The sequence below is a fragment of the Eubalaena glacialis genome, chromosome 5 (genome assembly GCF_028564815.1).
Source record: "Eubalaena glacialis isolate mEubGla1 chromosome 5, mEubGla1.1.hap2.+ XY, whole genome shotgun sequence".
Classification (NCBI taxonomy): Eukaryota; Metazoa; Chordata; class Mammalia; order Artiodactyla; family Balaenidae; genus Eubalaena; species Eubalaena glacialis.
The window spans coordinates 52,389,447-52,677,804 of NC_083720.1; the positions used below are offsets into that span (position 1 = coordinate 52,389,447).

At 39.8% G+C, this 288,358-nt stretch overlaps 4 protein-coding genes and 1 pseudogene across 7 annotated transcripts; 4 read left to right on the forward strand and 1 right to left on the reverse strand.

Moving 5' to 3' along the window:
• The first annotated feature begins 61,904 nt into the window (after window positions 1-61,904).
• Window positions 61,905-93,875, forward strand: PI4K2B (phosphatidylinositol 4-kinase type 2 beta). 2 transcript variants are annotated; one of them, XM_061191286.1, is made up of 10 exons: window positions 61,905-62,389; window positions 71,917-72,053; window positions 73,609-73,809; window positions 74,434-74,565; window positions 76,388-76,541; window positions 78,080-78,141; window positions 80,074-80,173; window positions 83,861-83,994; window positions 84,569-84,628; window positions 91,483-93,873. In XM_061191286.1, the coding sequence occupies exons 1-10, from the start codon at window positions 62,077-62,079 to the stop codon at window positions 91,654-91,656; spliced, it is 1,467 nt and encodes a 488-aa protein (XP_061047269.1). In that variant the 5' UTR covers window positions 61,905-62,076; the 3' UTR covers window positions 91,657-93,873. The 2 variants fall into 2 exon arrangements, with proteins under 2 accessions (XP_061047269.1, XP_061047270.1); XM_061191287.1 differs by lacking the exon at window positions 74,434-74,565 and having other exon boundaries at window positions 91,483-93,875.
• A 17,489-nt stretch (window positions 93,876-111,364) lies between these two features.
• ZCCHC4 (zinc finger CCHC-type containing 4) lies at window positions 111,365-158,267 on the forward strand. Of its 3 annotated transcripts, XM_061191288.1 has the most exons (13): window positions 111,365-111,497; window positions 112,280-112,398; window positions 113,141-113,223; window positions 129,218-129,493; window positions 130,019-130,099; window positions 138,085-138,157; window positions 142,147-142,297; window positions 143,860-143,960; window positions 151,114-151,235; window positions 151,480-151,555; window positions 153,005-153,056; window positions 153,569-153,713; window positions 157,612-158,267. In XM_061191288.1, the coding sequence occupies exons 1-13, from the start codon at window positions 111,371-111,373 to the stop codon at window positions 157,745-157,747; spliced, it is 1,542 nt and encodes a 513-aa protein (XP_061047271.1). In that variant the 5' UTR covers window positions 111,365-111,370; the 3' UTR covers window positions 157,748-158,267. The 3 variants fall into 3 exon arrangements, with proteins under 3 accessions (XP_061047271.1, XP_061047272.1, XP_061047273.1); XM_061191289.1 differs by lacking the exon at window positions 130,019-130,099; XM_061191290.1 differs by lacking the exon at window positions 112,280-112,398 and having other exon boundaries at window positions 111,420-111,497.
• Window positions 158,268-166,330: 8,063 nt separating this feature from the next.
• ANAPC4 (anaphase promoting complex subunit 4) lies at window positions 166,331-207,757 on the forward strand. Its single transcript, XM_061191291.1, has 29 exons — window positions 166,331-166,444; window positions 166,565-166,703; window positions 169,435-169,540; window positions 171,249-171,381; window positions 172,931-173,005; window positions 173,123-173,149; window positions 173,242-173,286; window positions 173,935-174,019; window positions 174,656-174,760; window positions 176,063-176,146; window positions 177,251-177,337; window positions 177,757-177,821; window positions 178,581-178,623; window positions 178,732-178,808; window positions 180,274-180,374; window positions 180,459-180,510; window positions 186,845-186,900; window positions 189,218-189,264; window positions 197,237-197,293; window positions 197,626-197,682; window positions 199,557-199,650; window positions 202,946-203,043; window positions 203,612-203,673; window positions 203,756-203,794; window positions 203,891-203,992; window positions 204,807-204,881; window positions 205,806-205,979; window positions 206,936-207,059; window positions 207,422-207,757. The coding sequence occupies exons 2-29, from the start codon at window positions 166,575-166,577 to the stop codon at window positions 207,647-207,649; spliced, it is 2,427 nt and encodes an 808-aa protein (XP_061047274.1). The 5' UTR covers window positions 166,331-166,444; window positions 166,565-166,574; the 3' UTR covers window positions 207,650-207,757.
• A 61,961-nt stretch (window positions 207,758-269,718) lies between these two features.
• On the reverse strand, window positions 269,719-271,037 carry LOC133092064 (elongation factor 1-alpha 1-like). The gene has a single exon (XM_061191292.1). The coding sequence runs from the start codon at window positions 271,035-271,037 to the stop codon at window positions 269,928-269,930; it is 1,110 nt and encodes a 369-aa protein (XP_061047275.1). The 3' UTR covers window positions 269,719-269,927.
• A 12,614-nt stretch (window positions 271,038-283,651) lies between these two features.
• LOC133092065 (recombining binding protein suppressor of hairless-like) lies at window positions 283,652-285,166 on the forward strand (annotated as a pseudogene).
• The last annotated feature ends 3,192 nt before the right edge of the window (window positions 285,167-288,358 follow it).

A 288,358-nucleotide genomic window follows, 5' to 3' on the forward strand; every position in this document is an offset into this window, starting at 1 on the left:
AGTCTTAAAGCCATTAAACCTTATGGGCAGAAAAGACCCCACCATATTGGTATCAGGAGTCCTTGATGCTGAGCCCTGATAGCATCTGAAGACCCAGACGGCACCATAGACTCTTCCACTCCACCACCACTCACAGTTCATCTATCAACAATCTTTTCATGCCTCACCCCAGCCCTTTCTCTCCATCTTCCCTCTGCCACCTATGCCAGGCATCTCATTAACCTTAGACAACTGCAAATACAATCCAGACTCCTTACCTTGACCTGTAAGGCCCCACAAAGTCTAGTCCCCACTAACATCAAGTGATATCTTTCCCCTCTAGCCTGTGGGCTCCCACCCCACTGACCTCCTTGCAGACCCTGGAACACACCAAATTTTTCCTTTCCGACCTCAGGACCTACCCACATGGTGTGCCTGCTGCCTTAAATGATCTTCCCCTCCTCCATTTGTATGGCTAGCTCTTACTTTTCTTCAGTGTAAATGTCACCTCTTCTGAGAAACCTTCCCGGATCACCATATCTAAGTAAGAACCTAGTTTGAAGTAAATGCTCTGTATATTCACTTAAAATTCTTTAATGAGTTGATTGCTTGGGTAATGTCTGGAATGGAAGCTCCTGGAAGACAGGAACCATGACTATCTATTCACCTACTCTTCCAGCACTTAGCATGATGTCTGACCCATAGTAAGCATTCACAAACATTTTTGAATGAATAAATGACAAAAATGGGTCCCAAAGATTGCTTATCATTTGGTGGTTGCTGAATGAACCCAGATATGAAGAGAGGGGAGAGAGCAGGGACCAGAGATGAGCAGGTGACACCTCATGTGATGAGGGTATTTCAAATTAAGGAGATACTTTCCAAAGGCAAATGCAAATAGGCAAATAATGACCACATCACTTTGTCATTCCACTCACATGTGTTCTAAAAATGTTTAGCGTGGGGGAAATGACAAGTCTCACGAAGCATGGCAGGATCTGGCTGTTGTCAACCTCATTAATGAGGCCTCTTAAGCAATTTGAAGCAAAATAACTTCCACACCAATGTCAAGCTTCAAAGAGCAGTTGGAAGGAGGAAGTGAGGGAGTAGTAGAATCAGTAACTAGGTTGCTCAGAAAAGTCTCCTGTGATTAGAAAAAGAAAAAAAATGTAGTAATTACATTTTGCTAAGACTCAGAATTCAGAGATCCTGGTCTCACCTTCATCTCTATTTCAGATGGAGAAAGATGAAATAAAAGTAGATGTGGATGTAGCAGAAGGTAATTGAAGACCTTCTCTGGGATGAGTAAAGCAATTCTCTCTCCAGAGGGAGGAGGGATGGGTGGAGAAAGCTTCTTCCAAGCAATAAAACTGCGAGATGGTTACAGTTCCTGCAAAAGCAGGAGCCAAGAGGAAAGCTGTGGGAGACTTGTCAGGAGTCTGTGAACTGGCCCAGAGCCTGGGGCTCACTGACACTTGAAAGAGAGTGAGGAGAGTTTCAGAGGCCCTTGACTTAGAGTGATGGCGGGTGGGGGAGCAGTGATAAAGGGAAGTGAGTGGCTGGTGGTCAAGTAATGGTGAGGAAGTGGCCTCTGGAATCAGGCAGATGGAGTTCAGAGCCTGGTTCCTCCTTTTCCTCCAGCATAAATTTGTGCAAATTACCCAATCTCTCTAGACCCCAGCTCCCTCCTCTGTGAAAGGAATCTAATAATAGTGAGGGGAAGGCAATGACAGATGTAAAGGGCTCAGCCCAGCGCTGGCACCAAGGGAGCACTCAGCAAATGGGAGACCCTGATCTCTGCTGTTGCAGCTAGTAGTGGCCATGGTAGTGAGTCAGTCACTTGACCCTGGGTGTGGAGAGTGTGGACTGGCTCGTGCAGCCTCTTTCTCATGGGCCTTACCGGAAGCTGGACAATTACAAAATACATTCTCCAGACTCCCAACTAGCACTCTAGAAACAAACCAAGTTTAGCCAATTAGCTATACTTGTGTGAGACTTAGAAGATGGAGGGCATTTCCTGCTTCTTTTGACTGTTTCTTGTCACTGGCAAGCAAGGCAGTAGACACATGAAATTTCTGGCCTTTCAGAATCCATTCTTTAGCCTCCTGGGTGTCCAGAGGCAGTGTGACCTTGATACTAGGAACACAGTCTCAGCTTTGGGTTCTTGACATCAGTAGCCATAGCAATGGCCCCAGAGGTGGTATCTTCCCTGGCAGGTCAGTTCTGCAGTATTCTGGAACGCATTTCTAGAGGCCCAGTCTAGGGCCCACACCCCTAGAACTCCCGATGATTTTGTAAACACCTTATTCTCTATATTAAGTCCCTTCACAGTTAAAATATCTAGAGGCATGTCTGCTTCCTGCACTCAATCCTGACTAGTATACTAGGTGTTTGCATTTCTTTCTTTCACAATCTCAATTGTTATCACATTTTTCATGAGTGAAAAAAAATGTCTTTAAAGCATCATCCACTTTACCTGGTAATATTATTTTCCCTGAGTTATTCGCACCTACAGGAAGATTGACCAATTACCCCATCCCCATGTAACTAAGCCTGAGGCATTGTCATCCCCTGGTGACAGCTGCCCAGATTGCTACTGTGATGCTGGAGAGGGAGTAATCAGAGTCAGAAAATCAGAGTAGAGCAGACTTCACATTCCCAAACCAAGAAAGGGGAGCCCAATCCATACTGATGTGCTCATGGAATATTGAAAATGGAGACGCTGACAGAGGAGAATTTCTCCAGTATTGCCCAAGAGAGATGGAGCACTGATGACTCAATATGAGTCTTTCCGTCAGCTTGACAGATTTAGCTTTTTCATCGAGAATGACTCACCAGCCCTCATTGGTGACTGTATTACTTAAAAATAGCCACTCCCTTTGCAATAGACTCAAATCATTTACAGAAGAAGGCAGGAAATAAACACACTCTGCAACCCTTTCATCTTAACTAGGTTTCCCTATTGATAAAAGATCATGCTGCCCATCTGACACCTGTGCTGGTGTGGTTGTAACTTCTGTATCTCCCTCAACACTAATGAGTTAGCATTCTAGACTTTTTTTCAGCTTTTTGTGAGTCTGTAATCATTTTATCAATGATTCAGTTTTACAGAGCCTGAAAACTGTTCTACAGAGAAGTGGGAATAGTTTGTGAACCTATAGATCTGCGTCAAAATCTGAGCTCATCTCTATGAGAAGCCCATTAACCCTGAGACCTTCTTCTACCCCCACAGCCCGACTTGCATTCTCAAGTGGACAAACATACACTTTTTGTTCAATTCTTAATTATCTGCACGTGGCATATTCAACACCATTTATCTTCATTCCCTTAGGAGACTAACTGAAAAGGCCAGGCTCTTGAGTTCAAGAGATATGGGTTCAAATCCTGGTCTTTGGCTTCCTGGCTCTGTGATCTTGGACAAGTTACTTTACTTCTCTGCATTTCATTTTCCTAATTTGTAAAAGGAAGCAATAAGAATACCTACTTTTAATGCAGATGGCCAACAGGCACCTGAAAAGATGTTCAACATCACTAATCATCAGGGAAATGCATATCAAAACCACTATGAGATATCACCTCACACCTATCAGAATGGCTATCGTCAAAAAGAATACAAATAACAAATGTTGGCAAGGATGTGGAGAAAAGGGAACCCTCTTACACTGTTGGTGGGAATGTAAATTGGTGCAGCCACTGTGGAAAAAAGTATGGAGGTTTCTCAAAAAAACTAAAAATAGAACCACCATATGACCCAGAAATTCCACTCCTGGGTATATATCTGAAAAAAACCAAAAACACTAATTCAAAAAGATACATGCACCCCAATGTACATAGCAGCATTATTTACAATTGCCGAGATATGGAAGCAACCTAAGTGTCCATCAACAGATGAATGGATAAGGCAAATGTGGGGTTTGTGTGTGTGTATATATGTATACACACACACACACACACACAATGGAATACTACTCAGCCATAAAAAAGAATGAAATTTTGCCATTTGCAGCAACATGAATGGACTTGAAATTGAAATTATTTGCTGGATGTCACAGGAATGCAAAGATGAGCAAGCCACAATCAAAACCCTTTAGAAATATCTGATCTAGTAAGGGAGGATGCAACCGGCATATAGGTAACATAAGAGTCTGAATGAGATGTGCCATATAACTCAAGATCCCATCCAATTTAGACAACAAGCTTAAGTAGGACGTATCATTTGAAAGTGGAACAGGTCTCTGTCCAAAGATAGGTAGAAAGAGTGTTCCAGGAGGAGGGCAGTAAAAGAGTAATAGTGTGGAGATAAAAATAAGCCTGATAGGCCTTTCGGTGGGTAGGGGAGTGGACCTTAAAGGCCAACTTGAACTTGAATAGTCAGATTGCAAAAGCAGCCACAAATGCTTCCCCCTTCAGCATCCACAACTTAGGTAATTCTATCCCACACTGACACTGAACTTGATCATGCAGCTTGCTTTGACCAGTGGGATGGATGGTAGCAAATGTGATTCAGGTAGAGTCATGAAGAGAGCTTGCACATGTGGGCTGACCCATGCTGCACGTGGAACCTTTCTGCTGCCACGTGAACAAGCCTGCTTTAGTCATTTGGATGGTGATGAGAAACACGTGGTCCAGTTCTCTCCATTGCCCAAGTCAACAGTCAGCAATGGCAGGGGAACAGCACCCTAGCTCCCTGCAGCTGGCCATAGATCCAAGAGCGAGCCCAGTCAACACCAACGAGGGAATCACCCAGCTGGGCCCAAGCCAAAGAACTGTGAGCACAGTAATGGTTGTTGTTTTAAGCCACTGCATCTGGAGTGGTTTGTTAAACAGCAAAAGCCTGCTGATAATGGGAGCCATTCAAAGGTGGAGGCAGGTGAGCAAATATGACATGCTATCCAGATAGACATATAGTTAGGAAATTGTAGGCACATCGTAAATATTAGATTAAGCAAAATAATTATTAATGTAAAGTTGCTTCAAAATAAAAAAGTTGATGAGTGATTATCGAGTGTGGAAGATAGTAATTCATGATACTCCACACTCTTGCTACTTAAGGTGTTGTCTGTGGACCAGAGGCAGCAGCCTTACCTGGAGCTTATTGGAAATACAGAATTTCCTGTGGAGCTAGGCTCCCCACCAAACCTGTTGAATCAGATATGAATTTCAACATCACCCCCAGGTGATTCTCTGTCACTATTAAAGTTTGAGAACCACTAGCCTATCCTAAAAATACAAACTGAATCCACATTGAGCACTCACCTAGTCTTTCCTATTCTGAAGGTATACTAAAGCATCTAAAGGTATTTTTATTTCTTTAGATGCTTTAGTATACCTTCCTGGCTGCCTGCTTCCTACTGTAGCTTTAGTTAAAAACAAAACACACACATACACACACACAAAACCCCACCTTTATCCTTTGAAGTTGTATTATCAAAAAGCCGTGTGTGTATGTGTGTGTGTGTGTGTGTGTGTGTGTGTGTTTTCTTGGGAACTTTGAGTAGGGCCCAACGAATAAAACTGCATTCCCTATCCAGGTTTTGAACCAATTAAGAAATAAGACAAAGGATAAGGCAGATAGGGACCAAAATATCCTCTTTATCACTGATAAAGTCCAGGTTAGAGACACTGCCAAATGGGCTTCCCCTACAGTATCCAGAATTAACCAGACTTAACCATAATGTGCGCTGGCCCAGGGCAGTCTCCCCAAAGAGAAGGAAAGGAAGTCCTGGCTGAGGGAAGGGGGAGGAGTGAGTGAGGGGCTGGAGAGAGCCAGGAGAGTTAGCTCCACATAAAAGAAATACTGGGAATGGAGATAGGTATGTGTGTGGAGGTGGTGAGAGAGATGTGTTCTATAAAATGTGGTCATCATAAATGCCTAGAAGTTTCTTAAGAGCTGAATTCTTTAGAAATGATCTTTAATGATGATTGATTGATGGTGCCAAAACAGAGGTGAAAGAAAAGCAATGTAGATTTGGGGGGAACGGGAATTTATTTATGAAGATCGATATTTGACCCAGGAGTGGAGAGAACCATCAATGACTTCCATGTTACCCCATGACCTTGAGTTGCCCTAAGACACTATTATTACTGTTAATAATGATCATGATAACAATGGTTAAGCTTTTTGAGCTCTTACTGTGTGCCAAGTACTGAACTAGAAGAACAATATTTTATTTAAGCCTCATAACAAGCCAGTGAGGTTGGTATTTTTATTACCAGTGTTCTCATTTTATGGATGAGGAAATCAGTACTTAGAAAGGTTAGTAACTCACCCAAGGTCATACAACTAGTAAGTGGTAGAGCGAGGATTCAAACCCAGGTCACCAGTTTTACGGTCATCTATATCTATTATTTTCTTTTTATTATTAAAAAGAAATTAAATTTTTATTATTTCTCTTCAAGTGTAATACATTTGTGGCATAGTCCCCCCAAATTAGAAAATACAGATTTTAAAAAAGAGAAGAAATTAAGAATCACCTATAATTTTCCAGAGAAGGATAACCACTGTTAAAATTGTTGTATATACCCATCCTGTCTCTCTTCTGTGCACATATTTACTATTTTTGTTGCTGTTTTACAAAAGAGGAAATATATTGTATAGGTTTCATTACCTGCTTTTCATACTTAACAATGCATTATAAACATTTTCCATGTAGTTCTAAGTCATGTTTTCTTCTACAATACTATTTTGAACATCGCATTTTATTCTGTTGTATGAATCCATCATAATGTATTATATTTAACCAATCTCCTATTATAGCTTATTTAGGTTGTTAAAATATTTTCACTATTGTAAACAACTCTGTGATGAACATTTTCATGGCATCATCTTTGCATGCATACTTTTTTAGTCACTAGTTTTGTTTATCCCAAAGCCATTTCTTCTCCCAGTTTTTCCTCCTAAAGAAACCTCCATTTTTAGAAGTTAGAAGAGAGATGTCCTTTGATCTAGACAACTTTCCTCAACCCCTGTTGCAGTTGAGTGTGGCCATGTGACTGAGTTCTAGCCAATGGGATGTAAGTGAAAGTGATCAGACTGTTTCCTAGTCAAATCTCGAAGAAGTAGCTGTGCTTCTCCCATTCTCTCTGTACCCATCCTCTAGAGAGGTGCAACTGCAACTATGCACAGCCCTAGAGAGTGGCTGTATTATTTAGGGCTCTCCAGAGAAACAGAACCAATAGGATATATAGAGAGAAAGAGATTTACTATCAGGAATTGGCTCACATGATTATGGGAGCTGAAAATCCTGAGATCTGCAGATGGCAAGCTGGAGATCCAGGGGAGCCAATAGTACAGTTCTAGTCCAAGTCCAAAGGCCTAAGAACCAGGAGAGCCAATGGTGTAAATTTCAGTCCACATCTGAGTCCAAAGACAGGAGAAAACCGATGTCCCGGCTCAAAGATGGTCAGGCAGAGAGAAGGAATTCTTTCTTATTCAGCCTTTTATTTTGTTCAATCCTTCAACAGATTGGATGAGGCCTGACCACACTGGGGAGGGCAATCTGCTTTGCTCAGTCTCCTGATTCAAATATAATCTCATCCAGAAACACCCTCACAGACACACCCAGAGGTAATGTTTAACCAAATCACTAGGCATCCCATGACCCTGTCCAGCTGACATAAAATTAACCATCAAAGTGGCAAAGTCACAAGATGAAAAGAGTATGGGTGACTTGATTGCCAATTGGAGGAGAAATACTTGCTCTATAGAAGATCTTCTTTGAACTCTTCTTTGGATAAAAAATAAACTTTTATTATATTGGAGCTATTATACAAATATTTCTGCTGTGACATAATAGACATTGCTGAAAAACCACACATTCAGCAAAATTATACATTCAAAATAATGCTTTTAGGAATTAGGATTACAGTCAGACCACTAAAAATTTATGCAGTTTTATAACTAGAGCACTAACAAAAACAGTCATTGGTACCTTGGGAGACAACTTGGACAGTCCAGGCAGGAAGCTCAGCATGGTTGGAAGTTGCTCCAAGGCTATGAAAATGCTATTAAAAAATAATTGTGTGAAATTATAGGGCTAGAGAACAGATTAGCTGTTGCTAGGGGTTAGAGATGGTGGTGGAAGAGGCTAGGCATGGCTGTGAAGGAGTAGCACAAGGGAGCCTTGGGTGATGGAACAGTTCTGTAGCTTAGTTTCGGTAGTAGTTATGCTAATCTACACGTGTGATAAATTTGCTCAGATCTACACACACACACACACACACAAACACACACACACACGGTGCGGGTAAAACTGGTCAAATCTGAAGAAGCTCTAGATTGTACCAACCACCAGTATCAGTTTCCTGGCTTTGATATCGTACTGCAGTTGTCCAAGATGTTACACTTGGGGAAGCTTGGTGCAGGCCATATGGAAGCTCCCTGTATTTTTTTTTTTTTTTCAGTTTCCCACAAATCTATAATTATTTCAAAATCAAAAGTTTAAAAAAATTGGGCAGAAATGATGTCTGTGGTTGTAGAAACAATATGGATGGAAAAGGAAGCTCTGAACTGTGGGGTGGGAGGTGAGGAGGTGGGGGAATGGCCACTGCATCTGGGCCACTAGAGGAAGTGCAGTCTGCCCTGAGCAGAGCAGCGGGGAGGATACCTGTCTGGGAAGGAAGCCCAAGATATTGCACTTATTTTCATTTTCTTAACAAATACCTGAAAGAGTTCTTGCCTGTGTATCAGCCAAGCTGAGGGCTTTTTCTGTTCCCATGACAAGTTATAATTCTACTCTCACTATTCAATCTCTTCTTTCAAAGTATGTTAATGTTTTGGATTTGGTTTGTCTTCTCTCTTTGTTCTAGATCTACCTAGCCATTTAGAAAGATATATACTTGATTGCAAGTGGGACATTTTCAAAATATAAGCCATAAAATATTTAAGGGACAGGGAGTTTTCTGGGAAGCTTTGAATCATATGAACAGACCTACCCTTTGTGGAGATATCCAGGTGTATTTCTGAGAACAGGCTTCTACAGACTGTTGATGTCCCAGTGTGTAAAGGAATACATGAGGCTCAACCAAAACATAGTTGGTGACTGTAAAAGCCCTCAACTCAGAGGTGTTAACCATCAGTGCATAGGCATCACCAGAGGCATTTATTTACTTAAAATGCAGGTTATCTGATCTCCCATTCCCAGAGTTTCTGAATCCTTCTGTCGAGGGATAAGGTCCAGGAATAAGCAATGTAACAAGCACCCCAGGCAGTATGGCTGCTGCCTGTCTGAGGATCTCTCTTTGAAAAACACAGACTTAAAACCTCAACAAGGAGGAGGCTGGCCCACTAGCTTTTAAGTATTTAGCTGAGTTCCTGCTGAAATAGTGCAATTTGGCTGAACAGTGAGCTGTGGAAGAGATGAGTAGAGGCAATGCTTCAAAGACATGCTGTGCAAACTGAAAAGCAAGTTAAAGCACCATGACATTGCTTCCAATAGCCTGGGATTGACAGCAGCTGACAGTTGTGCTGCTACCGGTGTCACCTCTGAATACAAAGAACACTGGGTATTTTGACTTATTTCAGCAGGGATAAAATGTTAGGGAGGAAAATATTCGCTTAACTAGTTTCCTCCTCTGAAGCGTCAGTGTAGAATAATAATGCCTTATATTCATGCATCAGCTTTCTAATCACCAACTTATTTGAAGCCATTGCAACATTCCAAGTTCTTTATAGCTTAGAAACATTTCCTTCTTGGGATGTTAGGAGGTGTCCAGTTGAAGTAAAAGTGAATACAAACAGAGGCAGAATGCTGGTTAGCAGATGGTTAAGACATCAAGGAAAATTCTCTGCCCATGGGACACCGTGTTGCATTTGAATTTATAAAAATTATGAGACCTGTTTTTGCCAAACACTTTGAACATTCACTGAAGAACACGCTTACACTCTTAGAGACTCTGAGGTCTGTCTGGTTCATTTTTAGAATTTGGGTTTGCAATATTATTGGCATCTCAAGGACCAAGACCATAGTTCATTGGTGTTGTATATTCTGCATTTCGTACAGTATCCAATATACAAAAGATATCAGATAATGGTGAAAGAATGAAATATCTCTTTTAGAATGCACTAGCCAAGGGGACTTCAGAACAGGGCAGAGGGAGTGGAGGGAAGGGGTATCTCCTGGCCCCCTCCTTCCTTTTGCTTTGAAATTCATAGTGCCTAACAATTTGTTCAGATCCAAAGAGTTAACCAAGCTAGATGAGATGGTGGTGGAACTTCGGTAAACCAGAGGGAGCAGTGGAGAGTAAGAACCAACAAGTACCACCCCCCCAAAAGCTGGAGATCTTCAACAAATAAGAGTAAGTTCCAAGGCAGGCTGCCCAAATAATAGTGTTTTAATAAATGAAGCAATAACTGAGTGAATCTCCACCTTTGCAAGTAAAGAAACTGAGGCTCAGAGAGGGAAAGGAACTTGCCCCAAAGGCACGGCCAATCAGTGGCAGAGCTGCAATTTGAAGGCCTGCCTCTGCAGAAGCCCACACAGCTAACCGTTCACATCACCTCAGTCCCTCACTTCTGTTCGGAAGGGAGGACATGATTTTGTTTTATAACAATGGAGCATAAATGACTTATTCATATCCTGGTGCTTGTTTACCAGATCATCTATACCTCCCATATGAGGCTTGTTTCCTCAAACACCCAAGTCATGACTTCAAGGACACGCTGATTCCCTCAGAAATTATAGATTCAGCCTCTACATTCACAATGGCAGCTTTACTTTCAAAAACAAATCATCACTAACATATTTCACCTCACAGTAAACAGCTTCTAGAGAATACCCCCAGAGAGATGATATGACCAACGATAAAAACAAAAACCCGGGGGCTTCCCTGGTGGCACAGTGGTTGAGAATCTGCCTGCCAATGCAGGGGACACAGGTTCGAGCCCTGGCCTGGGAAGATCCCACATGCCGCAGAGCAACTAGGCCCGTGAGCCACAACTACTGAGCCTGCGCGTCTGGAGCCTGTGCTCCGCAACAAGAGAGGCTGCGATAGTGAGAGGCCCGCACACTGTGATGAAGAGTGGGCCCTGCTTGCTGCAACTAGAGAAAGCCCTCGCACAGAAACGAAGACCCAACACAGCCAAAAATAAATAAATAAATAAATAAATTTTAAAAACAAACAACAAACAAAAAAAACCCAATGACTGAGTCTTATTGACCAAATTAAGCCACCTACCTAGTTTCATGAACTTTTTATTTTCTAGTTATACTGAAAAAGTATAATTAATATAAAGGAGGAAAAAAATAACTTTTTCCTCTATCCTCTTAGGTTAAGTAGCTGGGGCCCTACAAATTAGACTGACAAAAGACAGATTAACAGGAGAAAAGATTTATTATTATGCATTTGGAGGCTTTCACAGAAAAGTGAAGACCCAAAGACATGGATAGGCCTCAGATTTTATATATACCTTTTTAACAAAGAGTGATAAATTGTGGAGACATGACAAGACAAAAGAAAAAGGAGTCTGGGCTAAGGGTGGTAAACTGTGGGAAAGTGACTAGGAAATGTATGGAGAAAACTAATGAAAGATAAGGTTTATTTCAGAAAAGTTGGTTTGCAGACCTATCTCAGTGCTGACCTTCCATCTTCCTCATGACCATAAAATTCCCCTGAGAAAGGGGATTTATAGCAGACCTCACTTCTCAGAAGTGTCTGCTTTTATTCAGATAAGCTCTGAGAAGACTTCTTTCTCCATCTGTTGATTCTCATTTGCCTCCAGCTCAAAATAATCCTTACGCCAAAATGGCATATTTTGGGGTGGCATATTCTGATCTCCTTCGCTAACATTAACTGATGCCCCAGAGATGTGGTGAGGAATTGCTAGCAATTGTTATGATAATCACCCTGACCTCCTTATCTCTGTAGTTCAGAAATAAGGTCTCAAAGTAAATAAACAGGCGTGTTTGCATCTCAAAGAGGTATTCCCAAGAGGAGAACACCTGAAATGATGGGCAGGAAAGACACCCAGTCTTTCCACAGTTGCACCTCTAGAGATCCTTGTTACTTATGTCCACCAATCTTAAAACTCAGTTTGGGTAAGATCATAAACATTCTCCTTCCCTTACTAGATTCGAGCTGCTTTCTCTGATAAGAACTGCATGGGTAGAGTAGAACTTCATTTGCTATTCATTCTCCAAAATTATGCTACCCTCTGTTGTGTAGATAATCAGGAACGTCTAAGGTATTATAGATGAGTTCAGATTAAAATTACTCTCTAGCCCAGGGGTTGGCAAATTACAGCTTGTGGACCAAATCTGGTTCAGCAGTCTGTTTTTGTAAATAAAGCTTTGGAATTTTGGAACCCATTATTATTCTATTATTCTAGCCATGCCCATTATTTATATACTGTCTTATATGCTACAATGGTAGAGTTGAGTAACTCTGACCTGAAATGGTATAGCCTGACAATCCTATGTGTTTTTGATTTGTAAGAGCTAGAGTTTTGGAGAGCAAAAACAGTTTTTAAGTCTCAAGAAGCTAAGAGTCTGGACAATTTCAGAAAATAATTTATACATTAGAGCAAAAATGAGAAGGAATACATAAAGATGTAAGGTCAGTTTTTCAGTTGGAAAAGGGATGAAAGTAAAATCGGTGGATGGGACAAGGGAAAGAAAACAAAGCAACTAGTATTTAGCTGCAGTTTCATCCTTGAAATGGATCTAGTACCCATTTCTGCCCTCAAGGCCAAGCCTCTGAAGCTGACAGTTGTGGTGTAGTGATAGAAGCTACAGATAGGTTCATGTTAGTCTTCAAAATAGAAGGGTTCATACTTGATTTTCTCATGGAGAAGCTCCTGGTATCTTCATGGATTTGTAGTATTAAGTTCAAAATGAAAGCCAGGTGTATTTAGGCAAAAGGCCTAAGAAAAAACCCTAAATCTCCCACAGCACCAGAGAGCTATTACAGAGTATCTGAAAGTGTCCCACGCCCCTGAGAAAAGTCTGGAATTGCTAAGAGCAGATGGTGGCCATGGAACGGCTTCATAGTCAAGATTAAGAGGATGTAGAGTGACCCACATAGATCTGGAAAAGCATGCAGGATGAAGACATTTCAGAAGCAGGTGTAGGAGCAAGTATACCAATGGCCAAAGACTACTAGGGATTTCACATTTCAGCAGAAGCCAGCATAGACATGGACCAGAAAGAAATGTTTCCCCCAATTCCTCAATGATATACAAGCACTAAGCTTAGATTACAAAGCCCAACCTGGACAGAAGAGGCAACAGCTGAGCAATGTATTATCTTCTCTTCTCTCCCCAGTTTAAATCCTGAATTGATCAAGTTAAAAATCCTAATACACCTAAAGGAACTATAAAAAGAAGAACAAACAAAACCCAAAGTTAGTAGAAGGAAAGAAATTAATGAAGATCAGAGCAGAAATAAATAAAATAGAGATGTAAAAAAGCAATAGAAAAGATCGATGAAACTAAGAGGTAGTTCTTTGAAAAGATAAACAAATTTGATAATCCTTTAGCCAGACTCATCAAGAAAAAAGGAGAGAGGAGCCAAATAAATAAAAATCCTAAAGTGACTGGGTTTACTAAATCTTTTGAAGCAAAAGATTTAGTTTTCTGAGATTAGAAGACTCCAAGTTAATTTTAGTTCAATTATAGAAAAATACAATTTCATTTTTGACACCTGAATTTATATTATGAAATATACACCTGCTATGCCACTTTTAGGTAATATACCCATACTATCAGATACTGACCTAAGTTAGGTACCTTATTTTTTATAAGATTTGAATGTGCCATGTAGAAGTAACAAGCAATTATTGGAGTTCCAAAATGGGAAAAACAACAAAGAAATAACAGTAAAAGAAGTCATAAAAGAAAACTTCACTGAGTTAAAAGGACTTGAATTTTGGACTGAAAGGACCCACCAAGAAGAATCAGGCAGACACACAAGCCTCTTAGATAGCCTCATCTACCAGAGGACAGACAGCAGAAGCAAGAACTACAATCCTGCAGCCTGTGGAATGAAAACCACATTCACAGAAAGATAGACAAAATGAAAAGGCAGAGGACTATGTACCAGATGAAGGAACAAGATAAAACCCCAGAAAAACAATTAAATGAAGTGGAGATAGGCAACCTTCCAGAAAAAGAATTCAGCATATTGATAGTGAAGATGATCCAGGACCTTGGAAAAAGAATGGAGGCAAAGATCGAGAAGATGCAAGAAATGTTTAACAAAGACCTAGAAGAATTAAAAAACAAACACCTAGCAGAATTAAAGAACAAACAAACAGAGATGAAGAATACAATAACTGAAATGAAAAGTACACTAGAAGGAATCAATAGCAGAATAACTGAGGCAGAAGAACGGATAAGTGACTTGGAAGACAGAATGGTGGAATTCACTGCCACGGAAAAGAATAAAGAAAAAAGAATGAAAATAAATGAAGACAGCCTGAGAGACCTCTGGGACAACATTGAACACACCAACATTCACATTATAGGGGTCCCAGAAGGAGAAGAGAGAGAGAAAAGACCCGAGAAAATATTTGAAGAGATTATAGTCAAAAATTTCCCTAACATGGGAAAGGAAATAGCTACCCAAGTCCAGGAAGCGCAGAGTCCCAGGCAGAATAAACCCAAGGAGAAACACGCCAAGACACATAGTAATCAAATTGACAAAACTTAAAGACAAAGAAAACTTATTAAAAGCAACAAGGAAAAAATGACAATTAACATACAAGGGAACTCCCATAAGGTTAACAACTGATTTCTCAGCAGAAACTCTACAAGCCAGAAGGGAGTGGCATGATATATTTAAAGTGATGCAAGGGAAGAATCTACAACCAAGATTACTCTAGCCAGCAAGGATCTCATTCAGATTTGACAGAGAAATCAAAACCTTTACAGACAAGCAAAAGCTAAGAGAATTCAGCACCACCAAACCAGCTCTACAACAAATGCTAAAGGAACTTCTCTAAGCGGGAAACAAAAGAGAAGAAAAGGACCTAGGAAAACAAACCCAAAACAATTAAGAAAATGGTAATAGGAACATACATATTGATAATTACCTTAAATGTGAATGGATTAAATGCTCCAACCAAAAGACACAGGCTCGCTGAATGGATGCAAAAAACAAGACCCATATATATGCTGTCTACAAGAGACCCACTTCAGACCTAGGGACACATACAGACTGAAAGTGAGGGGATGGAAAAAGATATTCCATGCAAATGGAAATCAAAAGAAAGCTGGAGTAGCAATACTCATATCAGATAAAGTAGACTTTAAAATAAAGAATGTTACAAGAGACAAGGAAGGACACTACATAATGATCAAGGGATCAATCCAAGAAGAAGATATAACAATTATAAATATATATGCACCAACATAGGAGCACCTCAATACATAAGGCAAATGCTAACAGCTATAAAAGAGGAAATCGACAGTAACACAATAATAGTGGGGGACTTTAACACCTCACTTACACCAGTGGACAGATCATCCAGACAGAAAATTAGTAAGGAAACACAAGCTTTAAATGACACAATAGACCAGATAGATTTAATTGATATTTATAGGACATTCCATCCAAAAACAGCAGATTACACTTTCTTCTCAAGTGCACACAGAACATTCTCCAGAATAGATCACATCTTGGGTCACAAATCAAGCCTCAGTAAATTTAAGAAAATTGAAATCATATCAAGCATCTTCTCTGGCCACAACACTATGAGATTAGAAACAAATTACAGGGGAAAAAAACGTAAAAAACACAAACACATGGAGGCTAAACAATACGGTACTAAATAACCAAGATATCACTGAAGAAATCAAAAAGGACATCAAAAACTACCTAGAGACAGATGACAATGAAAACACGATGATCCAAAACCTATGGGATGCAGCAAAAGCAGTTCTAAGAGAGAAGTTTATAGCGATACAATCCTACCTCAAGAAACAAGAAAATCTCAAATAAACAATCTAACCTTACACCTAAAGGAACTAGGGAAAGAAGAACAAACAAAACCCAAAGTTAGTAGAAGGAAAGAAATCATAAAGATCAGACCAGAAATAAATGAAATAGAAACAAAGAAAACAATAGCAAAGATCAATAAAACTAAAAGCTGGGAAAAAAAAAGAAGAATCCAGCTTGATAAGTGAGAAAGAAGCACACACTTAGACATATTATATATCCTGTTGAAGTATCTGAACTCTTCAGAGAAAGAAAATAACCTACAAACTTTCAGGCAGAAAGAACACATTATTCACAAAGAAAGAAATCACGCTGGTGTTCATCTTTTCATCTGGAACATTGGTGACTAAAAGATGGTACTATAAAGTTATAGAATGTTGTTATAATGGTATGGAAGTCCAAGAATTCCATACTCAGCAATGATATCATTGATTTAAAAAAAGGATAAAAGATGTGATCTGACGTGAATAAAGTAAACCACCCATAAAATCAGCTGAGGAAAGTAGTCAAGGAAATACATTAAATGTAATAAGGATGATGTCAAAACAAATATCTTAAGAAAATATCAAGAATACAAGAAATAACAAGCATTGTACCTTATCTATAGTTAAAACTATGATAAAGAGACAGAGAATTACAATCTAAGTGTTCCATAGGTTTGTTGAAACAGATGAGACATATTGCAGGGGAAAATTTATAATAGCCTGAAACTGAAATTCTAAACTCTCTCAGAAAAACCCAGCAGCTGAGGGTGAGGAAGCCTGAGGGGGAAGAGAGGGTTGTTGATTTTTTTTTTTTTTAAATAAATCTATTTATTTATTTATTTATTTTTGGCTGCACTGGGTCTTTGTTGCTGAGCACAGGCTTTCTCTAGTTGCGGCGAGCAGGGCCTACTTTTCATTGTGGTGCATGGGCTTCTCATTGCGGTGGCTTCTCTTGCTGTGGAGCATGGGATCTAGGCGCACGGGCTTCAGTAGTTGTGGCACACAGGCTCAGTAGTTGTGGTGCACAGGCTTAGTTGCTCCGCAACATGTGGAGTCTTCCCAGACCAGGGCTCGAACCTGTGTCCCCTGCCTTGGCAGGTGGATTCTTAACCACTGCGTCACCAGGGCAGTCTGGAAAGAGAGGTTTAAAGAAGCTTTTTTAAAATTCTAGAGGCTTGTAGGAAGTGGGCAGGTAAAATAGCTTATTAGAGTGGCATAAAGATTATTTAAATTTTATATGTTAGTATAAAAATAAAGGTTGCTGGTTAAAGATGGAAAATGAAGCACGTAATTTTACTCTGTTCTCTACCAAGTCCTCACTAAAAGCTACAATAAATGGCTTTTTTAAAAAATTGTAAACCCACGAGGACAAAGAGAATGAGAAAGACAAGACTGAAACCTAATTTTGTGAGCTGAAATGTAGAAAGATGAGTGGTAGTTGATTGCGAGCCACTGCTATAAACTAATGGAATTGTAAGCATTTGAAGCCTACAGCAGTGAAATGACCCCCTCTTATATCTTTCATGTTTCCTAACAAAGGCATTGTCACATAATAGCTTACTAATAAATTTTTTTAATGAAAAATATAGTTAAAGAGGGAAAAGTAAATACTAGTGGAATTCAAAAACCTAGAAGAACTTCCAGAAAACCAGGGTCTGGAATGAGGAGGAAGTGCTGTGAAAGTAGAGAAACTTGACCAAGCCGGTAAAAGTAAAGAGAATAGAAGGAATGAGCAATTGAAATAATTAATAATTCTAAAATGAGGTGACAGGGATGAAACCAAGTGAGATATCATAATGAAGAAAATGATGCAGACCTGGCTTAAGATGGAGACACCAGTAGAAGGTAACAGTCAAACACATCATGTATGCCCTGTAGGGAATGGCAAGATTTCTTGGAAAACCCATGAGTAACTGAAATTTCCTTTCCAGTATACCTTCTAATCTTATGTTCATTGCTTTTTTACAAAAATTGGTCATATAATTGATCAGAAAGACAACCTTAATAAACTCTGAAATATATTGTTTTTATAGATTAATTTCTCTAACTATAAGCTAATAAAATTATAAGTCAACAACAAAATTATGACTAAAAAAACCTTAAACAGTTGGGAACTTTTAAACTCTTTTGAAAACAAAACAAAATTAAACACTTTGGTCAAAGAGAGAAATCAAAACTGAAAAATTACATGGAAATTAGCAACAAGGAAAATATATCATATCCAAGCTTATAGGCATAGGTAGTGTTATACTCAAATGGAAATGTATAGCCTTAAATGCTGTCATTATTTTAAAAATCTGAAAACAGATGAAATATGTGGTCAGTTTTAAGAAACTAGAACGAGAATAAAATAAAGAAAGTAGGAGAAGGTAATTAATAAAGATAAAAGCTAAAATTAATAAAATAGAAAATAAAAGACAATAGAAAGTATTCTAAACTTCTTTTTGAGAGAACATTAAATGTTAATAAATAAGTTAACTAAATAATTAATTATTAGCAAATCAAATCCAGTTGTATATTGAAAGGATTGTTATACCACTTCCATGTCAATTTTATTTCAGCATTGCTAGAATGGCTCAACATTATGAAATAATATATCAGTAAAATTTATTGCATCAATTTAAAGAAGAAAACTATAACTATATCAATAAATGCCAGCAGAACTGACCAGAGACACCAGACTGCATTCAGCACTCCTCTGGTTTTGAAGCTTATTTATCATACCTAATTCTGTTCTACAAGTGAGCTGACAATTCTCCTAGTGATAATAAGAGCAGAATGCTTGTGACTGCAACCTCCCTCACTTTCCCTTTCCCACCAGGAATATTTCTTATAAAACAATAAGTGCATGTTGTTTTAATTTAAATGCTATCTCCTCTAGTTCCTTCATCATAAGTCATCTCAGGCATGCAGTGAAGCATTCTCCTGCAAATACAAATCACCATATGGGCCCTCTGACTTGTGCACAAGAGATTCTAGAAATCTATAAATGGGGAGAATGCGTATCTCAGTAAACGACACCACCATTCATCCACGTACTCAGGCCAAGAAACTAGTGAGCGCCGCGCCTTGACTCTCTCCACCCCTAGCCCCTCATCCGACACATCAGTGTCTTAGCTCTGGCTGCCATAGCAATATACCATAGAGTGGGTGGCTTAAACAGAAATTTATTTCTTGCAATCTGGAGCTGGAAATCCAAGATCAGGGTGCCAGCCTGGTTGGTTAGGGTGATAACCCTCTTCCTGGCTTGTGGAAGGCTCACTTCTTGCAGCTTTCTTACACGGTGGTGAGAGCAAGTTCCTCTTATAAGGGTGTCAATCCCATCATGGAGGCTGTACCCTCATAACCTCATCTAATCTTAATTACTTCTCAAAGGCCCCACCTCCTAATACCATCACACTGGGGGTGGGGGTGGACGTTAGGGCTTCAGCATATGAACTTGGGGAGACATAAACATTCAGTCCATAACAATCAGCAAGTCCTGAAGCTCTGCCTTCAAAATACATCCCCAGATCCAGCTACTTCTCACAACCCTCACACTGGTCCAAGTCACCATCAACGCTCTCCTAGATCACTGTAGTGCCTCTTCACTGGTCCCCTGCTTCCACTCTTTCCCCAACCGCAGTCAGAGTGATCTTTTTAAAACAAAAATCAGATTCTGTTGCTTTTCTGCTCAAACCCTTAAATGCTTCCCATTGTGCTCAGACACCCTTCTGGGCCTCTGATCTCACCCCCTACCTCCTGTCACCTTGCTCACTCCACTCTGCCATCCTGGCCTTCCTGCTGTTTCTCAAAAACCCAATGCTCATTCCCACCTTGGGCCTTTACATTTCAGGTGACTCTGCTGGGAATGCTCTTCTCCCAAATCTTTGCACTGCTGACTTCCTTTGGGTCTCTGCTTTATGTCACCACCTCAGAAAGGCCTTCCCTGAAGCATCCTATGGCAGCCCCTCCCACCCCAAAACTCTAAGCTTTCACCCTGCTTTGTTTCTCTTCAAGTGTATATCTCTGCCTAATATATTAAATTGTTATTTGTTTTTGTCTGTCTCCCACTAGAAAGTTCTCCAGAATGTAGACACTTTTCTTATTCACTGTTCTATTCTTAATGTCTAGAAAGGACTTGGATCATAATAGGTGCTCAATAAATAATTGTTGGATGAATAAGTGGAGATTTCTCCATTGTCATTTCCATAGATTGCCAATCCCTAGTTAGGTCTCCAATTCTGAGGCTTGAGTGGTATCTCAGGTTAGGTTCCCCAGGAAGCAGACTCTGAGATGGAGGTGAGCATGCAGGTTGTTTATCAGTACCAGTGGGAGGAAGGGAGAAAGCAGGATTGGGCAGTGGGAGAAGTCGAGCTGTGATGCAGTCTTAGTAGGAGCTTCAGCCAACCCTACGAGAAGTTCTGAACACAGATGGACCCTTGGAAGCTTTCCCAAGGGGACAAGGCAGTCCTCTTAGCTGATGCCATCTCAACAGCTGAGGATTTAGTCATCCACTTCTGAGTGGCACAGCAAAACATCTTCCACAGATGGGAGGACATGTGGTTTAATCATGGTAATGCCAAGGAAGTCTATGACTCTTTACCTAGAGACCTCATAATGTGGCATCTGATTCCTTGGCGATGTTACAGCCCTCCAGGGACTGGTTCATGGTCTGCCAAATCCAAAACCCTGATGGTGTGAGCATATAGAAAATGGACCTGTCTCAGAGGTGCACTCACATTAACTCAGGTTCACAGATAGCAGTGCATACAACTGGATGACAATATATTTTACGACTAACATAACTTCCACTAAAACTGCAGGTGTCAGCAAGACTTGTCCCTTCTTTCCAGAGCCACCTACATACAGCTTCCCAGGCTGCGTAGTGCAGAACGCTAGGGGCTGCCATTCATGCGGACTGCAGTGAGACTGGTGCAACCTCCACTCCCACAGCTGTGCAGTGCACCAGCCCTGAATAACCAATAGGTTGGTTGTTAAACATGCAACCAGGTGAGGAGAGTCAGGTAGGGAGACTTTAGAAGTGGCCCTCCAATAACAAGGAAGGAAAGAATGCAGTGAGGAGACAGTCCTCCTCACTGCAAAGATAGTCTTGCCAGTAGAACCACAATATTACATGAAGTCTGTTGGCCAAGGTTCCATCCCAGGTGTAGCTTTTGAATGAGACCTCCCTTTAATCACGTTTATAACCAAGAGAAGAGGGTGCACTCCACAGGCGAATTCATTGCCTCTCTGCATATAATACAGTTTAAATAACTAAATACTAGCTAACTAAATAACTAAAATAAGCTAAAGCTTATTTTAGAATATTGTTCCAATAAGGTTTAAAAAATATTTTTGTATTTTTCAAAAGGCAACAACAAATATGTCAATATATACTATATTCCTTATGGTCCTTGGTATGTAAAACTCTTCTGTGCTAATTTAGGTAATTAGGAGATACAAAAAGTTTGCATTTGGTTTATGAATGAAAACTCTACTTCAGTAATCAAACAGACCAGTTCAACTCCCATCTCTGTCACTTAGCAGCTTTGTGATTTGGGGCAAGGTACTTGGTCCTCTAAGCCTCGGTTTCCTTATCTATAAAATGTCAATAATAACAATCAATAACAACTAATTCAGAGCGTAGCTTTGAATATAAAATAAAATTACATGAAACAATGCATACAGAACGACACAACATCTAGTACTTATGTTCAAAAATGTTAAATATTATTGAGTAGAATCAGGCAAATTTTTTCTGTAAAGGGCCAGATAGTAAATATTTTTTGGCTTTGAGGGCCATTATGTCTCTGATCCAACTATTCAGCTCCATTAGTGTACTGCAAAAGTAGCCACAAATAACATGTAAATGAATGGGCATGGCTATGTTCCAATAAAATTTTGCCCACAAAAACAGGCAGTGGACTAGATTTGGCCTAAGACCATAGCTTGCCAACCCCTGGACTGGATAAACTGATTGATTTCATGGCACAATAGTAAAATCTATGCAATACTTTTCCTATCCCCTTTGTTGCAGACTCTTGAATTGATACTCAGTGATTCCAAGAGAATCTGCCTCTCCTTGCTTCTTCCTTATTGAACATGAAATATCAACAGCTCTAAGGGGGAAAAAAAAAAAAAAAAGCTTCTAACCCTACTCATTCAACTCAGGCCTTCAAAGCCCAAGAGAAAAATAAAGTTGCCGATTGTCCTTGCTGGGCTCAACATATCCAATGTATTTGAATGGCCATTTTACATTTTCAAAAGTGCTAACAGATACCACATAATTAAGTGTATTATCCGTGATATCACATGTTATTCTGCATTTTGTGTTGTCACCTCCGAGCTCTGCCAATTGTGGATCTTAGCAACCAGTGGGTGGTGGCATCTCCATTTAATATTAATACTGAATACTCACCTAGTCTCAGCCCCTTACTTTAGGAAATAAGACCCCTCTCAGGCATTTCAAAATAGTTATTTGTAATTTGTAATTACAAAATAATCATTTACCCTCTTAGAATTCAATCCAGATCGCATTTATAAATGTATTTAAATTAGTCTATGGTGGATTGAATTGTGCACCCCCCCAAAAAAAAGTTTTATCCACACCCTAATCTCTGCAACCTATGAATGTGACCTTATTTGGAAAGAGTCTTTGCTGGTGTAATTAAGTATCACAAGATTAGATCACCATGGATTATCTGGGGAATTACCTAAAACCATTGACAAGTATCCTTAGGAGAGACAGAAGAGGAGAAGACACAAGGAGAAGAGATGGCCATGTGAAGATGGAGGCCGAGATTAGAGTGATGCAGCCCTGTGCCAAGGAAAGCCTGGAGCCACCAGAAGATGGAAGAGGCAGGGAGAGATCCTCCCCTAGAGCCTTCAGAGGGAGCGCAGCTTGCCAACATGTTGCTTTTGGACTTCTGGCCTCCAGAACGGTGAGAGAATAAATTTCTGTAGTTTTAAGCCACCAAGTTAGTGGGGATTTGTTATGGTATCCCTAGGAAACTAACACACAGTCCAAAAAAATCAAATGGAGTCAAAAGCAAGGCAGATTGTTTAACAAAATCATGACATTTCAAACTCAGCTACTTAACTAAAATATTCAGCCCACTAAACTATAGATCTTCTATGCATATATCACTTTGAACATGGATGTTCTTATCATTTGTGAGATAGAATTATATTGGAAACCTGTATTTTGATTTCCCCAAGGAAAACAAACCTTGTCTCTTTTCTAAGATCATACCCCTCCCATACATCATTCAGGAACAATGAGGCATTCAATTGTCCACGACAACTTTTCCAAGTGCAATGTTAGAAACAAAGCAGGGACCACATAAAGGCACAACACAGCATCTCTGAATAAGCCATTCTTGTCTTATTTATTATGACCTCGCATAGGACTCATTCAAATACATTCAGCAAGCACTTACTGTGTGCCTAGCAGATGCCGGACTCACTGCTAGGTGCTGAGCAGTCAGAGATGAGTCAGATATAGTTCTTGTGGTTTAGTTGAGAAAATCAAAGTTGACTGAGACAGACAAATAAGGAGTCAGGTATGGTGTGTGTGACAAGTGAGAAAGCATAGTGGCGATGGGAGGCCAAATAGAGGTGCCCCTCACCCATGGGGACAGGAGGAGAAGGAGGAGATGGAACCTGGGCTGAATTTTGAAAGCGTGGTTCACTGGATTGTGGGCTGGGACACATAGCATCAGGGAGCAGCGAGTGAGAGCATGGAGGCCTGGGAAACTGCCAGAGGGTCGGTATATCTGGATTAGAGAATTATATTACAGAAAGGCTGAAGACGCAGACTTGTGATGGTGAAGGGCCTTGGCAAGGGTTCAGATTTCATCCTTAAAAACATTAGAGTGCCATTAAAGCAGCAGTCCCCATCCTTTTTGGCACCAGGGACCAGTTTCATGGAAGACAGTTTTTCCACAGATGGGGGGTGGGGGGGGATGGTTCAGGCAGTAATGCTGGTGATGGGGAGCAATGGGGAGCGGCAGAGGAAGCTTTGCTTGCCTACCTGTCGCTCACCTCCTGCTGTGCGGCTGGTTCCCAGCAGGCTGCGGACCCGTATCGGTCCACGGCCCAGGGGTTGGGGACCCCTGCGTTAAAGGGTTTTGCATCAGTTACTGAATGATAGAATCAGATTGCTTTCTGGAAATGTTCGCGTTCTGCTGTGAGGATGTTGGATCCGGATGGGGCAGGAGTGGTCAAGGAAACCATGTAGAGAGGCTGTTGCCGCTATCCATCCAGGCTTTCAGAAAACCTGGCAGTAGCAATAGGGGTGGAGAGGAGCACAAGGTCTGGAGAGGGTATTAAAGGGCTAGTTTTTAGGGCTAGCTATAGGGTCGGGGTAGGCGAAGGAAATGTAGTTTTTGAAAATTACTCTCTCTCTCAAGTTTTTGAACTCCAGAAGGATTAAGCACTGTCTTTTTATTCATCTCTGTACCAGCCCGACCACCTGTACAAAATAAGTCTCCAATTTGTTAGTAGTTGAATCAAATTTCCCAGGTTTCTATTAGAAACTGAGGTTCCAGGTACTTTCCACAGTGCTCTCAGAATACCCTTCACTTATAAAGCAGAAAGTAACACACCATTGTAAAGCAATTATACTTCAATAAAGATGTTTAAAAAAAAAAAAAAGAAATAGCTAATAGAAAATTCCGCAGTTTAGCCAATGAGAAGCCACTGTCACCTGAAGTTTCACTTTCCTCCAGTGAACTTTCATTTTTTCCCTTGATGATGACTTTCTTTCCTTGTCCCACCCTCTTTACTTTAAAAGCCTTCTGGGACTTCCCTGGTGGTCCAGGGGCGAAGACTCTGCTCTTCCAATGCACGGGGCATGGGTTCGATCCCTGGTCGGGGAACTAAGATTTCCACATGCCATGTGGCGTGGCCAAAAAACAAAAAGCCTTCCATGTTGTGTAACCCGTTGGAGCATCTCCCTTTCTATCAGATGAGATGCTGCCTGATTCATGAATCGTTTAATAAAGCCAATTTATTCAAAATTCAAAAAAAAAAAAAAAAGAATACCCTTCACTTTCAAGTATATAAAGCTATTATGAGAGATAATTTATGGCTCTCAGAAGGGCCTCCTGTTTTTGTTCATCTGCCCATTTAGCAGCCTCTTACTGGATTAATGGCCTGGTGCATGAATCATGGCGACAACCCGCACAGAATTAAGCGCTAACAGGAGGTTCCAGGAGAGCCATCTCTGATGCCTCCTAGAGCCCCAAGCAAAGGCCAGCCGTGGTTGAAACCCCCATCCCAACCCACCCCCACCCCCAGGTCTCTCACTGGCATCGTAGCATACACATTTATACTCATTCTGTAGAAAGGCCCATGTTCATGTCTCCCTAGCTACAATCTCTAAAGAAATTCCTACAGCACTGCCTATGGAAGCCTTTTAAAATCATTTTATGCCTGACTGAGCAAGCAAAACACTGTGCTTCTGAAGTGCTGGATACAACTGAATAGCAGACTGGCTTCCTGAAGGCAGAGTGCCTCCAGTGTGCTTCGACAGATAGGCTTTTACATCAAGAAGAGAAGGAAACCAGAGAAAGTAAGACTGAAAAGCTACTCCGGAGTTGGCGGGGTAGCAACGGCATGGAGTCATTCAAGAGGGAGAGGTGACTTGGGGCTGGGCTGCAGGGATGACTTGAGCTGGGTCTCTAAAGACAGGATTTAGCCAAAGTTTTGGAGGGAGTGCTATTGACAGTTTGGGGCTGGATGACTCGTTCATGCTTCATGCATGGCATAATGCTTAGCATCCCTGACTCCGGCCCGCTACGTACCAGGGATCCAAAATACTCCCCGACATATATGTTTCCAAATACCCCCTGGAGGGCTGAACTTTACTGGGTGTGTGAACCACTGATGGATAGCGAAGGGGAATGTGAGAGGGTGATTCAAATGGAAGAGACCAAGGTGTGGAGAAGGACACATGAGACCTTCTCAGACCACTGGTAGAGCATTGTGACTGTGGTAGAGGATTCGAGAGGAAAACAACTTTTAAAACAGGCTAAAAATGAGGTTTATCATTAAATTCTATTCACAACATGTCCAAATGGCCCCCAAAGACCATGTTAAACACTAATGTCGGATTCAGTTAAGTCAAAGGCATGTAGTAGATGGAATATGAGCTCTGACCTCAGACCTAGTTTGAATCCCAGCCTCACCACTTACTAGCTGTTTCCCTGGGCAAGTTACTCATGGTCTCTCGGCCTGCTTTAACAACTTCAAAATGAAGATCATACTTCCTCAAGGCATTGTTGGAATCTCATCACGTTTGAGGAGGTCATTAAGAGGACATGACCCCAGTTGACCTTCAAGCTGGACCCAAGCAATCAGAGGCTCCTCACTCCCTGCTCCCCTGTCCTTGGAATGTACATTCTGCCCACTGTACCTGCACTAGGAGCCACTTAAAGGACACAGCTTTGACAGAGCAATGTATTATTGAGAACATCTAGACAGTATACATGACTGAACCCCATTAAGGCTTCTACACAAACTCTTAAGATTCTGTTGGGTAGGTGGAGAGATCTACTCATGTTGCAGCCACCCAAGACAAACCTCGTATGTAAGGTCTCTTGCTTATTAAAACTGCCACCTACCAATCTGCAATGATCTGCCTCTTTCTTTGGTCTCTCTTTGTTCTCCATGTAAGGAGACCAATTCTGAATTTTACCAGGGAACTCCCAAGGATGCAAACCAACACATCAATCCGACATTAAAAACATTTGAGCCTTGAAATAACTACTTTGCAAATGAATATATGTTCTACCAGTGTATCTATTTTTTTTGTAAGTCCTCTAAATTTTGGTTGTATGTTGTTCACAGTTAGCTGGAAGTTTTTTCCTCTTTTTTGTTAAGCAAGGTAATATTTACACTAACTTCAAGTGTCCAATTTGGTGAACTTTTGTAATTTTGTACAATCATTGAACCACCACCACAATCAAGAAATAGAACGATTCTCTCACCCTAAAAAGTTTCCTCACCTCATACCCAGCATCTCCCCTCACCCTGGCTCAGGCAACCATTGTATCATTATAGTTTAGCATATTATAGAATTTCATATAAATGACTCATACAGTATGGAATCTTTGTGTTTGACTTCTTTCGCTTAGCGTAATATTTTTGAGATGTATCCATATTGTTGTCTATGTTAGTATTTCCTTCCTTTTTATTGCTGAGTAGTTTTCCATGGTATGGATACAACACACTTTGTTTATCCATTCAAAGGCAATGGACATTTGAGTTATTTTCAGTTTGGGGCTATTACAAATAATGCTGCTACAACCATTCATATACATGTTTTGTCTGGACATATATTTTCATTTCTCCTGGGTGAATACCCAGAAGTAGAATTTCTGCTTGTATGGTATGGTTGTATGGTAATGAATCTTTAACTTTTTAAGATAATGCCATACTGTTTGCCAAAGTGACTATATTCCCACCAGCCATGTCTGAGAGTTCCAGGTGCACCACATCCTTGCCAACACTTGGTAGCGTCAGTCCTTTTCACTTCCTCCATTCTAGTGTATAGTGATATCTCACTGTGATTTTTAATTGATATTTCTCTGATGACCAATAAAGTTGGACACTTTTCATGTGCTTATGAAAATGTTTAATCACAACATCTATCAAATGAAATGCCAAAATGCAGTTATTGGAAGCAATAACTTCACGAGCACAGGAGCTACTGAACAAATTAAACAATGAGCCCCTAAATGGTATACAATATTGATATTGAAATTCTGTAATTGCATTTTGGGATATCTCAACTTGCAGAATGAATCATTTGCTGAAGTACCTATTTTTAATTGGGTAAATTTATGTTCTATACTGGAATGAAATGAAATTTAGGAGGCCTATAATTATGCAGAATCATAAGTAGAGACAACTTATTTGATGAGGTTTTTCTTATGAAATATTTGTTGAAGAAAGTCATTCTGAATGAAGGCAAAAAAAGTCAGCATCTGTGAAAATATTTGGGCTGAAATATTTACACATTTCAACATGCAAAAACTTAAAATTGTGAATATCCTTGTTTTAGTTTGCTAATGCTGCCATAATAAAATACCACAGACAGGGTGGCTTAACAGAAATTTATTTTCTCTCAGTTCTGGGAGCTGGAAGTCTAAGAGGAAGGTGTCGACAGGTTTATTTTCTTCTGAGGCTTCTCTCCTTGGCTTACAGATGGCTGACTTCTGGCTGTGTTCTCACGTCTTTTTTGTGTGTGTGCTTGTACCTCCCTGGTGTCTTTCTGTGTCTAATTTCCTTTTCTTATAAGGACACCAATAAGATTGGATTAGGGGCCATTCTAATGACCTCAACTTAACTACTCTTTAAAGACCTTATGTCCAAATATAGTCTCGGGTGTATTTGGCGCTAGGGGTCAAGGCTTCAACATAGGAATTTTAGGGGGATATAATTCAGCCCACCACACTCTTCCATTTAGCAGACCAGTTCTGACATCCCTTTTACTTCCACATAACACAGGAAGAAACATGACCGCTGGCATCTAGTGAAGGGTATAAATGGGCCAGAGAGTAAACGCCCTCTGCCCTGTAATCTGCAGTCACCCTTGTACTCTGTGCTTTCCACGTGTCAGCATGGACCTGCCAGGCTCCAAAGTCCACCTGTTTAGGCCAGTAATATCTACCTGACCCTCTCACACTGGCACATTTTTAAAACATAGTTCTGTTTCTTCTGTTTATAAAAGTAATATATGCTTATTGGGGGAAAAAAAAAAAAGATCAAACACTGGTGAAGTATATAGAAGAAAATAAGATCACCTCCAAAAATACACACCCAGAGATAGCCACTGTTAACTACATTCGTTTTATGTCCATCAGAATGTTTTGTCTATGCAAGGACTTGTGTGCTTTTTAATATAAAAAGTAGAAGTCATAGCATATATAATTTTTCAGCTTTGTTTTTTCTACTTAATATATTCTGGACATACTTCCCTTTCTATAAATAGCTATCTTAAGACCTGTCAAAATTCAGCCTGGCCAGCTGTGCCGCCACCCAGGCCTAGGTTTTACTTAGACTCTTTGGAATGAGGTAGAAGTTTCAGGGCCAAGAGAGTCAAAGACCACTCAAGGTTAAGCAAAGTGCAGCCTTTAGTCCCATACTGTTACAACCTTCTTCCTGAAGGTGGGATGCACAGATTACCAAGTGATGCTGGGCCCAAGTCAGGAAGGCTCGGGGAGTGATTTGGGAGCTGATGACAAGCAGCCTCTGATGTCCTGCAGGCTTGAGGAGAACTGCCTTTCTAAGGTGGAAGCTGCCCTTACCTCTTTTATTAACCTTCCTCCAGGCTGAAATTGTGACCCTTAGCCACTCCCAGTCACACTTCTATTCTCTCATTTGGGACACGGAGGGGCATCTTTCTTCCCCCAGTTCCCAAATAGACAACCTAGAAAGCAATTCAGCACAACCTCCAACAAACAGAAACTATCGAAAAGAAATTTACAAGTATAACACATTCTCCTCCTTTGCTTCAAATACACAGTCCATCTTCTGGGAATTGGGCCCGGAGGTGGATAAGAAATATAGATGTTTGTCCTAGTCTGTTCATTCAATCTCCACAAGAAAGAAAAAAATTACAGTGTAAGAGAGTCATCAGCCCAACCACATAATATCCTTTTAAACAAGTGCTAGGAATTCCACTGCCTAATAGAAACCATATCAGAACTTATTTCCGATTGATAGATATCATACGTTATTTCCAAATTTGTTTGCCTTAATATGTTTCCTTAGAATATATTCTGAGGGGTGGAATGTATGGGTTGAAGGGTATGTATTTTTCAAGTTGTGATAACTATTTCTAATTTGCTCTCTAGAAATGTTATTGCAGTTTGTATCATTTCAATTACCTTGTTTATATACCTAGGAGTGAAATTGAGTCTCATTTTGTAAACCTATGTTTAACTTTTAGAGTAACTGTCAGATGGTTTTCTAGAGCAACTGAACCTTTTTATATCCCATCAACAATGTATGCGGGTCCCAATTTCTCCATATCCTCATCAACACTTGTTATTATCTGTCTTTTACTATAGCTGTACTAGTAGGTGTGATGTGGTATCTCATTGTGGTTTTGATATGCATTTCTTTGGTGACTAATGCTGTGAATATCTTCTCATATGTTTACTGACCATTTGTCTATCTTCTTTTAAGAAATGTCTATTCAAATCCTGTGCCCATTTTTTAAATAGGTAATTTTTCCTTTTAATGTTGAGCTATAAGTGTTCCTTACATATTCTGGATAGTACTAATTCCTTATCAGATATATGACTTGAAAAAATTTTCTCCCATTCTATGGGTTGTCTTTTCACTTTCTTAATAGCGTCCTTTGAAGCCCAAAAGTTGTAAATTTTGATGAAATCCAATTAATCTATTTTTTCATTGGTTGCTGAGCTTTAGGTTTCATGTCTAAGAAACCATTGCTTAATGCAAGGTCAAGAAGATTTACCCCTATGAGTCTTATAGTTTAAACTCTTACATTTAGTGCTTTGGTTCATTATTAGTTCTTTTTTGTATATGGTATGAGGCAGGGGTCCAACTTCATTCTTTTGCATGTGGATATCCAGTTGGCCCAGCACTATTAGAAAAGACTAATCTTGGGACTTCCCTGGCGGTCCAGTGGTTAGGACTCCACACTTCCACTGCAGGGAGCACGGGTTCGATCCCTGGTCGGGGAACTAAGCTCCCTCATGCTGCAAGGTGCGGCCAAAAAAAAAAAAAAAGAAAAAAAGATGAATCTTTCCCCCACTGAATTGTTCTTGGCACCCTTGTCAAAAATTAATTGACCATAAAGTGGTTTATTCTTAATTCTGTTCTATTGATCTGTATTCTATCCTCATGCCAGTACCACATAGTCTTGATTAAAATAGTTTTGTAATAATTTCTGAAATCAGAAAGGGTAAGTTCTCCAAATTAGTTGTTTTCTTTTTTTTTTCAGGATTGTTTTGGATATTCTGGGTGCCTTGCATTTCCAAACGTATTTTTCTACTATTAATTCAAAAAGTACTTTCTATGTTAAGGATAGTAACCCTTTATTTATTAAACATATTACTATTTTCCCTTGTAAATTGTTTATTTTTTCTATTTAGTAGTTTTAATGTTTAATTAGTTTATTAATCTATGACTCTTTCATTCACAGTTTGGGGATTTGGCTATAGCTAACTTTTTGGAAACTCAATCTTTATTCTGCCTAAACCTACGACAGTCATTTAATCCTCCCATCACTGATCTCTATGAAACTCAGACTCTACTCTACCTGAGTCACAGTATTTGTTAGTCTCTTCTTATGTAAATCGTATGAAAGATTGAAAATGGCCAAGAACTCTTTGACACTCCTCCCATCAAGCGATAGGGTTTGTGTCCCCTCCCCTTCAATTTAGGTGGGCTCTGTAACTGTTTTCATCAACAGAATATGGCAAAAGCTCACTCTGTGCCTGGGCTTAGGCATTAAGAGACTGGAAGCATTCACCTCCTGTCCTCGGAACATTCTCTGGGAGCCCTAAGCTGCCATGTAAGTCTGACTGCCCTGAGACCACCATGCTGGAGAAGCCCTGTGTGGGAGCGTCCCACAGCCGAGGGTCCCAGCTAAGCCCAGCCTTTCAGTCATCCCTTCCAAGAAACTGTACAAGCTAGTGAAGCCTTTCAGAGCAGTCATCCACAAGCTAAACACCATCAAGTGACCCCAGTTGATACTCACGATGGAGAATTATCACCCAACTAAGCCTGCCTGAATTCATGACCCAAAAAATCATGAGATATAGAATTAAATGGTGGTTGTTTTAATTGTGGCAGTAATTTGTTACAAAGCCAATAGATAACCAGAAATTAACCTGGGCTAATAGCCACCCATGTACTGGTAAGACAGGTGGAGTAAAAAGAAGCATATAATCCTTAAAAGAAAAAAATTTTTTTCCTTGTAGAAAAGAGGAGAAAAAGTAATGGTTGAAAATCAAATGTGGAAACTTTTCAAGCTCTGTCCTCTTTGCAGATTCTGGATGAGAGATTAAGACTATATAGGAGGTGAGTGGTATAAAAAGATGAGGCTTTGAGGAAGTCAAATAAGGGTATGACTTACTCCCTTATCGTGGTTGATCTCTCGAATAGTCCTCCCCCTATATAATCGAGCAAGAAGATTCTTCTTAGTGCCCACATTTCTATGATGGAAGAGATAATAGGAAGAATAGACCATGGCTAAATTCTAAAGTGCCCCTTGTGAGCTTTCAATGCAGAATCTATTTTAAAACTGCTCCAGCTGTTGGTGAGAATATGAAATGATGCAGCTGCTATGGAAAACAGTATCATGGTTCCTCACAAAATTAAACATGGAATTACTATATGATCCAGCAATTCTACTCCTGGATACATATCCAAAAGAATCGAAAGCAGGGTCTTAAAGAGGTGTTCGTATACCCATGTTCATAGCGGTATTCTACACAGTAGTCTAAAGGTGGAAGCAATCCAGGTGTCCATTGATAGATAAATGAATAAACAACATGTTAGGTGATTAGGTAGAAAATCATTATGACACATGCTACAACATGTATGAGCCTTAGGACATTATGCTAAGTCCCACTAAGCCAGTCACAAAAAGACAAATACTATCTGATTCCACTTACATGAGGTATCTAGAGTAGTCAAATTCATAGAAACAGTAGAATGGTGGCTGAGAACCAGAGAAGCTCATTAGGAGACCACCTGAGGCCAGATTAAAGGAGTGCAGGCCCTGCACACACCCTGATCCTTATCAGCAACTCCACCCTTGAACCACTGCTATAAAACTCCTCAGCAAATCCTCCCAGGTGGGGACACACAGTTTTCTAGGGCACAAGCTTGCTGTGTCCCCCTTTACCTGGCAAAGCAATAAAGCTATTCTTTTCTACTTCACCCAAAACTCTGTCTCTGAGGTTCAGTTTGGCACCGGTGCACAGAGTCCAAGTTTTCAGCATCAATACCCAGAGGTAGCCAAACTAGAAAATTTGAGGGCACAGCCCCCAAGACTGTCCTCACTTCTGACATCAACTGCAAGTTCAGGGGTTCCCCAAACTACCCTCAGGTTCAATAATTCACCGAAGGACTCAGAACTCACTGAAAGCTATTATGCTCAGAGTTACTGTTTATTACAAGGAAAGGGTACAGATCAAAATCAGCTAAAGGAAGAGACATATAGGGCAGACTCTGGGAAGGTTCCAAACACAAAGCTATGCTGTCCTCAGGATGCATTCCTCTGCCGGCATCAGTATGTAACAATACACACAGAATATTGCTGACCAAGGCAGCTCACCTGAGCTTCTGTGTCCAGACTTTTTATGGGGTTACAGAGACATGATTGAGGGAATGATTAGCCACACGGTTGAACTCAGTCTCCTGAGTTGAGATAACACATGGCTCAAAGACACCCCCCTGAACCCCATGGGTGGTCTTTCTGGTGTGGCTAGCCCCTACACTAACCAAAGACACTCCTACCCGGTATGACATTGATTACCTCCTAGTAGCTGATGGCAAAGTCAGTTTTTTCTTTGGGCAAGGCCAAATTCCTTACTACATAGCATATGTCAAAACACACATTGGCTTTTAAAGCTTCTACTCAGAAGTAACACGTGGCATTTGCTCTCACATCTTTGGCTAAATCAAGTCACAAGGCCAAGCTTGACTTCAAAGGGGGCGGTGAGGTACGTTCTTCCCATAGCTGATTAGGTATAGGTGATTAGAAATCCTGTCTACCATGTAAGTGTTTTTTATGTGTATTAATTCATTTAATTCTCTCGACAACCCCCTATTACTACCTTCATTTTCCAGATAAATAAACTGAGCCACAGAGAGGTTAAGTGACATACCCAAAGTGGCACAGGTAGTAAGGGAAGAGCTGGATGCCAGGTTTCAAGCCCAGGAACTCTACCTCCATAGCTCATGCTTTTTAAGACAACTAAAGGAGAAAAAATCCTATAGCTTCTTCAAGTTTCTCTTTTTCTACATTCAAATAATACTTGATGAATACTTCTGAAGCACTCCAGGCACTGGACTATGATGTGCTGGAAATTAATGGTGAATTAGACGTTAGGCACTTGCCCTAGTGAAGCTGAAGTTTTTCCTACTTTCTTCTTGGACAAAGGGATTTGCGGTGGAAAACAGGAGCTGGAATAACCAGGCCCCACTCCTCAAACACACAATCACCACTACTACAACTACATCACACTCATTCCCCCAAACTAAGATCAAATCTTACCCACCCACTTCTTGAGACTTTGGAGGAGCAGAGAAAGAGGTAAGGGAAAAATAAAAATGAAAATGGATGAAATGAAGTAAAAGCTATTAAAAACCCAACTGGATGACTCTTTGCCACTTCTCCTTACTTCAGATTAGTTAACAACAGGTACAGCATAGGCACTGCCCAATTGATGGCAATGATAAACTGTTGTCCCATCTGTAAGCATCAACCCTGTCCTTACCCCTCATCCTCCAGAGTGGACACATTCTCTTGGAACTATTGAAGAAAGAATGTGTTTTTTTTCTGTTGGGTTTTCTGAGAAGACAAAATGTTGGCAGGTCTCTTGTCAGTACTAGAGATCAGCCTGTCTGAGAATGGGGCCACTATAGAGGAAAGCAGGCAAAACCCAAGACATGTGAATCAAGCCTTTGACAGCATTTGAGCTGCTGGATCTAGCCATGCCTGAAGTCAAATGGCCTAGACTTTTCAGTTATGTGAGCCAATTAATTCCCTTTTTATGGCAAAGAAGTTGAGTTTCTGCTATTGAAGTCAAAGAGTCTTAATACACCTATATATTTATCCTCTTTTTAAAGTTCCAATGCCAAAGAAGCCATCATGTGCCCTTCACAGGAAGGGGAAGAGTTCGTCTTTAAGAAATGAGAATAAACCTGAGGAAGGCTGATGCGGAAAGCTTGGCCTCTCTGCACAGGTGCCAAATTGAATCTTGGAGACAGAGAGTTTTAGGTGATGTAGAAAAGAATAGCTTTATTGGGGCTTCCCTGGTGGCGGAGTGGTTGAGAATCTGCCTGCTAATGCAGGGGACACGGGTTCGAGCCCTGGTCTGGGAAGATCCCACATGCCGCAGAGCAACTGGGCCCGTGAGCCACAACTGCTGAGCCTGCGCATCTGGAGCCTGTGCTCCGCAACAGGAGAGGCCGCGATAGTGAGAGGCCCGCGCACCGCGATGAAGAGTGGCCCCCGCTTGCCACAACTAGAGAAGGCCCTCTCACAGAAACGAAGACCCAACACAGCCAAAAATAAATTAATTAATTTAAAAAAAAAAAAAAAGAATAGCTTTATTGCTTTGCCAGCCAAAGGGGGACACAGCAAGCTCCTGCCCTCGAAAACTATGTGTCCCAACGCTTGAGGATTTGATGAAGAGTTTTATAGCAATAGTTCAAGGGTGGGACTACTGACAAGGTTAGGGTGTGTGCAAGGCCTGCACTCACTTAATGTCGTCTCAGGTGGTCGTCTCCTAATCTTGATCAGCTTCTCTGGTCTCTTTAATCTTTCTTTTTTAATTAATTAATTATTTATTTATTTTGGCTGCGCTGGGTCTTAGTTGTGGCACGCGGGATCTTCATTGCCGCATGCGAACTCTTAGTTGCAGCATTCATGTGGGATCTAGTTCCCTGACTGGGGATCAAACCTGGGAGCTCTGCTGGGAGCGCAGAGTCTTAGCCCCTAGACCACCAGGGAAATCCCTGGTCCCTTTAACCTTGCCTCAGGTGGGAGCTTGGCTGCTCCTCCCTTGATTAGCAACTGTTCCAATCTGCCCTTTGGAACTCAGGGAAGGTCATGGAGGCTGGAATCTTGCCTACAAGAAACGGAGGACAAAAAGGCTTCTGTGCCCAGGGGCCCCACAGGGTCCTTCTTGGTTTCAAGTCAAATGAAGCTCATGGGGGATGATACCAATTTCCTAGGCACCAAGTGCTGAGACTGTCCCCCTTCTACCAATACTTATAGCCCGCTATTTCCAGGAAAGCATGAATAGCAACAGAAGGAGGAATTGGCTACCAGGATGCATGGAGAGACACCAGCAAACTGAGTATCATATCGCCACTAAAAAGATTTAGTACTAGAAAGCTGCAGTGAAGTCTCATATCTCTAAAATTCATTGCAGCCATAAAAAGCACCACCATATTTTCACAAGCTATTAAAACAGTTAAAAATACAGCCCATTTGGTATCCAGTATCCTTCACATGATCATATTTTTTCATGTATTTGTGAAGCAATGAAATTTGGTTAACTGCAATACATCTCCTTGTAACTGATTCAGATTTCCACATTCTCTTTTGCATCCTAAAATAATAAGCTACAATTTCTCTCGCCATATAATTTATAAATTACATAGACATATCACAACAGGAAATACATGTTCTTTGTTTTTCCTCTTCACCTTTCTCAACTGGTTTTTCATTTTAACAATTCTTGATGAAATCTCCACAAACATTGAGTGGCATGGGCATAAGGATAGTATAAACGGAGGGCATTAACATTTATTCGGAACCTATTATGTGCCCATCTCATCATATTTTATTTCATTTAATACTAAGCTTAACCTTTAAATCAGGTGTCACTGCCCCCATTTTTCTGATGGGAAAGCCTCAAAGATGGGAAGTCATTTACCCAAGTTTAAATAGCTATAAAATATCTATGGCAGACACTGTTGATTGCTTGCACATAACTATTTCCTTCCTCTTTGCTGGTTGAACATACTTCTCATTAAAGAAGTTGAAAATGCTGAATACGCTTTATCCCAGACTTCTTTGCTGCTAGGGCATGAGCTTTGATGCAACCTAGCCAATGGGGCCTGAGGGGAAGTCTGCTGGGGATTTTGGGGAAAGTTTTCTCCCTGATTAAAAAAATAAAATACACATGCACAAGAAGGACCCTCTTTCCCCCTACTTTTTGTTTTTGGATAAGGTCTTATAGTGATGTGATACCTGGAGCAGTCACAGCCTTCTTGAGACTATGAGGACACAAACCTGAGGATGAAGTTGAATACTCTAAAACACTCTAAAGATGGTTAAAAGGAAAAGTGGTCCTTAATGACATCTTTGAACTTCTCCTGCACCTCAAGACTTAGAACAGTGCCTGGTGCGTATTAGGCACTTAACAAACATCTACTGAATGAATAAATGAATTATTTTAACTTTTCAAAATTTGTCTTCATAAAAGATAAAAGAAATATCTACCAAAGCTTAATCTTCATCTACCTCTGACCCAGCAATTCCACTCCTGGATATATATATAAAAGTGTTATGTGTCCACAACAGACATGTGAAACAGTGTTCATAGTAGCTCCAAACTGGAAACAACTCAAATGTCTATCAACAGGAGAACAGACAAATAAATGTTGTAATACTCATGCTTTGGAATGCTATACAGCAGCATAAAAGAGCAAACTGTTAATACTCACAATGGCATGAATGAATCTCACGGACATACTATTGAGCAAAAGACAATATGCACACAAGTACATACTATTTGCTTGCATTAAATAAAGTTCAAGAACAGAAAAAACTAATCCATGGTGATAGAACTATCAGTGGTTACCTCTGGGAAGGGTGAATAATTATTGAGGAGTAGGGACATAAGAGAATCTCTTGAGGTGATGGAAATGTTCTACATCTTGATCTGAATTGTGGTTATATGGGTTTATACACATAAAAAATTAATCTGTACACTTAAAATGTGTATACCTTACTGTATATGTTATACCTCAATTTTTTTAAAGGGCAGAAGAAGTTTTTGTTTTGTTTTGTTTTTTAAAGGAGGTATAGGAAACATTTTTTACTCAGTCTTTATTTAGGGAAGGTATTAAGTGCCTTACAAAATAATCTTCATAATCACACTATCAAGTAGGCATTGCTATCTTGCAGATATGAGACTCAGAGAGATTAAGTTATTTTCCAAGGTCACACAGCTAATCAATGTCAAAGCTGAGATTTGAATACAAATTTATCAGACTCCAAAGCCCATGATCCTTTCTCTGTGTTACTATAAAACAGGCAGGCACCTGCATAGCCTACTTACCAAGGTCATGGAAAGAATGATCACTGTGACCCAGGAATATTCTTCCGGAGTGTGGATTTTTCTATAGAAATTGCCTAAGTAAAACAGAAAAGGCTTTATGTACAAAGATAGTCATTGCAGAATTTATAATAGTGAAAAACTGGAAACTACCTAATTATTCAACAGCATATAATTAAGCAAATTATAATGCATATATTCAATAAAATATTATGCAGCCATTAGGGGCTTCCCTGGTGGCGCAGTGGTTGAGAATCTGCCTGCCAATGCAGGGCACACGGGTTCGAGCCCTGGTCTGGGAAGATCCCACATGCCGCGGAGCAACTAGGCCCGTGAGCCACAATTACTGAGCCTGCGCGTCTGGAGCCTGTGCTCCGCGACAAGAGAGGCCGCGATAGCGAGAGGCCCGCGCACCGCGATGAAGAGTGGCCCCCACTTGCCGCAACTAGTGAAAGCCCTCGCACAGAAACAAAGACTCAACGCAACCAAAAATAAAAAATAAATAAATAAGTAAATAAAATTAAAAAAAAAAGAAAACAACTGGAAGGAAATTTGTAAAATGTTAACAATGGTTGTCTTTAGATGATGGGGTTTGGGAGATTTTCTAAATGCCATCTTTCACCTTTCTAAACTTTTTTTTTTTTTTTTTTTTTTTGGCTGTGTTGGGTCTTCGTCTCTGTGCGAGGGCTTTCTCTAGTTGCGGCAAGCGGGGGCCACTCTTCATCGCGGTGCGCGGGCCTTTCACTGTCGCGGCCTCTCTTGTTGCGGGGCACAGGCTCCAGACGCGCAGGCTCAGTAGTTGTGGCTCACGGGCCTAGTTGCTCCGCGGCATGTGGGATCCTCCCAGACCAGGGCTTGAACCCGTGTGCCCTGCATTGGCAGGCAGATTCTCAACCACTGCGCCACCAGGGAAGCCCCACCTTTCTAAACTTTTTTAAGATTCCTATGATGAGCATATGTTTCTTTATGCCTGAAAAAAAAAAAACTTATTTCAATGAGATGATGCATTTGAAAGCGCTCTGTAATCTGTGAAGCAATTCAATTATAAAAGTGATTTCATTACTACTGTAAAACCTATTAAGTGCTGGCAATGCCATTTGTAAAGTCAGAGGACAGATCCACTAACCAACTACCCGAGCACTCAAGTTTTGTGCAGCTGCCGCCTTCCGGAAGGTGGGGGGGAGGCTGGGCAAACCACCACCGCCCACCCAGAACAGTTATAATGCTTAAGAGTTTACCTGGCAAAACCGCAGGTGTTAGATTAGAAAATCATTTCCTGGGGCTGTGCTTCTCAGCCCAGGAGGCACATTAGAATGGCCTAAGAGAATTTTTTAGGGCCCCACCCCCAGAGATAAGAAATCTATTGTTTAGGGTGAGGCCCGGGTGTGGGTATTTTTAAGATGTTTCCCAGTTAATGCTAATAAGCAGAGGGGAGAGTGATAGCTTCAGGAAATGCTGTAGATAAATTCTCCTTGTAAAGTGCTGGGAAGAGTTCTAAAACCCCTCTGGGAACATTTAACTCTCTAACCAAAAAACTAGAAAAATATTGCTTTCTTCAAACCAACCTGAGGTTTTTGTCTTTTTTGTTTTTTTTAAAGTAAGAATTTTAATTGCTACTTCTGTCTTTACAATTTACAAAGGTCATCATGGAGATAATCTTATTTGATAATCTCATTGAATTATGATAATATATGTAAAGTGCTAATAGGTGTAACTGTCTAGACAATTCTGGGAGGTAAGGGAGGCAAAAACCATTATTTACATTTCGCCCAGGAGGGAATTGAGAGGAGAGAGTTCAGAAGTTTCCCAAGATCAAGCAGACTTGAACCCAAGTAACTTCCCCAACTACAACATGCTTGTTTCAAGAATTGGCTTGTATCTTTAAGTTGCCAATAACATTACACTAGAACAAAAGATTCAAAAAAAGCCTTGCCTTCCTCCGTTCCCACTGCATCCTCAGGACCTAGAGAGCAAAGTGAAAGTACAGTCGTCCCTTGGTATCCATGGGAGATTGGTTCCAGGACTCACACAGATACCAAAATCCAAGGATGCTCAAGTCCTTTCTATAAAGTGGTGCTGTATTTGCATTTAACCTAAGCACATCCTCCCGAATACTTTAAATCATTTCTAGATTACTTATAATACCTAATACAATGTTAGTGCTATGTAGATGGTTGCCAGTGAGCAGCGAATTCAAGTGTTTTGGGGAACTTTCTGGATTTTTCCCCCAAATATTTTCATTCCACGGTTGGTTGAATCCGAGGATTCAGAGCCCACAGAGTTGAAGTGTCGCCTGTGTTATGTGAACATATTTTACATGAAACTGTGCCACCAATAGCACTGCTGAGAGCAGGGTCTGGACACATGAGTAAGTGTGTACTGAATGAAAGAATGAATGACTATATCCTACAAGATAACATTACCCCCATTTGTCTTAGTCCTTTCAGACTGCTATAACAAAATACCATAGACTGGTTGGCTTATAAACAACAAGCATTTATTTCTCACAGTTCTAGAGTCTGGGAAGTCTAAGATCAAGGCGCTGGTATATTCAGTGTCTGGTGAAGTCTCACTTCCTGGTTCGTAGATGGCGGTCTTCTTTTTTTTTTTTTAATTTTTATTTATTTTATTATTATTCTTTTTTTTTTGGCTGCGTTGGGTCTTCGTTGCTGCGCACGGTCTTTCTCTAGTTGCAGTGAGCGGGGGCTACTCTTCATTGCGGTGAGCGGGCTTCTCATTGAGGTGGCTTCTCTTGTTGTGGAGCACAGACTCTAGGTGCACAGGCTTCAGTAGTTGTGGCACGAGGGCTGAGTACTTGTGGCGCACGGGCTTAGTTGCTCCGCGGCATGTGGGATCTTCCCGGACCAGGGCTCAAACCCTTGCCCCCTGCCTTGGCAGGTGGATTCTTAACCACTGCGCCACCAGGGAAGCCCCGATGGCGGTCTTCTTGATGTAACCTCACATGGCAGACAAGATGAGGGGGATCTCAGGGGTATCATTTATAAGGGCACTATTCCCATTTGTGAGGGCTCTATCCTCATGACCTAATCACCTCCCAAAGGCCCCACCTCCTAATACTGTCATATCGGTGGTTAAGATTTAACATATGTATTTGAGGGGAAGGCCACAAACATTGAGATATATAGATAGAACCATTTTACAGGGGAGGTATCTGAAACTCCAAGAGGGAAGGTGACACTCCCAAGGTAACAGAACTTATGCCAGACAGAACTGGAAAGAAAGAGAACTTGGGACAGCCAACTTTGTATTTTTACCCACCATACTAAACTACCAACTTTTGCTGTATTTAGAGACCAAGCCCCAAGGACAAGCCCTTAGAGATAATTTATGTGACAACTCTTCTCTAGATATTATACAAAGATGCTATAATAGGAGGAATATTGAATAGGAGTTGGCAGCAGTGATTTGCTATTATAGTGTTTTATTGAAAACAATTCATTTTACTGAAGACTTACTTCCAGAATCCTTAGTCTGATTAATGACAACCTTCTGGAATGATTTTTTTTTAAATAAATAAGATTTTGCTTCCTTAAAAATTCACATAATATAGTATGTGACAGATCACCATAGTCATATATTTAGATCCACAATTACTAGATACAAATAAAAGAGAGCTGGAGAGAAGACATCATACATGCTTTTAATCAGGAAAGAAAAAGACCTCTCTAATCAATGTCTTGCAAAATCATTAACCAAAGTCGTAAACTGAAGCTCAAATAATTGAAAAATGAAAATGATCCATCTACTCATGACAGGGAGATTGCAGTCTAATAAAAAAGTTGAATGCATATATGGATGAAAAGGATTGACACTGCCATTTGGTAATTGGCTAACAGTCATAAATAAATGGAAGAAATAACCAAGTTGAGAGCAGATGTCAGAATTTTCCCCATCATCTTTAAGAGGTCACAACACATTGATCTAGAATTTTGATGCTCAAATCATTAGTTATGTGGAATAGAACTGACAATGGCAAAAGGCCTTACAATTCATCCATCCATCGTCATTCATCCATCCATCGTCTGTCTGTCCATTCATTCATCCAATCATCCATCCACTCATCTATCCATCCACTAGATTTAACAACATGAAATTGCCATTATTTGATCACTTTTGACTTACAAGAAACGCAACTTCATGTGGTTCAATATAAAATATTCAATTAATACTTATTGAACATACTGCCATGTTCAATGCACTATGCAAGGCTTGCGGAGTAAAGGTTGAATAAGAAATACTCCCCATTTCTGAAAATCTCTACTGGGAGAAACATACACCAAGTACTGTTTATAAGAGAGTTACAAAGTGCTATGGGTTTATATTGATTACTGTACATGCATAGAAAGAGCATACAGCAAATTGTCAGTAGAGACGTGGTTGGTGGGAGTTTATAAAATTCTTTTTCCTTTTGCTTATTTCTACTTTAAAACTTTTTATTCAATGAACATGCATTATTTTCATAATCAAAAGTTTTTTGAAAATGTACCATGAAGGCTGAAAAATTGATGGATATTAATAGATATGTATGAGATAAAGGATGTAAAACTTAAAATAGATGAAGCAACCTAGGTAAATAATAAGTGAGAAACTGAATATACAAACAGACAATGGTCAGACCATATACAAAAATAGAGCTCTGACCCACAACCTGTAGCAAGCAGCCTGGGAAACCAATCTATTATTTATAGTAACCAGACTGGAAAGCCAGTCTTCTATCTATAAGTCAGACTGCTATCTCTATCAACCAGCCCAGGAAGCTAAATAATAATCGCTATAACAGTTGGCCCCAAATCAAGCCAGGACTTGATTAATAACTGAACTTTCCTAATATTTGTCCCCACTTTGAACTTAGGACCAATCAGACACAGCCCAATATGCACCCCTAACCAATCACATAGGATGCCCCACTTCTAGTTAGCGCACCTCCAGGTTCTCCAAGCCAACAGGCTCTGATCAGGGCATACCCGAAGCCTTCACTTTGTTTCACTATAAAACTTTCCCACTCCTCTGCCTGCCTTTCAGTCTCTGCCAAAAGTCAAGTAATGGTGGCTGACTCCCTTGCTATAGCAAACTCTAAACAAAGACATCTTGCCCGTTCTCATTTGGTTGGTCTTCATTTATTTCCACAGAAGAGAAAGAGAAATGAACTTGGGAATGAGCTTAGCACACAGAATGCGAATGACAAAGGCGTATACATTTATGAGAAATGAGCATTATAGCAACTGTCCGTACCCCACTGATCACAGGGACCAGCTGGGTTCTGGTTAAGCTGCAGGAAGATGAAGTTGTTTTACTTCTTTGTATTTCCTTTTCCACATCCTCTTTCAGCATGCTTTACCCCCCACTCCTTAACCTGAACAGGAAAATCTAGAGCTACCATATGCCTCTAATTTGGTTTGACCTTTGAAGTCTGGCTCTGAATCAGGAAGACCTTAGGAAGCAGATTTTATCACTTAGAATATCAGCTCCATGAGGGAAGGGAGCAAGCATGTCTGTTCAGCCCACCTCCATGTGCCCAGCTGAATGATTGAAATAAACATGTGGATGCATTCAGGGTATAAGCACTATATGTGGTACATGCAGGAAGACAACTCAAATGAATAGCTTGTGTCAAAAACCTATTTTGCTTCCCTGAAGTTATTGAACCAAAGCACATTCAGAGAACACCTATGGTCCAACACACCAAACGTGGTCTAAATAGACTAGCCACACAGGAGCTGAAGATTGGGGTCATCACTCCATAGTAATTTGTCCTATGATGTTCAGTGCTTAGTTGGATACAGCTGCATTTCTAACTCTTTCTTTCGTGTTCACTGGATAGTAAACATGAATCACTATTAATAATAATTTTCCACCGCACATCCAGAACAATCCATCCAGAGAAAATTGGAACTTCTTCTTTGCTGAGGTCCAGTCCCATCAATTTGATGCTCATTTTATAGAAAGGCCGTTGAGCAAAATTAATGTACCCAAACAAATAGAGTTTGTCCTTGTAACTGATTCCAAGTATGACAGGAAACAAAAGGGCTGCCTTAATGGCCTCCTCTGAGAAATTTATTTTCAGAACATTGAGTTATTTTCTTCTACTTGACCAGATTGGATTAAAATTTTTATAAAAAACAAAAAAAAGAGAAAGGAAGAAAAATAAAACTTAGTTGTCTGTTTTCATAGAAATCACTTTGAGATCTAGCTTCATTTAAATTCACTTGTTATTGTCCAAATCAAATAATGTTATAATCTTCGGGTTATTTTACTTCTTCCCATTTGACACATTTCCCCATTTTCTTCACACTGCCCCCAGCATGTTTTACTCCCAGCCTCTTAACCTGAAAAAGAAAATCTAGAGCCACCATATGCCAGAAATGAGGGAGACTGAGCCTCTTTAAAATACTACTATACCTTGCCAGGAGATAACACTTTACACTATTATCCAAAAACTCTGGCCATCCTTTTTCTGCGGTATTGGACAGATCAGTGAGGGTACCTGCCTCACTCTCAGTCCCTGGGGAAAAAAAAAAAAAAAAAAGGCCTCCCCCACAGCCTCTGGAATGTTCTTTTCCATGTGATCTGCCTGTCTCCTGACCTCCTCCATCACAACCAGTTGGACCAATTGGGAAGCTCTATCCAAACAGGAAGGGTAGGAAGAAAAGACGCCAACCAGAGTGCCTTGGTCAGAAATTAGATCTAGAAAGTATGAAGAGAGAATCAGCTGGGTTCAAGAAGAGATTCTGAAAACTTGCAAAGAGAAGGCATGAGTGAGCCCGTGTTACTCATAAACAGCTGCCACAAGGTCAGGAAGGTGTGGACAGATGGGAAGTTGTTAGTGGGTAGTAGCAGGAGAAGAGCAGAAGAGATGGGGCAGAGCTGAATCAGCAGAATGGCAGGGAATTGGTGACTCCTTGCTGCTGAGGTGCAAGGAGAGAAGCTAGTTCCTTATCAGGTTTCCCTCCAGTTCAGCTGGACCGCAGCTTGTAAACCCAAATAACATTTCGGATTATATTATAAGTATCATGGGAAGCCACGGAATATATAAGCAGAGGGGGAACACAATTGGAAATGCAAGTTAGGAACATCACTCTGGCTGCTCTACAGAAAAGAGATTTGGGTGGAATGCCTCGCTGATACCTTGGGTTGCTTGTCAAATACCTTTTCCTCCCTTACCTCTTTCAGACAGAATTATAATTTGGTCTGGTGTACATCTATTCAGGGTGATTCAGGATAATGGGATCATATTCCCAACTCCAAGGGTAACTTCTGATTGGTCCAAGTCAATATGATGGTCCCATTCTCCTTGTCAGTGATTGGTTCCATAGTAGACATGTGAACCAGTTCTGACTAATGAGCTTTGAGGGGAGGCCTATCGTGGGAGACTTCTGGGAATGGCATCTTCATTTGTAGGAATGCACTAGGAGACAGTACCTTTCTGCTTCTGGATGTGGCTGTGTCTGGCTATGAAGCTGCTGACAACACCTGCAGTCATCATTCACCCATGAGTGGCAGCCTGAGAGTGAAGCCAACAAACTAAGCGTGGATGAGCTAAAGGATGAAAAGAACCTGGGTCTCTGGTGACAGTGATGAGGCCCTGAGTGAACCAGCTCCCAAACGTGCCCTCTTGTTGGCCTTTCTCCTAAGTCAGATAATGAATTTCTTTTAAACCAATTTGAGTTGGGATTTCTGTTTTTGCTGCTTATGACTTCTTAACTATTTAGGGGGCTAGAGTACAAGTGAGAGTCCAATTAGGAGATTGTTGGAGTGGTCAAGACAGAGATGATGATGAACAAGGGTGGCAGTGGTGAAGAGAGAGAGAAGTTGATGATTCAAGAGATATTTCAGAAGTAGAATCAATAGGGTGAGGGGTGGATGAATGGAAGGATGGTTAGATTAAATCATTAGGAAAGTTCCATGCCATATCCCATGTTGACAATGTCTGTCTTAGTCTATTTGGGATGCTATAAAAGGAATACCATACGCTGGTGGCCCATAAACAATAGAAATTGATTGGCGGCTGGGAAGTCCAAGATTGTGGTGCCAGCAGATTTGGTGTCTGGTAAAAGCCTGCTTCCTGATTAATAGGTGCCCATCTTTTCACTGTGTCCTCACATGGTAGAAGAGGGCAAGAAAGCTCTATAGGGTATTTTTTTTTTTTTTTAAACAAGGAGAGAATCTTTTTTTTTTTTTTTAATTCATTTATTTATTTATTTAAGGCTGTGCTGGGTCTTCGTCTCTGTGCGAGGGCTTTCTCTAGTTGTGGCAAGTGGGGGCCACTCTTCATCACGGTGCGCGGGCCTCTCACTATCGCGGCCTCTCTTGTTGTGGAGCACAGGCTCCAGACGCGCAGGCACAGTAGTTGTGGCTCATGGGCCCAGTTGCTCTGCGGCATGTGGGATCCTCCCAGACCAGGGCTCGAACCCGTGTCCCCTGCATTGGCAGGCAGATTCTCAACCACTGCGCCACCAGGGAAGCCCTATAGGGTCTTTTTAAAGAGTATTAAATCCATTCATGAGGGTTCCACGCCCACAACCTAATCACCTCCCAAAGGCCCCACTTCCAAACACCATCATATTAGGGATTAGATTTTAACATACGAATTTTGGGGGAAACACAATCTATGGCAATTACTTAATAGTTTAATATGCCCTTTGAAAATTTCTTGTGGACCAGAAATGATTGCAGTTGTACTTCTGAGGTTCTTCTGCATCTGATTCATTGGCCAACAGTACCAACTCTGTGATAGAAGTTAAAAATAGTATCAGCATATAAGTTTGTTTGTTTGTTCATTTGTTTTTCAATCTGTGCCAGAGTCCAGACGTATAATTCTGGGAGCAGAAACGACTTTGCAGCCACTCTCCAGTGTTTTCTCAGAACCAAGAGTAACAAATTCCAATTGCTAGAGCTTCCTTAAACAAATAAAGACTTCCTTTATTCTGAGGCCAGCTTGATGGGAAAGCCTAGCAGAGAAGCAGTCTCCAGAAGCGAGTGGCCAGAGGTCATTTTAGTGTAGCTGGGGCATCTTTGTGGGTGGCTTGGACAGTTCTGGATATGGTTACATGCATGTGCATCCTGTCATCTGACTGCATCTGGATCCTTGCAGGTGGGCCTGTCACACACCCAGTGAGGAAGGAACTGTGTGAGGAAGCTCAGAGCACGTTCAAGACACCCCAAAGAGTTAATGGAACCACATTCAGCATATGGTGCTTCATAGGCAGATTTTCTGGCAGATTTCCATCAACAAAGGGCTTTCATTGTGAGGTTTGGAATCATGGTCTTTTCATCCATGGAAAAGCATTAAATCTGGTCATGTATAGGAAGAAATTTTCCTTATCTTTTTTTTGACCACTTCTTAGGTTTGCTCAGTGGTTTCCTTTTTTTGATAGTTACAGATTCCAGGAAAGCTATGCTAATAGACACATTGAGGTTTTGGTAGGGGACCTTCCATCTAATAATGACAGATGCAAGTTACTGCGATGGGGTTTTACAGTGAGTTGAATAGCGTCCCCTGTTTAAAAAAAAAAAAAAGAAAATATCATGTCCATTCAAAACCTCAAAATGTGACCTTATTTGGAGATAGGGTCTTCACAGATGTAATGAGTTAAGATGAGGTCATCCTGGATTAATGTAGGCCCTAAATCTAATGACTGGTGTCCTTATAAAAAGAGGAGAGGACAAGCAGAGATACACAGAGAGGAGCAGGATATGTGATGTTGAAGCAGAGATTAGAATGATGTGTCCACAAGGCCAGGGATTTCTGGGAGGTACCAGAAGCTGGAAAAAACAAGGATGGATTTTCCCCAAGAGCCTTTGGAGGGAGCATGGCTCTGCTGACACCTTGATTTCAAACTTCTTGCATTGAGAACTGTGAGAGAATAAATTTCTGTTGTTTTCAGGCACCCAGTTTGTGATGGTTTGTTCGGGCAGTTCCAGGAAACTAATACAGGCTTCAAAGGCTGAGCCCCAGATCTCTTTGCAGGCCCACGCCTGCTGACCCCATTTCTTCCTCTCCACCAGGGGCTTAAGGATGACCTATTTTCCTTTTTTTTCAGCAACTGTCACCACCTGCTCGCCTCCCCTCACCCAAGCCCAGCAGCGGAGTGGTACCCAATTTTCCCAGGTCCTCCTTTTCCTGCTGACAAGCTCGTAGTCCTCTCTTTGCTTTCATGACTTTTTTTTTTACTAATTACTACAGACAGACAGGCAACCACACAAGTAAGAATGCGGGGGAGATTGCAAGGTTTATAAAACTTGTTAAACCACTGCTCTTCTGGTCTATCTTGTTCCTGGAGTTATCTAGCGTCTGCAATTAAATTGGCACTTGGGTATTTTTCCTTTCTGTCTGTTAAAACAAAAACAAACAAAAATTGAATTGTATACTTCTCTACAGTTATAAAAATTTTTAAATATTTCCTAAAATTGATATAAACTGCACAAATCGGAAGTACCAATGCATTTTCATCCAGTACCTATATTTTTAACCACCACCACAGCCTTGTATGCCATGAACCCATCCCCATCTCCAACCAGGATTTTGGAAAAGAAAATCTGGCAACTTTTTGCTTAACTCTCTTCTGAGATGGCCTCTGAGGAACTAGGCTTCTGTCCTTCATGTTCATTCTGGAGTGTGGGGCTGGCCAACCCTTTCCCTCTTTTCTTGTAGAGATGTACCCTTTCCTTTGGGAGCTCTTCTCATTTGGCAGATGTGATCATCACTGAAGAGGTCGTCATGGCCCTTGACTGACATCTGGGAACTTCGGTTCCCACCATTCCTGATAAGAGTGGCTCACTATGCCTAAAATATTTGTGCAAACAATATGGTTTATGCTGAACACGTGCTTTGTTTCTAGGGATGTGGAATTTTGGTAGATGCTAGGCAGGGAGTGCCTGCATGACTAGCCCCAATAAAAACCGCGGACACTGAGCCTCTAATGAGCTTCTCTGGTAGACAACATTTGACACGTGTTGTCCCAACTTGTAGTCTAGGGAGGTAAGAGTGTCCTGTGGTGCCTCCACTGGGAGAGAGCTCTTGGAAGTAAGGGCCTGTTTTTTCCCAACTTCGTCTCAGGTGCTTTTTCCCTTTGCTGATTCTGCTTTGTATCCTTTCGCTATAATAGGTCATAGATGTAAATATGACTATATGCTGAGTCCTGTGAGTCCTCTTAGTGAATTATCAAACCTGGGGATGCCCTTGGGGACCTCCCAACACAGGCTTTCTCTGTGATATTTGGGGAGCAAATATCAATACTATCAAAGAGAAGTGGAGGGTTGATGGCTTTCACTACAAAGTTTATTTACATAACTCCTTTAAATCTAATTTTACTTATTCATTCATTTGTTCATGAATTTATATGCTTTGTCAAGCACACATTATGTTCTAGTCACTCTCCTAGGAACTGGAGGGAGCGTGAGAGAAATACAGAGAGAACATCACATCCTTCCCTGCAAGGAGCTCACAGTTTCACAGCACCTTTGAATAGAGAAATAATTAAACTCCAGTGGGAGAGGTGCCACTGAAGGAAGTCAGAGCAAGGATTTGGGGAGAATACAGGACAGAGACATGGTGATCTCTGCTTAGGAAAGTGGGGTCAGTGTTCCAAAGGAATTGGCATTAAACTGGGATTTAGAGGTCAGGTAGAGGTTGGCCAAGTGGAGAAGAGGGTAGGAATATCCTGTCAGCAAGAATAAAGCCACAGAGGCATGAAATAACTGGTTCTAGGAATAGGGAGATGCTCAGGATGGCTGCAGCTGGGACGAGGTCAACCGTGGGGTTGATGTGAGCAGTTAGAGCCCAGTCTGGGAGGAATTACATGCAGTGATAATTTATTTTTTTAATAAATTTATTTATTTTTTTATTTTTGGCTACATTGGGTCTCCGTTGCTGCGCACAGGCTTTTCTCTAGTTGCAGCGAGCGGGGGCTACTCTTCGTTGCGGTGCGTGCGCGGGCTTCTCATTGCAGTGGCTTCTCTTGTTGCGGAGCGTGGGCTCTAGGCGCACAGGCTTCAGCAGTTGTGGCACGCGGGCTCAGTAGTTGTGGCTCACGGGCTGAGTTGCTCCATGGCATGTGGGATCTTCCCAGAGCAGGGCTCGAACCCATGTCCCCTGCATTGGCAGGCGGATTCTTAACCACTGCGCCAACAGGGAAGTCCCTGCAATGGTAAATTTTTAGGTTTGTTTTTGTTTTTTGGTGAGCAATGGGATAACATTAGAAGTTAGTGACTGTCCATCAACAGATGAATGGATAAAGAAGATGTGGTGTACATATATATATCTCAATACAATGGAATATTACTCATCCATAAAAAAGAATGAAATAATGCCATTTGCAGCAACATGGTTGGACCTAGAATTTATCATCTTAAGTGAAGTAAGTCAGACAGAGAAAGACAAATATCACATGATATCACTTATATGTGGAATATAAAAAACAAATGATACAAATGAACTTATTTACAAAACAGAAATAGATTCACAGACATAGAAAACAAACTTATGGTTACCAAAGGGGGAAAGGAGGGGAGGGATAAATTAGGAGTTTGGAATTAACAGATACACACTACTGTATATAAAATAGATAACCAACAAGGACCTATTGTATAGCACAGGGAATTATATTCAGTACCTTGTAATAGCCTATAATGAAAGAGAATCTGAAAAACCATATATATATACATATATATAACAGAATCACTTTGCTGTACACCTGAAATTAACACATTTTAAATGAACTATACTTCAATAAAAAAAAAACTCCTAAAAAAAAAAAAAAGAAGTTAGTGACAATGATCAGAACGGTGATTTAGAAAGAACCTTCCATTGGTTTCCTAAGTGAAGAGAGGCTGTATAATAGAATGGCTAAAAGGGTGGAGCCAGACCACTGGTGTTCCAACATTAACTCTGCCACTTACAGCTGGGTGATCTGGGACAAATCACTTCACCTGTATATACCTTAGTTTCCCCGTGTGTAAAGAGGGGATAATAAGAACGCCTGCCACAGTGGGCTGTTGTGAGGGTATATAAGCTAATAAACTCAAAGCATGTGGAACAGCATCTGGTTCTCAATAAGCTGTAGCTTTCATTATCACTGCATAAAAGCAGCATTTGTTTCACAAGCATTTTATCTTCATGTAAGTTTTTGGGAACAGATTCTGCTTAAAGCAAGATCCAGTATTAGTGTAAGATAAATTTGGGAAATGACAGAAAACTGGGAATCAGGATTTTCTTTAATATATCACAACATATACATGTAAATATTGAAGTGGAGCAGAATACAAAGATTGGAGGGCTCTTCTGGAGGATCTTTGTGTTTCTTCAAGACAATAATAATTCCCCATGAAGTAAAAGTCCACTGCAGCTAGCTAAACAAAGCCAATGTAGATTATCAACCAAGTGGCTATTATCAGATTTATAATATTATAGTATTTATAATATATTTATAATATATCAGAAAGGCTAGTGTTCCTTCTCTTTTCCATGGTTACACATGGCATATCAGTTGAATCATAACCTTAAAAATCAACCTCATCTAATTAAGACATTCACCTAAGTCAAGTAGTCTTTGTTTCTTTTTTCCCCCATTGCTATAAAAACCCTGTAGTGCACTAAAATCATTTTAATGTAACTTTTTAGTAAAAAAAAAACAAACACAAAAATTAAAACAGTGCCAAAAACATATACAGAAGTAGAAGCTCCAGAATTTTCATATAGAAGGGATTTAGAAGTAACCAGGTACTTGGAACATTCTTATCCCATAGCCTAATAGCTATCACTTTCACCCTCAATTCTGTCTTTGAGCGTTTGACTATTGTATTAGTTTCTTGCCGTTGTTGGCATTCCTGTGGCTTGTGGCCACATCACTCCAATCTGTGCCTCATCTTCACATCTGCCTGAAGTGTGTCTTCTCTTCTGTCTCAAACTTCCCTGTGCCTTTCTTTTATAAGGACGCTTGTCATTGGATTTAGTGCCATCTGGGATGATATCATCCCCAAATCCTTAACTTAATTACATCTGCAAAACCTTTTTTTCCAAATAAGATAATATTCACAGGTTTCAGGGATTTGACAAGGACATTATCTTTTGGGGGAAATCACCATTCAACCCACTACAACCACCCTGTATGAAATAGCACCCACCCATTTGTACTACCATCATTCTGTACTCCTCACCCTGCATTATTCTTTTTCATAACATTTGTCATCATTTCACATTCTAATATTCTCTTGGCTACTTTTTATCGTTTATCTCCCCCAGGAGAATGGAAGCCTCATGAGAGCAGAGGTGTGTTCACTCCTCTCTTCCCAGCACTACAATAGCACTTGGCGCAATTTATTTGTTGACTGTATGGAGGAACTAGGAAACTTTCTTGAGTCCATGTTTGCTCAGTAAGGATGGTTTTCTACTTAGGGGTGAAAATAAAGATCATTTGGGGTACCTTGGAGGGAGGAGGGTTGTTGATGGAGCCCAACCAGTACCACTAGCGAAAAGCAGCAGCCAGATTGCTGAAAAAAAAATGATCAGAAATTTCAGGTGGGATCTTACTCCAGCCAAGTCTCTTCCCTGCCCCTGGATTCTCTTTCTTAACCCTTTTTCCTGATCTTGGCCCCTCTTATATGTTCTCATAGCAGCCTGTACTTCCTCCACATAGCTACAGCATACTGTATTGTAACTGCCTGTTTATTTGTTTGTAATTTCCATCTCAGCATACTCTCCCTTACGGCAAAAACCTTGAGATCTTTGCTGAGTTCTGTGAGTTGTTCTGGCAAATTACAGAATCTGAGGAGGTCATGGGCCCCCCAAATTTATAGCCAGTTGGTCATAAAAGGGGGTGGCCTGGGGACCCCTGAAGTGTAGCTGGCATCTGTAGTAAGGACAGTCTCATGGAGAACTGACCCCTTAACTTGTGGGATCTGTGCTAACTCTGGGTGGTTAGTGGCAGAATTGAATTGTAGTATGCCAGGTGGTGCTGGAACGCCTATCCTGAATCTTCCAATGGCTCCTTGCTCCGGGGTGTTAAAAAACCTGAGGCTCACAACAAAGACTCGATTTGAAATACAGATGTTGACACAGCCTCCATTAACAAAAGCCCCATCAAATAGCAGCAGCGCTCTGTGTCGTTTCTTATTAAAGGAGCATTATTTTACAGGTGATGGTGACATTGGACATGGTGCATTTAGGCGTGTGTTAGGATGTTCTGAATACATAGGTATTGTAGAGTGATGTTGTACGAGTGATGCCAAGTTTCATTTAAAGATCTTGCATCTTCTAAACCCTGACTCTTATTGAAGAATGGACTCCTAAGGGAATATTCCATGGGAACAAAATTAAGAAATATCTGTGAGAAATACTGGAGGCAGCAGAGCCTTAGAATTCAAAACTGAGATGCTGACACGGGGATATATTTTACCATGTTTACGAGAATTGAAAAAAAGTCTACTTTGGCTGATTGATTTGGTAATAAACATTGGCTTTACTGATCAACTTTTAAGTTAGATTTTTTACATACATTGAATGAGCCAAATCTGCAGTTCTAAAGTTTTGGCAAAAATATACTTAAAACTCATGATAAGATAAAAACATTTTAACAATAATATTGTATTGCCAAAGGTCTATAGAAATGTTAATGTTCTTATTTTCTCAATTCTGAGTTAAAAAATAAAGTTCCTTGAAATGAAAGAGTTACAGTACAATTATTAATTACTGACAACTCTTTTAAAAGCCTTTTTGGCATACTTCCCAGAGACTGACAAAGTGAATAACTCAAACAAAGGAGGACCTAAATGAATTGCCTTATGATAGATCATAAAAAATAATTTTTGATGATAGAGTGCTATATGACTTTTAGCATTTATCTTGGAAGATCAAAGATCTGAGTGACATTGGTATTACAAAGTATTCAGCATAAGCATCTATTTATTTGAACATATTTTCTCAGTGTTTATAAAAACTAAAACTATGAATAGAACTGATGCTGAATCCTGTCTTATCTAGCAATAAGTAATATTCCTCTACTAACATGTGAACTATGGACAAAAAAATAGCACCATTCACCTCACTAAAAGATACATTTCCATAAAAATATGTTATAGGAGATTATATCAGACTAAGCCTTTTATAGATAAAAGTTATAAACTTTGGATAAAATATAAAAACAATTATTTGAAGACGCTGGAAAGTAACCAAAAGCTGGCAGGCAGGATTTTAAGGGATGGCTACTCTTCAAAGAATTGAAATATAATGAGTGTGATTTATGCTCATACATCTTTTTATCTGAGGGCACTACTCTGTCTGCACTGTGAAAAGCAGGGGGAACTCAGAAAGCCACAATCTTAATGGCTTAAGGAATTAGAGAATAGAGCCTGGGGCTCCCGGAGCAGCTGGAAGTTGAGGATGAAACTCCTGAAAAGGAAGGAGTAATAGAGGGAGAGAGCTCCAAAATCTACACATACACTCTGCCCAAATCCTTGGTTGACTCATGAACTCTGTGTGCATAGGATAAAAGTTAACTACAGTAAGTCCCCTACATACGAATCTTCAAGTTGCCAGCTTTCAAAGATGTGAACATGTATTCGTGTCCAATCACGTAAGTTAGTTCACGTGTCTGCTGTACATTGTCACGTGCGTGCATCCTCTACAAGTGTTTGTGCTTTTGTGTATTTTACTGTACAGTACTGTATAGAGTACAGTAGTACAGTATCTTTATTTCAAGCCCAGGATGTCCGGAAGCAAGTGTAAAAGCAGTGGTGATGTAGCTGGTACTGCTAAGAAGCTCCAGGAATTGGAGGCCCAGAGAAAGGATGAAGAGAGACAAGAGGAAGAAGAAGTAACTGCAGAACCGAAGAGATTCACAAGGCAGGAAATGGCAAGGGGATTTTCTTTATGTGAGGAAGCACTGTTACTTTTGGAGGCACAGGACCCGAACGTAGAACAGTACACGAAGTTTGCAGTAGCCATTCAGAATGCAATCCAGTGCTACCGTGTCATCTACAATGAGAAAAAAATAGCTACCCAGACATCACTGGATCATTTTTTTCAAGAGGGTAGGTAGAATTGAATCCAGCTAGGACCCAGAACCTGTGCCATCAATGTCAGGCGTGAGTGAAATTGCACCTTGCCCTCTGTCTCCTGTTGCTGACGATCCTTCAGCTCTACCATCTCCCACCTCCTCTCCCTCCTCCAGTCAGTAACTCTTCTTTCCTGTTCGTTCACTCGATGCCAGCCCTGTATGCCAGCTGTTGTTCTATACTACTGTACTTTTCAAGGTACTGTACTGTAAGATTAAAAATGTTTTCTTTATATTTTTGTGTTTGTTCATGTATTATTTGTGTGAGAAGTATTATAAACCTATTACAGTACAGTACTATATAGCCGATTGTGTTAGTTGGGTACCTAGGCTAACTCCGTTGGACTTACAAACAAATTGGACTTATGAATGTGCGCTCGGAACAGAACTCATTCGTATGTAGGGGACTTACTGTACCTGCAAGAATACATCAACATTTATCAGAGGAAGATAACAGAATCTAGAGGCTCTACAATGTATCACCTACAATATCCAGTACACAATAAAAAACTAACAAGAATATAAAGGAACAGGAAAGTTTTGGGGTGTTTTTACTTAATTTTTATTGGAGTATAGTTGCTTTACAATGTTGTGTTAGTTTCTGCCGTACAGCGAAGTGAATCAGCTATACATATACATATATCCCCTCTTTTTTGGATTTCCTTCCCATTTAGGTCACCACAGATCACTGAGTAGAGTTCCCTGTGCTATACAGTAGGTTCTCACTAGTTATCTATTTTATACATAGTAGTGTATATATGTCAATCCCAATCTCCCAATTCATCCCATCCCTCCTTTCCCCCCTTGGTGTCCATACGCTGTTCTCTATGTTTGTGTCTTTATTTCTGCTTTGCAAATACGTTCATCTGTATCATTTTTTAGATTCCACATATAAGCAATATTATACAATATTTGTTTTTCTCTTTCTGACTTACTTCACTCTGTATGACAGTCTCTAGGTCCACGTCTCTGTAAATGGCACAATTTCGTTCCTTTTTATGGCTGAGTAATATTCCATTATATATATGCACCACATCTTCTTTATCCATTCCTCTGTTGATGGGCATTTAGGTTGCTTCCATGTCCTGGCTATTGTAACTAGTGCTGCAATGAACATTGGGGTCCATATATCTTTTTGAATTATGTTTTTTTCCAGGTATATGCCCAGGAATGGGATTGCTGGGTCATATGGTAGTTCTATTTTTAATTTTTTAAGGAACCTCCATACTGTTCTCCATAGTGGCTGTATCAATTTACATTCCTACCAACAGTGTAAGAGGGTTCCCTTTTCTCCACACCCTCTCCAGCATTTATTGTTTGCAGATTTTTTGATGATGGCCATTCTGACCGGTGTGAGGTGATACCTCATTGTAGTTTTGATTTGCATTTCTCTGATAATTAGTGATGTTGAGCATCTTTTCATGTGTTTGTTGGCCATCTGTATGTCTTCTTTGGAGAAATATCTATTTAGGTCTTCCGCCCATTTTTTGATTGGGTTGTGTGTTTTTTTGATATTGAGCTGCATGAGCTGTTTGTATATCTTGAAGGTTAACCCCTTGTGAGTTGCTTTGTTTGCAATATTTTCTCCCATTCTGAGGGTTGTCTTTTGGTATTGTTTATGGTTTCCTTTGCTGTGCAAAAGCTTTTAAGTTTAATTAGGTCCCATTTGTTTATTTTCATTACTCTAGGAGGCTGGTCAAAAAAGATCTTGCTGTGATTTATGTCAAAGAGTGTTCTGCCTATGTTTTCCTCTAAGAGTTTTATAGTGTCCAGCCTTACTTTAGGTTTTTAATCCATTTTGGTTTATTTTTGTGTATGGTGCTAGGGAGGTTCTAATTTCATTCTTGTTCATGTAGCTGTCCAGTATTGAAGAGACAGTCTTTTCTTTTGTCTGTTCTTGTCTCCTTTGTCGTAGATTAGGTGACCATAGGTGCATGGGTTTATCTCTGGGCTTTCTATCCTGCTCCATTGTTCTATATTTCTCTTTTTGTGCCAGTCCATACTGTCTTGATGACTGTTGCTTTGTAGTATAGTCTGAGGTCAGGGAGCCTGATTCCTCCAGCCCCATTTTTCTTTCTCAAGATTGCTTTGGCTATTTGGGGTCTTTTGTGTTTCCATACAAATTGTATTCTAATTCTGTGAAAAATGCCATTGGTAATTTGATACGGATTGCACTGAATCTGTAGATTGCTTTGGGTAGTATAGTCATGTTCACAATACTGATTCTTCCAATCCAAGAACATGGTATATCTCTCCATCTCTGTTTGTGTCGTCTTTGATTTCTTTCATCAGTATTTATAGTTTTCTGAGTACAGGTCTTTTGCCTCCTTAGGTAGGTTTATTCCTAGGTAATTTATTCTTTTTGTTGCAATGGTAAATGGGATTGTTTCCCTAATTTCTCTTTCTGATCTTTTGTTGCTAGCGTATAGGAATGCAAGAGATTTCTGTGCATTAATTCTGTATCCTGCAACTTTACCAAATTCATTGATTAGCTCTAGTAGTTTTCTGGTGGCATCTTTAGGCTTTTCTATGTATAGTATCATGTCATCTGCAAACAGTGACAGTTTTACTTCTTCTTTTCCAATTTGGATTCCAAGGAACAGGAAAGTTTGACTCATAGTTCAGAGAAAAGGTAGTCAGTAGAAACTGACTCCAAGATGACTCAGATGTAAGAATTAGCAAAGACTTTTTTTTTTAATTGAAGTACTGTTGATTTACAATGTTGTGTTATTCAGGTGTACAGTAAGGTGATATATATTCTTTTTCAGATTCTTTTCCATTATAGATTATTATAAGATACTGAATATAACTCCCTGTGCTATACTGTAAGTCTTTGTTGTTTATCTATTTTATATATAGTAGTGTGTATATGTTAATCCCAAACTCCCAATTTATCCCACCCCCTTTCCTTTCCCCTTTGGTAACCATAAGTTTGTTTTCTATGTCTGTGAGTCTATTTCTGTTTTGTAAATAAGTTCTTTGTATCATTTTTTAAAGATTCCACATGTAAGTGATATCATATGATATTGGTCTTTCTCTGACTTACTCCACTTAGGATGATAAATTCTAGGTCCATCTATGTTTCTGCAAATGGCATTATTTCATTCCTTTTTATGGCTGAGTAATACTCCATTGTATGTATATATATATATATACCACATCTTCTTTATTCATTCATCTGTTGATGGACATTTAGCTTGCTTCCATGTCTTGGCTATTGTAAATAGAGCTGCTGTGAACATTGGGGTGCATGTATCTTTCCAATTATGGTTTTCTCTGGATATATGCCCAGGAGTTGGATCACTGAATCATATGGTAACTCTATTTTTTCTTCTTTAAGAAACTTCCATACTGTTCTCCATTGTGGCTAGAAAAGAGTTTTAAACAGTTATTATACATATATGCAAGGACATGAAAAAGTATATGGTCAAAATAATGAATTAACAGAAAAACTCAGCAGAGATATAGAAATTCTAAGAAGAAAGAGAGAGACAAATGGAAATTCTAGAACTGAAAAGTACAAAATCTGAAATAAAAAATTCACTGGGTAGTCCTAACAGCTATTTAGAAATGGCTGAAGGGTTGGCAAACTTAGAAACAGATTAAAAGAAATTATCCAATCTGAAAAACAGAGGTAAAAACTGTTGAAAAAAATGAACAGAGCCCTAGTGGCATTCAAGACAATATTAAAGAGCCTAACATACATGTAATAGGAATCACAGAAGGAAAGGGAAGAGAGAATGGGGCAGAAAATTTTTTGAAAAAATAATGACAGATTTCCCCAAATTTGGTAGAATACATAACTTTAAAAATGAATAAACCCAGCAAAACCCAAGCAGGATATATAAAAAAAGAAATTCATACCACAAACATCATGGTCAAACTATTGAAAACCAGATAAAGAGAAAATCTTAAAGGCAGCTAGGGAAAAATGACATAGTAGAAATTGAGTGGGTGGGTAGAGGGACAGGATTCAGAAACAATGAAAGCTAGAGGACAATGGAATCATATTTTTAAGAGTCAAACTTGGAGCAGGGGTAGGGGGCAACATCAATCCAGAATTCTATATGCAGAAAAAATATTCTTTGAAAATGATAGTGAAATAAAGATGACTTCAGAGAAACAAAAACTTAGAATTTATGCATTACAAGAAATGCTTTTAAAAAATTATTCAGAGGGAAGGGAAACGATATTAGATGAAAACTCAGATCTATGGGAAGAAATAAAGGGCACTGGAAATGGTAAATATGTAGGTAAATAGAAAAGAATATACATTTTAAAAATTTCTTTAAAAGACTTAATTGTTTAAGGCAAAAATAGTTCACTTCATTTAAACATAGGTGGGCCTAATGTATATGAAAGCAATCATGTAAAGGATGGAGGATAAATAGAACTACACTTTTGCAAGGTTCTTACATTTTACATCAGTTACTACAATATGAGGTCTATGTGCATTGAGACACTTTAAGCATGCATATGCTAGAGTAAGCACTAAAAATTAATGTAAAGAAGTTTAGTGGAAGGTCAATAAAGGAATGAAGATGAAATATAAACAAATATTGATTAACCCAAATGAAAACAGGAAAGGAGAAACAAAAGAACAAAAAAGGGATGAAACGAATAGAATACAAATTGCAAATAATAATAGACTTAAAATCCAACGATATTAATCTTACTTTAAATGTAAATAGACTAAAAACTCCAATTAAAAGGCAGAAATTATCAGACTGGATTTTTTTTTTTTTTTAATCAAGAACCAACTATAGGACTTCCCTGGTGGCGCAGTGGTTAGGAATCTGCCTGCCAATGCAGGGGACACAGGTTTGAGCCCTGGTCCGGGAAGATCCCACATGCCGCTGAGCACCTAAGCCCGTGCGCCACAACTACTGAGCGTGCGCTCTAGAGCCCGCAAGCCACAACTACTGAGCCCATGTGCCGAGACTACTGAAGCCCGCATGTGTAGAGCCTGTGCTCCGCAACAAGAGAAGCCACCACAACAAAGAGTAGCCCCCGCTCGCCGCAACTAGAGAAAGCCTGCTCACAGCAAGGAAGGCCCAACATAGCCAAAAAAAAAAAAAAAAAAGAACCAACTAGACGCTATCTACAAGAGACACATATTTAATATAAAGATAAAACAGATTGAAAAGAAAAGGAAAAAGATTTACCAGGCAAACAGTAAACATAAGAAAGGTGGAGAGGTTGTATTAGGTGGAGAGGTTGTATTATTATCAGACAATATAGAATTCAAGCCAGGGGTATTAAGAGAGATAAGGAGGGGCAGTTCATGAAAGAAGGAAAGAGAGAGAGAGAGAGAAAGAAAGAAAGGAAAGAAAGAAAGAAAGAAAGAAAGAAAGAGAGAGAGAGAGAGGGAGGGAGGGAGGGAGGAAGGAAGGAAGGAAGGAAGGAAGAAAGGGAGGGTTAAATCATCAGGAAGACTTGAAAGCCTAACAGAAGACATAAAAATCATATCTATATATGCACCTAATAACACAACTTCAAAATGCATAAAGGCAAAACTCATCAAACTAAAAGAAGAAATAGACAAATCCATATTCACAGTTAGATTGTAATATTCTCCTTTCGGAGAGTGATAGAACAACTAAATTTAAAAATCCATAAGGATATAGTTGATCAGAATAACACTATCAATACCGAACTGAATTAATATTTATAGAAAAAAATTGACAGTTACATAACTACTCAACTGCAGAATACACATTCTTTTTTAAAGCACCCATGGGATGTTCACCAAGGTAGATAATATGGTGGGTTATGAAATGAGTCTCAGTAAACTCCAAAAGGTTGAAATTTTAGTGACTCCTCTCTGTCCACAACAGAATTAAATTAAAAATCAGTAATAATATCCAGGAATCATTTTGCAATATATACAAATATTGAATCATTATGTTGTATACCTGAAAGTGATATAATGTCATATGTCAACTACACTGTAATTAAAAAATAATATCTAGGGCTTCCCTGGTGGTGTAGTGATTAAGAATCCGCCGCCCGGTGCAGGGGATGCGGGTTCGAGCCCTGGTCCGGGAACATCCCACATACAACAGAGCAACTAAGCCTGTGCGCCACAACTACTGAGCCCGTGTGCCACAACTACTGAAGCCTGCACGCCTAAAGCCCATGCTCTGCAACAAGACAAGCTACCACAATGAGAAGCCCATGCACTGCAACGAAGAGTAGCCCCTGCTCACCGCAACTAGAGAAAGCCCGTGCGCAGCAATGAAGACCCCACGCAGCCAAAAATAAATAAATTAAAAATAAATAGTGTATATGTGTCAATCGCAATCTCCCTAAAAATATATCTATATAATAATTTAAAAATAATATCTAGAAAATAATATCTAATCAGGTAGAAGAAGAGGAAGTCAAATCCCAGTTAAGTAGGAAGAAGGAAATAATAAAGAACAAAAGTCAATAAACTAGAGAATAGATAATCAATGGAACCATAGATGGCTTTTTGAAAAAATTTAAAATTTTTATAAACTTCTGGCCATATTAGTCAGTAGAAAAAAAAAAGAGAAAATGCAAAATACCAAAATCAGGGATGTTTGAAAACGTAACAAGGTCCTGGCTCTCGCGGACTTCTAGTGGGGGAAACATGTTACATGGTCATACAAAGAAATATACAGGTATAGACTGTGGTAAACTCTATGAGAATTCTGCAGGGGAGGGAGAGGCCGATTGGGGTTGGACAGGGGGACCTCTGCAGAGGTAAGTTAACTTCGACCCCTGTGCTCCACGAGGAGTAACGTCAGCCCCTCCCGGCGTCTTCCCGGCCCCTAGGAAGCAGGTGGCGGCCCCGCCCCGCGCGCCGCGCCCCCCCATCTCAGCCGCCCCAGCCCTTCCGCGCAGGCGCGGGATGGGCGCGAGGTGGGGCTCGGCCGGCGGTCGGGCGGGGCAACTGCCGGGCGGGCGCCGAGCGGGACCACACACTAGAGAGGTGCTTTCGGTCAGACCCAGCGGCGCGGGTTCCCCGCGATGCCGAGGCCAGACCCGGACGCCTCGCCTCTCTGAGTCGGTCTCAGCGCGGAAGGCACAGAGGGAGGCCATGGCGGAGCCCTCCGAGCCCGGGCGGCAGGCGTCCGCGGGCGGCGGGAGCCTGGAGGAGGAGGACGAGGAGGACGAGGAGCGGGAGCCGCTGCTGCCGCGGATCGCCTGGGCCCAGCCGCAGAAGGGCGCTCCGGGGGGCGCCGTGAGGCTGGAGAAGGCTGCCGGGGAGGAGGGCGCGGCCTCCCCTAACCAGGCCAGTGACCGGGAACTGCTGCTCTTGCCCAGGGATGCGTCTTTCTCCTCTTCCCCGAGTTTGGGGCGCCTGCGGAGCTCGCCCACCAACCTGGACCGGAACCACCCCGTGGGTTCAGGTGCGATCCGGCTCTTCCCTTCCCCGGCGCCTTCGCAGTGCGCCTGTCGCCGCCGCCGCTTAGCCCCCCCATTCAAGCCCCTCCTTGGGTCCCTACCCCCGGCTTCTTTCGCTGTCTTCCGCTAGCCCTTGCCTAGTAGGAAAGGCTCTTCGCCGGGCATCAGGTCCGACGCACAGGCCGAGGGTCAGCCGCTGGTCACACCTGGGACACCGCGCCTTTCTCTCCTGCTCCCCCGTTTACTCGCACCTTTTCCAGGGGCTATAGGCTGCTTCACCTGAGGCCCGGGGTTGTCATTAAACACTGATCCTTGAAGCCTCCCCTAAGAGTGAGCCTAAACTTTTGGAATCAGACAGGAAAACTTAACACTGTAAAATGACGTAAGTTGTTTGCTCAAGTTTGGACTTGAGTTTTGGGTTAAGAACCCTGAACTACCAGGAAAGTTGGTGAATTTGCAAGGTGGATGACAGCCGAGAGACAGAGAGCAAGAATATCCGGTTGCCACTGGGACACGTTTCAAAAACTTTTTAAATTAAATATTGTTACTGTAACATTAGCCAGAGGGGGCAGAAGCAGTTGAATTTCTGTACCTGCTCTCTCTCTTGCAAAGTTTCCTTTCTTGAGTCATTTCTATTTTTATACTTTAAAAAGAAAAAGAAAAAAATTGTTTCACTATTAAGCAGACTGACAGCCTCAGGTGAAAGAGAGGATAATTGAAATGATGTTGAAAGGTATGCGACTGCATAAGGCTAATTTGATAGTAAAATAGAATAGGCTTGTAAGAGTCCTAGGTGGAGCTGAGACAGGCTAGTTTGTAAAATGGCCGTGATAACACCTACTTGCTGGTGGTAAGGATGGTTGAAATGATGAGATGTGTGCATTGTGCCTGGAGTTTCATTCCACATGTGAGCTTAAAGAAAAGGCACAAAAAATGTAGTTTTCATTAATGCTGCTTAAGTTTTTCTGGAGTGGTTAGATTTTACATGTCCTGCTATTAGTACACTAATGGGGCTTCTACAATTTAAAGAATTCTGGATAGAGTAGGTTATTCTAGTTGTAGTTGAATTTATGGTCAAATATTCTAGAGTAAATAAATCAGAGCAGCCCAAGGGAAGCAGACTTTAATGAATAAAGCTTTAACAAACCTGTCTGATATACAGGTCGGCTAGCTACCATTATGTTAGCTTTTGGATGCATTGACAGTACAACGTTTAACAGAACAAACAAATATGCATTTGCAATCAAATCACAAATGGATCCACATTCACCCAGCTACATTGATAATATGGGTATATATTACCTAGAAACCGATCTGTGAAGTAACTAAGATTTGTGCGGCTAGCTTGCCTTTTTCTACCCAACGTTACCTGTGTAGCTAGATTTTAAAAGAGCCTAAAACCTTTAAAATATATTTATTCTATGGAGGTGAGGTTTTGTAAACAAATGATATTTAGGCTAGGGAAAGTAAAAGTGGAGATAGAGTATAATATTTGAATACAAATGGATTATTAAAGAGAATTCCAGCCTTTTGAATGGCAGTAACTTACTTATATCACAGTTTACAGTTTGCTAAGATCTTTTTTTGTATATTTCATTAATTCTCACAATAGCACAGCAAGTTAGTTGTTATTTACCCCCATCCTGAGTGTGAAGACTGAAAATGAATGAAAACTGTAATGACTAGTAGTTGATAGAACTTCAGAGGTAAGCCAAAGTCAAGGTCCAGGAAGTGGAAAAGCCAGACTGAACCTAGTTTTTTCATGTCCTACAGTTTTTCCATTTTGCTGTAGATCCCCAAGTGTTATAAAATAATTGTTAACTTTTGTTTACTTATTATGGAGGTCTTATTTTTAATGGATTTAAAAATAGTTTTGAACTGTAAAAACTATTTTTAAAATTTCAAACCATTCTCCTAGAAAGTTCATAATTAATTTAACTAGATGATTAAGTTTAGTTATTTTTTGAGTCCATTAACTTGCTTTGTCCTTTACCATCCAATTTCCATGAAGCCACCTCTCTAGTTCCAATATATTCTTGCCTTTAGATTAATATTAACATCATTTATGATGCTTAACTATTTTGTTTATGTAAACAGGAGCTTTATGTACTTTACCCAGTGGAAGAATGTCATATGTCTGTTATCTTTACTTGAACAAGACATGTGACAAAGTCTAGAACCAGCATAAACATAGTGTTGTTGGATCAATGTCAAAAGGATTAGTGGCATTCCTTGTTCCAGTTGTCATTTTAATCAGTGAGTTGAAGAGTAGTAAAGATGATAATAGTTAATACCCACAAAACAGTACGTGCAAGGCATAGTTCTGTGTGCTTCACATATATTAATTTATAACCAACCCTATGATGTGAGCACTATTTTTTATTTATTTTCATTTTAAGGAAGCACAGAGAGGTGAAGTGAAGGTCCCAGTTAATATAAACCAGAGGCACTTATCAGTTTTGTTGGTGAGCCTGGCAATTAGAGAATGGTGTTAGAATTCACAAAGAGCTTCCAAAGTAAAAGAAAGTGTGTGTTTATAAGCCATTTAATGATTCATGGTGGCTTATAAATGTACGAACAAAATAAAATCATTTAAAAGTAAGGAAGAAATATGAGAATGGGAAATAAGAGCAATGAAATAAATAAGATGGAGGCTGGAATAAGAGTACACAAAATTAACATCACACACTCGATACAAGCAGCCCACAAATTTGATATTTAAGATATTTAAGATATTTAAGATTACGATTACTGAGCAGCCAACTTGAGAGAAACACAGTCACTTACAAGACAATCACTCTGCCCATAAACAGACTAGTTATTTGAACCAAGACAAAACTGGCAAAGGATAAACTGTCATGTATTCTCTTGGAGAAGAGATTATATGCTGAGTAATATCTTGGTAATAAAAGTGTTGAATTTCACAGGAGTGTTTCTTACAACTTCCCTGAAGTTCATTTCAGTAGAAGTAATTCTAGTGGGTGGTGGTGTCAGTATTGCTGGGTCTAGATTCAAGATGCTGATACTCTGGCTTAATTTAGAGGAAGGTGTTAGAAGAGTGGATATCCCATGGATCTTGACAATCCTCCAAAGCTGAACTTTTGAAAGGTAGTGAGCAGCAGTGTGTTGGAGATATTCCTCAACCAATAATTAGAATACACTTATTCTTGTTTTCCATTTATTGCAGAGATCCATCATTCAGCAAATGTTTCAGTGTCTATGGGGTGCCAGTGGAAATTGAGGCCTTGGGGAAACAGTAGTGGACAGATATCAAATGGATGTCCAGTCATGAGCCTTGTCCCCATGTAACCTTATAACCTAATGGAGGAAAGAGTCAGTTAAAGCAAACAGTTCTAACAGAGGGTATATGTGCTTGGATGGGGAAAGCCAAGGCTTCCATTGAGCCATACCCTGGATTTAGGGGCCAGGGAAGATTTAGCAGAGGAAGTAGCATCTAATTTGAGACTTGAGGATGAATAGCACTGGAACCCCTGAGGGTTCCAGTTTGGGTCAGATCACCAAACTTGTGAGCCAGCTACTTCTCTTCTTAGAAAATATTCTTGCCAGTGGATAAGATATATTCCCAACCCTTAGGTGAGGAAGAGTTCATTTTGATTTATTTATTTAAAATGAGAACTTGATAAGTTACCATGCACACTTATATAAAACTAAATATAAGAGGTTATACAAGGGGTCTCTTAATCCATTTTCAATTTCTGCTTATCAGAGGATCAGCTGTAACCCTTAAGTGTGGTTAAGGGTTTGTTAATAAATAATTCGCAAATTTATTGAGGGTTTACCATGTGCCAGGTAAAGTTTTAAGCACTTGGCATATATCACAGGGCAAAACAAAGCTCTCTGCCCTCCTGGAACATAGATCATTTTGTTATAGCATTGCAAGGTGATCAGATGAAGTCGAAGGATGGATAAGAATTAGCCATAGAAAGGAAACTTGGCATATACATCAGAACAGCATGGGCAAAGGTTCAGAGGGTGGGGTGGATGCCTTGTGAAAAGTGTGGAGTTTGAATAGGACTGGAACTTGACTAGAAGGCCACTGCTTCTTGGAGGAGTGCCAAAGAGAGTATACAGAGATAGAACTCACATTCTCAGAAAATTTGAATATTTTTTGATACAGGGACAAATAAAAATCTCATAGTTTATTTCTTAAAAGGGAGAAGGTAATTTTTTTTTTTAATCTAAGTTTTTTTTTTAATTAATTTATTTATTTATTTATTTATGGCTGTGTTGGGTCTTCGTTTATGTGCGAGGGCTTTCTCTAGTTGCGGCAAGTGGGGGGCACTCTTCATCGCGGTGCGCGGGCCTCTTACTATCGCGGCCTCTCTTGTTGCAGAGCACAGGCTCCAGACACGCAGGCTCAGTAGTTGTGGCTCACGGGCCCAGTTGCCCCACAGCATGTGGGATCTTCCCAGACCAGGGCTCGAACCCGTGTCCCCTTCATTGGCAGGCAGACTCTCAACCACTCCGCCACCAGGGAAGCCCCCAGAGAAGGTAATTTTAACTGAGCGAAATTTAAAGAAGATATAGCTAATTAAGCCCTCAGCTATTAAAAATCAAACCAAACAATGACAACACCTTCAAACCAAATCTCCATGGCACATTTATCTTGAAGTGGTGTAACTTTAGGGTGTGTTCTCCAAGTTAAACTCATTGCTAAATACACATTTAGGTAAATAAAATGAAGAAAGTTGTAGAATGTAATTGTGAGTTATGAATCAGAAAAATTACTAAAAAATTATTACTTTGATTTTTAGAATAGTTGATATATAGTCTTTTTTTTTTTTTTTTTTTCTGGCAGTAGTTAGGTAAGACCAGTTGTCTCTTAAGTGCCTTTCTGGATTGTGATGGTAAATCCAGACCATTTTCAAAGAATGCCAGTTTTCATATAGGGAGATAATCTCATTTATCCAAAAGAGTTGCTCAATAAAGGGACAAGTTAAAGAAAAAGGGATTGAGAACATCCAGGCTGATTTTATAGGAATCGTTCTGATCTTATTTTGGTTGAAGCTGAATTATTAAGTATTCAGAGTATGATCCTGGGCTCCGTGAGAGTAACAAAGGCAGGTTCTATGATGAACTCATAAAGCTTAACCCATAAAGCAATTTGATAACATCTAATAGTAATGTCAAAGTCTACACATAGTTTCCAAAAGAATTGGAACAGGATGGGAGAGACCAAAAGGGGTCCAAGAGTTTAGCCATTTCAACATGAATTAGTATGACAGGACTCCTAAACAACGATTGTAATACTAGAGTGCTTCTTATTTTGGTATAGTGTCAAGACTGAGAGATATCTCTATTCTCTGCAATGGGTTGCTTGATTCTGGAGACCATATTTTAAAGTGGCACATTGAAAACTGAAGCATGAAGCAGGAGGGCAACTCGGATGCTGAAAAGCCTGAACATACTTCCATATGGAAGGAGGCGGAGAATAGAGGAGACTTAGGGGAGCATGAAATGATCTTCAGCTATTTGAAGGGCTATCCCTGGGAAGAGAGGAGTAAGTAGACTTTTGTTTTGCTCCAGATGGCAGGTCTAGGACATTGGGTGAAACTACAGGAAACCTATTTCTGAAAAAGAAAGTTTATATTTGTTTTCAAACAAACACAAAATATGGAAAAAGGAGTGATCTCTCTTTGAAAGTGTTTAAACATTGGTCCAGAGACCACCTGCTTGGTGATGTATTATGGAAAGTACATCAGTACTGTGAGCAAAGTTGAAATAAATAGCTTTTCAAGTTCTTTCTTGTTAAGAGCCCTGATCTAGAAGAAATATCATTTGACTAATGATAATTATTATTGACATATTCTACCACACAAATAATACTTCATTTAATTCATTTAAATGTTTATGAAGAACCCACTAAACGCCAATCCCTCTTCCAGGTGCTAGGGATGCACAGTGAACAAGGAAGACAAAGTTTCTCCCTTCATTCTTAAGAATTTTCATGGAATAGATCTGAAAATAGTATATCAATTGTATAGACATGACTAAAGTACTTGGATTATTTATTCTTTTAAGTAGGTTAAATATGCCCAAGGGCCCTTTTTGTAGTATTTTTCTCAGCATAAACTTTAAAAAATTAGTAAATAATAGTTTTATTTATGTCTGAATTAAGGAAAATTTTAAATTAAGGAAAGTTTATAGTTTGAATTTTCATAAGATTGACGTGTAATAGCATTTAAATGCCTTTCAGAGTAAAATGTGAATAATTTTTGGCTTGTCTACCACTTTAAATGATTAATTATTAATTCTGCAAGTGTTTATTGAATGCCTTTTATGTTCCAGGAACTATAAAAGTTCTGGGTATATAGCAGTGAGAGAATCCTTGTCTTCTTGGAGCTCACAAAATAAATAAGTTATGTAATATGTTAGGTGATAAGTGCTAACCAGAAAAATAAAGTGGAGGTTAGGGGAGATTGGGTAGGGTCTTGGGGGCCAATATAAGAACTTAGAGTTTTTCTTCGAGTGAGATGGAGAACCACTGGGCTGCCCTGTGTGTGAAAGTGCTGAGTCCTCACCACTGGACCGCCAGGGAATTCCCTGATTTACGTTTTAAAAGGATTACCGTACCTTCACTGTTGAGTGTAGAGGGGAGATCAGTTAGGAGACTCTTGTAACAATCTAGGCTAGAGTTGATAGTGACTTGAATCACATGGAAGGAATGGAGGTGGTAAGAGGTGGTTAGGTTCTGGATATTCATTTAAGATACAGCTACACAACATGCTGTTGGCTGTGGGGGGGTGAGGGTGTGAGACCATGGATGATTCCAAGGTTTTTTGCAAGAGCACCTAGAAGATTTGGAGTTGCCACTAACTAACACAGGGAATACTGGGAGTGAAGCAGTTGAGAGGAAATGAAGAATTGAGTTTGAGGCAGTAAAGTTTGAACTGTCTACTAAACATCCAAATGGAGAAGCTGAGTATAATAGTCTGGGGTTCAGGGCAGAAGTCCAGGCTTGAGATATAAATCAGGGAGCCATCAGTGCTGATGAGGGAGAGAAGAGGGCCATGAACTGAACCTGGGCATTCCAAAGTTAAGCGGTCAGGGAGATGAAAATGAGCCCACAGAAGACTGAAAAAGAGGAGCTAATGAAATGGAAGGACAACTTGGAGAAGTGGCATCTTGGAAGCCAAGTGAAGAAAGTGTTTTCAGGAGGAGGGAGTGACCGACAGGGTGGAACGATGGTGTTGGTCAAGGAAGATCAGTTCTGAGGTTGGATTTAGCAATGTGGATGTCACTATGGACCCTGACAAAAATTGTATCAATGGAGTGGTCAGGTCAGAAGCGTGATTGAAATGGGTTCAGGGCTTCCCTGGTGGCGCAGTGGTTGAGAATCCGCCTGCCAATGCAGGGAGCACGGGTTCGAGCCCTGGTCTGGGAAGATCCCACATGCTGCGGAGCAACTGGGCCCGTGAGCCACAACTACTGAGCCTGCGTGTCTGGAGCCTGTGCTCCGCAACAAGAGAGGCCGCGACAGTGAGAGGCCCGCGCACCGCAATGAAGAGTGGCCCCCGCTCGCCGCAACTAGAGAAAGCCCTTGCACAGAAACAAAGACCCAACACAGCCAAAAAATAAAAATAAATTAAAAAAAAAAAAAGAAATGGGTTCAAAAGAGAGTGGGAGAAGAAAAATTGGAGATGGTAAATATAATTATAGAAGTCTTCTGCTATAAAAGGGAGCAAGGAAATGAGGGGGTGTCTAGGGGGACTTTGGGGGCTAAGAGAGATTTGAGATGAGAAAAATTACACCATGCTTTGTATGGTGGTGGAAATGATCCAATAGAGAGGGAAATATTGATACAGGAAAGAATTGTAGAAGAAATGTCCTGGAGAAGTCAGGAAGAGATAGGTCTAGTATACAAAGTGGAGGAGTTGATCTTAGAGCTTGGATCATCCATCTATAGTAATAGGCAGGAGGCAGAGGTTGTGGATGGGTAGATATGGTGCTGAGGGCTGATGGTAGTTTTTTCTGCTTGCTTCTCTTTTCTTCTTGAAATAGGAAGACCATCTGCTGAGAGGAAAGTGGTATTGGGAATTTGAGGAGAGGGGAGGGTATGAGATAGTTGTCCAGAAGAGTGGGAAAGTCTGTGTATTAGGGGAGTCGTCCTAGTTTAGGCCATTATAATGACATACCCTAGCTGGAGTGGCTTAAACAACAGACATTTATTTCTCACAGTTCTGGAAGCTGGGAAGTCCAAGATCAGGGTGCCAGCATGATCAGGTTCTTGCTAAAGGCTCTCTTCTTGGCTTGCAGATGGCAGCCTTCTCACTGTGTCCTCACATGGCCTAATCCCATCATGGGGTCCCCACCCTCATCTAAACCTAATTACCTACCAAAGACCCCACTCCCTGTATGATCACATTAGGGGTTAAGGCTTCGACGTGTTTTGAGGGACACAAGCATTGAGTCTTTAACAGGAATGTAGTATGCTCCCAGGGCAACATGAAGGGTCCACCTGAGGATTGTGGTGATGAATTTAAGGGGAGACACCAGGCTTTGTGTTTATCTAGTCAAGTTCAGCTGTCCAGGCATAGGCATAGTCAGCAGACAGTTGGGTTTATCCAGGATTGGGATTTTTCCATGTAACCATGATGAGGGGTGGGAGGAAGAGAGTGATTTTTTTTTTTTTAAAGGAATTCCTTTATTTTTATTATTTATTTATTTATTTATTTATTTTTGGTTGTGTTGGGTCTTCGTTTCTGTGCAAGGGCTTTCTCTAGTTGCAGCAAGTGGGGGCCACTCTTCATCGCGGTGCGCGGGCCTCTCACTATCGCGGCCTCTCTTGTTGTGGAGCACAAACTCCAGAGGCGCAGGCTCAGTAGTTGTGGCTCACGGGCCTAGTTGCTCCGCGGCATGTGGGATCTTCCCAGACCAGGGCTCGAACCCGTGTCCCCTGCATTGGCAGGCAGATTCTCAACCACTGCGCCACCAGGGAAGCCCGAGAGTGATTTTTTGATGATTAACCATAATTTATGCTGGCAAGGAGGGAAGTAGGGACACAAAGGGGGTGAAGACCCTTGAACAGTATATGGTAAATCGGTGCTTTGAACGTCCTAGTAGGATGGAAGAATTTTTGGACTCAGGGTGCCAGAGGGAGTGAACTAGGAAAAATAGAAGATGCTTGAAGTGAAAAATAGGGAGAGATTGCAGGTATTGGTGATGACAGATGTGAGGTATGACTGCAGTCAGAGGCTGAGGTGGAATGAAGAACAAAAACACTGGGAGGGAGGAGTTCAAGTTAACACAAGGCATTAGTGTGATTATTTCAGTATAGGAGATCTTGTTTTTCACATGTCATAGCTTGAATTGGGGTTAGAGAAAAAAAAAAAAAGCATCAAACCAGCCCATACAATACTTAATTACATTTTTCTGTACCTAAATGTTTTAGTGCTAATAATCTAATCCAGTATTACAGGTCCATATTGTGAGCATTCTCATAGCTGGTCTTTCTTCTTAGCATTCTATTTAACACTGTTTTTTCTTAATGCAATAATTGTTGGTTCTTCAGAGTTGAATACATTCTTGGATGATCCAGAATTTGCTGATGTTATATTGAAAGCAGAGCAAGCAATAGAATTTGGAGTTTATCCAGAAAGAATCTCTCAAGGTTCAAGTGGAAGTTACTTTGTGAAGGATCCTAAGAGGGTGAGAATTTCACAGACCTACTATACATAACAGACATTTTGGAAAACACTAATTTAAATGTGAAGTCATTGTGAGTTTCTGAAGATATTTTCCTAATAAATCTGATTGCACCTTCTTTTCAGAAATAAAGGTCAGTTTACTATTAACTAAAGCACTCTACAACTTAAAAATTGAGCTATTCATTTTAAGCCATAATTTTCTGTTTTATTATTTTAATATTTGGTTTCAAGTATTTATTGAATACTCACATTTAGCTGTAGATTTGTTGGGTTTATAGTCACAAGTCCTTACCGTACAGAAACCAAGCAGTGTTTTATTTTACCCTCAGAATATTTTTTCCAGCATTATGCCAGAGAAGGAGCCTGGGAAGTCTGAAGTTTGAAGGCGTTGGAATGTGACAAAGTGAAATGAACCAAAGTATAATTCTAAGGCAGAAAAGAGAAGTTGATATGGGACTTTGTTCCACTTAGTCTAGAATTTTTCAAAAATCTGTATTATTTCTAAAAGCTTTCTGAATGATGCATAGCCAGCAGTTCTCTTTTTCAGGAGGAAAAAAGATTATAATTCCATCCAAATATTTTTTGCAAAGACTGAAGTTATATTTTAAAACATAGTCTTTTTTGAGATTTAAATATATATATGTAGGTAATGTCAATCTCTCAATCTTTATTCCAAGCTTGATTTCTTAATTTGTTCTTGTTGACTTTTTTATTAGTGACTCAGACTTTATTGCATTATAAAACAATTATATACTTATAATAAGATTTTTATTTCTTGTCTAAGGATAATTCAGCTTCTAAATTTAATATTAATGTATTTTATCAGACCAGTAATAAGGATTATAAACTTTTAGACATCCATGAGCAATTTTTTTTAAGAGGAGAGAATTTATTTAAAAATTGGTTCATAAAGAAATAACTGAAAAAAGATTTAGGGTAAGAGAATCTGGCAGCATTGATGTCACTATATCCTATCATTTCCTTTGTATCTTACAGATGACTTTTTGTCATTGGATTTATTCATTTAACAGATACTTGAATGTCTACTGTGTACCAGGTACACAGTACTTAGGATATAGCCCTAACAGAGAAAGTCCCTGCCCTTTTAGAATACACATCTACTGGGAAAGTAGACAATAAATAAACATAGAATTTGGGTATTTAATAGATATTGAATAATAACACCGTTTGACCTAGGTCAGTGGTTTTCAAACATTTTAAAATCAGTGGGACTCCTTCTTAACTAGGAAGTCCAGTACATAAAATGGGTAAAATCAGTGGATGGGGTCTTAGAGCCCTGCCCTCCCCTCTTCTCTCACCTTCCCTAGAATTTCTCAGAGCACGGTTTGAAAACCATTAGCCCAAAGGATTATTGATTTTAGATTGTTGAATGAGAATGCGTATAAAACTGTTATTAGAATTAAACCTCTTAATAGTTAAGAGTGATGCCCAAATTTGTGGTGGGAAGAAGTAGAAAATGATCAGAATGCGTTTTATGGATTATTATCTCTCTGTATTAAAAGTCTAATAAAATTTCTACTTTTTTCCCCCTATAGAACATTATTGGTGTGTTTAAACCCAAATCGGAAGAGCCTTATGGTCACCTGAATCCAAAATGGACCAAATATGTTCATAAGGTCTGCTGCCCTTGCTGCTTTGGCAGAGGCTGCCTGCTTCCTAATCAGGGATACCTTTCCGAAGCTGGTGCCTCCCTTGTGGATGAAAAGCTTCATCTGGGCATTGTACCAAAAACAAGGGTAAAGCAGAAATTGTTTTTAATCATGTACTTCTAATTTACAGCCCACTTCTCTGTGAATACTCTAGTAATATTTGTAGTGACAGAGCCTAAAGTTGAGCCCCTTTTTTTGTAATCCAGAGTCACAAATGACTAGTAAATTGATTCTAGTGTAGATCCACAAAGTATCCAAGGGAATATCTCTTGCTCAGGTGAGCTGAGATGATGCTGACAAAAAGAGGAGAAAGAACTAGCATTTAGAAAGCAGAAAAAAAATCTAGAAATTTTTTTGAAGGTAGAGATAACTAATATGCTCAGAAGACTGCTATCTTTTTCTTTCTGACCTTTATACATTTTTACTTGAAGTTCTACTTGAAATGTTCATTCCTAATTCTACATTTCAAGACTATTACTTCTTTCTTCCACTGGCCAATTTTAGACTGCCTCTGTCAGAAAGAAATACATGTGTGCCATTTAACCAACTTTGCCAAATCCCTTAGCCTTTCTATTTTAGATTCTCAGGAACATTTAGTATAGTGTTAAACTTTGCTAATTTACAGCATTAGAGTGAGTTCCATGGTGTATGTGAATAGAAATACTATAATGCAAATTCTAATAGCCATTTTTCTAAACTGTACGTTTCTAGGTGGTTTGGCTTGTCAGTGAGACATTTAACTACAGTGCAATTGACCGTGCAAAATCTAGAGGCAAAAAGTATGCTTTAGAGAAAGTGCCAAAAGTAGGTAGAAAATTTCATCGGATAGGACTTCCTCCTAAGGTAAGTTACTGCGATGAGCTTTATTTGGGGGGAAGTTCATCACATATTACCTGAGCTCTGTGCGCTAGGCACTGTGCTGTGGACTGTGGATATATGTTAGTAAAAACATACTAACATACTTTTCTCATCTTCAAGAGCTTATAGTAACAAGCAGTCTCAACGCAATGTGATAAAGCTGTTGAGGATGGTTAAGTGCAGGGAGCCCAGAGAGGGTAGAGGAGGGATATTTAACCCACTTTGGAGGGCTAGGGAATTTCCGAGAGGAGGCTGCACCTAAGGCTTTATAAAGTACTGGCTGAAAGTGCAGGCTGAGAATTAGACCTCGGTTTTATTCCAGCCCTCTCCACCAGTTAGCTCTGAGACCTTGGGCAAGTCCCGTACTCTCCAAGCCCCAGTTTCTGTAAAACGGGGATAATAAAACCTACCTCTTAGGGTTGTGAGAATAAAATGAAAAAATATATGTCAAGTACTTGGTACAGTACCTGGCACATAGTAAACGATAGTAGCCGAGTTTACTCACTACATATTAGATTTTGTTTTTTCTTATCACTTTTAAATAAACCTAAGGGATGATTAGCAACTAGCTAAGCAAGGGTAGGGAGGGTTAATGGGAAAAACATTCTAGAAAAAGCACTAGGCTTTATTTATTTATTTTTTTAATTATATTTAACCTGCAATTTTGTTGTTTTGTTGTTGCTATGCATTTATCTATATAAAAGAATTGGAGTAGAAATGCATGGTTACCCTAACTTGTCTTTAATATTGTACTCCAAGTAAGCAGGAAGTTTTGAAAAAATTTACAAGGCCTGTTACTCCTTGCATATGCTGAAATAGGTGTGACTAAAGAAGGATATTATTTCCGTATTTATGACTACTAGGACTTCATTATGAGTGCTTTAGAGAAGACATTTAGGAAATCATTAAAATTTCATGCCAACCATAACATAAAGTGTTAGGATAAGTGATAGATTTTTTTTTTTTGGTTGCAACGCCCAGCATGTGGGATCTTAGTTCCTGGACCAGGGAGCCAACCTGGGCCCTCGGCAGTGAAAGCGTGGAGTCCTAAATAGCTTTTCTTTGTAGTGATTTGTTTGTAAATATTTATGAGGCCAGCTAGGTTACCCATTACCTATGTGTCCTGTGCTGTTTAAATTTGTATCTCCGTCTTTAAAAAATTGTTTAATATTAACAACTAGTAATTTTAGCGATAGAAAACTTTATAAAATAGACATATCTTCAAGGAAAGGACTTTTTTAAAAAACCACTATAGAGGTTATGATTAATTGGTTACTTCTTTAAAATTTATGACAGGATCTTTAAGCTACATAGTCAAAGAATTCATTCTTTTATAAAAATAAAGTCATTTTCTGTATCTTATGTTGTAAAAAGAATCCTGAAGTATTTTTTCAGTAAGATAAAATTATACTATTATTAAATAAATAACCAGGATAGGTGTAAAATTTGGTCTTCAAAATTAACTTCATGTTAATGAGTATTTTTAGAAAACAGCATTCTTGTTGAGAATATCACCTTAAAGGCACATGTGTATTTTGTTTTTTAGTTATCCTAAAATAGCTGCTATGCTCCTTGAAAGTCTAGGATTGAGCGTTTTTAATTTGCTATGTATTCTTTATGTGATTATTTTAAATTAGTGTATAAAAATAGTTTTCTTGATAAATGTGGCTTATCTAAATTAGTGTTAACTTCGATTTTTCTTATTGTGTTCATATAAAGTATTTTATGACAATACTGCTGAGAACTTTAAAAAGTAGTCTCTTTGTTCGTATATTTTCTTTTCTAACTATAATTCTTAAAATTATAGATTGGTTCCTTTCAGTTATTTGTTGAAGGTTACAAGGAGGCTGAATATTGGCTTAGGAAATTTGAAGCTGACCCTTTGCCGGAGAACATTAGAAAACAATTTCAGTCACAGTTTGAAAGATTAGTTATTTTGGATTACCTCATCAGAAATACAGGTACTGAAGTTCTCTCATTTGTTCACTCAAATCTTGTTAACTTTCAAATTGTATTCAACTCTTGTTTATCCAAATCAAAGACGTAAAATTTTGATGCAGTAGTCTTGAGGCCACTTTTTCTTTACGTTCCTTAGAAAACAGAGATGTGGTACCAACTCTCCCAGACAGAATTAATCTCGTACTGGATATTCTGACTCAGAGCAGGCTCCTGCCCAGGTGATAGCGATCAGTTCCTATCACTCGGGAGCAGGGAGTTTCTTGGCAACAGGACAAAGCCTGCTGGATATTGGAAATGTTGTGACATCTTATGGAAAAACCCAAACAAACTTTTTGGCCAACATAATAGATAATCTGTGACAGTGGTTCCCAAATGTGGTTCCCTGGACTGTCAGGGTCAGTATTATGTGGGCATTTGTTACAAATGCATCTTCTGGGAGCCCAGCCCAGTCCTGCTGAATGTGAGGCCAGCAGTTCGTGGTTTAATAAGTCCTCCAGGTAATTCTCATGCACCCTGAAGCTTGAGAACCACTGGTTCAAAATCTTTGCTCATTTATATTAGTTTCTGGAAAAGCATTATGTACCTTTTTTAGATTTACCTTTATTAAATCATATGGTCTTAAGTTAATGTTAAAATTAGTGTAGAGTCCAATGGAATATTGCTCAGCCATGAAAAAGAATGAGATATTGCCATTTGCAGCAATATGGATGGACCCAGAGAATATTATACTTAGTGAAGTAAATCATACAGAGAAAGACAAAAATAATGTGATATCACTTATATGTGGAATCCAAAACAATAACACAAATGAAGCTACATACGAAACAGAAACAGACTCACAGACATAGAAAACAAACTTATGGTTACCCAAGGGGAGAGGGAAGGAAGGAGGGATAAATTAGGAGTATGGGATTAACAGGTACAAACTACCACACATAAAACAGATAAGCAACAAGGATTTACTGTATAGCATAGGGAATTATATTCAATATCTTGTAATAACCTATAATGGGAAATAATCTGAAAAAAATATGTATATATAACTGAATCACTGCTATACCCCTCAAACTAACACAATATTGCGAATCGACTATAGTTCAGTTTTTTTAAAAATTAGTGTAGAATCTAGAATACTCCTATAGAGACATTAGGTAAGAGCCTATCCAGGAATTTGCCTGGAAATGGGGGTGGATGCTTTTTCTTCCCAAGGTGAAGAGAAATTATCCTTTTTAATAACCTTGGTTTAAGAGTTCTTGACAGTAATCGTACCTACCACAGAGTGGTTATAAGAATTCAGTGAACTAATACATGTTAAGCACTTACAACAATGTCTGGCACAGAGTAAATCTCAATGAATGTTAGCTAACATTTATGAGTATTTTTAGTCTGTATGTGTTAAATTGGAGGCTTTAGTATGTCCATATGCTACAGAGAACAAATGAAGGTCCCAAAAAGTGATGACTAAATTTTTCCCCTTGATTAAACTATGATATCCATAAAAAAATGAAGTAACAGATTTTTTGTTTGTTTGTTTTGAAAGATAGGGGAAATGATAATTGGTTAATCAGATGTGAAAACCAGAAACAAGAAGATGAAATTACGGTAAGGAAATTTTAATATATATATGTATATACACATACACACACTATCAATTTCTATAAAAAATTCCTTGACGTTAAGTTATTCTTCATCACATCCTCTCCTTCACCTAGATCCTTGGTTTTTATCTCCTTTTTCTGTTTTTATGCTCTTTTTTCTTTCCTTCACCTTGCTTTTATGTAATAAAGAAAGGCTTCTAGTATTTTTTGCCAAAATGTTTATATTTTACTAATTCACTTCTTTCTGAGCCTTATGACTCAGGGTTAGATAATGCAGAATTACCCAATAAAATGGAACCTATGTGCTTTACCTGTGAATTATAGCCATTGAACTTAAAAAAATATACTTCTAATGCTTATAAGAAGCTGGTTTTCATGTACATAATAGACTGTGAAGACCCTCAACACTATCAGGATGATAGATTTTAGATCCATTCCTATCAACTTTGACTACACAAGTTCAGATTTTAGATATTTACATGAGAGATATTTTCAGAATAATTTTACTAGTTTAAATCAGTTTAAACATTTAAGAGAGTTTTAACTGATTAAAAATAAATTTCTCCAATGTTTACAGTCTGTGTATTCTCATCACTTAAAGCTGTTGCATCACTTTAAAAGTTTGTAGTTTTCCGTGTTCATCAAAGAAATTTAAAATTACATATTCATAGTACTCAGCAATAAAAAAAGAATAAGCTTGATATATGCAATAATGTGAATGAATCTCAAAATCCTGCCAAGTGAAAGAAGCTACACAAAAGGGAAGATACTGTCTGATTCCTTTTATATAAAAATCTAGAAAGTGCAAACTAATCCCTAGGGACAGAAAGCAGGCCATGGTTGCCTGGGGTGGGGTAGAGGGAGGAAGGGGACTGCTAAGGGACACAAGGAAACTTCTGGGTGGTTTCACATCTGTCAGTGCTTGTCAGATTGTACACTTTAATATGTAAAGTTTATTGTGTGTAAATTATACCTCAATAAAGTTGTAAATAGAAAAAAATGATAGAAATAAAAATAAATGGCAGTTATAGCAGAAATGGGTTTTAAAATACACATATAAAAATATTCATATTTATAACAGTTCCTAAATATATTTTATTGGTATATCTTAAACAATTGGATTTTACTGAAAACCTTATTCGTTTGCTCTTAAGTATTTTGTGCATTTTCATCGAGATATTTGATATAAACTAACAGGAACAAACCTGGCATATATCACTTGGACCTTCACTCTAATACTTTCAATTTAAAAATTATCTTTTTCACGTCTTGTTATTTTATCTAGGCCACTTAATAATGGCAACCGTCTATTTTTTGATAATAGGAGGTACTGTTTAACATGAAAAGTCTCTTGTCCCTGAGGTCTTCGTTTCCGTTACAGAAGAATGGAGAAGTTAGGAATGACCTACATTCTGTAATCAAGAGTTTCTTGAAGTTCCTTCTACTGGACCTTATTATATTTAGCTATGGTCATTGGGGAGTTTTATTTAGAAACATTTTGTGTTTGAACTAATTATTTCTATGAGACCGTAGGAAAGACTTGATTTTAATAAGGTAACTTTAAGTTGTTATCTTAAAAATATCAATATTTTGCAAATACCATACATTTAAGCAATGTATCTAACAATAAATTATCCAGAAGTACACTTTTTAAAGTCTTGATAATTCCCAGCCCTCTTCCACAAAGAGGAAAAAAATGAAACTATTAATGCATGAATTTGTAATACCAAATTTAAAAAAAAATTGTGATTATGAAGTTTTTACTGATTCTTAAGACAGTCTCTTCCCTTAAAGGGTAAATTGGTACCTTCTGGCAACTTTATTTTTATAAGCTCTTCAGATAAAATGTCTTTAAACCTCAACAATTGTTATAAATTATCTTTTGGAAATATGCATATAAATTTTTTTATCAACAGACTATTTTTCTCCCCTTTAGGAAACAAAATGGACTGATGATAAAGAAACGCTTATTAAAATAGCTGCCATTGATAATGGTCTAGCATTTCCTTTTAAACATCCTGATGAGTGGAGAGCATGTGAGTATTTAGAACTTTCCATAGATTCTGTAGTTACCCCTTTTCCAGAATAAGAGGGGATGAAATTTATGGATATCACAATAGCAGAGGAAAAACTGGGTGAAATATAGTCATTCATTAGGGCTCAGTTCTAGGCACTAGGGATGCAAAGATGTGTACTACACTCTGTGGGTCTTGCCATGTATTGTTTGCTTATTTTTGGATGACTGTGTCTGATTTTGATTTTTTGGCTTGTATTAGCCTTGTAAAATAAGTTTGATAGCTTTCCAATTTTTAAATGTATGTAATATGGGAATTATCTATTTTAATATTTTGGTAGACTTTTATTTTCATATTTGGGTAGTATTCACTTCTAAAACAATTTAGGCCTACCTCCCCCTTTTCTAGTGAGTAGTGGCTTAACTGCCTTACCAGTCTCTTCTACAGTTAATGGTCAGGTTTTCTACGTCTTCTTGAGCCAGTTTTAGACATTGTTATTTTGCTTAAAATTATCCATGTTATCTTGAGTTGTAATTTATGCGTATAAGTGTTTTGTAGAATTCTCTTATGATTTAAGAAATCCCCTCTGTGCATATTAAATATTTAGGGGTGAAATGAAATGGAATTTGCTTTAAAATACTTAGGGGGAGGAAAAACAGGGATAGATGAAACAAATTTTATAAGAAATTTGGGAATAATTGAATTAGGTTATTCAGAATATGGGAATTCATTGTACTAGTTTTTAAAATTTTTGTGTATGTTTGAAATATATGTAATAAATTAAAAAAATAATCTCTGTATCTATGACTATGCCTCTTTTAAATTCCTACTGTTTATTGGTTTTTTTTTCACTAGACTTGCCCAAGATTGTCTATTATAAAGCACTGGCCCATATATATATAATATATATGATTATATATAAATATAATATACAAAACAAATATAATATACATAATTATATAAATATATTTTATATATAATTTTTTTGCTTTTATCAGATAATTGGCCTTCTATTGATCAGGTTTCCAGTTTGTTTATTTGCTTTTTCTTTTTCATAATTTATGTTTTCCATTATTATTTTCTTCTATTGTGTTCATGCTATTTTATTTTCCTATATTTTTTTTTTCTAGGTATCATTTGGCTAAAGCACAGATTGGCTAGGTGTTGCATTGTTGTTCTGCTTTTACATATTCATACTTTCTGATTTTATTTTGACAGGAATAATTTAGAAGTATTTTGTTTGGTTTTAAATTTCTAGGGCAGTTGATTTTTAAAAAACTGTCCATTGTTATTTTCACGTTTTATTGCTTTGGGATCTGTGAATGTTAACTGTGTGAATTCTGCTCTTTGAAATGTTTTAGTAATTCTTTTGTAACTTGATATATGGCCAGTTTGAAGGACTGTATTTGAGAAGAATGCGGTTAGGCACAAAGTTCTGTGTCTGTCTACTAATGAAAGCTTGTTAGTCAAATCATATTCTTGATATATTTTTTGACCACTTGATCTGTTAATTTTTGAGAGACAAAGTTCACTGTGATTGTGATTTTGTCAATTTCTTCTTGCATTTCTATACATTTTTTGCTTTGTATTTCACATACAAAGGCCCAGCGTTTTATCTTGCTGTTGGCTTGTTCTTTTCATTAGTGTAAAATATATCCCACTTTATCCCTTGCAGTGTCTTTGGCATTTCTTATTTCGTCTGTTGTAACATTGCTGTACCTCGTTTCTTTTTATTAGTATTTACCTGTATTATTCTATACTTTTATTTTCAACTTTCATTATTTTAAGTATATGACATATGAACAGCTCTTAGCTGAATTTTTTTTTTTTTTACCCAATCTGAGATCCTTTTAATAGGTACACTTAACTCTGTAGTTTGTCTCAATAAACTACTGATGTATTTGAACTTTTCCTGCCATCTTTTTTTTTTTTCTATTTACCATGAATTTCAATTTTTTCTTTTCCTATCTTTGGTTGAACTGACTTGAGATGTCTTTGTTCTATTTTTTTTTTTCCTCTAATGGTTTGGAATCTATATGCAAAGTGCATTTTAAAAGTGTCAAGTTTAAGATGCCTACAGTACACCTGGAAAATTTTACCAAACACACAGTTGGGGATTAAGGGTCTAGAACTTGAAAGATTAATTGGTATTGAGGATGTCATTTTTAAACTGTCACCTTGGTAAGTGGAAGCCGTGGTGGTGTTGCTATCACCTGGGAAAATCATGGTGAACAAATGTCATCACTAGGACAATGTGTGAGTTACATAGGTACTCAATAAATGTTTCATGAATATTTAGTAGATGAAGGAGAGGAAGGACTAAGTATAGAATCTGGGAATGGTGACATTGAAAATGAGAGGAAAAGCCAGCAAACAAGAGGAATGGCTTAAAAGACAGAAGGTAAAGTTTAAGAGAGTGGTATCTCCAAAACCACATAGAAGAGAATTTCACAGAGGGAGATGATAGAGAACAGTCCTGCTTGCTGCAAAGACACATGAAGTAGCATGAGGGCTGAAAATGGGCTTTTGGAGAAACCCTTATGAGATGACTGGTGATCTTAGGGGAGAGTTTGAATGGTGATAGTAGAAGTTGAGGGATAGGGATTGGAAGTAGAGGCAGGCATAGAATGAGGGCTTTTCCTTTATATAATTGGTCAGGGAAAGGTCTAAGGGAAATTGGACATAGCTTCAGAGATGTAGGCCACAGGAAAGGCTTTCTTTGGAATGGACTGTACTTCCCACAGTGTTCAAAGAGATAGATAAAAGAGAATTCAGAAGGAATGACTCTAAAGGCAGAGTTTTTTCCTCAGGGCTTTCTAAGTGGTAGGAGCTGGAGGTTCGCATTGGATGTACCCACTGGAGTTCTATGGGTGATCGTATTCTCATAAGCCTTACATTTTCTTGCAAGAATCTGAATATGTACCCTATCTAGACAATCTCACTACGTTACAAATCTTTCTAGTCCTGGCACTGTGTATATTTAATGGTCTTCTTGGGAGAGAACTAGAGTTAGCCCAGAATCATGGATCTTTTATCCCTCAAAGCCAATTACCTGTTTACCTACTAATGATTTAAAATTTTGGAACATCATACACACACACACACATATATACAAATATGAGTGGTCAGTTCCTGATAATTTGTGGCTGAAAAGGCAGGGAGACCTCGGCCATGGTATCTGGGGCTGTGAACAAATTATAGATACCCCTCAGTTTCCAAACACAGGAACCAGAGATTCAGATATATTTTTTGATATAAGGCTGTTTGAGATAGACTCATTATCAAAACTCTTACTGTTTCCTATTTAAAACTCAGAAACCTAACCAGTTCAGATAATACCTTACTGTGCTTTACCATCTGAATTAACCATCCAAACTTAGAAATCTGAATAATTTAGATGGCAAAAACTAATTGTTCTCTCTGATACCTCCTTTCTCCTTTTTTTTTTTTTTAACATCTTTATTGGAGTATAATTGCTTTACAGTGGTGTGTTAGTTTCTGCTTTATAACAAAGTGAATCAGCTATACGTATACATATATCCCTATATCTCCTCCCTCTTGTGTCTCCCTCCCACCCTCCCTATCCCACCCCTCTAGGTCTCCTGTCTTTTTTTTAACCTAAGAACTGTAGGGAAAAAACAGGGTAAATTTAGGTCTAAATAAACCATTTCCCCTCACTGATAAGAATACGTTTTTTTTTTTTTTTAGATCCATTTCACTGGGCTTGGCTTCCTCAAGCAAAAGTTCCTTTTTCTGAAGAAATAAGAAACTTGGTTCTACCATATATTTCTGACATGAACTTTGTGCAAGATTTATGTGAAGATCTTTATGAACTTTTTAAGGTAAATAAGTTTTTAGTTTTAATTATTGCAGAAAATGAAATAAATCTTAAAAGAGATTTTAATAGAGCTAATTTGCAGTTTACTGCTTCTGGTATCACTGCTTGCAGTAGAACCTGACATAACAGAAAGGAATTAGCAGTTTTACTTTATAGGAGCATAAATTTATGAAGTTACACTATGAGTATTCTTTGGAGTGAAATTACATTATAATTTGAGAAGCTGTTTTCTTCAGAAGTTGAATTTTTACAAAATTACTCTATGAATTATAATAAATGTTTGGTGATCTGTTATGATTCAATTTTCTTTTTAAAAAAGCCTAAACCCATTGGCTGGAAAGTCATTTTAAATCCTTTCTGGAACAAGTTGAAGTATAACTACACTGTTTATTGTCATTCTGGAGGAATACGAAAATACATCAAGTAAAAATAATCTTTTCATGCTATTTTTTTCTATTAGGAATGCTTTCTAATGACCTTATGTGCTGAGTTGAAGAGTTCATTTGTTTTCAATTTTTTTTTTTCAAAGATCCTGATTTTTGGAATTATAGTAATGTTTTCTTTCCTTTTTGTGATAGACTGACAGAAGATTCGACAAAGCCACTTTTGAAAGGCAGATGTCTGTGATGAGGGGTCAGGTAGGTCACCTTTTTAAGATCTTGTTCATTAAGGAAAAACTCTCTCTTTGAAACAGTAGTCAACTTTTTTTTTTCCATTGTGACCCAAAGATGCAGCTCTCAACACTGTCCTTTATTCTGAACCAAAATAGCTCAGATGATTAGAAATGAAGTTGATTTCAATACTCTTTTGTCTTCTGTATTAGATTTTTTTACCTTGTTGTGTATTGTTTAGTTAGCCAGTCTCCTCCTACTGCTAATTCTTGTCCTCATTTTGATAACTGTTTTCCTGAGTGTTGGTATCGTTTTCCTCCTCAAATCCACTTGCTTGAATGTTTCAATACCACGTTCTGTTTCCTGTTGATTATTTTCCTCATAAAATATGTTTGGCCTTTGCTAGAGCAGTCAGTAAATAACCATGTCACCATGGTTGAGCACTAATTGGGACATAAAAATACTAGTTGTAACTCAGTCCTCTCACTCCTTTTCACCTCCTTTAATTAGCAATACAGGGTATCAGTTACATCTGCTGGTGTGGACCTGCAGGCTGGGCTGACCTACAGGTGATGTCTGGTTCTTCTACTCTACTAATAGTATTTAGATTCCAAAAGGAAGACTTGAAATGAAAATAAACTATAGTGTAAACATTGTCTTTTAGTGACTTACTAATTAACTTTTTCTTCCTAAAATATGCATTTCATTTAAGGTAGCTATTTGCTGCATACCTGTGACAAAGAAGACAAGTCTAGGTTTTGCACTATTTATTATATAACATTAACAAATAGATATAGTTAAATTAGATAACTATGTATTCATCATATATTTATTGACAGAACCAGAGCCAGAAACTGTCCTAGTGATTGAGATACAGCAGTGAGTAAAAACCAAGTTCCTACTCTGATGGAGCTCTTGCTCTGATGAGGCTGGGGGTCAGGAAAAGGGACAGATTATTAGCACGTACATCTCTCTGTGTTCTCCTGCGCTTATACAGTGCTTTGCTGGAGTCATAAGTTTTAAATAGTAAGTGAAATGGCTGGAGAAGCAGGCTAGAGCCAGATTTTGGAGGGCCTTAAGTGCCAGGTATAGATTCCACATGGAAGGGATTGGAGCAGTTGTGATAACCCAAGTGCCCATCAACAGATGATTGGCTTAGAATACAGTGGAATATTACTCAGCCACAAAAAAGAATGAAATATTGCCATTTGCAGCAACATGGATAGCCCTAAAGAACATTATACTTAATGAAATAAGTCAGTGAAAGACAAAACTTATATGATTATCACTTATATGTGAAATCTAAAAAATAATACAAATGAATTTATATACAAAACAGGAACAGATTCACAGACATAGAAAACAAATTTATGATTACCAAACGGGAGAGGGAGAGGGGAGAGACAAATTAGGAGTATGGGATTAACAAACTACTGTACCTGAAATAGATAATCAACAAGGATTTACTGTATAGCACAGGGAATTATACCCAGTATCTTGTAATAACATTTAATGGAGTATAATCTGCAAAAAAAAAAAAAAAAGAATCACTAAGCTATACACCTGAAACTAATGCAATATATTGTAAATCAACTATACTTCAAGTTTTAAAAAAGCGTTGTGATAATGACTAAGTTGTCTATTTACTAGTATGGAGAGATCTCCAGAATATATTATGTTATAAAATGTAGTGCATAATGGGATGTATAAGCTGCTAATATATTGTATATAATAAAAAAGGAATCAGAATATTTTTTTAAAAGAGAGAGTCATGATGAGACTTACATTTCCCGAGAGGAGACCTTACCCTGGGGTTTCTCCTATCAACTCCCTGAGATTATGTGCTAAATTCTGTTTATATGTGCGTCTTGGGCATGGAGTGGGCGATAGAATTTATATCCCAGCAAAAGGTGTCCATAACCCAACAAAGAACCCCTGCAGATTGGACAGTGGGGTGCAGATTGACTCAGCAGATGAGTCTAAAGCCAGGGAGCCTTGTGGGGAGGTGTTTTCAGTAATTCAGGTATGAATGATGGGCTTAGATGATTGATGATTGTAATTATGTTGCTGAGTGTTACCACCCTAAACTATATTTGAACTAAATTTTCAGGCATAGGTAATTATGCCCTAATTTGGCATTTTTGCTTGAAACAAATCTATTTGACTTAACAATATGCTCCATCTTCTGGAATTCTCTTATCCCTAAAGATGTATCTTTATTTCAGAAATGTTTGTGTGTTTTTTTTAAATAAAAGCTGTAAATAATCTTGTAAGCTTTAATTGTAGATTAAAGTTAGTACGTGAGAAATTTTAATTTTAATTTTAAAATGCTTGTCTGAACAGATATGGGGACATTCTAGTTCTGAGGTCTATTACAAAGATATACCAGTGGCTATCTGCTATTTTAGGTTTATTTATTCATATCCTGTCTTGTTTACAAAGGAGTAAAGTATTATACAAATGGGTGTAATAGAATATAAAAGTGACAGGATCAGGATCTGGGAAAGAAAAAATAAAATAAAACCTTATATGTTTTAATTTGATTTTGTTTTGGTTTTTTATTTTAATTTGGTTTTGACCTTTCTGATAGCCAAAAAGAGTAAGGTACTCTGACCATGTACATGATTGCGTAGCTCTCTGGTTTTAACCCTTTTTTAAAAAAGCTGGTCTGAAAAAAGTCAGGTATTATTTTATATTCTAAAGTAAATCAGTGCTTTGAAACCAAGGCTTAACAAACAAAAACGAATACCTGTGTTTCAAGCAACAGAATTCATTATTCAGCCAGTTCCTTAATTGAGTCAAAATACTTGTGTTATTGAAACCGAAAGTGGGGTCCGGCTGCTCGCCGCTCAAAAACCAATAAAGAGGCAAGGTTGGTGGAAACGAAAGTTTGCTTTATTTTAGATGCCGGCAACTGGGGGCGGGGGGGCGGGGGGAGGGCGGACGCCTGTCCAATGGCCAACTCCCCTCCCCCCTCCTACAGCCAGTGGGCAAGAGCTTTTATAGATGGAGGGAGGGGGCTACATGCAGAAGCAGCACAGTCAGCTCTGACAGTCGTCCTGAAATTGGTCATGCGGTGGTCTGACCAGTGTCATCTTGGTGGTTGTAACTACAGTTAATCTTCAGTTCCAGGGTCGGTTTGTTCCCATTTCCTTGAGGCCAATTCTTGGAATTGTGGCAGCTTAGGTCATGGCTACAGTCTGGTCATCATGTAGTTAACTTCTTCCACTTGATGGGGGTTTCAGTATCTATAAGACAGCTCACAGGATATGGCCCAGAATATTATCTATAGCCCTTGAGGAGGAACTAAAGGTCTTTGACTGTGCTTAGTGACTAACCTGTTATTATTTGGTCTCCTTTGGCTGTTTTCCTTTGTTTCCGCATTTTCTCATTTCTCTGATTAAACTTATTCTCCGGCTAAGGTTTTTCCACAGACAAAAGGCAGGCAGAGGACATAGGGTCCTGCTCCGTTTCATTATTTCAATCATTTATAATTATCCCTTGAATCCCTCTCCCTTCTAATTTTACCAATTAACATCATGATTTGTGCTTCGTACAACCAAGTCTTTTGTCCTAGTTTATAGTAAGTTTTTAGTTTTGCACACATAATCAGTGACAATTCTCATTCTACATATAAAGATGTGGACTGGAATTAGGAACTAGTATGAAGGCATTTCTTTTAAAATTTGACTAGAAATGTTTATTCAGTTAAAATTTTTGAATTTTACATTAAATAGCAGTAGGGTCATGATCAAGCTCAATAAGAGCATTCATTTTATATTCTACCTGTGCCTATTTGGAACACTGGACCTCAGAAATACTTATTTATTTGAAATATATTTTATACACAATCTGAAAAAAGTGGCAGAAATGATTAATAAAACAGTTTTATTAATACAGAGTGAAATTCTATTCAGTGATATATAAACCAGAAGCTCATTTGCAGATTCAGTAAAAATTGATGTTAAAGAAAATGAAAGTGACGCTTTCGTACCTCCTGAGTACTTGACTCTTTACTAGATATTTTTATGTTTAATATTTTTCCTCATAACAGCTCTACATAGTTGTCTGCATTTTGTAACTTGGCTCAAAGGGGTTAACATGTTGCATCTGTTTAATAAGGGAGTCTAAGTCTGGCAAATCTGCAACATTTCGGCATTGCCTCTGCCTGGGGTCCTTATCATCTCTTCTCTGGATTTAATGATCTTCTAAGTGGTGTCCCTACCTCTTTTCCCATCCTTCTTCCACATTAGACCAGAACAATCTCTCTCAAAGCAGATAGGATCATCTCTTTTGTGATTTAAAACTCCCCTGATTTGTCATTCAGTATAGGCTTAAGCCCTGACTTTGAGCACCTTTGCTGTCTGCCTCCGCCCAACATACCTGCCTTTATCTCTTGTCATTTTCAGCTTCCCCTAAGCCTAGGCACCCAGAACTGTTCTTCAGTCCCAGTTCACATTTCCCAGTAGTGCCCTTTGCATGCTGTCATCTCTCCTTGGGTGCCTTTTCCTCTTCTTCTGGAGAACAGTTTTTCCTTCAAGCTGCAGCTCTGTCTTCCTAGGCTCCTCCTGCCACTCAAGGAGTTCTGATTTCCCTAGCACTCCATGGGAGTATTGGGGTCACATTTCACTCAGAAATTGGATGTTAAGACAGCACATTGGGGGAGTTTCCTGGTGGCCTAGTGGTTAGGATTCCGGGCTTTCACTGCTGCAGCCTGGGTTCAATCCTTAGTTGGGAAACAGATCCCACAAGCCGTACGGTGCAGGCCCAAAAAAAAAAAAGGACTGCAAATTGGGCATAGTACAGTTGAAAAATAGCTTAAAACCAACCGGGAAGTAGAATATATGTAGTTTTATGTAGATAGTACAGTAATTCTCATGCCCACTAAAATTTGAGGACCAGTGAACTAATCCAAAGGAAAGCAAAGTCTATATGCAGAAGTCTGTGAGTTCACACCATCTGCCCTTGACCTATCGCACCCCTACCATGGTATCAAATGTGGCATAGATGGAGCATTCTAAAGTGTTTTTCCTTGCCTGCAATGTTTAGTCTATTTCTAAAAATAATCTTCTCTGATGTAAAGATATACTAATAGATGTGTTTATTCTTTGGGAAATGAAAAAATGAGTGGTATGTAAAGGAGGGGATCAGATTGTAAAGTCAGGGCATAGATCCACTGTTGCTGAAGTGTTTGTCACACTACATTCCAGTTATTTGTTCGTGCGGCTGTTTGTTTCTAGAATGTGTGCACTTTAAGGCTCAGATGGGTTTTTTCCCTCGTATTTAGTCTTCTCCCCAACACAGTGCATGCTCAGTAAATAAATGCAAGATCATCAAGTGTCTTCTCAACTCCCAAAGAAATACTAATATTTTGGATAGTTTTAAGACTGAATAATTTTTGCTATTATATATTTGAAATTTTTTAGTCTTGTAGAATGACTTTCATTTTCTTTGTACCATTCCACTTCTAGATTCTCTACAACAATCATGTATTGTTTTTAGAGTCAGGAAAATATTAGATGTTACTTAAATTAGTGTGTTTAGATTAACATGTTTAGAATAGGATTTTTAAAATCAAAAGAGGAAACTAACTGAATATTTCATTCCTTAGCCATGCTGGTACCCACATTTATTTTCATGGTAAGGACAATGCTTATAAACATAAATTTTGTAAATTCTTTTTGTCTTTTTATCCAAACATAACCAGCCTAGAAGATTTTAAGGGAAGAGCTTAAAAGGAATCCTAAACCATAAATACAATGAGTAACTACTATTACTAGTAAAGGTTTATTTCTCTGATGTATTAAATACTTCAGATCTTCCAGGATCTAAACCATCTAGTTTACACTGTTCAAGTATTATGACGTTTATTTATTAGTATGGCTTTATGTTGAAACCTTTATGCTTATCTCACTATTAAACAGTCTTTACAACAACTAGTAAAATGCACACCATCTGTATATTAAATATTTTCAAATACCTGAAGGAGACATCCTTATTTCTAAAGTACACAACAAAGGGAATTTTTTACCTGATATGCAGGGAAAAAAAGAAAATGAATTATTAAATTTTTATATGAACAGAGTAGAATAGGCTGTAAGCTATGCATTGTTTCATGACCTTATTTATATGCTCAAGTAGCAATTCCAAGAGTATGTTTAAACATGGAATGTAATATAGTTTACTTTTCCTAGTTTTACTTTTCCTATTTAAGAATAGACTCTTAAATAAAACTTTACTTTAAATGCTACCTTCCCCAGTTCTCTAACTCACTTGCCCTGCGTCATGCTTCCTCATAGCACTTTTTCCTTCTAATACTTGGTATAATTTACTTGTTTGTGATGTTTATTGACTCCTCCCTTGCTGAAATGTGAGCTCTGTGAAGGCAGAGATTTTGTTTGTTTTCTTACTGTTGCATCCCCAGCACTTAGAACAGGGCCTAGCACGTAATAAGCATGCAATAAATTTATTTGTTGAATGAGTGGGTAAGGCAAGTATTTAGTAAAACCCAGACTATTTAGACCAGTATTTGTTTAGGTCCAGTGTCAAATGGGGTACGTATGTGGAACCATTCACTTCATTCAGTCTCTGACTCCATTGCTCCTGGACATAGATGCATTCTAGAATATTTCAAAGTTACCAGTTGGCAAAAATTATTTGATTTTAATCCTGTGCATTTGTCTGTGTATATGTATGTGTGTGTATAAGCATACATATGTCCACATATATATATTGAGAGCAGTTACTCCTCATCACATTCTCTGCTGGGCATAAATGGATGAAATAAAAATTGTAGTTATGAATAGATGGTTAAAATAATGTCAATGAACGGAAGGTTTTTATCTTTTTTGAACTGATGAAAACCTCTCTTCTTTCCACAGATCTTAAATCTTACTCAGGCATTGAGAGACAGGAGGAGTCCTGTCCAGCTAGTACAGATGCCTTGTGTGATTGTGGAGCGCAGTCAAGGTGGAGGTCAGGGTCGGATTGTCCACCTCAGCAATTCATTCACCCAGACTGTCCACTGCAGGAAGCCTTTTTTTTCCTCCTGGTAGCAGATGTGAGAGAAAGAAACTGTTTGGCATTATTGTGTTCTTACAACATTACCGCCCTGTAAACCTGCTGGTAAGAGCTCCAGTTGCCAAAACCTCAAATAATATAAGTTTCTAAAAGATTTTCTTTTGAATGTAATTGAAGTTTACAGTTTTTTGTCCAAATATTAAATTTCTATTTCAGGGAAGAAGTGATATATCTCTTATATCGTATTTTTGTAGAAAAATTGTATTTTATGTTGTTGATGTTAGTTTCAGAGGTAATTTCATAGTTTACACATTCTGGAATGACTATAATTACTCTAGAATTCCAAACAGAAAAATAAGGTGTTTGTTGACTTTGAATACAATAACTTTTTATATACTTTTTTAATATTGAGAAGAATGGTCATGTTAACTCTTCTTACATTATAAAAGGCCTTTGAGGATGAAACTGCTCTTATGAGCTTTAATAGAGTAGTTAATAGAAAATAGTTAAGAATAAAGCAATGTTGCCTTAATTTAAAAACCTGCTATTTTAGAACTTGAATAAATGCTCCTAAAGTGACCATTATTAGGGACCAGAAAATTATATTTCAAGTTACCAATGACCATTTTCTTTTGTGTACTTCAGAATATTTTTGGTCAATTATTTTGTTATAGTGAGGAAAAAAAAAATCTAATGCTATCTCCCCCTTTAAAAAAATGGAAACACTCAACTGAGACTTGAGGGGAATAATATGAAATTAAGATAGATCCCCAGTATTTTGAAATTCCAGAATAGCATTAAAAATTCCCTTCTGTTTCTTGCATGGGGTCAATACTTAACCAGTTAGTACCTCAGAGTACTGATCTCGTTCAATTTAGTACTTCAATTAGTATTAAACTTCACTGAAAGGTAAACCATAACTCAAACTGTATACTGGGTTGCATTTTCAGGTCCTAGGACATAACCTCTTAAAAATAATAGTAGTGTTGTAGGGTACTTGAAATTACTGATGTTATTATAATTACAGTCAACTTTAGAATACTAGTCCCAATTAAAGGGGGACGTAACAGAGATAACCATTAAGTCATTTTTATTTGATTTTGAATATCAGTATTTCTGACATCCTGGGAATTTGTAGTACTTTTAACTTACCAAGTGATTGAAATTGAGCTGAGCCCGATATGAAGATTTGATCCCAAAGAAGCAGGAGCTTCATTCTCTTCTTAGGCTCCAAACAAATAACATCACCACTCAGACTAAACTGGGCAGTTTGTGGTCTTGGCCTTTTGTTGTTAAGCTTTCTGTCCTGTAATTTTTTAAATTAAGTTATTTTTATGTAAAAAGTATTATGTAAAAAGGTTGAATTAGGATGGAAGTCAGATCTGCCGTTCTCCCTTCCTTCACATCTTTCTCTTGGTCTTCGTGGATGTGATGAGTGAGGATACTGCTGTCCTAGTGGAAGTCCATTGGAAACCTGTGTTCTCCTACCTCCCCTGACCCTCCATGATCTTAATGTTGAGATAATGGAAAATTGACTGGAAATTCAAAACTCAAGCTAATATCTTTAGGTAAATACCAGTAATTAAAATGTGCCTTTTGAAGATGTGTTCTTAATGAAATAAGTTGTTATGATGTGGGTACTGCTTTCATAAAACAGTTTTTTCAGTATTTTGAGAATTTCTATATTAATTTTTAAAATGGAAACTTAGTAAGTTGCTACTGTTTTGTACCCTAAAATTAAAATAGTGTGGAAATATTTTTAAATGGTCTGACCAGGCCAGAAAAGTAGAGTTGAAATATTTAAGATATGATTACAAGTCAGAGTACATTGGTTTTATTTTATAAATTTTCATGAACTTCATTTTTATTTAAATATTGTGTTAATATTTTCAGTGAGTATATTTATAGTGTCAAACATGGTAGACGAAAGGTAATAAAAATCACTGTCTTAAGACTAGATTTCTCCTGAAGTATGTATATTGAATATTTAGAATGTTTGTAAATACATTTATGTTTACAAATGATGCCAAACCACCATTTTCTTACTGCATATACTAGTAGTATAGTTGAATACTTTATCATTCCAAAAGACATATTTAACTAGAATCTTTATAACTAGAGACATTTTCACTTTTATTTGAATATAAGCTGCCTTACTCTCCCCCAAATTTGTCAGCAGTTGAAGACTACGGACACATGTTTTTTGCAGTCTTGAAAACGATTTGATTCACAAAATTTTTTTTTTAATTTAAAGTTTTGTACTAATGGAATTAAAACCTTATTAAAAACAATGGTGACCAGTTCTTTGATCAGATTACATCTTAAATCCTTTTACAGATATATGAAGAGACAGGCAGCATCTTATGTTTTATAGTCTGCCTTCTTCCCCAAAGTTGCCTGGGCAGCTGTACAGAGTAGTGGCAGAGATCCTCAGTGTGGCTTTGTCTCCAAGCCTCTCTTATGGTGAGTTTGGAGCCATGTAACTGAGTTCTGGCCAGTAAGATGTGGAGATGAGGGATATATGGGGCTTCCAGACCTGGCAGTAAAACTCACTGCGTCACAACCAGTGGTCACCGTTGACCACTCTCTTGTCTTCCCGTTTGGCTATAAACAAAGAATTTGCAAAGTGGAAGCAGCCAGGGCATGTGAGTCACTGCTTGGAAACCTACCAGGAGAGCGTGCTGACTGCATTGATCTGTGACATGAGCAAGAAATAGTGCTTGTGTCTAGTCACTAAAATTTTGCATTTATTTGTTAAAACTTACCATAGTCTGTCCTATCCTGGGGGTTAACAGTGTAAATAGAAAAAAAATCATTTTAAAATAAAAAAATAAAAAACCAGTTATAGAAGGCTGAATGGCAGCAGCAGTGAGTATTTAATCTCAAATCCCCATAGAACAACTAGGATAGCAAAAGAAAAATCACAGTGACACCATCTTCACTAAAATTAGATGATAGAATATCCCTATGGATCCCAGAAATGAGCAGTTTGGGCTAAATCCATCAATAGCAAAAGGATCACATGGGAACAACAGCTTTGGAGGAGTGAATGGAGGGAAAGTGAGGGGGGCCTGTGATGGTACAAAGAGCCCAGAATCTGCTGACATGTCGTCAGCCCCAAAAGGAGGCGCCCCCAGTCATCGTGGCAGTCTCAACTGGTGCATCCAAAACCACAATCAAAATTGGGAGAGGGCCGTCCAGCATTCAACTGGCAGCTGTAAAGGGAGCCTGCAGGAAGGTATGAGGGTGCCAGGGCAACCTGGTCTTCAGGGTTCCCAGAAGTAGCTGGTGAGAGCACATAGGCCTGCCCTGAGAGAAGCTACTGGATATAGAATAGACATTGACAAGGGAAGGACCCTGGGGATAAAGGAGACAAGGTTCTGATACAGATAGAAGAGGGGACCAGATGAGACAATTCAGAAAGTACTAAGACGGTTCATAAAAAACTATGTCATCTGGGAATTCCCTGGTGGTCCAGTGGTTAGGACTCAGCACTTTCACTGCCGGGCCCAGGTTCCATCCCTGGTCCAGGAACTAAGATACTGCAAGCCAAGCAGCACGGTCAAATAAATAAATAAATAAATAAATAAATAAGAATAAAATATCAGCTATTACAAAAATAATAATAAAAATAAAAGGTATCTTAAAAAAAAAGTGTTATCTAACACTTTGCAGTAACTACAGAAGAGAGAACCCTAGAACTACAAAACCAGGAAACTCCAGGCCTACCTCACCACCTACCCAGGAATCTCCTGAAAATATAGGAGGAAAGTATGACAAAGTCCATTTCACTTAAACATGACCACATCATACGATATGCTTTAAGAAAACAGGATAACAGCGTGTATAACATACCCACAGAAAATGAAGATATCCTAGAAACTTTTACAAAGCAGAAGAAAACAGTAATATTTGTTAAAATGCTGAAGAAATTCAAGACATGATAGAAGCCAAGAAAGAACTATATAACATCAAAATCAGAAAAGCTCAAAAATTAGATGGACAAGCAACAGGAGGAAATAAAATGAGAGCTGACAGAGCTCAGAGGAAATATTGGAGTTAACAGTATGTTTCGGAAATAAACTAGAAGGAACCCAAGAGCAAATAGACAACATATCCACAGACACTCTACAGCAAACGTCATACTTAGTGCTGGAAAATCTAAAGCTTTCTACATTTGTTTTCTGTTGCTGCTGTAATAAATTACCACAAATGTTAGTGTTTTAAACAACACAGATTCATTGTCTGACAGTTCTGCAGGTTAGAAGCCTGATACAGGTGTCACTGGACTAAAATCAGGGTGTCAGCAGGGCTGCGTTTCTTTCTGGAGGCTCTAGGAGGGAATCTGTTTCCTTGTCCTTTCTAGTATCTAGGAGCCTTACACATCCCTTGGCTTGTAGCCCTCTCCCTCCATCTCCAAAGCCAGCAACAGCGGGCTGAATACTTTTCTCATCACATCATTCTGACATTGACCCTTCTGCCTCCCTCTTGCACTTTTAAGGGCACTTGTTATTACACTGGGCCCACCCGGGTAATCTAGAATAATCTCCCTATGTTAAGGCCTGCTTATATGTAACCTTAATTCCATCTTCAACTTTAATTCCCCTTTGCCATGTAATGTATTCAAAAATTCTGGAGATTAGGACATGGACATCTTTGGGAGCCAGTATTCTGCCTTCTGCACTTTCTCTCTGAGATCAGTCATGTGACAAGGGTGCCTCCTTTCACAATTCATATTCAGTATTGTACTGGAGAGCATAACCAGTGCAGTACAGGCAGGGAAGAGGTAAAAGGAATGAGGTTCAGAAAGAAAGAAAGAAAATTGTTATTATTTATAGATGACATAATTATGCATGTAGAAAATTAAAAAGAATCTACCAATAACTGTTAGAATTGATAAGTGAATTTTGCAAGGTTTATATACCAGCAACATTAGTTAGAAAAAGAAAATTTTTAAAGATACCATTTATAGCAGCAGCAAAACACATCAGATTTCTAGGGATAAGTCCAACCAAAGATGTGTAAGCTCTCTACACCAACTATAAAAAGAGTATTGAGAAAAATTCAAGATTTAAATAAATGGAGGGCAATACCATGCTTATGTATAAATAATATTAGCATGTTGATGCTCCCAAGTTTGTCTATAGTTTCAACACAATCAAATCCCATCAGGATTTTTTTAAAAATTGACAAGCTAATTCTAAAATGTATATGGCAATGTTCTGGCCAACCTATGAGACAAGAGCAAAAGTTGGAGGACTTATATGCTACCTGGTCTCAGAACTTATAAAGCTACAGCAATCAAAACAGTGATAATTGGGGTAAAGATAGACATAAGATCAAGGACACAGAAAAGAGAATCCAGAAATAAACCCTACATACATGGTAAACTGATTTTCAACAAAGGTGCCAAGGCATTTCAATAGAAAGGGAAGTCTTTTCAACAAATGATACCGTAATACACACACACACAGTGAACTTTCACTTTCACCCCATACAGAGACCTAAGTATGAGAGCTAAAACTTATAGAAGAAAACAGGAGAAAATCTTAGTGACCTTGCTTTTACAGAGATTTCTTAGAGCACAAATGGCACAAACCATTAAAGAAAAAATTGATAAATTGGTCTTCATCAAAACTAAAAACTTTTGCTCTTCAAAAGACACTTCAGAAAATAAAATTTCAAGTCATAAACTGGGAGAAAATATTTGACAAATATATCTGATAAAGAATTCCAGAATATATAAAGAGATTGCACAACTCAGGAATAAGAAGTAAAATAACCCATTTAAGAAATGAACATAGGGGCAGGACAGGAATAAAGATGCAGACGTAGAGAATGGACTTGAAGACACGCGGAGGGGGAAGGGTAAGCTGGGACAAAGTGAGAGAGTGGCATGGACATATATACACTACCAAATGTAAAATAGATAGCTAGTGGGAAGCAGCCGCATAGCACAGGGAGGTCAGCTTGGTGCTTTGTGTCCACCTAGAGGGGTGAAATAGGGAGGGTGGGAGGGAGACGCAAGAGGGAGGAGATATGGGGATGTACGTATATGTATAGCTGATTCACTTTGTTATACAGCAGAAACTAACACAACACTGTAAAGCAATTATACTCCAATAAAGATGTTTAAAAAAAAGTGAACAAAATATTTTACACAGACACTTCACAAAATAAGATAAATGAATGGCCAATAAGCACATGAAAAGATGCTCAACATTATCACTAGGGAAATGCAAATAAAACCCACAATGAGTAAAGTTAAACTTACACCTATCGCACACCCAGCCATTCCTTTTCTTTTACCCACCCAAGCAAGAGAAATGAAAGCAAACGGCTACATAGAAATGTTCACAGCAACCTTTTTTGTAATACCCTAATCTGGACACAACCCAAGTTCACCAACAGGTGAATGGGTAAGCAAAAAACACATCCATACAATGAAAAGGAAAAGTCTATGTACTGATAAACCCAACAACATGGATGAATCTCAAAATGATTATGCTAACTGAAAGAAGCCAAACACAAAGAGAACGTACCATATGGTTCCTTTTATATAAAATTTTCTAAAATGAAAACGAATCCATTGTTAAAGAAAACAGTCCAGTGATTGCTTGGGGACTGAGGTGGATTATTGGGGGGGGGGATGGTTTGCATGGGGGCCTGAGGAAATTTCAAGGGATGATGGAAATACTTTGTGTCTTGAGTGTGGTCCTGATTTCACAGGTGAGTACATTTATCAAAGATCATCAAATTGCACAGCTCATTGTATGTAAAGTATTCTTCATGAAACAATAAACAATGAATTACCACTTCAAACCTATCAGATTCGGGCAAAAGTAAAAGCCTGACAGTTGGTAGAATCATTTTGGAGAGCAGTCTCTAGTAAAATTGAAGATGCAAGTAGCTGGTAGTATATGCATTCAAGGAAACATATACAAGATTTGTCAATGCTGTAGTGTTTATAATACTGAAAAATTGAGAACAACCTGAATATTAACAGGAAATGGATAAATTGTGGTATACCCATACAATAGAAGACCACAGAGCACTAAAAATAAACTATAGCCACATGTATTGAAATGTACACACAAACTTGAAAATGATGTTGAAGGAAAAAAACACTAAGTTGCAAAAGTATTTACACATCTCATTTATGTAAATACAAAACAGTACTACGGTACTTTTTTATAGTTGCTTTTTGACATATGCATACATGTAAGTATATCAAAAAGTGGACAGGAATGTCCTTCTCCAGCTTCAGAATAGTCGTTACCTCTGGGCGAGGAGGATATAGAAGCAGATCTAAAGGTTACCAAGTACACTTTAAGTATAAAATTTTATCTCTAAAAAAAATCTGAAGCAAATATGACCAGATGGCCACATTTGTTAAAATCTGGGTGGTAGGTGAGTTTTCATATGTTATTCTCTGTTATTTTCCGTATGCTTCAATTATTTCATTTTTAAAAATAAGCTTTTATATGGGAGCACATTTATGTGAATGCTTTGTTTGCCACCTTTCTTGATTTGCTATGGCTGTCATGAAAAAATATCAGAGTGGCTTTAAACAATGGAAATATATTTTCTCACAGTTCTGAAGGCTGGGAGTCCAAGATCAAGATGCCAGCAGGGTTGTTTTCTGGTGAGGACTTTCTCCTGGCTTACAAATCGCTGCCTTATTGTGTCCTCACATGGCCTTTTCTTATCGCACTCACATCCTGAGGACACGGTTCTATTGAATGAGGGCCCGCCTCATTTAACTGTAATTACCTCTTTAAAGGCTGTATCTCCAAATATAGTCACATGGGGGCTAGAGCTTCAGCATATGAATTTGGGGGAGGGGTCACAATGCAGTCCATAGCACTACCCAAACTAAAAACCTATTAGGCACCTCCACATGCATTAGGCTCTCTGAATGCGGCCAGGCTCAGCCTCGACCTTGGCCACTGCTGCAGTTCCAGCCACCTCCTTAGTCATATCCTCAGTGGAACACTGAAATAATAAGAACACCCATCTGTAAATATTTTCTGAAGTGAAGTCTGAGAGGCTTTCTTCTTGACAAGTGTAGGACTTTTCAACCTGGATTCGTAATAATTATTTTTACAGCTGAGATAAATGTCTTGCTTACTGCCTCGCTCCTGGTTCTGTTCTGCATAGTTGTGAACCAGAACAGCTTCGTTCTCAATCATGGCAGATACATGAATTTGCTTTAGCCTTTTCTCATTTACTAAAATCCCAACACCTGTATGGACAACAGTTTGTATGATAGATAGAAGTCACTCACTGAGGGCTTCCCTGGTGGTGCAGTGGTTGAGAATCTGCCTGCCAATGCAGGGGACACGGGTTCGAGCCCTAGTCTGGGAAGATCCCACATGCCGCGGAGCAACTAAGCCCGTGAGCCACAACTACTGAGCCTGCGCGTCTGGAAACTGTGCTCCGCGGCGGGAGAGGCCGCGATGGTGAGGGGCCCGCGCACCGCGATGAAGAGTAGCCCCCGTTTGCTGCGGCTGGGGAGGGCCCTCGCACGGAAACGGGGACCCAACACAGCCATAAATAAATTAAATAAATAAAAATAAAAATAAAATTAGAAGATAGCAATAACAACAACAACAAAAAAACTCACTCACTGAATTCAACAAACATTTATGGGTACTCACTGTATGCCAGATTCTCCAAAAGGCAGTAGGAAGACCGAAATCAGTAAAATACAGTTTCAACTCTTGGAGTCACTCTTCAGATACTGCGCAAAGGCAGAAGGAAAACCGGAAAATGGTGATAGGTCTAAAATGAAGTATTTTCGAGGGAATAATGTCTTAATCTTTGATCGTGTGTGCACATCTCTACCTTTGCCTCTTAGACTGTAAATTCTTTGCCTACAGGGGAGGGAAATGAAATGCTTTGTAAACAAAATACTTCACTGGCTTTGACCTGAGCTCTCAACATTTTTCTTATTTATTAATAAAAGCATACTTTCAATGTCTAGGTTTGTATTGTGGAGAGCGTGGTTTTCATTCAACATCTCAATATATTTAATCCATTCTTTGGAGGTAAGAGAGTAGATAGTCTCCAAAGATGGCTGTCATCACTTCCTTCCCTCTTTGCAAGCATGTACTTTTCCACCCATGAGGAAGCGGAGTCTACCTCTCCCCCATTTCTATCTGGGCTGGGCTTGCAACTTGCTTTAATCATCAGAATGTAACAAAAGTGCAGCTATGCCAGTTTGGGCTTAGTCTTTAAGAAGACTGGCAACCTCCACTCACCCTGGGAAATCAGCTGCCATGTAAGAAGTCAAATGGGACTTCCCTGGTGGTCCAGTGGTTAAGACTCCATGCTTCCACTGCAAGGGGCATGGGTTTGATCCCTGGTCAGGGAGCTAAGATCCCGCACACCATGTGGCACGACCAATTAAAAAACAAAAAGTGCAACTACCCAGAGTCTACCATGCTGTGAGGAAGCCCAAGCTAGTCATGTAGAAAGACTACAATGAAAGAGAGGAGAATAAGGCCATTCTACTTACCATAACATCATGTCTCCTAACTTAACAAAAAATTCCTATTATCTGTTATATAATATATATTCACATTTCTTTAATTATTCACCAAATATATATTTTCTAGCTAGGTTTCTTTGAATCGAGATCCAATCAAGTTTTATACATTGCATTTGTTGTTCTAGCTTTTAATCTAGAACAGTTCCTTCACTTTCCCCATGACGTTAACTTTTGGGATATTCCCCATACTGGATCTGTCTCATTATTTCCTCTTAGTGTTCAACTTAATTGTCTATCCCCTGTATTTCCTATAAATTGGAAATGAGATCTAAAAGCTTGAATAGGTTCAGGTTAAACATTTTTGGCAAGAATATTTCACAAATGATCCTGTGTACTTCGTATTGCATTTATATCAGGAGTTAGAAAAGAGAGATTTAATTTTTATCAACAAATTCATTATGTTAGGAGAGGAAATCCCCAAAAAAGCCAGAGAGCTGTGGCAGCAGGAACTCTTTTAACAAATCAAAACATATTCTTGTCTATGGAGTGTGGTTAGATTTCCTCCTACCCCCATTTCTTTGAAAACTTAATTCTTGTCCCATCTTTTTTTATCAATGAGTTTTTCTTATTTAGCTCTTTTTTGATGATGATGATGATGATGATGATGAGTTGGTTTCCATCAAGCAAGTCTACTAATCTGTCATAATATCAAAAAAATATTGTCATGAATGGTAGTAATTAAGCATAAAATCTGAGGAACAAAATACATAACTTGGAACAAAGTCATGTATGACTTCTGAGAGCTTTTATTCATTGCCGTGAGCTATTTTGCTTTTACTCAGTGTTTCTCATCTGAAGATCCCCAAATGTTAAGTGGGCCCATGGATTGAACTGTGAAAGTATATAAAGAAAATACATTTATCTAACAAATTGCATTATTAATCAGCATCATCTTATTCAGTAAATTTTAACCTGCTTCAGATTCCATGTAAAGAGTTCTCTGAGAAAACAAATCCTTAAGCTTTGAAGTTTTTATTCTAAAGCTAAATAATACAATAGGTTTAACTTTTGTCTTTTTGAAATACTGCAAACTTACTTATGTTCTAATATTGCTTATCTTCAATAAATAGAAGATAGGCCACAATTCTCCTTTGGCTGAGTTTGAGATTGGAATAGACCTGTATTTAAGTCCTGGCTCTGCTCATTAGCTCTATGCCCCTGGGCAGATCTTACAGTCTCCCAGACCAGCTTTCTCTCCACATGTAAAATACATGAGCTAATGCTAACTTCAAAGTTTTGTAACAAAGATGACATATAATGTCATTTCACGTATTTTGTGAAAAGTGTGGTACAAATTCTGTTATGGATTCAGTTTTTATCGGAGCAGCTGTCTGTGTGTGTTAGTGGCACTTTTGGATTTTTGGTTTTAGATGATGAAATAAAGCATACATCTGTGTTTATGGGTTTGGATTATTGCATAAATTTTTAGATTGGATATCATCTTTCCTGGAGCATGGTGACAGATTTGGAATCAAAGCCTATTTTAAAGTTTTCTGTTGTGTGACACCCGGGGTTGATCTGGGGTTGAGAGGAAAAGGCACCTGAGGTCACTGGGTAATAGTGAGAGATTTGTCCGAACCTGACTCCCTGAGAAACTAAGCGACTTTTCAAAAAGGTATTTGTTCAGAATCCTGACATCTGGTTCCAGCTGGTGAAATGCTAATCTGGCAGCCAGTGGCTGGTACCTCTGCAGGTCGCCTTGTGGGTTTTTTAAGACCTGAAAATGGAAAGCGTGTGATATCAAAAAGAAGCAGCTAATCTACTCTGTATGCAAAGAGATGTGTTTATTTTTCCTTTGACTCCAGGAACCCTGGCTGCTCCTCACCTCTGGTTACACAATTCCCACCTGACTGTTAAGGCTTCTGAAACTATTGAAGCTTTCAGAAACAGTAGAAAAATCAGGTAGCCTTGCCTTTCCCAGGAGTCAGAAAGTTGTGTAAACATTTAGGGCTGATCCCCTGGCTGCCGGAACTGGTTTAACCAGGTTCAGCGATGCTTGTGCCCAAATGCCTGTCAGGGTGAATAAGACTGCCTTTAATCTCAGTGTAGCTTTGGGAACAATCCAGAAAACTATTCTACCCTTCAAGTGTTTGTTTTAAACTGCAGCACTTACAGGTAACTGTATTTCAACCAAGGCACCGGTTTAGACCAAGGTCGCCACTGCCCTGGCATACTTTCTAAGCAATGTAACATTCAGCTACGCCTACTCTCCGTGCTGTAGATGAGGAATTGGATATGCTTAATTCCCTCAATCTCTTGCTTAAATGCTGCTCAATTACTGGGACAACATCCCCCTTAATATGTTTTGAGGGCAAATATTACTATCTTTATTTTAAAGTTTCAAAAGTCTGTGGCTCAGAGAGGGCAAGTTGTCATTGCTGACGTGGAAATTTGATATAATCTATAGAGGAATGCAGTAGAAAAAGCCTTTGACTCTGAATGAAGAGACGGAAAGGTAGCAGAATATGCCACTTTGGTTTAAGGATGATTTGGAGCTGAAGGCAATTGAGAATCAGCAGATATAAGAAAAGCTCTCTGCCCTCCCCTTATTTGCCTAAATGCAGAACATAATTTGTAAAGATGCCCTCCTCCCCGCCACCTCCCCTCTCGATCAAGAAGAACAGAAATAAATCACTATAGACAATTCTAGACCCTTATTTACCATTAGTTTCCCCATCTCCTCGCCTTCCCACAATTTGCCACCTGTAGGAGCTCAAAGTCCTTCTCATGTCATGTCTCTAAAAATATACTGTTCTTTTGTCAAGATGCTGTGTAAGCCTAGGTTCTAACCACCTCTTTGAGATACTCACCTCTAAGTACTCCCATGTGTATGCTTGACACACAAGTTTATAAACGTCTGCTTGTTTTTTTTCTTATTAATCTGTTTTTTTGTTAGTTTAATTTGTAGGGCCTCAGCCAGAGAACCCAAGATAGGTAGAGGAAAGAGATTGTTTTTCCTTCCCTACAAGATCAACTAGATTCTAGTGGAGGTTCCATTCATACTTTGGGGAGGTTATTTGAGTTTCCCCTGTATGTATGTGTATATGTATGTGTATCTGTATATGTATATGTATGTGTGTGGGTGTGTTTACTTATTTAGTTAACTGTGCTACCACTTATAAAGTTCTTACTTTGCCATGTTCTGTGTTTTTCATGCTGTGTAATCATCCTCTTTTTTCTCCTCCAGATCTGCTCCCCGCTTTCCCCTTCTGCTCTATGCTCTAGGAGGCTGACCTTTATGGACGCCATCAAAAGTCACCTCCACATCTCATCTCTGGCTGTTGTGTTTTTTTTTTCCAGTAGGAGACACTGACAGACGAAAGATCTGAGGGCCAAAGGAGGAGACTGAGGCTGGATATTTATCCTCCCAGCTTCTTCCCTGTGGGCCTGTCATGGTTAGCTGAGGCCCTCTGCTGAAGGCCATCGCTCTGTAGGGCTGTTCCTTCCATATAATTATTCTCTTTGGGTTTCAAGTAACTTCCTTGGCCCTGTAGACCTGGGGTGGAAATAACTTCCTGCTAGTAATAGCCCTAAGGGAATGCACTTTCCCTGGCAGTTTAACTTAACTCTGCCCACAACCTGGTAAACAGCCCCCTTATGAAGCTTCCTTCAATTACCCCATGTGAATGTGCCATCTGTTTCCTGCCAGGATCCTGAATGTCACACATGTGTGTTCATTTCATTCTTTCCGCAACCCAGAAGCCACGTGTATTATTACACATAGTACACCTGAGAAAGGCTCAGAGATGTTAAACAACTTGCCTGAAGTGACATAATTAATTTGTGAAGGGTGGAGCAGGATTCAAAGTGGGGGTCTGTATGGCTCAGCTACCCCCCGCATCAGGCTGAGCGGTACTGGATCACCTCTATGGTCCCAACCCTTTCCCCTTGTCCTCTTCTCGTAAAAAATACTTTGCCGATCCTCTTGACCCTCTTAAAATGAAATTCATAGATAATGTAATCTAACTAAACACCTAATTTCAAATAAAATACACAAAATATTTTAAATTTATTTATTTTATTTATTTATCTTTGGTGGTGTTGGGTCTTCGTTGCTGCATGCAGGCTTCCTCTAGTTGCGGTGACCAGGGGCTCCTCTTCGTTGCGGTGCACGGGCTTCTCATTGCGGTGGCTTCTCTTGTTGCAGAGCACGGGCTCTAGGCACACAGGCTTCAGGAGTTGTGGCTCATGGGCTCTGGAGCGCAGGCTCAGCAGTTGTGACACACGGGCCCAGCTACTCCGCGGCATGTGGCATCCTCCCGGACCAGGGCTCGAACCCACGTCCCCTGCATTGGCAGGCGGATTCTTAACCACTGCGCCACCAAGGAAGCCCACAAAATATTTTAAAATAAAAGGATAGTTACTTACAATAAAATATGTGTTTCACATGTAAATGCTCAGCATGACCACAGTGTTACGTTATAATGAAGTTGTCAGGTGCACGTACTTTCTTATAATGAGTACACTTGGATTGAAGATAAGTGAGACAAAACTGAATTTTTCTTTACATATGACATTTTGAAATCAGAGCTAAATTAGGATATTTGTGTAAAATCACTGAGGTGGATTAGATTTTGCTCAAAAATATTCACTCTCTGCCCTCCACCTCCATGGGAGGAGTGTACTTTTACTTTTCCACCCCTTGATTTTGGGCTTGCCAGTGTGGCTTGCTTTGGCCAAGTGGGAGAGCCAGGCAAGACTGAAATAAGGCGTGAAACGTGCTGTGCAGTGGGACTTGCCCTCTTGTGCCTCTGCCATTATCACGAGAAGAACTGCTCCCAGGTGTCTGCTGCCCCTCCAGCCTGGGCCCACGATGAGACACAGTGAGCAGACCTGAGCCCAACCCAAGCTGGGAGCAGGCTCAGCTGACCAAGTGTGAAGCAGGACCACCCCGCTGAGCCCAGCCAGATCAGCCAACCCCCAGCTAACCCACAGGTGTATGCGAGAGAATGACTTGTTTTAAGCCACTATGTTTTAGAATAGCTTATTATACAGAAATTGCTGACAGATAAGCAATGAAGGTAACAGCTTTAAAGGCAGATACAGATGGGGTGTACTGGGAATTCAGATTACGTGAGTCATGTTGTTGTTGATCATGTGAGTTTTCCACAGCGGTGAAGAATTTTTTTTTTTCTGGACAAAGCAAAGTATAATTGCCCCCTGATATACACGGTTGTTGCATTCCTGGCATATTCAGATATGTTAAAACTGTAAGAAACTACTTTGTGTAAATTAAAGTTGGATTGTAGATTCAAATAACTATAAACAGGTTACTCACCTACATAAGTGTCTTTCCAGACTCTAGAAGAAGTTATGCAGGATTGAGAGTAGTTAATTCTTCATTGCAGAGGACTGTCCTAACCATTACAGATCATTTAGCACAGCCCCTGCCATCCACATTCCAGTAGTGTCCCCCAATCACTGTCACAACCAAAAACACCTCATGGCATTTCTAAAATGTGCCCCTAGGAGGTGGCACGGCCCTTGAGGGAATCACTAGATGAGATGACACAATGGTTCCTTCCAACTCAAACATCCTCAGATTTTTAAAGTCTGATTTTAGTTGTCATTTAATCAGTAATATGTATTAAATGTCTCTTATGTGCTAGCACTGTGGATATAAGGATAATATATGATCATTGCTCTCAAAGGGCTTCCAGGGTAAAGGGTAGCACAAGCCAGCAATCAGGCAATTATAATGTAAAGTGATCATCAATACCACTGATGTACATTCAGTGTACACACAGTACACAATCTCAGTAGCTTATGCTACAGGAGGACATAAGAGGAGCATCTAACCTGATCCTGGGGCCCAGGGAAGGCTCTCCCAGAGGAGGTGATGTCTAAGCAATCATGAGAGCGGACTAGGTGTTAACCAAGCAAACAGGAGTAAGAGGTGAACAGATGAGGAGCAGGCAGCATGCTCTTTCCCTGAAGCAAGGACTAGGGTGGCCTATTTGCTGCAGAGGTTGCTGAAGGGGCATGAGCATTGGAGTTGGAGGGATCTTGGTTCAAATCCTGCCTCATCTCTAACCCTGAGCCATTATAATAACTGCTCACTACGTTCCAGGCACTTTGGTAAGTGCACTACATGAATCATCTCTTTTTATCCTCCCAACAGGACCTCATCCTTCTGTATACAGAATGAGAAACTGAGGCACAGAAAGGTTAAGTAACTTGCCTAACCTAGCAAGTGGTGGAGTGGGATTAGAACCAAGACCATCTGACTCCAGAGCCAGCTTTCCTCACGATTACCCTACACAGCCCAGCCTCCGATCCTGTTTCCTCATCTGTAAAGTGTATATAATAGTATAGCTCCCACGAGTTGATATATAAATGAAACATTTATATATTTAAGCACCAGACACGGTGGTAGAATATTTTTTTTAAATAGCTATTCAGATTGTAATCCTTCCATTTTCAAAGGAGGAGCATCATAGTCTGGAGAGCATACAGTACATGATTTTAGTTACAAATAACATTTTTGAAACCTGAAGTGCCATTACAAAAAAAAAAAACAAACCCTATTTTAAAATTAAGTTTAATTATATATCAGAGAAAGCACAAAAAACAAGTGGCTTAAAGAGACAAGAATTTATTGTCACATAAAAGGAGTTGAGTTTGATAGTCCAGTTTCTCCTATTTGGACCTCAGGGTCCAAAATGACTGCTGGAGCGTCTATCATTGTATCTGCATTCCACCAGCAGGGAGGAGTAGGGGGAAAGAATAAGGAGATAAACCTCCCAGTTGAGTTGGTTCCCTTAAGAAGGACTCCTACTTAGTCTGGGCTTGGGACTGACAGATGGCAGGGTACAATAGCCCCCATCCCCCGCCAAAGCAGGAAACACCACGGTGCCGTCATGCACCATAGCTCCCTGTGCATCAGGCTGAGGCTGGACTCTGCCTCACTTCTACCCCCGCCTTCTCCTGCTTCTCTCACTTCCTTACAGCTTTCTCTTTCAAAAAATCACTTTCACAAGAATCTCCATCCCGGGCTCTGCTTCTAGGAACCCCACAGTATGTTCTTTTTCAGCCAAAATCTGCCTCCTTATAATTTCACCCAGGTTCTACGGTGTTGAGTAATCCAGAATAAATGGAATTCTCTTCCATAGCGTAGCACCTTTTAGGTTGGAACATAGCTGTAAAAGAGGAATGTAATAATATGTACATATCATTTGGCTGTTGACAAAGAGCTCTTGTGTTCATTTCCTCATGTACTCGAACACTCCCTCTCCTTGACGGTAGATAGTGCTATTTTTTTTTTTTTTTTAATTCACTTTTGGCTGCATTGGGTCTTCGTTGCTGCACGCCAGCTTTCTCTAGTTGTGGCGAATGGGGGCTACTCTTCGTTGTGGTGCGCGGGCTTCTTATTGCGGCGCACAGGCTTTAGGCACGCCGGCTTCAGTAGTTGTGGCGCACGGGCTTGGTTACTCTGCGGCATGTGGGATCTTCCCGGACCAGGGCTCAAACCTGTGTCCCCTGCACTGGCAGGCAGATTCTTAACCACTGCGCCACCAGGGAAGCCCAATAGTGCTATTTTTACAGACGAGGAACCTGAAGCTTAGGTAGTGACTTCTCCAGTGTCACCTGGAAAGTAAACGGTGGGGCTCTCAGCAAGAAAGTCTTAAGACAAAGCCTCAGACAAGGTGCATTAGTTTCCAAGGGCTGCTGTGACACAGTGCCACAAGCCAGGTGACTTCAAACAACAGAAATGTCTTCTCCTACAGCTCTGGAGGCTGGATGTCCAAAATCAAGGGGTCAGCAGGGCCATGTTCCCTCCAAAGTCTCTAGGGTAGGAGGAGCCTTTCTTGCCTCTTCCTAGATTCTAGTGGCCCCAGGCGTTCCTTGGCTTGTGCCAGCATAACCCCAATCTCTGTCCACCTCTGTCCTCACGTGGCCTTCTTCTCTATGTCCTCTCCCCTTCTTATAAGGACATTCTCATTGGATTTAGGGCTCACCCTAATCCAGTATGACCTCATCTTGATCATTAACTAATTACATCTGCAAAGACCCTAATTCTAAATAAGGTCACATTCAAGGTTCTGACTGGATATGGATCTTTGGGGGACACTATTCAGCCCACTACCCATAGGATTTTAACTTTCAGAAGATTTATTTATCTCCAGGTTTCATTTGTATGTGTAGACAAGGAACAGTCACTTTCATGCACATAAATTCATGCTCTTTTTTGCACCTTGCTCCTGGCTCTCTCACTAGAGGGACATATGCAGGCAGGAAGAAACGTGGAGGGCCAGCCCCTTCAGCGCGCTGATGGTATGCCTGCCGGGGTCCATGTCCTCTGGCCTGCATTGGCTTCTAAAAGGCCTCCTCCATCAGGGCTGCTGTCTGTCATGGCCTGGGTTGCACGCCAAGCCCAGCACATCAGAAATGACCAGTGAATCTCAGTAGCTTATTGAAAGGTGTCCTTACTTTCGGGGTGTTTGGTTCAGCAGGGTTGTTGCTGTTTTTCAAAGATGTGCGGAAGGCTACACAAAGCCCCTCTGTGTCCAAGTCCTTCCCCAACCAAGTTGTTACAGTTAAGGCTTTTCAGAGGTGGGGAGAGGTCTGCTCTCAGAATTTAAAGCAGAGATCAGAAGTCAAGGGGCATAATGAGTGTCTTAGTCAGCGCAGGCTGCTATGACAGGATTCTGTACACTGGGTGTCTTAAATAACAGACATTTATTTCTCACAGTGCTGGAGGCTGAGAAGTCCAAGATCAAGGTGCCAGCAGATTCAGTTCCTGGTGAGGATACTGTTCCTTGCTTGTGGATGGCCCCTTCTTACCGTGTCCTCCCTCACATGGCAGAGAGAGAGAGAGAGAAAGAAAGAGAGAGAGAGGGAGAGGGAGAACATGCGCATTCTGGTGTCTCTTCTTATGAGGGCACTAATCCCATTTTGGGGGCCTACCTTCATGCCTTCATTTAAACCGAATTATCTTCCAAAGATCCCACCTGTAACACCATCACATTGGGGGGCAGGGCTTCAACATATGAACTTTGGGGGGGACACAATTCAGTCCATAGAAGCGACCCTGTCAGCAGGGGAGTCAGGATCCAGAACAAGAGAGCAGAGACTGACATGGTAAAGTCTTTTGCAGGATTCCTTTCTTGTCTCCCCTGACAGTTTCCCCCTTAAAGAGAAGTGGGTCTGTGTGCTGATTTTTGGGCAGCAAGGCAAAAGGCAGCTGAGGAGACTGGGTTCCACCACAAGGGCCGGAAGGGCCAGATTGGAGGGAGGGGAGCAGAGCAGGCAGACTGACAGGGATCATAGCAGGGAGAACGGAGAGCAGGGTTAGCTGGTCTTGACTGGAAAGGGGCATCCAGGCATATTAATGAACAGACATATCCATCCAATATTGTGCTGTGACCACAGAGCATTAGTTGACATTCTTGGTTGTGATAGATAGAACCAACCTCATCTCAAACTGTCTTAAGCAGACAGAGGAGTTTGTGACTCATGTAACTGGAAACTTCAGGCATGGTTTGATCTAGGTGCTCACATGGTATCGTCACACATTCCTACCTCCTAGTTTTGCTTTCTCCTTATTGTCTTCTTGCTAAGGCAGGTGCTCCTTAAGTGGTGGGAAACAGTACCACCGGACACTTGGTTGCTCCAGTGAAGAGTGCTTTTGTGATAGACTGTGTCATTGGCTCCAATTCTTCACCCCTTTCTGACCTATGCCCTTTGCCATGTAACTTTGCAATGTTTGACCACATGACTTGCTTGAGCCAAAAGAATGAGGTAGAAGTGACAGTGGCAGCTCCGAGCCTAGGCCGTAAGAACCTTGTCTGTTTCTCCTAGCTCTGTTGTGCTTCTGTCACTCCCATGAAAGAAATGTGCCCAGGCTGGCCGGCTGGTTACAGCAGGAGGATGAGAGACACATGGAGCAGAGCTGAGTTACTCTTGCCAGGGTGAACCTAGATCAGCTGGTCACTAGACACATGACTTAGCTCAGGTAAGATTAGAGAGCTGAACCCCTCAGATACATGAGAAATCACTGAGATGACAACATGGAACTCTTATAGCTTCTTTCTCGGACATTCCAGCAGAAGTTGGGTTTCGGGGCGTGACCTCTGCCCCAGTGGCCGAAGCTCCTCCTAGGAGAGAGGGGGCGCTCTGAGTCACGGCGGGTCATGGCGGCGCTCTTTCTCAGCCTCTTTGGTTCGGACTGAGGCTTTCGGGACGGCGGCGGGAAGATGGCGGCTCCCAGAGAGCAGCTCGGAGCCGTAGAGGCAGAGGGGAGCTCGGGTCGCCAGGGGAACTCGGGAGTCGAGGTGGTGGTTTTCTCCGATCCCGCCACGCCCGCCCCGCTGTGCCCTCACGGTGGGTCTGCGTCTGGGCTCAGCCTGGCTGTCGGGAGCCAAGGGGCGTGGGTGAGCCTGAAGGTGCCATGGGCTTTTAGGGCTCCCGGATTCAGATCCGCCTCTCTCTTTCCCAGCGAGTGTGATATCTAGAAAACGCTCCTTCCTCGGGAAGTTGTGGTTTTCCACTTCCTTAAGAAACCGTCATAGAAAGTCCCCACTATTGTGGTTTTGGCTTTACGGCTGTTACATGTTTTTTGAAGAGACGAGGCAGAGGCTAGGCAAAAAGGATATGTGTTATTGAGTAATTCCCGTTGCCAAGTACTTGAAGATTTCATTTGTTGATTTACTGTCTTTTCCATTAAGATTAAAAAAACGTTAGGGAGCACGATAGAATGAATTCTTGCTTAACTAGACCCAGTTTTTCTTGGGGAGAGAGAGTGTGTCCAACTCTAAAAGCTCAGATTTTCACTGAAAGGATAACTGGGCGGAGGTGGCAGAGTGCTCAGTTGTTTGGACTCCGTCTTTGTTGTTGTGTCAGGACTCAGGCCGTTCACCATGTGGGCTGCAACTGTACTGACAATAGCATTTTCCTTCTGGAGAGACCAGTTTTCAAAATTTATTTCTTAAGTAGTCTTTGCCTGAATGTTGTGACTTTGGGGAAAAAAAATTATTAAACAGAGTAGTGCATTTAATTGTGACAAATTGTGCATAAAACTGAAACAAATTTTATTTAAAGGGGATGAAAACTAGGAACTTGAGGTAGATGACTGTTTGACTTATTTTTTCCTATTCTGGAACTAGGACCCACTCTTCTGTTTGTAAAGGCGAACCAAGGGAAAGAAGAAACACGGAGGTTTTATGCCTGCTCAGCTTGTAGAGATAGAAAAGATTGTAATTTTTTTCAATGGGAAGATGAAAAGGTATATCAACTTTTTGGATATGTATATATATATATATATTTTTTTTAAATTGTTGATGTCTGTGACATTTCATTGAGAATGTATGAGATAAATCTCTTAAGAGATGAAGATACCATGTTTTTTTGGTTTGAGAGACTGGAGTTTATATTTACTCTGAACTTACTCTGATTACTGATGTCTTAAATTACTGTCTCAAAGTCTGAGTTCCCTTTAAGGCTTTCTGAGGTGTTAGTATTGGTTTTGCCAATATAGATTTCTCCCTAAAGAGTGCAGGTCATGATCATTCCAGGAAGTGCTTTAGAAAAACACTTTTTGGGAAGCATTTGCATTGACCATCCCTTATTGCGCTACTGGATGACTGATGAAGGCACTTAGAGATACAGTTACGAGCTTGGAATTCTCTTGGACTCAGCTCCAATTAAAGTTTCTGAAAGTTTTGACTAGAAAACTTTCAGCTTTGTTAGGTTTGTTGGAAAACAGTCTGTATGCCACTCTTCTGTAGACTCGTTAAGATCACTCTCTGTGAATTAATCCCTCAGTGCTTTAATATGTTGGTTATTGTTTCAAACTGCTCTAGAATTTTCCCAGGTTAATGTGTTTTGTTTTCCCGTGGAATGAATGCTTGTTTACAGCTTAGAGTTGCTCGAATTTCTGGCCTCTTGATGGCAGAATGCGATACCAGTTTTTCTAGGATAGTAGCAAGTTTGATGGTTTATTAAGTTTATTTTGTACTCTGTTTCAGTTGTCAGGAGCCAGACTTGCTGCCCGAGAAGCTCATAACCGAAGATATCAGCCTCCTGTATCCCGTTCGCAGTGTGTGGAAAGGTACTGATGCCGTGTCATTTTAATTTATTATCCTATTGTTGTTTTTTCCCTCTGTGCCTTTAAGTTTACTTTCAGTAATTAATTTCTTTTTATTGTGGTAGAATATATATATAAGATAACATTTGCCAATTCAGTGGCATTAATTACATTAACAGTGTTGTGCAGCTATCACCACTATCTGTTTCCAAACTTTTTCATCACCCAAAACAGAAATTCTGTCACCAGTAAGCAATAACTCCCCATTCCACCTTCCTCCCATCCCTGGTAACCTCTAATCTACTTTTTGTCTCTATGATTTGACCATTCTGGGTACCTCAGATAAGCGGAATCATCAATATTTGTCCTTTTGTGTCTGGCTTATTTCACTTAGCGTCGTGTTTTCAAGGCTCATCCATGTTGTAGTATGTATCAGAACTTCATCCTTTTTATGGCTGAATGATATTCCTTTGTATCCATGTACCACATCTTTTTATTTTTATAAATTTATTTATTTATTCATTTATTTTTTGGTTGCATTGGGTCTTCGTTGCTGTGCGTGGGCTTTCTCTAGTTGCGGCGCACAGGCTCTAGGCATGGGGGCTCAGTAGTTGTGGCTTGCGGGCTCTAGAGCGCAGGCTCAGTAGTTGTGGCACATGGGCTTAGTTGCTCTGCGGCATGTGGTATCTTCCCGGACCAGGGCTCGAACCTCTGTCCCCTGCATTGGCAGGCGGTTTCTTAACTACTGTGCCACCAGGGAAGTCCCTGTACCACATCTTGTTTATCCATTCATCCATCAGTGGACACTCAGGTGTTTCCACCTTTTGGCTATTGTGAATAATACTCAACACATGTTGGTGTATAGATATCTGTTTGAGCCCCTGTTTTCATTTCTTTTGCATATATACCTAGGAGTGGAATTACTGGATAATATGATAATACTATGCTTCATTTTTGGAGGAACTGCCAACCTGTGTTCTTCAGTGGCTGCACCATTTTACATCCCCATCAGCAATGTATGAGGGTTCCAATTTTTCTATGTCCTTGCCAACACATTATCTTCTGTTGTTTTGATTATAGCCATCCTAGCAGTTATGAAGTGGTATGTCATTGTAGTTTTGATTTTCATTTCCCTCATTATTAATGATGTTGACCATCTTTTCATATGCTTTTTGGCCATTTGTATATCTTCTTGGAGAAATGTCTATTCAAGTCCTTTGTCCATTTTTAATAAGGTCGTTTGTCTTTTTGTAGTTGAGCTGCAGGAGTTCTTTATATGTTCTAGATATTACACTCTTATCAGATGATTTGAAAATATTTTCTCTCATTCTGTAGATTGTCTTTTCACTTTCTCAATGATGTCCTTTGATACACAAGAGTTTTTAACTTTGATGAAGTCCAGCTTTCAATTTTTTTGTTGTTGTTGCTTGTGCTTTTGGTATCATAGCTAAGAATCCATTGCCAAATCCAATCTCATGAAGATTTACTGTAATCTTCCTTTTTGAAATACTAAACCAAACAAACAAAAACTTTTAAAAGCTGTAAACATTTGTTTTTAAAAATCTTAATTTTAAAAATTTTTTTATTTTTTTAAAGATTTTTTTTTTTGATGTGGACCATTTTTAAAGTCTTTATTGAATTTGTTACAATATTGCTTCTGTTTTATGTTTTGGTTTTTTGGCTGTGAGGCATGTGGGATCTTAGCTCCCTGACCAGGGGTTGAACCTGCACCCCCTGCATTGGAAGGCGAAGTCTTAACCACTGGACTGCCAGGGAAGTCCCTAAAAATCTGCATTTTTAAAATGTTTTATCGGGTGAACTGGAATTGAGTCATAGATTTAATTTTTTGGCAAACTTGTGAAAAGAATTCATCCCTCTCCTTTGTTATAGGCGTTGTGTTCTGTGTGCTGGGAGAGACTTCTTTTTTTTTTTTTTTTTAATTTATTTATTTATTCATTTATTTAATTTTTGGCTGCATTGGGTCTTTGCTGCTGCACGCGGGCTTTCTCTAGTTGCAGTGAGCGGGGGCTACTCTTTGTTGTGGGGCGCAGGCTTCTCATTGCGGTGGCTTCTTGTTGCAGAGCACAGGCTCTAGGCGCGCGGGCTTTAGTAGTTGTGGCACACGGGCTTCAGTAGTTGTGGCTCGCGGCCTCTAGAACGCAGGCTCAGTAGTTGTGGCGCATGGGCTTAGTTGCTCCGCGGCATGTGGGATCTTCCCGGACCAGGGCTCGAACCTGTGTCCCCTGCATTGGCAGACGGATTCTTAACCACTGTGCCACCAGAGAAGCCCTGGGAGAGACTTCTTAAGAAGCCTCTGTCTGGGTTGCTGATGACAAACAGGTTTTTTTTTTTTTTTTTAGATTAATTAATTAATTTATTTATGGCTGTGTTGGGTCTTCGTTTCTGTGCGAGGGCTTTCTCTAGTTGCGGCAAGCGGGGGCCACTCTTCATCACGGTACGCGGGCCTCTCACTATCGCGGCCTCTCTTGTTGCGGAGCACAGGCTCCAGATGTGCAGGCTCAGTAATTGTGGCTCACGGGCCCAGTTGCTCCGTGGCATGTGGGATATTCCCAGACCAGGGCTCGAACCCGTGTGCCCTGCATTGGCAGGCAGATTCTCAACCACTGCACCACCAGGGAAGCCCCGACAAATAGGTTTTCACTCTCATGATAACTCCTGCTGGTTACCTGGGCTGCTGTGTTTAGAAGGATTCTGAGGTCATATCTAGGCTAAGTGTAAAGGAATACTGGGATCTGTTAAAAATGTCTTCTTGAGCTTCTTAGTAGCTTTTAAAGTCCTTTGATAGGGGAGGCTTTTCTTGAGATAACTTGATTGCCCCTTAACTGCAGTACTTAATCAGTGATTAAGTCTACTTAATTTATGGGAATTAAATCAACAACAAAAAATGTTGAAAAAGGAATTAATGTAAATTGAGCACCACTGAGCTAGGCACTATGCGAGGTGTTTTCCATGATATATTGTTTAAATCCTGCCAAGATGGTTTACTTAGATGAGAAAATTGAGGGCTTGGAGAAGTTAAGTAACTTCATCACCTTCATACTATTAGAATGAATGAGCAGTGACTCAAACTTATGTCTCCCAGATTCTAAAATGGTATTTTTAAGCATATAAGCAGATAGTAATTAATATATGATGTGTAGTGATTTAATTTAAGGAGATATAAGGATATAAAACAAAGAGTTATATAGAGATATATTATTATGAGATTATTATAATGAGATAGAATATCGAAGATGCAGAAAGTAGAAAAATAATCACTAATGGTTTCTCCCTTTGAACCCATCACCTTGGTCATTTTGTAGTCTTCCTTCTGGCCTTTTTTCCTATGCAAAGTTTTGTTGTACAAGATTGTGGTCATAATGTGGACATAGTTTTGTACTCTGCCGTATCACTTTTAGCTGATAAGCATGTACTTCATATTATTACATAAGGATATTGGTGATACAGTTACACTCTATAAGAAAATTTAGATGATCTTCTTTCCTTGTGTAATAAGATTTTAGTCTGGAGCTAAACCACTGTGCAAGTCTTTGTACTACCAGAGTATGGTTTTTGATACTGAAGAATTTTTTGAAATTCATATTTCATGTTAATTAGAATTTAAAAACACTGGCTAGACTATGGAATATTAAAGAATTTTCAAAAGGTTATTTCTTGGGGGCCATAATTTCATCTGTTATTTAGTGCTGATTCTTGAGAGCATGTCTTAATAAAGTCATTTTCAACATCCTAAATCATCTGTGACCCAAAACCTCAGATTTTGTTGTCCAAGCCTCCATCCATTCCATCCATCCAGTCATTTATTCATTCTTTGTTGATGGTTCAAAAAGAACTTAAAATGCTAGTAATGGAGTTGAGATATATTTAAACATAATACAGTGCAAAAGAAGAATGGTTTGTGTTGACAGTATTCATAGAAAAGATTGAGTACTCTGGAAGGTCAGGAACTTTACAACTAACTTGTGCCTTAGCTGATCAATTCAGTTTAAGGATATAGTATGCGAACAGGTTTTGGAGGATGGGTAAAAGTTTTTGCTTTTGAAATGTAATATCATTGATTTCACTGGATCACTTTATAATTGATGCTCTTATGCTTTCTTACATGCTTTCGACAAGAGTGAAAGGTTTGAAATCAGTCATTTCTCAAAATTAAAAATTTTGCCTTTTTAAAACCAAAGGCTTACTAAATTACCTATTCTATGTTATTAATTACTTACTCTCTTAGTGTGTCTTCAGCTTGAGACTGGCAGATTATTCTTGTGTGTAAATGGACGTAAGGATGACGTACTGTTACTTGAGATTATAATTGTTTTCTAATTTAACTTTATACAACTCATTTATGTTATCTTATTAAATAACTACTATATTTGAAAGTGTTAAAATGCATTAAAACATTATACCCATTCTATAAAGCAAACTTTTTATCTGTTACTGTGACGTAACAATAGCTTTTCATTGACTGATTTAGTTTTGAAATTATTAGAAAGGAATAATGGTAGCTATTGAGATAAATTGACCTTTCTTACTTGATTTTTATTATGGAACTGGCAGTGCTGCACAGACTTCTAGGTTCTACAGAATAGGATTTGATATTCATTTTTCTAATTTCAACCATGCTTTATATTCCATATGTGTTCAGTTCACAGATTTACATTTTGTGCCTGAGACTTGACTTTCCTTATAGTTTTTAGCTGCCTGTTATGCCCTGACATGTGTTATTCTATTATGTAGTATGTTGACATCTTTATCGTGACCGCTGAAGTCTTAGGGAAGATATATTTTAATGCTAAAATCAGCATTAATTTATGTGCATCCCGATAGTTTTGTTTAGTTGATATTTCATTCGGTTATGTTTTTTTCAGAGCTCATTTAAACTCAGATTTTCAAGGTCTGCTATTAGGGAAATGCCATAAACATAATTTGTCTATTCCCGGAAAGTCAAATGGAACATCAAATGGAGATCAATAAAAATGACATTTCAAAATGCTAGCCTGTAATTTGTGCGTCATGCTGAGCCATGCAGCAGAATGAATTTCTTCTCCCCCCCGGGTATGTGTAGTAAGTACAAATGAGGAAGGAGCACTGAGTAATCCTGAGTTCCTGGGAGTCTCAAGTTCTTCCTACCAAACTTAAAAAAAACCCCTTGTGTCTGAATGTTACATTTAAAGCCATGCAGTTGAATGATAATGATATAATTTTGAATAGAAATATGCACAAGATCTCAGTTGATCTTTTGTCAAGAGAAGGTTAGTAAACTAGCAATAAAAGCTTTCTGAAGGACGGTTTTGACCAGGCACAAAATACATCAGTGCAGGTTCATTTAACATTGTTCTTTTTTTCCTTCATTTAAAAATAATTAAGCTTAGTGCCTTAAGATAGTCCCATGTAGTGAGTGAATTGCCACACTAGCCCCTCGCTTTGAACTTTCATCTCTTCCTGGTGATTTTGCAGTTTCTGCTGCCTTCAGTTGGCTTCACTTGGTGTGTGATAGGCTGTCCTTTTGACCATATTTAAGTAGCAGAAGCTGGCACAGCGTCATCTGTTTGGGGAGCTTCCTTTTTCCTTTTTCCTATAAAGCCCTTGATTGTTTTCATCATTCATTCAATGACAAGTGTTTACTTCTCTAATATCAAAAGTGTGCTTCTGCTCCGTTTCTCTGTTTTGGTCTCTGGGTGTATGTACAATAACTTTGTGTTTTGGGACTGAGTCATAGGATAATGGCAGTGACACTCCACCTACAGTCTGGCTGATGGCAGTTATAAATCATGTCTCAATATCCTAGATGCTAAAATGTGAAAACGTTTGCATCTTAGAAGTGATCGGATTTTGCTTTGTGATCCAATCTGACAGGCTTTCTTTTTCTCTTTTTTTTTAAATTAATTAATTTATTTGTTTTATTTTTGGCTGTGTTGGGTCTTTGTTGCTGCACACGGGCTTTCTCTAGTTGCGGCGAATGGGGGTTACTCTTCGTTGCGGTGCACGGGCTTCTCATTGCTGTGCCTTCTCTTGTTGTGGAGCACGGGCTCTAGGCGCTCGGGCTTCAGTAGCTGTGGCACGCGGGCTCAGTAGTTGTGGCTCGCGGGCTCTAGAGCGCAGGCTCAGTAGTTGTGGCGCATGGGCTTAGTTGCTCCGCGGCATGTGGGATCTTCCTGGACCAGGGCTCGAACCCATGTCCCCTGCATTGGCAGGTGGATTCCTAACCACTGTGCCACCAGGGAAGTCCCCAGGCTTTCTTTTAATGGGTGGGTTTAGCCCGTTTTCATAGCGGATATGACAGATAGGCTTGGTCTTAGTTTTGTTATATTATTTTTATACTTCCTGTTTTTATTGCTTCTTTTTATTCTCTTTCACACTATGGTCTGTGTTTGTTTTTCTTTTTTTAATGTGTGTTTCTTCTGTATTTTTGTTCTAATGGTTGCCTTTGTAACTTTTTAAACCATATTTAATTCTTTTTTTTTTTAGATTGCCTTCCTCCATCTAAAAATGAGAAATGATTACTTAATATGTTTCTTCTTCCTCTCTTTCCTTCTCTATAATTACTATCTGATTTTTTTTATTAATAATATTTTAAAATTTTATTTATTTATTTTTATTTTTGGCTGCCTTGGGTCTTTGTTGCTGCGCGCGGGCTTCCTCTACTTGCGGTGAGCGGGGGGCTACTCTTCCTTGCGGTTTGCGGGCTTCTCATTGGGTGGCTTCTCTTGTTGCAGAGTACAGGCTCTAGATGCGCGGGCTTCAGTAGTTGTGGCACTCGGGCTCAATTACTATCTGATTTTAGTTGATTATTTCTTTTTAGGGTTAACCTTTATGCCTTTGAATATTGCTTATAGCTCTTTTACTTGGTTTTTCTGTTTTAAATTATATCTTTTGGCCGATGGCTCTAAAACATGAGAAAATCAACATACTTTTTGATTTCCCTTTCCCTTCCTCTTCCCATACCAGTTTTTTTTGGTTTTATATTATTTACATTTTGTACTCTAACTGTAATACCCATATTTTTTCTGTTTTTAGTCTGTGGTCAAATGGATTTAGTGCTGACTGATAGCCCCTTTGCTGTAGTTTCTTCACTCATCTCCTATTTGGCTGAAATTCATCCTCTAGCAGTTTTACTTTTTTTAAAAAAGGCTTTTATTAATCAAAAAAATTTAAATCAAAATATCTGAGTGGCTATTGTATGATTCCATTTATATAAAATATGTAAATCATAATAACTTCTTTCCTACACAGCTTTTTATTTTCCTCCTAGTTAATAACAGTTTTGAATTTATTTGTTGTTATAGTGACTATTTGCTTAATTATTTATGTGCTTCAGAAATGATTCAACTGCAAACTCTCTGCCTGTTGTCTGAATCCTTTCAGAACATTCAAATGTAGCATAATCTATTGGTTTCATCTTCTTGGCGAAATTTGTCCTAGAGCTTTCAGAAATGTTCCCATCTGTAATGGTTGCCCTTTCTCCTTGGCATCCAGCTGTCCAGCAGGTTCTTCATGAAGGATCCAGGTAATATAACTATATAACCTGAGTTCTTCCAAGTCCAGAAATATTTAATTCCTTTATTCTTTTTTTTTTTGAAAATTAGAAATTTGATCTCTTTATTTTTTCTTTTACATATATATTTTTAAAATTGAAGTATTGTTTAATTTACAATGTTGTGTTAGTTTCTGGTGTACAGCAAAGTGATTCGGTTCTCTCTCTCTCTCTCTCTCTCTCTCTCTCTCTCTCTCTCTCTATATATATATATATATATATATATATATATATATGTTCAGTTATATTCTTTTTCAGATTCTTCTCCATTATAGTTTATTATAAGATATTGAATATAGTTTCCTGTGCTATACAGTAGGACTTTGTTGTTTCTGTTTTATATATAGTAGTGTGTATCTGCTAGTCCCAAACTCCTAATTTATCTCTCCCCACCCATCTTTCCCCTGTGGAGACCATAAGTTTGTTTTTTCTGTCTGTGTAACTCCTTTATTCTTGAATGGCATGGTACTTAAGTATAAAATTATTTGGGTGTATGTTTTACTTGGGGACTTTGCAGGATTGCTTCATGTCCTCCAGAGCAGTGCTTCTTAAATGATCTGTGTTAAAGGGTCAGTCTTTTGCTTGTTTGCTTGTTTTATGTTTTTATTTTTATTTCTAGTCCACTGGGATCAGATACTTCTGTAAATATAATAGAAATAAATAACTAGAAAATAAAATGAATAAAAGAGAAGACATATAAAATATAAGCCCACATTTTTTATTATTAGATTGAACAGACCTAAAAGTACTCTGTCTAATTGGTATAAAAGTTTCTAAACACGTACTCTGGATGTCTGCCTTTGTCTCATCAGGAACTGGAAACATTTGACGGCCAGCTCCAGTGCATGGCCCTCTTTGCGGAGCACTGCTCTAGAGTTAAGTAGGTACTGTAGATGTCTGGGGCCAGTTTGATTTTGATCACCCAGCAGTTGACTTGATCTTTTTCCTGAATGCTTAAAAGGAAGTAAATACTTTGAGATCTTGCATTTCTGAAAATACCTTTATGCTGTTACTTGATTGATACCTATACAGATGATAGAATTCTAGGTTGGGAATATCTTTCCTTCAGGGTTTGGAAAGCAGTGCTCCATTTTCTTCTGTCTTCATTATAGCTGTTGAGAAGTTCAAGTTCAACAAGTTCATTCTTGATCTCTTATGTGTGACCTGTGACTTGTTTGATCCCTCTGTCAGTTTCTTAGAATCTTTTTATTCCTAGGGATGTGACATGTCATGATGATCTATCTGATGTAAGTCTGTTTTATTTTATTTTGCTTGGTGTTAGGTAAATCCTTTCAAACTGGAAACTCATGTTCTTGGGTTCTGAGAAATTTCCCAGATTATGTCCCTATTGCCAAAGAATGAAAAACCAAGTCTCACTTGATTTTAGGGCTGAGTACAACCCGGGTCTTGCTTAGTGATCTTCTGGAGTTGTCTTTGTTTTCTTTGAGTTTAACTCTTCCCTTTACTTTAAAGCACTTCTTAATACCTTTTATTTAGGAAAATTTCAAGCATATACAAGAGCAGAGAGAACAGTATACTAAGAACCTCCGGCACCCACACCCAGCTTCATCAGTCATCAGTACGAGGCTAATTTTGTTTCCCCTGTACCCTCTACCCCGACCTCCAATCTGGACATTATATAGTTCTACCCGGAAACACTTCTCTATGTATCTTAAGAGATAAGGCCTTTAAAAAAAACATGATAATGATACTATTAAAATACCTAAAACATAAACAATTTTTTAATATTACGTAGCATGCAGTTAGTGTTCAGTGTTTCTCTGGTTACCTCATAAATGCCAGTTTATAATTGGTTTGTTCAAATCAGGATCCATAGAGGCTTTACGCATGGCAATTGGTTGATATCTTTAATCTTTTATTCATTGAAGAAACAGAATCATTTGTCTGATAGAAATTTCCATATTCTGAATTTGGTTGATTGCATCCTATAGTGTCAGCTAACATTTATTCTATCCCCTGTATTTCTTGGAAAGTAGAGGCGTCCCCAGAATCAAGTTCAGTTTTAGGAGCAACACTCTTCTGTAAGTTGTGTGGTCTATTTCCTTTTATATCACATCAAAAGGCAGATAATGTCTGGCTGTTCACTTAGTGTGTTATAAGATTGGTTGTGTGTTCAGGTCATATAGGTATAGGCCAGCCTATACCATCCATTATAAAGTTCTATGTCACTGTTTCTTTTAATGATTTCAGCAGTAATTGACGATCATTGCCTAGAGTTATAAGGGTTTACAAATTCCTGTCATCGCTCATGCATTTATTAGCTGCGATTCTTTAAAGAAGAACTTTGTTTCATCAACTGTTTACTTAACCGTGTTATAGTTCATCTGGGAAGTCAAGATAAATGTTTAATTCTTCCCCTCTTATTGTTTGTTTTCAGCCTGTTTTCAGAATAATGATTTGGTACCCCAGCAACTTACAAAGTTGACTTATCAGGGTCATTGTTCTTTTATTTTTAATATCACTATAAAAACATGTATTTTAAAAATTTAGTTTTTTTTTAGTTAATTGAAATTATTCTTTTTGGTATAGCACTTTTTGAATTTGATTTAATTTTTACAATATGATGGAAGTTATAGGTAGGGTGCCCATATAATTTTAATCCAAACCAGAATACTTTCTGAGAGTAAAAGGGGGCACTAACTAGATGGAACTCCAGGACAGCAGATGTGAACTGGGACTGTCCTGGGCAAACAGGGGTGTATGGGCACCCTGGAGGAGTGTGGGTTGTTAGGGGAAAATTAACATTTTTTCCCCAAATTTTTCAGCTTTACTGAAGTACAATAATTTATGTACAATAAGTTGCACGTATTTAAAATTACAGTTTGATAAGTTTTGACGTGAAACCATCTACTCATGAAACCATCACCACAATTAAGAATATGAACATATCCAGTACCCCCAAAAGTTTCCTCCTCTACCATTGTCCTATATTCCTCCATCCCCAAAGGCCGCAGATAACCACTGATCTGCTTTCTGTCACTATAGATTAGTTTGCATTTTCTAGAATTTTATATAAAGGAATTATACAGTATATAGTATTTTTTGAGGGGATGTGTGTCTAGTTTCTTTTACTTAGCATAAATATTTTTGATGTTCATCCACGTTTAAGTGTTTGTATCATTAGTTTATTCCTTTTTATTCCTGAATAATACTGTGTTGTATGGATATATTTTCACCTGTTTGTAGACATTCAGATTGCCTCCAGTTATTGCCTATTACAAATAAAGCTGCTACAAACATTTGTGTATAAGGGTTTGTATGGACTCATGTTTTTATTTCTCTTAGGTAAATACCTAGGAGTAGAATGGCTGGATCATACGATAAATGTGTTTAACCTTACCAAACTGTTTTCCGAAGTAGCGGCATCATTTTACATTCCCACTAGCAATTTATGAGGTTCTAGTTTCTCCCCATTCTACACAACACTTATTATTACTTTTTAAATTATAATCATCATATTAAGTGTGATGTAGTATCACATTGTGGTTTTGATTTGCATTTCCTTTGATTGCTAATGATGTTGAACATCTTTCCATGTGCTTATTGGCTATTTGTATATCTTCTTTGGAGAAGTGTCTATTCACTTCCTTTGCCATTTTTTAGTTGGTCTAATTCTTTTTATTGTTGAGTTGTAAGTATTCTTATGTATTGTGGATGCAGTTCCTTTACCAGATACACGATTTGCAAACATTTTCTCGTTCTTGGGTTGTCTTTCCACTTTCTTGGTGGTATCCCTTGCAACACAAAAGTTTTTAATTTTGATTAAGTCCAATTTATTTTTTCTTTTGTTGCTTACGATAAGGGTGTCTTTTGAAGAAAAGTTTAAAATTTTGATTTCCAATTTATTGGTTTTTTTTTTAAATACTTTGTGCTTTTTAAGTCCTATTTAAGAAATCTTTGCCAAATCCAATCATTATTATTTTCTCCTATGTTTTCTTCTAGAAGTTTTATAGTTTTAGCTCTTAGATTTAGGTCTATGATCCATTTTGGCTTAGTTTTTCTTTTTTTTTTTTGGCTGTGTTGCGTGGCATGTGGAATCTTGGTTCCCTGACCAGGGATTGAACCCATGCCCCCTGCATTGGAAGCATGGAGTCTTAACCACTGGACCGGGAGGGAAGTCCTTGCTTAGTTTTTAAATATGATATGAATAGGGTCAGGCTTTTGAACCTTTTAAAATCAGTTTTTCAGTATCTGCAAAAAGTCCTGCTGAAATTTTAATTGAAATTGTATTGAATTTATAGATAAAATTGGAAAGAATTGACATCTTAATAATACTGAGTTTTATAATCCATAGCCATGGTATATCTCTCCAGTTACTAAGTCATCTTTAATTTTTCTCTATGACATTTTGTAATTTTCAGTGTACTGGGGTTATATGTCTCTTGTCAGATTTATTCCTAAATATTTTATATTTTTAATGCTATTTTAAATTGTTATATTTCAGATTTCAGTTTCTGATTGTTTATTGCTAGTCTGTAACAATAGAGTTGATTTTGTATATTATCTTTTATACTTGATAAGCTTACTTATTTAACAGCTTTTTTGAAGATTTTCTTAGGACTTTCTATATACATGATCATGTCTGTGAGTAAAGAAGTTTTAATGTTTCCTTTCTAATCTGTGCCTTTTATTTCTTGTCTTATCAAAGTGGCTAGAATCTCTGGTCAGTGCTGAGTAGAAATGGTAAGCGTAGACATCCTTGCTTTATTCCAGTCTCAGGAGGAATGCTTTCAGTCTTTCATCAGTGGTGTTAGCTGTAAGTTTTTCTTAGATGCCCTTTATCAGGTTATGGAAGTCCCCTTCTATTCCTCATTTTCTGAGATTCTTTATCACAAATGGATGTTTGATTTTTGTCAAGGGCTTTTTTCTGCATCTAATGAGATCATTTTTTTTTTTTAGATTTTTAATATGGTGCATTGCCCTGATTGAATTCAAACATTAAAGCAACCTTGCATATCTGGGGTCAACTACACTTGGTCATGATGTATTACCGTCTTTATATATGTGTTTTTGATTGACTAAAGTTTTGTTAATAATTTTGAGTTTGTGTTCATGAAGTATATTGGTGTTTAGTTTTCTTATAATTTTTTTCTGGTTTTGGTATTGGAGTAATGTTGGCCTAATGAAATGAAGCGGGAATTATACCCTCCTTTCTGTTTTTTGGAAGAATTTATACAGAATTGGTATTGTTCCACTGTTTTCTAATTTCCAGTGAGAAATCTGGTATCATTCTTATCTTTGTTCTTCCGTGTCTTTTTTCCCTCTGGTTTCTTTTAAGATTTTTCTCTTTATCAACTGATCTTCAAATAATTTTATTATAATGTATCTTATAGTTTTCTTCATTTCTTGTACATGGGGTTCACTGAGCTTCTTTGATCTTTGAATGTAATTTTAGAAAATTTTAACCATTATTTTTTCAAAAAATTTTCTGCCCCCTCCCCCCTTTCGGGGGTCCATTTTCATGTATTTAGGCCCTTTGGTGTTTCATTTTGGATAGTTTCTAAGGCTGTGCCTTCGAGTACACCAATTTTTTTTTTTTTTTTTTTTCCTGTAGTGTCTGAACTGCTGTTAGTCACATCAAGGGTATTTTTCATTTCAGACAATTAAAAAATCTTTATAGGTTTGATTTGGGTCTTTTTATATTTTCCATGGCTTTCCTTATGCTCATGCTTTCCTCTACCTTCTTGAACATATGGAATATAGTTATAATAAAATGGCTTGAATGTCTTTGCCTACTGATTATATTATCTCTGTCATTTTTGAGTTGGTTTGAATTGATTGATTTTTTAAAATTTTCTCTAATCATGGGTCATGTTTTCTTGTTTCTTTGCATACCTGGTTATATTTGATTCAGTGCTGGCAGTGTGATTTTTACCTTGTTGTATACTGGATATTTTTTATTCCTTTACCTATTTTTGAGCTTTGTTCTAAGATACAGTTAAGTTACTTGGCTAATGTTTGATACTCTTGAGCAGGAGTTGGCCAACGACAGTCTGCAGGCCAAATCTGGCCATGCCTGTTCATTTCTGTTTGGGTTTGTGGTTGCTTTTGTGCTGCAGCGATAGAATAGTCGTGACAGAGAGAATGGATGGCCTGCCAAGCTCAAAATATTTACTGACTGATCCTTTATAATCCCTTGCTTTTGAAGGCTTATCTTTAAGCCTGTTGGAGGACCAGAGCAGCCTTGGGGTAGGGCTGATTTCTTCCCACTCCTGAGGCTGTATGTCCTGAGCGCCCTACCTGATGCTTGTGGATTCAGAGGTTTCTCACTCTGGGCCCTGGGTGATTGTTCTACCTGCTCATTTCCAGCAGTCCTCTCCCTCTTGGTAGGTAGTCTTCTCACGCACCTGCTAATCAGTGCTCAGCATAGACTGGAGGGGAATCTCAGCAGGCCTTGGAGCACTAGCTCAGTGTCTGCTGTCTGCCTTCCGTGTACTCCATGCGTACCATCCAGTGCTCTGCCTTGTGGATCCAGCTGCCTTGGCCTCCACGATTTCTCAACTCTACCTCATCAACTTGTTGTGCTATGTTTGGGGCCTCCATCCTGTGCAGCCAGCTCTCCACAGGCAGGAAGCTGAGCAGCTGTGCTGCTCACTCACCTCTTCCCTTCTCTCGGCATTCACTGTTTGGGCTGCCAGTTGTCCAATATCTTTTTTTTTCCTACTTTTTTCTTTTGTCCAATATCTTAAAACTGTGGTTTCATATATTTTATCAACTTTTTGAGGGCCAGGATGGTAAATCTGGTCTCTGTTGCTTTTTCGTGGCTGAATGTGGAAGTCTTCAACAATGAACAGCTACTAATGAATGGTAATAGTAGTAAATTCAGTGTGTCTGTTGCCAGGGAGGGTGCTGGTTCCTTCCACTTGCATCTCATGTCTTAGGGGCCCTTTTCTCTACTGACACTCTTACTTTGAATTACTGTTAAAGTTTCTTCCAGTATCATGCTCCTTTTTCTTTCCAGTCATAGATAAAGCTGTCAAAAGAACAGTTATCATAGAAATAGAAACATTTAAATTACCAGCATGATGAGCTTATTTCTTGCTATAGCCATTCAGAATATCTATTTCTCACTGCCTTGTGTACTTTGAAGTGAAACTGTGCTTATATACAGAAAGTTTTAATACCCACTTTGATTCTATGCTAAGTTCACAGTTTTTACAGTGCAGTTCAGAGTTTAGTTCAACTGAAATCATATGACTCTTCTCAAACTCTAAGAATCCTTTAGTGCACTATTTGACATGCTTAGATCTAGACATTTCTGACCCTCTATGAGCCATGATAATCTTACCTATTTTTCTTTTGTTTTCTTACTCTGCTTTCTTTTTTTAAATTTTTTAAAGTTTATTTATTTATTTATTTATTTTTGGCTGCTTTGGGTCTTCATTGCTGTGCGTGGGCTTTCTCTAGTTGTGGTGAGCGGGGGCTACTCTTCATTGTGGCGCGTGGGCTTCTCACTGCGGTAGCTTCTCTTGTTGCGAAGCACGGGCTCTAGGCACATGGGCTTCAGTAGTTGTGGCACGCAGGCTCAGTAGTTGTGGCTTGTGGGCTCTAGAGCGCAGGCTCAGTAGTTGTGGCTCACGGGCTTAGTTGCTCTGCGGCATGTGGGATCTTCCTGGACCAGGGCTCGAACCCATGTCCCCTGCATTGGCAGGTGGATTTTTAACCACTGCGCCACCAGGGAAATCCCATCTTACTGTGATTTCTTAGCTGGATTGCATATACAAAATCAGCAGTTTTAAAAACGTACTGTGATTGTCTTCTCTCTTTAATCATCAGTAATAAAATGAAAAGAGAGGGGAAAAAACCCCAAAGTAGTGACTTTGAAATCAGATATAAAGATGACTTGAAAGGGATCAAATAGGCTATCTGGTATCGTATTTTTTAAGGCTTTGATTATTGTTTTGCTGCTTTGGGGGTGAGCTTCTCAGAACTGCCTCCATCAGTACTGCTAAGAATAGAGGAACTTTGTGGGAACATTTTTTCTTTTAGGAGGTAATTGTTCTTGCTAAGTATGCCATAAGAAATTGAAGAATGATCTTAATTTCTCATTTGAAAATGACTGTCTTACTGAGCCAGACTGTTTAACACCTCCAAGTTAGAACACATGGATTTGTCAATAAATTTAAAGGTGATAGTAGTCTCCATTACTACTAAGTTGTTTGAATAATATATTATATTCACATTTTAAATGGATATTGATCTTCAGCCAGTGACTAAATTGGAGCATCTCAATTTTTAAGAAATCGCTGATTCTTTTCCACTTTGTAGGTATGCAGCCAGACATAAATCCTAGCCAACATTCCACAGATTGTTTTGTACCTTTGCTTCTTCATGCAGTACTCTTTAGGAAGTAATGATACTTTTTGCATGTTAAACCTGGCGAAAATCAATTGTCTTTAAAGCAACAAACTTAAAATGTATTCCTTTGTGTTTTGTTGTGTCTTGAAGGTACTTGAAGTTTATTGAGTTGCCCTTGTCTCAGAGAAAGTTTTGTCAAAGATGTCAGCAGTTGCTGTTGCCAGATGATGAGGAAAAGCATCGCAAGCATCAGATAGTGGGTGATATTTCTATCACCCAGTTAAAAAGGCCCAGTCAACTCCTTTATCCATTGGAAAACAAGAAGACAAATGCCCAGTATTTGTTTGCTGATAGGAGCTGTCTGTTCTTGGTAGACCTACTCTCTACCCTTGGGTTCAGAAGAGTACTGTGTGTTGGGACACCAAGGTATGTTATATGGTATTTTAAACATTCTCCCATCACCACTATTTAAACTGTAAGAAAATTTATTAAGTAGTTATTTATTGGGTTGGCCAAAAAGTTCGTTCAGGTTTTTCTGTAAGATATGGAAAACCCAAATGACCTTTTCGTCCAACCCAATACTATGTGCGGGTTACGACATGAAGCTTCAAGTATACAAAGGAAGTATAAAGCATGGTCCCTCTCTGAGGAGTTTGTAATCTTTATTGCATTTGAGAGAAATCTTTATAGATTTCTGATATATGATAGGAGATTCTTTCTGATTTGATTCTTAAGTTATTTATTATTTTAGAGTTTTCTGTTTCAGATGAGATCCATCCAGTGTTTTAAAAATATTTGTGAAATTTAAACCTTGCTTATACTTGCCAAATTTTCTTCAGTGTTTCACTGAAATATTAGAAATATCAGGAGAACATTGATGGGTTTTTTGTTTGCTTGTTATCTATGGCATTTGTAATTTCTTATTAAATTTGCTTTCACTAATTGCTTTAGGTTGCATGAGCTGATCAGGTTGAAAGCATCAGGTGACAAGAAGTCTAACATTAAAAGCCTTTTATTGGATATTGATTTTCGGTAGGTTTACAAAGTATAATATTTATTCTCCTTCATTGTGTTCTGTTTCTTTTTAATGTTTTCATCTTATTAATCCTATTACAATCCTTTACTTAACATTTAGAAGTAGTGATTGGTTATAAGGTATCTTTTTAGTCATATAGACTCAACATGTAATCTTCCATATTTCAAACAGGGAGGTGGTAGATTTCTCCTTTTGCTAGTGTGCTTCCTAAATTTTCTCTGTGAATATGTCTAGTTGTCTTAGGCTTATAATTTAGAGATACATTTCAATTGAGTGAAATTTCTTCTAATATACTTATTTTTCAACGGTAATTCCAAATTTCCTCCAGAATTTTGTTTCATCATGATGTTTTAAGTGTGATAAGACATGTATTTTAATATTTTTACTGGATGATGTGCATACTGTCTTTCACTGGACATGACCTGAAGTGAAGGGAGCGCTAACTAGGAAATAGAAAAGTCCCGAGGCAGAGGATAAACAAACAGATAAGCTTTGTGGGAGAGGGTCAGAATTAAATGGCACCTGATGTGTTGGAACAAACAGGTGAGACAGTGGACCACATCTTGAGTCCCCCCTCTGGTGGTAATTGAGAAGATACAGACGTTTGATTTACAACACAGGATGGCAAATGTGTCCATCCTCAGACTCTCTGATTCTGTAAACTTGAAGTACTCTTCCTAGTTTCTGTAATTGTTTGATTTCCGGGAGTTCATGGTGAGTCTGTAAGACACTGTGTTCTTAGTATATTTTACTTGTTCTTGAGTGTATTGAAGGAATCGGGCTTTGAGTTTCTTTTTATTTAATCTGATAGAGTCTATTTGGCCAATATTCCAGCATTTGCTGGATTCTCTCTAGTATTATTACTCAGGTTCTCTATGAAATTACGTATGCTTTTTCTCCCTAAAAACAGGCAGACAGATTTTTAAAGTGTAGAAAGTCACAATAAAAAGTACAGCTTTCGTTATTTATTTTTCTTTAGATTTCCAAGTCAACTTTAGGTTATCTAATATAAGCACATATATTTCTCAGAAATAACCCACACTTTCTGTAACACTCATCCCTTATTAACAGGACTAGCACACACTTTACAAATACCTGCTTGATGTGAGTAATCCTCGGGAAAATGGAATTCCATAAGTGATAATATGGACTTCTTCTTAAACTCAAATTCTTTTTTTAAATTGAGGTATAATTCACTTGAAATTTACCATTTTAAAGTGTGTATTTCAGCAGTTTTTGGTATATTCACTAGGGTTTGCAGCCATCACCCATGATTCCAGAACATTTTTAATCACACTAGAAAGAAACTCCTTACTTCCCCTAATAACCATTAATCTGCTTTCTGTCTCCATGGATTTGTCTATTCTGGATGTTTTATATAAATGGAATCATACAATGTGTGACCTTTATGTCTGGCCTCTTTCACTTTAGCATAATGTTTTCAAAATTCCTCCATGTCATAGCATATAACTGTACTTCCTTTTATGGCTGTATAATATCCCATTGTATGAATATCTCAATTTCTTTTTTAACTACCATGTTTCTTTCCTAAAGTATTATTGTTAAATTATTATAAATGTATTATTTTAAAGGTAGAAATTTAACTTTTGAGGTCTTATAATAACAATATTAACAATAACTAGTATTTAGTGAATACTTGTCACGTGTCAAACCCTATTCTAAATCCTTTGATCCTCACAATAGCCCTATAGGGTAGATACTATTAACATTCTCCTTTTCCTCAGAATAGAAAACTGAGGTACAAAGAAATTAAATAACTTGACCAAAGTCACAGTTTATAAATGTCCAGCTCAGGATTCAAACCCAGTCAGTCTGGCCCCCAAAATTAAATTATCCTCTGGAAATAACTTTGCTTTTGGAAGTGTATATAAGCCTTTCTTATATAGCCTATATTTCTCTCTTGTCATCCTTCTAGCTTTCCCTTTTTCCACCTATCCCCCTGCTTTGTTCCACAACAGTTTTCAAATGTGTTAATAACTGGTTTCCCTGTTATTCATGTATTTAGAGTCAGGCATTCATATTAGGCAGGAATCTTTCTTTCATTAGAGTCCCAGAAATCCATTTATGTCACTGTGAATGTATTGGCTCACACTGCTGGAGTCTAGGGTATAACAGGCTTCAGTCCAATTGAGATCCTGGGCCTCACATAATTTTTTAGAGCTCTGTCTTTCTCTCTCTACCTCGCATTCTGTGTTTCTCTCTGTACTGGCCTTATTCTGCAGACAGCTTCCTTCATTCTGCCAAGGACTTTGGTGGGCAGCAGCTTTAAACTTACATAGTCTCAGCTGAACTGCCCAGTAGAAAAAGAATCTTTCCCGAGAGCTCCAGCAGCAAAACTCCAGTGAGTACTCTGCCTACCTTGCCTGGGGTTACATAGCCATTCCAGAACCATCACCGTGGCCTGGCAGATAGGGTGCTATGGAGTGGGTTCTCCATAGGAAATAGGTGTTTGACTGAAACGAGGGGAGATATAGGTGCTGGAAAGACAAAAAAAAAGGCAAAAAAAAAAAAAAAAAAGATGTCCACAACTGAATTATTCAAGACAATATATGTCAGCAGCACATACGTTTTCATCTCTCTTGGTATTGTATTAATTTGCTAGGGCTGCCGTAACAAAATACCACAGACTGGGTGGGTTAAACAATAGAAATTTATTTTCCCACAGTTTTGGAGGCTAGAAGTTGAAGATCAGGGTGTCAGTAGGTTTGGTTTCTTCTCTTTTTTTTTTCTTAATTTATTTTATTATTTATTTATTTATTTTTGGCTGTGTTGGGTCTTTGTTGCTGTGCACGAGCTTTCTCTAGTTGTGGAGAGCAGGGGCTACTCTTCGTTGTGGTGCATGGGCTTCTCATTGCGGTGGCTTCACTTGTTGCAGAGCACGGGCTCTAGGCGTGCGGGCTTCAGTAGTTGTGGCACACGGCCTCAGTAGTTGTGGCTCGCGAGCTCTAGAGCGCAGGCTCAGTAGTTGTGGCGCATGGGCTTAGTTGCTCCACGGCATGTGGGATCTTCCCAGACCAGGGCTCGAACCCGTGTCCCCTGCATTGGCAGGCGGATTCTTAACCACTGCACCACCAGGGAAGTCCCAGGTTGGTTTCTTCTGAGATCTCTCTCCTTGGCTTGCAGATAGCTGCCTTCTAACTGTGTCATCACATGGTCTTTCCTGTGTGTGTGCACATCCCTGGTATCTCTTTATGTGTCCAGATTTCCTCTTCTTATAAAGACACTGGTCATACACATTGGGGCCCACCCTAATGACCGCCTTTTAACTTAGTCACATCTTAGTACACCTGAAACTAACATAACATTGTACATCAATCATATTTCAATTAAAAAAAGTTTAAAAAGGATAAATGCTTAAAAATTAATTTAATTACCTCTTTAAGGGCCCTCTCCCCAAATACAGTTACCTTTTGAGAGACTGAGGGATCAGTGCTTCAGAATATGAATTAGTTTGGGGGACACAACCAAGGCCATAACAGGTATATACCTAGGAGTAGAATTGCTTGGTCATGTGGTAATTCTATGTTTAACTTCTTGAGGGACTCCCAAACTGTTTTCCAAGGTGACTGCACTGTTTTACTTTCCCAACAGCAATGTATGAGAGTTCCAATTTCTCCACATCTTTGTCAACACTTGTTATTGTCTATCTTTTTGAAGTAGTGTCTCATTGTGGTTTGTTTTGCATTTTATTGGTGGCTAATGTTGTTGAGCATCCTTTCATGTGCTTATGGCCAATTGTTTATCTTTTTGGAGAAATGTCTATTCAGTCCTTTGCCCATTTTTAAAATTGGTTATTTGTCTTATTGTTGAATTGAAAGAGTTCTTAATATATTCTGGATACTAGACCCCTATCAGATATATGATTCGTAAATATTTTCTCCCATTCTTTGTGTTTTTTCACTTTTGATGGAGTCCAATCATTCTATTTTCTTTGGTTGCTTGTGTTTTAGGTGTCATACCAAGAAACTATTGCCTAATCCAAAGTCATGAATATTTACACTTGTTTTCTTCTAAGAGTTTTTAATTTTAGCTCTTACATTTAGGTCATTGATTTCTTTTGAGTAATTTTTATATATGGTGTGAGGTAGGGGTCTAACTTTATTCTTTGCATGTGGATATCCAGTTGACTTGGCACCATTTGTTAAAATGATTATTCTTTTCCCATTGAATGGTCTTGGAACCTTATTGAAAACCAAATGACCATAAATGTATGGATTTATTTGTAGACTTTAAATTCTATTCCATTGATCTATGTCTGTCTTATACCAGTCCCACGCAATCTTGATTATTGTTGCTTTGTAGTGAGTTTTGAAATTGGAAAGTGTGAGTCTTTCAACTTAATTCTCTTTCAAGATTGTTTTGGCTATTGTGGGTTCCTTGCACTTCTGTATGAATTTTAGAATTACCTTGTCAGTTTCTACAAAAAAGCCAACTGGGCTTTTTATAGGGATTGCATTGAATTTATAGATCAATTTGAGGAGTATTTTCATCTTAATATTAAGTGTTCTGGTTCATGAATATGAGATGTCTTTCCATTTATTTAGATATTCTTAAAGTTCTTTAAACAATATTTTGTAGTTTTCAGTGTGCAGGACTTGTACTTCTTCTGTTAAATTTGTTCCTAAACACTTTATTCTTTTTGTTGCTATTGTAAATAAATTGTTTTTTTAAATTTTATTATGTATTGTTCATTGCTACTGCTCTGTTTACTTGTTTTTAAAAAAATTGCAATAAAGTACACATAGTAAATATAAAATTTACCATGTTAACCATTTTTTAAGTGTATAGTTCAGTAGTGTTAAGTAAGTGAAGTACATTCATATCGTTGTACACATTCTCCAGAACTCTTTGCATCTTACCTGATGTACTTTTAATTTGAAAGATTTATATGACCCTTTAACTCTTTTGCCTTAAATGCCATGCCTTGTAGTTTTACCTTTCTTGAGCCTGTAGTTCAAATCCCCTGGTCAGAATAAGGAGTAGGGGATGTGGATAAAGTTGTTTTATAACCTATGGAATACACAGATGCTTTTTTTCTTTGTGTCTATAAACCTCTGTGTGTGTGTTGCAGACAAAAGCTGAAGGTATAGTACTGTGGTATCCTAGCATAGCTTCTTTGATAGCTACTCTGTTTCTGAGTCAGTTCTGTAAAAGGTAAACATTGGGTGCTAAGATAGAGCTGGTTAATTGACATATGTTAGTAGCCAGAATGAACTCAGCCTGTTGCCTGTATTTACACTATGATGGAGTGTGGGGTTGGTTCAGATTTCTCACAAGGACCACAGTTAAATCAGGGAAACATTCCTTTGTGGTGTAAAGTGGTACTGAATAGTTCCTTCTGGCACTTTGACTTTGGCTTGTTGTTGCCCTACGTAAGGTTTGTGCAAGGATGCAGAGAACTGCCTCAACTCCAGGGCTGTATGTAGATGTGCGGTAAATGTCCTTTTCTGGGGTCTAAGATATGAAGTTAACATTTGCTAAGATGGATTTCTGTATGCTCTAATTTTAGCATGAAAGATATGAAACTGTTTGGCAAACTATCATCCAAATAAAGTTGTATCAAAAAAATGTATTTCTTAGGCTCATTTCATGAACTAGTTTAATTCAGCTCTTGATTACATTTCCTTTGTGTAGAACATGTTTCATACTTGGTAACTGACTCTGATTTAAAGAGAATGAATGGCCAAATTAAATGAATGTCCTTTTGAGCAGTTTTCAAGTGCATGCATTTCTGATTGGTTTTGTTTGCCTTATTCAATGGAGAGAATAATTTTTTGTGGCCAATTTCATTCTAAGAGGGTGATGAGTGATTTTTCATAATTTAAAATATGAATAATTATGCTTCCTTGTTTGTGTTTGATGGAAACTTAGAACTGAAATCTTGGTTTTTTCTCTCTCTGGCTCTGCCCACTGCTGCCCAGAACATTTTGGATGAGTGTGCTGTGCTGAATTTTATGTAAATAAAAATTTTTTTTAATTTTAAAAAATGACTATTGCATCATGAAGCAATGAAAATAAATGGAGGAGGGTAGAAATATATTTAAAAAGAGATTGTATTTTCCCTTGCTCACACAAAGCAATGCAAGAGCGAAGAACACTCTCAAATGATGGTTGATCCACAGCTGTACTAGTATTAATATATATGTGTAAATTAAGTAACTGATATAGCTGTATTATCAGCTATTTGGGATTTGGTTAAAGAGGAAGACATTTGTTTATTAATGGTAATTTACATTGTCCCACAGTGTTTTGGAATGTTCCTTGGGTTACAGTATATAGTTTAAATATTTTTCAGTTATTCAAACCTTCTGTTTATTTCTTCAGTGCAAATTTGTTTTATGAAATCAGCAGATGTACTAACAGTATCTTAAGTGATATTAAGGGATATTGTACTGAGAATGGCGAACAGCTGTTCTTCCATCTCCACAGAATAACAAGAAACGGATTTAGATTATAGGAGGAGATATTTTGATTGGGCATAAACATAATTTCCTAACATTAGAGTCACTGAGACATACATCTTTATAGTTGGTATTTATTAAAATAATGATACCTGACATTTCAGTATATGCTTTGTAGCTGGCATTGTATTCAGCACTTTACATACATTATCTTATTTATTCTTACCAAGTTCTATGAGGTATTATAGAAACTATTTTCCTATTTTGTAGATGAAGAAACTGGGGCTCAGATAGGTTAAATAACTTACTAAGATTACACAGCTAATAAGTGAGAGACCCAGAGGTTGAAACCAGACCACCCGACTGTACAGCTGTACTCTTAGCCTCAGTGTAATAGGAAGAGCATAAACTAGGCTTGTCCATTGTATTAAATACTCAGCATGGTTGGTGATCAGTTATAGACGGTCATGAGTAACTGCGAGTAGAAGTAGAAGCAAAGAAGCACCGCTATTGTGATTTGGTTAAAGAAGCTGTGTAAGTAAGGATGTGTCCCTGATTTTTTTCTCAGTCTTTCCACACTAGGTTATGAATTCTGTAGAAGGATGGTGTGGTTCATATGTGAATTGTTTATGACAAAACTGTGGAAGTTCAAAATCCTATTGAGGTAAAAGAGGTTTCTATAGTATACAAAAAAACCTCAGAAATCGGCAAGAAAGACATTAAGGCCCATAGACATAGATGGGAAAAACAGAGCTAGGCAATACAAATAAAATTAAGGAATAAAGAAAACTCAGTTTTGTAAGAAGTCAAATAAATGCAAATTTAAGCCATAATGTGGTATGAATTTTGCCTAGTAAATTAGCGAAAATTTATAAAATGTTAATACCCAAAGCTGGTACTCTCATTCATTACTGACTGCATTTTAAAGTAGTATGTTAGAAGAATAAAATGACTCAATCAGTAAATAAATATCCTCTTTCCTGGCACTAATTCAGTGTATATGAAATGCGCATACTTCTTTTCTCTTACATATTGAGAAGCATATTTTATTAAGCTAATTCACAATAGACAAGAAAAACTCTGTATTAAATACCTTTTTTTGTTAACCACGGAAGAAAATAATTAACAGCTGTTGAGAAGAAATGTTGATTCAGTATTTTCCTTAAAATTATTAACTGCAAGAGATGTATTTTGATTGCCAGCCCATCTCAAGCTTAAGTTGCATAATAATCTATCAGGAACATGACTATTTATGTAGAATCTTCTGGTCCATAGGAACCAGAAGATTATATGTGTTTTTTATATATGAGTGTTCTGTAGTTTCGCCACTGGCTTATTAAACTTGGGACCATAATTTAAGTTTGTTATTCATCCACTGTTGCTGACTTCTTGAGATTTTTGGGAAAGTATTCTTTATTTCAAAAAACTAAAGGATGATGAAATTGATTTTATTAAAGGTGTGATTTCATAGTTTTAAAATTTAGTTTACATTTATTTATTTATTTATGTATAACTATGACCAGACAAGTAACTGCAGTAATAAACAAATTATCTTACAGGTATTCACAGTTTTATATGGAAGATAGTTTTTGCCATTATAACATGTTTAACCATCACTTCTTTGATGGAAAGGTAAGAATTATGACCATTATCTCTTTCTTTTATTGTATTTCCTTCATTATTTTTCTAGGGTCCCTCAAGAGCAAATGGTGGCTTTTCTACCATTTATTGATATTTATTTTTGTTCATTCACTGAGTGTGTATTGAGCACCTAGAGGTGATCATGTTATTCATCTTTCATGACTTTTCACTGCTTCTTGGGTGACGAGCCACTTTCTCACCAAGACTCACGTAGCTTTTTGTGAGCTGACCCCTGCCACTCTTCAGCCTGTCCTCTCCCTGTTCCTGCTTTGCTGTTTGTGTTCAGGACATATGACCTTCATCTCAAACTGGCCTTTCCACCACAGGGGCTTTTGCCCATGCTGTTCCCTCCACCTTCTACTCTCTCTTTGCCTTGTTAATATCACCTCATCCTTCAGAACCCTGTTCCAAGTCACTTTCTTTAGCCTCCCCTGACCCTCAGACAAGGTCAGGTTCTCCTTTGTAGATTTATGATCCTGTAATTAAATAATACTGTGGTTAGTTGTTTGCTGTCTGCCTTCCTGATAAATTTCATGTCCCAGTTAAGGGGATTTATGGTTTTATTAAACTAATCCTTAAAAAATAGACAGTGTCAAGAGTTAACTCCAATCTATGAACTCTGGGTGATAATGTGTCAGTTTAGGTTCATCACTTTTAACAAATGTCCCACTCTGGTGGGTGCTGTTGATAGTGAGAGCGGTTATCCATGTGTGGGGCAGGGGGTATGTGGGATATCGCTGTACCTTCCTCTCAATTTTGGTGTAAACCTAAAACTACTCTAAAAAAAAAATAACCTTATAAAAAAGGGAGAGTGGTTTAAAAAAATCTTCTTTCAATATGATGTTAATAACATCATTGTGAATAAACAACATAGCAGAGCTGATATTTCTACTCCTAATTTGAGCTCTTTGTCAGTCCCATTACAAAATAAAATCTATGACCAACCAAGTAATCACACCTGACAGGAGGTTGGTCAAAAATGTTTGAAATTATCAAGACTACTTGAAGCATATCCATACATATATGTGATGGGTATATATCAATTTTTAAAGAATTGTGAGCCATGTTTAAGTATATATTGTGCTTTAAGATATTAGCTAATGATAGAATGAAAACCAAGCAAGACTAAAAAACTAAGCATTCAGGAAATGAAAGTAGATTCTAAATTGTTGGTTGGGATTGAAAAAATGAGACTCATTGAAAAATGAGATTTAGTAAGTATAGCCAGTGATGTACTCCTTCCATCAGAATCCATTCAGCATGGGGATACATATTTTTCAGCCGCGAAAGCTATGAAAACCAAGTACTGAAGTAAATAACAGTTAGAATTAGACTTCACTGTTTCCCAAAGCGCTTGTGTGGTTGATAACCACTAGAATTTGAGAACTGATTAGATGAGCATGAAGGAGAACGAGGAATTGAAAGATCGCTTGACAGTAGATGAAGAGGGGCTTCTCACCTCGGACAGTGACAGTGGGGAAAAGAGAGGAAAGAAGTGGATTCTGAAGGCATTTCACAGATGGAAACCAGAAGACTGGGTGTAATGACTCTGTGTACACCTGAAACTAATATAATGTTATACATCAATTATACCTCAATTTAAAAAAAAAAAAAAAAGAAGACTTGGTGATAAGTGTACGGGGGGTGAAGTCAAAGATGACATGGGGCCGTGACCTGGATTCATCTTCCATTCTTCAAAACAGAGAGTAGGGAAGTGTGGAAGTGACGTTTGGAAGTGTTGAGTCTGTGGGCCTGGCACGACATCGACGTGCAAGTGTCTAGTGTGGTCTCTTGAAACTGTGGGGCTTTGAGCTCAGGGGGGTTGTCAGCACTGGTGACACAGCTGAGGAAGGAACTGAGTTCATATTACTGCTTGATGCTGCAGTAGTGGGTCAGGTATTTGTTTATTTGTTTTTAATACCAACCAGACCATGATTTTGCTTTTTAATTTGAACAATAAAGACAAGAGTAAAATTACATTTAAATACCGAACAGTTGGCTAGCAATTTCATATATCTTAAGAAAGTAACATGTAAGTAGCCTTTTCTAGGAAATTCTATGTAACTTTTATTGAGAGTTTGTAGAATTACCTTACCAGTTTCTAGAATAACGGTTGGAATAAGCTGCCAAGACTGAGCTCCATGTTCTGTTTCACAGAAGAAAACAGTCGTCCAGCTCAGGCTCTCCTTTCTCTATATTTTAGGAGCAGCCACTAAATAGCACTGCAACTGTAGAGAATGATCTACAGAAAACTATTGTTTAATGATTTTACTGTCTCCCCTTTTTCTACCTACTTACAGAGTCAGGGTTTTCAGTAGAGATTACCATCTACTAATCAATCACCAAAGTATTTAAGTGTCTACTAGGTGTCTGTCTGTGAAGGCATATAAGCCTTTGAGGTACCATGTGCCTTTGAGGATCTAAGCCTCTGCCACTGCACAGAAGCTCTTCACAGTTCATGGGATTAAAAAGTAGGAGTTTTCTGCACAGGATTTTTTTCATAGCAAATAATATAGTCTTTTGTGTAATAAAAAATGTCACATGCCTTATTGGTAAGGTGGTTAAAGTGTGTACAGAGGGTGGCTATTTAAAATGCCAAGCACTTTTTTAGTGATGACTGAGATGAAGAACAGAGTTAAGTTATTGTCAACCTTGGTGGCATAAGCAAGTGTCTGTTTCCCATAGGTGGTCAATATTAGGACCCTCAGCAACCTAGGATGAGACATCCCACCATTGATTCTTACCTGGGAAGATATTCTTTAATTTCTTTTTTAATTTGGTTAAGGGTTCAGGTCTCGTTCACTTACTTATTTTCTTTTTTCTACTTTTAACTCTAAGGGGTTTTAATTAATTTATTTATTTTAAAATTTGTATTGGAGTATAACTGATTTACTCTAAGGAATTTGAAGGTTTTTCAGTCACATCATCTGTACTTCTAGTCCTTGTTCGTGTAGGCAGGTTAAGGAAGTGCCAGGCAGCACTTGAAAAATGATTAACGTTCTTGACACCATCCTTTGCTGTAGGACTTTCAGGAGGAAGTTTAATAAAGACTTTACTAGAGAAAAGGGATTAGGATGTTGTGATTTTTTTCCTTTCATCAGTTAGGTCTTCTAAGTTGATTTAGTAGTAGAACAATATATATTTTATTATAAAGTACATATAGGTTTATTAAAGTTTAAATGCCATTAAGCTTTCAAATCTTCTGCCATTTTGTATACTGTGTTGATTTGCTTTTATAGATAAGTACTTGAAAGCAATTACAAAGTCAGTAGATTAGAGCTAATATTATAGGTCTGTCTCTTACTGACTTCTCCCAAAATAAAAAAGTGATAAATATCCTAGACAGTTTTTAATGTTAACTTTGCAATCACTAAAAACACATCAACTTATTGGGAAAATGTGTTAATAGCATGGTTTTATGGCCTGGATAAGCTTTATTTGTGAGCTTTCATTTATTTACTTTGCATGTTCAAATATGCCTGTCATTTACCTGGCACTCAAAAACATGTGCATGTTTAACTGGTAACTTGGCTCTCATTAACCTGAACTTATGGTGGTGGACAAACCAGACAGGAAAAAACATGTCTTATTCGTCTTTGTGTCTCCAGTGTTTAGCACAGTCCTTGCTTCTGTTTGTTGAATTGAATTTAGCATTTTAGATAGTCCTCATGGGTAATGAGTTTCTCTCTTTTAGGTTACTAAATTTAGTTTTTTAATGTAACCATTTGAATGTGTAGTCCTCTGATAGTGATGGTGTTTGAATTTGCAATTTTAAAAACCCACTTATCAAGGAACACAAAGATAAAATCTTACGGGGGCTGAATGAGAGAGGCTTCAGGATGTCACTGAGGGACTCTGGGGTGGCAGGATGGGTGAAGTTCAGTACGAAGAGTGAGACTGAGCCTAATGCATTCTCCTCCCAATAGGATGAAGTACCTCCCTTTAGTCCTAATTTAGAAATGAATTTCTGTTTGTTCCAGGCTGCCCTTGAAGTATGCAGAACATTTTTACAGAAAGATGAAGGTGAAGGAGTCATTATGGTGACAGATCCTCCTTTTGGTGGCTTGGTTGAACCTCTGGCTGTTACATTCAAGAAGTTAATTGCTATGTGGAAAGAAGGTCAAAGCCAAGGTGTGTAATTTATTACTTACTGCAAAATAAACATGTATCTAGGTATATACTTCCTGTCAAATATTAGCAGAGCTCAGTGAATCAGAGCACTGATAAAATACACGTCTTGCATTCTCGTCTTTTTTTAAAAATAGGCTTATTTGATAATAACTTTATCATCATGATGCACTTCGTATTATTCTAATCATGTGTTTTAAAAATGGCTCATAGGTAAAGTATTTGTTTGTGGTGGGCATAAGGGGACATTATGAAGAACAGCAGTGAACTGTTGGCATTTCTTCAGTAATTATTTCCTGAATGGCCACTATGTTCCAGGTACTGTTTAGGTGCTGGGAATGGAAGGGTGAACAAGACAGACACTTATCTCTGCCCTCATAGACTTTACATTTCCTCTTCCAAAAGTCTTGCCCAGAACTCTAGGAGAGCACCCAGCCCCTGGTCCACAGCTCTAAACTGTGCCAAGATTTGTGTGGGAAGGTTGGCTGTCCAGTAGCCTAACAGTGGTTATCAGTGTCACATGGATACCCAACCCTAGAACTGGGTTAATGACTGGGGGATATTCAGCTTAAAATGGCTTAGGACTTCAAAGTATTTTATGTAATTATCTAATTAGTCAGTATAATCATTTTTCAGTTTCCAACCTGCAAGTTGATAAATGTAAGAGTGTCAGGAATTTGTGATCAAGCTTCTCCATTAATTGTGCTATATAAATAGTGTGCTTTGGGGACGGGATGCAAATGAAATTTAAAACATGACTCACAGTGCTAAGTATTCCACTTACTTTTGGTTGTGAAGTCTACTTATCAGAGTGGATAAAGTCATTGTTGTTGGGAAAGCAATAAAAAGCTTTGTGAGCTTGAACTGATTCTGCTGCTTATTAACTGCATGAATTTGAACAAATTGCTTAAATTTTGCAGCTTCAGTTTCCGCATCTGTGAAATGAGATTACTATATTAACATCTAACTCCAGGGGTTATTTAAGGAGATAACATACAGAAAGTACCGAGCATTGTACTCAGCCTGTATCAGGTGCTCTGTAATTAATAGCTATGTCCCCTGTCTCTCATAAAAATTAATTTGGATAAAATTGTTCATAAGAATCTTCCATGATTCAGAAAAGATGGATTCACCCTGCAAACTGGCATAGTGAGTTATGGCAGAGCTAAGATTCAGACCTAAGGCCTTCTGCCTTTTGGTCCAGGAGTCCTTCTACCATATCACAACCACCTTTGTGCTTCAAAGTGATGCTCATTTTTTATCTCCCACTTTTTTGGTAATATCTTTGCCTTTACCTAGACTATAGTGATATGCATGTAAAGATAACTTTTACATACCGTGTGTAGCTGCGTTTAGATATAAAAGAATGTTTCCATTGACTTTTGGGAAAGGTCAAGTTGTAAATGGTACTCTGGTAAATCATCCTTTCTTTTGTATGATTTAAATGTATTGAAGGATTACAATTTCTCCCGATACCATATGTTTTTCAGTAACAGCTTTCTACTTTATTTTTTTCTTTAATATCAGTTTCTTATTTTCTTTTCTCTTTTCTTGTGATCCATTAGATAACAGTCACAAAGAACTACCCATATTCTGGATTTTTCCCTATTTTTTTGAATCTCGAATTTGTCAGTTTTTCCCAAGCTTCTGCATGCTGGATTACCAGGTATAGTAAATATTCTGTTTTCTGACATTGTTGGGGAATGGATATTCTGCTTAAATAAATATTCTGATAAGATGATTCATCAATTTTAGTAAATGCAAACACTATAAGCTGTATGAAACACTAAAACTATATCATATGTAACTTAGTGCAGTGGTTCCTAAATGTCTGTAATCTCTAGGGTGCTTATTAAAAATATAGATTCTTAGGTACCAAAATAAACCTACTAAATCAAAATCAGAGGGTAAAGCCCTAAGAAAAAATATTTTACCAAGTTTCCCAGGTGATTCTGAACTGTAGCCAGGTTTTAGACCAAATGATCTGATCTTTCATCATCACCAGAAGATTGTGCAGCACCCCAGGATCATCATTATGAACATGGGTTTTCTCCATTCAGAGGCTGTAGAGAAATAAATTGCTTTTTCTGGTGGGTGGAATGCTATGTACATTTCACTTTGCTGCTCAGAGGATGCCAGGAGCTCTAAGGAGGGGTGTGCCCGAGGTTGTGGTGTGTCAGAGAAGCAGAGATGCTGAGGTGTGGGTGTGCTGATTCAGGGCAGACTGACTGGACCTCCTCCTTTGCATCCTTGTCCTTCACCTTCTGTTTCAATGTCCACTCTCCTGGATTCATTTCCTTGGGTTCTGAGGTTAACGCTGTTGTCGCCATCACTATGTGTGGTCACCAAGTGGGCACTGCTTCCACTTTTGTAATGACATTTTTCTATTTGATTTTTCTGAGCAGTTGACTAGCCTCTGATTAAGGCTTTTCAGCTCTAGAACTGTAACCGTCTTCACTAGTTGTTCCAAGGTAGCACTTGTTTCTTTTTTTTTTTATAGTTGATTTACAATATTGTGTTAGTTTCAGGTGTACAGCATAGTGAGTCAGTATTTTTGCAGATTATATTCCATTATATGTTATTACAAGATAATGGGTATAATTCCCTATAGCACTTGGTTCTAATCTTTCTAGTCTTGAAGATATACACTATTATGAAAGTTATTTAGAAATAATGAAACAGTGTTACCAGAAATGAGGGGACAGATCCTACCTGTGATTCTACCTCACATAGCAAATATTATAATTTTGAGGTACAGTTGACTCTTGAACAACAGGAGGATTAGGGGTGCAGTTGAAAATTGTTGTATAACTTATAATCAGCCCTCTGTATGTGAGGTTTCTCCATATCTGCAGTTTCACATCTGTGGATCCAACCAACTTTGGTTCAGTATTTACTATTGAAAAAAATCCACGAATGAGTGGACCTGCACAGTTCAAACCATGCTGTTCAAGGGTCAGCTGTATTCACATCCAGTCTTTTTAAAAAACACTTTTACATATTTGTAATCATAGAAGATGAATTTGAATTCTGCTTTCTTCATGGTGCCTTATATAAGTGTATATTTTAAAATGTAGCTACATAATCTTATGCTTTTAATAAGTAAATTATTCCATTAATAGGCTATGTTATCATTCTCTTCTTTTTGGACTTAGAGGTTGCTCCCACCTTTAAGGTACTATAAATAACACTGCCATGAACATCTTTTATTCATTTAATTTTTCCATATTTTCCATAACTCCCTTAAAATAAATTTCCAAAACTAAAATAGAATTACAGAAGTTACGTTATCAAATTTAATGGACTTTTTTATGGCTCTTGAATCATATTAATAGTGTCCTTTCCAAAAGTGTGTAGCACAAGTCATTTTAACCTTGACTTCTTGAGCTCTGCTTTAGGCAAATCCATACCATATATCTTCTCAAAGCTGGTTTACTTTCCTTTTTAGGGCATCCAGTTTTCTGTTTCTTATCTGAAGGATGCTTCTAATATGGACATTTGCAATGCAGAGATAGCTGACATATCCTAAAGACGTTAACTAAGTAAACTATTTCTGGTTTCCAGGAGCACCTGCTGCCTTTGACAGTGAATAATCATCTAGTACAATGTTTGGCACGTAGTAGGTGCCCTATACATGTTGAATGAATATTTGAATGAAAAAGAGCACGAACTCTGGAGTTGAAAAGGAACTGGGTTATAATGCTGGTTCTGCCACCTACTAGCTAGGCCTACACATTTTATCTAACTCTCTGAAACTCATCTTACCTGTTAAATGAGCATAGTAATAATATATCTGCTTCATAAGGTTTTAAGAATTATTTGAGATAATACATTAAAAGATTTAGCCTCATCCCTGACACACAGCAAATATAGAAAAAAGGTTATTGCTATTAGCATGGTCGTAACCATCACTATAGTCATCATTCAGATGGCCCCAGAGTGGGGGTAAAACTTTTCTTCAATTTTAATGTCACAAAACACATTATTTTAACTGCAAAACACATCGTTCCTCAGAAAACTGTTTCATCCACATTTAGAGATGAGTTTTCACTGTGGGCAAGAGTTTCAATTGGTGAGGAGGCAAAGAAGGCAGATCCAGAATAAAGCAGATGAGAGCGATTATTAATGTGGAGTAACCAGTTATTGTTTGTTTAGACAGCCTGTGTTACTAGGAAAGAACTTTTGGAAATACTGTAGTTTTAATTTTAAGGACTAGTTCCGAGGTCCAAGCTTAACTGAAAATAATCATATGATTCAGTGCATTGGTGGAAAAGGTTCTAATTAAGCCATGTGTATCAGGGTGAAAAGCAGTCTTTCCAATAAAGAGAAAGCCAACCGTTGAGAAGAAGAATTAGAATAAAACCTGTAAAACAAAAAAAACTTCATTTTTCATGATTCCTACTAAAGATAAGAACACTGCTGCCCATTATATGCTCAGTGGGAGAAACTGATTTTGCCAGATCTCCTAGGGTGTATGTAAACTTTGTTTGTTGTACCTCCCCTTTGATAATTTTTCTACTATTTTTTTTTTTTTTTTATTATTATCCTTTCTGAGCCTTTTGCATTCTTTTTTTTTTTTCTTTTGTTACTTTAACTTCTTTTTGTGGTAATTTTTTTCCTTTTATATTAGCCACCTTCATCAAATGAAAAATTTGAAAGTTTCCTCTCCTCCTTCACAGGTCTTTCCCATAGACCTTGATTAGGCCTTCTTTCTGACTTTGCCTGAGATGATTATAAGCCCCGAAACCACAATGCAGTAAAAAAAAAAAAAAAAAAAAAAAAAAATCACTAAATCTCTTTTTTTGGAAATACTTTTTAGGTAAGAGGAAGGCGGAAATGCTGCAAATCTTCATAAAATATAAATCATGTAGACTCTTCAGTGATAAAGCACTTGATGAGTACAGAATAAAATAGCTATCAAAGACCTAGAAAACCAAGAGCTTTATTAAGGGCAGATTAGAAAGGAAGGATTTGGTAATGAAAAGAAATTCTGATTTAGAGTCAGAAGAAGTTTGAGTCTTAGCACTGCCTTCCAGAAGATTAAATATAATCTTGAGGGAAGTCACTTTATCTTTCCAGGTCTCTGTTTCCTTACCTATAAAATAAAATGACTGAACCAGAAAAGGGATGCCAGATAAGTTTTACTTTTAGACTTAAGCCTGATAAATTGGTAGTGACTTTCTGGAGAATTTGTTGAGAATACCAGGCTCAGTGGCAGAGAGTAGCGTGACTGATTAATGATGTTGCCACAGGGTCAGGGTCAGGGAGTGATGGCATTCAGGTCCTGTATTTACCATATCTGAACTAGATCTTCTCACTTCCCTTCCACCTTGAACATGCTATGATCTCTTGTTTCTGCTTAATCTGGGACATTTGTCTGGATTGTTAAGAGTAGAGATCTTTGCTTTTTTTTAAAGCTGTCTTTTAAAAAATCATCCTGTTTAGAAAACTGTTTTTCGAGTCTGGTTTCATGTTCAGAAATGAAGAGGTTTTGACAGGAATTTCTGAGAAATGATTGTAAATTATAAGGTGACACGTGAAATTCTCAAAATTCAATATACAATAAACATAAAACATTTAATGGATTTGAAGTGATGAGGAATAACACACACACATATATGTATGTGTATGTCTGTGTATATATCTATACATATGATATTTAAAATAAGAGGTTACATGGAATATGGTGTGACTAAAAAACCTTATTGCTATGGTAGAAGTTGATTGATGGAGCTGAAGAGTTCACTTGGAATCTTTTGAATATATTGAAATTAAACAGAACACACTTTAGGGATTTATGAAAATACAAACATGTACTCTGTTTTATTTAAGCTTTGTTTCCTAGCATGATACCTGGAGCATAGTAGGTGCAGAATAATAAATGTTTGTCAACTTGAATGTCTTGTTTTCCATATAACTAGTTTCAGTCTCATGTTGCAGAAGAAATTTGTGTATAGATAAAATTAAAAGTTAGGAATTGCAGAGATTTTGTGCTTTCCCTCATTTCTATACAGTACTTCATCACATTAATCAGTTCCATGGGAGAAATTTTCTATTCGAAAATGCCTCTCATCATCATTGTGAGTGAAATGTCAGGGATAATGATGGGAAAATGGTGTATCAGTTCTACCACTAGTGATACGCAATTTGCAAAATTGTGTTTGCTTTATAGCACTTCCATAGGAGGTTTATTTGTGTGGATGAAGCTATGAAATATGGATGTATGTTAGAGGTTCATTAATTTATCCTAGCAGCATGCATTTTACATACCATATGTTTATAGTTAATTAGCACAACAAACCCACATTTAAAAATAATAATAATCTCAATTAGGTTATGCAAAATCAAGTAATCAACCACCTCCCTGACACACACATTCTCTGACTCCTTAGGTAACCATAAAGAAATTCTTTTTTTTCCCCTCTCTTCCATCTGCTATCTATTATATTGCATGGACTATTCCATTTACTAAAAATCTTTCTAAGATACTCTTTTCCAGCATTTGAAAATCTTCATAAGATTCTCTTGGGAAGAATTTTTTTTCTTATGACACTCATAAATGTTCAAAATATCTTTGTTGAATTTAATATGGTACCATATATTTACTGAATACATAGAGAAGGTGCATTCGGGAAAAATTATGAATTTAAATCATTTTAAAAGAAAACTACTTAAGGTACTATTTTACGGTGATTTTGAAGTAAAATCTACTTTTGTATCTTAGCCTCTAATAGGTAACGTATATTCATAGAATTTTAAAGTTGTAAAGATGCATAGCTTTAACATAGGCTGACTTCCCAATGTAATAATCCTTTCCACTAAATTCATGACAAGCAGTCATCTAGTCTCACTTGAATGCTTTCCCTGAGCAAAGTCCTACAGCCTTACAAGGCAACTCAATTTATTTAATAGCTCTAATCGTTAGAAAATTTTCTCATATGGAGATAAAATATGCTCCCTATTAACTTCTAACCATTGGTCCTACTTCTGTTTTCCGAAGCAATAAAGGATAAGTCTAATTTCTATTCCACATGACACGCCTTCAGTTATAACATAGCTATCAGATCCTCCCAGTCATCTCTTTTCTGAATAAACACCCCCAATCTGTTAAACTATAAGCCCTATTTATTCCCATTACTTTCAATAGAAATGAACTGGCTTTATTAATGTCTCTCTTAAAATGTAGCAGCTGAATGGAGGGCTTCAAATGTGATCTAACTTCGTCTCCTTTCCTTGTTACGACATTACAGTTCTGTGTAAGCTGGCTGTGAGCCTGCACCAGCTCTTACGCCTTTGTGATAGACTGTGGACTCCCCACGTTGGACTGTGCGTGCTCACATGCCGAATGCCCTAGGGCTTTTTTTTTTTTTTTTCTCCCACTGTCTCTCATTTAGCTGAGTCTCCTCATCCTGTACTTATTTTTTTCCCACTGCTGAAGCTTGTTAATCAGTCTTCCTAAATTTGTTCACCTGTAAATCTAGCAGGCATTGGCATAGCCATGGAGAGAGCTTAGGAATCTCCCTCCCATTAAAGGCCTCTCTTTCCATTGTCATCGATTCCTTACATTTTTGTAATTCTCTCATTAAATAGCTACTTTGCAAGTCAGTTCTGTTGTAAATTCTTAAGTGTAACCTTATTTAGAATCTAAAGAATTTATTACAACTTACTTGAAAGTTGCGATCTACCTGTATTAAGCTTATAAAAATCTGATGGTATTCTTGTGGGTCATGTAAAGCAGTGGTTCTCAAACTTTAGTGTGCCAGGAGGACTTGTTAAAAATAACAGATTGCAGGGTCCCACCTCCAGAGTTTCTGTGTTATTAGGTCCTAGGTGGGCAAGAATTTGCATTTCTAACGAAAGCCCAGGCGATGCTGATGCTGCTGATCCAGACACCACGCCTTGAGAATTACTGACCTGAAGATGGATGGACTTAGTGGCCAGGTGGATTCATGGCAGGTTTAAAACCAAATTGAGAATGTACATGGATGATAGGGTGGAGGAGGAGACAGGAGCAAGAAGCTAATAGAAATCATGCTTGTTGGCCTCAGTTTACTTTCCAGATAATCTGCAGAAATGGAAGGTTGAGTTAGGGATCTTGAGGAGAGAGGTAAACATTCGAAATAGTCATCGTGGGGAAAACTATAGTTATAGATGTCCCTCTGCACTCCATCCTTCTATCTGTCTCTACCATATGCCGGGTCCTGAATTTAGTGTTTTACATACATTGTCTCATTTAACTTTCATAATAACTCCAAGGTGAGTATCAGTAACCTCCTTTTCCAGATGAAAATGATGCAAACTTGCCTGAGGTCACATAAAAGTGAGTGGCAGAGCCACTGCCTGGTCCCCACACCTGGCTCTGTCAGAGAGTGATGGTGGAGGGCCACACTGAGGCTGCACTGAGCCTTGGGGAACTGAAAACGGACATGCAGTGAATTTCACAGGCAAAAAATGAAAAGCCCTCTACAAGCTGGCACAGATCATCAAAGGTGGAATGTTTTAATGCCCAAAGCTAAAGTCTTAATTATATAAAAGCCTTTCCTGCAAATTCTGTTGCATTGGAAAGAAGATTAGAGTTGTTTTTTGAATCCTAGGTAACATGAATGTGTCATAACAAATTTTACCTTTTTTATAATGAAATTTTACTCTCATAGAGGCCCCTCTGAGGCTGTTGATGAATAAGTAAACTCTTGCTTTTGAGAACTTATTAAATACTCTGATTTAATTTGTATCTTGGCATCAGTTTGTTCATGTATTGGTAAAAGAATCTTAACGAATGTTGACTCATCTGAGAAATTTTTCCTTTTTAATCTTTCTAGGTAGATTATGATAATCATGCACTTTATAAACATGGAAAGACAGGACGGAAACAGTCTCCTGTGCGTATTTTCACCAATATCCCACCCAACAAAATAATCCTTCCTATTGAAGAAGGGTACAGGTAAGAGAGACCTTGAAATACACAAGTCACTGAAAATAAAGTTCCGTATATCTAACACCAAATGCCTTTCATATTGACTCATGTAGTTCTTTTATTACTTTTAAATTTGGCCTATAATGTTATATTGAATTTAATTTGAATTACACCGAACTTTTGTAACAAATGCCTTGTGAACTTTTATCTACCTTGTGAATCTCAATAAGTATATGCAGCTGATTTCTTCCAGTCTTTCTTTTCTCCTTAGATTTTGCCCTCTGTGTCAACGATATGTTTCTCTAGAGAACCAGCACTGTGAACACTGTAATTCTTGCACATCCAAGGTACAGTTTTCTTTAGAATGTGTTTTTACTCAAACATATTAGTTTTATTTTAGGTCACTAGTTTCATTACATTTGTTTAATGTTATTTTGTTAATATTATAATTTGTATTAATGTATTATCATTTATTAATTATACTTTAATATAATATTTTTTCTCTAATTATAAAGTACAGCAGGCTTTAAAAATACTTAGTTGCCTTCATCATCATTAACAACTATTTGAGTTATTTTTATATGGTACTGTATGACTGCTAAAATTATTAGTGTTTCAAATAAGGCACTAAATAAGGGCTAAATTTTGTTGAGGGCAAAACTAAGGTGTTTCAAATAAGGAATTGAACTATTAGATACCATCACTGTTCTGATGAAGCAATAATTAATAACATGTGCTGTGTATTTACTCCTCACAGCACTAGTAGACAGGGCTTTTTACAGATGAGGAAGGACTACAGGGGACATACCTCCTAGTTATTTTTTTAGGAAGGTGGGATCACCTTTAGGTTACTCGGTTATTTTAACTAAATACAGTCAGAAAGAACATGTGAAGTTTAGTTGGCTGATACGCACATATTATTCTCCAGAGGAAAGGCTATATTTTTATAACTATTGGAAAGTACATTTTTTATAACTTTATAATTATATTACTGGTTATACTGGTTTTTAACTATGGTAACACATCTGATTATATATTTCCAATTAGTTTAGATATTATCTGTATTCTTCATTAAAAAAAATTATGCTCAGATCATACAAAGTACAAAATGAGGAAAACAAAATTTTATTATTTAGAGATGCACACATAAGTGGAAAAAATAAAAACAAGGAAGTGACCATCACAAAAACCAAGATAGGTGTTTCTCAGTGGGGAAGGAGGAATGCTGGGTTGGGAAGGGGCATGTGGGGAAGTGTCTAGAGTACTGATGGTATTGTCTCTTGACTTGTTGGGTTCATCAGTGTTCACTTTATAATACTCATTAAACTGGACATATGCATCTCATGTACTTTTTTAGGTATGTTTTATTTCACAGTTTTTAAATTACCCAAATAGTAACCTCTAGCCTTCTAAATTACATTAAGTTCTCAAATATGAATGTTATTAAGGATTATACCAGCTAGACACATTAAAAACTATGAATCATTAATTCTCTTGAAATTTTCATTGAGTCCTTCTTTACGCAGATTGGGTTGCTCGATCTGGAGTGGACTTTCAAGATCATTTAGATAAATCCTCCAGTTTTAGAGTTAAGGAAATTGGGGCCCATCAAGGAGGCGTTTGAGTTGAGTAGAGAAATGCATAAATTAAAATCAAAGTATTTAACGGTAAAGCCCAGGAAAGTGAGAAATAAGGAATGAATAATTTACATAGATTTTAATAAGACATTTTAATTTTTAATTGTGGAAATTTGATTTTTAGTGACAAGTTAAACAATTTAAAAATTGTTTTTGTAGGATGGCAGGAAATGGAATCATTGCTTTCTCTGCAAAAAGTGTGTAAAGCCTTGTAAGTATTTAGACTTAGTGTTTGAGATCTTCTGAAAATATTTGACTTTTTCTTCATCTAAATAGGATTTTTATTTAACTATTTACAAAAGAAAAAAATAATATAGAGACTTGCATTAATTTACTTGCTTTTTAATTTTTACACTTGCCAAAATGTACTTTCTCTCCTTCAAAGAGAGACATGACTTTACCCTGTTTCAGTGTTGCATTTGCTTTGGCTTGTTTCAACAGGGTTTTGTATCACTCAGCCGGCCCCCATTTTGTCAGTGGCTCTAAGCTCATGACTCATGGCAGAAGGGCTGAATTTGTTGCCATGTATCAGAAAGAAGTTAGCTGGTTTACATGGGATTCCAACCTCTTAACCTTGGCCTCTTTAGCCAAATTATAATTAGCTATGCAAAGCAATCACAATATTTGAAGTAAACACTATTCACGCTTCCTTATCATAAAGGTTAATCAAATGAAAAATTATATTAAATGAACCTCTTCTAATACCTAATTTTTATTTTACAGCCTGGATCCACTGTAACATTTGCAATCACTGTGCTCTTCCAGATCATTCTTGCATGGGCCCTAAAGATGGCTGCTTTATTTGTGGTGAATTAGATCATAAACGGAGTACTTGTCCTAACATCTCTACATCTAAGAAAGTTAACAAGTTAGTTGAATTATTTACTAGAAAAAATTTTCCTTGTTTATTTGTACGGAGCAATCCACAGAAGTACACAATAATCAGAGGATCCAGAAATGCTAAATTAATTGTTGCTTTCACTGTTAGGTATTGTTTGCATAGATGGGGAGAGGGAGGATATGAAGGTGAGTCAAAGAGCTTAAAATTTTACAGGTAAGGCATGAAAATAACCAAAATATAAGGTAGAAAGTGACTAACTTCCTATATATTTGTGTAATATAGCTGTGTAATTCAGAGCAAAGTTATACCAATGACAATAGTATATTTAGAAAAACTATTGGTATTTCAACTGGGCTAACTTGAATGTTACACATTTCTCCTTTTAAACTGAAGGGATTATAGCTATTGAGTCCTCTTGTTTTACTGATGTGAAAACCAGATAGCCAAGTTTAATATTACATGACCGTTGAGATCAGGATAAAAATTTTGAGCTATCATATGACTTGTGATGAAAAAAAACATCTATTATTATTAGAAGTATCTGATGGTTTAGTAGCTACTTGTGATTGTATTAGAATTCTTTTCCATTTGTTTTTTTTTGGTCAGTAGAAATTATTTTTTTCCATTAAAGCCCAGCCATTTGAATTCTGCCTAGTATTTAAACTACCTTTTCCATTACTTTTTATCAAATTTACTTTAAATAATTATTTCCACTAAGTAATCTAGGGTAGAAGTGGAATTTTAAAAATTAATTAAAGAGGTGTATTGAAGAGTATTATATTTTTTTATAAAGCTTTAAGAATATAATACAACCTAATAAAGGATTGATCTGGGGTTGTTGCACTATTACAATGTAATTCTGCTTGCAAACAACATGCTTAGCCTTTGATTCTGTGATCTTATGACACGTGGAAAATGAATTTGCATTTTGATAATACAATGTAGGCTCTTTATTGGTTCTTAAATAGCCCTGACTAGTCTATTTGATAGTAATATGTTGTTTTCATTGAGGGAAATCATGTAGTATCTCTTAGTACTAGATTTTATCAATTTTAATTCAAGACCAAATTCCTTAGGATGTGGTATACCTGATAGTTCTTAAATAGTATCACTTTCTTCTCTTAGAGAGGACTCCTAAACTGTGAACAGTGATCTTCAGATATTGCTTTCAAAAAAATTTTACAATGAAATTGACAGTGCAAAATTTTTTCTTTATAATAGTAAAAAATAATCTTAATAGCTTTTTTAGCATATATGGCATAAAAGATCTTTTCATCTTATATGTTTTATAGTTGTCATGTTAATTTGGTTTTCCTTGGTATTCATTTTCCTTTGGTTGTGATCTGGAATGGTGCTGGCTCCCTCTTGTGGTTAGAGCTCATTTTATCAGTTACATAAATACCTATAATTTAGAGGACAAATACTAGGTCAATTTATTTTTAAGGCAAAATAAAACAATCAGTTTATTATACTCAGTTTATCACTGTTGAGAGACTTTATCTCTGGGAAGTTTTATTTATTCATATTACAAATGAATATTTTCTGTTTTTGTTTACTGTATCGTCTAGTGAAATCTGGTTCATGTTTAGTTCTTCTTCTGAGTGGACAAACCAAATAAAATTTGTTTAAATTTTGTATACAGACATGCATAGCTTCATTGACTTTGCCATCAAGAGATTATACTTCATTAAATTTGCTAAATCATCACTTATCAGGACATTATCCTACTTTTAAAAAATGGCTGGAGGGAAAGGAGATTTATGTAACATGCACAAAACGGTATAAAGATGACTGTTTTATTTTGAACTTATAGGATACCCCAGTCCATGGTGAAAAACCTAAACATGGAAAAATATAAAATTGCCAAGCAAAATTCTGAGTAGTAGTCATGTGGAGCTACTAATAATAGCTAATATTTATTTATTAATTACTATATGCTTAGCATTTTACATACCTGAATAATTTATAGTAGAGTATGTAGTATCAAGGTAATTCAGAACACAGTTTCCTGAATCAAACTAGTTCTGCCACTTCCTCATGGATGATTTCATAGCCTCTGTTTCTTCCCCTAAAAAAAATTGGGGGGAAGGAAAGGGAAGGGTGACATCTGCCTTGTCTCAGTCTCCCAGCTCCTTGAAGTCAAAGACTGTGTCCATTCATTTTTGTATTCCCAACACTTAACATATATACTGAATGAACAAAAAGAGAGGCTGAGTTTGGTCCACTAGGAGATTATATACTGTTTATGAAGCTCCTTTCCCAGGTTTTGGTCCTGGGACGATCAAGAAGACGCGTTTCCCTAGGACTCGTGGTTTAGGAGAAGTGAATCTAACAATTGATATTGCTGGGCAGCCATGGAAATGCCCAGGTTTGCCACTACTGGCAGCCCCAGCCCATCCCTTCGTTCATGATATAAATGGCATGATTCTGCTAGCTTGGAGAAAGTGAATGGATAGACCAGTAATCTTCCTCAGCTATAGATTGCCTGTAATGTAGTTCAGAGAGCACCTGAAACAAAGGATCTGGGTTTTTTGTTTTTTTTTTTCTGGTGTGATTTAATGTTTTTTAGAGAGTGGGTTTCAACTTGTTCATTTTTTTAAAAAATATCTTTATTAGAGTATAATTGCTTTACAACGTTACGTTAGTTTCTGCTGTACAACAAAGTGAATCAGCTATACATATACATATATCCCCATATCCCCTCCCTCTTGAGCCTCCCTCCCACCCTACCTATCCCATCCCTCCCTATCCCATCCCTCTAGGTCATCACAAAGCACGGAGCTGATCTCCCTGTGCTATGCAGCAGCTTCCCACTAGCTATCTATTTTACATTTGGTAGTGAATGTATGTCAGTGCTATTCTCTCACTTCATCCCAGCTTCCCCTTCCCACCCTGTGTCCTCAAGTCCATTCTCTACATCTGCATCTTTATTCCTGCCCTGCCACTAGCTTCATCAGTACCGTTTTTTTTAGATTCTATATATGTGTGTTAGCATAAGTTATTTGTTTTCCTCTTTCTGACTTACTTCGCTCTGACAAACTCTAGGTCCATCCCTCTCATTACAAATAACTCAATTTCGTTCCTTTTTATGGCTGAGTAATATTCCATTGTATATATGTGTCACATCTTCTTTATCCATTCATCTGTCGATGGACATTTAGGTTGCTTCCATGTCCTGGAAGTGTGTTGCAGTGAACATTGTGGTACATGTATCTTTTTGAATTATAGTTTTCTCAGGGTATATGCCCAGTAGTGGGATTGCTGGGTCGTATGGTAGTTCTATTTTTAGTTTTTTAAGGAACCTCCATACTGTTCTCCATAGTGGCTTCAACTTGTTCATTTTGAAGCTAGTCTTCAAGAAGAGACCACAAAATGTGGGCATCCTGTATGGCACTTGTCAGGACTTTTAGATCTACTGAGGAAAGGAAAATTAGCTGTAGGACTATAAGATGGGCCTCTTTAAGCCTTTTCAGTTTTTTCCATTGTGCTATTTCATTTTTCTACCACTGCTAACTGCCAGTGTATTGGTCTTTTTTCTGAAAAATGTAATTCAGGGATTTGGAGATTGAAGTGCTGAGTTGAGCAGTACAGATGTACCAAAAAAAAAAAAAAGAAAGAAAAACCAACCAAAAAACCTCCCAACTCATTGGCCTGACTATTTACTTCTGTGGTGTGTTTGTCCTGAATAGATTGTTCTAAATCTGTAGTCACCATCTTTCAAAGAAATTTCTTTTCTCAAACATTTTGCTTGGTCAGGACTCTATCTCCTTGTTAGTATGGTTAGGATTCTGAGGATTTATGCTTATAATACAGTAAATTCTTTCCCTCTGTTTTCTTATTTGGTTAGCTAGTTAATTAAACTTCAACATAATTACATAATTCACTGTGCTCATTCTACAAAATAATTTAGCACCTTGTTTTTCAGAGCTGTCAGAAAGCAGAAGCAAAGAAAGAGCAATAAGATGAAAATGGAGACCACTAAAGGACAGTCCATGAATCATACATCTGTTACAAGGAAGAAGAAAAGAAGAGAAAGAGCTCATCAATATCTTTGCTCTTAAATGTCCAGTGGCTGGCGAATAAGAAAGATTTATAGTCCAACCTTTGATGCCATTTTCTGAAAGTGCCTCACTGGACTTAAATTCTGTCGCTTTCAAAGGTATGCACCTCTCTAAGCTTGAAAGTAGGCAGGTGGTATTTGCTGGTTTATAGACCTCCTCACCCCCAGCAGCCCCTCTGGAGACCTGGGGAGTTGTTCCATCCTTAGCTGGTTTGCTAGCTCTCAGTGCCTTTTTTCTGTCTTTAAATCTCTTCCAGTCGTATTATTTTAGCCTCTTTTATCTGAAAAATGGGCATAAAGCGTCCTTTTGCAGGAAGAAAGAAGAAAATGAGAATGAAAACCTGAGGTTTTGTTTACATTGAACATGAGTATAAGTTCGATATTTTAAATATTAAAGTATTGTACAGTGGCTTAAACCCCACTTGTAAAGAGAAATACAATGTATAATTTTTTTTTAGACAGAATCTGAAGATGATGGAAAGAATTTTGACAAAGGCAGTCTAAAGATATAAAGATTATGATTATGGTTACATTATTATTATTAAATATTTATTTTTCAAATACTTTTTGCAGTTGTCCTTTGATGGTATAGAATCACCTAAATGTTTGTTGAATGATTGAGGTATTTAGAATTATGACTTGCTCTGTCCTCTTCGTGTCTCTTAACCTAGGCAATACGTTTCTCTCTTTGTAAAAGTAGTAGCAGAAGGCAGGATATTTTGGTGATCCTCATTCCTATTCTAACACTTCCTGGTTGTATGTCCTTAGCCAGGTCATTCATTCTCTAGAAGCTACTGTTTCTTCATTATTATAATGGGGACAATAATAGTTAGACCTCAGGTTTGTTTGTGGTGAAATTAAATGAGGCACATGCCCCTGGCTCTCAGTTCTCCTGTTACCCGTGAGAAACGTTAACAAATGAAGATGGCTGCGGAGCACTAATGGTAATCACCGGGTGGTCAGGTATTGTAGCAGGGAAGGGAGTAGTTTGAACAAACAGTTCATTATCTCCTTAAGACTTAGTAGTTTAGAATGGCTTGCATTTGCACAGTGACTTTTCTCTCTTTCCCAAATGACTGCTTTAGAGCAGGTTTGGAGGCATCTCTGCTTGGGCTTAGCTAGCCCTGAGAGTAAAGGTTGAAGAACTGTACTCCATCTGGTATTTAAATTCCACCTGGTATTTAAGTTAGGATGGTTTGTTGCCTGATGTGGAATACGCACATGTGGCCCTGATCAGTGTGGTCCTGGTAGATCAGGCTATATCAAAAGATGAGCTAAGCTCCTGGACTTAACAAGCATCAGAAAACTCTTCTCTTGCCCCCTTTTTAACCTGGGTTCCTGTGGTGACAGGAGGGGCAGATTTTGAGGTGATTGGATGAGATATGAACCTGGTACAATCATTGTGAGAGTTCCCCTCTCTGATTCAGGCATCGATGTGGACATTGCCTGACTTCCATGGTGTCCACGATACCGTGGTTAAAATCTATTGAAATCTCCCCAGAAACTCAGACAGCTGAGGGACCATGACTGCTGAAGAATTGGGTCCTGATGGCCAATGGTTTTTATCATCACCATATTTTCTTAGTTTTAAGATACCGTCGATTGTAAAATGCATTTTCGATGTAATCATAGCTTTTCAGGGAGAAAACACCTTTATCTCATTAATTGTATATATTAAATTTTAGATGTATCTTTTTTCAGAAATATTGAAATGTGAAAAAAATGTCCATCTTAGTATTGAGCAAATAGGGTATTACTTATAATCAGGAATTTTGTACTTAAAAACTTTGTTACCTCCTTAGAGAGTTAAAAATAGGAAATTTGATGGTTCTGTTCAATTAATACTAATTTTAAGGACTTAATCTCTTTCTTTTCTCAGAGGATAAACTAATAGAATGTAAAAATGTCTCTGGGAGGTAAAGTGTGATGGGAGATGAGGTCATTTGTTCTAATTAGAAATCTGCCTATCTGAACATTAAGATACTTACTCAAAATAGCAATAGAAGAAAATTCCTGAAATTTGACAGATAAAACTTTCTAAGCTTTTTAAAAGGACATTTTTCTTAAATAACTACAGCTAAATTTCATTCTACTTCTTGTTTATATTATAAAATGTAATGAAATACAAAGTTACTTTGTAAAGGCCCTGGATGATCAGATTTCAGTTTTTTATCCTACATTTAGTCTGATATTTAGACTAATTTATTTCTCCAGTACACCCCAATCTTTTCATCCTATTCTCTTCTTTCTGTTTGGAATATTTCCCTCCATACAGCTGTCTGTTAAAGTCTTATGGAGCCTTTAGGCCCTGGCCCAAGTCCCACTCTCTCCTGGGAAGCCTCATGTGAGTCCCTGATAGCAGCCAGTACCTTCCTCTCCAAACCCCTTCCTATTCTGCGCCACATTTGAGGCACTTTTCATGTATTATTCTGTGATTATGTTGACAGATTCTGTTTCCCCGAAAGGTTTCAGTTTCTTCAGGTCAGTACCCACTTCTTATACTTTCATGTCTTTCTTATGTATTGTAGGTGCGCAGTAAAAAGTTGATGAAAACATGGAATTTTCTAGAGGTTTTCAGGTGGTAGGTGTATTCATTTGCTAGGGCTGCCATAACAAAAAATCACAGACTGGGTGGCTTAAACAGCAATAATTAACTTTCTCACAGTTCTGGAGCCTGGAAGTCCAAGATCAAGGTGTCTGCTGATTCAGTTCCTGGTGAGATCTCTCTGCCTGGCTTGCAGATGGCACCTTCTCACTGTGTCCTCACATGGTCTTTCTTCTATGTGTGTGCATTCCTGGTGTCTCTCTGTGTCCAAATTTCCTCTTTGTATAAGGATACTAGTCAGATTGGATTAGGGCCCACCCTAATGGCCTCATTTTACTTGTCATCTCCTTTTAAAGGCCCTGTCTCTAAATACAGTTGCTCTCTGAGGTACTGGGAGTTAGGACTTCAACATGCAGATTTGGGGAGACACAATTCATTCCCTAACAGTAAGCATGCCTAAGATATGGAGAGGACTTGCTTTTTTCTCTTTCTTAGAAGGACTGAAAAAAGGAAAACAGACCTAAACAATATTGGGAGGAATTCAGAGCCAACAGGAGGACTATCCCAACACTGAGGGTTTAAATGTTGGGATGTGCTATGTGAGCAAGATTGGCAGCCTTATCTGGAAGTCTTTAAACTTAGAATAATTCAGCTTTCAAGGTTATTTTAAGAAAAACACTTAAGTTGATTTCTGCCCTTTTCAAAGCAGTTTGTAAAATACTAGGCATCTGGGAGAAGCTTGACTATAGGCAGACATCAGAGAAATATTGTGGGTTTGGTTCCAGACCACCGCAATAAATTGAGTATCTCAGTGAAGGGAGTTGCATGAATTTTTTGGTTTCCCAGTGCATCTGAAAGTTACATTTATACCACACTGTAGTCTGTTAAGTGTGCAGTAGCATTGTCTAAAAAAAAAAAATCCACATACCTGAATTTAAAAATACTTTATTACTAAAAAATGCTAAACATCATCTCATAACACAGAGATGCCACAAACCTTCAATTTGTAAAACAAACCACAATATCTGCGAAGCACAATAAAACAAGATATTTAATTTTTAAATATAAAATCACAGCCTATAAAAGGTCCTTCCTTGTCTGATACCACCTCCTTCGTGATGTCCTTGTTGGTGTGTCCAGTGGAACAGTACGTCTCTTACCAGTGAAATAAAAATAGGTGTGTGTTTGTGTGTCTTTTCATTTCTACTTCTTTTCAGGTACTTAAATCATGCCCTGCATTAGAACAACTCTTTGTGCTTGTTTCCCCCATGTAGATTAGAAACTCGGTGATGGCAGGGGCCTGTGGACATCATCGTGAATGTTCACTGGCTCCCAGAGCTGTGTCTTGCACACGGTGATATCAGAGACAACCAGTTGCAGTATGCATGGCCTCATTCCTCCTCCCACAAGCCTGGGAAGCAGGCGCCCAGGCTAACACCGTTCTCCACCCTCCAAGTAGAAGCTGCTCCTAAATATGGACCGGGTGAATGGAGATGGCCACTTATGCCCCCAAACCCAACTGTGCCGCCTGACAGTAAGACGCTAATACACTTAGAGCTGCCCGAGGAAGAAAAGCTTTAAAAAATGCAAAGGAAAGTCCAATTTGACCTACTTGATGCGGTTTTAATTGGAACATTAGGACATGGGTTAAATTACTTGAGGGTCAGCTAGAAGGTCACTGCAAAAAAGTGAAGATAAGAACTCTACTATTTGATTTCAAGTGACTTAGTATAAATGTTAACTCAGCAAGACTGGGGGAAAAAAGCACCAAAAGTAAGCAAGCAGATCTCAGAGATCTGAGGGGTGAGTTTTATCCCATTAGCTGGACAGTCACAAGATTCTCACACTACTGTGTTGCTTAGTACCCCTGCAGACTAGCAGTGTGACATCCGGTGATCTCTAAGAAACGAAGGCTGATTAGATGGGCCAGCTTCTTCATCTGAAAATGTGGAGGTGAGGAATGGGAGAAAACTAGAGGTAGACAGCCTAAACATTCCACATGCTTAAAGAGGACAAAAGGAAATAAAAGTTGCTGCCTGCTAACTTTACAATTAATACATGAGCCAGGTGAGTCAAATAAAATGAAAAGTAACTCTAATTCTACCACCCAGACATAGCCACTGTCACACTTATGTGTGTGTTCTTCCAAAGATAGTTTGTGTAAAAGCTATATAGACACTCTAAAATTTCCCCCACAAAAATGGAATTATTAAAATATACTGTTTGTAATCCTCTCCTTCTCATAAACATGTTGTGAACATCAATTTATACCTATAACAACAGTTATTATTCTTCAGCATGCATGTACTGTATTTAATCAGTCTCTTATGGTTGGACATCTAAGTTGTTTGCATTTTTCACTAGTGTAAACAACTCTATGGTGAACGTACTTATACTCAAATCTTATTTCCTTAAGGTAAGTTCCTATACATACAAATACCGGTTCTGTAGCTCTTAGAACTTTTTTCCCAGATGGGAGTCACATGAGTTGGTCTCCGAACAGCAACTGAAGTGGTCGTGGGAGACAAGCAATGCACCACGAACTGACAGTCTAGACCCACGTCTCCCAGACGCACTTCAAACGTACAACCACCCTTTGAGTAGTAATGATTGATTGTCATATTGAACACTATGGATGGGCCGCTTCGCCACCATCATTCCCACCCGTTCCGTTGTGTGCCTGCTGTGGGATTTGGGGGAGGGTTGACTGACATCCGCTCCAGCTTTTGGGGAGGATTTTTATTGGGCATAATTCCATCCCCTTTACCTGCGAGTGATTTCAGCAAGGCTCAGGATAGGGGCTGGTCTAATTACAACGCCAGCTCAGTACTTTAGTCTTGTGACTGGTGAAGAGATGCTCATTCTTCCTTCTGAATGAGGAAGCCTGTAGCTCCAGGTGCTGTCGGCAGTCTTCCAGCAACCACATGGGGAGCCGGCCTTACGGTAGCGCACACCTTCAGCTGGGTCCCTGGTGACGCCAAGTTGCTGGATCTAGTCTGCCCTGAAGTTGGCCCCATGACTGGACTTGTAATTTACATGAGCCGACACATTCTAGTTATTACTTGTGCCACTGCAACCATGGCAGGGCAGAGAGATTCTATCACTAACATTTATTTTTTTCCAGCAAATCCAGTTAATTTGCTTATTTTGTATGTTTCACTTATTTTATGACTTCAAAATAGGCCTCTCAAAATAACAGCCTTTCCACCTGGCCTAGATCAGTCACATCCCACACAACTCCATCTTCCATCCCTGTACACTGTGCGTCCCACATCTCTGCTCAGGCCCTGACCTTTCCCCTTCATACCTGCCTTTTCAGCTGCCTTTTGTCCATCACAGACGGATTTTCACACCACACCTCCACCCGGACGTAGTCCTCACTGAACTCCTTTGCTCTGGTCTACTTTCCCTCCCTTCCCCTCATGCTTCCCTCATATCCCACCCCACCCAACAACAACCAGTTCTCTACTCCCTGAGTCTGTGCACCCAAATATCCCAACCTGTCTTGACTACTCCCTTGCTTTCATTCCCCCGATCTAATCAATAATCTGTTCTTGTTATCCTACTTCAGAAATGTCTCTGGAATCACCTCCTGCAACCCCCCTCTCTCCTCCCCCGCCTCTGCCCAACTAGTCTTCCTTTCTAACCCATCATCAGCCTTGGCACAAGAATTAAGGTCTTGCATGACCGATGAACCAGTGTGATGCCGTCAACAACACGCCCCTCCGCCAACAACCTCTGTTCTCAACTTCCTGCCTTTCAGAATCCAACCCCACACCGTTATAACATGTGGAAAGGTGCTATCGGTGTGAGCTAGCCCAAGGGGTGTAGTGATCAAAGAAACAGCCTAGCTACCAAAAAGTTATTTCAAAAGAGCCAGCCACTGCATTTTCTTTTCAAGCACTAGGAAGAGGATAGATTAGATATAGACATATACATCGTGGGAATTCTTAAAGTCTATTTTCTCTTCATTTCCCTCACCCCTTTCCCACTTTCCACTCTGCACATTTGTATCTCCTGTCCTTGCCTTCTTAAAAAGCACCAATGCCTGATCCCTGGGCCTTTCCCCCTTTTCCTTTTGATCCTGTGCCACATAAGCACAAGTAAACCAATTTGACAAAGCAGTGTTTTCCTTAGAGAATGGGGAAGGCAAAGAAACTGAGTGGGTAAAGCCAAAGTCTCCTTTATGGGGCAGTGAGAAAAAGAAAAGGCTGGAAACACCGTGTGTTAATAGCTCTTGTCCTATGGCTACTTTGGATCATTTCCAGTAACAATCCCTGCCACCCACTCCCACTGACACGCATGAGGTGCTATGGCCACATCTGGAACTCACACCTATGCTGTTTCCTGTGTTGTTATACACGCCTTCTGGGTAATTCATACTCTTCTGTGAAGGTTTCATAATATGCAGGTAGTTACTCTCTCCTGTCTTGTAGCACTGAGTGTATAGTTCTATTAACAGTCCTTTCCATGTGTTGTATGAGGGTTCATATTCAGGATAAGTTTCAGGAAAATGGGCATTAAGTTTTCATAAGATTGTTAAGGGGATAAAGATATTGGACCCCCACCATGTAGATTATCTATTGCCACCTGTTGGAGGATGGAGAAGATATCTTGAGATCAGACTATGAGGCAGGCAGCTATTATATAATCCATGGATCCGCTTATCCGGTAACTTACAGGATGGGATCAAGCAGACAACGGTCTGGAAGCATTCACAGCTGCACTCGGCATCGCCGAAGGACCACTGGGACAATATTATAGTTCACCTAGAGAAACAGGAAGTGCATTCGTTAAGTCAAGATTTATGAATGGGTAACTAGTCTTGTGGGTGCCAGGAATACGTCAGGGAAGGTCTTCGTCATTGCTTGGGGACTAACAGAGCATAGAGACCACCTGGTCCTAATGATTACTAAACAATTATCTATTAACTACAATGCCCTTGACAGAGAAGTGATTTACCGCACAGTACAGTCCTGGGTAGGGCAGTGGAAGGACGGGAGGAACTGTACGTGCCCAAGGTGGCATCAGTTGTGCTAACAATCACACACCACCCCAGAACATTAAATAATACCCAAAAACGCATTTCATGAATAACAAAGGCAAGTCCATTCTCACCTTAGGATATTGCCTGTGGATGAATTTGGGGGACATGCTAAATTGTTTGCAGAAAAAGCAAGGGAAAAAGCCCATCTCAGGAAGCAGGGTAAACATCAGGAGTCACAAATCGCCTGGCACAAAAGAGTGCCTCGAATATTTGTTGCTGAATGAATTAGTCTACCTCTGTCACCTTCGTCCCAGGGGCTAGATCCAGACAGAGGGCAGGAAGACGGGGCTTGTTGCAAGTTGAAGATCCTGCCTCCTTTCTACTTTGAACAAGTAAAAGAAGTGAAAGGTAGATGGCTTTCTACCACAGACTTTAACATCAAGAATCACAGGATGATACTGTTACATTCTCTTAACCAGGTTCATAACTTGTGGAAACTTTTAAACAAGTTAACACATTTAAATGTGTAACAAGAAGCATCAGATGGGCTCTGATTCACATAACCCGCCAGGCTGACCTGTGAACCTTACAGGGCAGAGCCTCTGTCCCGTGCATTTGTGTAGCTCAGGCTCCTTCACATAGTAGATGCTCCAATAGCTACGGGACAAATCCTGGCTGAGCCCACAGTCCTCATTTATTATGGTGGGGGCTACTACTACTACTAAGTTGTAGGCATGGAATAAAGAATCAAGATATTTGCCTATGTCAGAGGTTTTAGAGTAGGACTCTCCTACCTTGGCTGCAAAGTGGCAGCACCTAGAGCGTTTTAATAAATATTGGTCCCATTCCGTATTAATTCTCTTTTAATCGGTCTGGGGTGCTGCCTGGGCAGGGGGTTTAAAAAAAAAACCCAAAAAAAACCTCTCTACTGAGCACCCAGGGCTGAGACCCACTGGTTCAGAGACCCACTGGTTCAGCAACTATCGAAGAGGTTCCGGCGGTTCGAGACCGCGCCTCTGTGCTCTCGCGAGGAAGTCCGGCTACCGGAAGTGCCCGGAGCGCGCGCGCAAGCGCGCGCGCGCGTGGCGGCATCGGCAAACGCGCTGGGGTAGAACGGGAGGTAGAGGCTGTCCGGGTTGCGTTGGCTGCCGTGGGGCATCTAGCAGGTACCGCCACCATCCGGGCTCTGTGCGAAGGGCCGGGGGCGGAGGCGGCGCCGGCGTCGGGCCCGGGCAGGGCGGCCCCGGGGGGCCCCTGCCGGCCTCCGATTAGGGGTGTTGTTGCAGGGCCGCCCCCATGTTGCGTTTCCCGACCTGTTTCCCGTCCTTCCGGGTGGTGGGAGAGAAGCAGCTACCGCAGGAGATCATCTTCCTGGTCTGGTCACCCAAGCGGGATCTCATTGCTCTGGCCAATACGGCGGGCGAGGTGAGTGAGCCAGCGTGCAGCCCCGAGGACACCGAGCCCGGGCCACCTGTGTACCCCGCCCCTTCCTCCAGCCCTGCTGAAAACTTTAAGTGAATCTAAGGGGCCATATATGGGAAAGGTCATTTATACGCCCACCTCCCGCATTTTATAGCCAGAACAAGTTTTCATGCAGCTTAACGCATACAGTCCTGCATCCCCAAGACTTTCAGTTATTTGTTAAGTGGGCTTTTTAAAGGCTCATGTGTCACTCATGAGCTAGACATAGTAGTAGGTCCACAGACTCTGCAGTTAGTTTACTTGCAGTTTAGGCAGAAGAAAGATGGGTTATCGTCAGACTTGAGTTGCGAATGTGCGTGTCTATAGCTGCCACGGAGGATGTTTAAGAATCTTTATTCTGTTGTCCAAGTTTTACAGAATGGGTTGGATAGACATCACTGGATTCCTGATGGAATGTGCATGAGTGTTGTCAGTTAGCATTTCTAGTTCACATTGTATTATGCTTCATCAGGTGTAACTGGGTTGTAAATTTCTGCTGAGAGTTTTTAGTTACTTGGGAGCCATTTTGTAAGGAAACCTTCACCTTGGCTTCTTTACTCCTTTGACCTTTTGGCAGGTTTCCTGATAGTTATCTGGCCAGGTGAGAGTTGTGTGGTGTGCAGCCAACCTTGGAAACTAGGTGGTAAATAGAACTTAGCAGTCAGGGAAACTTAGCAGCCTGCAAAACTGTGTTGACTGTCATGACCTCGTTGCCAGGGTATTGATACCTGCTTTCTCAAGGCCCTCTATGAAATCTTCTAGCCTCCCTCCACTGCCAGGGTGTTTTGGAGTGCTGGTAGTACAGCCACAACAGTAGGGGAGAAGGGAGAGAATAGGAGCATCACTGTGATCAGATGGATAGATGCAATCAATTGTGGGCATTTGTTCCGTTTTCTCAGTGAAGAAGAAGGGGCGCTGTTTAGGAGTGAGGATGGAGAAGAAAATATTGGAATTTTGAGGAGAAAAGAGAGGTACGAAAAAGCTGACAAGTGGACTGGTGAAACTTGGTAGGATTGTTCGTCAGTATTAAGAGCCACATGAGGTTAGTGATTTTGTAGTGAAACTAGTGAGCATGGTTGTATGTCTCTTCTGTTCAGCTGTATGGGTGCAGGCATGGTTGGGTTTAACCAGAGTTGTTGTGACTAACTGTGACAAAGCAAGAGAGATGCAAGGGGGTTGAAGTTATATGTAAGAGGAATGATTGTAATGATGAACTTTGGATTGTAACCTGATTAAGTAGGGAAGTGAGGTCACCTGTCGGGTGAGGGACAAGAAGTTGGTCGGTGGTAGAGTCAATGGCTTGTATGTCTTGGTGAGGTTGAAGAATTGAAGTTGGGTATCTGGGATGAGCAGGAGAGATACAGGTGGTGATGGAAAGTGGGAGGTTTGCAACTGAAGATTATGGCAGCATTTGTAGTTGTTGGTAATGACAAGGTCACAGGCATAACCCTGGGAGTGACTGAGGTGAGGTAGAGGATGTGATCATTGAAGAAGAGGTAGTTGAGCACCAAAAAGTCAGGACATTGTATCTCTTGAAATCACCAAGAATGATGATGAGTAGTGTTGGAAAGCATGAGTGAGCCAGACAGGAGTCCAAATCTCCCAGGAATTGGGGGGGAGGGGGTCGGGGGGATGGCCTAGGAGTCTATAGGTGACTGCAGTTAAGAGGGATAGCAGGCGGTATGGTCTGATTGCGTATGATTCAAAGTTAGAGGATTTTAGAGAAGAGAAGAAAAACCAGCCAGAAATGGCATCAAGGAGGAAATCTACTTTATCTCCTAGCCCAGTAGTAGTACAGGGGACATGGTGTGCACAACGGCCACCACCTGAGAATCCTGTAGGGAAGCAGTGTCCTCAGGTGAGAAGTACATTTCAGGGAAGACAGTGAAGATACAGGGGATCTTGATACCTGACCATGAATTCCAGAGGGCACAGAGGAAGGGTTTCAGAAGTAAGGAAAGTCAGAGATGGGCTCAGAAAAGAGCACTGGGTCTCGGGGATGAGCGATTCCTTGGGAGTCCTGGCTTCCCTGTAACCAAGAGTGAAGGAAGGATGCTGTGAGATAAGGCAGGGAGTGGTAAAGCTGTGAGTTCAGGGAACTAAGAAAGTGTGTGTGGGGGGGGAATCTTCAGGAGCACATGCAGTTCGAGGCCTTTTCTTCATTTCTCCTAGTTGTATAGAGGATAGAGTAGGGACAGTTTTACTTTTAAAGCACAAGGAGCTCCAGGGCATCATCTTGATCCTCCAAGGTGGGAATATACCCGGTGGAAATGGAAATTTAGAATGACTAAGTGACTTGTCTGAGATCCTTGGCCAGTAAGTGACAGCTGAAATTGTCTGAGTCCAAGTTTAGTGTTACTTGATCTTATACAGCTGCCTTTCTAGTTCTGTTTGTGTCCTTTATTGCTTTTTTCGTTATCTTCTTGGACAGCCTTATTCCTTTCTAAAAGATAAGTCTCTTATTGACATGAAAGTTAGGAAATGTATAGGGTACAGGGTTAAATTAGACCTTGTTTCACCCATTTCTTTGAAAATACCTTAAGTTCTTTCAGACACTTTTGTCTTCGAATTTCTTCTGATAGCTAAATATTATACTTGATATGATTTTTTAAAAATTTTATAGTGGGGATCTAGGTATATTTTATTTTTGGAAACGGATTTTTTATTATTTGCCATTATATCTGTTTTGTCTCAGGTTTTACTTCATCGACTTGCAAGTTTTCATCGAGTTTGGAGTTTTCCACCAAATGAAAATACAGGAAAGGAAGTGACCTGTCTGGCTTGGAGACCAGATGGCAAACGTAATGATAGTATTGTAAAAAATACATTTTTGTTTTTCAGAAGGAGTATTCTGTAAAGAGAACTTATTTCCAGAAAGAATTTATTGTTCTTATTATATACTAGAATTCTAAATTTGGGAACTTTGTTTTTTCAAATGCTATAAAGTGTTTTCATAGAACTCAGATTAATCCTACCATCTTGTTTCTTGGCAAAGATACCTCTAAAATGAAATCTGACTTCTTGGCAAAGATAAGGCTGAAAAGAAATTTGATGGGAAGATACAGAGTACTTTGGTTTTGTTCTTTCGCTATTGTGTTGTCCTGCACTGTTTGCCCTAAGCTTCGTTTGTCACTCACTAGTCAGTTCAGTGCCATCATGGCCCTTTTCTCCCCAGAATGTGTTTTAGCATTAAATGTGTGGCTCATAAATATTCTCTCGGCACATTTGCTTGCCTCACCTGAAGGACTGTCAGTTCTGACCCGCTTCCTTCAACTTCTGTGTGATCTGACTCCTCTTGGTGCCCTGTATGTTGTAGCTTGCTGCATTGTAGCTCTGAGGACTGAACACTCCTCTTCCATGTGTTACAAGAACAGTCATTGTTTAAGCTGTTGTACATGTCCAGTCAGCACAGGAAAATGCTACAAATCATACACCTTAAAGTTCATCTGTATCATTGGTGCTTAAAAAAAAAAAAGAATTGTTTTTGTAAAATGATATGTACTCCTCATTGCTTACTTTTTTTCTAGATAAATATAAGTATGTAAAAATGCCCTGAAAGCCTATCACTTTACAGTTAACAACTATTTTTGTCTGTAGTCATTTTGCTCTGTTCTTGTTTCATCTTTTACATAAAAACAAAGTATGTGTAAAATTAGAGAACTTTTGCAAGTAATAATTTGAGATCTTGACTGTTCATCCAAAAATGCCACGATCTCAAAAATCATGAAAGTCAGTGTGTGTGAAAATGTATTTAAGTAGATGATATTTTTATCATTAAAAAATGTCTTGTGATTTTCGACAGTAAAATAGGGTTTTTTTTGGGTAATGATTATTTCAAGATTGCTTTAAATCGTTTTGAAGAAGAGGAGACTTGGATTGCCTCACATCTAGCAAAGCTGCATGTATTGGTATACAGTGAAACTCACAGCCCTCTATTTAGAAATTCTTCAATTTGATATGTTAGGAAGATGTTAATGACTTATGTAGAGAAACTATACTAGATAATTCAGCCACAGTGAAAGGAAGAAGACCCATCAGTATTTGATGGCCCTGTTCATTAAGGGTTAGAAATAAAAAAGGAATAAAAAACCTTCCAAGAACCAAGCAGATGGAATCACTTTTCAACTTTTAGGTGGGGACCAATATGTCTTGGTGATAACGATATTATTGTTTATTTGTTGATGCCTGTTCTGTATTTTCTGCTTGGCATCAAGGTTCCAGTCTATGTAAGGCTGTACATATCCAGGCTCTGATATGTAAGATGTTAAGAACTGTACACGAGAAAGTAGTAGATTGCTCATGAAAGTTTGAGCATTTGAAAATAAGCGTAGGTAACAGCATAACTATATGCAAAGATATCTTTTAGTTTTTTAGTTATTTAAAGCAAGGATTTGGCGTTAAATCATTTCTATGATTATTTTGTATTTAAAATAGTAAAATTGGGGAAGCAATGAAATACCCATTTTTCTCAAATATTACACTAACTTATTCTGATTATTTCTTCTTTAGTTTTGGCCTTTGCTCTTGCTGACACCAAGAAAATCGTTTTGTGTGATGTAGAAAAACCTGAAAGCTTGCACTCTTTTTCTGTGGAGGCTCCAGTTTCTTGTATGCATTGGATGGAAGTGACCGTCGAGAGCAGGTTGAGTAATAAAAAAAGAAAAACCCGTGTAATCACAGTAGGATGTTTTTGAAATTCTCATTTTTTAAAAGTGGAAACTTAGGAGTATCTGGGTGTTGAGTATGTGTACATGGCATTTAACTTTTTGTTTTAAGCTTATCAAAATGCAATTTTTTTAATGCTCTGTTGGGTTTTTTTTCTCTTGAAAAAAATCTCTTTTCTTATTGGGGCAGTAATGCCTCAATGGCCAAGATTTTTCTTTTCAGTTATTTTTAACAGTTTATGTTGATGACTTATACATTCAAGGAATATTAATTAAAATTATTGATTAGCAAATTGAGGTTCTGTTTTCCTTTTCACCATATATTTCACCTGGAGCTTTGTGTTTTTGTGTCTCAGTAAATATTCTTAGAGTACAAAAAGTGCTGAATTGAGCATTCTGTTTTGATGCTGAATGGGTTCTTTCTGTGTTCATGGTCCCTATAGTTTCCTTATTTTGTGAAAATAATTTTGCCTTAGGCTGTGAAGTCAAGTACTACGCCAGGTTTGCAGTAAAGATGGCTTAAAGGATCAATGGGCTTAGTGAATACTGAAAATAAAAGTTTCTTTTTTGAGGAAATACGATAATTTTCTTTCCATTCTAATTAAGTTTTAAGTTAATATCAAATGAATTTGTAAATTCTGATTATTAATTGACAAATTTCCTAAGGAAGCGACCGTAAAGCATTAGATAACAAGGTCTAGCCTGGGGTTTGAAATTCACTGTAGATAAAACAGTGATTAATCCATCATCAAATAATCAAAGGTTGTAAATGGTCATGTGAATTCTTAGAAGATTAGAGGAACAGAATATACCATGTAATTTCTATCCCAGTCCAGTAACCTGCTAAGTGTATTCCTAACACACTTTCCATTAAGAGTTCAGAAATATTATGTGGAGATTCCAGGGTCTCTCAGGACACTGCTTTTTCACCTTCTTACTCATTTATTTCCAGCCATATTTGGAGGTAGGATTGAAAAAAAGGGGGGGGGGGGATAAATAAGACTGTTTCAAAATACGTGGTGTCATCTTATGTACCTGCTGGGTTTTTACATCTTCACATGTATGTAAGCCATAGAAGCCATCATTACATTATATAATAATTGCAGTGTTCTTTACAGTTACTCTTGGAACTCGTATGTTCAGTGTTGGTTCTTAGAGGAGAGTTAAGTCAGTCTGTATCTGGTGCTGATACTGAATACATTTGAATACATTTCATATGCTGAGAAAATTGTTTATAAATATTTGTTCCTCTAAATGTAAAGTGGGTAGGCTGATTTTTTTTTCCCAGAAATAAAGTTATAAGTAAATGAAGAAATTCCAACTTTTCTATTTCTTGTTTGTGATTGTTATAGTGACTATTTTACAGTGGTAAACTGTGTGTGGCATCTGTTTACTTGGTAATGTGTAAAATTATGTATAAAATTGTATAAAATTGGGCATTTAAAAAAATTAGTATTTTTTAATGGAAAGAAAAGTAGAATCTTTGTTTTTATAATGCTTGTTTTTGTTTTGTTTTCACCTTTTTAGTGTTCTAACGTCCTTTTATAATTCTGAGGATGAATCAAATCTTCTCTTACCTAAACTTCCTACACTGCCAAAAAAGTAAGTATCAGAGTTTAATTTTATTGGAATTAATCTTGCAGATTTCTTTCCTTTCCTTTTAACACTATGACAATTTTCTCATGTGTTTTAAAAAATACATTTCTGTTTTTTTTCTAGTTATAGCAACACCTCAAAAATATTTAGGTAAGATATGCCTTTTTTCTTTTCAAGTAAGATAATCTTTTATTATTTGAAATATATAGTTAAAGATAACCCAATTTATTCTTATATTTTAGTGAAGAAAATTCTGATGAAATTATTAAGCTTTTGGGAGACGTCAGGTAAATCTTGCAGATATCTTAAGTATTTAACAAGTCTTATTTTCTTAAATTTGATATTTGATATTTGAGGCAGTTTTTAGACTAAAGTTTCAAGGACAGTCCTTATTTGTCATGTTATTTCATTGCTGACAAATAGCTCTGAACAATAAACAGACAATATCTATTATTTACTCGTTTGTATTCTATGATACTTGGTTGTGTCAAGTTTAATATTATGATGTACTTTTATTTTAAAAAGTAAAGGAGGGTGGAAGTGCTAGAGTTTCTAAAATTTAAATTTAAATGTTCAAGTTCTTTAAGCTCACTTAATGCATTTAGCATCAGAGCCATGATAAAACTGTTGGCACTTTATATTAACTGGAAAAGAGATGATTTTGTTATTGAGAGTATACAAATATAATCATCATTAAAATAATATATTCTTATTTTACTGTAAACTGATGTTTTTTAGTCTGGATGAAATTTATGTTGTTCCTTTGAAAGAAAGGAGTAAGCCCACTGTGATAGAGTCTTGGTGAATTTGTTGGGGGATTCAGCTCCCCAACAAGGAAGCTTGAACATGCAGATTATGTGAGGGCAGGAGCACGTCTTGGTTTAAGATCTCGCTCCTCTCTGTTGTCCTCAGCTTGTTGCATTATTTTTAATTAGGCTCAATATTCTTGTCCTTGGAGGAAGCTCTGCATTTATTGAGCTTTATGCTTATGGAATGTTCAAAATTGCTCGAGTCACTGGGGTAAGTTTTTCTTTAAAATCTTCCTTTTTGTTTCTCTTAGAATATAGCAGCTGACTGATTTATGGAAAAAGAATAAAACATTACTTTTTTTCTTAATTTCAGTTATTGGAATTATTTGTTCTTAAATGTTAAAAGGATAATTTTCCTACTAAGAATAGTGATATGATGTCTATGAAGATCAGGGGCTCTTAGTGGAATTAGTCAAAATTTTTTTTCTTAAGAAAAAGATTGGTATGATACACTGGATTATGATTTAATGTTTTTCTAGCCTTGTGGTGTTTAAGAGCTACACTTTGTGATTGGAATTTGATAAACGTCATCAGAAGCAGTCTTCTGCTCAGTCTCGGTCTTCTCCGTATCTTTTTCTTCTTATTCTTACTGTTCCCTAAAAGGGTAGAAAATGTTATAGGCTCTGTGGGAATGTTAGTTCTCCAACACTTAGTTTGGGCCCCTTGTTGGGGGTGTGTGTTTGTGTCCTTGCAACTAAGAGGACACATGCCTTCATGTGCCACGTGTGTGGCAGGAGCCAGGCATGTGTTTCTGCTTTTTAGAACTCTGAATATTTGCCTCCTATATTGTAAGCAGATGCAGTCTAGCAATAACACTAAATATAATGGAGATTTGACTGTTTTACAGATTGTTGGTACTTGTCTTGCATTATGTCTATCAAGTGATTTGAAATCATTGTCAGTGGTCACAGAAGTTTCCACCAGTGGTGCCCCAGAAGTTTCATACTTTCAGGTGAGTACTGGAACCTAATAGCAGCAGAGGGTAAATATATATTTTTAAAGGTTTTATAGTTTTTTATTATCCATTTCACTGGATTCTAATGGTCATTAAAACAAAACAAAGCAAAAAAAATCGACTTGGAGCTTCTAAGACTTATATATAGAGTCTTACTGGTGAATACCTTACTATTCCAATGACACAGCATAATTAATACGGTCTATTAATGACCATATTAACTCGTTGCTATACCAGTTCCATCTTTGTACCAAGTGTTTTCTTTGGATTCTGACCCTAGTAATAATAAAAGCTAATATTTATTAATTGTTTAATATGTGCCCAGTACTGAGTGATTCAGTATAATTCATTTGAATCCTCACAATAACCTTATAGGTAGGTACTATTATTATCCCCATTTTATAGTTGAGTAAATGGGCACACAAACTGTGATTTGCTTGGTGAGCACTGGAAAGTGATGCTGCACAGTCTGGCTCCAGAGTTGGTGCTCTTAACTAACACACTGCCTCTTGTGTAAGATGACTACTTAATGTTGGGAAAAACCTTTTACGTTGTGTGCTATTTGTAGCATAGATTGTGGAAACTGGGCTCCTGTAGAGTATTTAGATTGTAGCCTTGTCTTCAAGAAAATCTTCCCTAAAATTTCATCTCAGATAACCCAGCCACTTAGCCTAAGTGTGCATGAACTCTCAAACAAAAGTAGGGTGAAAAGATGCAAGATGTGATGCATGTGATGCCTTCCAACATTCGTTGTATTCAGAACATCAGAGAACTCTTAACTTCCTGACGTTTGCTGGAACAGTTGTTCATATTTGCTCTTCATCTTGAGGTTCTGTGAAAATGTGATTTCCAGGATTGCATTTGGTGCTGTAATAAAATGATTCACTATTTATGTGAAATTTGTAATAGGTATTTTTAAAACAACTTTATTGAGATAATTCATGTACCATTGTAATAGATATTTCACTTGTATTTATCAATAACTATAATTCCTTTTAAATTTTTTACAGATATTTGTGATCATTTTTTAAATTCCTCATAAGAGTGTTATAAAATAGATTACTACATTTATTCTAACTATGTAGAAGGGGTTGCTAACCTCGAGAGGGTGACCTGTGCATAGTTAGACACTGCAGATTAGAAAATCCTAAGAGTATATTCTGTTACTCTCCAAACTGTTATGCTCAAAAGGAGCAGAATTCTGGCATAGTCTTTCTGATATGTAGTTAGACCTTGACTCTTCTTTAAAAGAAGTAAATATGTCTGCTTGTGACTCACTTTATTATTTTGATTTGACAGCTTGAAACCAATCTATTGTACTCTTTCTTACCTGAAGTAACTCGAATGGCCAGAAAGTTTACTCACATTTCAGCTCTTTTACAGGTATTTATTTATAGCTTGTTTTATGTGACTGTTTACTGTAAGTTTCTAATGTTCTGTAAATAAAAAACTTGAAGATCTTACTTCTTAAAGCCAACTTTATGTGGCGGAGGTGTCTAATCTGATAGACAAGTTTATAATGTCCATTAAAGCAAGAAAAAGAAATTTAATTGAAAATCTCTCACCCATCTCTATTTCTCCAAAGGAAAAGAAAAAAAGTAGTTTAAACCTTTTTAAACATTCTCATAAATAAAACAATATTTTGGAATTTTAAAAGTGTTTTTGCAAATAAAGTAGTATGGAAAACATCATATCAGTTAGCTTTTGTACATGATAAATGCACCCCAAATTAGCTTGTGATTGGTGTTTTAGTTGACGATTTGGGCTGGGCTCAGCTAGAAGGTTCTGTTGTTCTGGGCCAGGTTCAGCTATTCGGGTCTGGGCTTGGTCGTACATTGGTGGTCATCTGGCTGGTCCAAGTGTCCCATAGCTGTGATGGCTTTGTCTGGACTGCACATTCCTCATCTCCCAGCCGGCTGGACCAGGCTTGTTCATGAAGTGGTGGCCACGGCAGGGGTGTCAAGAGTGCAAGTGGAAGCATGCAAAACATTCTGGGACCTTAGACTTCTGCTTTGGTCACACTAAGACCCAAGGCTAGCCCGGATTGAAGGACTGGAGAAATTGAGTCTACATCTGCATAGAGGAGCTACAAAGAACTGTGGCCTTCTTTTTTCAGTCTGTCACAGTACTTCATGTCAAAGATTTCTGGAGATTAGTGTCTTTTTAAAAGGATACTGTTTGAAAATTGAACAGTTGATCAGTCAGCATTTTGACAGTTAATGTACATAAAATGCATCTTATATGTAAAAAGCTGGAAAATATCTGTTTTACCAGATAAAAATTGAATTTGAGAAAGTTTGATAGTTAAGTGATTATCAAGTGTTAGCTATGGTCTTTTCTTTCTCAGGCTTAACTGAGTTAAAAGTGATTTATAGTAAATTTTGGATTTCTTTGAGACAGTTGACAGTAAGAAACATGCATTATTTAGTTAGCATCTTGACTTAAATATTTTTTGCTACTTTAATATTTTTTTCTTCTTGTTAATAGTATATAAATTTGTCACTGACATGTATGTGTGAAGCATGGGAAGAAATATTGATGCAGATGGATTCTCGTCTCACCAAGTTTGTGCAGGTAATATACCTGGAGTTTCCCATGGAAGGTGTTAAAGAATGCACGTTATCCTTATTTACTTCATGAAGGACATGAGAAAAATCAGTCTGTTTTGTAAAAGGCTCAGATCATGATTTCTTTCAGACGGTTTGGTCTAACCTCATACTATTATCTCAGAGAGTGATACACCAACTCTTCCCCTTGGTACAACTTAGGTGGGGACAGGATTGTGAAGTGGAGCTGGTAGGGCTTGGGGATTAAGGACAGGAGTTGGAAGAGCTGACTGGTGGTTTTCCTGTAACTGCTATTCACATAATCCATTTAAATATGAATTTGAGAGAAGGTTAAGGGTAAGAAAGGGAGTCATGTTCCTGTAATTTTGAATAAATATACTTATAATTTAAAAAATACCTATTATGATTTTATTGGTCTTTCTCTAGGAAAAGAATACAACCACATCAGTGCAAGATGAATTCATGGACTTGCTGTTGTGGGGGAAAGCAAGGTAATGAGCTCATATTAGGTACTCCTGCTTTTCCTTCTCTTTTTAAAGTAATTTATTTCAAAAGCAATTCACAGTCATTGTAAAAAAAAAAAAAAAATAGAAAATTCTGGTGCACAAAGACCAAAAAAGTAGTATATATTTTTCTAGGCTTTTTTATTCACGTATTTATTTTTTACGTAAATGTGATCATTCTGAGTGTATGTATAATATATGTAAATATATTATATATGTACTTTTAAAATGTATAAAAATTTTAAAATTCTATGTAGCCAAATCAATCTTTTCCTTTATTGTATTTGCCTTAACATTATTCTTAAAAAGATCTTTCCCATATTGAGTGTTCAAAGATCTGTATTTTCCTCCAAAGATTTTTTTGTGGTTTATGTTTTTCTTCCATTTACATGTTCCAGATGTGATTTATTCGGTCATATGCTGTGGAAGACTAACTTCTTTTTTTTTCAGTGTTTAGGTAATTGCCCAGTATAATTCATTGAGTATTACATCTTCTTCTTACTGATGTGAAATACCATTTTAGCGTATAGTACATCCTTATATCTACTTCAGTCTGTTCCTAGACTTTATTGTTTCCTGTTTTGTCCATTTCTTTGTGAGTACAACAGAGTCTTAATTTTTGTTGGGCTATTTCTTTTTATTTATTTTGTTTAAAAATCTTGTTTGTTCTTTGAAATTTAAACGTTTTAAGTGATGCATTCAGATTTTGAATAGAGAAGACTAAAAATACTTTCTTTTTCATTCTAGTGCTGAACTTCAGACCCTCTTAATGAACCAGTTAACAGTAAAGGTGTGCTTATTTTTGTATTTTAATGGCTATGAACACATTCTTAATTTTTTTTAGAATGGCATATAGTATCTTACTTGTATGCTGAATACTTTTTTTTCTCTTAATTAGGGCTTAAAAAAGCTTGGCCAGTCTATAGAGTCATCATATTCCAGTATACAAAAATTGGTTATAAGTCACTTACAGAGGTATGAAGGTGATGTAGAATCTTTTGGTATTGCATCTACACGTACTTGGCATTGGTCTTCTTTCTACAACCTTCTTTTCATCATCTCGCATTCTCTGTTTGAGCCTCTTCTGGCTAAAATTGTTGCATTAGCATTTGAGGGGACTCTTGGAGTGCCCAAGATTTAAAGAATCAATAATGGTAATTCTGCTTTATGAAATAACTTTCCAACATCTTTTCACCACCCGAGGCCCTGTCTGGGCTTTTATCTCACCCAGACAGCCATGAGGTATGTCTTGAATAGGGCATATACCCTTTTTTGAGTGGTGAAATTAAGTAAGTTTGTATATCATTTTATATGTTATGTAAAAGCATGTATATATTTTTGCATTTAACTCCTTGGCAAGGTGTTGGTTATGATTATCCTCATTTAGAAGAAACTGAAGTTCAGAATGGTTATATATAGCTGACCCAAAGTTATTAAGTGTCAGAGCCAAGACTGTCCCAGATCTTCAAGTCTCATGCTGTTTCTAGCTATAGCTACCTCAGTGAAGCAGTTTGCAGGTAGAGGTTCAGTGTTTGACTTAAATTTTGGTAAATTTCTTTATGCTGAGACCCCGGCCCTTACTATATCACCTCCCGCTTTGATCACTTTAGGACCTTCTGGCCTGGTCTCCTCCAGTCCACACTATGCCCCTCTAATATATTCTGCACAGTGGATCTGATCATGTTACTCTTATTTAAAAACTTCCAGTGCCTTCCCATTTCTTAGGACTAATACCTTTGGATGGCTGCCTATCTGCTTCATCTACACTGGTGGCCTTCTCAAACTTGACAGTTTTTCTCCTACCCAGGGCTGTTGTACAGCCCTTTTGCTTTCTGGAACACTCCCACCCTGTTCTTCACTTGCATTCTCTAGCTCTCAGCTCAAATCTCACTTGTTCAGAGAAGCCTTCTCTAATCCCGAGATTAGATCAGGTTCTTCTGTTAGACCTGCACCTGGTGTGTTTCCTTTAAGGCATTTATGGTAGTTGGAATGGTATACTGTCTGATTGTATGGTTATGACTGTCTCCCCCATTAGACTGTTAGTGTCATGAGGACCCTTTCGTTTTGTTCACCGTTAAGTCCCCAGTATTTAGCATAGTGCCGGACCTAAAGTTGGAGCTTAATAAATATTTGTTGAATGTTAAATACATAGCTGTTGGGTGAACAATATGACCATATGACTATCTTAAAAGTGCCAGGACTAACTGTGGAGCATAATTTGATCTTACAAAGTTTAATCTTGTGGTCATATATTCATCTCACTAGTCATGACAACCAAATGATTCTTCTACAGCTTTTCAAAATAATTTTGAGAAATAATTATTTCTCATAGAAAGAAAAAGTTACTTTCAGTTTTTATTTCTGAAAACTTAGAAATATTCAAGCAAGATAGTAGCTGCCTGCCACCTTGATGATGGTGTTTCTGCTCTGTTTTTGACAGTGGCTCAGAGTCTTTATTATACCATTTGAGTGAACTGAAAGGAATGGCTTCATGGAAGCAAAAATATGAACCTCTTGGACTAGATGCTTCAGGAATTGAAGGTGGTAATTTAATTCCTCAATAGAATGCATTAAATCCACTTTACTTATTTGACAAATGATATTTATTTATTTACTTCCTTTTAGATGCTATTACTGCAGTGGGTTCTTTCATACTCAAGGCAAATGAACTTCTTCAGTAAGTATTGGGGATACTTGAATATTGGAATCATTGACTTGAGAATGTTTTACTTTTTACTTATAAATAAGAACCTAGCAAATTGTTGTGATTTTCTAAAAATGAGTTTTTAAGTTTTTATCAAAATTTTACCTTTACATGATTAAAACAATCCAATAGCACAGCAGGTTCATACATTGAAGTGGTATTTTCCTGTCCTGCCCATCCTCACCCCAGGTCCTCTTTCCAGAGGGAATCCTTGTAACTATTTCTGGTTTTAGGTCTGTAGGTTACTTCCATATTTCTAAATTATATGACTGTACTGCCTTTCTTTTACTTATCAGTTTTGAGAAATTATTCTTCTCTGTGTGTCTGTCTTTCCTAGACTCTGCTTGCTTTCTCCTTGCACAGTCTGCCTTGCTCACATCCTCAGGCTCTCCGCCGTCTCAGGGGCAGTGTCACACCCCTGGAGCTCCCTCTGTCCCTGCTGCCTCCTCCATTAGCCTCCCCCTGCCTGCACCAGCCTGCGTGCGGGCTCCATCTCGTGCAGCCACCGCCCTGGCAGTTTCTTCTTTGCTTTCATGGGTTGGATCCTTACTTCCAGGATCTCCTCTGTTTCTTGGTTCATTTAATCACTTTGTGGAAAATATCTCCCAGTAACTTAGAAAACGGATGTGTGAGGGTAAGCTTTCTGTGTCCTTTTGTGTCTTTTCTCCTTCTGCCACACTTAATGGATGGTTCTGACTGGGTATAGATTATGAAGGGGGATTCATTTTCTCATAGAACTTTCAAAGCTTTGCTCCATTGTATTTTGGCCTTTTTGTTGCCAATGGAAGGTCTGGTGCTTCTGATTCTCATTCCTTTGTGTGCTATTTTTTTTCTCATCTCAAAAACCTTTATTTATCCTTGATATGTTGAAATTTCACAATAGAGTTTTAAATGTGGGTCTTCTCATTTGTTGTACTCATAATAAGAAAATGCCATTTTAACCTGAATTCTATGTTGTATTATTATTTTGATAATTTCCTCTTCTCCCTCTCCTTTTTTTAACTAGATTTTTGTTCTAGAAATCTAGTTAGTCAGATATTAGACTTCATGGATTGATCCTCTATGTCTTTTATTTTTACTCTCATTTCTTTTATATCTTTTCTGTTTCCTGTGAAATTTTTTTGACGTAATTATCCAATGCTATCATTCATCATAGACCATTATTGAGCATTTAACTATGTTTTAAACACTATTCTAGATGCTGAGGGTATAGCAGTGAACAAAACTGATAAAAAAAATCTTGCCTTCATAGATATTATATTCTTACATGATGAGAGAGAATAAAGAAATGAATAATTAAAACATACAGCAAGTCAGATAGTGATAAGTAGTGGTGGGAAAAGCTAATGAGGGAAGGAGGACCTAGGGCATGCTGGGGGTAGGGGTGCAATTTTTTGGTCAGGGAAGGCCTCACTGAGAAGGTGATGTTGGAGAGAGGAGGGAGTGAGCCCTGTTATTTTGGGGGCAAAGGAGACAGCAAGTATAAAGGCCTTGAGTTTGGAGCATGCCTGGCATATTTGAGGGACCTCAAGGAGCCACTACCGTTAAAGTGACTTGAAAAACAACGTGAGCTGTAGAGGATGAATTGAAAGAGGTCACAGAGGATGGGCCGGGTTGTGTAGAGCCTGTAGGCAGTTGTAAGGACTGTGGCTTTTACTCTGGGTATAATAAAAAGCTCTTAGGGAGTTATTAGCAGTGGAGCGACAGGATATGACTTAGGTTTAAAGAGATCCCTCTTGTTATTTACTTGGTATTGAGAATAGATTATATGAGGGCAAGGACAGAAGCCATGAGACAAATGGTGGTCAGAATCAGAAATGGTCAGAACCTGGATATATTTTGAAAGTAGAAATAACAAGATTGCTGAATGGTTGTATGGATGGTAAAAATAAAGGAGTCATGGATAATTACGAGTTTAGGTCCTGAGCACCTGGTAGAGTATGACTAACATTTACTGAAATGGGGAAGACTTGGGGGAGAATATAGGAAATACATATGTATTTTATGTTCCTCAGTTTGGGTTTATCTGATTTTTTCATGGTTTGATTCAGGTTATATATCCCTGGCCAGAATATTACATAATCAGTGGAGTGTCCTTCTCAAGATGTCACATCCAGAGGCAAACAGTGTCTGTCTACCTCTTCTTATTGATGTTCATTTTGATCACATGGTCAATGTATTAGGCATATTAAATTGAAATGTCTGTAGATACCCTGGTGGAGCTGTCCAGCATGTTGTTGATTGTATGAGATTATGTTCAAGTGAGGGATCCAGGCTGGAAATGTAAATTTGGGAGCCATCAGCACATTGGTATTATTTTAAGCCACGAACCTGGATGAGATAGTGAGTGCGCTTAGAGGAGAGATCTGAAGACTGGGTGATGGGCTTTCCAGTGTTAGAAATGGGGTTGATGTGGAGCTAGCGAAAGAAACCGGAGAGGCAGAAAGACCAAGGAGTGGGTGTCCTGCAGGCTGAGTGAAGGATGTGTTGCAAGAAGGAATGAGGGATTGGTTGTCTAATGCTGCTGAGTCAAGTAAGGTGAGGACCAGAAGTGGAATAGATCAGAATATTATCAGAATAGATGATGGGTGACCTTGATGAGAGCCACTTCTGTGGAGTCATGGGAGCAGATATGATGCAGAATGAGAGCGGATGCAAAGAAAACAGCAAATGTAGTCTCTTGTGTTTTGCTGTAAAAGGAATGGCCAGCATTTAAAAATAGTCGTTGGGTTTTTCTTTCTTTTTACAATGGGAGAAATTAGAGCATATTTATATATGATGGGAATGTTCTTCTGAAGGGGAACAGTTGAGATGGCAAAGAGAGGGAAGATTGCTAGAGCAAGAGGATTCAAGAGGGGATGGGATTTAGTGTGTCAGGGAAGGGGCTGGAAAAATAGTTCCTCCATAGTTACAGGAGAGAAGGCCAAGACAGGGGTCACAGTTGCTGGTATATGAGCAGATGAGGGCTTGGGGATGTTCACTTCTAATTGTTTTTATTATCTTAGTGGAAATATGAAATGTTCTGTCATCAGCTGAAGGTAAGGATGGGGAAGTGGTACTGAGCTTTGAGAATAAAGGAAGAGGTGTGAGCCATTTGTCTAGTACAGTGGGAGCGTGAATGGGCTGATGAAGCAGGAGGATCGTCAGTAGTGCTAAGGGCTGCTTGGTTAGCGTTCGCAGGAGCGTTAAAATGAGACCAGCCAGCGTGGCTGTGTGGTTTTCTCCAGCCAGGGTCAGCTGCTCGAGTGGGAGCACAGAGTAGGTGAGCAGTTTGATATACTAGGGTTGGTGAGTAAAAGGAAGCAAAGGGGAGGCAAGAAATTGAAGCAAGGGCATGATTAAAATGGTAAACCTCAAATCTGTACTGGTTTAGGAGGGAAGTGAGGACACAGAGGGGGTGTGAGACAGTGAAAGGTGGTAGAACTAGTAAGTGGTAGCCCTGGTGGGATGAATGGGCTACTGGAGAAAAGTCACTGGAAAGATAGTTGTTGGTGAGCAGGGTGCTTTAAATTGAGATTTAAAATGTTCACGTTGGTGGACTTCCCTGGTGGCGCAGTGGTTAAGAATCTGCCTGCCAATGCAGGGGACACAGGTTCGAGCCCTGGTTCGGGAAGATCCCACATGCTGTGGAGCAGCTAAGCCCGTGCACCACAACTACTGAGACTGCGCTCTAGAGCCCGCGAGCCACAGCTGCTGAGCCCGCTTGCCACAACTACTGAAGCCCACGTGCCTAGAGCCCGTGCTCCACAGCAAGAGAAGCCACCACAATGAGAAGCCCACGCACCGCAACAAAGAGTAGCCCCCGCTCGCCGCAACTACAGAAAACCCGTGTGCAACAACGAAGACCCAATGCAGCCAAAAATAATAAGTAAATTTTTCAAAAAGGTTCATGTTGGTAATGAAGGTCTAGGGTGTGAACTTTAGAATAAATAGCCCAGGTGAGGTGGAGGATGAGATCATTGACCTGAACCATGCTATTGAATGTCTTATTATGGCAGTCCCGTCTTTTAATTTCTAAGTGTTTTCATATTTGTTTAATCATTTTTCAAAGCTGTGCTCTTGCTTTGTGGATGCGACATCTTCTCACAGCTCTCTGAGGACGTTAGAGTTTTAAAAAAATCTCTGCCGCTCCCTGAATTATCTCCTCTTTATGTGTCACTTTGCTGTTTATTTTGGTCTCTTGTTGCAAGCTTTCTTCAAAAACCTGATGCCCGATTGTTTACTCATATTTATTCGCGAGGCAGTTTAAAGTTGCTTGGAATTGCTGGGTGCAGGGCAGCCCAAAGCCAGCATGAGTGCCAGAGCATGCGGACCTGTGCTGTGGGTGGCCTGTGCCTACCTGGCACCGCCTTGGCTCTTCCCAGTTTATTCAGCTTCTTTGAAGAGCTCTGTTTTTGTCTGGAAGGTAGTAAACGCCTAGGCATTCATATTTTGGGGGAAAGAGTGTATTGGCCACTCTGTGTTTCAGTTTGTCCTCCTTTGTCCAGCCCCGGACATCATCCTAATGTCTTCTGTTGAACTTGATGTTTCTAAGGACTGAGTATCCTTGGGGTTCTGCTGGGCAGATGATTCCTTGCTGCTCTCTTTCCACAGTGCCCGGCACGTGGCCGCCTCTGGTGACCTTCACCAGTCACCAGTCTTCTGTCGGCTTTTGACATTTCTGAAACTTAAAAAAAATTTTTTTCTACTGTCCTCTTTTTGTGTGTGAGTTTATAACACATCCACCTCTCCCCACCAATCCACCATCATTTTAATGGGCTTTTAATGAATTTATTTATTTATTTTTGGCTGCATTGGGTCTTTGTTGCTGTGCACGGGCTTTCTCTAGTTGCGGCAAGCGGGGGCTACTCTTCCTTGCGGTGCGCGGGCTTCTCATTGCGGTGGCTTCTCTTGTTGCAGAGCACGGTCTCTAGGTGCGCGGGCTTCAGTAGTTGTGGCTCGCAGGCTCTAGAGCGCAGGCTCAGTAGTTGTGGCACACGGGCTTAGTTGCTCCACGGCATGGGGGATCTTCCCGGACCAGGGATCAAACCCATGTCCCCTGCATTGGCAGGCGGATTCTTAACCACTGCACCACCAGGGAAGCCCCTAATGGGCTTTTAGAAGGTAGAGCTTATTAAAGATGTGTGTGCTCAAAGAACAAAGCAGGAGGAGAAATGATATTCCTTTTCCTGAATGTTGAATAATTTTTTGGTTCTCTGTATTTGCAGAGAGTAAGCATAAAATATTAAGCTTTCTGTGATCACCTTTCACCTTTCAGTGAAAGGTAGTTTTTGATTTAACTTCTTCCTCCTTTGAGATAAGTAGAATATAGCATTATTTTAGGTTATAATGGAGAAACTGAGGCAGTGAGAACTTTGACATTAGCCTATAATAGATCAGTGGTTGCCTGGGGTTGGGGTGAGAGTATTGACTGGGAAAGACAGAAGGGAACGTCTTTTCTGTTTTTCATTTTTGCTGCAAGAGAATTTTGATCATAGTGCTTGGTAATGCAAGAGATGTTACAGTCTTTTATGTCAGGTGTTTTACTGTGTACAGAAAGGTTAATGATGCTGACCTACTTCTCCAGTAGTATTATGACATTTAATGCTTGGAAGGGACTTTGAGATTTAGGGGTGAAAAGTGCACATATTATTTGCTTAGAGTAATTATCTTACAGATGTGAGCTCAAAGAGATTTAAAAAAAAATGATATCCATCTTTATATTCAGAGACAGTTTCATCAAAGTGAAGATGACTTCCACTTATAACCCTTAATCTTGGGGGTACATTTGTGTAAAGCCCAAGGAAATTCAAATTTTGAGATTCATTGCTGTAAGGATAAAAAATCAACTTCCAAAAGTAATGTCTATTGATATCAGAGGTAGTGGTAGTGACATATTACAAGTTTATAATAATGATTTTCTGTTGTGTCTGATGTTTTTTTCTTCTTACTGATCAGTGAGTATTTTTTTTTAAACTGAGAATGGTGCCGGCAACATTTTTTCTGATTTCTTTTATTGCCAAAGTTAGAAAAGGATTTCATACTTTACTGAGTGCCCGGAAAGGAAAGACTGTTACACAGTTTGTGGAAAGGCTGTTATAATCAGTTAGAATCTGAGTTATTTGCTTTATTTTTTAAAAGAATCAGGATTTGCTCTTTTGAAATTTTATTTTTGGGTATGTGTTTTATTAAATCTGTTGTAAAGGCTTAAATGTCATCCAGATAGGATATAATAGAACAAAAAGGATTATTATATTCTACAATAATTGAACAATGATACATGAACCCCATATAATAATTTCATTTCTGATTTATTTTTATCTTCTAGAGTTATAGATAGCAGTATGAAAAACTTCAAGGCATTTTTTCGGTGGCTGTATGTGGGTAAGTGAATTGAATGAAGCATTCTTGTATTTTTAACACTTTTTAAAAAAATTGTGGGAGTATCAATTTAGCATATTTCAATTACTATAGTAAATTTGAAATACCTATTGAAGTAGAGAGAATAGTATAAGTGACCTGCCTTCTACTCGTCACTCAGTTTCAGCAGTTTTCAACACATGGCCAGTCTTATTTCTTCTATACACCCACCCATCTCCACCCCCGCAGATACACCTTCTAGCATTGATTGTCTCTGTCACTCACTGAGAATTGACCCTTACTTACCTTGTAATGTCTCCTTAGGTTAAAATAACATTTTTTAAATCTCTGCTTTGTATTAGGTATTGTTAGGTGTTAGATTTGTGGGAAAAGGGGGAGAAAAAATAAGACAAAACCTCTGCCCTTGAATAGCTTAGCTCCTGTTTTATACTTTGGTCTTCTGTCTCTAGATCTGTGCCATTCATTATGGTAGCCACTAGTCACATATGGCTGTTTCAATTAGTTGAAATTATGTAGAATTATAAACGCAGTCCCTTAGTCATGCTAGCCACATTTTAAGTGCTCAGGAGCCGCATGTGGTTAGTGGCTACCATGTTGGACAGCACAGAACTAGAACATTTCCATTATCTCTTCTATTGGACAATGATGCCCTAGCTAAATAGAATGCAGACCACTTGTGGCCTTTCTTTTTGTCTCCACAGTATCTTTGCATTTGTAGGTAATTAACAAATAGTTACTGACTTGATATTAAATGTTTTAATGCTTACTCTACAGGATATATATATTTTATTTAGGTCCATTTGTACTGCTATTTTTGTGACCTCTATTAATATCTTTGAAATAATTTAGCATACATTTCCCTCCGACATATGCAAAATTTAGTCGTAAATGGAATTTATCCCATATTTGTTAAAATTCTAAAGAGTAAAATAGAAAGTAAATTACCTGTAATGTGCTAATGTCCTTGAAACAAATGCCCAGATCTTTAATTCTCATATTTTTAAAACAGACTTTTCATATTTGTTAGCCTAGTATAATTGCTTTCAGTAAAAAAATGAAAGCGATCTGTAGATGTTGACATTTAAAATTCTTAGATTTTTCTCAAAACCATACCAACACTAGCCAGAATGGGGAGCCAGAGTGTTTATCAGGCCAGCCTGTTTAATATCAGAGTTAATGAGAATAAAGTACAATGTTAAAATTAAACGAAACCTTACAAGTGACTTTCTTTTACAGAAGTAGTAGCTTGGTTTTACTGATAATTATTGGAGTAATTAGGCAGTTTATATTCTTATTGCCTGTCCTAACTGTAATAAGAAGCTGCATTAGAAGATAAATGAATTACTGCTCAGTCCTTGTCATTAGAGCAAAGCACACTGGATTGGAGAACTGGAGACCTAACTAACTGGGTGCTGCCACTAGTTAGCGCTCTCACCTTGGTTTGCTCTTGTGTAAAATGAAGTCTCCATGAAGGCAGGGACTTCTTTTATACTACTGTATCCCTAGTACCTATATTACACTCAATAATTAATTTTTGGGTGGATAAATGAATGAGTGGAACCTAGATTATGGCTGGTTTTTCAGATAATTTAGAAGTTTGAATTAATTAAAAACAGTTTCTTAAAATAATCCATATTTGCAGAATAATGTCCAACATGCTTTTTCCCAACCAAACATAAGAAGCATATTCAAACACTATGCAAAAGCACATGCAGCATATTTCTTGACTTAGGTGGATGTAATATGTATAGAAAACACGGTATTGATAAAGACACCCCTATGAAAGGACAAAAAGAACCAACCACAATATTAAAGTATATAAATATATATATATACACACATGTAAGTGTGTGTTTACACACATAAGTCTTAGTGGAAATATCTTCATGTAGCAAAAAAGCCCAAGGGAAAGAAACACATCTTTTTGGTATTCTAAGACTTTTGGAGGAAAGAATTGCTTGCACATTTTAAGAGAAGAAACATCACCGAGTTAGGAGGAATCCCTGCACACGTAGTCTTAGCTCAAGGCAGCAGTTAGGTTTGTTTGTCTGGAGTGGCAGTGGGTTGAATTGAAGGAGAAAATGAAAAATAATAGTTTAGGATTGCTATACCAACCATTTTGAACCTGAAAATATAAATCGAATTTAAATTCTTCATCTTTTAGTTCTTTGAAGAAAAATAAGTTTTCCTTGGTGACAAGAAGCTGTTGAAAATGGAAAATGTAGTCCAGTGAAATACATTTAGTTTTTGACATGCATCTATAATTAAAATTATGTTTGTAGTTTCCCTTTAAAGATAGTTTTAAAATTTATATTTCCAGCAATGTTGAGAATGACAGAAGACCACGTACTTCCTGAGCTGAATAAGGTAATATATAGTAGTATTTTTTTCCCACATCTTTATTGGAGTATAAATGCTTTACAATTGTTGTGTTAGTTTCTACTGTACAACAAAGTGAATCAGCTATATGTATACATGTATCCCCATATCCCCACCCTCTTGAGCCTCCCTCCCACCCTCCCTATGCCATTCTTCTAGGTCGTCACAAAGCACTGAGCTGGTCTCCCTGTGCTAGGCAGCAGCTTCCCGCTAGCCGTCCATTTTACATTTGATAGTGTATATGCATCAGTGCTACTCTCTTACTGCATCCCAGCTTCCCCTTTCACCCATGCCGTCAAGTCTGTTCTCTATGTCTGCGTCTTTATTTTGTCCTGCCACTGGGTTCATCAGTACCGCTTTTTAAAATTCCATATATATGCATTAGCGTACGGTATTTGTTTTTCTCTTTCTGACTTACTTCACTCTGTATGACAGATTCTAGGTCCATCCACCTCACTACAAATAGTTCAATTTTATTTCTTTCTATGGCTGAGTAATATTCCATTGTATATATGTGCCATATCTTCTTTATCCACTCATCTGTCGATGGACACTTAGGTTGCTTCCATGTCCTGGCTATTGTAACTAGTGCTGCAATGAACATTGTGGTACATGACTCTTTTTGAATTACGGTTTTCTCAGGGTATATGCCCAGTAGTGGGATTGCTGGATCATACGGTAGTTCTGTTTTTAGTTTTTTAAGGAACCTCCATACTGTTCTCCATAGTGGCTGTGTCAATTTACATTTCCACCAACAGTGTAGGAGGGTTCCCTTTTCTCCACACCCTCTCCATCATTTATTGTTTGTAGAGTTTTTGATGACGGCCATTCTGACTGGTGTGAGGTGATACCTCATTGTAGTTTTGATTTGCATTTCTCTAATGATTGGTGATGTTGAGCATTCTTTTTCATGTGTTTGTTGGCAATCTGTATATCTTCTGTGGAGAAATGTCTATTTCGGTCTTCTGCCCATTTTTGGATTGGGTTGTTTGTTTTTTTGACATTGAGCTGCATGAGCTGCCTGTATATTTTGGAGATCAATCCTTTGTCCGTTGCTTCATTTGCAAATATTTTCTCCCATTTTGAGGGTTGTCTTTTCATCTTGTTTATGGTTTCCTTTGCTGTGCAAAAGCTTTTAAGTTCATTAGGTCCCATTTGTTTATTTTTGTTTTTATTTCCCTTACTCTAGGAGGTGGATCAGAAAGGATCTTGCTGTGATTTATGTCCTAGAGGGTTCTGCCTATGTTTTCCTCTAAGAGTGCTATAGTGTCTGGCCTTACATTTAGGTCTGTATCCATTCTGAGTTTATTTTTGTGTATGGTGTTAGGGTGTGTTCTAATTTCATTCTTTTACATGTAGCTGTCCATTTTTCCCAGCACCACTTATTGAAGAGGCTGTCTTTTCTCCATTGTATATTCTTGCCTCCTTTATCAAAGATAAGGTGACCATGTGTGCGTGGGTTTATCTCTGGGCTTTCTATCTTGTTCCGTTCGTCTGTATTTCTGTTTTTGTGCCAGTACCATACTGTCTTGATTACTGTAGCTTTGTAGTATAGTCTGAAGTCAGGGAGCCTGATTCCTCCAACTCTGTTTTTCTTTCTCAAGATTGCTTTGGCTATTCGGGGTCTTTTTTGTTTCCATACAAATTGTAAAATTTCTTGTTCTAGTTCTGTGAAAAATGCCATTGGTAATTTGATAGGGATTGCACTGAACCTGTAGATTGCTTTGGGTAGTATAGTCATTTTCACAATATTGATTCTTCCTATCCAGGAGCATGGTATATCTCTCCATCTGTTTATGTTATCTTTGATTTCTTTCAACAGTGTTTTATAGTTTTCTGAGTACAGGTCTTTTGCCTTCTTAGGTAGGTTTATTCCTAGGTATTTTATTCTTTGTGTTGCGATGGTAAATGGGAGTGTTTCCTTAATTTCTCTTTCTGATTTTTCATTGTTAGTATATAGGAATGCCAGAGATTTCTGTGCATTAATTTTGTATCCTGCAACCTTACCAAATTCATTAATTAGTTCTAGTAGTTTTCTGGTGGCATCTTTAGGATTTTCTATGTATAGTATCATGTCATTGGCAAATAATGACAGTTTTACTTCTTCTTTTCCAATTTGTATTCCTCTTATTTCTTTCTTTTTTTTTTTTTTATAAATTTATTTATTTATTTATTTTTGGCTGTGTTGGGTCTTCATTGATGCATGCGGGCTTTCTTTAGTTGCGGGGAGCGGGGGCTCCTCTTCGTTGCGGTGCACAGGCTTCTCATTGCGGCGGCTTCTCTTGCTGCCGAGCACGGGCTCTAGGCGCGTGGGCTTCAGTAGTTGTGGCACGTGGGCTCAGTAATTATGGCTCGCGGGCTCCAGAGCGCAAGCTCAGTAGTTGCAGCACACGGGCTTAGCTGCTCCACGGCATGTGGGATCTTCCCGGACCAGGGATTGAACCCGTGTCCCCTGCATTGGCAAGCGGATTCTTAACCACTGCGCCACCCAGGGAAGTCCCCCTCTTATTTCTTTTTCTTCTCTGATTGCTGTGGCTAGGACTTCCAAAACTATGTTGAATAAGAGTGGCAAGAGTGGGCATCCTTGTCTTGTTCCTGATCCTAGTGGAAATGCTTTCAGTTTTTCACCATTGAGTATGATGCTTGCTGTGGGTTGTCATATATGGCCTTTATTATGTTGAGGTAGGTTCCCTCTATGCCCGTTTTCTGGAGAGTTTTTATCATAAATGAGTGTTGAATTTTGTAGAAAGCTTTTTCTGCATCCATTGAGATGATCATATGGTTTTTATTCCTTAATTTGTTAATGTGGTGTATCACATTGATTGATTTGTGTATACTGAAGAATCCTTGCATCCCTGGGATAAATTCCACTTGATCATGGTGTATGATCCTTTTAATGTGTTGTTGGATTCTGTTTGCTAGTATTTTGTTCAGGATTTTTGCGTCTATGTTCATCAGTGATATTGGTCTATAATTTTCTTTTTTTGTGATATCCTTGTCTGGTTTTGGTATCAGGGTGATGGTGGCCTCATAGAACGAGTTTGGGAGTGTTCCTCCCTCTGCAATTTTTTGGAAGAGTTTGAGAAGGATAGGTGTTAACTGTCCTCTAAATGTTTGATAGAATTCACCTGTGAAGCCATCTGGTCCTGGACTTTTGTTGGTTGGAAGATTTTCAGTTACAGTTTCAATTTCATTACCTGTGATTGGTCTCTTTATGTCTTCTAATTCTTCCTGGTTCAATCTTGGAAGGTTGTACTTTTCCAAGAATTTGTCCATTTCTTTCAGGTTGTCTATTTTATTGGCATATAGTTGCTTGTAGTAGTCTCTTACGATCTTTTGTATTTCTGCCGTGTCAGTTGTAATCTCTCCTTTTTCATTTCTAATTTTATTGATTTGAGTCCTCTCCCTTTTTTTCTTGATGAGTCTGGCTAAAGGTTTATCAACTTTGTTTATCTTCTCAAAGAATGTTCTTTTAGTTTTGTTGATCTTTGCTATTGTTTTTTTTGTTTCTATTTCATTTATATCTGCTCTGATTTATGATTTCTTTCCTTCTACTAATTTTGGGTTTTCTTTGTTCTTTTTCTAGTTGCTTTAGGTGTAAAGTTAGATTGTTTATTTGAGATGTTTCTTGAGGTGAGCTTGAATAGCTATGAACTTCCCTCTTAGAACTGCTTTTGCTGCATCCCCTAGTTTCTGGGTCGTTGTGTTTTCATTGTCATTTGTTTCTAGGTATTTTTTGATTTCTTCTTTGGTTTCTTCAGTGATCTCTTGGTTATTTAGCAGCACACTGTTTAGCCTCCAAGTATTTGTGTTTTTTACTGTTTTTTTCCTGTAATTGATTTCTAATCTCATAACGTGTGGTTGGAAAAGATGCTTGATACGATTTCAGTTTTCTTAAATTTTCCAAGGTTTGATTTGTGACCCAAAATGTGATCTATTCTGGAGAACGTTCTATGTGCACTTGAGAAGAAAGTGTATTCTTCTGCTTTCTGGTGGAATGTCCTAAAAATATCAGTTAAGTCTATCTGGTCTCTTGTTTCATTTAAAGCTTGTGTTTCCTTATTTATTTTCTGTCTGGGTGATCTGTCTATTGGTGTAAGTGGGGTGTTAAAGTCCCCCACTATTATTGTGTTACTGTCGATTTCTGCTTTTATGGCTGTTAGCATTTGCCTTATGTGTTGAGGTGCTCCTGTGTTGGGTGCAGAAATATTTATAATTGTTATGTTTTCTTCTTGGATTGATCCCCTGATCATTATGTAGTGTCATTCCTTATCTCTTGTAACAGTCTTTATTTTAAAGTCTATTTTATCTGATATGAGTATTGCTGCTCCACCTTTCTTATGATTTCCATTTGCATGGAATACCTTTTTCCATCCCCTCACTTTCAGTCTGTATGTGTCCCTAGGTCTGAAGTGGGTCTCTTGTAGACAGCGTATATAAGAGTCTTGTTTTTGTATCCATTCAGTCAGTCTGTGTCTTTTGGTAGGAGCATTTAATCCATTTAGATTCAAGGTGATTATCGATACGTATGTTCCTATTACCATTTTCTTAATTGATTTGAGGATTTTTTTGTAGGTTTTTTTTTCTCTGTGTTTCCTGCTTAGAGAAGTTCCTTTAGCATTTGTTGTAAAGCTGGTTTGGTGGTGATGAATTCTTGTAGCTTTTGCTTGTTTGTAAAGCTTTTGATTTTTCCATCGAATCTGAATGAGATCATTGCTGGGTAGAGTAATCTTGTTTGTAGGTTTTTCCCTTTTCATCACTTTAAATATGCCCTGCCACTCCCTTCGGGCTTGCAGAGTTTCTGCTGAAAAATCAGCTGTTAACCTTGTGGGGATTCCCTTGTATGTTATTTGTTGCTTTTCCCTTGCTGCTTTTAATATTTTTTCTTTGTATTTAATTTTTGATAGTTTGATTAACATGTGTCTCGGCATGTTTCTCTTTGGGTTTATACTGTATGGGACTCTGTGCACTTCCTGGACTTGATTGACTATTTCCTTTCCCACGTTAGGGAAGTTTTCGACTATAATCTTTTCAAATATTTTCTCAGACCCTTTGTTTTCTCTTCTTCTTCTGGGGCCCCTATAATTCAAATGTTGGTGTGTTTAATGTTGTCCCAGAGGTCTCTGAGACTGTCCTCAATTCTTTTCATTCTTTTTTCTTTATTCTGCTCCCTGGCAGTTATTTCCACCATTTTATCTTCCAGCTCATGTGTCCGTTCTTCTGCCTCAGTTATTCTGCTGTTTTTAATTTCATTTATTGTGTTGTTCATCACTGTTTGTTTGCTGTTTAGTTCTTCTAGATCCTTGTTGAATGTTGTATTTTTTCCATTCTGTTTCTGAGATTTTGGATTATCTTTACTATCATTGCTCTGAATTCTTTTTCAGGTAGGTTGCCTATTTCATCTTCATTTGTTTAGTCTTGTAGGTTTTTACCTTGCTCCTTCGTCTGTAACATATTTTTTTGTCGTTTGTTTTTTGTTTTTTTTTTTTCATGGGTGGGGCTGTATTCCTGTCTTACTGGATGTTTGGCCTGAGGCCTCCAGCACTAGAGTTTGCAGGCAGTTGGATAGAGCCAGCTCTTGGTGCTGAGATGAGGACCTCTGGGAGACCTCACTCCGATTAATATTCCCTGGGGTCTGAGGTTCTGTTAGTCCAGCGGTTTGGACTTGGAGCTCCCACCACAGGAGCTCGGGCCCGACCTCTGGCCTGGGAACCAAGATCCCGCAAGCTGTGTGGCGTGACCAAAAAAACAAAAATAAAACAAGGAGCAATATAATAACAAGGAATAAAAAACAAAATAAAATCAGAAAGCTAAAAAATATATTAGGAAAAATAAAAGTATAATTGAAACAACTGCAACAGGTAAAATAAAACCACAACAGAAAAAAAGGGGGGGGAGGGAACAAGCCAAAAGGAGCAGAACAATAACAAAGTATAAAGAATAAAATAAAATTAGAAAAGTAAAAGATTTATTAGAAAAAAATAAAATATAAATGAATCGACAAGGTAAAACAGAACCCCAGTCCAAGAGAGGAAAAAAGAAGGAAAAAAAAAAAGCTTTGGCTATGGGGGGCAGAGTTTAGGCAGGGGTGGAACTTAGGCAGGAGTGGGGTTTAAGGTGGGGTGGAGCCTAGGTGGGGTGGGGGGTGGCATTTGAGTTTGGGCGGGGCCTCTGCTTAGGACCTGCGCCCAGAAGGGGAGAGGCAGCGTCTGCAAAGGAGGGCCTTCCAACTGTGGAGCTCCAGAGTTTGGAGGCGGGGCCCTGGGTGGGGGTGTGTGGGTGGGGTTTAGGCCCAGCGCAGTTGGAGGGGGTCTCCGAGTGTGGAGGTGGGGCCCTGGGTGGGGGTGTAGGGGAAGGGCTTGTGTTCTGCACAGCAGGAGGGAGGCTCTGAGGGCAGAAGATTAGGCCTGGGAGCCCAACAGGCTCCCTGGTGCCTAAGTGGACAGGGAAAGTGCTGGCCACATTCCCTTCCGTTCCTCCACGCCCTCCCACCAACGGTCTCCCCCATCCCCACTGGACCCCTAACCGTGGGTGGGTCCCTCTGGCTGTAGGAACTCCTCCCCTCCCCCAGCCGCCCCTCAGGGGCGCCAGTCCCATCCCGCCTCCACTTCTCCTGCCCCTCACTCCCCCCACGCCCCACATCCTACCTGGTTGCTGGGGGTTCCTCCCGTCCCCTTAGGTGTCCATGGTCCCCCACTGTGCCTGGTAGGTGCCCTAGTTGTGCAGAGACAGAAATTCTGCGTCCTCCTAGTCTGCCATCTTGACTCTGCCCCCCTCCTAATATGTTAATATTGCCCTGGTTGAGCTCAGCTTTGCTGGTCATCTTGGTAGTCTTATGCAGTTATTAGTTAACAAAATATTAGGCTGTAGACACAAGACAGATCCTAGTAAGCCTTTTTTTTTAAATTTGCATGTTTGATATTTTTTTTTATCTCACAGAATACCTTTATTATGGCTGTCTAAGTTTATTGTTTTCATGTTTGTATAAGATTTTGTAATCTATATAACATAGGGTGTTTGGATTCCTTACTTTAACTTCCTAAAATGTTAAATGCATTTTTATTTTCCTTGGAAAGCTAGTACTTAGGTATTAGTACCTATGTTGAGGTCTGGCAAACACCAGTTTCTTTCTGACTCTAAGGATTGTGACAAGTAGCAATGGAACCTTCTAGTAGAAAAATCTTACAGAATAAGGCAAAATTCCCACTTGGTTCCTGTAGCTCGCTCATCCTCACCCCTGCCCAAACTGTCTGATTCAGATAGATTAGGTAATTTTGAGTCTGAAAAAATGGAGAGCATTAAGATTAGCCTTGGTGGCCCAGATGAGTAAAAGATCACAGCTTTTATACGAAGTAGATCTTTTGTGCTGTGGATGACTGGCCTTGCAAACCAGAGACGTTCACCTTAGCTGTTTCTCTGACATCACTCTTAGCTTTATTTGGGGAAATATAATATGTTAGTTGTTGGGAGAGCCCTCAATGTGTAATTTTTTGAGGGCTGAAGAACCGGGATAGGGAGAAGGCAGGGTCATTGAAAGAAGCAGAGGGCCAACACTGAAGTGCTCTTGGGTTGCAGCCCTTAACTCACATTGAGGTTATTTATCTGGACTGACAGTCCCCCACTCCCAAAGGAGGGACTCTACACACGTAGTCTTAGCATAAGGCATAAAATAATAAACAGCCTTAGGCCATAAAGAGTTCTGTAGCTATTGGCGTCGCTGATTGGAAAATGGGTTTAAAATATTTAATTACGTGCTTCTCAGAGCCCTAGGATTTCATATTTTCAGAGTTGCATAATCTCCTGAATTTCTGTTGACATTTTCTTTGAAGGAACTTTGCTTATTTGTCCCATAACTTTTAGTAGATAGTAAAAAAGTCACATTTATTATTACATAGAATTTAATTGGCAAGCTTTCTCTTATCTTAATTTGTTTTCTTTTTGTTCCTTTTGGTTTTGATAGATGACTCAAAAAGACATCACATTTGTTGCTGAATTTCTTACTGAACATTTCAATGAGGTAGGAAATTGGTATTTCTATAGTGCTTTTTAAAAAATAATCACAATAAACTGGGATAATGGTAAGAAGTAATCAAATTTAATCCAATTTAATTGAAGTTCTAAGCAATTATGTATGCTTTTTAAACTATTGAGCTAATTAATGGCAGTACTTATTTATTAAATATAAAGCATATAAATTGAACTTTTGTTTGTATGTGTGTGTTACTATATATAAAAGAGTAACTGCCACCAACAGCTTTCTTAAACAATAGAGTTTTTGGTTTAAATATATAAGATTTTTTTTTCTTTAGTGAGTTGACTTAAGAATTAAACTATATTTATTCTTTCTAGGCTCCAGATCTTTATAATCGAAAAGGAAAATATTTTAACGTTGAAAAAGTTGGTCAGGTATGGGCTCTGGATTGAATCTAGTTACTAATTTTTTTATTTTTAAAACTTTAGCAGTGTTAGTCTTTATTATACAAAACTTTTTGAAAGTACTATAATGCCAAATTATATAGTAACCCTTTCCTTTTAGCAAAATCCCCAAAGGGTAGCTTTAAACTTTTTCGTCTCAGAACCCTTTTACATTCTTAAAATTATTGAAGACTCCAGAGAGCTTTTATGTGCACTGTATCTATCAATAGTAGATATTATTGGGTATTAGAAATTAAACAGAATAAAGAATTATCTCTTAATTCATTTAAAAAGAACAAACCCACTTTCCATTACATATTAATATAAATATTTGCAACGAAAAGTAACTGTACTTCACAAAACAAAATTAAGTGAAGAATGGCATTGTTTTATACGTTTGCAAATCTCCTTAATGTCTGGCTTAAGACAAGGCAGCTATATTCTCATATCTGCTTCTGCTTTCGATCTACTGTGATGTATTGTTTTGGTTAAGAAAGCCTGGTTTCACACAGGTGTGTAGTTGGAAAGGGTAAAGTATTTTAATAGCTTTTTAGATAACTGTGAATATTCTTTGATACTACACCAGATCCTGACAAGTGGTAGTATCCTAGGTTAGTTTCAGTATGGAATCTAAATTGCATCAATGGATTTTTCATATTCTGATTCATTAAAATTCATTCATCTACCTTGCACTTTGGATGGATCTTTTACACTGTGCATGTGATTTTGCCATATCATGTATTGGTCATTTGGAAAATACTGATTCGCTGAATTACAGCGATCTTCCATTTGCTGACGCCTTTCTTCATACAGTATCCGAAAGTCAGATTTTGTTAATGTCATTACCAATCTCATCAGACAATGTTTAACTACTGTGAGGTTGTCAAACACATAGTGGCAGATACAGGTTTTTCCAAAATTTTAATTTTTGCTTGAATGTTTAAATTTTATCATTGGTAATAAATACTGTCAGTTGTTTTGCTTAAAGTGACAGGATCACTTTCTTTATTTTCAAGAACATATCTGCCAAATACCCAAGAATGAATAATCATAGTTTGTCTGCCAGTCGTTCTTTTGAGTGAAAATGGAATTCCATTAATAACAAAGAAGTGCCTGGCCTGACTCACAACTACAAATTCATAAATGCTATCCCTCATGATAACTGTCATACTTTGGTATGCAGCAAAAGTGCTTTATTCATACTTCCCAATTCAGTCACTCAGAATATGAAAAAGATTTTGTTGAGATTTAATGAAATTAATCATTTTAATAGCCTCATTAGAGATTAGTGAAACTGTATGTGGCAAAAAGGAATATAGTGACTGTCAGTATGGTTTGGGGCCAGTACTTTGATTCTTGGTGACAGCGCCAGCGCCAGCAGTTTTCTCCACCTCTGCTTTTGACTCTCATTGGCATTTTTGACAGGGCATTTCACTGTCATTACAGTGAAAAGGGCAAATAATATCTTGATACTATTATAAAAATAGTAATGACCTCATGCATCTTTGAAAGCATCTTGAAGACTCTCAGAGTTGCATGGATCACACTTTGAGAACTACTGCCATAGATTAGACTGACAGTTGATACTTTTCAAATTAACTTATAAACTTACATATATAAGTTTAAAATGTGCTTTCTGAAAATAGAACATGAAATTTAAACTCTATAGTCTCTAAATCTACAGCATTCTAATGTTTGCAGTTCTGTTGCTTGGCATTTAGCAAATTTTGGTCATCTCACAGAATGGTGCACTTTCAGAGGACTTGGCAGTAAAACAAAATAAGTAGAATAGTGTTAAATATAAACAATTTCGGAGCCTAATGCTTTGATTTACAAAACTTAAATTTCTAATTCTGTACTTCTAGTACTTGAAAGACGAAGATGATGATCTTGTGTCACCCCCTAACACAGAAGGGAACCAGTGGTATGACTTTCTTCAAAACAGCAGCCACCTTAAAGGTATTTCATGAACCAACATGGATATTCGCCATGTTTATATTTATTTGAGACCAGTACATCAGCAAGTGTACTTGCTGAATACTTATCTAAGTTCTTTAGATTTATCTTTTGTGTCCATTTTATTTGATTAGAGAAACAGTAAAATAATAACAGTGTATGACATTACCATGTTCAGAAACACTATGATATTAACTGTGATGTAGTAAGATTGCTTAAGTATTGTCTGTTATAAAAAATATGTATAAAAAATAGGATATTGGGAAGAAAACTGTAGAGCCTATTAGAGAAGTCTATTTTGCCAGTAGCTTTTAAGAGCATATAATGCTTTTAACTCCTATAATGATGCATCACTGTTTTCGTCTGAGGTTGTTTTTTTTTTTTTTTTTTAATTTACTTGTTATGCCTTTCATTCTCTAGGATGTTGATTTGGTAAAACTTTATTTAGCCAACATTACTGGGAATGCAGCACAAAATAGCAACCATTAAATATGTCAAAACGTCTCCATTTTAGATGAAAAGATTTTTAAAGCATCTGTTTCTTTGCTTTCTCAAAGAATAATCTGACCACAGTTTAGCTATTTCTTAGATCCTCGGGGTAATAGCCACATACATGTATTACCTCCTTTAATCTTCACAAGAACCTATGAGGTAGGTACTTGTTATCTTCACTTTACTAGTGAGGAAACTGAAGGTTAGAGAAGGCCCCAAGATGATACAAGGTGGTAAGCGATAGAGCTAGGATTCTGCTAACTTGAGAGCCTGAGTTTTTAACTGGACTCAGTAGTGACCTCTGCTCTGTGCGGTTGCTGTGTATCTGAATGAGTGAGTGAGTGGGGGGAGGCAGAGAAATCTCAGGCCCAGAACTTTGCTTACTGTTTGATTTAACCTTACAAGCCCAAATTCTTTTTCAGAGCAGGACGTATTTTACATTGCTTGAGAGTCTTAAGATCAATTGAGAGAGATGTATTGATGTAAGTTAGCTATTGAATGGAGGGGAAATAAAAGTACAGCTGACTTAGCTCATTTACCATATTTAATCAGGATGTCCAAGGAGTAAGGAAGGATGCCTGGGGAGGGCTGATGGCAGTGTACCAGCAGGGGTGGCACCTGGACCCTGTCACTGTTGGGCTAATATCCATCCTGGGGACTTCGGGCTAAAAACAGGTTCTACCCTTTTTTCTCCCCACATCTTCTATGGCTGAATAGAAAAGCGTAATCTTAGTTACAGGTCTCATGTTTAACTTCAGATTAACTCCATCTCTTAAATGCTTAAGAGTTTGCTAGTATGTGACTTTGGACAAGCTCATTAATCTCCCAGTTTCTTAGTCTAGTATGAAGTAATACCGACTGTCATTATGGAACTATTAAGAAACCTTTAATGAAACTTCTGCCTAGCACTTTGCAAAAATCAAGTGCTAAATGCTTAGCGCACGTAGCTTCCCAGGGGATGTGAGAGAGTTGGTGTTGTTACGTGGGTAAAGGTCGGTGTGCTGGAAGCTGGGCTGCCTGGGCTGAAGTCCTGCTCTGCCGCTTCCTGGTGTGGGGCTGAGGGCACGTTGCCTGGCCTCTTTGTGCCCCAGTTTTCTCTTCTATAAAGTGAGGATGATCAGAGCGCCTCCCTCAAAAAGCTGTTGGGAAGATTAAACAAATTAATCTAGATGAAGCACTTAGGATAGTGCCTGGCACATAGCATATAAGCAGGCGGTATGCATCTGAGCTGTTTTTACTCAAGACACTTCTGACACCAAAATGAGAGGCTTTTTTCCCTTCTGAGACCAATTCTGACACCAACTGGGTGTCCTACAGTTCGATTCTGACACTAACTCTGCAGAGTTACCACCAGACCCCACAGGGTTAGGGCTTAGTCCCACAAGACTGCCCCCACTTCAGAGTTTAGTCACAAGTACTGGGTCCCCAGGTTACCCACATTTCTGTTCCACTTGGCTACAAAGTTGGGGGTTCCCATACTTCAGTTTTAATGATTTGCTAAAATGGCTCACAAAACTCAGAAACACTTAACTTACATCTACCAGTTTATTATAAAGCATACAACTCTGGAATAGCCAAGTGGAAGAGATGCATGGGGCAAGGTATGGGGAGGGGCATGGAGCTTCCATCCCCTCTCCAGGCGCACTGCCTTCCCAGCACCTTAATGCATGCATCGACCCAGAGGCCCTCTGCTCTGTTGTTTAGGGGCTTTATGGAGTTTTCATCATGTAGGGGTTAGGGGCCATTGGTGACGGGACTCAACGCTAGCTTCTCTCCCCTACCCGCGGGTCGAGGAAGGGGCTGAAAGTTCCAAGCTTCTGATCAAGGCTTGGTCTTTATGGAGACCAGCCCCCATCGTGAAGCTATCTAAGGGCCTCATTAAAACAGAGTATGCTCCTGTCATCCTTATCACTCAGGAAATTCCAAGAGTTTTAAGGAGCTCTGGGCCAGGAACTGGGGACAAAGACCAAATATCTCTCTATGATACCACAGCATCTGTCACCTGTTGGGAGCTTAAAATGTTAACACGATTAAAGCTCCTTTTATCCAGCGTAGCTGGGACATGAGGTGCTGTGAGGGAGGCCTGCAGAGCACAGTGGAAGAGGGTGGGCTTGAGAGTTGGACCTGGGTTTGATTGAGAGGTCTAGCTTCCTAGTCATTCTCACACTGGGCAACTGCCTACACCTCCTAAGCCTCATTTTTTTTTTTTTAAATGAGTAAAATAAAGAGTATGATGCTTAATATATACAGCTATTGTAAACAATAGAAATAACAGGTATAAAAAGAACCTAGCATACTTGGTGTCACTAAATGACAAATTATATATTACTTTCTACTGATAAAGTAGTCTTTTCTAAAGTAAAGAGCTTATTTTCATAGCACCAGTTTCTTGTCTCCTGTTTTTGTTTTCACTATCACACTCTTCCAAAACAAGTGCTGTTGTTATACCATTGTGGCAAAGAAGAGAGAAAAATGAACTTATTTCATTATCTGTCTTATGGTTCCCAAATCACCCCTTTCTTCTTATAGCCAACAGAAGCATACTGTTGGATTTTGGTGGGAAAAATAAAATATAGAATAATAAGCTGCAAGGACTCAGCTTGTGGTAAGTGTGGTGGCAGCAGGGGATGGTGCAAGGCAGGAGGCCACGGTCGTTTCTAGTGAGGTCGTGCCAAGGTGTAATGAAGTGGCCAGGGAGAATTCCAGCGTCAGATAAGCTGTGTGGGCTGGCTCTAGCAGTAGATTAGTTTCTCCTAGTTATCTGGTTTGTTATAGCTTTTTATTTTTTGTTTTTGTTTCAAACCAGAAAGTCCTTTGCTCTTTCCTTATTATCCTCGAAAATCATTGCATTTTGTGAAAAGGCGGATGGAGAACGTTATTGATCAGTGCTTGCAAAAGCCAGCAGTAAGTTTGAAAGAAATGCATGTTTTTGTGTAGGAGCAAGAATATCCGCAATATGTGGCTCACTTATGTAAATGATCGTAGTTATTAAGATGAACCATATCAAAATGCTGATATTCAACTATTTCTGACTAACAAAAATGGCAGTTTCATATGGTTCACTCTAATATTTCCTCTTATTGTTGCTTTCTTACGTAAATTAAAACATAACTACATGGTTATTGAACGTGTTGACGTCCTTTAGTATTTTATTTGTGCCCAGAACAAACTTATTATAAATGGTCTTAGTTACAGAGCTGATGTGTGTGTTAACTACCGAATGATGGATGATTGATGCTATGAGACTAGAAGAGGTGGTTTCTAACCTGCCATCACTTATCTCCAGGGTCCTTTTCAGCTCAGAACTTTCTCTCTTCCTTACTGTCATGACTGTCATTAAAGTTTCTTGCATGAAGGTTGGTGATATAGATGATTTTGCACTAGACTTAAACAGTGATGATCATTCACTTTCTGTGGAGTATTTATTTTTGTGTATGTACGTGCTTTAATTATATTTTTAAATCTTATTTAGGATGTAATTGGAAAATCAATGAATCAAGCAATATGTATTCCATTATATAGAGATGCTAGAAGGTAATTCTATTTACCTTTTTGGGTGGTATAATTCAGCAGCCAATTAAAATTTTTCTTACTTTTTTTTTTTCTTTTGTTTTAGTGAGGACTCCACACGTAGATTGTTCAAATTCCCTTTTCTGTAAGTGTCTCTCCCCTATCTCATGTGAATAATACAGTTTTGTTCTATGCATTGGTAGCTAAATAATCATGTTTTGACATTAATTTTTTTCCTTAGGTGGAATAATAAAACCTCAAATCTGCATTATCTTCTTTTTACTATTTTAGAAGATTCACTTTATAAAATGTGCATCTTAAGGAGACATACTGATATTTCCCAGTAAGTATTAATCTGAAGTTTGAACCAAGGAGATAAGATTTTATTATTTTTAATCATAAAACATACCGCTTCCCTTCCCTACATATCAGGTTTTAGTTAAGCTGCCTTGTGACTTTAGGCTTGCTAACTTAACTGTTCTGGTCTTCGTTTTCACATTTTTAAGGTGGTAATGCCAAATTAGGAAGCTATGTGATCCCTTCTAATTCTAGATTATTTAATTTTGTATTGGTATATAGCTGTTACATGTAGGATATTTTTAGGGTTAGGAAAAATGTAACAACAGAATAGTCAGGATTATATCTCATCAACTTGTGGAAGTTCAAAATTATATTTTGGCATCCTTATAGAAAGGATTTTTACCTCAGGTTAAGTATGCCTTTCATTAAACAAGAAGCCTTGCATATAGAGACTTCTTTTTGAGAATGCAAATAAAAGTTCTGAAAAATAAATCATATTCAGAATGTCACTAGGATCTTAAATGATTTTAAATCTAAACCTGAGGGAAATTTTTTGAAACCAAGATGTAGCCCGAGAGAAATAATTTGGTTGTCCCAAACATCCTTATTTTATAAGGAATCTTGCTACTTTGGTGACTATAAGATTTTAAACTAAGTTGTAATTTTGATGTTAGTTTTATCTGTCAGGGGTTTAAATCAGTTATCAGTATTCTAGAGTGAGTGTAATAGTATTTTGGTCTGGGGTTTGGTGATGAGGTAAATGTACTAACAATCATGTTCTTTCAAGCATATATAGATTATTGCCTATCCAAGTTGTTCTACAAAGTCTCTTTCTCCACCCCCTTTCTTTCTTGAAGATCTGTAAGTAATGGACTAATTGCTATTAAATTTGGGAGCTTCACATATGCCACAACTGAAAAAGTGAGAAGAAGGTAAATCTTGAATCTTGTTTGAGTGAGATGTATATATAATAAATACAATTATAGGAATGTGGTTAGACTCAGTTACAGTGATGATATTCTTAGAAGGCCTTCGTCATTTGCAGCTTAGGGGGCTGGGTTGGTTATGTATTTTATACTTAGAGGATGATTTGATTTACAGTAAAAGGAACCTTACTGGCCTGCAGGAATTTTTATTGCTTTCCTACAATTAATACTTCGGAGCTCTTTGTCCACTAAGAAAGTAATGTGGTTCCAGGGGGCAGATGGCTGAAGGTCTTCTTATGACCAGCAGAGGTGTGAGGTGGTATCCTTCTCACTGGGGTGGGAATGTCTTAGGGCGCAAAGGGTAACAATACTTGATGTCATCCTGAGGCTTTTGCAAGAGAAAGAACTGACACTAATCCTAAACCAACCTTTTTCTTACTCTTTTCCTTACATAAACGAAGTTATTTATGATAATGTCTTTGAAGTTGTGTCTTTTCATATGTAAATCTTATTTTTACTTTTCATTCTAGTTAACTCTGTTTATTATATATATGTATATATGTATATATACACACACACACACACACACACACATATGTATATACATGGTGTCATTCATGGAATCTCCACAGGCTTAAGGCCTGACCATTGATGTCAAGAGTTTTCTGGAGCTGTGAACCAAGTTCACAGGTTTTTCCTTTTTCATGATTATCTATTTTCAGGGCCTAGTTAATATTTGTGAGTAATCAGTACAACAGGTAACTGTGACTTTAGTGTAAACTAATGATATATTTTAAATGTTACTGTATAGAATGTCACTTGATATTTTCATTGTCAGTTTTCTGCTTGGTACCAGTATAATGTTATATATACAGTATTTTCTCAGTCATGATAACATCTTTGATATAACAAAACTTATTTTAATTCTAGCACCTACAGTTGTTTAGATGCACAGTTTTATGATGATGAAACTGTCACAGTAGTTCTTAAAGACACTGTAGGACGTGAAGGAAGAGATAGACTCTTGGTCCAGTTGCCGTTGTCTTTAGTGTATAACAGTGAAGATTCTGCAGAATATCAATTCACTGGGTCTTACTCTACAAGGTAACTTACATTAGTAAGATTGTCTTTCTGATAGAACAGTTAAATGTTTTTTTAATGTATATTGTACATTCTGGTTCTTTTTTTTTTTTTTTTAATTTTATTTATTTATTTATTTATTTTTGGCTGTATTGGGTCTTCGTTTCTGTGTGAGGGCTTTCTCCAGTTGCGGCGAGTGGGGGCCACTCTTCATCGCGGTGCGCGGGCCTCTCACTATCGCGGCCTCTCTTGCTGCGGAGCACAGGCTCCAGACGCGCAGGCTCAGCAGTTGTGGCTCACGGCCCCCGTTGCTCCGCGGCATGTGGGATCCTCCCAGACCAGGGCTCGAACCCGTGTCCCCTGCATTGGCAGGCAGACTCTCAACCACTGTGCCACCAGGGAAGCCCCATTCTGGTTCTTTAGGTATGATAGATAACTAAAGTCAGCTGAGCAGAAATGCTCCTATTTTTTTACTGAAAAAATACTGGCTTCAACAGCTCTTCTGCCAAGAATTATTTGCTGGAACAAGGTGGGGAATTATTTGGTGTGGAGAATGGAACTTCTGTTTTCAAGGAAAGCATGAACCCCAGTTTGTAGTACAATTATTTTAGATTTGCCTTTAGTATTTTCCTTTCAGAATTAGGACCTCAGTAGCCACGTAGAGGTTCAAGGTTAGTTCCAAGAGATGGCTTTAGATTGAGATTTAAATAAGCAGATCCCTAATTTTTAAAATGAGTCCATTTGCTTACCTTGAAAGTGAATCAAAAACCTTACTAAGGTTTCTGCCTTAAAAAGGTATTCTGCCTATTTGGAAATGCAGTTTTTTCATAGAATATAGTATCACAGCTTTTTTATACAGTAGCTGGTAGAATTATATTGGAAATGGGAATATCGGTAGAAATCAAACCCTGATACCACCCCTAGTAAACCAGGGAGAACAGCCCCATTTCACTCCTGGGTTGGTTTTCTTCCCTCTCTAGGCTAGATGAGCAGCGTAGTGCTATTCCCACCCGTACCATGCACTTTGAGAAGCACTGGAGATTACTGGAAAGTATGAAAGCACAGTATGTTGCTGGGAATGGTTTTCGCAAAGTGTCCTGTGTGGTAAGTATTAAATTGTTGCAAAGAGTAACAGAAGCAACAGGATCTGTCAGTCCTCTCAGTGCAAACATTTAGTGATGTCAAGCTTTTATTGATTATGAGCATGTAGTGGCCTTAGCTCTTTAGTTCTCTTGTTCTGAGAAAGCTTACTAAGTAATTAATAACAATTTTAGATTTTAGTAATCTTGAAATTGTGGAGATCCTTTTATACAAAATGAAAGCTGAGTTTAGTGATATTGTTGTAAATTGATGGGAAAATAACTTTCCTATAAAACCACTTTTTTCAGATTTCTGATTTCTAATTTTTTATATATAATGTATTAGTTAAGCCATTTTAAAAGTTCTTTATTTGGCCTTTTCTTTAGTTAAGCTCGAATCTCCGTCATGTGAGAGTATTTGAAATGGACATAGACGATGAATGGGAGCTTGATGAGTCTTCGGATGAAGAGGAGGAGGCCAGTAATAAGCCTGTAAAAATAAAGGAAGAAGTATTGTCTGAGTCGGAAGCAGAGAACCAGCAAGCTGGCACTGCTGCTTTAGCTCCAGAGATGGTCATTAAAGTAGAAAAACTTGACCCTGAGCTAGACTCATGATCTAGCTTGCCATTATTTTGTATGTTCTCTTGTCAGAAAGGACACAGATGATGATTGAAGATGTGTTGGACCACTTAATTTTCTTTGTGAAATAAACAGTAAATTTTATTTTTTTTTATTCTGTGTCATTTTCTTTTAGTGGTGTAGCCACTGTGATAGATTTTCTTTTCACCAAGATTTCTTTTTAATACTGTGTGCAGAACTAGTGTTAAAGAAAATATAAATTGAATGTGAAGAAAGAGTTTAGTCTTTTCTGTCAAAAGGTAGGTATCAGGAATCATTCCTGTATCAGAAAGAAATTACGTTTAGTCATTCATCACTGGAAGTTTTGATGCATTTAGTATTTTTAAAATGCAGACAACATTTATTCCTGTTTTTCCATCTTCCTCTTCTAGTTCATTTTAGATCTCCAGAATGCTTTCAAAATTATGTTTTTATACTGATTTACTGTAATCCTAAATAAGCCAAGAGATGGGTACTATCTTTATGATTTAAATAGCAAAAACATTGATTGACACCTGCATGATTATCTTTTCTCACTGTTACTTTATTTGAGCTCTGAATTCTTTGAATCACCAGTGTTTAGAAGTGTATTTTTCCTCTGTTTAGAGTTGGTCGAGGACATATGTGGCTGGCTGTGTGGTTGGTTCCTTGGGAACATGAGAAATAGGGATCAGCTAAACATAATTTAGCATTAGTGCAAATGAGCGCTTGTTGATTTCCTAATGCTCATTCCTAAAGTAGAATGGTACTGTCATGTGACTTTCAAAGTTTCCATTTCATATATGAATTCTTTTTTTTTTTTGGTCTGTGTTGGGTCTTCGTTGCTGCGCGTGGGCTTTCTCTAGTTGCGGCGAGCAGGGGCTACTCTTCGTTGCGGAGTGCAGACTTCTCATTGTGGTGGCTTCTCTTGTTGCAGAGCACGGGCTCTAGGTGTGCGGGCTTCAGTAGTTGTGGCGCACAGCCTTAGTTGCTCCGTGGCATGTGGGATCTTCCTGGACCAGGGCTCGAACCCATGTCCCCTGCATTGGCAGGCGGATTCCTAACCACTGCGCCACCAGGCAAGTCCTGTGTGAATTCTAATATCAGTTCACTGGTAAGTAAAAGAATCACTTTTGAAAGCTTTAAATATCTTTAGGCAGCAACATATACTATAACCAGGTAAGTGGGTAACTGCAAGATTGCTGTGTCATTTGTCTGTTTCTTTAATAGGGATCTGTTGTACTTTGATTTTAGGCATGTCACACTTAAGATTCTCAAGGTACCTCAGTTGGACTGATCTTTGTTGGTTTCAAAGGGAAAACTGAAGAGAACCCACTGTTGTGTGCATGAGCTTGGAGATTAGAACTCTTCAGGAGACCGACCATGCTAGCCCTCAGCCTTGCACTTAACAGTCCTTAAATACGATTAATATACAGTTTACGTAAATGTTTATTAATGGTTGGTCAGTGTTGATGGCATAGTGCAGAATGCCTTGAATTAACTTCTGTCAGCAAGAAAGGTGAACTGTCAGATGACAGTACAGAGAAAGTATAGGTTGTAGGTATGTGGAGCAAATTAGGGTGAATGTATTGCACAGATATACCACATAACATTTAAATAACTTTGATGGATTTTAGGGACAAATAATTACAGATTGTTCTTAGAATGAATTACAGTCTCAAAATAAGCAGCCAGTTCTTTGTTAGACTAATCTGTCTCATGTGACTTCATTAAATTTATAAAGATTTTTTGATATGTGAATATTTGCTTTCTATGGTTCCAGCATAGGGATAGATTGAAACTGAGACTCCTAGACTCTGCCCTTATCTTGAGCCAGGGATCAGAAATAGTTCTATTGATGCACTAGCTGTCCCTTAACATTGAGTTAAATTAATAATGTGAATCACTCCTACATGCACCCAGTGTTCATAGCAGGAGTGTGTACAATAGCCAAGACATGGAAGCAACCAACCTAAGCGTCCAACAGATGAATGAATAAAGAATATGTATGATACACACACACACACACACACACACACACACACACAGTGGAATATTACTCAGCCATAAAAAGAATGAAATATTGCCATTTACAGCAACATGGATGGACCTAGAGAATATCATAGTAAGTGAAGTAAGACAGAGAAAGACAAACATTATATGATATCGCTTATATGTGGAATCTAAAAAATAATACAAATGAATTTATTTATAAAACAGACTCACAGACACAGAAAACAAACTTACAGTTACCAAAGGGAAAGTGGGGGAGGGATAAATTAGGAGTATGGGATTAACAGATAACATACTACTATATATAAAATGTGAAACAAAGACTTACTGTATAGCACAGGGAACTATATTCAATATCTTGTAATATTCAATATCTTGTAATAAAGGAAAAGAATATGAAAAAATATATATATAACTGAATCACTTTGCTGTACGCCAGTAACAAAATATTGTTAATCAACTATACTTCAATTTAAAAAAATGTGAATCATTCCTAATTATAGGAGTATAGTTTTTTCATTAATGCTTTTAATGTGTATGATAAATCACCAATTTCGGAACTGGGTTTGTATTATATCAAAGTGAAAAAGTTTAAACTGATATCTGCATATATCTTTTTTATGTTTTAATAAGTATAAAACAATTTTATGTTTATCATTGTATTTTTTTTTTTTGAAATGGACCTCAGGTTATTTCTCTTTTTTTTTAATTTATTTATTTATTTTGGCTGTGTTGGGTCTTCGTTTCTGTGTGAGGGCTTTCTCTAGTTGCGGCAAGCGGGGGCCACTCTTCATCACGGTGCGCGGGCCTCTCACTGTCGCGGCCTCTTTTGTTGCGGAGCACAGGCTCCAGACGCGCAGGCTCAGTAACTGTGGCTCACGGGCCCAGTCGCTCCGAGGCATGTGGGATCCTCCCAGACCAGGGCTCGAACCTGTGTCCCCTGCATTGGCAGGCGGATTCTCAACCACTGCGCCACCAGGGAAGCCCTATCATTGTATTTTTAGATATGTGCTGTCATTTCCACATCATTAGAAATTTTGCTTTTAATATTTAGAAGCAATCTGATCATGATAGATTATCACTTTATTTCTAGTATATTTAGCAGCACATGCTGAATTTGAGTTTTGAACTTAGTGAATGACAAGTAAGGTGTGGGGATGTGAGCACCCTGGGCCGTGGGACTCCACCAGTTACTGGCTGTGTGCGGAACTCTGGGCCCTGACCTTTGTACAGTGGGGATAAGTGAGAACCTGTCCCAGGTGTGAGGACTAATGAGGGCTCAGTAGAGCATTGTGGTAGGCATGTAGGAGACACCTGATAGATTAGCACTTCTTAGTACAGTATTCTGTGCTGCTCTTTTCTGTGTTAAATTGTGTTAGTTTTTTAGAAATTTAAATAGCCTTTTTTTTTTTTTCTCCGTCAGACTTATTGGACTGTGACAATAGTCTTTTTAAGTCTCTGGGTTTCTTTTTTTTTTTCGTTTTATTGTTGACTTTTTTCCAAAATAAAAATTTTACTCTCTAAAAGATGCTAAAACATGTTTTATTCAGAGCATTTGAATATAAATGTGAAGAAAACTCTTAGGGTATAGCCTGAGTTTATGATGCCATAACTAGAGGAGTCTGTATATGTCTGAATTAATCTAAATTTCCATTCTTGAGGAGGCCCAGCAAGCAGACGTATGCTCAAAACTTCTAGAGGATGCTATACCTGAAATTATGGTTTGCATGATTTCACCAGGGGCAAATCAGTTTCTTTGGCACCTCTTGAAGTTGTGACAATTATCTATAGACTGTTTGCATTTATTAGAATCTATGTTTGACTGCACGTGTCATCTTTAGTTCTCACTGAGCCGGAGAGAGATGGTACCTAGGATTACACAAAGTCAAGGTCACAAAAACCTTATAACGTGAGAGGAAGATATTAATATTTAGATACTATTAGAGCAGAAAATAGTATTTGAACTCTTAGTAGGAATATTCAGATCAGAAGTTCTCAGTTGTTGAAGGGTTAGTGCTAAGAAGTGAATTGTTAATATGGTAGATAATGTTTTTCACTTTCTGAGTGAACTAGAACAGGATTTCCCATGAAGCACAGGCCACCACATAAAAATCACCTGGGCCAGTGATTAAAAATGCAAATTTATGGGTGCTTCCACAGGCCTGCTCAGTCAGAATGTGAAGGTGGGGCCCAGGTCTGCATTTTTAACCAACTCACCTGATCTTATGCCCACCGAGGGTAAGAACCAGTATCCTCCACAGAAGCTTTTTTTTAGTAATTAGATATTTAGTATTTTGTTGTTGTTGTTGTTGTAAGGTTAAAAGCTGCTCCCTTAGATGCATTGAAAATTGATGTATTTTTTTTCTCTAAAAATAACCCTCACTGGTGATGAATTTCACATGCAAGGTGCTCACACTTCCAGTAAGTCTATTTAGATGGCGGTGGACCGAATTGTACCCCAACTCTCTACGTACTACGGCATGTATAAATGAATCCCTTAAGGCCACATTTCAGCCCTAGGAAGGTCTGGTTCAGCCAAGTAATAGATGCTGAGTTGGGTCTCTGTGGGCCATGCGAGTTGGTAATATTCCATTTCAGTTCATAAATGTCACCTTTCCTCAGGTGTGTGCAGTCAGACTGAAGTCACAGTGCCTCTGGACACGAAGTGTGCTGTGTGGTTACTGCTGTACCGATGATAAAACTGTCCCATGACATGACTTAATGACGCTGTGTTTACTGGCTTGATAGATGTTTTAAACGTTTAAGCAAGGAGATAAATCTGTAGTTCATGCCTCCTGCCTCCGACTTCCGATATTGTCATATTCCCCCAACCAGACTGGATTCCTGATTCCGGTTGCAGAGGGAACATTCTTATTTTAAATTTCCCCACTGTTCAGATGATAAAACTGGGTATTTAGGAGCCCAGCTAGATGTGATTGTCAACATTTTAAGTGATGCTGCACAACTTTCTAACATTGATAACAGGTTCCTTCCCATTTTCCTTTCCACCACTTATTTTGTCCTGCCCAATTCTTGCAGGAAGGCATGTGAAGGATTTAAAAAAAAAAAAAAGATTTGGTTTGCTCTCTTGGGGTGCAAAGTCAAGATCTCCGCCGGGTAGCAGAATGTGGATAGCCAAGGGGCCAAGGCTATTGTTCTGGGTGCCATTTTCTCCCTGCTGCAGGAGGAGCCATTAAGGGAGACGTGGAAAGAGTGACCCACGTGGCAGGAGGAGACCCAGGTAACTGGCTAACGGAAGCCCAGTCAGGAGAGCAGTCAGCCGTGTGAAATGCTGCCAAGAAGTGGAGAAAGGGCGTGGTGGAGGATTGGCTGTTACCTCTGAAAAGCTGAAAGTTGGTGGTGGTTGCTTTTCAAATAACCCTCAATCTCCTTAACATCTTCTCCAAGACTCTTCAGGCTCTGCCCCTGTACTCTCCCGTCATCTCGGCGCTCTTCCCCCAGCTCAGATGGGCTTTCTTTCTGCTTTTCTTGAATGAACCAAATTCTTTCCTACTCCAGAGCTTTGGGATATGCCCTTTGCTAGGGATGTTGTCTCCTAATCCGTCACAAAGTTAATTCACACTTATTCTTAATTTCTCAGCTCAGTGTCTCTTCCTCAGAGAAGCCTACTGTGCTTTTAGGAGTCTCTCTTACCCCTTCCCTTCATATCAGTTGTCACAATTTTGTAGTTATATATTAATTTGGTGCTTAGTATTTTATTGTCTAAATTAAATTATAAACCCTGTAGCATCAGAGTATATGTCCATTTTGCTTACCTCTCTATACTCAGTATCTGGCATAGTGCCTGGCACATAGTAGGTGCTCAAAATATACTCGATTCAATTATCAAAATATACAGCAAAAGGGACACTGGTTTGAAATATGATAAATTATCCTGAAATCTTAACAATATTGCAGTGTATTGAATTTGTTCACAAATGGGCTGTATTACAAAATTTACAAACTGATTGTTTGACACTCAGATTAGATTTCTCTATAGAAAAACTGTCATTGTTGGTCCCAGTCTGCACCTACTGAAAATAACAATTACAGATCTGCAAGCTCACCTCTATCCAAATATCAGCCTTGATTTCCGAATCAGGATTCCCAGTTTTCAGCCTTCACATAATTTTTAAGGCCTTCATTCTTGTGAATTTAGGATAGAGATGATGTATTTAGAAAGATGATTTTTAGTATTAAAAAAAAAAAGTGGTGACCGTGACAGGAAGTGTTTCAGAGGAGTGCTGGCAGCAGAAGCCCTATTTGAGTGGGTGTGAAATAGATGTGAAGTGAGCAAGTGGAGTCCACAGAAGTAGGCAAGTCTTGAAGAATTTTGCTGCAAGAAGGGAGAGGAATGGAGTGGTGGCCAGAGGGAGACATGGCATCAGGGCTCTTTAAAAAATATGGCTGCTGTGAAGGCATATTTATACAACCATAGTAGTAATCCACGAAAGGGGGAGAAACTGACCATTCTAGAGAAAGGGGGGAATATGTGAGAGTGAAACCCTTGAGAAGGCAAAGAGCTGAGACCCATTGGTCGGCAGAAGGATCTGTCTTGGGTTGGAGCACGGTGTTCCTTCCACGCACGCTCACAGGAGTGTGAGGGGACAGTTGCTGGTGGGTGGTGGAACTGTGGGTAGTACAATAATTTCCCCCAAGAGGTAAGGTGTCAGCAGAGAGAGATGAGGAGAGGAGATGTGTGAAATCGTTGACCTCCAATGGGAAAGAATTTTGCTGAGGAAGTGTTAGCATTGAGGGTCTGCTGGAGATTTGTGGCATAAATTCAAAGAGTCCAATTAATGGAATCATTTTCTGCCACTGCTCAGGCGTCGGGTGGATTAGGTGGCACGTTGGGTTTAATCTGGGTTGGGGTTTTGTCAGACCGCTGCGACAAGGCAGAGCGGGATGAGGGGCTTCGAGAAGGTAGTAACGCTGTGATGGGGCCAGTGGGTCAGAAGGTGGAGGGTCATGGGGTTTTGGAACCAGGAGGCTGGGGAGACAGGCGGCGGCCAGAGGGGCCGTTTGCAGTGAGTGGTACCGAGGTGGTAGAGCTGATGAGGACAAGGGGAACTGTGGCCATGGTGGCTGCTGTTGGGAAAGGGAAAATCACTGGGGGTCAGTAGGTCAAGAATTGAGTGCCCGGGGTTTTTGGATGACTCATCCATGTGGCTGTTCAAGCTGAGAAAGGAGATGGCAGCATCCGGGTGGAGAAGGTTACCGTGCGTTGGGTGCTGAGGTCACCAGGGCAGGAGGAGGATGAGGTGACAGCTGTGAGCGGAACGGGAGGGAAAGGAAAAGCTGCCTGTGCTTCCAAGGCTCCCGGGCTTGGAGAGGCCCAGAGGAGGGTCCGTGACTTACGTAAGGTCGCTGAGGAAGTCGTGAGGCAGAGAGTCAAGCCCAGACGGGCTGAGGCGGGCCCGGGCTCCCAAGCCCCACACCGACTGCCCGAGAGGAGCTCAAAGCAGAACCCAGGGTTGTAGAGGACCCGGTGCAGGATGAGAATACAAAGCCGGCTTATGAGCACTGCAGTGTTTTCCAGTCCTGTATCAGCCGTAGGTTGGCACTTCCTCCATCTGGGAGATAAGATTAAAGGCCGGCATGGAGGTGGAGGTCAGTTCTGATTTTCAAAGCTGGACTCAGCAGCCCCCCCTGCTGGCTCTGGGGAGTGGTTGTTCGCGGTTGTTCTCCTGCCTGATCCTGTCTTGAGTGAAGGGCTGTTCTCGGAGACAGTTGTGGGTGGACAGGAGGCGGCCTGGTGTGATGGCCCAGGACAGCGGGCCGGAGTGAGCCTGCTCGGAGGCCCGGGGCGGGGCCCAGGAGGGGCGGGAGCTGAAGCATCTGTCTCTCTCCCAGCGTGGGGCGCAGTTCAGGGCCTCCCCGGTGTTGGGCGCTCTCCTGGGTCGTCCGAAGCATCCCTCAGAGGGGAGCTGCTCTGGCTGTTCGGGGAACCAGGCAGTTCCCAGGCCCCTACGAGATAGCACTGAGCTTCAGCGGGCTGCTTAGCACGCCCAGGAGGGCCTAGACCCAGCTGGCCCTGGGAACCTCGGCATCTGCCAAATTGTACGCGAAAATCCCGAGTGCTCGGGGCCGCGGACATTACGGGGCCAGGCCAGGCCAGACCTGAGGCAGGTTGTGATCAGAGGGTCTCTACCTGCACCTGCCGCCACCCATCCCCCTCCTCCTGGTCTGCGTTTGGCTTTTCAGTGTTCTCCTATGCAGAAGTCTGTCATGGAAGAGGAGTCGTGCGGGAGAGCCTGCACAGTGCTTTGTATGCATTATCCCACATAGTTCTCTGAACAGCTCTGCAACAAAGGCATTGCTCTCCTTAGTTTACAGAAAAGAAAAAAAAGTTCAGAGAGGTTCCGTGTGTCCCAATCACTCAACTAGTCGGTGGCAGGGCCAGGATGCGAAACAGATGATCTGACCCCAGCTAGTAATAGTCGCTACAGCAACTGAGTACTTAATAAGAGCCGGGCACCATTCCAAGCACATCCCATGAATAATTCATTTAAGCCTCACTCCAGTCCTACAAGGTAAGTGCTATTATTAGCATCATCCTCATTTCACACATGAAGAAACTGAGGCACAGGCTAAGTTTTCTTACTTTGTTCATGGGAATTACACGGGCAGCAGGGGTGAGATGGGGATGTCTGGTGCAGCACCCTTGCTTTTTTTTTTTTTTAAACCTCTTTATTGGAGTATAATTGCTTTACAGTGTTGTGTTAGTTTCTACTGTATAACAAAGTGAATCAGCTATACATATACATATATCCCCATATCTCCTCCCTCTTGCGTCTCCCTCCCACCCTCCCTATCCCACCCCTCTAGGTGGTCACAGAGCACCGAGCTGATCTCCCTGTGCTATGCGGCTGTTTCCCACTAGCTATCTATTTTACATTTGGTAGCGTATATATGTCCATGCCACTCTCTCACTTGGTCCCAGCTTACCCTTCCCCCTCCCTGTGTCCTCAAGTCCATCCTCTACGTCTGCATCTTTATTCCTGTCCTGCCCCTAGGTTCATCAGAACCATTTTTTTTTTTAAAGGTTCCATATATATGTGTTAGCATACGGTATTTGTTTTTCTCTTTCTGACTTACTTCACTCTGTATGACAGACTCTAGGTCCATCCGCCTCACTACAAATAACTCAATTTCATTTCTTTTTATGGCTGAGTAATATTCCATTGTATATATGTGCCACATCTTCTTTATCCGTTCATCTGTCGATGGACACTTAGGTTGCTTCCATGTCCTGGCTATTGTAAATAATGCTGCAATGAGCATTGTGGTACATGACTCTTTTTGAATTATGGTTTTCTCAGGGTATATGCCCAGTAGTGGGACTGCTGGGTCATATGGTAGTTCTACTTTTAGTTTGTTAAGGAACCTTCATACTATTCTCCACAGTGGCTGTATCAATTTACATTCCCACCAACAGTGTAGGAGGGTTTCCTTTTCTCCACATCCTCTCCGGCATTTATTGTTTGTAGAGTTTTTGATGATGGCCATTCTGACTGGTGTGAGGTGATACCTCATTGTAGTTTTGATTTGCATTTCTCTAATGATTAGTGATGTTGAGCATCCTTTCATGTGTTTGTTGGCAATCTGTATATCTTCTGTGGAGAAATGTCTATTTAGGTCTTCTGCCCATTTTTGGATTGGGTTGTTTGTTTTTTTGATATTGAGCTGCATGAGCTGCTTGTATATTTTGGAGACTAATCTTTTGTCAGTTGCTTCATTTGCAAATATTTTCTCCCATTATGAGGGTTGTCTTTTCATCTTGTTTATGGTTTCCTTTGCTGTACAAAAGCTTTTAAGTTTCATTAGGTCCCACTTGTTTATTTTTGTTTTTATTTCCATTTCTCTAAGAGGTGGGTCAAAAAGGATCTTGCTGTGATTTATGTCCTAGAGTGTTCTGCCTATATTTTCCTCTAAGAGTTTGATAGTGTCTGGCCTTAATTTACGTCTTTAATCCATTTTGAGTTTATTTTTGTGTATGGTGTTAGGGAGTGTTCTAATTTCATTCTTTTACATGTGGCTGTCCATTTTTCCCAGCACCACTTATTGAAGAGGCTGTCTTTTCTCCATTGTTTATTCTTGCCTCCTTTATCAGAGATAAGGTGACCATATTGCATCCTTGCTCTTAACCCCTACAGGTGCTGCCTTTCCGGGGTCTGTGTTGATCCGCATCCTCGCCCCGGCTGCCTGGCCGCTGGCCGCACTCCCCGGGCACAGTCTCCCTGCAGTGGCCTGGCCACCGTGATGTCTGTATGGCATGACTGGCAGCGATGCCAAGGCTTCATTCTTCCCAGAGTTCCTTCGTTCATAATCACTATCAGCTCTGTGAGGAAACAGGCTGTGAAGAGGGAGCAGAGCTGCTTTTCCTGCAGACACGGAAATATGTGCGAGAACCCCAAATCCTGCCCCCCGAGATCAGTGTGGTTTCCCCCAAGACAGCAATGCCCACGCCAGTTACTGTGCGCTCTTGCTTTGCCTCCTGAGCAGGTTCTCGTGTGTGTGTGTGTGTGTGTGTGTGTGTGTGTGTGTGTGTGTGTTCAGGGCTCACAGAGACAGAGCAGTCCTCTCCCCAGAAAGGTGACAGCAGGGAAGCTGCCCACTGTATTTGTGCCATGAATATTCTGTGTCCCATCTCCCAATGCATCAAGATTATTTTGCATTTTGTTGGTCTACAGACTTCCCATGGGTAAAGGCTCCCACGGAAGATGGAAAGCAGGTGAAAGGCAGAGAGATGATCTTCTGAATAAATACATGGGCCAGGCAGGGGGTGTATTTGCAGTTTGCAGCAGGGAAACTATTCAAAACACGGAATGTTCAGTGGCGAACACTGTGAGAAGGACTGTGTGACTCCATGAAATACAGACTAGAAGCACACTTGGCCTGTTCGTTGTGGACTTGGGACGATGATAATGCGGTGTCGAGAAAATAAGTTCCGTCTTGTGTTTTTCCACAAAATAGCTCAGAGCATCACATGCCAATTATCCTATTTACTCATCTAACATGTAAAAGGGACTTGATGGGGTGACAGTCTTGGGATGGAGCAGGAAATGTAATAATGTAGTTTCCTTTTGAGAAACGGAAGTTGAAGGAACAGATTTGCAAATTGTCTCAGCAATTCAATGAAAATATGAGCCTTAGACCTCTCAAATTTCTAACCCAGTACTCTTCACTCCCCTTAGTTCCAAAATTAGTTAGTATAATGGCCTGTTTATGTTTAATTAAATGCAAGACTAATTTACAACTCACCTTGCTCTGGGCTGGTCATTAGGCGTGTGACACCTGGTCCGGTCCATTTCCGGAAGTCGGAGGGATGGATGATGCTTTGCTGCCAAAGGTGGTTAAGAAAATGACAGTACACAAAATCCCTGGAAGAGGAAATGAAGACATGTTTTATGGGTTGAAGCAGAACAGAGAGGAGCGGTGTGGCTCTGGGGGGAGAAGGGTGTGAATTGTTATCCCTCTGTCAGTCCCAGAGTCCAGTTCAAATGCTTTTCCAAAGCTTCCGTTCACTCCTCACTCCTCCAAGGCTCACCACCTCAACTCCAGGCCCCACCATCCCAGCCCCAGGCTGGCTGTTATCTCTGCCTCAAGCTCTTGTCATAACCATTGTGGTTACTGAGCACTAAGGACAGGTGAGGACCTAGACTAATAAATGCACTACAGGTATGAACTTGTCCAGCTGCCCCCACCCCATCACCCGTGAGAAAGGAAGCATTGTTAATCCCTTTGTACCGAGGAGGAAGGAGAGGCCCAGAGAGGTTAGGTAATTTGCCCAAGGTCACACAGCTAGTGAGGGGTCGGGCCCGAGTTCTCCATCATACACTGTACATCCCTGGCCTCTACCACCTCCTCCCTTTGCTTGTGAATAACATACCATACCTTCCCCTTCTGGCATGTGAACTCCTCAAGGGCAGGCAGCCCTGCTGCCTGGTGGTAAATCCTCACTAAATATCTGTGCCCTTTAGGAAGCCCCACCCTTAAAATTGGTGGAATCTGGGCCCCTGAGTCCTGTTTGGGAAGCCACAGCGCCCCCTGGTGCCTGAGAAGTCTAACTTTAGCCCCAAGCCGGCCAGTGCTGAAGGTTCCCAGCCCTCGGTCTAGGGCAGCAGAGCTGAGCCACCCAAGGTAGGAGAGGGCTGCTCCCCGCAGCCGTCCCATGAGGGTTTCTGAGGCTGCTCTGTGGGAATGCCTCAATCCAGGAAGCTCAGGTACCTCATGGCCTCTCTGGCTGACGCTAGGTCGCCAGGCAGTACTCTGCCAGGACCAGTGGCCTAGGAAGGACATCCCAGAGAGGAAGATGTGTGAGAGGGTCCCCATCAGGAGACGTGGGGTTCCAGAGGTCGTCTTGGCTTGCGAGTTGGAGGATGGCTGAAAACCCCTGCAGAGGGCAGCAGTGTGCTTGTTTGTGCTGTTCATGCCAGGGTCGGCTTCCTGACGCGTGGGTATGACACAGGCCTCGAGCTCTGAAGGGCCCAGGCTTGGTTTAATGCTCTGTGGAAATAAAGACCAACCAAATGAGAGCAAGCAAAGGCAGCTTATTTGAGCTTCCCTGAGCAAAGGAGGCGCTCTTCCATTTTAGCAGAGACTCGAAGGCAGGCAGAAGGGCTGGGGATGCTTTATAGTGGAGAAAAGGGATGGCTCCCCGCGTGCACTGACTGGAGGCTGTGGGCCCCTGGGAAGCTGGAGGAGGTTAAGTAGAAGCGGGGCATCCTATGTGATTGCTTGGGGGTGGCTCTTTGGCTTTCTCTGGTGGGTCCTGAGTTGGAAGCAGGGACAGAAGTTAGGGAAGCTGTCAGTTATTGATCGAGTCCTGGCCATTGGGGCTGATTGTTACAAGGATGATTGGCTTCCTGGATTCCCACTGTCAAGACGGCAGTCTCCCTTCCTGCAAGAACGACTTATATAAAGCAGGTGGCTTCCTGGGCTAGTTATTGCAAATGAGGAGATGGTTTCCTGGGCAGGTTGCTGCGGGCTGTGGGTTGGAGTTCTATTTTTATACATGGTCTGGCCATTGACCGTTTGTATAGTCAGTCTCTCATTCCACTGTCGCCATCTTGAAATTCTTGACGAGGAGACCCACACTGGGTCCTGTAAATGATGTGGCCATTCCTGTGTTCTTTGGACTCATGACCAAGGAAGCTTTCATGATCTAGCTGCAGTTTTCAAACTTTTACTTAGAATTTGAGATTGTGCTGTCCCCAAGTACTGAAAGCCTCCTGTTGGAACCCAGGTTCAAACGCCCAGGGGAATGTTATTGGGGCCTGTTGGCGAGTCTGTTTCCTTCTGAAGCCTGCAGATCCTCCGCTGTGTTTTTCCTGTCTTGGTATGGTCGGGGTCTTCTGGACAGTGTGGATAGTCACTGGGCTTGGGCTGAAACAAACATCTAACTTGGGTCAAAGCTCACTAATTTGGATCCTGTTCATTTTAAATAGAGAAGTTTTGGTCTATTTTTGAAAAAAAGATTTGCTAAGCAAATGCACTGTGCAAAAAATTTGTGGGGAGGAGGGCAATATTTAATCTGTCGAGAGCAAAATTTTCAAGAACGATTATAATCAGCACTGTGTTATACAAAACCAATGAGTTCCTTTGTAAGCGTAAACTCGAATTTCAATGCCTTCTTTGCTGTTCATGTGTTGGAGGAGGTCACTGAGAGGACGTGACTGCCGATTGACCCTTGAGCTGGACCCGGGCAATCGGAGGCTCTTCACCCCCTCCCCATCCCTAGAACCTACGTTCTGCCCACTGTTCCCCCACTAGGAGCTGTTTCAATGTTGCAGCCTTGAAATAATGTGTTGTTGAGACCATTTGAACCCATTTAAGGCCTCTACATAGACTTTTTTTTTTTTTAACATCTTTATTGGAGTATAATTGCTTTACAATGGTGTGTTAGTTTCTGCTTTATAACAAAGTGAATCAGTTATACGTATACATATGTTCCCATATCTCTTCCCTCTTGCGTCTCCCTCCCTCCCACCCTCCCTATCCCACCCCTCTAGGTGGTCACAAAGCACTGAGCTGATCTCCCTGTGCTATGCGGCTGCTTCCCACTAGCTATCTATTTTACATTTGGTAGTGTATATATGTCCATGCCACTCTCTCACCCTGTCACATCTTACCCCTCCCCCTCCCCATATCCTAAAGTCCATTCTCTAGTAGGTCTGTGTCTTTATTCCCATCTTGCCGCTAGGTTCTTCATGACCTTTCTACACAGTCTTTTAAGACTGACGGGCCAGTGTGGAGATCTGGGGCCACCCCAGACAAGCCTCATTTGTAAGTTCCTTTGCTTATTAAACCTGCCACCTACCAATCTGGAGCAGCTGCCAGATTTCTTGGTCTCTCCTTGCCCCCCCTACCTTGTTGGGGCCAGTTTCTGATTTCACCCTGGGGAAGCTTCCGAGCTTATGATCCAGTATCATGAAAGTAGCTCCAGAGCCCACTGCCTATTGCTCTGGTTACATTTTTCTTTCTGGTAAAAGAAAATTTTCCCATATACGTGTCACCTCAGACATCAACTCTGTCTTTGAACGGCCTCAAACTCTCAAAGGATGAAGATTCTTCTCCACTGAGGGCATTTAAAAGAAGGCGCCATGAGGGCTGGTGGCAGCTGCCAAGGAGGTCTTTCCTAACCTTTTGGGAAAACAGTACTATGGGCTGAAGCACAAGGGTGGCCTCCCAGGTGGCCATTTGCAAGGGGACGGGTTTGTTTCACGCAGATTCTGAAGGGCTGTTTTGGGAGGAGTCCCATCGCTCTGCAGTCACACGTCTAAAGCAGAGTGGTGAGGACTGGCCGTGCACACGACAAACGGCACTGACTCATGACCAGCAGGCGTGGCCACTGCGGCCTCCCTCTCTCCCTGGCTCCTATTGTATCTAGCTGGTACCTGCGTGGTGACTCATGGGGCAATGCAATCATGATACATTTGCCAACGCCTGATGCTTACTTTGGTTCTGAGTGGCCAGAGGCACACAGTAAGTGCTCACTAAATGCCTTACCTGGCCACGTGCCACACTGCCCTGGTTTCTTGGTGACCTTGAGCCACCTACCCGGCCTTCAATATTTGGCAGTCTTCACAAAAGTCTCTGGGAGGCCTGAGGAACACCTGAATTATGGACCAGAAAACAAGATTGAGATGCACTGTTTTTTGATTGAACCAAACCCAAGATCTTTGTCCCAGGGGTTTTTCAAATTCGAGTACCAGGCTTCTTATAATTAAAGGGGGGAAGCAAGGAGCATAGAAAACACAAAACAAGGCGAGCCTTTTAACCTGCTCCAGCCGGCCCTGCAGCTGTCACAGCTGGAGTTCTGTACCCCCTCACCACCATCCCCAGTGTTCTCTTCACCTGTTTCCTCTTTCTCAGTCAACACCCCCATCGGGGGGAGCACATTTTCCAGAAGCTTCCTGAGAATGGGTACACAGGAGTAAACTTTCTAAGATGTTTTGTCTTTGAAAATGTGTTTGTTCTGTTCTGACATGCATTGATAGTTTGGTGGGGTGCAAATTTCAAGGTTAGAAATGATTTCCCCTCAGAATTTTGAAGGCATTCCTCCCTTATCCCTTAGCTCTCCTTGTTGCCTATGACCCGCCTGTCATGTGCAATGACCTGGTTTTGGGTTTTGTTTCTGTTTTCTCCTCTGGGTGCATATAGGACCCTCCTTTTTCCTCCAGTATGCTGAGATTTTACAATGATGTATCTTCACATGGGACGATTTTCATTCACTTACTGGGCTGTTAATGGACTTTCATCTGGAAAGTCATGCCCATCATTTACAAATAATAATAAAATATACATTACTCTCTGCTGTAAATTGAATATGGCTGGTTGATTCTCGGAATGCTTTCATTGTTGTAGTTGTTAAACTCTACATACCTTTAGCTGCCATTCAGGCATGATTTGACAAAACCAGAATAAATGAATAAATAACGATGAATCAATACCTGTTTACTATCCAGTTCAGTAGAGGAGGTGTTCGTGGCATTGATGAATGAGTGTATGTCCCGTATAAATGTTAGTTGATATTTTCATTTATGTTAAGGAGTGAGACAAAAGTCAGGCAATGGAGATGTCGGACCTCACAGATAGAATAGGCATTAATAATCTCAAAAGATGGATAATAGTGACGTGTTGTAAAATGTAGTAAAATGTTGTAGAGTAATTAGGAAGTTTTTTTTTTTTAAATAGATCTTTATTGGAGTATAATTGCTTCACAATACCGTGTTAGTTTCTGTTGCACAAAAAAGCGAATCAGCCATACGCATACACATGTCCCCGTATCCCCTCCCATCCTCCCTATCCCACCCCTCTAGGTCATCGCAAAGCACCGAGCCGATCTCCCTGTGCTATGCCGCTGCTTCCCACCAGCCAACTATTTTACATTCGGTAGTGTATATATGGCGATGCTACTCTCAGTTTGCCCCAGCTTCGCCCTCCCACCCCATGTCCTCAAGTCCATTCTCTATGTCTACATCTTTATTCCTGCCCTGCAACTAGGTTCATCAGTACCAATTTTTTTTTTTTTTTAGATTCCATATATATGCGTTAGCATACGGTATTTGTTTTTCTCTTTCTGACTTACTTCACTCTGTATGACAGACTAGGTCCATCCACCTCACTACAAATAACTCAGTTTCGTTTCCTTTTATGGCTGAGTAATATTCCATTGTATATATGTGCTACATCTTCTTCATCCATTCATCTATCAATGGACATTTAGGTTGGTTCCATTTCCTGGCTATTGTCAATAGTGCTGCAATGAACACTGTGGTGCATGTCTCTTTTGAATTATGGTTTTCTCAGGGTATATGCCCAGTAGTGGGATTGCTGGGTCATATGGTAGTTCTATTTTTAGTTTTTTAAGGAACCTCCATACTGTTCTCCATAGTGGCTGTATCAATTTACATTCCCACCAACAGTGTAGGAGGGTGACCTTTTCACCACAACCTTTCCAACATTTATTGTTTCTAGCTTTTTTGATAATGGCCAATCTGACCGGCGTGAGGTGATACCTCATTGTAGTTTTGATTTGCATTTCTCTAATAACTAATGATGTTGAGCATCTTTTCATGTGCCTCTTGGCCATCTGTATGTCTTCCTTGGGGAAATGTCTATTTAGGTCTTCCACCCATTTTTTAAGTGGATTTGTTTTTTTGATACTGAGCTCCATGAGCTATTTGTATATTTTGGAGATTAATCCTTTGTTTTTTCATTTGCAAATATCTTCTCCCATTCTGAAGGTTGTCTTTTTATCTTATTTATGGTTTCCTTTGCTGTGCAAAATCTTTTAAGTTTCATTAGGTCCCATTTGTTTATTTTTGTTTTTATTACTGTCACTCTAGGAGGTGGGTCAAAAAAGATCTTGCTGTGGTTTATGTCAAAGAGTGTTTTTCCTATGTTTTCCTCTAAAAGTTTTATAGTGTCTGGTCTTACATTTAAGTCCTTAATCCATTTAGAGTTTATTTTTGTGTATGGTGTTAGGTAGTGTTCTAATTTCATTCTTCTACATGTAGCTGTCCAGTTTTCCCAGCACCACTTATTGAAGAAGCTGTCTTTTCTCCATTGTATGTTCTTGCCTCCTTTGTCATAAACTAGGTGCCCATATGTGTGTGGGTTTATCTCTGGGCATTCTATCCTGTACCATTGATCTATATTTCTGGTTTTGTTCCAGTACCATACTGTCTTGATTACTGTAGCTTTGTGGTATAGTTTGAAGTCGGGGAGCCTGATTCCTCCAACTCCGTTTTTCTTTCGCAAGATTGCTTTGGCTATTCGGGGTCTTTTGTGTTTCCATACGAACTGTAAAATTTTTTGTTCTAATTCTGCGAAGAATGCCATTGATAGTTTGATAAGGATTGCATTGAATCTGTAGATTGCTTGGGTAGTATAGTCATTTTCACAATATTGATTCTTACAATCCAAGAACGTGGTATATTTCTCCATCTGTTTATGTCATCCTTGATTTCCTTTTTTTAAAAAATAAATTTATTTATTTATTATTTATTCCTGGCTGCATTGGGTCTTTGTTGCTGCACACGAGCTTTCTCTAGTTGCGGCGAGCGGGGGCTACTCTTCGTTGCAGTGTGAGGGCTTCTCATTGCGGTGGCTTCTCTTGTTGTGGAGCACAGGTTATAGGTGCTCGGGCTTCAGTAGTTGTGGCACACGGGCTCAGTAGCTGTGGCACTCAGGCTCAGTAGTTGTGGCTTGCGGGCTCTAGATCGTGGGCTCTAGAGCGCAGGCCCAGTAGTTGTGGCGCATGGGCTTAGTTTCTCCATGGCATGTGGGATCTTCCCAGACCAGGGTTCGAACCTGTGTCCCCTGCATAGGCAGGCAGATTCTTAACCACTGTGCCACCAGGGAAGTCCCTCATCTTTAATTTCTTTCATCAGTGTTTTATAGTTTTCTCAGTACAAGTCCTTTGCCTCCTTAGGCAGGTTTATTCCTAGGTATTTTATTATTTTTGTTGCAATGGTAAATGGGAGTGTTTCCTTAACTTCTCTTTCTGATTTTTCCTTGTTGGTGTATAGGAATGCCAGAGATTTCTGTGCATTAATTTTGTGTCCTGCAACCTTACCAAATTCATTGATTAGTTCTAATAGTTTTCTGGTGGCATGTTTAGGATTTTCTATGTATAGTATCATGTCATCTGCAAATAGTGACAGTTTTACTTCTTCTTTTCCAATTTGTATTCCTTTTATTTCTTTTTCTTCTCTGATTGCCGTGGCTAGGACTTCCAAAATTATGTTGAATAAGAGTGGCGAGAGTGGACATCCTTGTCTTGTTCCTGATCCTAGTGGAAATGCTTTCAGTTTTTCACCATTAAGTATGATGCTTGCTGTGGGTTGTCATATATGGCCTTTATTATGTTGAGGTAGTTTCCCTCTATGCCTATTTTCTGGAGAGTTTTTATCATAAATGGGTGTTGAATTTTGTCAAAAGCTTTTTCTGCATCTATTGAGATGATCATATGGATTTTATTCCTTAATTTGTTAATGTGGTGTATCACATTGATTGATTTGTGTATATTGAGGAATCCTTGCATCCCTGGGATAAATCGCACTTGATCGTGGTGTATGATCCTTTTAATGTGCTGTTGGATTCTGTTTGTTAGTATTTTGTTCAGGATTTTTGCATCTATGTTCATCAGTGATATTGGTCTATAATTTTCTTTTTTTGTGATATCTTTGTCTGGTTTTGGTATCAGGGTGATGGTGGCTTCATAGAATGAATTTGGGAGTGTTTCTCCCTCTGCAATTTTTTGGAAGAGTTTGAGAAGGATTGGTGTTAGCTCTTCTCTAAATGTTTGATAGAATTCGCCTGTGAAGCCATCTGGTCCTGGACTTTTGTTTGTTGGAAGATTTTAATTATGGTTTCAATTTCACTACTTGTGATAGGTCTGTTTATATTTTCTAATTCTTCCTGGTTCAGTCTTGGAAAATTGTACCTTCCAAGAATTTGTCCATTTCTTTGTGATTGTACATTTTATTGGCATATAGTTGTTTGTAGTAGTCTCTTATAATCCTTTGTATTTATGCAGTGTCAGTTGTGATTTCTTCTTTTTCATTTCTAATTTTGTTGATTTGTGTCCTCTACCTTTTTTTCTTGATGAGTCTGCCCAAGGGTTTATCAGTTTTGTTTATCTTCTCAAGGACCAACTTTTAGTTTTATTGATCTTTGCTATTGTTTTCTTCGTTTCTATTTATTTCTGCTCTGATCTTTATGATTTCTTTCCTTCTACTGACTTTGGGTTTTCTTTGTTCTTTTTTCTCTAGTTGTTTTAAGTGTAGGGTTAAATTGCTTATTTGAGATTTTTCTTGTTTCTTGAGATGAGATTGAATTGCTATAAACTTCCCTCTTAGAACTGCTTTTGCTGCATCCCATAGGTTTTGGGTCATCGTGTTTTCGTTGTCATTTGTTTCTCTGTATTTTTTTAATTTCTTCTTTGATTTCTTCAGTGATCTCTTGGTTATTTAGTAGTGCACTGTTTAGCCTCCATGTATTTGTGTTTTTTACAGTTTTTTTCCTGTAATTGATTTCCAATCTCATAGCGTTGTGGTCAGAAAAGATGTTTGATATGATTTCAATTTTCTTAAATTTTTCGAAGCTTGATTTGTGACCCAAGATGTGATCTATCCTGGAGAATGTTCCATGTGCACTTGAGAAGAAAGTGTATTCTGCCACTTTTGGGTAGAATGTTCTATAACTATCAATTAGATCTATCTGGTCTATTGTGTCATTTAAAGCTTGTGTTTCCTTATTTATTTTCTGTTTCGATGATCTGTCCATTGGTGTAAGTGGGGTGTTAAAGTCCCCTACTACGATTGCGTTACTGTTGATTTCTCCTTTCATGGTTGTTAGCATTTGCCTTATGTATTGAGGTGCTCCTATGTTGGGTGCATAAACATTTATAATTGTTATATCTTCTTGGATTGATCCTTTGATCATTATGTAGTGTCCCTCCTTATCTCTTGTAACACTATTTTAAAGTCTATTTTATCTGATACAAGTATTGCTACTCCAGCTTTCTTTTGATTTCCATTTGCATGGAATATCTTTTTCCGTCCCTTCCCTTTCAGTCTGTATGTGTCCCTAGGTCTGAAGTGGGTCTCTTGTAGGCAGCATATATATGGGTCTTGTTTTTGTATCCATTCAGCCAGTCTGTGTCTTTTGGTTGTGGCATTTAATCCATTTAGATTCAAGGTGATTATCGATATGTATGTTCCTATTACCATTTTCTTAATTGTTTTGGGTTTTTTTTTGTGGGTCTTTTTCTTCTCTTGTGTTTCCTGCTTAGAGAAGTTTCTTTAGCATTTGTTGTAAAGCTGGTTTGGTTGTGCTGAATTCTCTTAGCTTTTATTTGTCTGAAAAGCTTTTGACTTCTTCATCCAATCTGAATGAGATCCTTGCTGGGTAGAGTAATCTTGGTTGTAGGTTTTTCTCTTTCATCACTTTAAGTATATCCTGCCACTCCCTTCTGGTCTGCAGAGTTTCCACTGAAAAATCAGCTGATAACCTTATGGGGATTCCTTTGTATGTTATTTTTTGTTTTCCCCTTGCTGCTTTTAATATTTTTTCTTTGAATTTAATTTTTGTTAGTTTGATGAATATGTGTTTTGTTGTGTTTTTCCTAGGGTTTATCCTGTATGGGACGCTCTGTGCTTCCTGGACTTGGGTGACTATTTCCTTTCCCATGTTAGGAAGTTTTCCACTATAATCTCTTCAGATATTTTCTCAGACCCTGTCTTTTTCTCTTCTTCTTCTGAGACCCCTATAATTCTAATGTTGGTGCGTTTAGTGTTGTCCCAGAGGTCTCTGAGATTGCCTTCAATTCTTTTCATTCTTTTTTCTTTATTCTGCTCCTCGGCAGTTATTTCCACCATTTTGTCCTTCACCTGGAAGCCCAGCAGGCTTTCTGGGCTCGAGTGGACGGGGCAAATGCCCACCTCTCCTCTCCTGCTCCTCTGGTCTGGGGTCTGGGAGGGCCCCTCCAGCCTGCCTCTCCTGATCTCCCCGGCCTCCTTCCTATGCCCACAAGGACCCATGCAGCCTGGAGGGGGCTTGGAGGGCAGGGGATTGGCCTGGGAGCTCAGCAGGCTCCCTGGGCCCCAGTGAGCAGGGCAATTGCCCTCCACTCCTCTCCTGCTCCTCCTGGATGGCTGGTCCGAGTGGGCGGGGCAATTGCCCTCTGCTCCTCTCCTGCTGGAGGGCCCCTCCCACCTGCCACTCCTGATCTCCCCCGCCTCCCTCCTATGCCCCCAGGACCCACGTGGCCTGGAGGGGGCTTTGGAGGGGGTGAACTAGCTTGGGAGCTCAGAAGGCTCCCTGGCCCGAGTGGGCCAGGCATTTGCCCTCCGCTCCTCTCCCGCTCTTCCCGGAGAGTCCCCCTCGCCTGCCTCTCCTGATCTCCCCAGCCTCAGGGGCGCTGATCTTGTCTGGCCTCCACTTCTCCTCCCCCCTCGGTCCCCCTACATCCTATCAGTTCACTCTGGAGTTCCTCCTGTCTCCTTGGGGGTCAGAGTCCCCTACAAGCCGCCGGCAGGCACCCTAATTGTGGGGAGACGCTAACTCCGCATCTTCCCACACCGCCATCTTAATTCCTCCCCACGTAATAAGTTTTGAGTATTCATTACATTTGCTTTTAACACAATTTACTTAATTTTAAGTTTATATAATTTTTAATAGTGGCTTTGCTTAGCAATTAGCTTGAAAAATTCCCAAACATTTAAAAAATGGCTCTCCCAAGCCAGAATGAGACAGCTCCAGCTCACCACTGGAACGTAATGTCCTCCAGTTTGGGGACTTTAAAAAAAATTATTATTTCTTAATTTTTTTCTTCTCTTCATTTTCTCAGTTCTCTTTTTCTGGAATTCATGTGGACTGATTCTCTTATTTTTTTATCTTTTCTCTCTTATTACTTTTTAAAATCTCATTGCCTTTTGCTTTATTTTCTGAAAGATTTCTTCAAATTTGTTTTCCAATCTTCTAATTAATTTTGATTTTTTTCTAGCATATTTTAATTTTCCTCTTCCTCGATTATTATTATTTTCTTCCTTCACCTCCTCCTTCTTATAGATCTGCAATATCTTGTGTAATGTCTCTGAAAATATATGTGAACCTTGTGTGTGTGTATTTAGTGCATTAAGTTTTTATTTCCATGAACTATCTTTAGCTTGATATTGGATACATGGAATTGGAGATGCCCTTGATATATCCAAGTGTGGTTGTTGGCTATCTGGGGGTATTCAGAAGAATGGTCTAAATTGGAATATAAATTCATACATTGGCCTGGGTGTGATGAGGTCATCTAAGGAGAGAGCAGAAAGTGAGAAGACGATGGGATTTTGTTAGAACCTGGCCACTGGCCTTCTGGATGTGGAACTCTGGAGAAGGGCCAAATCCGGAAAGGAAACCAAGAAGGAACAGCTGGGAGGTAGGAGTGAGCCTGAGAGTGGGTGTCAGGAAGCCAAGCGTAGGGCTTTCGAGGAGGAGCAGAGGTCAACCATGGACTATCCTGAGAGGCTCATGAAGATGGGCAGTGACCTCTCCTCAGCTGAGTATCCCACAGAGTCTGTGTGGCTCATCATTCAGGCCCAAGTTTCTGCCTTGGGTCTTTATTTCTATTTTCTTCCATGACTGTTGAGCTCATGCTCCCGAGATGCAGGATTTCCACAGCAACACGTGCCTTGTTTTCTTGCACCTCCTGCTCTTCCTCTTCACTCATTCATTTAATTCTCTTTTCTTTTTCTTGTATCTGTATGAGAAGATTGATGAGCCTATTGTGGTAATCATTTCCCGGTATATGTAAATCAAACCATCATGCTCTACACCTTAAACTCATACAATGATGAATGTCAATTATTTCTCAATAAAACCAGAAAAAAAATAGAGAAATAATTATAAAAATCAAAACACGAAAACAACCAAACGTGCTCTCATCACTGTGGACACTGATGATACATATTCATCAACCCTAATCCTCGCCCTTATGGTCTCACATTCCAATGGTGGGGGATGGGTAGACAATAATCAAGCAAAGAAATAAGTGAGCAAGATAATTTCAGATAATGGCACCATTAATAAAGAAATGTGAAGCAGAGAATTCCCTGGCAGTCCAGTGGTCAGGACTCGGTGCTTTCACCTTGTGGCCCTGGGTTCGATCCCTGGTCAGGGAACTAAGATCCCACAAGCTGCGCAGTGCAGCCAAAAAAAAAAAACACAAAGAAAGAAAAAGAAATGTGAAGCCAGTTAAAGAGTTAGGAAGGAAGGAAGAGGAAGAAGTTGCTATTTTAGGTTAGGCGGAACATTCCAGAAGCGATCTGAAGGAGGTGAGAGAGGAGGCCAGAGAATATCTGGGATAGATTTATTCTGACAGAGGGGACAGGATCTGTCAGGGCCCTGAGGTGTGTGCCGGGGACAGGGGAGGAGGGCAGCCCGCAGTGGGAAAGGCTGCATCACAGGGCCTTGGGGGACATGGCGAGGCCTGTGGGTTTCATCCTAAATGAGATGGAACATTGCTGGAGGATTTTAAGCAGAGGAAGAACATGATCTGATTTCTCTTCTGGGGCAAGTGAGAGAGACACTGCCTGCTCGCTCGAGATAATGAGAATGAGGGGTCCTGTGGAGTTTTGAACCAGAAACTGGCCTGGATCTGGTTTGCCTGTTAGGATAACTCCCCATGGAGGGAGGAGTGGGGGGCCTGGTAATTAGCACGAGGTGTTGAGGGTACCATGAAGGCCAGTGAGTCTGTGGATGATGCAGAGAAGTAAGAGACAGGCAGTAAGGTATAAAATAGCTAATATTTGTTGAGTGTCAATTATATGCTGGGCACTGTGCTGTGTCACTTGGATTATTCTGTGTAATCCTTGCATTGCCCTCGAAGGAAGGTAGGTTTTATCATCATTCCCACCTAACAGAGGAGGAAACTGAGGCTGGTTGAAGTTATAAAAGAAGCACAACATGCACAACTTTGTGAATGTAATTAGTGCCACTGAATTGTGTGCTTGAATATGGCTAATAGCAAATTTTATGTTACATATATGTTATTGCAATTTAAAACAAAATTTTAAGAAAAAACACAACAAAAACCCCACACCATTTTGTCTGTGAGACAGCAGAATTCAAACTCGGGCAGAATGAACCCAGTTCTGAACTCGTCCACACCGTGGTTTGTGTAAGAGGTAGACTTGACACTTTGCACACGGTTGGAGGGTGGGTCATCTAACGAGTATTCATGTCAATTTATTAATTTGGGGCATTTTATTAAAATGCACTGTGGTCCAGATTCCCAGATCAGAACGCTTATGGCTCGTCTCTTCTGTTTTCCTTTTACTGATCCACTGTATCCAGTCTGAACTGTACTTGTGAAATATTTCCTGGGTTTCATGCCCTGCTCCCCATCCACAGTGGGCCTTCCCCATCCCAGAACCTCCAGCAGCCTCCTCCTGGGGCTTCCTGGCTCCCTCCCAGCTCTTCTCCAAGCCATACTTACAGTCCTAAAATCCTGGGGTCATAGTGGACCTCTTTACTCGGAAGCTTAGAGCTCAACTTGGTTCCCCAAGTATGATGATCCCCAGGCTCTGGAGACGCCAGAGTGACTCTTCTAACCAACACGATGGCGGGCTTTTCTGAAGACTCTCCAACGACTCCTTTTCTCATCCAGAATAAAAGAAAAAACCCTAAGGGGTCAGCCCCTGAGTGAGTCTGTGCCCCCTCCTCCCGACACTTACTCCTCCTCCTCCCATTTACTCACTCACCTCCAGCCTCACCAGCCTCCTTGCTGTACTTGGAACTCACAGGCACACTCCCCGCTCCAGGCGTTTGCCCTGGCTGTGCCCTCTGCCTGGAACACTCTCTCTCAGACTATTGGGGTGGTTTCCTCCTTCTCCTTTGACTCTTTGCTCAATCTGACACCCTATTTAAAACTTTGATTCCTTGTCCGGGAACCCTGATCTCCCTGTTCTGTGATATTCCCCCCATAAACACTCATCACCTTTGCCCACCACGATATTTTGGATCCAAGTCTGACTCCCCACTCCTGTGAGGATGAAGACTTTTGCTGTTTTGTTCACAGATGTATCCCAACCCCCTGGCATATAGTAGGTGCTCAATAAACATTTGTAGACTAATTGAATGAGAATGGATATTTCCCCAATTTCCCAAGGAAAGCCTGGGATTGTATCATTTCCTTCTTACTTCTGTTGCCATTCATTTCTCAGTGAATCTTAAAGCTAATGAGGACAGAAGTGGAGGCCGCACGTGGACTGAGTTTCAACCTGACTTTGGGTGGGGATGACGGCCAAGGCCTCTTCCCCAGGCTGAGGGGCAGAAGGAAGAAATGGCCTCTCCGAGCCTGGCTTCTCTGCCCAGCGCCCTCAGCCTTACTCCAGTTCTGGCCCTTCTAAGGCAGGGTGGCGGGGAGGACCCCAGGGAGGGGGACCAAAATTGGTTTGCATTTCTTGGTAGGGGTAGGGGCAGGAGGACCAAGACTTAGGCAACAATTTTTTTTTTTAATTTGAAGAAAGATGCTTTTCTGTCTCTCCCATCTTTAACTTCTCTGCCTCTGGCTAGGTTTTGAAACCCAACCCAGTCTAGCAAGGGCACAATAAGAAGAATTGAAAAGAAAACTTTCATTTTGGTGCCTTATTGGTCAAGCTGGGCTTTCCTGTCACCCATTTTCACCTGGATCTGGACTTCTGCATCACCTTTCTCCTGCACACTGCCAGCTGCTCTTGAGCTGCCGTTGGGTCCTTTGCCAAGGAGGAAGTTTGCATCCAGAGCGCTCGGCCACTTTGGTGACAGTTCCCGCAGTCTGAGCCAGGCCAAGATGGGAACGTGGGTGACCTCCTTTCCATCTGGCTTCTCCGCCTCCTGTCTTCACAGAGCTGTCATTTTCAGAAGCTATAACATTGTTCCCCCAGTCCTTTTAGTGGAAATCCTAAAGGCTCTGAAAACCGAAAGTTGTTTTTTACTTTGATAACTAACTTGGCATCAAAATGTGACCTGGGACTTCCCTGGTGGCACAGTGGTTAAGAATCCGCCTGTCAATACAGGGCACACGGCTTCGAGCCCTGGTCTGGGAAGATCCCACATGCCGCGGAGCAACTCAGCTGGTGCGTCACAACAACTGAGCCTGAGCTCTAGAGCCCGCGAGCCACAACTACTGAGCCCACGTGCCCCAGAGCCCACACTCTGCAACTACTGAGCCCGCGTGCTGCAACTACTGAAGCCCTCGCGGCTAGAGCCCGTGCTCTGCAACAAGAGAAGCCACCGCAATGAGAAGCCCGCGCACCGCAACGAAGAGTAGCCCCCGCTCGCCGCTACTAGAGAAAGCCCACCCGCAGCAACGAAGACCCAATGCAGCCAAAAAAATTAAAAAAAAAAAAATGTGACCTGAATTTGGTGGCAAAAACCTCACCTGAATGGAGGCTAGTAATAGCTCTTTATTTAGTCCACTGAGCGTGAAGATTAGTATGTTTTGATGCAGAAATACGAATATGTCTAATTGTGTGCTGTCCCGGATCCCCTGGGGGTGTCATGGAACGTGCCATACTGCACTGAGTGAACATTCTTAAATCGGAGTCTTCTTGATTTCAACCCACAGCTGACCCAGGGTTTGGATACTGGCTGTGGATCTGTGTGTGTCCTATGACAGAGAGGCAGGGGGGAGTAATGCCTCTCAGGGTCAGTTGGCCTGGCTTCAGCTAGCACGTACTGGCTGTGAGGTCTTGGCAAGCCTTATAACCTCCTGGACCCTCTGTCTCTTTATCTGTAAAATGGCAGCCACGACAGTGCTCTCACAGCCGTGGGACAAGGTCTGCCCTGGCTTGAGTCACCGCCTGCATCTCCCATCACGTCCTTGCTGGCCCCTCTTCTTGGGCCCATTCTCCCCCAGATGTCTCCATCTGGCTCCCACCCCGTGTTCAGATGTCCACTGTGCTCTGAAGTCGCCTCCCCACGGAGGCTTCCTGACCCTGTGGATGAGGCATTGTTCTCTCCCTACTCCCACCCTCCGCCTCTTTCTCCATTTTGCTTTTCCACTCAGCACGTGTCTCCACCTGCAATGATACTGTGTGACTGTTAGTTTACTTGTAAATCACCTGTCTCCCCCACTGGAAGGTAAGCTCCTCCAGACATGGCTCCTTGGCCTGACTCACAGCCGCCTGCCCGGCAGGCACAGCAGCCCGGCTGGTGCCCAGTGAGGAGCAGAGAGTGGGCTGCAGCCCTGCAATGTGCCCTCAGGGAGCACGGGGACGATGCATGCAAGACCAGAAGGGACTGGCCATCGCCCCGCACTCCCAGCTTCTGCCCTTTCCTCCCTGGAGTGGCTGAGTTCCCCTTCTATATTTAGAAGGGGCTGGAGGAGGTATGGGGGCTTCTGAGGCAGCGAACTGAAAGGCGATTTTGGTTTTTTTGTCAGGACTCAAGACCAAGTCTGATGAGATATTTCCCTGAAGGCCTTCTTAGTGCGGATTTCCGGAAATAACTCAGAGGGCATTGTGCTCTGCTCCCACTGTGAAATTCTTGAAACTCTGGAGTTGGTTTTTGCTTTTGGCAAAGGCATGCGGCAACCCCCGGAAACCTCCTGAGGGTAAAGATAAGCTGAGGGCTTGGAGGGGAAACCAGGCCCTCTGAGTGCCACAATTACTGGAAAAGCCTTTCCCGCTGGACCTGTGTCCTCAGGTTTCCTGGTACCTGGGACTGGGCAGAGTTCCCTGGGGAAGGAGGCAGTGTTTTCCTGAGTCCTTTTGCACAGCCTGAGACTTCTCCCGTGATGAAGCAGAAACAAGTCAAGTGGTCTTGGGGGCAGCCTGCATATCAGATGATTCTGAAAACAAACTGAAGCAAATGCTGGATTTAACAAGAGTGCACTCACCCGAATTCCGGGGCCGTGGGGTGAGGACTGAGAGCTCTCTTACAGAGCTGGGAGGGCAGGGTTTTAGAGGAGGGTTGAAGTGTTTAGGGACACGTGAGTGAAATTAGTTAATCAGAGGGGTGATTTGAAATATTGAGCCCAAGGGTCCCAGAATGAAATTCATTAAATATTAGAGACCTTATAAATGTATGCACGATGCCAGCAAGCAGAATAGCCTGGCAGCCATGCACCTGCTACATGGGTTTATAAAATTTTACCATTTTGCCAGATTTCCCAAAAAAACCCCCAAATGTTGCAGGCATAATTGGAGTCCCCTATGTTCCCTTCCCTTTCCTCCCTCTCTCTGAATTTGGTTATTACTCCCAGGCTTGTTTTTATATTATTAATACAAATATTGTCTCCATAAATAATTCTATTATTGTATATGCAGCCAAAAAAATTGTTAAAGTTTATATAATTGTTAAAGTTTACATATCATTTATAACATAAAATTTTTATTATGTAATAATATATACTATGTATGTACATACATTATAAACTGTTATGCTACTATGTACAGCTTTCTGTAACTTACCTTTTTTTGTTGTTCAATATTATGCTTTGGAGATTTGCCCATGTTGATCCACAGAGCTGTAGTTCAGTCGTTGCAAGTCTGTCAAACATTCCATCATGTTAATACATCACAAGTTATTTATCCATTCTTCTGTTGATGGCCGTTCAGGCTGTTGCAAGTTTCTGCTATTTCATACCGTGTCCTTGTGTTCTTGCTAGAGATTCTTCAAAGTATTTATCTATGAGCGGAATTGCTAACTCAAGAGGTCTGCAAATATCCAGCCTCATTTACTTTTGCCGGATTGGTCTCCAGTTGGTCAATACCAATCTAGACTCCCGCTAGCAGAGCATAAGAGTTCCTGTTGCTCTACATCCTCCCTGACTCTTCAGTGTTGCTCAAGTGTTTCATCCCCGGGAGGTGAGGGTTCCAGGCCTCGATCCCCCAACAAGGGCTGATGGCTGACGGCGGTCTGGCAGCAACACCCCCAGAAGCTGAGGAAAGCATCCTTCTGTTCTCAGAGGGAAGCAGAGGCCACATTCTACCTTCCTCCCAGCCCCCTTGCTCCTCCACCTTTCACCCTTGAACTCTTTGTGGGGCTGGCTGATCTCTATGGATCGAATCACTCTGGCTCCCTGTCCTTGGCCTTCCCCTTGGGTTTGACCTGAGAGAGAGGCTGGGACAGGAGACCAGGGGATGAGAGGAGACAGAAGTCAAGGTGTTTATTCCTGCCACCCCCCTCCTGGCAGAGGCGGCCTTCTTTGGTCTCAGTCCCTGCTGGGCCAACTCCAGCTCCGCCTGCTTCTAGGGATGCTGTTTTCTCCTCTCACCCCTCTGGGCCTCAGGTGGTACCAGCTCCCCACTGATGCTGGTCTCTGGGGTCTGCACCAGCTCACTAGCTCCCTTAATCAGCCCACTTGTTATAAATAGTAACTAAACCCTTGGAGTATGCCATCTCCATCCTTCCCTGAATGATATACTTTTTGATTTTTAAAATAATTCTAATATTTATGAATACTATCCTCCATTGAGTTTTCCCCATAAAAGGGGAAACAATGGGACACAACCAAGTGACACTGAGAGCTGAATCAGGCCTGTGAGCTACCGAGCCACTCGCCAGCCAAGTGACCTTCCCACAAGGATTTAGATTTAAGCCCCAGCAAGGAGACCAATGATTTCACATCACAGACCTGCTTTGCTTTGGGGGGTCCTGCAGATAATCAAGCCTGTCAATGTTAAGTCTGTGAACTCTGGGGGGCTACTGTACCTTCCTGAAAGGGTTGTTGTGAGAGCAAAAGGAAATAGTCTAGGTCAATGGCAGAGAGATCAGTGGCTCATCAGCCCGTTTGGATGAATTAGGAAAAGATGGGAGCTCATGGCCTTGCAAGGAGTCTGGCAGACAGAGCCCTTCCTGGTGGGGAGCTCTTGTGCAGTCCACAACCTATGCAACATCATGCAATGGCCCTGCTGAAGTCCTCACCCAATAGTGGTGAAGATCCAGTGGATCCTGTATTCTGGCAGATCTAGGCTCAAGTCCTGGTCTAGCCCTAGTCTATCCCAGAAAGTTCTGTGGCACATCTGATGAATCACCTAAACTCTTTATGTCTTCGAAGAGGGTAAAAAGCAGCCTCTACTTTGGAGAGTTGCAGTGAGGATTGAATTGAGAAAATGTCTGTAATATGTATAAAATAGTGTTGAGCACACAGTAGGTGTTCAAGGAATGCTATTATTCTGACTTAGTTGCTGTTATTCTTATTTGCAGTCAGTGTGGTCCCCACCTTTCCTTGTAGGCGGGACTTATAGTTCTCACTGGAAGGGACCTAGGTTAGGGGGAGCTGCTGTCATTTAGAGTTGGTGCTCTGAGATGATTTTCCTCCTCTGAAATCCTCCTGCTATAATTACCCCAAAGACAGTTTTTCACTCCAAAGACCAGCCTTGACACCATCACTTTTGCTTCTTAATGTCTGGCTCCTTCCTCTAAACTGTTCTCCAATCCTCCTCTCTCCCTCCTTCTCCCCTCTTTCTTTCTTCCCTTCTTCCTCCCCCATTCTTCCCTCCCCCTCTCTCCCCCTTCCGCTCCCTCCTTTTTCTCCTCTTCTGAACAGACTCTGAGCTGCACAGATGCAGTGCTGGGTGCAGGGACTGGAGAGGAACAGCGCTGCCCAGGAGCTCAGAGCAGTAGAAGTGTTACTGAACGCAAGTTTGTGTGCCAAACAACCCGAAATGTTGGAGTTTGGAGCAGAGAAAGGTTTATTGCAGGGCCATGCAAAGAGAATGGGTGGCCCATGCCCCCAAGCCCTGAACTCCCCAGAGGGTTTCAGCAAAGCATTTTTAAAGGCAAGGTAAAGGAGGGGCATGGTTGGTTGGTGCAAACTTCTCTGGTGTCGGAATCCTTTGTTCTTGCAGCTGTCCATGTAGGTCAGGTCACCATGTTCCTGAAAACCTCCAACAAGACAAATATTATTCTCTGTTCTGCAACTTTGTATCTCTATATGAATGAAAAAGTGTTATGCCCTTAAAGGTCAGAGCCTTGAGAATGGGCTACCCTATATATTTCAGGCTATAGGCAACATTCTTAACTGGAAGCAAAAGCAATAGACCACAAAGGTTAAAGTAAAAGAAACAGATCTAATATGGAGTCAGATTTGTTCTTCCCTATTACAGAAGGACTTCAGTCCTGCATGAACCAATACCCAAGGGCATTGGTTACAGGTCACCAGAAGGGAAAGCTGATGGCTGGGTTGGACATAGGGGTCATTCACAGGGAGGCCTCTGTCCAAGGGGAGAAACAGCTTCCCTGGATTGCTGGTCTCGCTGTAACATTTGCTCTCCAAGTAGGAAATGACCACTTGGCCCCTAATGGAGCCTGTGTCCTCTTCAGCCCCCTGCCTAGCCTCTGCCCTAGAGAGAGAGTGTGTCCACTGCCCCACCCCCCAATACCCAGAATCCATCTTCTCCTCCCAGAGTAGAAGTCAGGTCAAGCTCCCCACAGAAGGCGGTGGAGAGAAAGGGCAGGACTCTGGGAGAACATGAGGACCTACTGGGCCTAACCTGTCAGCATCTCCTTGGCTGGGCAGCTGGTTTGGCTCAAGGTGGCATCTGGGCAAGGTGAAGCCCCAAACTTTGTAAAATTTGGTTCAAACTTGTATGATCCCATAGATTACTTTGTTTCTTGATGAACACTGTTTTAGAGAGATCAAAGCCATGTGGCTTTGCCAAGAAGGAAGATGAGTGTTTTCCCAAGCGGCTCTGTGTGTGTGTGTGTGTGTGTGTGTGTGTGTGTGTGTGTGTGTGTGTGTTGGCGGGGCAGGGGAAGGAGAAAGTGGCTCCCTCTAGTGGGCAGCTGTGGGAACAGCGTAAACTGGAGCACTTATTGAGCGTGGGGTTAAGAGGTGGAGAAATGTACAGAAGAACTGCAAATGTTGTCTTGTTTCTCCTCTTGGGACCCCCTCTCCACCTCCACCTCCACCCCACCCCTACCCACAATGGCTCCCTTGACAAATAGGCTCCTCTGACCCACAAGATATTTTAACAAATACTCACCGTGCATCAGACCCTAAGTACTTTTCCAATAGTAATCCATTTAATACTTGTAATAAGCCTGTGAAGTAGGAACTACTGTTAGCCGCATTTTACAGAAGAAGCCAAGGCATAGAGGGGTTGAGTAACTCTGAGAACACACAGCCAGTACATAGAGAAACTGTAATGCAAACGAGGATCCTCCAGCTGCAGATTCTGTGCCCCTGACCGTATCCCCAGGGGCTCCTGGCCTCTGGTTTCCCCAGGTCTCTCATTGCGTTGGGGCGCTGATAATAACACCTGCATCATCTCCCTTCTCACCCCTAGACTTATAGTTACCAGAGCCCTTTATTAATTTATTAATTAATTTATTTATTTATGGCTGTGTTGGGTCTTCGTTTCTGTGCAAGGGCTTTCTCTAGTTGTGGCAAGTGGGGACCACTCTTCATCGCGGTGCGCGGGCCTCTCACTATTGCGGCCTCTCTTGTTGCGGAACACAGGCTCCAGACGCGCAGGCTCAGTAATTGTGGCTCACGGGCCCAGCTGTTCTGCGGCATGTGGGATCTTCCCAGACCAGGGCTCGAACCCGTGTCCCCTGCATTGGCAGGCAGATTCTCAACCACTGTGCCACCAGGGAAGCCCCAGAGCCCTTTATTATTCATATCCTTCATCTCACTTGGTGCTCTGTGAAGTAGGAAGCACAGGCACTATCTCCTTTTTACGGATGGGGAAATGCAGGACCAGAGAGGGACAGGACGTACCCAGGGTTGCACAGCGGGTAAGGCGTAGAGCTGGTGTTGAAGGCAGGTCCACCTGCTCCACTCTGTCCCTCTCCCTGGCCTCCCTGCTGTGTAACTCCCAGCAGCCATCCCTCCCCACGGCAAGTCCCCTGCTCCATCTTTCCTTATGTGTCCTCTCTGAACCAGTTTTCTCTGCCCTCCCCTTCCTAACCCTCACATCCTCTTGCCCTGAGGTCCCCTTGTCCACCCTCTGGAATAGTTTCCATTTCACCCATTACCTTTGCCCTTTTGCTCCCTCCTTGGCCCCGAAATGTCCGTTTTGAGGCCGTTTTCTCCTTCACAATATTCTCCGAAGGCTGACATTTGCCTTCCCTCCACCTCGCTGACAGAGCTTCTCAGGGACACAGTACCTTCAGGGAAGTGAGATGGGTACCTTCAGAAAATATATCCAAGCCCATCCTTTCTCAAAATTTTCTGTACATAAGAGGCCCATGTGATGTCTGTTAAAAATTCAAGTTGCTGGGCCCCAGATGCTGAGTCAATTGGTCTCAGCATTTTATACAACTGTCTGAAGTGATTCTGATCCAGTGGGTACCACGGTTTGAGAAACAATGTTTCCAACAGCGTGATTCTGGTGTGGATCTTGATGCAATGCCAGGCCTCTGTGGGGATGCTCAGAGTTGCCCCTCCAGTCAGAGCCCTGAGGGTTGCAGCAGAACTCAGAGCTGTGAGGTGAGATGGGTGAGGTGGCTGGAGGTGGGGCTGGGAGTTTCCCAGAATTACAGTGCCCTGTGGTCTTGGCCTAACTGGCCATGTGGACAGGCTGCTGATTGATGGAGGGCGTTTCTTAGGGCTGATGTAACAAAGTGCCACAAACAAAGTGGCTTTACAACAGAAATGTATTCTCTCACAGTTCTGGAGGCTAGAAGTCCAAAATCAAGGTGTCAGTGGGGCTGTGCTCTCTCCTGAGGTTCTAGGAAAGGATCTTTCCTTGCCTCTTCTCGCTTCTGGTGTTTGCTGGCAATCTTTGGGGTCCCTTTGCTTACTGTTGCCTCACTTCAATCTCTGTCTCTGTTGTCACATGGCTGTCCTCTTCCTCTTCGTCCTTTAAGGACACTAGTCATGTTGGATTTAGTGCCCATCCTACTCCAGTATGACCTCATCTGAACTTTTAACTAATTCCATCTGCAACAGCCCTGTTTCCAAATAAGGTCACATTCTCAGGCACTGACTAAGGATTAGGACTGCAACATATCTTCTGGATGAATACAATTCAGCCCTTATCAGAGGGGATCATTTTGATGCTTTTATTGGGATGTGTACATGTTTAAGAATTTTCTCTTTGCTCACAGATGGGGAGCAAATAGCATTAAATCGCATAAAATAGCATTTTATGCACATAGCATTAAGACTTGGCTTTTACGAAAAGGCCCGAGTCACTCTTCACAGATCAGAATGCTTTCCTGCTGACGAAGTACTTCTCCATGACCGACAGGTAAAGCGGGACTGGGAGTTGAGGGTGTCAGGGGCACCTGAAGGGTGAAGAAGACATAGAGAAGGTGATTTTAAATGTTCGTAGAGGGTGATTCAACCCCGCTCGTTTATTCTCACTAACCCCCAAGGCTCTGGCAGTTGCGGGAAAGATAGGCCCTGGTTCAGAGCTCCGTTGGGTTCCTAGCTTTCCAAATCGCATGAGCTCTGTGACCTTGGGCAACTTAAACTTTCTAGGCTTCAGATTTACTTGGGTTTCTCATTGTAAGTGGGAAAAATAAAACATAAAACATAATCACTAGACATTGCATCACTGTTTACAATAGCCAAGACATAGAAGCAACCTAAGTGTCCATTGACAGATGAATGGATAAAGAACATGTGCTACATATATACAATGGAATATTACTCAGCCATTAAAAAGAATGAAATAATGCCATTTGCAGCAACATGGATGGACCTAGAGATTACCATACTAAGTGAAATAAGTCAAAGAAAGACAAATATCATATGATATTGCTTATGCAGAATCTAAGAAAAAATTGATACAAATGAACTTATTTACAAAACGGAAACAGACTCACAGACTTAGAGAACAAACTTATGGTTACCAGTGGGGGAAGGGTAGGGGTAGGGATAGACTGGGAGTTTAAGATCAACATGTACACACTGCTATATTTAAAATAGATAACCAGGTGCTTCCCTGGTGGTGCTGTGGTTGAGAATCCACCTGCCAGTGCAGGGGACATGGGTTCGAGCCCTGGTCCAGGAAGATCCCACATGCCGTGGAGCAACTAAGCCTGTGCACCACAGCTACTGAGCCTGCACTCCAGAGCCCTTGAGCCACAACTACTGAAGCCCACGTGCCTAGAGCCCGTGCTCCGCAACAAGGGAAGCCACCGCAATGAGAAGCCCGTGCACCGCAACGAAGAGTAGCTCCCACTTGCTGCAACTAGAAAAAGCCTGCGTGCAGCAACGAAGACCCAACACAGCCAATAAATAAATAAATAAACTTATAATAAAATAGATAACCAACAAGGATGTACTGTATAGCACATGGAACTCTGCTCAGTATTATGCAACAACCTAAATGGGAAAAGTATTTGAAAAAGAATAGATACTTGTACATGTATAACTGAATCACTTTGCTGTACACCTGAAACTAACACAAAATTGTTAATCAATACTCCAACATAAAATAAAAATTTTTGGGCTTCCCTGGTGGCGCAGTGGTTGAGAATCTGCCTGCCAATGCAGGGGACACGGGTTCGAGCCCTGGTTTGGGAAGATCCCACATGCCGCGGAGCAACTGGGCCCGTGAGCCACAACTACTGAGCCTGCGCGTCTGGAGCCTGTGCTCTGCAACGAGAGGCCGCGACAGTGAGAGGCCCGCGCACCGCGATGAAGAGTGGCCCCCGCTTGCCGCAACTAGAGAAAGCCCTCGCACAGAAACGAAGACCCAACACAGCCAAAAATAAAATAAATAAATAAATTAATTAATTAAAAAAAAATTTTTTTTAAAAATCAAAAAAAAAAATCAATTGTACGAGAAAAAAAAAACACAACATAATCACTAAAGTTGCATGAGGAGTAAAAGAAATAATGCAGTGAGGGAGGAGGTTACTTAGTGGGCATCCAGAATGAATTATTTCCTTTTCCTCCTCTATTCCCCTCCCACTCTCCCTCCTTTCCTTCCAAGAGGAAATGTGAGATATTTATGATTTTAAGGCACGCCACCAAGTGGACGGCTCTTTCCCTCTGGGACATCTGGCCCCATGGGTGTGTGGGTGGTGGGTGAATATGTAGTAAAATACTAGTGGCGGCAGCTAACATGTGACAGCTGTATCCATAAAAGCTCATGTTATGCTCCAAAGACTCTACTAGGTCACGCTATTTGTTTCCCTTTTATAGATGAGGAAACTGAAGCACACTTCCATCATGCTCATCCTCATCCAGTTATTGGGCACCTGCCATGTGCTGGCTTTCAGTAGTTGAAGGGGGACAATGGGAGAATACTCAGGAGAGGACATGCCTGGGCAGCCCAGGTCCAAGCTCTCTGTACTTACCCAAGGCACTTCCAGCTCAAGAGTTAGTGGTTCCAATATTTGCAAGGTGGAGTCAGGAGTTATTGAATTCCTGCTCATTATTGTTGAGCAATATTTATAAGTTATTAATCAAAAGATGAGCTAACATAAAATTTGATTGGTAAATAAAACCAGAGGGACAGGAACATATCCAGGTTGCCTTTCAACCTCTCTCTCGGTTCTTTGCCAGGGTTCCTCAGGGTCATTGGTTGGGAATAAGCAGATTGCTTTAGAATATCATTGCTCCTTCTGGAACCCCATGGGCGTGAAACAAGCTCCACTGACATAAACATTTAAGTGCTTTGAGATCTTCCAAATACAGTGCAACACAATGGATGGTGGTAAAATCTTGAACTATCAATGGGCAAGGCCACTGGATGGGATGGAATCATCACCTCCTGTCCCCTTTTGTCAGGTGATTTGGTTGCCATGGTGATGTGAGATTGGGGAGGAGACTGAGAACACATTCTCATATAGGAACTTTAAAATCTTTCTGGAAGTGTGACAGCTTCTCTTGTTGCTGAGTTCACTTTAGCCTGGGACATGCCTGACCACAGTAGCAGCGTGGATGCTATGTGGACAGTAATGACCAAACGTGTGATTCTACCAAGTGGATTCTGTGTGCCCTTGGTAACCAAAGCACAGGAATGGGTCCTGGCAGTTGGCTGGGCTGCACTGGTGTAACCTTTCTCTTTTGATGTTTTAGTCTCATCTCTCTCTTGGTCCTTCCTTCCTCCTCCCAGGTCCTATTTTTAGACCGTTGTTTCCTCTTTGATCTGTCGGGAAGTTGAGGCTTCTGGCCTTGCCCAAAAAGATTACAGTGAGTTTTTTCCCCATGGCAGTGTATCTGTTTGCTCATGTCCACCACTCTCCTGCCTCATCATTCTTGCTGAGGTTGGGCAGTTATTTCTGCCCAGAGCTGGAGACTGAGTAGGGAGAGCTGATGCGCAGCATAACTGGCTGCTAGTCAGTGACAACAGCAGCAAGATTGGTGTCGCAGGGACTGTTTGGTCCATTTACCTGCCAAAGCACATCCCTCATGGTAAACTCCAGCGTGGTTCTAAAGATGCCTGAGAAGCCAACCCAGCCCACTGCAGTAGCTGCCTTTGACTTCATTCCTGGCTCATATTTTCAATTAATTGAGAGAGGAAATGCTGGTTAAAAAACTTTAGAGGTGGCACTTCCCTGGTGGTTAAGAATCCGCAGTGATTCTTGGGGCAGTGGTTAAGAATCCGCCAGCCAATGCAGGGGACATCGGTTCGATCCCTGGTCCGGGAACATCCCACATGCCACGGAGCAACTAAGCCCATGAGCCACAACTACTGAGCCTGCGCTCTACAGCCCACGAGCCACAACTACTGAGCCCGTGTGCTGAAACTACTGAAGCCCGTGCGCCTAGAGCCCGTGCTCCGCAACAAAGAGTAGCCCCCGCTCGCCGCAAATAGAAAAAGCCTGCACACAGCAACGAAGACCCAATGCAGCCAAACAAACAAACAAACTTTTGTGGTGGGCTGGTTGGAGACTGGGTAGTTGTGTTAGTCTGTCCTATCCTCTCACAGGGAGGTTTCAAACAGGAAGTTCTGCTGGCCAATAATCACTGCCATCATCTGCCAGGTTCCTTTACTGAGCGCCCTTCTAATGCATCCTGCACTGCCCTAAATATTGTAGGGAATACAGACCTGATCTCTGCACTCAAGGAGAAAATAACATTGTACAAAAAGTTGTCTACAAAAATAACTACATATGTAGATCAAAGACCTACACCTGAGAGCTAAAACTACGAAACTCTTAGAAGGAAACAGAGGAAAAGCTTTATGACGTTGGATGTGGCAATGATTTCTTGGATATGACACCAAAAGCACAGGCAACAAAGGAAAAAATAGAAATATTGAACTGCATCAAAACTAAAAATTTCTGTGTGTCAAAGGACACAATCAGAGTGAAAAGGCAGCCCATGGAATGGGAGAAAATATTTGCAAATCACATGTCTGATAAGGGGTTAATATCCAGAATACTCAAAGAATTCCTACAGAGCAGTAGCAAACAAACAAACAAACAAACAGCTCAATTAAAAAGTAGGCAAAGGACTTGAGTAGACAATCTCCAAAGAAGATATACAAATGGCCAATAACCACGTGAAAAGATGCTCAATATCACTAATCATTAGGGAAATGCAAGCCAAAACCACAGTGAGATTCCACTTCATACCTATTAGGATGGCTACTATCAAAAAAATAGGATAATTCTTGGCGAGGATGTGAAGAAATTGGGATGCTTGTTCATTGCTGCTGGGAATGTAAAATGGTGCAGCGGCTATAGAAAACAGTATGGCTATTCCTCCAAAAATTAAAAATAGAATTACCATGTCATCCAATTATTCCACTTCTGGGTATATACCCTAAAGAACTGAAAGCAGGAATTTAAAGAGATTTTTGTACACGCATGTTCATAGCAGCATTATTCACAATAGCTAAAACGTGGAAGAAATCCAAGCATTCGTCCATGGGTGAGTGGTAGATACATACAATGCAGTATACACATACATTGGAATATTACTCAGCTTTAAAAAGGAGGTAAATCCTGACACATGCTACAACATGAATGAACCTTAAGAAATTATATCAAGTGAAATCAGCCAGTGGCAAAAGGTCAGATAATGTAAGATCCCATTTATATGAAGTACCTGGAGTTGTCAAATTCATAGAGACAGAAAGTAGGATGGTGGTTTCCAAGGGCCAGGGGAAGGGAATGGGGAGTTATTGTTTAATGGATACAGAGTTCCAGTTTTACACGATGAAAAGAGTTCTGGAGCTGGGTGGTGGTGATGGTTGCACAACAATGTGAATGTACTTAATGCCATTGAAGAGTATACTTAAAAATAGTTAAGATGATAAATTTAATTGATGTATATTTTGTCACAATTAAAAAAAAACCTTAACAATTATATGAAGTAGGTATGATTCCCATTTTACAGATGAGGCAACTGAGGCATACAGAAGTTAGGAGACTTTCTTAAAATTACACAGGTAATACTTGATAGAGTTTTACATTGAATCCAGCCAGTCTGCTTCCCACAAATATCCATATGGCCCATCCTCACTTGCTGCAGGGCTCCACTCAATGTTCACCCCACTGCCCCACCTTCGCTCCCCACCCTGCATAAAATAGCAGTCCCCTCTCCAACACAATCCCATCCTTGTTACTCTGCTTTAGTTTTTCTTCTTGGCACTTACAATGACTTTACTTGTAATGTACCTTCTTGATTAATTTTTTTATTGTCTGTCTTCTGGCTTCATGATGGCAGGAAGTTGGCCTTTTTGCTAACCACAGTGTCTGTCTGCCAGGCACATAGCAGGTGCTCAATAAATACTTGTTTAATGAATGAATCAACATGTATTGGGTGTCTTCTATGTGCCAGGTGCTGGGAATATTAATATATCAGTGAAATCCGGTCCCTGGCCCCAGGGCTAATGGTCTGGTGGGGAGATGGGCAAACAAGCAGATGTTCAGAGTAGTCACAGAGGGAACACCCAGCCCAGCCTGGGTGGGGGCCAGGAAGGCTTCCTGGAGGAGGAACAACCCCCTGAGCTTAGTTCTGAAGAATGAGGTGGGAATGTCCAAGTGAAGAGGAGGAGGAAGGGCTTTGTAGGTAGAGGGAACAGCACATGCAAAGGCCCCAAGGCCTGAAAGAACACCAACATTCAGGAGAACCTAGTTAGTGTGTGAGAGGGAGGAGGAGGTTTGAATGCTGAGAGGAGGCCAAGGCAGATCTTAGCTTGCTAGGGGGCCCCAGAGTCTGGAGCGCTGTTCCTCTCATTGTCTCCTTTCCTGTTTCCTATGTTCCAAGGGATGCCTTATATTAACTTATATTAAACCTGTTTCCAGCTCAGTGGGGCCTGGAATTCCATCAGTGATGTTTAAAATCATCATAAATACAAACCTCACTGGGGAAGGGATGGAGACTGGCATTGATCGAGCTGCCCTCCTTGGTGTCTGAAACTTGGTTTGCCTTGGCGTGGAATCTGCACGCCCTCCCTGAGCAGCGGGGAGGGGAGCGTGGCCGGTGCGTCCATCTTGGAGGCCAAGACGCTGCTGCTCAGCATCAAAATCACACAGGTGACAGAGCTAGGACTCGAGATCAAGGCCACCATTCCAGAGCCTGGGTGTTCTTGTAGCGTGGAGGACAGACCTCCCCGCTCTTGCTCTTCCTGACTTCTCTGAGCCCTCTACTGGCTTATGTCTACTTGATTGGCCTCACCCTGCAGAGCAGCGCAGTGACAGAGGAAACTTATTTAAGTGTTGGGTGCAGACCACCTGGCAGTTCTTTCCAAAGCCTCTCAAAAGATTGTAAACCAAGGCTAACACTCTTTCTGAGTTTTATCATCTGGCCAGGCAGCGAAAGGACACCTGGGTTTTGCGGATAAAACCAGGAATCTGGCACCCATCCTGCAATGCAACCTGGGAGGAATTATTGTTTCTCTTGGGATGCTCGTATGTGTCTCCCGCCAGGGCGTGGCCGGGGAAGGCTGCATCATGCTTGTGGCACACACAGCAGAGCCAGGAGGGCGTGGGTGGCCCTGGGGTCTTGGTGGTTTGGAATAAAGGTAGTGTATGCAAATAAGCTTTGGACACTGACAATTGCTGGCTGTAAAGTGGAGGCGGAGGGCAGGGGCTGGGCATTTAAAACTCAGAAGTAAATGGGAAAGTAAATCCCATCTTGATGCCTGATGGGCTGATGGAAATAGCCCTCATTGTGTTTGCTGCCCTCTCTTCTCGCTGCTTTCTTGACACATGTGCGTTTCTGGAAACTTCCCACAGGCACTCCAGGGATGGAGGGAGGTCAGTCCTCTGGGTTTGTGTGTTTGCATGAGTTTCTTTCCAGGGAGTGTTGGTGCCCCATGTGTGTGTGTGTGTGTGTGTGTGTGTGGTGGGCTGGATCAATGGCACGTCCATGTCAGACACACTTCTGCCTTCCAGAAAGTGAGTGAACCAAATGTTGGTTTTCCTGGGGAGGGAGCCATCAGAGCAACAACTAGAGAAAAGCCCACGCTCAGCAACAAAGAGCCAATGCAGCCAATAAATAAATAAATTAATTAATTAATTAAAAAATAAAATAAAATAAAAATAAAAACATGGGGCAACAATACCTCTTGGGCTGTGAGACAGGTTAAATGCACGCATGTCAAGCCCTTGACACAGGGCAGCACAGGGAGTCACTCAGTCAGTGGTCGCTGGGGTTCAGAGGTCAAGGGTCACGGCGGGTTGTCTTCATGGCCGCTGCAGGAAGGTATGTTCTCTGCTAGAACAGGTCTGGGGAGCCTGTGGGTACAGAGCTGGCAATCAATCTCACCCCCAGCATCATTCATTCACAAATTCACTCATTTGTCGTCCTACATATATATTTACGGGTGGTGCTTTCACCATTAAATTCCTGCTTCTCCAGAAAATCCCTGATTAATTAAGCATTTAACAACCCATTTAATTTTAGCCTTAACTTTTCTTTTCTTTTTATTTTTAACCTCAACTTTTCTAGGAAGCCATGCTGTAGTGTCGTGTTAGTGCCCACGTATGGGAAGATTTTGACTAAAGGTCATTTCAGATTCTAGGTCAGTGGGTGAAAGTCCATGTGCCCTTGGGAAGCCCACTCACTATAGGGTATCAACTACGTGCTGGGCACTAACCTGGGCATTTGGGCCCCTGCCTTCAAGGAGCTTGTTTTCTAGAGGAAGAGACAGGTAATTGACAACAAACCAATAAATCTACAGATGGTGATAAGCGCTCTGAAGAAAAACTAGATAGTGGAGGACGAGAGAAGTAGAAAGCAAAGGATGTGCTGCCAGGGTGGCCAGGGAAGTCTTCTCTGGGCAGGTGGCATTTGAGCAGTGACCTGAATACAGGGAGGGAGGGAACCATGAGGATGCCCAGCTCACAAGTACACAGGTACACAGTGGGTAAGTCAGGCCCTGTGTAAAACAGCAATTTTTCAGCAAATGCTTGTGCCCTGGGACTCAGTGGTTTTAGTGGAATTGATAGCTTCTGAGGATGTGAGCATCTCCAGGCCCCCAGGATGTGAGCTTCGTAGGAAGGAGGAAGAATGGAAGAGTGAAATGGAGGAGCCATGTGGATATCAGGGGAAGCTCGCTCCTGGGCAGAGAGAACAGCAAGTGAAAAGCCATGAGATGGGAATGTGCTTGACATGGTCAAGGGGCAGCTAGGAAGTGGCGTGCCAGGACTTCTGGGAGGAAAACAAGAGTGGCAGGGGTGAGGTCAAAGGCTCAGATCTCATTATACCTTTTAGGTCATGGGTAGGACTTGGGATTCGTTCTAAGTAGGATGGGAGCCACTGGAGGGTTTTAGGTGCAAAAGGCTCATGCTGACTGCTGCGTGGGGGGTAAGTGGGGTACAGGGTGGGCTGGTGGATGAGAAAGGAAGCAGGGAGGCCAGTTAGGCAATATTGCAGTGGTCCCCATGGGGCTCATGGTGGCGGGCACCAGGTGATAGCAGTGACTCAGGTGAGAGGAAGGAAGACAGCTCAGGCAAACACCTCGAATGGTCATAAGGGAATGAATGGGGCGGGCAGGGTTGGGCAGGGCTGGTGTCACCTTGTTGGTGATGGGGGTGGGAGATGGGGTTGGCTGTCACAGATCACTGGGGTTGTATAAATGCAAACTCCAGTCTCAGATGCTTTGCTCCTGTTGTCTGAGCCACTTGCTCTTCTGTGACTTTGTGACCCTGCTTGGAGGTCACCCATTTCTTGAGCCTCCTCCTATGAGATAACTATTCGTTGGTAAAGCCCGCCATAACCAAGTGCCACGCACCGGGGGCTCAAACCACAGAAATGTGTTGTCTCAGAGTTCTGGAGGCTGGAAGTCTGAGATCAAGGTGTTAGCAGGGTTGGTCCCTTCTGAGGGCCGTGAGGGAAGGATTTGTCCCAGGCCTCTCGCCTTGGCTTGTCTTCTCCCTGTGTCTTCACATCATTTTCCCTCTATGTGTCTCTATGTTCAGATCGCCTCTGCTTATAAGGACCCCAGTGATATTGGATTAGGGACACCCTAATGACTTCATTTTAATTTAGTTACCTCTTTAAAAATGCTGTCGCCAAATTTGGCTATATTTTGAGGTACCAGGGGGTTAGGACTTCAACGTATGAATTTTGGGTGGGACACAATTCAGCCCATAACAATGACCCATAAGCCTTGGGATGGAGTTTGGTACTGGTTAGTTGGTTCACCCAAAGCTCCAAAAGGCTAAAAGGATGTTCCTTCCACCTGGGGCCCCTTCCCTGCAGCCTTGCTCCTCCCGTAGCTTGGCCTTCCATTTCACCTCCTCCCCGCTGAGCTTGGAATCTCCCCGTCCCCCTCCACCAACCAGCTTGAGTGGCTGTGAACAGATCATCGTTTCTGTTGTCTGCTTTCCCTCCTCATTCATTAGCCGAGCAGCCCAGCTGCAGCCGTGGGTGGCACTTTTTCTGGCAGCGATAGCCCTGTAGGATCCTTGGGGCTTTGTCCTCAGGCAGTTTCACAAGATGTCAAGGCAGATTCCATGGCAAGGCTGGGCTCAGAGGAGCATGGGAAGCCTGATATGCTATGTGGTTTTTCAGTGTTTGACCATCTCAGGACCAATATTATTCTAATTTCCTTTTGTTGTTGATTTTGGCTTAGGATGATCTAAAATTCTACTGTGACAAGGCAAAGTGTGTAAAATAGTTCACACAACGTCTGATGAATAATAGACCCCTAATACATACTACTGTTATTATTACAATCTGCCTTCACCTTCTTTTCTTTTTTTTAATACAACTGTTCTATTTTTATTTTTTTAATAAATTTATTTATTTATTTTATTTTTGGCTGCGTTGAGTCTTTGTTGCTGTGCGCAGGCTTTCTCTAGTTGCAGTGAGCGGGGGCTACTCTTCATTGCAGTGCGCGGGCTTATTGCTGTGGCTTCTCTTGTTGCGGAGCACGGGCTCTAGACGCGCGGACTTCAGTAGTTGTGGCGCACGGGCTTAGTTGCTCCGTAGCATGTGGGATCTTCCCTGGCCAGGACTCGAACCCTTGTCCCCTGCATTGGCAGGCGGATTCTCAGCCACTGCGCCACCAGGGAAGCCCCACCTTCTTTTCTTTATAAAAGGACCTGGAGATGGTCACATCCTCAGAGGCTACCAATTATGCTGATGCCACTGAGTCCTAAGACACTAGTATTTGTTGAATAATCACTGTATTGTACCCGTCAGAGGATTCACAACCATATGTAACTGTACGAAGTGGACATTTTCATCCTCATTTGACATATGAAAAATTGGAAGCTCTGAAAGGTGCATCAACGTGCTCAAGTCCACACAGTTAGAAGGGGGAAGAGGAGGGATTTGAACTTAGGCAGTGGAGCTGGAACCCAAAACGTTTTCACTACATCCTTCTCTCTCCTTGTCTGACACAGGAGCTCGTATCTTGGGTCTCAGCATTGCAACACCAGCCCAGATTATGAGGTTGCAAAGGATAAAAGGCCCCTTTGATGACTGAAAAGGAAAAATAATTGGAAGACTTCTACTATGATCACTGGCTATGTCAGCCAGGGTCTTCTACATTTTCCTCCTGGAAATTCACAAAAGCAACGAGAGCAATAAAACCCCTCTCTTTATCTCGAATCCCTTCCACAATATACATTTTCAGAAAAACAAGAAGTAGAAATAAGCCACAAACTCTGAAATACTTGTAAGGACAGCCCAAAACATTTGAGGTAAGAAGTTGCATGGAAGGAAATACCGGAGAAGCACCCGATGTAGTGAGATGGCCCAGTGGTGGCACATCTCAGAAAGTGCCAGCAAAAATATGCTTCCTAAAGGTAAGGAGCTCATCTTAAAGTGCAAAAGCTGTAGCCCTTGTTTGCAACCACCTGTGAGGGAACGAGGATATGCTGGGAGCAAAAGCTCTCCTAGACCCAACTATATTCAGAGAAGCAGTGGAGGCAGTGCTGTAGAAATACACTGTGAAGCCATTTTAGCAGGAAGCAGTTTGTTTTTGTGGCAGCAGAGACCTTTTGTGTTTTGAAGCCTGTGGGTCTATACTGACCCCTTTCTGCCCCTTCCCAATAGACAGTCTGGGAAAATTCAACCCATTAAATGATTAGCATTTCTTTAAAAAAGGAACTGGCACAGCATTTATACAAAGATCTTGTAAGAAAAATCTGAAAAAGAGGAGCAAAAGTAATAATAGGCAAAGAGCACTTACCAGAAAACCACATACCAGGATAAATTCCAAAGAAATCAAAGATTTTATTATACAGAATAAAACCATAAGAATGTAGTAGAAAATATGAAATCATTTATTTCTAATTTTAAAAAGTTATTAATATTATTTACAAAGACGAATAATGAACCAGGAAAAATTTTAGCATAGATGAAGGGCTAATCTCCCTAATGGATACAAATTCCCCAGAAATTGACGGTGATAACTACAACAGCAAAACAATGTTCAATTTTTAGTTTTTTAAGGAACCTCCATACTGTTCTCCATAGAGGCTGTATCAATTTACATTCCCACCAACAGTGCAAGGGGGTTCCCTTTTCTCTACACCCCCTCCAGCATTTATTGTTTGTAGATTTTTTGATGATGGCCATTCTGACTGGTGTGAGGTGATACCTCATTGTAGTTTTGATTTGCCATAATTCAAAAAGAGTCATGTACCACAATGTTCATTGCAGCTCTATTTACAATAGCCAGGACATGGAAGCAACCTAAGTGTCCACTGACAGATGAATGGATAAAGAAGATGTGGCACATATATACAATGGAATATTACTCAGCCATAAAAAGAAACGAAATTATTTGTAGTGAGGCGGATGGACCTAGAGTCTGTCATACAGAGTGAAGTAAGTCAGAAAGGGAAAAACAAATACTGTATGCTAAGACATATGTGTGGAACCTAAAAAAAAAAATGGTTCTGAATGAACCTAGGGGCAGGACAGGAATAAAGACACAGACATAGAGAATGGACTTGAGGACACGGGGAAGGGTAAGGGTAAGCTGGGAGAGTAACATTGACATATATACACTACCAAATGTAAAATAGATAGCTAGTGGGAAGCAGCTGCATAGCACAGGGAGATCAGCTTGGTGTTTTGTGGCCACCTAGAGGAGTGGGATAAGGAGGATGGGAGGGAGACGCAAGAGGGAAGGGATATGGGAATATACGTATGCATATAGCTGATTCACTTTGTTATACAGCAGAAACTAACGCAACATTGTAAAGCAATTATACTCCAATAAAGATGTTAAAAAAATAAATAAATAAAAATAAATTAATTAATTAAAAAAAAACAAAAACAAAAAAAAACCCAAAAAAAGTTCATCAGAAGAAAATGGGCAGGGACTTCCCTGGTGGTCCAGTGGTTAAGAATCCGCCTTCCAATGCAGGGGATGCGGGTTCAACCCCTGGTTGGGGAACTAAGATCCCACATGCCGCGGGACAACTAAACCCGTGTGCTGCAACTACTGAGCCTGCGTGCTCTAGAGCCTGCATGCCACAACTAGAGAGAAGCCTGCATGCTGCAGCTAGAGAAGCCTGAGAGCCGCAACAAAATATCTCACATGCTGCAGTGAAGATCCTGCGTGCTGCAACTAAGACCCAATGCAGCCAAATAAATTAATTAATTAATTTTTAAAAGTCTAATAAAATTTTTTTAAAAAGAAACAAAAAATTGGTAAAAAAACTAAATAAAAGAACAGGATGTTTAGAGCAAAGGCAGTACGGATGGTTCTTAAATCAATGGAAAGATGCTCAGCTTCACTTATAATAAAGTACAATAAGTGAAAATGATATTGGGCTATCATTTTCATCTCTCAGATTGCAAGACTAACAAATTTGGTAACACACTCTGCTGGTGAGGCTGGGGGAAGGCAGATGATCTCATACTTTGCTGTTGGGAAGGTAAACAAGTTCAGTCCCTGAGTGGGGATGTGTGGACAAATAATGCTTGCACCATTTGACTCATCACTTCTACTTCTGGGAATTTATGCTGCAGATACTTGTGTGCATGTAGAATGACGTACATGCAAGGTCATTCATTGTGGCAGTGTTTAAATTTCAAGAGACTGGAAACAACAAAATTGTCTGTTAGAGTCTGATTAAATAAATGATGGTTGGTTCATTCACACAATTGAATATTGTCTGGCTGAAAAAATGAATGAGAACGCTATGTAATGACATGAAAAAATTCTAAAATATATTGTTAAATGAAAAAAAAAAAGGTGCAGAAGAGTATCTTTTGGAAAGCACTAATTTTTGGTTAAGGAAATGGGAGTAATAAGAATATATGTTCACATTTGCATACTGCTGTATTTGCATATATGCAAATACAAACATATCATATGTGTTTATACTTGCATATATGTATACATATATATATATGGAGAGAGAGAGAGAGAGAAAGAGAAATTCTGAAAGGATACACGAGAAACGAATACCACTGGCTTCCCAGGGGTGGAGGGGGCAGAGGGTTGGTATCAGGCACATGGCCATAAGCATGGGACTTTATGCCTTCAAATATAATTTAACCATGTGCATGTATTACCTATTTGTAGATTCCTAGGGCTGCTATAACAAATGACCACAAACCTGGTGCCTTAAAACAATTGAAATTTATTCTCACAGTCCTGGAGGCCAGATGCTAACAGGGCTATGCTCCTTCTGAGGGTTCTAAGAGAGAAGACTTCCTTTCTTCTTCCAGCTTCTGGTGGCTCCTGGCAATCGATCATTGGCTTGTAGATGACATCACTCCCCAATCTCTAGCTCTTCTTCACATTTTCTCTGCTGCGTTTCTATGTCCTCTCTTCTCACAAGGACATTGGTCATTGGACTTAGGGATCATCCTAAATCCAGAATGATTTCATCTTGAGATCCATTACTAGTTGCAGCTGCAAAGATTCTATTTCCAAATAATGTCATATTGTGTGGTTCTGGGTGGACATGAATTTTGGGGAGACACTATTCAATCCACCACACTATTCAAAAATAAATAATTTTTTAAAAGAAAAAACATAGCTATTGTGAAATAAAGCAAAGTTCATGTTTGCAAACAAATAAAAAATATATTTTTTAAAGTTAGCAATTCTAGTTTAACCAAGCATCAAACTGGAAAAAAATAAAATCCATTCAATAAACAAAGGGGACAGTTTCACTGAAGTCATTATGCCTCTCAACATCATTTACGCATCTCAGAGGAAAAAGAAAGCTGGGAGTGAATGAAAATATATTCAACATCCATTGAGCATAAGGAGACAGTCGAACAGGTTCAAATTCTGTTAACAAGGGGGTCAGTTAACTAGATTTGTGCTTAGTTTGTGTCATGTAAAATGGTTGTAGGTTTCTGTGCACCATTTCTAAGAGTCTCAGAAAGTCTTTAGTGTAAATGTGGTGAGCTCACATCTCAAGACTAGGGTCATGGCATTTTAAGAGGAATGACTAAGAAAAAGTGTTTAGGTATTGTCTTAGTCTGCTTGGGTTGCCAAAACAAAAATATCGCAGACTGAGTGGCTAAACAGCAGAAATTTATTTCTCACAGTTCTGGACCCTGGAAGTCCAAGATCAAGGTGGCTGCTGATTCAGTTCCTGGTGAGAGCTCTGTGCCTGGCTTGCAGATGGCTGCCTTCTCACTGTGTCCTCACATGATGGAAGGAGAGGGGGATAGAAACAGACAGAGAGAGAGAGGGCTCTCTGATGTCTCTTCTTTATAAGGGCACTAATCCTTTTGGATCAGGGTTCCACCCTTGTGACCCCATTTAACCTTAATTACCTCCTTACCCCAAATAGAACTTCAACATATGACTTTTAGGTGGACACAGTTCAATCCATAGCAGGTATTTTATTTTATTTTTAAAAAATATTTATTTATTTACTTATTTATTTTGGCTATGAAGGGTCTTAGTTGTGGCATGTTGGATCTTCATTGTAGCATGCAGACTCTTGGTTGCAGCATGCATGTGGGAGCTAGTTCCCTGACTAGGGATCGAACCCAGGCCCCCTGCATTGGGAGCAAGGAGTCTTAACCACTGGACCACCAGCAAGGTCCCAATAGCAGGTATTTTATTTTATTTATTTTTTAAAACATTTTGTATTTCTTTAATGTTGTATCTATTTTATTTATTTATTTTTGGCTGCATTGGGTCTTCGTTGCTGTGTGCAGGCTTTCTCTAGTTGCAGTGGGCGGGGGCTACTCTTCGTTGCGGTGCGCGGGCCTCTCATTGCGGGGGCTTCTCTTGTTGTGGAGCACGGGCTCTAGGCGCATGGGCTTCAGTCGTTGCAGCACACGGGCTCAGTAGTTGTGGCATGAGGGCTCAGTAGTTGTGGCTCACAGGGTCTAGAGCGCAGGCTCAGTAGTTGTGGTGCATGGGCTTAGTTGCTCCGCGGCATGTGGGATCTTCCCGGACCAGGGCTCGAACCCGTGTCCCCTGAGTTGACAGGTGGATTCTTAACCACTGTGCCACCAGGGAAGCCCAGTAACAGGTATTTTAAATCAACCTGAGCATTCTCAACACTGGTAAAGTTAAGAGACATGATATAAGCCTCAATTATGGATTATGAGTCAGGCAGAGCTTAAGATAGTTTAGACACAATCATGGGAAACCCTAGTTTATCATTTAACAAGCCATGTCCTGGTTTGGGTGCTGAAGATGAACAAACAAGGTATTCATTCCTGTGAATAGGAAGCACTTCTTCTTAAAGCCTTTGGGATCAAAAAAAGTATCCCTTCAAGAAAGGCACTTAGGACTTAAGGGACTTGGGGTCAGGCAGATCGGCTTCCCATCCCAGGTCCAGCACTTGGCAGCTGTGGAATTTTGGGCAAGCTTTGAGTCTCTGTTTTCTCAACTGTAAAATGAGAATATAATAGCCCTCCTTGGGTTGTTATGGAATTAAATGAGGTCTGTGACTATTAGTATTATCAATAATGAAAAAAACATGCAAGGAGAAATTTTTGCCAAATGCCCAGTAGAAGTCTAGAAAGGATTATGAAGCAGGTGATTTGTGGCACTGAGAAAGGACAGTGGTGATTACCTGAAGGCAGAGCTGCTCGATTTAGGAATAATAGCTAGCTTGCTTTGGCTGAGCATGGAGGGCAAAAATTCCCCCACTTAACAAACATTTAACATTTATATTCCAAGAATAGCAGAATTTAGAATTGATACCCATTTAAAAATGTAATGAATATTGTTTCACTGTAATGAAAAAGAAACACAACCGTTACTGGGAATCTATGCCCTGGATCTTACAGCTTCATTCACCTAACACTTGCCTGAAGCTCACCCTTCCCCCACTTAGAGGGAATGTACATTAGCTCTGGGGCTCAGAAGTGCCCACTTTAACTTCCTTCACATGCAAGTGGTTTTCCATTGTGGGATCCCTTTTGGAGAGATTTTGTGTATTTTCTCATAATAAGATTGTGGTGGATATCTCATTAATGGACTGATTAAGGAATCATTCTAGAAAAAACAAGGGGAATGAGAGAAAGAGCTGAAACTTCCATTTTCTTAGCCTGCTTATAGAGCTGGAGAGAACAGCTTTTAAGATATATATCTTCACTAGGAGGAAATATATTACTGAATTTTGGCTCAGAATGTCCTTGTGTTGGGGTAAAATAATAGCTTTTCCACTAAATGTCTTTTTGACCTCCCTCCCCTCTCTCCACCTTCATTCTTAGAATGTGTAAAGGGCATTAAGCCAGGGCTAAGTGAGAGATGGCATTGGAAAGGTTGGTTGGGACCAAGTTTCTCTCTAATTCTGTACATAGTGGAAAAGCATGGAATTTTTCTGAACAGGAGGCAGCATAACTCCAGTGGAAGGAATCTGGGTCTCATTAGCAGTGTGGCCTTCAGTCTGACACCAGACTTCTTCGTAAAAGGGGAACAGGAACAGTATACCTTTCACAGGCTGCTGGGGAGCCCTGTGGGCTGGAGTATTTGGTAAACCGCAAGGCTGTTTTTGGTGTTCTAATCCACCAGAGTTCCCTGTGGGAATGATTAACCAGGCAATGGGGTGTAGGCTGAGTTGGAGCAGGGGTCCAGGGGAGCTGGGGAAAATGCTGGAGGTCGTTGCCATGGTTATGGACAAGGACTGCTGAGGACGAGAGGGGTACAGGGTGGAACGTGGAGTGGATAGGAATGATGTCGCAGTAGAGGGGTGGTCCATGTGATGTCATATCACATGGAATGGAGAGAAGATAACACAACCCCTGCAAGTTTTGGGCTGGGCGATGGGAGATTATAAACTACACTACATGGGGCAAAGACGAACAGTAGGCCATGAAGTGAAGGTGATGTGTTCATTTGGGGCCGTGTTGAGATGAAGGTGCCTTGAGATGCCAGACAGGGAGATGGACACAAAAAAGCTTGGGGAGTAAATAGTGGTGGGGGAGGAGATGGTGATGATGACTAACATCGAAGGAATGACTAGAATTGGTGAAAAAGAGAAGGGCGGACCCACACCTGGAGAGCCAGAGCCTTTGAGTGCAGTGTTTGAGCCATGCACTCTGCAGTCAGATGGCTTGACCTTGAAATTATTTACCCTGGGCTGTTGCTTCATCTCTCTGTGCCTCAGTTTTCTCCTCTGTAAAAATGGGGATGAAAAACAGAATCTACTTCATTAGACTGTTATGAAGAGTAAATGAAGCCATAAGCGTGAAGCTCTTAGAATTGTGCCTGGCACACAGCAAACACTCAATAAATAGCCATTCTTAAAATTCACCCATCAAATTTTCGTTTATTTGGGGGCTCATTATGGAAACTTACCTCCACTTATTTATTTGGCTTGCTATTACTCCACATATAGTTTACAGCCAAACACCAAACATGGGCTGATGTAGTATCGTGGAAGGCAAAGCAGCATTCAAATACATGAAGGCTCCTTTACGAAGGGCAGTCATTCATTGACTTAAGATCTCTGGCATTAATTACAGGTTTAGGTACATGAAAGTGTTGCCCAGATCTGAGTCCCTGCTTTGAAATGCAAGATCTGTGAAACTGAAGCCTGCTAATGGAAATGTAAATGTCTCAAACATTTGCATTTACCTGTGACTCACGGCTTTAGTCAAGAGCCAGTATGTCCCTTGTGAAAACACGTACAAACCATTGGCTTTGACTGTGGTCAGACAAACTAGTCATGGTGAATGATTTTGACGGCAGCTCTTCCTTTCTAAGGATGCCTCCGTCAGGAGTTCTGATCTTTCTCAAGTGTAAATGGATGCATGTGCGTATTAAAATACTGGCATTCATAGGACACCAGCAAAGTGACTGAGCCTCTGGCGGCCTGCCATCTTTGCTTATTGCTTTAATAATTGAATATAACTGGAAGGTCTTTTCATATCTACTAAAAATTTATGAGAATTGGCTATAAGTTAATGAAGCAGATTTTTTTTTTTTTTTTTTTTAATAAACAACTATTCCAGAGACAAGCATTCAAATGAATGAGCCATTTGCAAGAGCCACTTGGACCTCCTTAAGGATGCTCTGAACACGTCGGAATATCTTTCTGAGAATTGCCTTCCTAGTTCTTGGCACCTTCTTTCAGATATCCTCATGGTGAAGTCTTTTCCTTTAAAGGGGTTGTAAGTTTTTGAAAAGATGTGAAAGTGATTCAGATTTCACTGAGGTAGCACCATTTTTGTTCATAATCAAGGAGTCACTAAAATAACAAGACTATGCCTGGGTTATAAATTGGTTTGGAAGGCAACCTTTAGAGAAGGATTCTAAAGCACACTCACTGAAGTGACCACTAGTTTTTTCCAGAAACAACAGAGAGTCTTCTATGCAGGGAACCAAATTGTCCGGGCTTCCTGGGGATGTTTTCTGTTTTAGCACTGAATGTCTGCAGTCCTGGGCAAACCAGAATGGATCAGTTGTCCTATTATGAGGCAGGCATATTCCTGCAATTGACAAGACTTTGATCTTGTTCCTGTGACTCAATAATACAGGAGTTTCTCATTCTAGCTTCCTTCCCATGGGTATAGGCTCCTAGCATTGTTGCTGGAGGATGGCAGGGATTTCAGTCCTTCTTTGTTTTTATGTTGGTACCTTTGAACTTTTCACTGTTACTTAGGGCCATGTTTGGAATTCTCTTTATGGTTTTGAAGCTCCTGCCTCTTGGCAATGTTTTTGCTTAAACTGAGCCAGCCCACGTGGTTCCAGAAGTGGATTCAGGTTTCTGGACTGAGCTCTGTATTTATTAGCCATGAGTCCCTTAGCCTATCTGACCCTCAGTTTCCTTAACTGGCAAATAGAAAAATAAGTGCCTTTATTATTTCATAGGGTTAAGGTGAGGATGAAAAGAGATAATATATGTGAGCTGCAAAGTTAGTAATTTTTATTGAGATATAATTGACATATAACATTGTATTAGTTTCAGATGTACAGCATAATGATTTGGTATATGTATATATTGTGAAATGATCACCAAAGTAAGTCTAGTTAACGACCATCACCACGCATAGTTACAATTTTTTTTCTTGTGGTGAGAAATTTTAAGATCTATTCTCTTAGCAACTTCCAAATATATAATACAATATAATTAACTATACTCACTATGCGGTACACTACACCTGCAGGACTTATTTATTTTATTTTGACCACCTTTACCCATTTCGCCCATCCCCACTCCCCCCACCTCTGGCAACCACCGATCTGTTCTCTGTATCTATGAATCTGTTTCTGGTTTTTTTTTTTTTTTTTAAAGGAAGTCTTTTTTTTTTAACTTTGGGTTTATTTATTTAATTAATTAATTAATTTATGGCTGTGTTGGGTCTTCGTTTCTGTGTGAGGGCTTTCTCCAGTTGCGGCGAGTGGGGGCCACTCTTCATAGCGGTGCGCGGGCCTCTCACTATCGCGGCCTCTCTTGTTGCGGGGCACAGGCTCCAGACGCGCAGGCTCAGTAATTGTGGCTCACGGGCCTAGTTGCTCCGCGGCATGTGGAATCTTCCCAGACCAGGGCTCGAACCCGTGTCCCCTGCATTGGCAGGCAGATTCTCAACCACTGCGCCACCAGGGAAGCCCCTCTGTTTGTGTTTTGTTTTGTTTTGTTTTGTTTAAGATTCCGCATGTGAGCGAGATCATACAGTATTTGTCTTTATCTGACATTTCACTTAGTGTAATGTCACCAAGGTCCATCCATGATATCACAGCTGTCAGGATCTCCTTTTTTATGACTGAATATATATATATTGTATATATATATATATATCTATCTATCACATTGTATGTACATATATATATACACACCACATTTTCCTTATCCATTTATACATAAATGCACACTTAAGTTGCTTTCATGTCTTAGCTATTTTTAAATAATGCTGCAGTGAACATAGGGGTGCGGATATCTTTTCAAATTAGTGTTTTCATTTCCTTTGGATATATGAAGTGGGATTGCTGGATCACATGATAGTTCTATTTTAAATTTTTTGAGGAACCTCCATACTGTTTTCCATAGTGGCTGCTCCAATTTACAGCCCTGCCAACAGTGCACAAGGTTTCCTTTTTTTCCACATTCTCACCAACATTTGTTATTAATTTTAACAATTACTGAATGCCTGTTATACACAAGACCTTCTGGCGACTCATATCCTGGAGGGAAATAGACATACATGCAGATATGTAATTGACCACTAGATGATGTCTGCAGTTCTGTGATCCTTATCTGAACAAGGTTCTAGGACTTCAAAGGGAAGACTGATTAATTCCGCTTGGGGCACTCCAGATGGCTACCCAGAGCAGGTGATGCTCGAATGGATCCTGAAGGATGACAGAAGAAATGGCATGAGCAGGGACACGGAGGTGGCAAGTCTGGGACACATTTGGGGAACTGTTCATTCGGAGTGAGGCAGGATAGAGCCAGACCTTGAGGGACTTTAAGTGTCAAACTGAAAAATGAACTTTATCAGGGGTTTGACCTAATCAGATCTTCTGGCTTAGTGTGGAGGATGGAACAGACTTTAAGAAGAAGTAGTGGTGGTGGTGGTGGGATGAATTGGGTGATTGGGATTGACATGTATACACTGATGTGTATAAAATGGATGACTAATAAGAACCTGCTGTATAAAAAAAATAAATAAAATAAATTAAAAAAATTTTTTAAATTAAAAAAAAAAGGAAGAAGTAGTTATTGACCTTTATTGTGTTCACCCAGGGAAGACTAGGGTAGAATAAATGAGGACAGTGGCAAGTGGAAGGGAGAGGAGAAGAGAAATTAAAGTGTCCTCATCATCAATAATGTCCCCTTATTGGAGACGACTGTCTTGACCACTCTGTATAAAATATTCCTATCCCTCACCTCATTTGTCTTCCTTAACTTGCTATATTTTTCTCCTTAGCATCAGTACCATCTGCATAATATACATTTACTTTTTATGTGTTTATTATCTATTTCCCCCACTAGAATGGAAGTTCCATGAGGGCATGTCTTTTGTTTTATTCTTTACCACATCCTTGGTGCTGGAACAGTGCCTGGTATATAGTAGGTGGTGCTCAATACATATTTACTGATTAAATAAGTAAAATAAGTTTGGGGTCCTTCCTCCAGACTATGTAAATCAAAGCCATATGGTCAGTTAGCCCCTGTTTTCCCTTGTGGATTAAACTTACATTCTAAAAAGAATTTGAAGTGGTTCCTGAAATATATATACTACAGAACAATTTTAAAAGTACAGAAATAAGCCAGATCTTAAGGGGAAAAAAAGAATTGAATAGGATGATAAAGCACAGAGAATCAGTATGCAGATGTGGGTGCCACAAGGGCTGCACTAAAATTTTCAAGGTGAGAAGCAAATTCATGTCTGAGTTTCCTGACAGCCAAGGCAAAGAGGGGAACATGGCCAGCTATGAGACCTACAGTGTTCATTAGACAAAGACAGGCCATTGTATCAGAAGCAGCCCTGGATTTTTTTTTTTTTTTATGGATAAAGATGACACTGAAATCATCTGCTTTAGCGTTCATGCTGTTTGGTAGGGTGACTACTTGGTAACCCCTTAGCTGTTTTGGAGGGAGCTTAGTCCTGTGTTCAGCCTCACTCATCCACTCCAAGAGGTGACAGGAAATTTATCCTAGCCAGAAGCAGCAGTGATAGGTTAAGTGACACTCAAGGGGCATGACTGGGTGGGAGAGGTATGTAAATAGACTGTTCCTGCCCTTCTGTCCCCTCTAGAACCCAGTATCAATTTCCAATCTTATCTCCACTAATACAGAGGAAAGTTACAAAGAAATCTGGCAAAGGTCAATGACCTCTGGATCTTCTGTTTGTCTCTCTTTTGATTTCTTCAGTTCCTTTGGAGTACCACTTAAGTGAGAAGTTTGGTTTGGCTGATAATATCTTTCTAAGAGAGACCAGGTGAGATGGGGCAAGGAAGCTGATTTGCCAAATGATTAAAAGGTGATTTTCACTCTAGTAAAGGATTTTCTTTTTTAAAAGATGTTTAAAAGGATTTTTAAAAAAGTAATACATCCACATGGTAAAACAAAATTCCAACAGGGCGAAAAGGGTCAACCAATAATGCCATATTTTTGTATATTCTTGCAGAGATATTCACATTTGTACAAATACATAAATGCTTTTTGCTATATAAATGAGAATTTATGATACAAACTCTTCCCTTCCTTTTTTTTTCTTTGACTTATTATTTCTTGGAGAACATTCCCTCTGAGTTCCTATTAAGCTACTTTATTCTTTTAAAATGTGGAATGGTGTTCTGTTATATGAGTACCATCATTTACGTATCCAATATCCCAACTCATGGATATTAGGCTGTTTCCAGTGTTTTGCTATTACAAACAATACTTCAGTGACATCAGTGAAATTTGAATCTACATCAGTCAGGGTTCTGGAAGGAAACGGCACTGAAATGCAGAAGGCTCAAACTAAGAGACTTATGAAAGGGACTACTTTACAGAGGTGTGGGCAGGATGGATGTTGAGGCACCAATGAGCTGACAACAGCAGGAAGTGGTTACCAAACCTGGGCCTCAAGGGGAAAATGGTACCATTGGAGCCTCGGGGAAGCAGGCATGTGGGGATAGGGCCACCTAGTAAGAGCTGTGCATTTCCAGAAGCATGGCATCAGAGATAGAAGGAACAGGGAAGAAATACCTCCGCCGCACTCGCTTCCTGCCCTGCAATCTCTTGCAAGTGCCTCCCATTAGCCAAACCCAGTCACAGAGACCAGTAGGCAAGGGGCCCAGGCGACCAGAGTGACCCGCCCTCCTGGGACAAAGGTGGGTACAGAAGAGCAGTAAATGGACCTGGGGTGGGAGTGGAGCATATACACAGTATATCTGTGGAATTCCTAGAAGTGGAAATTCTAGCTTAAAGGCATGTGCATTTTTATTACTGTTTGCAAGTCAATATTCATTTTCTTTTTTTAATAGATCTATTATTTATTTATTTATTTATGGCTGCGTTGGGTCTTTGTTGCTGCGTGCAGGCTTTCTTTAGTTGTGACGAGCAGGGGCTACTCTTCTTTGTGGTGCGCAGGCTTCTCATTTCGGCGGCTTCTCTTGTTGCGGAGCACGGGCTCTAGGCACACAGGCTTCAGTAGTTGTGGCATCTGGGCTCAGTAGTTGTGGCTCATGGGCTCTAGAGCGCTGGCCCAGTAGTTGTGGCTCACGGGCTTAGTTGCTCTGCGGCCTGTGGGATCTTCCTGGACCAGGGCTCGAACCCGTGTCCCCTGCATTGGCAGGTGGATTCTTAACCACTGCACCACCAGGGAAGTCCAATATTCATTTTCATTTACCCTTTCTCTGGGTTTTCTCTTTCCTTTTGTATTTCTGTATTTCTTTTGGGAATAATTTTCCTTCTGTCAGAAGAACTCCCTTCAGTATTTCTTTGAGTGCAATTCTGACGGCTAAGAATTCTCTCTGTTTTGCTTGTCCTTTGACCTTTCATTTTGAAGGATAATTTCATGGAGTTGATCCTAGGTGGGCAGTTATTTTCTTTCAGCACCTTGTCTTCTGAATTTTTTTGTCTCTGTTGAAAATCACCTCTCAGTCTTAGTGTGAGTACATGGAAGTTTCTACTTTTAAGCTTTTCTTTATATCTCTGGTTTTCATCAGTTTGACTATGATATACCTCAATGTGGTTTTCTTTGTTTTCATCATGATTGAATTCAGTGAACTTCTTGAATCTGAATTATATTTCATCAGTTTCAGGAAATTCTTGTCTATTATCTTTAAATAATGCCCTTTTCTCTCTTTCCATATCCTTAGTTTGCACATATTATCCCTTTTCACTGTGTGCCATTTGCCTCTTACACTCTTTTCTATACTTTCCATCCTTTTTTCTCTTTGTCTTTAGTCTGGATATTTTCTATTGTCCTACAGTTCACTAATCTGTCCTTTCTGGGTCTAAATCTGCTCTTAAGCCCATCTATTGAATTTCCAATTTTCACTTACTGTATTTTTCAGTCCTAGCATTTTGATTTGATTCTTTTTTATAGGTTCTGATTATCTGAGAAATCATCTTTTTTTTATCTCTTGAGACTGTAAATGATGTTGTCTTCCTTCAGAGGGAGTTATCCTTTCCTTAGCTGGTCAGGGAGAGTGGGGACTGATCATCTTAAGAAAGAGACTGAACCAACTTTAGGCTGGGTTGCAGTTTTGGCAAACCTCTGTCTATCTCTATTTCCCCCTAACTTTTAGGGTAGATCTCTCCAGGGGTTCCAACTATGAATCTGGGGTATTAAGCAGAGATCCTTTCTTTTAGTAGGGCTTGAACTCTTATTCTTGCATCCTGGCCACTGTGAGACTGCCAAAACCCTGCTTTTAGTTTCTGAGCCTTTCTATTTGTCTTCCTAGCCTCCTGCCCAGACAGCTTCAGAAGGTAGTGGATGCTTTCTGGGAAAACTGGTAGTGTTGGAACTCAGTATTCTTCTCCTTTCTCACTGGGGTCCTGGCTCCTAAGCTTCTCATTTTCTCTCTCTAGCCCCACAGATGGCCAAAAGATTTGCTGCTTTCTTTACCTCTTAACAGAAGTCCTCTGACAGGTGTCACTGGGATTCTTTGTCACCTGCCCTATAACTAGAATTGGTAAATACTCTGAGGGAAAAAAAGACTGTAGAATGTCAACTCATCCTTCAGCTGCTTTTTTTCCCCAGGTGTTTTACCCATTAAGTCCTAGTGCCTCAATATCTTTCCAAAGCCTCAAGTAGATTTTTTTTTTTTTTTTTTGGTATTTATTGGCTTTTATAGTTCTTCTTTATGGGAAGGTTGGTCTGCTACAATCTACTCCATTATATTCAGAAATGAAAGCCGTCTGGTATCCTATGTTTACTTTCCTTGATCCTCTGCTATTCTCCTTAGTTCCTCCCCTCATAAGAATTTTTAAATAAACGGTTTTCTTTGTATTTTGAGATTAAATCTTACTGCATTTGATTCCAAGTGAATTGGGACTAGGTTACAACTTCAGCCCAAGATTACATGCCTTGACTCTCCCTCTGGATTAGTTATACGTTAGCCAAATATTCTCTGACCTCAGGCAAAATAAGTCCCCATTTCCTTGTGTGTAAAATGGGAACAATAATCTTTTCCTCATCAGGTTGTTTAAAGCTTAGTAAGATGATGTGTATCAAGATCTTAGCACAGGGTCTCAGACTTAGGGCAGCACTCAGTAAAAGTCACTATTAGGGAGAGATAAGAAAGGAATAAGACGTAAGGAAATTTGTAGGGACACATTCATGGCAATCAGTTGTCCCTTCCCTTACCCAACCAGTTTACTTTTTCATTTATTTTTTGGTCATCATTCACTTTTGCATATGAGGTACAATCTAGAAGTTCTTTTAGTGAGGGTCTCATGGCAAAATCTGTAAGAGTTTGTTTATTTTTTTTTAATCTGAAAATCTCTTAATTTTCATCATTATTGAAAGGTAACTTTATTGTATATATAATTCTAGATTGGCAGTTATTATCTCTTAGAATTTTGAAAATATTGTTCAATTATCTTCTGGCTACATAAAAGATAATCTGGTTTTTCTCTCTGGCTGCTTTTAAGACATTCTCTTTGTTTTTGGTGTTCTCTCATTTTGTTACTGTATACTTCTCTCTTTTCACTTATCTACTTCAGAAATTTTTTTTTTCTAGAAAAGTCTCAGGTGTCATCTCTTCCAACATCATGTCTCCTTGTTCTCTCTAATTCTTTCTTTAGGGAACTCCAATTCAATATGTTTTCAACCTTATGAGCCCATCCTCCAGGCTTTATAATCTCTGGTATTTTCCATTTTTATCTATGTTTTGTCCTCAGATTTATCTTCTAACTCGCTTCCTCTTCAACTGTGTTGTTGCTCTTCTTTGCACCTTGGTTTTTGGTGTATTTTGTGATTTTTGATATTTGATGGAATTTTGTTGGAACTCTGTGAAGTCTGGGTTCTCTCTGAAAAAACTGACTTTTGCTTTGCAAGACAACTCTTTTTTTTTTTTACACTACAGAAGTAGTATAAATTGTTCTGTAAAAACATGGATAAACTCTGGTTTATCCATGTCAAGCTTGTGACAGATAAGTGTATTACCTCTCTTGCTTAGCAGAAGAGATATATATATAGGGAGAGAGATAGATAGATTATCTCTTTACTGAGATGCTGGGAAACTGAGCTTTGTGCAGTGGTCACCAATCTGAACTTCACCTTGCCAAGTCCCTACATCATGCCTCCTCTCCCTCATGACACCAGTTAAAACTCTTATTCTGGGTCACAGAGGAGCAGGAGATGCCTCTGGTTCCAGTTCTTGCTGACTTATTTGGAATCTGGCTCCCATCTCATCTTTGGCTTTTGGGTATCTCCCTTACTTTATTTCCATCTCAGTCATGCATTTTAAAATATATTAAAAATTTTTTTATCTAGCATTTTTAAGTGGTTTTTTTCTTTTTTTTAATAGCAAGAGATACGTCAGGATATCCAGTGTGCAACAACACCGCTCATTCATTACTTTTTTTTTTTTCTCATTAAACTTTTTTAATGGGTCTCAAATTCTGTGACAGATATTTGCTCAAGTTGTTTCCATTAAAAAGTACTGATTTTAAAAACCAATAACTTAAAACTGCCACACACAAAACAAACGGTCCACAAAACATTCTCCTTTCCTTCTGAAGGTTTTACGATGCATTGTTATCATTTACCAGTCTTTTGCTATTAAACTTAAATGGCCAATTGAGACAAACAGTTCTGAGACCGTTCTTCCACCACTGATTAAGACTGGGGTGGCAGGTATTGGGGATAATAGTCATTTAGCCTCTGAGCTTTCTGCGCAGACTTGGTGACCTTGCCAGCTCCAGCTGCCTTCTTATCCACTGCTTTGATGACACCCACAGCAACCGTCTGTCTCATGTCACGAACAACAAAACGGCCCAGAGGAGGATAGTCAGAGAAGCTCTCAACACACATGGGTTTGCCAGGAACCATATCAACAATGACAGCATCACCAGATTTCAAGAATTTGGGGCCATCTTCCAGCTTTTTCCCAGAACGACGATCAGTCTTCTCCTTCAGCTCAGCAAACTTTCAAGCAATGTGAGCCGTGTGACAATCCAGCACAGGTGCATATCCAGCACTGATTTGGCCTGGATGGTTCAAGATAATCACCTGAGCTGTGAAGCCAGCTGCTTCCATCGGTGGGTCATTTTTGCTGTCACCGGCCACATTGCCACGACGAGCGTCTTTGACAGACACGTTCTTGACATGGAAGCCCACATTGTCCCCAAGAAGGGCTTCACTCAAAGCTTCATGGTGCATTTCAACAGACTTCACTTCAGCTGTCACATTGACTGGAGCAAAAGTGACCACCATGCCAGGTTTGAGAACACCAGTCTTCACTCGACCCACAGGGACAGTGCCAATACCACCAATTTTGTAGACGTCCTGGAGGGGCAGAGGCAAGGGCTTGTCAGTTGGGCGAGTTGGTGGCAGGATGCAATCCAGAGCTTCAAGCAGTGTGGTTCCACTGGCATTACCATCTTTACGGGTGACTCTCCATCCCTTGAACCACGGCATGTTAGCACTTGGCTCCAGCATGTTGTCACCATTCCAGCCAGAAATTGGCACAAATGCTACTGTCTCGGGGTTGTAGCCAATTTTCTTAATGTAGGTGCTGACTTCCTTAACAGTTTCCTCGTATCTCTTCTGGCTGTAGGGTGGCTCAGTGGAATCCATTTTGTTAACTGCAACAATTAGTTGTTTCACACCCAGAGTGTAGACCAGAAGGGCATGCTCACGGGTCTGCCCATTCTTGGAAATACCTGCTTCAAATTCACCAGTACCAGCAACAACAATCAGGACAGCACAGTCAGCCTGGGATGTGCCTGTAATCATGTTTTTGATGAAGTCTCCGTGTCCTGGGGCATCAGTGATGGTCACATAGTACTTGCTGCTCTCGAATTTCCATAGGGAGATATCAATGGTGATACCATGCTCGCATTCAGTTTTCAGTTTGTCCAAGACCCAGGCATACTTGAAGGAGCCCTTTCCCATCTCGGCAGCCTCCTTCTTGAACTTTTCAGTGGTTCTCTTGTCGATCCCACCACATTGGTAGATCAGATGGCCAGTAGTGGTAGACTTCCCCGAATCTACGTGTCCAATGACAATGATGTTGATGTGGGTCTTCTCCTTCCCCATTTTTGCTTAGGTTTAGCAGTAGTTTTCATGACACCTGTGTCCTGGTGGCAAACCTGTTGTGAAAAAACATTTACTTCTTTAAACATTTATTCACGTCTGCTAAGTGCGAGGTAACTTGTTAGGTGCTGGTGGCAAGCAGGTGGCTGGAACATAGATTAATTTTCTCTTTGAGTAGCATTGACATATATATACTACCACGTGTAAAATAGATAGCTAGTGGGAAGCTGCTGTATAGCACAGGGAGCTCAGCTCGGTGCTCTGTGATGACCTAGAGGGGTGGGAGGTGGGGGGGTGAGAGAGAGGCTCAAGAGGGAGGAGATATGGGGATATATGTATATGTATAGCTGATTCACTTTGTTGTACAGCAGAAACTAACATAACATTGTAAAGCAAATATACTCCTATTAAAAAATTTTTTTTCTCTTTGATTCCATAAGGACAGACTGCCTTCCTTTAGGAAGAATTTATATCATAAAGCAGAAGGAAAGTAGGGTAACATACAGGAAGGATGGAGAACTTATAGTTTTCTTTAAAACTTTCATGTGCATGTAGTAATATCGGGACCTGTGGGAAGGGCAAAATATATAAGCACAAATGGGTTAATATCCTGGCAAAATTTCAAAATTTCAAAGAGTAAGAGAAAATTCTTAAAACTTCAAGAGTGAAATGCGACCTTCTTGAAAGTAAGCAACAAACCAATTGGCATCAGGCTTCTTAATGACGACCCCAATGGCTAGAAGACCAGTGATGTATTTTCAAAGTTCTGAGAAAAAACATTTTGAGCCTAGAATTCTATATTCAGGTAAGGCAGCTTTCAATTAGAAAGGCAAAGTAGATATTTTGAGACATGTAAGGACATGTTAGAACAGAAAATTCTCTTTGAAATGGCTATTTTTCTTTCTTTTTTTTTTTTTTAAACATCTTTATTGAAGTATAATTGCTTTACAATGGTGTGCTAGCTTCTGCTTTACAACAAAGTGAATCAGTTACACATATACATATGTTGCCATATCTCTTCCCTCTTGCATCTCCCTCCCTCCCACCCTCCCTATCCCACCCCTCTAGGTGGTCACAAAGCACCGAGCTGATCTCCCTGTGCTATGCGTGAAATGGCTATTTGAGGATATAGTCCAGTAAAGTAAAAAATAAATACAAGAAACAAGAAGATGAGGATTATGAGAAACTTGGAAAGTTAGTGTTAAATCTAAATGTGATCCATAATGTAAAAAACAAAAGAGTTAATAATCTAGATCTAATGGGAGGTGATCACTATGTGGGCAGAATTGGGAGGATGTGAAACTATAAATTTTACTATTCTGTTCAAAGTGATAATGAAGATACTGATTATTTTTAGACATTTATGGAAAATTAAGTGTTAAAAATTTAAGGGAGTGGAGTGGGACATAAAAAAACCAAAGGAAAAATAGAAAAGAAACAACAAAATTGCAACACATAAAATAGGGTGGCAGAATGGTTCCAAATATAAAATAAATCTTTTCAATGAAAAGGATTTTAAAACATTAAAAATGAATTTGAAAACCAAGAGAACATTTTGAAAAACTCAATTCTTACAATTGAAAATCAAGATGAAATGAGTGACAAGTATATGTCAACATAGTAGATAATGTGAGTAAAATGAACAAATTCCTAGAAAGACACAAACTACTGAAACAGCCTCAAGAGTAGAAAATCTGAATAGACCTATAACAAGTAAAGGGCCTGAATTAGTAATTTTAAAACTTCCCCAAACAAAAGCCCACTAGTAACTTCACTAGTAAACTCTATCAAATTATAAAGAATAATTAATACCAGATCTTCACAAGCTCTTCCAAAAAGCAAGAGGTGGGAACACGTCTCAACGCACTCTGAGGCCAGTATTACCTTGATACCAAAACCAGACAAAGACATCACAGGAAAGGAAACTACTGACCAATATCTCTTATGAACATAGACACAAAAATTCTCAACAAAATACTAGCAAACTGAATCCAGCAACGTATACAAAGAATTATACACCATGACCAAGTGAGATTTATCCCCAAAATGCAAGGTTGGCTCAACACTGAAAATCAATCAACATAATACACTATATTAACAGAATAAAGGGAAAAAAAATCACATGATCATCTCAGTAGGTGCAGAAAAAACATTTGACAAAATCCAACACCCTTTCATGATAATAACACGCAGTAAACTAAGAATAAAAGGAAACTTCCTCAACCTGATAAAAGGCATCTATAAAAGACCCACAGTTAAACACTTAATGGTGAAAGACTGAATGCTTTCCTCCTAAGATCAGGAACAAGACAAAGATATCCACTCTTGTCACTTCTTTTCAGCGTTGTACTGGAGGTTCTAGCCAGGAAATTAGGCAAGAAAATGAAATAAAAGGCATCAATGTTGAAAAGGAAGAATTAAAACTCTCTCTATGGGCAGATAACATGTTTTGGTATACAGTTGATTAGCGGTTGACTACAGCTGGGGTTGGGTGAAGTGAGAGGGAAATGGAGCATGACTGCTAATGGGTATGCATTGCTTTTGGGGATGATGGAAATGTTCTAAAACTGATTGCGGTGATGGTTTCACAACTCTGTAAGTATTCTAAAAACCATTGAATTGTACACTTCGTATGTATGAATTGTATGGTATGTGAATTATATTCCATAAAGCTGTTTTTAAAAAAGATGAAATGGGTGATTTTCCAGGAAAATATTTAAAATTGACACATGAAGAAATGGAAAACCTGAATAGTTGAATAATCCTAGAAGAAATTTAAAAGTTATTGGAAAATTTATCTCACCCTTACTCTGTTCCCTTCAGCTTGAGAAAAAGATATTAGGTTCAGACTATTTTAAAATCAAGTTATATCAAACCTTTAAGCTATTCCATACAGTATATAGATTGCTTCAGGGCATAGAGAAAGATGGGAAACATCCCAACTCATTTGACTTGGCTAGCATTACTTAATAACATAATAAAACAGGATGATGATAGCATAAAAAAAAGAACAGAGAAAGTATAGACCAATATATTGTCTATTCTGTGGGATCAATATATTTATGAACAGATATGCAAATATCCTAAACAAGATATTAACAAATTAAATCCTCAGTGCAGTAAAAAAAAAAACAAAACAGTAGAGTTTATTCCAAAGTTTCAAGGATGGTTCAACATTAGGGAATCTATTAAGAAATTCTTTCCAGTAATAAATGTACAGAGAAAAAAATTTATGATCATCTGAAAACACTTTGAAATGTATTTAACATCTAGTGTACAAAGTTTCAGTTATACCATGTGAATGAGTTCTGGAGATCTAATGTACAGCATGGTGACTACAGCTAATAATACTATATTACTGTATTGTATACTTGAAGTTTTCTAAGAGGGTAGATCTTAAGTGTTCTCAGGGCACACACACACACACACACACACACACACACACACAAACAAAAAAATGATAACTATGTAAGGTGATTGATATGTTAATTAGCTTGATTGTGGTGATCACTTCACAATGTGTACATATATCAAACATGTATACCTTAAATATATACAATTCCTATCAATTATACTCCAATAAAGCTGAAAATATAAAGTATTCAACTAAATTTAAAAGATCAATACCTGATTAAATATCTTAGCAATTCTGAAAATGAAAGAATCTAGCTTAACTTGATAAAGGATATCTTCCTTAAGCTTATACCAAATATCACATTAATGGTGAAAAACCATAAACGTTCCTGTTAAAGTCAGGAATAAGACAGGAATGCCTACTACTACTACATCTATTCAACATTTAAAAATCTAGCCAAAGGAAGATAGTTTCTTGCCCTTACAATAAAACCAGAAAAAAAAAATTCAAGCAAACAGACAAAACTGTTATTATTTACAAATGATATGATTATTTGCTGAGAATCCCAGGTAACTTTAAAAAGCCTATTAAAACTAATGAAAGTTTAGTAAGATTGCTGGATATAACATCAGTGTTAAGAATGTTGATGGATTATTCTATGTACCACCAATAACTAATTATAAAACTCCATGAAAAAAATACCATTCACAAACGTGTCCAAACCAAACCAAAACAAAAAACCTAGGAACAAAGCTAAAGAAATGTACACGTACACAAAAGGACGTTTGGATAGAGAGACGTCTTATGCTCCAGGATGGGAATATTCAATACTGTGAATAAATCAGCACTCCATAAATAATATATAAACTCATTGTCACCTCAATAAAAAAGCCAATCCAATTTTTCTTGGAACTCAATAAATGGATTCAAAAATTCATCTGGAGGAGAATATGCAGAAGAATTCTAGTAAATTATTGCAAAAGAAGTGTAATGAGAGGGTGGAAAACTTGCCCTAGATATATAAAACCTTCTCCAAGGTTATTTTAATTATAACATTGTGGTGTTGTTACAGGGAAGATCAAATCGATCAATTGGACCTGAACAGAGAATCTGGACATACACCTAGGCATGTATGGAGATACACATAAATAAAACTGTAATTTAAGTCGGTGGGAAATGGCTGACCTACTTGACTCATGATGTTGCGACAACTAACAATGTATTTAGAAAAAAATAAAGTCAGATCACTATTTTATAACAAACATCAAAAACACACACACACACACACACACATATATAATATATATATGAAAAATGTTTGAAAAATATATAGGAGAATAATTTTATAGTATGGATTTGGGAAGCATGTTTTAAAGCAAGACACAAAACCCCAAAACCATAAAGGAAAAGACAGATTTTAGTACAGTTAACATTTTTGTAAGACAAACAAGAAAGAAAGAAACAAAATACTACATTATGGATACTTGGTAATAGTATTTAAGACCTTGAGAACTTATTGTGTGTGAGACCCTGGGTTGCACACTTTCACTTATGCCATCTCATTTAACCTTCAAATCAAGTCTCAGAAGTAGCGGTGACTGACCCCATTTTACAAGTGTAGAAACTGAGACTGGGAGAATTTAAGCATTTTGCCCAAACCTCACGGCTCAGAAGTGAGTAAGGATTAGAACCCCAGCCTAACCTGACTCCTGCCCCCTCCTCCTTCTCTCTCCCCAGGACAGCACATAATTCCTCATCCTCTAGAGTCACTTAGCTTATTCTCAGCGGTTTTGATTTGTTTGCTTCTAAACAGCTGCTCTGTAAGGGTCTTTTCAGTATGTGTGTGGCTGTGTGTGTTCTGAAGTGAGCATGGATTCTGTCAAATGCTTTCTAGTGGGCTCTTGGGGGGGGCCTTCCTTCTTGGTTTTTTTATCTCCCTGGGGTGCCCTTATTATCAGCATAGTCTGGGTAAACCAGGGAGATCTGGGCACGGCCGCTGCAGTCCGGTCCTGCCAAGCCTACCTCTTCCCTTTCTCATTTACTCATGACAAGGAGGAAAAGCAGTTTGGGTGAGCCCTCTGGAACTTATCTGATCCTGCTGTGGATGGGCTGGACCAAGGCTCAACCTGACTGGCTCAACCAGCTTGCCTTTTCCTTCTGCTTTCCCTCCTTTTTTTTGGCTCACTCCTTTTCTTTTTTTTTTTTTTTAATTATTAATTTATTTATTTTATTTTTGGCTGTGTTGGGTCTTCGTTTCTGTGCGAGGGCTTTCTCTAGTTGCAGCAAGCGGGGGCCACTCTTCATCGCGGTGCGCGGGCCTCTCACTATCGTGGCCTCTCTTGTTGCGGAGCACAGGCTCCTGACTCGCAGGCTCAGTAGTTGTGGCTCACGGGCCTAGTTGCTCCGCGGCATGTGGGATCCTCCTCCCAGACCAGGGCTCGAACCCGTGTCCCCTGCATTGGCAGGCAGATTCTCAACCACTGCGCCACCAGGGAAGCCCATCACTCCTTTTCTGACTGATAGATGTGGGCTGTCCTGTGCTGCTGGGAGAGGGGCAGTCACCATTATTTAGAATGTCCTGGAAAGGCTTATTGATTGTTGATAAGCCTCTCCTCACCACCCCGCCCCAACTGCTGAATCAGAGGTTTAGCAAGCCCTGTCCATCTTAGGCATGATCTCTTCCCCTCCCCCTCAAACCTTCCTGTGCCTTCTTACTCCTAGTCCCCTGCCACAAGGTCAACTTCCAAAAGCACAGATTTTATCACATTTCTCTTTTGCTTAAGAACCTGTAATAGTTCCCCCACTGAATTTTCAAAATGCGATTCACTGATGTTATACTGGGGACCAGGAAGGAAGTATTAGGCTTTCTATTTGTATTGATTCTTAATCCAAAAATGAAGGAAGAAATTCAGCTTTGGTAATACATATCTAATATAGTGATTGTCCCTAGGGTCCTCACTTGGTCCTTCTGTCACATGGTTTCCTGAATCCTGCTCTATGTTGGGAATGTCATAATATGGAGGGACTAAGAGAGGAAGGCACACTTCCGTGTATTGGGAAGTATTGCAGTTTCCACGAGCCTGGTTACATGGTTGGATTTTCCAGCTCCTTCCCTCCCACCCCAAAAGATGTAGCTGAGAAAGGATTCTTGAACGTTGAACAAGCAGGACTGTTTAGATATAATCATAAAATTCTCTTTAAAAATGTCTTGGGCTTCCCCTGGCGGTCCAGTGGTTAAGACTCCGCGCTTTCACTGCAAGGAGCACGGGTTCCATCACCGGTCAGGGAACTAAGATCCCACATGCCACGTGCTGCAGCCAAAAAAAAACCAAAAAAAAAGTCTTGTGGGATTTTCCTTCTCCCTGTCTCCAGACCACTAGCCTGGGAGGGCGTGATGGTGGCAAGCTTCTCTTTCTGTAAGCCTCCTCTCTCCTAGGGCTGGGAGCAGGAGTTGGGAGGAGAGCCAAGGGGTGGAGACTTCTTATTTGGCTGGGGTTGGAATAATCTGACCCTGTGCTCTCCAGACCTGGGAGATTTTTGAAGCTGTCTTCCTTTTGTGGGCACTTCTGAGGGTTCTCTGGGACTCCCGCGCTAGGTCTGCCCGCAGCAACTCAGGGTGGCTGGGAGTGCTGTTCCTGCACCTTGCTGCTTCCCACCCAGCCTCAGTTTCTATCTCCAGGGGTTCCCGCCGCAGCCTCTTACCAGCTGGGTCCTCTCTGGCTGTAAGGTGCCATCTTGGGAGGATCCTTCTAAACCAATCCAGGCCAGTGTTCTTATTGCAAGTTCATGTCAGGGTCCTGGTGATAGAGGGGCGTGCACTCCCACTTTGGACCCACCACTGGAGGAGGAAGGTGCAGCGACTTATCTGACTTGGCCACAGGGAGCCAGGCAGTCCACGGAGGCCCAGCAGTAGGTCCCTAACCAGGTTGAGGGTAGGAGTGCACTCCCTTCCAGCCCTCTCCCTTGGTGCAGGAAGTGCTATAGGCAACATCACTGTGTATATAATGGACACAACCCTGAGCCTGCTGTGGGGCTGCCTGCGTTCAAATCCTACCTCGGCCTCAATCGTTGTGTCAGCTTGCAGAAATTGCTGAAAAATCCCTGACCCTCATTTGTAAAATGGGGATAGTATTAATGCCTGCCTAGTAGGCTACTGTAAACGCAATATATTTCCAACACTTGGAACAGTACCTAGCACTATAAAATACTTGGCGCTATAAAATATTAGCTGTTATTAGACACATCACCTTTCTCTTTTTTAATTTATTTATTTTTATTTATTTTTGAGTGTGTTGGGTCTTCGTTTCTGTGCGAGGGCTTTCTCTAGTTGCGGCGAGCGGGGGCCACTCTTCATCGCGGGTGCGCGGGCCTCTCGCTGTCACGGCCTCTCTTGTTGCAGAGCACAAACTCCAGACGCGCAGGCTCAGTAGTTGTGGCCCACGGGCTTTGTTGCTCCGCGGCATGTGGGATCTTCCCAGACCAGGGCTCGAACCCGTGTCCCCTGCATTGGCAGGCAGATTCTCAGCCACTGTGCCATCAGGGAAGCCCACATCACCCTTCTTGATCACCATTCTAGTTAAGTTTATTAATACATCATGGACTTAAGGGATAAAAAGAGAACATTCATTCATCTTATCTAGTTACATGTCCTTCTAGTAAGAAATGATTCCAATTAGGCTTGATTAAATAAGTATACCAAAGAAGTAATTTTTGCTAAATTTTAATAATTATATATATCCTCCTCAATGTAATTCTATTTCATTGGGGGTAAAATTTAAAATATTAAAGAGTCAAATTACCTCAAAAGTAAGCATTTTGTCTTATGAGACACATGAAAGCATTTGCAATTTTGTCATCGCTTGTCTAATTATTTCCACTCTGAAGACAAAGTGTACGTTCAAGAGGCTTCTTGTTAAATGTGTGGCTAATTCTGAAATCAGTATTTTCGGCCTGGATATTTTTTCTGGAATTCAAGAACATTGCTTCCTATTATTATTTTCCTAAAAACAAGACCTTTTGAGTAGAATTTTTCTAATACTTTATAATGAGATGGTGGCATCTCTACAAGAGATGCTGGTTTTCCGTTTGCAGTGGTAATACAGTGTTTATTTCGAAATTTCATTAATTAAGTTTTAAAAAAAGAAGCCTATTTAAAGAAAAATATGAAATTAGACAAAAGTACTGAAAGACATGATAAAAGTGGTGAAGATGGTATACAAATGATTGGTCTTTGGTAGACTCATTTCCAGTAGCTTTTGAACTCATGGTGGTACCCTAAGACTTTAACGAGCCTGACAACTATCCCTCCTGCCCCAGAAGCTCCCATGGAAATAGCTTAATTTTTTATCTGAATTCATCAACATTTTCTCCAAAGGGTTTTTTTTTTTTGATTAAATACCTTCTTCAGTTAAAAACGAAACAAAAACTTAAGCATGCAACCCCCATATATGTTTGTTTAAAATTTGTAAATCGTGTTTATATATGAGACAGAATAGTGTAGTAGTTATAAATGTAAACTCTGTAGGCAGACTGTGGGGTTCGAATCCCAGCTCTGCCACTTCCCAGCTGTGTGACATTGGAGGGATCACTTGACCTGTCTGTGCTTATGAAGTACAAATAATAATATCTATATATGTAAGCTCTTAGAATGTTGCCTGGCATGGAAGAAGAACTCAGTTGCATTATCTAGTATTATGACAACTGTGCAATAGAAATCTTAAGATCAAGATAAAAATAAATAGGAATAGAAGGTCCAATATGTCCCTTAACAGTCATGTGAACCATGGGGTGCATTCACCCCCAGTTTGGAGACTGCTGGCTTCAGCAATGGTAAGAACATACCATGTCCCTAAGTATTCTGAACCTTGAGGTACCTTGTAAAACTTGGAGGACTGTGGGTGGATTTCTCCACACCTGGATTATGGGCACTCTCATTTCTATGCAAACCTCCTGGTTTTGCTCTTGTAAACAGTAATCAGGTCAGGCTGACTGGGGCCAGGGAGTCCTTGGCCTCTTGGCTAGACCTGCCCAATCACTATTCCGGATGGAGCAGTGCCTGGGCTTTGCTTCTTGCTTTGCACGTGCTACCCTAGGCTTAGGCAACACCCACCCAAAGCCAGGAAGACAGTGGCCCATAGGGACAGCTCCATGTCAGTCTGTGCTGTGAAACCAGCCATCATTTAAATCAAATGTAATAACAGCTGATTAAAGCATTTCTACCTAAAGACAGGTTTGTAGCACGTTCACACTGACTGAGTCCCCTGCTGCCGGCAGCTGTTCTTGACACGGGGCCAATGGCAGGACTTGGGAGGGTCCCCTCAGACGCTCCAGCAGCCAGGAAGCTGATGGCCCTGGAAATGCTGAGAGCGGCTGGCTTCACCAGGACTGGTTGAAGGACTGGCACCTTTGAATCTGTCCAGGGAAAGGGCTGGTGGGCTCTGTGTGAACAACTGGGAATAGTAAACCCAGTGGGAACTGGATCTAGTTACCAAGAGCAGATCTCAGTGGATCTACAGAAATTGCCCCCAAATTCCAGCTGCTTTAGGTCAGATAATTTTCGAGTTGAAAAGGCCCTACAGACAGACCACCTAGTGGATCCCAAACCTGGATGCCTACAGTGTCAGTGGGGACCTCCCCAGTCAGACCTCCCTCTCGCCCAACCCAGAGGTAGCTTTACCCTGAATTTGCTGATTATAGAAACCATCTGTGAAGTTTGGGGCCCAGTAGGTCTGGGATGATGTTCAGGAATATTTATTTTTAAAAAGTGCCTCCAGTGATGAGCTGGAATGGGTGGATGCTGGGCATCACTGAGGCTTGCTTGAGTGGCTTGAGCACTGGAGTTAGAGCTGAAAGACCAGAGGGCCAACCCTGGTGGTGCCACCTCCCAACTGTGTGACATTGGGTGAGGGATGTATCCTCTGTGAGCCTCATTTTCGTCATCTGCAAAAAGAGCATAAGGACAAAAACCTCCATTGATCTCACAGTAAACTCCCTTGATCTTGTGCCTATGAACCCGTAAAACGCTACACAGACATAGGACTTATAGACTCATGCCAATGGCTCATCTAGCCTAGGGTTGGTCACCTCCAGCAACAGGGAGCTCATTACTTCTAGAGACAACCCCCTTTTCTCTGGGAAACTCCTGGAGACAAAAGGTCTTTCCTTACTTTGAGCAGAAATCTGTTCTTTAGTGTTTATCTGAGGAAAATGAAAACACGAACTCGAAAAGATATAGGCATCCCCACGTTCATTGCAGCGCGATTTACAGTAGCCAGAAGCAACCTAAATGCCCAGTGATGGATGAATGGATAAAGAAAATATGGTATATATAATGTGGAATATTTTTCTGCCACAAAGAAAAAAAGGAAATCATGCCATTTGAAACAACATGGCTGGAACTTGAGGGCATTATGCTAAGTAAAATAAGTCAGACAGAGAAAGACAAATACTGTATGATCTTACTTATATGTGGAATCTAAGAAACAGAAAACCAAAACAAACAAGCAAGCAAACAAAAAAACAAGCTCATAGATACAGAGACTAGATTGGTGGTTCCAGAGGTGTGGGGTGGGGAGTAGGTGAAATGGGTGAAGGGGCTCAAACGGTACAAACTTCCAGTTATAAAATAAATAAGTCAGGGAGATGTAATGTACAGCATGGTGACTATAGTTAATAACACTGTATTGCATATTTGAAAGTTGCTAAGAGAGTAGATCTTAAAATTTCTCAACCCCCCAAAAAATTTTTTGTAACTGTGTGTGGTGATGGATGTTAACTAAACTTATTGTGGTGATAATTTGCAGTACATACAAATATTGAATCATTAAGTCGTACACCTGAAACTAATATAATGGGTTTTTTAAAATTTATTTATTTAATTTATTTATTTTTGGCTGCATTAGGTCTTTGTTGCTGCTTGCGGGCTTCCTCTAGTTGTGGTGAGCGGGGGCTTCTCTTGTTGCAGAGCATGGTCTCTAGGCACGTGGGCTTCAGTAGTTGTGGTGCACGGGCTCAGTAGTTGTGGCTTGCAGGCTCTAGAGCGCAGGCTCAGGAGTTGTGGCTCACGGGCTCAGCTGCTCTGCGGCATGTGGGATCTTCCTGTACCAAGGTTTGAACCCATGTCCCCTGCATTGGCAGGAGGATTCTTAACAACTGCACCACCAGGGAAGCCCCTACTATAATGTTAATGTCAGTTATATCTCAATTAAAAAGAAAGAAATTTATCCCCTGTCACCAATAATCCTCCATCTTATCACTCAGTTTTTATGTTATTCACAGTACTTATGAGTATCTAAATTTGTCTTGTTTCTTTACTTGTTTACTTGCTTGTTATCCATCTCCTATTAGGATGCAGTCTCCATCAGGGTAGGGACTGTGTTCACCACTTGTGTCCCTGGTACCCAGAACAGTGCTTGATACACAAGAGAAGAGCCATAAACTCTGGCTGGATCAGGAAAACAAAACAAAACAAAAAGTCCCAGAAATCTGTTCCCTGCAATTTTCTCCTGTTGGATTTAATTCCTCTTTTTGGGAGGTCACGGATTAAATTTAATCCCTAACCTGCAGATTAGCCCGCTGAATAATTTAAGATAATCATATCCTTTTCCACCCCCTCCATACCTCACAACTCAAGGCTTCTCAACACACTGTCTACTGCGAAAGTCCCTTTATGAATAAACAAGATTCCCCAAAATCACTATAGACATGGCTATATTCCAGCAAAGCTAGAGAGATGGATTCTAGGGTAGGTAATTCAGGAAGAGCCATTTGCTTCTAGTTAATTAAATCACTTATTTACATTAATCACCAGCACTACGGGAGCTACTTACTAAAATATTTACTGAGTCAAGGCATAACATTTATGGAGCCCTTTTTATGTGCAAGGCACTGTGCTAAGTGATTTGCTGGCCCTTAATTCTTTACAATAAACCCTGAGAGAAAATGCTAGTGTCATTCGCATTTTATAGATGAGGAAACTGAGGATCAGAGAGGTTAAGAGAGTGCCCAAGTTCATGCAGCCAGCAAGGGGCACATTTGGGCTCAGCTCTGGCTGACTCGAAATTCCACATGGGTGGAAGATGGCACCTGCTGTGACAGGTCATTGAAATTATGAAACTATCATTCAAATGGAAGCATTATAGTTCTTCAGAACCATTATGGTCTCAAAGGAAAGGAGAATGATACAGATAAACTGGCTGAGGTGTTTTGAGGTGCATCAAAGTGTTCCAGCCTGCGGCTTACCTTAACATGTTCTTGAAGTACCATGGCGTGGATTAAAAGAAAATTTGGTGAGCGGCTTCCACCTAAATGATTTACTAGGGAAGCTATGTGAAATTATTTAAAAGAGCAAGGGAATCAAACAGTACTTATTCTTCATGCAAAAGTTGCACAGAAGTCATATGGAAATGAAAAAAAGTTCTTTTGCCCTCCCCCTTGTGTGTATCTTATGGGCAGTGGATGGAAGGAAAAAAAGAACAAATGGAATGCGATGGTTGTTCTGAACAAGAGTCTCAACCCTGTGCATTTATTAGAATAGGAAATAGTGACCAAGAAATGCAGCAGCTAAACTGGGAAGGAAAGAACTATTGCACGGCCAAAACATTGTGTATATCTGATTCAGACAAGAGAAAGCACTTCATGCTCTCTGTAAAGATGTTCTATGGCAATAATGATGACATTGGTGTGTTCCTCAGCAAGCAGATAAAAGTCATCTCCAAACCTTCCAAAAAGAAGCAGTCATTGAAAAATGCTGACTTATGCGTTGCCTCAGGAACAAAGGTGGCTCTGTTTAATCGACTTCGATCCCAGACAGTTAGTACCAGATGCTTGCATGTAGAAGGAAGTAATTTCCATGCCAGTTCTCAGCAGTGGGGAGCATTTTACATTCATCTCTTGGATGATGATGTATCAGAAGGAGAAGAATTCACAATCCGCGATGGATACATCCATTATGGACAAACAGTCACACTTGTGTGTTCAGTTACTGGCATGGCACTCCCAAGATTGGTAATTAGGCAAGTTGATAAGCAAACCGCATTACTGGATGCAGACGATCCTGTGTCACAGCTCCATAAACATGCATTTTACCTTAAGGATACAGGAAGAATGTACCTGTGCCTTTCTCAAGAAAGAATAATTCGGTTTCAGGCCACTCCATGCCCAAAAGAACCAAATAAAGAGATGATAAATGATGGCGCTTCCTGGACAATCATTAGTATGGATAAGGCAGAGTATACATTTTACGAGGGGATGGGCCCTGTCCTTGCCCCAGTCACACCGGTGCCTGTTGTAGAAAGTCTTCAGTTGAATGGCAGTGGGGATGTAGCAATCTTGAACTTACAGGACAGCATTTCACTCCAAATTTATGAGTGTGGTTTGGGGATGTGGAAGCTGAAACTATGTACAGATGTGGAGAGAGTATGCTCTGTGTTGTCCCAGACATTTCTGCATTCCGAGAAGGTTGGAGATGGGTCCGGCAGCCAGTGCAGGTTCCAGTAACTTTGGTCCGTAATGATGGAATCATTTATTCCACCAGCCTTACCTTTACCTACACCCCAGAACCAGGGCCACGGCCACATTGCAGTGCGGCGGGAGCAATCCTTCGAGCCAACTCCAGCCAAGTGCCCCCTAATGAGTCAAACACAAACAGCGAGGGGAGTTACACAAATGTCAGCACAAATTCAACCAATGTCACGTCATCTACAGCAACAGTTGTGTCCTAACTACCGTCTTTTTGCTAGGACTTACACTGACTTGAGTGCGGCAAAATGTTGACAAAAAAAGAAAGAAAAAAATGAAGACTCTTTTGTGGTTTCTTGGGAAAACTTTTCATACCCGGTGATACTATTCAAAAACCCCATTACCTGCAAGTGCTGATTTGAAGTGCAGAAGCCACAGTAAAACAAACAAAAAAACATCAAAATGTGCAAACTTTTTGGAAAAAAAAAAAGTCCACATGCCCGTGATCATGGTCTTGCCTCCTGAGCTGGTGGTTTACATAATGGAGGGAAAAAGAAGAAGTAGAGCTTGTTCTCTTATTTATTGGCTTACCTCTCTTTGCCTTTGGAATTTTTCCTATTCAGGCAAGAGCTAGATGCTCTGGACACACAGAGGACACCCAAAGTTGACCGAAGCCTCATCAGACTCATCGGAAGAGCTTTGAATTTCCTTCAGGGAAAACGTTACATCTTCTCTGTTTATATCCTGCTCCAGCCTTCCCTTAAAAGGTTGAGTTTCACAGCTCTTGAGCTACTTGTAGGCTTGGAGTGAGACCGGTGTAGAATCCCTTCCTGTCCTCTCCTTGTTCTTCTCAACAGACTGGGGTCAACTCCCACTCATTTCCCTGCCGAGTGGCTCCTGGGTGGGCCTTGTTGAGAAAGAGCCACGCTGGCTTTGGAGCAGCAGTCTCTGTCACCAGGGCCAGCGTGCTTCCCCGTGGAGGCTGCAGGGCTGGGTGTCCTGGTGTGGCTTCTCAGATAGAGATACTTCTTCTCCACTCCAGGCCAGCCCACCCTGAGAAAAGCTTTCCTGAATTGAGTCGAAAGGCACAGAAGGTTGTCGCCTACGAAAATCATGCCAACCCAACACATGTACACCCAGCTACCTGCCTCTAGGTGTCGGAGAGGGTTCATCTTTTAGCTGAAGTTGTAAAGGGCAGGTTCTTTCTAACTGAATGTAAGATGAGGAAGTGCTTTGTAGCTTGGAACTTAAGGTTGTGCACAGGGAAATCAGTAGTAAGTATTGCTCGCCAATCAGGATGAGGATGTTAGAAGGAGGGCTTTTGCTTTCAGGGTGCAGTCCTTGTTGGAAAATTTATGTCAGCTCCACTCAGCATACTCTTCCTGGACCAGACAACGAACCACACCAGGAACTGTGTTTGGTGCTAACTCACAGCAGCCACCAACTCCCCTGAGCTTCTCGTTGCCTGTCTATAAAGCTGGCTACTGGGTGGGAGGTATTTCCCACTACCATGGTGGTGGTGAGGGGGTAACCAATGGAAGAATTTGGGATAAAGGATAAAGGATTTTATCCTGACAAGGATAAAATGTGGTTATTGTTGGCTAAAGCAAATTCATTTCTTTGGTCCAAACTGATGGACGCTTTCAAGATGATCACTTCCTTTAGGTTTTTATACTTAGGAGTGACACTTAGAAGTCTGGGCTGATTAGCATATCTTTGGCATCCCTTGTTGCTTGCCTGAAAAAACACCCCAGGAGCAAAGATATAAGGCCAAGTCTACTTTGCACACAAAGAAACAAAGCAAAAAATTCAAAACCGACAGGAACCTGTTCTTGAGCCAGAGGCACACTGAATATTACTGTTATTTTTTATGGTAAAAGTTAGAGCCAAACTGTTTCCTCCCATCACACCGACACAAAGAAGCTTAAAGAAGCTCAGGTAGATATTCTAAAATGATTCTAAAATGATATGCTAAAACCTAGATTCCAAAATAGTCTTTGAACTGGAGCTAAACCAAAGTGATATTTCATTCTGAATTGACTGATACTAGGAAGTTGGCCATTCTATTTACAAGAGTAGGTTTCATTTGTTTGTTTTCAATTTAAGGAAAAATTTCCACACAGGGAAATGTATAAATCTGAAGTGTACAATTTGGTGGGTTTCGGCAAATGTATTATAAAAATATGTGTATCTTATATGCCAATCAAAGTAGCTTCAAACCTACAGAACGTTTCCTCATGTCCTTCTGGTCAGTCCCCATCCTAGAGATTACTAACCACTGTTCTCTCTTCTAACACCGTAGATTAATTTTGTCTGTTCTTGGCCTTTCTTATGAGCAGAATCATATAGTACATGCTTAGCGTAATGTATTTGAGATCCAATCATGTTGTTGTGCATTATCAGCAGTTATTCTTTTTCATTGCTGAATAGTATTCTCTTATGTGAATGTACTACAGTTTGCTTATCCAGTCTCCTCACAGACTTTACTTCCACAAGTCATGTAGAGGCCGTAATAAATAAATAACTCATTTATTCATTGGGCAAGTGTTTTCCAGATCTTCCTCTATGCCAGGCACTGTTGGAGACGCTGGGAGGCTTTAATGAACAAAATGAAGCTCCTGCCCTCATAGGACTTTTATTCTAGTGGGGAGACAAACAATATATAAGCAAAGAAATGAATAAGATAGTAGTGAGAAATGCTATGAACATAGTAAATCTGAGTGATGGCATGAAAGTGGCATGTAAGGATACTGGGTCTTCTTTAGATTGTGTGGCTGGGAAAGGCCCCTCTGAGGTGACTTGGCTGACATTGGGGTGATACAAAGGTCGCCAGGTGAAGACTCAGAAAGTTTTTGGGCCAAGGGAACAACAGGTGGAAAGGTCATAAGGTGGGACTGAAAGGGACACATCGATGTTGAAGAAACAGGAATGAGCCAGTGTGACTGGAGTGAAGTGAGCAAGGGTGGAGGTGGTGAGAGATAGCCAGAGAGGAGGAGGAGGTTAGAAGCAGGAGTTGTGGAAAAGGAGTTTGGGTTTTATTCCAGGAGTGATGGAAGGCCATTGGAAGGTTGAAACAGGAAGTCACACTGTCTCATTTACATTAAAAAAAAGCCATTCTGTCCAGGGGGGAGTGGGGGAGGCTCAGTGAGATCAGTTAGGAGGCTTTTGGAGGGAGTGTGTGAGATGATGGTGGTTAGGGTGGTATCATCAGAGATGGGTAGAGGGGCACTGATGAATCAGGTGGGGAGAGGGGATGGGGCTGTGACAGAGAGGAACCAAAGATGACTCCTAGGTCTTTGGTCTGGGCAGCACCATCTTCTGAGATGGGTAAGATGCAGGTGGTGGTGATGGGGCTGTTGAAAGAGAAAGGATCCAGAGCTGTGTTTTGGCTGTGGCAGTTTAGGATACCTGTTAGACCTCTTCAACTGGAGATGTCCGGTGGACAGTTGGATATACATAGTCTGGTGCTTAGTTGAGAGACAAAGGCTGGAGACAAAAATATGAAAGCCCT

Coding starts and splice junctions, on each gene's coding strand:
- PI4K2B (XM_061191286.1), top strand. CDS start 62,077: ATGGCGGAGCCCTCCGAGCCCGGGCGGCAGGCGTCCGCGGGCGGCGGG. Junction 72,054..73,608: donor TTGTGAAGGATCCTAAGAGG/GTGAGAATTTCA, acceptor TTCCCCCTATAG/AACATTATTGGTGTGTTTAA. Junction 74,566..76,387: donor GGATAGGACTTCCTCCTAAG/GTAAGTTACTGC, acceptor TTAAAATTATAG/ATTGGTTCCTTTCAGTTATT.
- ZCCHC4 (XM_061191288.1), top strand. CDS start 111,371: ATGGCGGCTCCCAGAGAGCAGCTCGGAGCCGTAGAGGCAGAGGGGAGC. Junction 112,399..113,140: donor TTCAATGGGAAGATGAAAAG/GTATATCAACTT, acceptor ACTCTGTTTCAG/TTGTCAGGAGCCAGACTTGC. Junction 153,714..157,611: donor ACATCTAAGAAAGTTAACAA/GTTAGTTGAATT, acceptor CTTGTTTTTCAG/AGCTGTCAGAAAGCAGAAGC.
- ANAPC4 (XM_061191291.1), top strand. CDS start 166,575: ATGTTGCGTTTCCCGACCTGTTTCCCGTCCTTCCGGGTGGTGGGAGAG. Junction 176,147..177,250: donor ACATTTCAGCTCTTTTACAG/GTATTTATTTAT, acceptor TCTTGTTAATAG/TATATAAATTTGTCACTGAC. Junction 203,993..204,806: donor AGACATACTGATATTTCCCA/GTAAGTATTAAT, acceptor TCTTTCTTGAAG/ATCTGTAAGTAATGGACTAA.
- LOC133092064 (XM_061191292.1), bottom strand. CDS start 271,037: ATGGGGAAGGAGAAGACCCACATCAACATCATTGTCATTGGACACGTA.